This window comes from Coturnix japonica, chromosome 3 (genome assembly GCF_054131305.1).
Source record: "Coturnix japonica strain WE chromosome 3, WE-NBRP24, whole genome shotgun sequence".
Taxonomy (NCBI): Eukaryota; Metazoa; Chordata; class Aves; order Galliformes; family Phasianidae; genus Coturnix; species Coturnix japonica.
In genome coordinates this window covers 91,701,589-91,920,617 of record NC_140665.1, presented here as the reverse complement: position 1 = coordinate 91,920,617, position 219,029 = coordinate 91,701,589, and the positions used below count along the sequence as shown (strand labels likewise).

General features: G+C 40.5%; 3 protein-coding genes and 1 long non-coding RNA gene across 12 annotated transcripts; 2 read left to right on the top strand and 2 right to left on the bottom strand.

Moving 5' to 3' along the window:
* The first annotated feature begins 6,844 nt into the window (after positions 1 to 6,844).
* ROCK2 (Rho associated coiled-coil containing protein kinase 2) lies at positions 6,845 to 96,505 on the top strand. Of its 8 annotated transcripts, XM_015859413.2 has the most exons (35): positions 6,845 to 7,006; positions 44,047 to 44,128; positions 54,227 to 54,327; positions 60,221 to 60,358; positions 62,622 to 62,882; positions 67,634 to 67,778; positions 70,844 to 70,982; positions 72,678 to 72,769; positions 73,558 to 73,717; positions 74,377 to 74,440; positions 76,129 to 76,208; positions 76,522 to 76,570; positions 77,112 to 77,247; positions 77,347 to 77,438; positions 77,678 to 77,924; positions 78,241 to 78,347; positions 78,772 to 78,931; positions 79,637 to 79,797; positions 81,602 to 81,786; positions 82,201 to 82,270; positions 82,851 to 82,954; positions 83,105 to 83,291; positions 83,577 to 83,670; positions 83,799 to 83,893; positions 84,325 to 84,504; positions 84,730 to 84,898; positions 85,278 to 85,454; positions 87,619 to 87,689; positions 88,654 to 88,742; positions 89,296 to 89,374; positions 89,588 to 89,849; positions 90,257 to 90,470; positions 93,356 to 93,465; positions 94,358 to 94,392; positions 94,630 to 94,863. In XM_015859413.2, the coding sequence occupies exons 1-33, from the start codon at positions 6,851 to 6,853 to the stop codon at positions 93,450 to 93,452; spliced, it is 4,443 nt and encodes a 1,480-aa protein (XP_015714899.1). In that variant the 5' UTR covers positions 6,845 to 6,850; the 3' UTR covers positions 93,453 to 93,465; positions 94,358 to 94,392; positions 94,630 to 94,863. The 8 variants fall into 8 exon arrangements, with proteins under 8 accessions (XP_015714899.1, XP_015714901.1, XP_015714898.1 ...); XM_015859415.2 differs by lacking the exon at positions 93,356 to 93,465 and having other exon boundaries at positions 94,630 to 95,410; XM_015859412.3 differs by lacking the exon at positions 94,630 to 94,863 and having other exon boundaries at positions 94,358 to 94,467.
* Positions 96,506 to 97,085: 580 nt separating this feature from the next.
* Positions 97,086 to 99,307, top strand: LOC146761559 (uncharacterized). The gene is made up of 2 exons (XR_014944248.1): positions 97,086 to 97,822; positions 98,573 to 99,307. It is a non-coding gene; the product is annotated as an uncharacterized LOC146761559 (long non-coding RNA).
* A 9-nt stretch (positions 99,308 to 99,316) lies between these two features.
* On the bottom strand, positions 99,317 to 107,243 carry SLC66A3 (solute carrier family 66 member 3). Its single transcript, XM_015859417.3, has 7 exons — positions 107,078 to 107,243; positions 105,921 to 106,003; positions 105,380 to 105,449; positions 104,743 to 104,800; positions 103,368 to 103,488; positions 102,209 to 102,250; positions 99,317 to 101,319 (listed from the first exon to the last, which is right to left on the bottom strand). The coding sequence occupies exons 1-7, from the start codon at positions 107,218 to 107,220 to the stop codon at positions 101,231 to 101,233; spliced, it is 606 nt and encodes a 201-aa protein (XP_015714903.2). The 5' UTR covers positions 107,221 to 107,243; the 3' UTR covers positions 99,317 to 101,230.
* A 1,670-nt stretch (positions 107,244 to 108,913) lies between these two features.
* CIMIP5 (ciliary microtubule inner protein 5) lies at positions 108,914 to 122,708 on the bottom strand. Of its 2 annotated transcripts, XM_015859420.3 has the most exons (4): positions 122,614 to 122,708; positions 113,678 to 113,812; positions 112,034 to 112,073; positions 108,914 to 111,412 (listed from the first exon to the last, which is right to left on the bottom strand). In XM_015859420.3, exons 1-4 carry the CDS (start codon positions 122,664 to 122,666, stop codon positions 111,221 to 111,223), a joined length of 420 nt encoding a protein of 139 aa, XP_015714906.2. In that variant the 5' UTR covers positions 122,667 to 122,708; the 3' UTR covers positions 108,914 to 111,220. The 2 variants fall into 2 exon arrangements, with proteins under 2 accessions (XP_015714906.2, XP_015714905.2); XM_015859419.3 differs by lacking the exon at positions 122,614 to 122,708 and having other exon boundaries at positions 113,678 to 114,433.
* Positions 122,709 to 219,029: the final 96,321 nt, after the last annotated feature.

The following is a 219,029-nucleotide window of genomic DNA, read 5'->3' as shown; positions in this document are numbered from 1 at the left end:
AGTAATGGCAGCACAGAGGAACCACGGAGATTCACAGCTGTGACTATCAAGGTCAGGCTCTGAGCAAGCTGACCTGGCTGTAGGTGTCCTTGTTCATTGCAAGGAGTTGGACCAAATGGCATTTGAAAGTCCCTTCCAACTCCAGTGATTCGAGTTGGATGACATTTGGGCTCACTGATGCTCACTGACTTCATCGCGCATCCTCTGAGAGATGACACCACAAAATAATTCAGTGCTCCTTGCACATGGATGCTTAAACAAACCCGGAGATAACCTTAACAGTTTCCTCCTCTCTCTTTCATCTCCCATTGTGTCTTTACAGTGGCCAAACAGGAACTGAAATACATCATGTCTGCTGTTAACATAAACCTGAGCTGCTGCAGAGTTCCAAGGGAAATGATGGTGATAGAAGGAAAGGATAGAAGGAAACTTTCCCCTAGTTCTCATCTCAGTCCCAGCCATCAGCCCTGTTCCCAGGCCACCAGAGGGCTGTCCAAGCCCGCTCTGGCTTCACCACTTTCTCTTCATTTCTCTACACATGCAAAATCCTCTCAGCACCAGGCACTGCAATTGGAAATGCCATAAAAAAGCAAAGAGCTTCCCTCTGAAGCCCAGCTGCATCCTTCAGCACCTCAGGCATCCCAGCCATTCGCTAGTACAGTTAATTCCTACCATCACTGGTGATAGGTGACAGGACAAGAGAAATGGCCTCAAGTTGCGCCAAGGTAAGTTTAGGTTGGACGTTAGGAAACACTTCTTTACAGAATGAGTAGTTAAACACTGGAGTAGGTTCCCCAGGGAGGTGGTTGAGTCGCCATCCCTGGATGTGTTTAAGAGCCGTTTGGATGTGGTGCTCAGGGATATGAGTTAGCAGAGGGTTGTTAAGAGTTAGGGTACTATGGCCAGGCTGTGGTTGGACTTGATGATCTTCAAGGGCTTTTCCAACCTGGGTAATTCTATGATTCTATGATCACTGGCCTTCCAACATCGAATTATTGACTAACGACGATGTAGATGAGATAGGACACACTTTATTTTTCCCCCCAAATTTTAGATTTATGTTAGTCAGACATGGTCTACATTTAAAACATTTCCTCCTTTCTCCACACTTTTGTTATTCACATGTAAGTGTCTTTTTAAACACTGTATGCTACCAGGGTTACATAGAGTTTGGTAACTGTCATGTCTGCCCTCCTTTTAAGACACAAATCTACACCTCCTATTCTCATTTATATTAAAACATCCTTGATATTGAAATTCAGATTTATTTTTTTTAACTATTTAAGAATTCCAAGCTTACCAAACATCAACTTTATTGAAACATTCAAACTTGGCTTTTTTTTTTTTTTTTTTTTTTTTTTTTTTCAAATTCAATTGTAACATTCTCATTTTTTGTACCTTAATTCTGTTTACCCACAAACGCACACGGTGTTTTGCTTTAGTATGAAGTGCCCAAATCCTAGATGAAGCAATCATTTGGATTGCAAAACTGAGAGCAATCCATATGCCCTTCTTTTCACACAGTCATCCCATTTACTATTGGACAGGCGAGCCAAATAAGAAGCTGACAAACATGACTTGCTTTCTTATTGGACAAAATGAGAAAATACAAAAACTGTATCTTCTTTTTCTAAGGTTTCTGGCCATTCTCTTCTTTCCCAGTGCTGCTGACTGTACTGCTTGACTCTGCAAAGATGATCAGGGGGCTGGAGCACCTCCCCTATGAGGACAGGCTGAGGGAGTTGGGTTTGTTCAGCCTGGAGAAGAGAAGGTTGCGGGGTGACCTCATTGCAGCCTTTCAGTACCTGAAGGGAACTTACTCCCAGGAGGGGAGTAAACTCTTGGAAAGGGCTGATAATAGCAGGACACGGGGAAATGGTTTTAAGTTAAAAGAGGGAAGATTTAGGTTGGATGTTAGGGGGAAGTTCTTCACTAGGAGAGTGGTGAGGCCCTGGAACAGGCTGCCCAGTGAGGTTGTGGATGCCCCGTCCTTGGAGGTGTTCAAGACCAGGTTGGACGGGGCCCTGGGCAACCTGATCTAGTAAAGGTGTATGTTTGGTGGCCCTGCCAGGCAGGGGGGTTGGAACTACATGATCCTTGAGGTCCCTTCCAACCCGGGTCATTCGGTGATTTTGTGCTACTGTTTAAAAAGTGTGTAAACTCTCTTATCTGCAAAGCTCTGCCTTCACTGGTACACTCACAACTGCTTTCATTTCTATTCTACAGCCCTGCAAGCTCCCCAAGAGCAGTCACAGCAACTGCCCGTATTTACACCCTGGCATCAGTTACACAGCTTATTTCCCCCACAATTAACAGTAGCAAAGTCCTGATGAAAAACAGATTGTAGGAATGACAGTGCTAATATGGAGATACATAATGTGGGCATTCAGAGATGCACACAGAACTGCAGAAATAATCATCTTCATTTAGCTTGGTCTATACAAGTCATCTCCCACTGGCATTTCACCCTAATTGCAAGAAGTGTTGGGTGCCAAGGGTTTTACTGTCACTCTCCAAGCCAGTTCCTGCATATTCATGGCTAAAAGCCAGAGCAGAAGGAAGATTTAGGTGCCAGCAGTGGTTCTTATGCCAACAATCAATACTGCAGCTACTTAAAGGTTTGATCTGAAATCCAGAGATACGCCAGACATGATAAATGAACTAAGATCAGCAGAAATCCTCCTTGGCTCTAAGTTATGGTGAGGTATAAGCAAGCAGCCTGCTTACAGCAGGACAGGGAGGATTTTGTCAGAGCTGTCCCTTCACACTGCAATTCATATCTATGGGTTGGAGAGTTCCAGGCTTTAAGCTAAGCACAGAGAGCAGCAAAAGAAAGCTGTAGGTCACACTGTCCTTACTCTCTGAGCTATGCTTACTGCATGTTTCCTCCTGAGATACGCAGCACAGAATGTGGCACATCAACATCACCTAAGCATTTCAATTAACCTAGATTCATTGTTTCACTTCTGTCTTCCCGATGCATCCGAGAGACTGTGAAACTGCCTTGCTAACGTTAGCTGGGGTTATGAAATGCGTGAAATCAAAGACAGCAAAAGTGACATCAGGTGTTAGTGGGACACAACCAGCCATTACACAGCCACTCTGCTTATTTCACACCTCCTTCACCTGATTCTTTGGTATCTGTGATTTAGATACTAACTTCTAGACAGCAGGCATTGCCAACAAATATTTCTGCATTGCTCAGCTAGCAGGCTATGCTGCTTGAAAGAGTGGGGGAGCAATAATAAGGCACAATTATCAGACACAAAGATACCATCCTTCCCAGTCAGAAACAGCAGATGTAGGCCCTTACCTTGTAAATTTACAATATGAAGATATTTTCTTTAACATTTGCTTGATTACTTTGGTTTGTATTTAATTATACATTTGGCTGAGTGGTTCTGTAATTTTATAGCTGGCCTGCGCCCATGATTGATGTGGTGGTGTCGTTCTGACTGAGAAATGGTTTGCAAATGCAGGGTTTTGAAAGGCTGCTTGTATGGGAAGCCGCTAGTTGCAATGCAATAGACGCTGTATCATGGATTAAAGGGAAGACTACTTAGAAATGTGCTTTTTTGGTGTACTTTGTATAGATGTAATATTTGCTCCATAACAACAGTAAATAAGAAAGTCAACAATGATTGCTAATGAATACTTGATCTTAGACAATGATTGCTAATGAATACTTGATGTTACAATTCCTTTAAAATACATGATCTGACACCCCCAAGACATAGAAAGCCAAGTACCTTCCTTACTGTTTTCATTAACCTGAAGAGAAGCAACATGCTCAATTTTTGATCCAGAAGAAATAATTTTTGAATCCTCAGAGCGATCAAACACTGGCATTTGAGAAAGAAAAAGTACAAAATAGCCCAACAAAACCATCTAAATAAATCGAAATAAACCACTAAGCTCACATTCCCTTACTTCCGTATTTCACATTTATAATCTAAAAATAAAGCTCCTGTTACGCTAGTGAGGTAAATGTAGACTATTGTCTGGAGGCAGGATGACGATCTTTAGCTGTAACCTCCAAAGCCCTGAGACCTCATTACCAAGCCACAGCCTCTCGCCCTACTTCCTTCACAACAGAATGCGATGCTCAGGCCGTCAGAGCAGTGTCTGGGCTCAGCATGCAGGGCCAATGATCACACACCTTTCCTGTAGTGGTTTGATGTAGCTGAAGCTTGTGTGTTTGCTTGGGCTGTTTGTTTTAGTGCCTTTCTTACACTGTTGTTACAACCTGCTTCTCACTGGTTATGAAGTGTAGATTTGACTGGATATAAAAATTCTGTCTGGTGAAAGTGGTAAGACAGTGGCATAGGTTGCCCAAAGGAGTTGTAGATGCTCCATCCTTGGAGGTGTTCAAATCTGCATTGGAGCTTTGGTGAGAGCTGTGCTTGCCCATGGCAAGGTGGTTGCACTAAATGATCTTTAAAAGTCCCTTCCAACCCAAGCAATTCTGTGATGAGAGTCAAACAAATGTCCCTCCACAGAGTTAGTCCAGGAGGTCATTGACAACTCATATGTAAAACCCAACCATGGACTAGCGCTGCATGAGTTGCTACGCCTAATTTCTGGGCACCCTACCAATTAGTCAAATCTATTCCCTCCCCCACAGTGCACTTACACTCACTTTGCATGGATTGCAGAGAATGGGAACATAGGAAGAGGATTCACAAAAGCCTTAAGTAGCCAGCAGCAAATGCTAAGAACAGAGCAGTCCCAAATGTTAAGCATGTTCTTGAGGGAATCATTCAAATGCCTCTTAAATACTGAGAGGCATGGAACATCTCTGGGAAGCCCGAGCCAGTACCTCACCATCCTCACATCTGAACCTGGTGGTTCACAACCCACAGCCCTACAGATTATTAGTGTGTGACACTGAGAGAAGCAGTGCTGGGGGACTGAAAGCTGCTTTCATGAAGCTCTGAGCAGACCAACGACCACTCTATTAGTTTCTTAACAACTTGCTTAGAAAAACAGGGAGAGTTCTGAAAATGGTCAACTTGTGAGTGCTACAGGATGCCTAAAATTCACTGAATTTTAACAGTGAAGAAATTAAATGGCATTTCAGAGAGCAGAGGACAAAGGTGAGGGACCCAGCTGAGGATCTGCATGTTTGCAGCTGCAGTCTGACTTCAGAGCACACTGCGAGTGTTGGGCTTTGCTTTTCAAAACACAGCAAATAACAGTTGACAACCCTCTGTATCAGACTTCCAAACTACTATGTGTGGGCAAAGCCAAAGCAGCTCTTCCATAGATGGTTAGTGTTGGGGTAGGTGCATGTTATTATAGGCAAAAAAAAAGGTAGAACTTAAAATGGTCGCACGGGGTTGTTGTTTCTCCTTCAAGACATCCATATTAATTTGTTCAACTAATGTGTGAAAACAGTTGAACAATTTAGTTTTCCTAAATACCAACCCTGCAAAACATGGGCAGGATCTGACTTTCAAAGCGCTCTTCTTGCTACTTAATCACTGATAACGAGTAGTAATCATTCTGCTGGTAGAACCCAGCTAAACACACAAAACCCCACTAAAATACATTTCTACCGTGCTACTTAAAAGAAACGAGCATTTCAGAACGCTGATTTGATGGTTACAGCATTCACGCACACACACGTTTCTGCTGGATTCTGGGATTTTGATCCCTCTTTCTGTAAATCACAGCCCAGTGGTGGGGTTGGGGTTAACAGTCAGATCTGAATCCCTGGACCGGGGTAGAGGGGTTGTTCAGCCCCAGGGTCCTGACTCAGAACATTGCATAGGGTGACCTCACTCAGAGCCATGCCAGTGACTCATGTATTTACTCCTCTTTGAATCCTTTTCCTTTCAAGTCGAACTATTTGCCCATTTCCTGACATCAGCTCATTGCCATTCAGCTATCAGCTGCAACATGTGCCAAACCAAAAACATTCTCTTTTTCTCCATCAGGTCCTTGCCATCTCCACATCTCAACCGGTGGAGCCAGTACGTGTTGTGTTCTCCACGCTGCCCGGAGCTCCATCTCTGTGCTGCCTTTTCCACCAAGCCTGGTTCCCCACCTCACAGCACATCCATCCCCAGCACCCCCCTCCTCTCCCTGCTCCCGCTGAGCGCAAGCTGGCCTTGAGTACAGCCCAGAAGCTGCGGCTCAGCCCGATCTTCAGAGGCTGCTCCAACCACCTCAACCTTAAGGGGCTCTCCCTCTTCATTCCCTGCACAGCCCAGCTCCTTTCCGTGCCCTTAACCTGCTGTGAGAAAAGCACTTTTCTCCCCTCACGCAATGGCTCCCCACAGCCGGGCGCTGAGTCACCTCAGCGACCCCTTCCCCTCGCTGCCCTCCGCTCCGTCCCGATGGGGTTTGAGCCGAGCTCGGCGTGAGCTCCGAGTTATGCGGCCGCTGTGTCGCAGCGGGGCCTTGTGGGTAAGGGAGGCCGCCTCCCGCCGCACGGGGCCGGGCCGGGCCGGGGGCGGGCGCGGCGGTGGGAGCAGCGGGTGCGGCATGGACTGAGGAGGGAGAGAAGGAGAACGGGGCCAAGCGAGGCCTGTGGAGCCGCCAACGGGGATCGCGGCTGACACAGCGGGAGCCGGAACGCGGCTGCTACCGCTGCTCTCCCCCTTCCCTCCCCAGCTCCTCGCCCGCGATGGCCCGGCCGGCTGCGGGCGGCGGGCGGTGAGCCGGGCCCCGCCAAGGGGACGCCCCGAGCGGGCACTTGAGGCAGGGGCGGCGCTGCCCTCGGCTCCCGCCCGCTCAGGCCCGGCCTCGCCGCCTCGCTAGGCCCCGGCCGCGGGGCGACCCCACGCAGTCTCCTCCTCCTCCTCCTCCTCCCCGTTGGAGAGGGGAGGCGGCCCTCCTCGGGAGGATGAGCCAGCAGCTGCAGGCGGGGAAGATGTCGGCGGCTCCCCTCGCGCCGCGGGCTCCGGATTCGGCGGCGGCGGGGATGCTCGAGGGCCGCCAGAGGAAGCTGGAGTCTATGATCCGCGACCCGCGCTCACCGGTCAACGTGGAGAGCCTGCTGGTGAGGGGCGGCGGCGGGCGGCGGGTTAACAAAGGCGGCTCAGCCCTCGGCTCGGCCGGGAGGAAGGAAGGGAAACGCTCCGCATCCTGCAGGGGAGGGCGAAGGCTCCTTCCCGGGTGGGGGCTGGTCGAGGCCCCGAGGGCCGCCGGAGGGGAGCGGCCGGGCTGAGTGAGGGCACCGTCCTGCCGGGCTGTGGGGCCCAGCGGGGGGAGCGGGGTTGGTTTGGGGCTGAGGGAGGGACGCGTCTCGTCGCCCAGTGCAGTGGGGACGGCTCCGCTCCTCGGGCATCACCTCTGCCCCGCCGGTTCTCGCCTCCCTCCACCTCTACCTTTGTGTAACTTTGTGTGTGTGGTGGGGCTGTGAGTGCTGCAGGGGTAACGCAGGAAAGGGGACACGCCTAAGGGAGAAATGTAACTCTGGGATGGATCCTACGGGGTCACGTTCGTTTTCCATTGGGATAAATTGATTCGTCTGTCTCTCGTTTCACATAGCATTTCTGTGTGTGTGTGTGTGTGTGTGTGAAATATAATTTCCTTTACCAAGAAATCCATGCCCTCAGGAAGGAGTGGGAAGGAATTCTGTTTCCCCGTTTAAAACATCTGAACCGTGGAAAGGCAGTGAGAGGGAATGGTTATTATTATTTTAAACTGAACTTTTGGGTCACCAGACCCAATATTTCCACTCTACTGAGAGATTTCCAGTGTGTCCCAATGGGAAAGAACAGAAAAGAGAGGGCAGATCCCAGCCCTTCCAGGCAGGAGTTGCTCAAGGCACTCACACTGAGTCCTTCTTTTCCTTCATCTTTTCTTTTTTTTTTCCTTGGAAATGACTCAGTTCTTTGGCCAAAAATACAGGAACTGACTGAACAGTATGGATGTCTGTGCTGTGTGGAGGGTATAGGAATTTCCTATAGAATCTGAAAAATGCTCTTCTCAAGGCTTTAGTGTGTACTATTTCTCTCACGGACATTCAGAGGCATAATGAGGCCCACAAACCATAGCACTCAATGAAGGGGAGTGGGAAGTGGTGCTACCTATCTCACTGGAGTCAGATAAGTTTCAGCTTAGGCCAGAGCAAAGAGCTGCCTCTGGGCTTCGCTCCCAGCTTTTTCACTTTGGTATTTTGCTAGGAAAACTTTGACCTGTGGCCAAAAAAGAACAGTTAAAAATAGTACAGTCTCTCAGAAAAATGCATCAGGTTAATTACTTAACCCCAACAGGCTTCTTCACACTCTGCTTTTATACTCAACAGAGCGTTTCTTTCATTCTCTTGCCTTCCACGCCATAGACATAGATGAGATAAACTACAAACAATGTTTCTGAAGAGAAATTCTAATAGTGAAATTGAGACTGGGCTGCTTAGCACTTTTTCAAGGGGTTTGTGAGCTTATAGTGCGGACCAGCTCATATCAAACACTGGAGACATCAGCTGAGATCAGAAATCATGGGAGAGCACTTTTGTTTGCTGCGTTCCCTCTGTGAGCATTGCTTACATAATGAACACTGGGGAAGATGTTACATTGATGTTGTTGTTTTACATGCCTGTGTAAGAAATAATGAATTACTTTAGCTTTATTATTATTATTAATGATTTATGAAATTAGCAGTGGATTTCCTGTAAAAGCCCCTGGGGTTTTGGTATTGTTGCTTTATGCTGTTTGACGTTAGGTTTGTATGGGTGTTTTGTGAGGCTGACTATTGCAATATCCTACTATGAAAACGTCGTATTCAAATTGCAACGCTGACTTGTTTAGTAAACAGCTCCCTTCTCACTTTCAGTCTAAATGATTGTAAGTGGAAACCTCATTGCAGCCTTTCAATACCTGAAGGGAACTTACTCCCAGGAGGGGAGTAAACTCTTGGAAAGGGCTGACAATAGCAGGACACGGGGAAATGGTTTTAAGTTGAAAGAGGGAAGATTTAGGTTGGATGTTAGGGGGAAGTTCTTCACTAGGAGAGTGGTTAGGCCCTGGAACAGGCTGCCCAGGGAGGTTGTGGATGCCCCGTCCTTGGAGGTGTTCAAGACCAGGTTGGACGGGGCCCTGGGCAACCTGATCTAGTAAAGGTGTATGTTTGGTGGCCCTGCCAGGCAGGGGGGTTGGAACTACATGATCCTTGAGGTCCCTTCCAACCCGGGTCATTCTGTGATTCTGTGTTTTCATTTAAAAGTGGAAATACGGCAACAGAAACTAAGAGCCAGGGAAAAGGTCTCCAAAAGACTGGCTGGAACACTGCTATTTCATCCTCCAAAAATAACATAGCCAAAACTAAAAATGTGGAATGGAATCCGAAATGGAATTCATTTCCTTACGCTGTAAAAAAGTCATCAACAGCTGCTATTCTGCATTTTGTGTGTGTCTTTTATTTTTGGGAAGCTGGAGGAAGCAAAGAAGTAGCTGTTCAACTACCACACGTGTTTGAGGGAAGTGACAAGGGGAGTAATAAGCTGTTCTTCCTTAGATATCAGCTCCATTGCATATTGAGAGCTGATGTGTGTGGTGGCTGTGGGTGAGGACGTGCTGCTGTGCCTTCCTCACCACATCTGTCTGTTTCTTAACAGGAGGAACTCTGAGGCCAATCATTTCCCTTCAGCCTCATGAGGCTCATTTAGACGTTCGTGTATGGCCATTGCTGTGCTGTATGCCTCAGCTCTTCCTGTTTCTGCCTTTATTGAGCGTAACCGTTTATTTGATTAAAATATACCTCTGGAAGAGTCAAGTGGCCTCAATTCAGAGGCATTAAGAGGTGGAGAACTCCTTGTTGGGTTTGTTCTGGTAGCTAAGTGTGAATATAGAACTTAGCAATATGCAAATCGAAATGCATTGCTTGCTTATCACCGTCTTTTTACTGCCACAGAGTACTTTCTACTCGTTAGCATGGCTCGTATGCAAAGTGAGCTGTATTTGATGGCTTTTTCCTGGTTTTGGACTGATAAGGAGTTGAAAACGGCGACGTGAGAGCTGCATGCACCTTTCTATGCAGGATAAAGCAAAGACAGCTGCAAAGGACAGTGTTTTCTGCAGCCCAGTTTTGACATCTGATGGATGTTCTTTTTCTCACTGTAACTTAATAAAAGCCTGAGTTAAGTGGCCTGTGCTGAGGTAGATGACTTCTTACATTGCACCTGTCTGCAGCACAGCCTTTTTTTGCTCCTGTAACATTGTTACAGGATATATGTTAGAATTAGGTTGTGCAGATCAGTTTGCAGAAATACCATGTTCTAACTTAACTCCTCTGCCAGTTTGTGTCATCTCCTCATGTCACAAAGTCACACTTTTATGTGCTGTATCTACACCTTGATGGTTGAGCTAAATGGTATGTGACTGTATGTGATCCATAAGAAACCCTTCTATAAATACATCCCTACTGAATAATTCAAGAGTTGACAGCTATGTTTAAGAAGAGCTTAGCAGCTCTGAAGTACATGTTCTGCTTTATTCCTTTGCATGTATGTGCTATCTACAGCATTAGCTAACTTGATTTATGTAGTATCAAATGCGTGTTATATAAGGGTGTGGTTGTTAGCATGAGCTCTACTTTTACATTGCTCTAAACCACGAGTAGACAGGTCAGTGTATGCTGTGCAAAACTCATCCAGATTTCCCATTCCTTGCCTTCTATAACCGTATGGGTCCTGAGCATGTTGAACTCAGCTCTAGAATTATTAGGGTGGTGCCAGACTGCTCTGATGAATCTCGCTGTCCTCCTCCCTGCAGCTGTCTTCTCTGTGCAGATCGAAGGCCTTTGGTCAGAGAAGGGAACATGCAGGCCCCAGTGTTTCAGCCTTAGGCTTCTGCCTCCATGTTTCGCAGCAGAGGTAAAGCGTTAAATATCTTTGCCGCGGCTGAGGAGGTGTGAGCCTCTGGGAGATGCAATTCTTAAGCTGCAAACCAGGTAGTTCAGAGCTACATTGAGCACAGTGCTGGGCTGCATATATGGTTGTGGAATGCTGAGATGTGGGGGACCGTCAGTAATAGTGTGATTGAGCGACATGGAGTGTATGTGCCTTGAAACTGGGAGGAGAAAAAGAGGCTGTTTGTTACTCAGCTGGTGGGCAGACTGTGTGTTTATGCTACTTTGGACATGAATTTCTACTCACGATTAGCAGAATTTATCCTTGCCATCACAACTGTTGAATTTTACTCCTAATGAAAAATACATTGCGGATGCGGCTCTGACTCCCATCCTCAATACAGATTCCTCATCACCTGGATAGATACCAAGTGTGAACTCAGCAGATCACTCAGCTGAGCTCCTCTGGCGGACACTCATCTATCCACCTGCAGTTCTTGCTCTTATGAGCTTTCAGAGTGTTTCAGAATTAATGTGAGTGAGAGTTGTCTCACTTTCCTCATTTTATTGCCATGTGATTCTGAATGAGCAAGAACAATCTGTTGTGTTAATTTGAACCATCGAGCGCAAGAAAGAGCTGAAAACGTAGCAGGGTCTGATCTGAAATGTATTGCCTAGAAACTAGTGGAGAGACCAAATGATCCTTTGTTCTTGAAGAAATCTTTGTTTTCTCGTGTCGTTCTTATCCTTTTATTTCATTCTTCGCTTTTGACTCTTAATAGAAATGCGCTATTTCTAATCTGTAATTTCAGAACATGTACTGTAAAATTAAAAACATGAGCTTTAAGAATTGCCTTCTGTTAATTGTTCCTGTGTGATGGATTTATATTTAGCAGTATAGTTAACTGGAGAAGGAGAGTTCTATTTTCTGACACATTTAGATGTTCCTATATCCTGTATTATTCACGCCAGAATTAAAGCATTTCACTTAATTTAAGAAACAAGGGGGGGGAAAATGGCTTTGCTTTCAGGGCTTTTAATGCCATACAAAGGATGCATAGATCCAGTGTACATGCACTAGGGGCGTTTGTGCTCCAGATATTTTACCTGTATTGATCGGATACAGAGTCATTAGTCTCCTTCAGATGTTCAATTAGCACAGTTCTTTTCTGCCTTACATGTGGTAGAAAAAAACCCAAACCAAATCACTCTTCCCAGTCACTGGTAGCCTCGGTGTCCATTGGGGATCGTGTGCAAACGCTGATTAAAAACTGTTTGGTTAAGTACAATTTCAGGTTTCAGCTAATGGCAAAGCAACACCGCGGCATTGATCCATTTGGCAGCTTTTGATATGGATTGCATTACTAGATTTTCTTTTTAATTTTCAGAGCTACCGCAGCCCATAATCTCTGTGGCCATCAGTCAATCGATGACTTCTTGCCAGTGTTTGATCTACCAAAATGAACTAGGATTGTGTTCCTGCCACAAAGGAACTGTCCTTGGATTGTAAGGTTGAAAAGGTTTGGAACGTGGTGGTAGAGTTTTCTGTAATGGAAGAACAGAGGGAAGAACACGTGTGTGTCTGTGTACTTTTTATACAAGCATATGCTTTTTTTCTTACCCATACCTATAGGTTTTATAGCAGATGCTGTATTGGTCCTCAGATTGTTTGAAACTGAAAAGCACCAAATGATTCCAGTGGCAAATTAATTTAAAATATTTATCTCTTGATACATCATGTTGGCTAAGAACAAGAATACTCTGTTTATTTTGGCAGCCTTTCTTAGCAATAAACTGACTTTAATGAGCCTTTCGCTATGTAAACAGAATGCAGTGAATGTAGCGCTTAGTTCCTAAGTCCAACCTACTGCGTGTGATGCAGCAGTGAGACTCCATTACCTCTCACCTATGGCCAGGAGCAGTCCATTCTCTTAGCCAGTGCTGTCCCCTCTTTTTAGAGCAGATGAAGTGTCACTGTGTGTATTACATGAGCACAGTGTATTAGTTACTTGCTACCAGAGTCACAGGGTGCTGTGCTTAAGATGATCACTTGAACCTCTACACATTCAGTAGCGGTTTGGCAGTGTGTACAGCATTGTGGTTATGTGAATTTTGTCCGGGTTCCATTAGGTTAAATAGTTCCAATCAGTAACAGCTGATTAGGTGGTGGTGGCTTTTTCTTCATGTTTCTGTTCCTCTGCTGTGGTTACTGCAACTAAGAGAGTGGGCTTGTTTTTCTTCCATGAAATATCATGGTGTTAAACTGTTCTCTTTCACATCAAGGGATGGATGTAGGTTTTGTCATCCCCTTGCCCTTCTGTTCAGTCTCTGCCTCAGTTATTGTAGCATCAGGAAGGTGGTAGATGTGAGAAGAAAAACAATCTGGCTACCACATACAATTACTTCGTTATTTCTATCTTTCATTAACTTTCTGTGCAACAACCTGCTTAAGTCAAATCATTCACAGATGGTCACCAATTGCGTATTTTATATCTTTCTGTGTCCAAACTAGGATGGTTGGGTTTTGATGTTGAGGAATATGATTTAGCCAGGAAGTATTGGTAATGGTTGGACTAGATGATCTTCTAGGTCTTTTCCAACCTTGATAATTCTGTGATTCTGTGATGTTGCTGTGCAGCCTCGGCTCTTTATTGCCATAGTCATATTGTTAGTTGGGCAGTGCTGGTCAGATCAGTTGGTGCAGGCAGAGGTAAAAGTAAGGGTAGAGTGCAGAAGGCTCAGTACTCTGCTGTTGGCACTGCATGTCATCAGACAAATGTTTCTCTGTTTCCAACCTTATGAAAAGCTTTTTATTTTATTTTATTTTTGTTTAACCTGTGCTGAAGAAGAACTGAATGGTTAGGATGGACTTAAGTGATCACAGAATTGCAGGGGTTGCAAAGGGCTGCAAAAGATCAGAGCCCAGCTCCCTGATTAAGCAAGTTAGGTCTCTCCAGGCCCCTTATCATCCTCATGACCCTTCACTGGACTCCTTGGAGCTCCCTGTCTTTTTTGAACTGGGGAGCCCAGAACTAGAGCTGCCATTCTAAATGTAGCCTCACTAGGGCAGGGTAGAGGGGGTGGATCACCTCCTTCAACCTGCTGCCCACACTCTTTTTAATGCACTTCATAATGCCATTGGCATTTTTGGCCACCAGGGCACTGCTGGCTCATGACCGACTTGTCATCCACCAGGACACTCGGGTCCTTCTCCTCAGAGCTCCTCTCCAGCAGGTCAGCCCCTAACCTGAACTGATGTGTGTAGTTATTCTTGCTCTTGTTAAACCTCATCACATTCCTCCCTGCCCCGCTCTCCAGGCTGTGATCTAAAGAGGGTGGTGATGAGGACATTTTATGTCAGACTGTTTTATTCTGAATCTTGAGAGATCGAGCTTTATTTCTTGACTGTTCTAAATCATTGGTACTGACTTCTACTCTGTATATAAAGTAGGGAATAACAAGGTTCTGCATTAAGCAGGATAAAATTTGAGTGACTCATTCAAACGTAGAATTTTTTTAATGCCTTTCTTCAAGAGGGAATGAAGAGGTCACGTACAGACATGAAATGAGGTCTGCAACCGCAATGAAGACAGGCTAATCTTTACCAAATATGCTTTTTATTGGCTTTTAATCTCTAAACAGCTTGTTTTGACTGTTACAATTATCAAATAAATAAGTAACCAGAAGGAGAAAATGATCAAGTTCCACACCTCTGAATAGTATTTAAAGTTCAACTAAAATCACAGTTATTACATACAATAAATTTTATTTCCTTTGTCCTCATTTATCACTGATTCTATATATAGTCAGCCAAAGTCTATACTTAGTTGTTGCTGTCTTAACAGCGGAGGTTTATCCTCGAGTGGGACCTTTTTCTTTCTAAGAAATACCTTTGAATAACTCTTGGAAATGACTTTTTACTGTGAGTTGTGAGCTTGGGAAACTTAGTCTGCTTGTGTTTGCTGCTGGTGTATGACTTGGAGAAAAACTCCTCTGTTTTTCTTTTGTCCCAAGTGAAGAATGCTCTATCAGTAAATTCACTCTAGTATGTATATATACATCTCTTCAAAGAGATCATTCTCTAAAGAAATAGTGGTGGCATAGCTTTTGGTTGAGGGGTACGCCATCAGTTTGGCTTGCTTATGCTATGAAAATGTTCCATTTCATGCAGAAACTAGTTTTAAACTGGTTTTGCCTGTGGTTGCTGAAACTGGTTTGTTCTGATCTCCGTTTTCAGTTTAGTGCTGATTAAGATGAGCGTAAGATGAGGGAGAGGAGCGCTGCCATTTCTTGCAGGTATAGAACACAAGTGTTTGTTCTTAAATCTTTTAGCACTCTGGTACGCAGGTAGCATATGTTGTAGTAGACTTCTAACTGTGCAGCTATAGATATATGGAACAAGCAGTAGTAAGTAGATATAAGATATTGCTGGATTGCTTAACATTGTTTCTGCCCCTTTTTGTTGAATGGCTGTGCTTGTCTTCTGAAAGCTTTTTTCTTTTAAACTTTGTGATAGAACCACAGAATCACAGAATAACCCGGGTTGGAAGGGACCTCAAGGATCATGTAGTTCCAACCCCCTGCCTGGCAGGGCCACCAAACATACACCTTTACTAGATCAGGTTGCCCAGGGCCCCGTCCAACCTGGTCTTGAACACCTCCAAGGACGGGGCATCCACAACCTCCCTGGGCAGCCTGTTCCAGGGCCTAACCACTCTAATGAATGACCATTAAGTTCTCCTTAGGAACAGAGTTATTCCCTCTAACAGTTCAAGGAAGTGGAGAAGAAAAGGAAAAAATTCCATATTGGAGTCTGGTGGCTTAGTGAGTAACGACAACCCTTTCTAATACCAGCTGTACAGACCACATGGTCTGTTCCAATTAGTGAACACTGCAGCATCTCTTCATCTAACAGTAAATGTTGGCCCGTTTAGGCATTAAGCTGTAGTCTTTAATTCTTGACCTATCTGACTAAATGACTACTTTAGGATGTATGAGTCCAGGTTGTAAGTTATATTTCTTCTCTGCCTTTATTATTTTAGGGTATTTTTTTATTATTATTCCTTCATATGAAAGGTAACTGAAGGCAACTACTTGAATTACTCATATGTCAAGGAGATACTGACGATTTATTCTTGCATTGCAGCTACTGCTGCTAATTTAAATGCTATTCCATGCTTAGTGTTTTCTCTGGGGGTACAGAGCAGTTAGTAGCTTTGTGAAGGGTTGCATCTATACTGGTCTTGTAAGCAGCTGAACTAAGCTATAGATCTGATAGGGTAAGCTAAAAAAAACCCAGCTAAGATAAAAATGCATTCCTATTACTGAACCGTCAAGTTTTTGTAAAGTCTTGTTCTTTTCATTGCTTCTGACAAGTTCAGTATTCAGTATCTCTATAAATTACTTCTGTGACGTGAAATAGAAGTCTCTTTAATTTAACTACATTTTTATCTTCCTTAATCTCCATCCCTATGGATGTTCATATCTACTCTGCAAGCATCCGCATGTGTCAGACAGGGCAGGGAGCAGCTCCAGTTATCAGAGCTCTGGTGCAAAATCCCACCACAGTAGCAGAAATACTGTTCTGTGTGTGCTTGGTGTTTGTTCTGGTTTAGGATTAGTTTTGGCTTAGGTGAGCAAAGGATAAAATCACAGAATCACAGAATTGTAGGGGTTGGAAGGGACTTCTAGAGATCATCGAGTCCAACCCCCCTGCCAAAGCAGGCTCCCTACACATAAGAAGTAATAACTATACTAATATAAGCTGCCTTTCTGTAGAAGAATTTGCCACCGTAGTATTCTTCGGTGTAGAAACTCAGCTCATTATCTGCTTTGAAGGTAATTTCTGTTAAGATCATGAACATCTAAAATGGTCATAGTGTGATGAGAAGCCATTCAACTGCAGAAGCCTGAAATGGCAGCAGTTTGAGCTGTGACTCATTTTATCAATGTTCAGGATTGGCTGCCTCCAAAGACAGGCAATTTGGGTGTCAAAATAAACTATTTCAGTGCTCTTCATTTTCAGAAGCATTTCCAGTGTTATTTCACCTTGTGGTGTATCTCAAGCACCTGAAGCATCAACTGTCCTCTCTCTCTGTCATATAACATCTTTACCAGAACTTAGAGTGTTAAAAACACAGAATGGAAATGGAGTGGAATAAAACAAATTCCGTCAATTATGATATTGCTTTAAAAAAAATCTCATAGGATTTTACTGCAGAGTTCACTGAATCAAGGTGCCTCAGATAGCATTGAGCCTTACCGTAGAGTTTAATTTTTCTCTGCAGTGCGGTACGTTTTGTTTAGACTGTATCGCTGAAATTATGGCCCGTGATTTCAAAATAAAATAGAACTACGACCTTGTCTGAATTTAGTTGGAAAGATGCAGTTTGTTGTGACTTGGGTGTGAATTGGTTTCAACATACTACAAATTCAAATACGTTCATTAAATCTAAAGCAATCAATTCAATTATGATTAAGTTATTTATGTCTATCGGCACATTATATCACATGGATGCTGAATTAGGTGGGTAGAGGAATGGCTTTATGAAGAAGATGTTTTCTCATTTTCTAATGGTGTATTTGGGTTTTATCCCAAGTGGAACTTTTAGTTACGTTTTGATTTCATGCTTAATTTCCTGAGCACATATATCAGAACTCACTGCCATGTAAACAAGAGTTTTTATATATCAAATAATGTTCTGGATTGAAGAATTTATACTTTTTTTTTAACCATCATAATGACTTGGTTTATTTTCTTACACGTGAAATCTTATCAGTACTGGGACAGTTGTCCTCTAAAATTACAAAGTAGAGGGGAAAAGAGAAACAAATGCGCTTGGCATTGGAATATCCTAGGGCTGGTGATGCTGAAAGTATATGTGAATCCACAGTGTTGAACTCTCAACTCACATCTGTCCAGATACTGCTCGTCTTTGTCTTGCTGCTGCGGATGGAGTCTCAAAATACATTGTTCAGCATCAGTACTATCAGGGTTTATTTTAACCATAAACTGCTTATTTGTTGGTTTTGACTTGATTACTGTGTTGGATGGTGTGACAAAAAAGGCTAAGTAGTGTTCTGGTGACATTCAGTGCTACCACATGGGAGGTAGTGAGGTAGGAGGTCTTTATATCTAAAGCAATGGAACTCTTGACTATCTGGTCTTACTCACTTTCTGAAGATACTAGCCTTAGCCTTGTTCTCTAACCAATGAAGTTTATATGGTGTTTGAACTTTTTTGGATAGCGAGATGCATACATGCAGATTTTCCATGAAGGCAGTGAGGAATGAGCAGAAAACTGAGTCAGTCACAGGACATGGTTTTGTCTGGAATGGCCTAAAACAGTCAGGTCAGACTCTTTCTTAAAAGATATGTGGTAAAGCTGACAAGCTGTTTTTGTTGATGGAAGGATTTTTGTTTGTCAGACATGAACTTTAGTACTTCTGTGCGTGCTGTAGGGCGGCATCCCACTGAATGTATCTGTGCTGCTTCTCGCTGGGCCTTGGTTCTGTACTCTGTACTGGGTGGGTACCAGACAGGCTCTGTGTCATAACACTCTTTCAAGAGATATGTAAATGTTCTCCTCCTGCTAAAAGATTATTTGAGAGCATACACCTCTTCTCACCCTTGTGCTCCTGATGCACAGGAGTTTCTCCTCTAAATAAATAGATGTATAATTGATTGTGTGAGGAAGCAACTGATTCAAATTGCTTTTATGGGAATGAATCTGCCCAGAAAGGAGAAATAAATATATTTGCTTATCAAAAATTACAGGGTCACAGACCGGGTGACTCTGGAGGCTGTCTGGTCCAACTCCCTGCATAAGCATGAATACCCAGAGCAGGATGCCTTGGCTTTTGAAGAGCTCCAGGGATGATTCCATCTTTCAGTTTGTGCCCATTGCCCATCCTGACGCACTGAGCAGCTCTGAAAAGAGCCTGGCTCCATCATTTTGCTCCTTCCCTTCAGGTATTCGTGGACATTGATGGGATAGCCCTGAGCCTTCTCTTCTCCAGGCTGTGTAGTCCCAGCTCTCTTGACTTCTGCTCATAGGCTGAAAAGTTTACTGCCAGGTCTTGAGGAAGTTATAGAAAACACCAGGTTATCTGTGGGAAAACTATTTTCCACTTATGGAACCACAGTAAAATGGAAATGGATTTTTTTTTTTTTTTTTTTGCTTGACTTTGATTTTCCAAGTACTTTGGGTTATTCACATAGCCCTGGGTTTGGTGCCGTGGTTCTGTTTCTTCATTATTTTTGTGTTCAAAGACAAATTGGCACTGATTGCATTGCCGTAAACACAAGCTAAGCAAACTGAATAATATTCTTCTGCTTTGGAATTCCTTTTAGCAACCGTATTCTCTGCTGATACTTTCTGCTATCAGTATGTAAATAAATCCTGGTAGAATTGTAATTTAACTGTCTCGTTAAACCCAGACATGCTTTTGTTGAATGACATGATGATGAAGACAATATTTTGTTGCCCAAATATATGGAGATGGTACCACTTGAAAGCCTTTATATAGCAGAAGAAGAAATTTGTACCTGCCTTAAGATTTATAGTACTTAGGAGTCTTTCAGCTTTATCTCTACAAGACTGAGAAATACATTTACATTATGAAGCTACAGCCCACTTCATTGTTCAGCTGAGACCAAAGCTCCTGAGGATGTCGGTTCCTTTGTGAAGATCTTTATCAACCATAAACAAAGTCCTTGTGAATGCCTTTCTGTCTTTTCAGATAAGCTCCATAGTCAACCCTTTAAGATCCACGAGTACTCAGGGGATTAGGAAAACCTTCAAATGCTGTTGGATACCTTATCTGTTTTTGAATGACTTCCAGAAGCAGAAAGAGATGACACTTAAGACACAGTCTAATGATGATTTTTAATGACTAGAGATGACTGGTCTGCAGAGTGAAGGTAAATTCGGTAGTAATGAGCAACCAGCCTAGTTACCTTTAGGTAGTCTGTAATAAGAATCCCATACTCTGAAGAAAGATATGACAACATGACTTTATTCTTAAAACGGTGAGCACAGGATTCCTTGGTGTGATCTAAGGCAGAACCTGAGACTGCATTCAATGCATTGTACGTGGTTCAGAAAGCTGGCTGGGTGTGTGGCACCAAAACATCCCTTGGGAAGTAGGTCACACATCCGCAGCAGAGTGCAGGCATGCATTCCCAATGGTGTGTATATGTAGAAACTGTTAATGGAGTCAGCTCTTTTCTGTCTTAGTAGTAGTGTGTTTAGAAGAGGAATAGATGTTATGATCTCTATAATTGAAATAATGGAGGTTTTGTTTTGTCGTGGGCTTATTGTGTAATAATCCAGATCTTAAGCATTCTTTAAAAAAGAATTATTGAAGGGCTTCAGCTGTTAGCAATAGCAATCAAGATTATATACTATATATATACTTAACAAAAAGTATTTATCTTTGAAAACTTCTAAATGAACAGATAAAATTGTTGAGAAGCAAAGCAACCTTTAATATTAGAAAAAGAAATGTTAAAATCTGAGGAGGTAGAGTGTTCAGTCTGGGAAATGCAGAGCAATCCCAGAAACTTTTTACCTTGGTCTTCTCCATAGATGCTTAATGGAGTTCCACAGATGCTTTTACTATCAGTAGAAGAAGTAGCTCCACCTGCTACTGTGGGCACCACCTTTGTAGTGTTATAAATGCTTGTGTTAGTGTGTTGTGAATCAACCTTAATAACTAATCTCGATTAAAACCAACCTGAGTCATTTTTCCACTTAGCCTTGGCAGAATTGGCTGTAACTGAAATTGTAACATCTAAAAAAAACAATTCTGATTTATTTTTCATGAGCAAACAAAAAATCTACACTACTACCTTTCCTCAAATACTTGAGTTATAGATGAACATTGTATTTATTAAGCAAAGTCTGCAGCCTAGTTTTTTGGGTTGTAAGCCATTATCTCCAATAGTGGTAATGAATCACAGGGTGGTTAGGGTTGATAGGGCACACTGGGTGCATTGGCAGGCTCCAGCAGGCACACCCAGAGCAGCATGCTCAGCACCACGACTGGGGGCTTCCAGAGAGCTCCAAGGAGGAGACCCTACAGCTCTGGGCTGCTTGTGCTCCTTCACCTGCACTGCACAGAAGTGGTCCTGGTACCCAGAGGGAACCTCCTGTGCTCCAGGTTGTGTCCAGTGCCTCTTGTCCTGGCACTGGGCACCACTGGAATTCAGGGTCCTTAGAACAGCAGCAGGAGGATGTGCAGTGAGCTCCCTGCCCTGGACTTCGGAAGAGAAGACTTTGGCCTCTTCAGGGATTCAGAGTTCTGGAGGATGATGCCCTGTGAGGAAAAGAGGCCCAAGAAAGCTGGAGCAGGGGAGGTGTATCTGTTGTGGAAGAAGAGCAGGTCACAGAATCAGAATCACAGAGTGGCCTTGGTTGGAAGGGACGTCAAAGGTTATGAATCTTCAATCCCCCTGCCAGGCAGGGCCACCAGCCTCCCCATTTAATACTAGACCAGGCTGCCGAGGTCCCCATCCAACCTGACCTTGAACATCTCTAGGGATGGGGCATCCACAACCTCTCTGGGCAGCCTGTTCCAACACCTCACCACTCTCATAGTAAAGAACATCTACCTGACATCCAGCCTAAACGTTCCCTCCTTCAACTAAAAACCATTTCCCCTTGCCCTGCTGTTACTTACCCTTTCAAAGAGTTGACTCCCCTCCTGTTTATAGGCTCCCTTCAGGTACTGAAAGGCTGCAATGAGGTCACCCTGCAGCCTTCTTTTCTCCAGGCTGAACAAGCCCAGCTCCCTCAGTCTTCACATGGGAGCTGCTCCAGCCCCCTGATCATCTTCATGGTTCTTCTCTGGACCCTCTCAGGGAATACATGAGTAACCTGGATATTTGAAAGCCTATGGGCACTCTTGGGAAGCACCTACAAATGCTGAGGAAGCATAGTGACAAAGAACAAAGCTATTTGTATTCCTGTGCGAATACTTTAGTTTCTTTCAGAATTACAGAGAATGTTTACAACTCGGAATCTGCTTTTTAGCTATGCGACTGTTGAGGCCCTAGAAAAAAAAACAAAAAAACAGTGTTTCAAAATATTTCCTTCCAAAAGAAACTTATTTAGAAGTTAACCGTGGTGACATAAATGCGGGAGATAAATGAGTTGGTATAAACAAGTGTGATGAGTGTTCAGAGCTATGTAACAAAGTAAAGGGGCAAAAGTACATTGCTGCAATGGTCTTCATGCAGAAAAAATAGCTGCAAATGGAAAGGGATATGTTTAAGGAACTTACAAAGCAAGTCTTGTGAAGAAGAAAAAGGCTAATTCCTATCAGTATGTGCCTGAAATTCAAGCAATTTTACTTTGCATTTCAAGTTGTAGATCATTGCTTAATCTATTGTTTCTTCCCATTTTGGGGAACAGCAGAATTGTGTGTGTAAACAAGCTTGTTTAAAAGATGCATGTTGGCTCTCCTTTTCTTCTGAAAATAACTGTAAATGGTAGAATCTGTCAACATACGAAATGCCAGAGTGACTAATTTGAAGTCTTATCTGCCAGTGCTTATTTGGAAATTCTTCCCAGTGCTGCGTTACCATTGCTCCACCAGTGTAAACCTCAGCTACATGCATCATGTTCCAGTGGCACGAAGCAGTCTCTGCAGCTCGGTTTGGTGCCTGACCAGATGAAATGATACAACACTAATTTGACATTAGGCAGCGTTTTCTGATCAAATGATGTTTTACCAAGGCAACAAAATGAGGTACATAGTGTATTTTATTACTTATTTTATAAGTAATTGTGGTAACTGCTGACCTTTATGTGGGGGAGGGTTTTGGCAGCAAAATTCGTATATTGTCAGACAAACTCACTTCTTAGTCAAGAATGCTGGATACGTAGCTCAATCTACTTAATATAAATCCAAACTTTTGTTTGGGAGGTCACGAGCTGAAGGAGGGAAGATTTAGGTTGGATGTTAGGGGGAAGTTCTTCACTAGGAGAGTGGTTAGGCCCTGGAACAGGCTGCCCAGGGAGGTTGTGGATGCCCCGTCCTTGGAGGTGTTCAAGACCAGGTTGGACGGGGCCCTGGGCAACCTGATCTAGTAAAGGTGTATGTTTGGTGGCCCTGCCAGGCAGGGGGGTTGGAACTACATGATCCTTGAGGTCCCTTCCAACCCAGGTCATTCTGTGATTCTGTATCATCTTAATTAAGTTGGGAAAGAAAATGTATTTGAAGAGGTGACATAATCTTACCTTTTCTAAGCAGAGAACGGATCAATTTAAAATGGAAGCATTGAAATCACAGCACTTTGTGATGACACTTTTCCCAAGATATGTATTTACTGATAGAGCCGTGAATGCGCTTAGAGCTGAGTGAACCTTGCACGATATGCACATATTACCTTTCTCTTTTTGGTTCTCTAACTTTGCTGTTCTTTCTGCCAGCTTTCCTACATTTGAGCACCTTTAAGGAGCTGCATGGTCAAAAATGAAGACTTTTGACCTGTCCAGTTGAGCTTCCTAAACTGGCTTGTTCAGGATGAGAAGGGCATTGCAACTGACTCAAAGGAGGGGTGGGGATTTTTGCGCTGGGGACAGAGACTGGTTTAGACTGTCCTGGAATCTCATCCTGAAGCCTGGAATAGGTTACTGCTGTATGCAAACATATGTTGCTTGACTGGTTAATCTGCAGCCCTGAAAATTACTGCCAGTTGCTGTAATTGATTTATTCGTTGTTAGATGCGTGTAACATACACAGCTTTGGAAGGATATGGTAATATTAACCTGCTTTGGTAGTTTCTTTTGAGGAGAGTCAGGTGGAGTAAGTGCCGGAAACATCCATCTGGATGCTGTGGGTATCATGTATCACTTAACCACAACACAGACTTCAGCTTCCAATGTCTGCACTTCTTACTGAAATGCTGCTTGACAGCGCCAAGGTTATAGTCGTTCCTCTCTGCAGTACAGGGCAAATGAAGTAATAGGCTTCAAAAGGATCTTCTGTAGTTGCCCTTGGTGCAGCATATATATTAGAATGGTAGATACTGATACATTCTTCCTGCAAAAATGACCAGAACTGACTGGTCCTAAGGAAAAGCAGAGGTTACTCGCTAAATTCCATCTCAGAACAACTCCCCCAAACCTTTAATTTCAGTCATTTTTTTTTCAGAGAGCTAAAACAAAGCAACTGTCAACATGTTTTACAATGGCAACAGTTTCACATTTGTTATTGGTGGAAGACCTTCAGGCTCTGTTACAAGGTATAACAGATAACTACTTGTGCTTACAAGAGCTAGCTTTATTTATTACAACTTTGGGGTTTTTTCTCATTGTATTTTTAATGCTAGCACAATTCCATTTAAGCAATTTTAATAAACTATATTATGTTGGATCACGTGTTGCTAATTCATTCCTTTAAACCTTGCATTTTGATCTAATTTCTATATATTCTGTACCAGGTACTGCTCGCATTAACTGTATGATTTATTTGTGTAAGCCGACTATTTTGAGCTATGGGGGGGAGGAGGGGTAGAGTGTGTAGACTTCTATTTATAATTATCTTCGTCCCATTGTTCCTAATGGGAGACTATCATGTTCAGGAAGGATTGCATAGCAGTGGAGAGCTTGTATTAATGTTCTCATTTACATAATGTTTTTAATGAAATGGATTAATTGGCTGAAGACTATATGTTGTTAAAGAGAGAGAATGACATCACGCAGATAAAACATGAAGATTGTAAAGACTTCTGTTTCAAAACATGAACTGCATTCACAGAATCACAGAATGACCTGGGTTGGAAGGGACCTCAAGGATCATGTAGTTCCAACCCCCCTGCCTGGCAGGGCCACCAAACATACACCTTTACTAGATCAGGTTGCCCAGGGCCCCGTCCAACCTGGTCTTGAACACCTCCAAGGACGGGGCATCCACAACCTCCCTGGGCAGCCTGTTCCAGGGCCTCACCACTCTCCTAGTGAAGAACTTGTCCCTAACATCCAACCTAAATCTTCCCTCTTTTAACTTAAAACCATTTCCCCGTGTCCTGCTATTGTCAGCCCTTTCGAAGAGTTTACTCCCCTCCTGGGTGTCCAAGAAATTATGGAAAATATATACAAAGAACGTAAAGCTGCAATGTTATATGACTACCCAGGCACTCCATCAATGTTGGTGTTCTAAAACCTGAATGGTTTCTTCAGGGATGTGCTCTCTTTGGGAGATGGTGCCAGACAGACCCTCTTTTGCTCCCTGGCCAAATTTATAAGTGCTCTTCAATAACATTTCTACCCAACATTTACTGATGGGATGACATAGTTTTTCAGTTGGGTGCTTCTGGTGAATTTCAGCGTGCAGTGTGGTTCACTCAGGAATTCCTTGAGGTGTGTGGAAGTAAAATGCTTACAGTAAAGCTACCGCTCAACAAGAACTGTGCACAGTAGATGTAATACTATCAAAGAAAATGCTGAGCCAGCAATATCTTTCAGTGTGGCAGACCTTCAGGGCCTCTTTCTAAATGGAGATTAATAGTAATTTTTCAGAATTTCTCTGCTTTTGCCAAGTTGTTGGAGTGCTGCTGTTTAGCCACAAAATAGGCTTGACTGTTGTATTCTGGTGAGTAGATTGCAAAGAGAAGAACTTTCAGGGAGTAATCTGAACTCTAAATCAGACAGTAACTTAGATGACAAAGTCCTGGCGTTCTCTGCAGGTCTGTGTGGGTATCTAAGGGAAGAAAAGAAAACCAAAGTGTAGTAATGTAAAGAGGTTTCCTAAAAGGAAGCTTTACTTCCTTTCTTTAGGAAATTCCCCAGTCTTCAGAAGTTTTTAGGTTTTTTTTTCAGTCTGGAGGTTTGAAAAAACCCTCTTACTGTGTATTTAGGTTGGATGTTAGGGGGAAGTTCTTCACTAGGAGAGTGGTGAGGTCCTGGAACAGGCTGCCCAGGGAGGTTGTGGATGCCCCGTCCTTGGAGGTGTTCAAGACCAGGTTGGACGGGGCCCTGGGCAACCTGATCTAGTAAATGTGTATGTTTGGTGGCCCTGCCAGGCAGGGGGGTTGGAACTACATGATCCTTGAGGTCCCTTCCAACCCGGGTCATTCTGTGATTCTGTGTGATTGTGTTGATTAGGCCGCTGAGCACTGCGAATACAACAGACCTGTCCACATGTGATGAGTTAAATATGGTTGTAGGAAAAATGATAAGGTGATCTGGACTGTGTAAACATGATGGAGCTTAAAAACCTTCCAGTTTGCTGTCAGAGCAGTGCATGGCAACTTTGAAGAAGACATACAGCTGTGGTCAGGCATCTCATATTAAGATCACTTAATGGCACATTATGGAAACCATGCAAAATTAGCTTTGAGAGAACGATTTTTCTCTGGAAGTCAAGCTGAGATAGAGCCATAGCAAGGGAAAACATTGGAGATGAGGTATACAGAAACACGTCTTCGTTAAATAATTTCCCTGTTTTCACACTTCTTTCTGTAGCATAAGCACTTGGTGCAGCTCAGTTTCCAAGGGGAAGCTTTAAAACACTCGTCTGACTTTGAAGCTCCCAGACAGCAGAGCTTACCACTGGGTTTCTGGGGGTCCTGCAGTCTGCTTCAAGAATCACAGCGTGCTTATTGGGTTCTCTTCATGCTTCTGCCTTACTTTTACATTTGTATATCCCTGGCAGTGTTCAAGAAGCACCTGGATAGGGAGCTAGGAGACATGGTTTAGGGGTTTCCTGTAGATATGGTAAAGGGAGGACGGTTGGACTAGATGATCTTATAGGTCCTTTCCAACCTTGTGGTTCTATGATTCTATACCCTCTCCATCCAGGGAAGGATGTAGGAACCTGGGGTGCCAGTTCAGAAGGAGGGGATTATTTTATTGAATTGGTGGCTGGTTGGAACAATACACTTAATTACTGAGTAGCATCATTACGTAGTCAGGAAGTGATTTTGTGTCGTGTTCTTATTTCCTTTGCCACAGCCTAACTTCATTTTTTCCATTGAGAATGTCAGAGTTTTACACATACGAAATCATGCTCTGAGTTTAAAGTTTACTTACACAAATTCACTGGAATGGTAAAATTTCCTGCTTTTCACACAATCTATAAAACTGCTAGTTAGAAGTTACATAATTAAAGTATTTTTCCATCTGAAGTGGGTGAGTCTGTGTCTTTATTAGCGTTCCTGTTAACAGTAAATGTCAAGTTGGTATATAAAGCAGCATGTCCTTGCAAACAACCCTAATTTCTGGTAAACTGCATTTTAGCAAAGAAGGTTATTTATTTATTCAACTAGGATGGAATCCTGTATGAGGAATTAAAATAAGGTCCATGCTCTGGAGGCAGCATTTGCTTTAAGATGTAAGCAAAGGATGGTCTCCAAATTTGGGAAACTCTTGTCTATTGGCTTGGGGATTTTTGTTTTCTTCTCCAGTTTTCTGACAGGCATGTGTGTTTTGCTCTGACATGAGAAGGAAAAGCTGGCAAATACTGGAGGGGAGGGCTTTTTGGCATGGGAAGGGAACTGTAGATCTTAGCAGCTCAGCATCCAGCCACTCCTAGCACCGGTGGATTCAGTGCTGAGCTTGGTCATCCCACTTGCAGCTGATGGAAGGGATGGAAAGCCATGCTCCTGCCTGGAGCTGTGAGCCTGGAGGAGCAGGGCAGGACAGCTCTGGCTGCTGATGGTAACACACCGATGGTAACACACCTCGCCTGGGATCACCACAGCTCCCTCTGGTTGTGCTTCCTTGCTGCTGTCATGGGATGTGCTCCTGTGTTCTCTCAGCTGGTGGATGTGTGAGTGGCTATTGGCTTTACCAAGGTTTTACTGGAAGCAATAGGGCGCTTTGAAGCATGTGTTTGGGCATAGCATGTTTGGCATATTAGTTTGGAATCGTGCGTTTGAAAGCCAACTAAGATTATATAAAATTTCATCAGCAGATGTACTGCATAGCAAGAGGATTAGCTTTTTTACTTGTGAAATTTTACAGAATAAGGTGGGCTGGAAGGAACCTTAAAGGTCACCCCTGTGCCAGGGGCAAGGACATCTCTCACTAGATCAGATTGAAGAGGAAACAGTTTTAAAATAAAAGAAAGAGAGGAGATTTAGATTTAGAAGTTAAGAGGAAGTCCTTCACTCGGTGGGTGATAAGGCACTTCTGTGCGCTGTCTAGAGAAGCTGTGGGTGCCCCATCCCTGCAGGTGCTCAGGGCCGGGTTGGGTGGGCCCTGGGCAGCCTGAGTTGGTGGGGGCAGCCAGCCCATGGCAGGGGTTGGGTGGGTGGGCTGTGGGGTCCTCCTGTCTGATCTTATATGGATTATGCAGGGTGGGCCATTGAAGGGAAATAACCCATGACAGGGGGGAGGAGAAATAATATGCGCTGTGAACTTTGCGTGGTTGTGCACATGCTCCAAGCAGGCGGAGGTCTGTCTGTGTTTGGGTTTATAATTGAAAGTGCAAATAAGAGCTGTTGGGATTATCCACACTTTAATTTGCAGTGCAGTGAGATGGCAGGGCTGGATTCTTTGGGGTGTGATTCTGTAGTTGGTATAGATCTGAAATGGAGGTGTGGGCATCAAATACAGCAGTGTGTCCGGTATTGAAGTCGTTGCTTTGGGTGCTGTCAGTGGGGAAGATTCCATGGGCTTATTTGTCGTAGACCACACGTCATTCAACAACTAGGGCTGTCTTCTCATCAGAAGACACCTTCAGTTTCTTCCATAGTACAGGTCAGTGATAAAGAAGTGAATATTCACTTGACTCATATGCTGACATTAAAAGATAACAAAACTAAAATCTAATTACATCTCATCACAAACTTCAGTAGATAACAGAATTTAAAGTCAGTGCAGAAACATTAGTCTATAATTTGAATTGAGCAATTTAGTTGAAGAGACCACAATCATTTTATCTGGTCCACTCTTCTTTTTGCCCAAGTCGAAGTGATAACATTTGGAATCCCTTTGAAAATGTCTTTTAAATGAGCATTGTTATTTTGCAAGGTAATCCTTTTCCATTCTTTTTGCAACTTCTTAACGTTTGACCGCCTTTCCTACCCATATTATGTCACCTAAACTCTGGCCTGTTGTTTTGTTCTCCACATTTCAGCTTAAACCTTCATTTTCAGTATCATGATGTACTGTAGAAAACTGTCTGTGGATTTTCATTCTCCCTGCTCCTATGCGTGAATAAATGATACCCTCTTTTCAAGCCAAATCTGCATCAGTATTTGTGAATATTAATATTTTGAGTCTTAAATATCTCCAAATCTGATGATAGCAGTATTTTTAGCTTCCCGAAATCTTTGTTTATCCTTCAGCAGAGAAAGAGTTTCACTTTGCTGATGTTATACAAGTGCACTTGGTTCGTACTTAGTTTTTGGATAGGCACTTCACGGTCAGTTTCTTATTCAGGGTGAATTAAAGTAGTGGTTGGATAAGACAAAGTGGCAGGTTATGGTTACATACGAGCAGTTTCATAAATAGCTGTTACTGTGATGAAAGCAATATCTGTAATAAGTGCTTCTCAAAAGTATAGATTAACATCAGTGATTTGAGCTCATAATGAACTCAGCTTTGTACTTTCGAAGAACTGAAGTTACATTTTTAGGTAAGTGAATCAGCATAAGGGATTAATGCTTCTAGGAGTTCTATTTTGGTACCTAACTGAGAGTAATGGCATTCTGAGATGGCTTAAATATAGAATTGCATAGTATTGAGTACAAGGTGATATCAAAATTTAGAAATAGGTATTACAAAGTTAGTTATGTTGTGGGGTATTGCACCTCTTTGAAATCCACACAGTAAATTTCTATCATGCTGGATTTGTACGTTAGCATTAACATTTTCTTGTGAGTTGCAACTAAAAAAGACATGGGACTTATATATCACTTCATGCTCTTCCTCACTGATCCCTCATTAGTGTAGAGGAAGTCAGAGACCAGTCATTCACTTATAGAGTGAAAGAAGATAAGGTGAATGTTGCCTTGAAAATGTAGTATTACTGGAAGTGATCAAGTATGAACACTTGTATGGCTATCTGAGAACCACACTGCAGTTCTCATGGCTAGGGGGATGGATGCGCTTATGTACAGCTTCATCCATAATGAATGAAAGAGAGGTTGTACAGTAACGCAAGCATAACTACTACAGAGAAACTGTACTTACTGCAGTACAACTAATTTCTGAATGATTTCACAATGCTGCTTTTGTTAGCAGAGATCACTGTATTTTGAGTTGGACTTGAAAAGACTGATTTTCAAGGTTGCTGACATTGTGCAGCTAAAATGAAATTGAAACAGTCATTTTTCCTTAAAAAGAAAAATATTAATGTTCTTTTGAAGATGAATAATACATTTAACATTGCTACAACTTGCAGCTGTTTTCATTGTTAGCGATAGAGCTGCGCTGTGATTTTTAATCTTTGTAGAAGACTGCAGTTTCCTTTGCTAATTTGATCCGATTCCTTTTCAGGAATGCAAACAAAAAGATCTGACGTATACACGAGCACACCCAGCTGTTTGATTTACACCTACAGTTGGGATACTGGGAAAGAAAAATACTCTGGGAAGGTGTTACGCAAATGCCAGACTAAGTGTCCCACTTTATTTCACAATTACCATCTAGATTATTACCACAACAAATAGCCTTTTCTAACTAGAATGAGGTTTAACCAGCTGTAAAACTGATAATCAGTCGTGGTATTTCAGAAACTGCAGCGTGAGTGGTTTTTGCATTGTCTGTACAGTAAAGAAAATCAACTCCTAAGAGCATTGAATGTACCTGGAATGTTGGTTTTAAAAACAAAAGAGAAATTTTATACGCTCAGTTTCATTTTGTTTCCACTTGATGAGAGATGAAATTACTTCTTGTGGGGAGATCCAAAGCAGTCTTATGTGCCTACCCATTCCACACTGCAAGGATTGTCATCAGTTGGAAGGAGAAGTGAAGTGACATTGGATGCTCAGCCAATTGCTAGAGATGCCTAGGAGAGAATGTTAGAGAAAGAAACCTCTTGTGTTAGTCTGGAGGCAGCACACAGCTCGGGAACTCCTCAAGGTGAATGGGATGTTTTTCTGTCTGGTAGTTCTTGACAGCTCTATCTCCTTTAGGTCAAATAGCCTTTAGACTGATGTGAAGCTCTCGGCAGCAGAAACATCCTATGACAGTGTTCCGCTTTACTCCATAAGATGTGGAAAAAAAATCTTCCTTATGTGTTGAGTCTCTTGTATGCTGGGTTCATTTGCCTTCCATCTTCCTGTTAACTGGGATCCAAAGAGAGAATGATTTTAATATGAGTCACCACATATGTAAGAGACCAGATTTAAGGTGACTGCCTTTGATCCTGCCTGCTATTGTCCCTGTATTCCAGTTCATGTTTATCCATCTCTTATCTTAGATCTGACAGCAGTACAAAACAAAACCAAGCCAAGATCTTCCACAGACAGGCCCTCATCCCTGATCACTGTGACAATGCAACTCCTGATGTAGCATTGTTTTACAGAATTTCTGTTCGGCTTTTCTAACAGAATCATCTAGCCAAATAATTTGTGGTATTTCTGGAGACTTACAGGCACCCTGTTAGTAATTGAGCTCTGATTGAAACTGCTGTGCAAAACTAAACAGGGAAGGCCAGAGGCCTCTGCAGGGCTGCCGGTCTGGGCTGCTGACATGCTTTAAGCAGGTTCAATTAGATGATGATGTTTAGGAATTATGTTTTGAAAATCTCCAAATACAGACTCTCCACGATCCCTATGCAGTGCATTTCAATGTTTGGCTACTCCCGGTGGTAGAAAAAGTGCTTCCATGTAGCTGAGTGCAATTTTCCATGTGGCAGCTCCCATGTGCTGCCTCTTGTGTTAGAATGCAGTCAAGTTGATGGGATACAATTTAATTGCTTCATAATTGTCCTGGGGCCTGAAGTTAGTGGAAATTCAGGCCTGTAGTTCTGCAGATTTTCTTTCATGCCCTTCTTGAAGACGGGCCTGACACCTGCTGTCTTCTGCAGTGGCCACAACCTTTTGAAGGTGGTAGAGCAGCCTGGAAATGATTCCAGTGTGCTCCTTCCACTCCCTCAGATGCATCCCATCAGGATCCCTGGGATAAAGCTGTCTTGGGAGATTGCAGCAAAGAAGCCATCAGGTGGCCTGGGCTTTTCTACTATGTCACCAATTCCACTGAGAAAATGTGCCTTTATTGACTTACTTTTGCTGCTGATTTACACAGAATCACAGAATGACCCGGGTTGGAAGGGACCTCAAGGATCATGTAGTTCCAACCCCCCTGCCTGGCAGGGCCACCAAACATACACCTTTACTAGATCAGGTTGCCCAGGGCCCCGTCCAACCTGGCCTTGAACACCTCCAAGGACGGGGTATCCACAACCTCCCTGGGCAGTTTACTCACAGAAGTCTTCCATACCACCCTTCATATCTTTTCATTGCCAAGACATAAATGTCTGTGATCATGGATATGCTTTTATGCATGTATTTTGTGGTTTTCCAGTGGCAGCGTGACTAAATACTTCCAGGTTTAAGACAAATAGGCTTAATAGCAGTCATTCCAATATTTATCTGCTGGCATAGGAATTTGCAAATTGATTCATTACACAGAATATATAACAGGATCTGCTGAGTGGGAGTTATGACTAGATAAACTGGTCAGAAGTCAAGAGTTGATATTCCCCCATTTGTGGTTGACTAGGGGGTAGAAATGTCAAACTGCATTCTTACTAAACAAGCAATGGTTCTTCCATTGCTGTATTAATTTATTGATAAAGCAGTTGGAAAAATCCCTGAAATGAATTTACCTAATGTTTTCTGTGGCCCTTTGGACCTCTTCTAACTGAGGTCAGAAGCTTTACCTGACCCTATTCACAGCTTTGGGGCTTAACTCATTGCAGTGTAAAAGTTCTAATTGATCGTCTAGGTGAAATTTGTGATTACTATTGATTTGTATACAGAACAAACTTTCTGCTTAGGGACATGGAAATGAGTAATTATAATAGTAAGTAATGAAAGATTATAATTTAATCAGGTTTTCTGAAGAAAGTCTGTCACAATGTGTGACAGGAGGTTGCTGCCCCTTCTTTGCTACTGTTATGCTTCCTTCTTCATGACTATTTATTTTCCTCAATAAAGAATTTCCTTATTTAACAACCGTAATTTGCTAAATGAAAAGTTTTTCTGAGCCCCATCATATAACAACTGATCTTAATGGTGCGACCCCGCGTCTGTATTCAAGTCAAACAGAACTGTAGAATCACCGAATAATTCAGACTTGACTTGATGAGATCATCTGGGTTCATCCCTTGCTCAAAGCCAGTTAGGTGGGTTTTTTCCCCCTATTTTTTTTTCCATTTTATTTTTGTCAGTATTTCAGGAATGGGAAATACTGCCCCGTCCTTGGAGGTGTTCAAGACCAGGTTGGACGGGGCTCTGGGCAACCTGATCTAGTAAAGGTGTATGTTTGGTGGCCCTGCCAGGCAGGGGGGTTGGAACTACATGATCCTTGAGGTCCCTTCCAACCCGGGTCATTCTGTGATTCTGTGGGAAGTTTCTTCACATGATACGAGATGACAAAGGAAGAGGTATGCTGTCTATTCTAGGGAGAAACACAGAAGATCAAACAGTTCTGTCGGGGCTTAGTGTAAAATCCAGTATGTTCTATTCTGTTGCTAGAGGTGGGAGCTACTGGCCTCCTAAATATCTTTTTATTGAAGTCAGTGAGCAAATTTCAAATCAAGATAAAAGCTGGTTGTCATGGATTTTACAAAGGTAAAATCATGATTTATATTAGCAAAAATCATGACCAGGTATAAATACCTCTAAGAATGTCAGCTGGTTTTAAAAATAAGGCATTCACGTAATGTTTTATTGAAATATAATTAAATAAGCTGAAAGGGTTTGTAAATCATTTCCTTGACTGTCAAATCTGTTTCTGTGAGATACGTTTTTTAGAGCTGCTTCACTTCTGTGGATGAAAATAATTATCTCCTTACCGATCTGTTTCCTTTCTTTAGCAAATGCATCCATTTGTTGCTGTATGAATACCTAAATGCTGGCAGATGGGTCGGAGCATCCTGATGCCTGGTGGACAGCTCTTGACACCTTGAGCTTTTTAAACATATAAGGAAATAATCAATCTCTGGCAATAAGTTTTCTGCCTTTTTCCGTGCTGCAGCAGTTAGATGTGATTTTGATTGCTTCACTTCTGTGTATCACTTGAAAGTGGAATTCTGGGTTCGTGGAATTGTATTTTAAGATATAAGTAGAGCTGCTTAGAATGCACTGCTGGCATCAGATTCGAGGTTAGGCAGGAGGTAACGTGAGAGGTGCACATATTGGGTTGGAAATGTTCTAAATACTTGCTGGTATTTTTAGTACAGAGAGATTTTGTAACTGTTCTGTATTGTTGATTGGGGGAAAAAAAAAAGTCCTTTTATTATGTGCAGTTAATTGTGCTTTTGGAGGAGGAGGCTGCTAGATGCTATCTCGATTTTTACTTTCAGGCCTCACTTTTTGTGATTCCAATTACTAGGAAAGAGATTCTAACAATTTTCATTATGGACTCTTGTAAATATACATGTTAGTTGTCAGATTGGTTCCTACGTCTTAATTATCCACGACTGCTAAGCAGATTAGTGAAAGGTATAACATATGACATAATACATATTAGATGTATTTATCCAAAAATAAGCCCATGGTGAAATCGAGGGATAGATGGCTGTGATTGTATAAGGTGCAGTGGCTTGTTGCTGAAACTGACTTCACAGATGGAGCTGCCTGAGGGTAAGGAAAGATTAACATTTTCATGATGGAGAAGCAGAGCCCTTATTTAATATGAAACGAGGATGGTCTTGTGGTCAAAACAGGTTGTTAAGAATAGGCTGCACATCTGTCTCCTGCCTCAGCAGCAGATGAGCTCTGACCTTTTGCCTGTATTCCTGATATTACCTCTGTTTCCTCCAGCTGCAGCCTGTGAAAGTTCTGCTTTCTGGGGGGAAGAAATGAATAAGAAGCTGTGCTTTTTCTATTTGGATTTTTATGGGCAGTAGGTTATTCCACTTCTGCAGGGGGCCAGAGGAGCAGTTCTAGGCATAGGTTTGATTTCTGTGTGCTTGTAGTTTCCTTGTGAATCTAATATTCGTGCTATTTCCCCCACTTGCTTGAACAATCTCCTGAAGCGATGCGTAAATGGCTTGCGGCAGGAGTTAACAAGCAAAATCACCATTCTGCCTTTATTCTCTTGTTAAGAAGCTAAGCTAGCTATTAAAGGCTTTAGAGAATTCAAATTAATAGGAAATTATCTCCGGTGTTATTTTAAGAGGTTTGCAACTCTCGGCTTCAGCGCACATTAATTCTTGTTATTATTATTTTTGGAGGCAATAAGAATTCTAAAATCAAAGTTAACTGGAAAGGTACAATGACTTCTGATAAAGGAGATTGTGCTCAACTGCTGAATTTTCCATGGCTACAGTGCTAACCGGCAAGACATGCAAGACCTGCTTTGTTTTTGCCAAGGTTTATGGAGAAAATAGAACAGCTGATCTGGCAGAGAAACAAGTAATGAATTTAACAGTTGCATTTAGGAAGAAAGAAAGAATTTTTGGAGTAGCGGGAAACTGTTAATGCACTGTTTAATTAAAATGGATGATGGAAAGATTAAATTGCTGTGCGTTTACAACCAGCTGCCAGTTTACTATGCTATCTCAGTGCTCTGGCTTAAGTTCTCACTTTATTGCATTTCTTCTGTTCTGCTCTGAAGAGTTCCCAGGCTTGGAAGGGCTGTTAGCGATCTCCAGTAGAGTCCTTCTCACAGAGGCAGGCTCAGAGCTGGAACTACTGCAACTGATGCTGGGCTAACGTGCTCATCTCCTGTGAAGCAAATTTATCAGCTTCATTGGTTTGGTGTGTGATGTCAGTTCATCACTGCTGCTATTCAGAGCTTTTGTCATCATCGGCAACCTCAGTCTTTGCTTGAAATTCAGCCCATTTCTTATGCCGTTTCTGGAGATGTGGGAAAACACCCATCATTATTGCTCACAACAGCTTTTTATGTTTTGAACGGAATTGTCATGTCTTTTTTGAAGCGGATCTTTTTTAAGACTAAAAACTTTGGTTTCCACTGTGTTCCCATGTGTGCGTTGCCTGTCACTTCCCTGCTGTTGTTAACCTCCTCTTGGTTCTCCTCCAACTTGTCTTCTGTTGTTTTTATAGGGATTCAGAGTTGGATGCAACACGTTGACTTAGGCTACACTAGCACATAAAGAACATGAGTCCTCTGTGAGGTTTTACACGGTGAACCTCCTGTTTATACAGCCTGCATTGGAATTCTAGTCCTCTATAATGCTGTCTTTTCCTGTTATCTTCCTGTTGAATTATTCCCGTTTTCATGTTGTGTACATTCAGTTTCTTTCAAAAACATCTGTTAGTGTGGTGTGTTTTTCGTGTGTGCGCTCATCTCTCGAGTTGATTCCTTTATTATTAATTCTTTCTTCATTTTGAGATCATTTAAAACACAGTACAAAGCACTGTAACATGCCTGGAATTCTGAGCTTGGTGATTTTTAGTTGCTTTTAACTGTTAAGTCACTCTTTTGATACTTTATAATGAGAATGAAAATATTCCCTAGAATTGTAATGGGGCGCACCCAGCTGAATATATTTGACATACTTTTCCAAATCTTATACCGAACTCCTAATAATCACATCTCAAGTATTTTCTTATACTTCCTATACAGCGTAATTTTGCTAATGAGAGCGGTGAATCTTCTCTCTTATTTTTACACTAAGATGCTTTGCTTTATCATGATGTATTCTGCCAGAAATTGGTTACATGACACTTTTTTATGAGAAACAGGAACAAACTTGCAACCTGAACCTCACATATTAATCTTCTGGGTTCTTACAAATTAAAATCCTGTTCTAACTCCCTCTCCACAAGTGTGCAGGTTTATAGTTTGGGACATTCCCCCATCTCAGAATCACAGAATGACCCGGGTTGGAATGGACCTCAAGGATCATGTAGTTCCAACCCCCCTGCCTGGTAGGGCCACCAAACATACACCTTTACTAGATCAGGTTGCCCAGGGCCCCGTCCAACCTGGTCTTGAACACCTCCAAGGACGGGGCATCCACAACCTCCCTGGGCAGCCTGTTCCAGGGCCTAACCACTCTCCTAGTGAAGAACTTCCCCCTAACATCCAACCTAAATCTTCCCTCTTTTAACTTAAAACCATTTCCCCGTGTCCTGCTATTGTCAGCCCTTTTGAAGAGTTTACTCCCCTCCTGGGTGTAAGTTCCCTTCAGGTATTGAAAGGCTGCAATGAGGTCAAATCATCTCCTGCCTTTTAAGGGTAATTCTTTCTATTGCCTTTTTCAGTCCCGTTGACCTGTCATGCTCTCCTCAGTTCTCAAAGAAGTGGATTGGGTTCAATGTTTTAGAGTCGATTCCAGTTGCTCTCGATGCTCTCAGGACATCTTATGATTTTTTTGTTGTTCTTTTTATTCCTTGTAAATCTGTCTGTATAAGTAGCATTAAGGAAAACTTAAACCTTCCATGTATAGTTCGCTCTTCTTAACTTACAGTGCACTTTGAATTGTTCTTAAATAAAGTATCATCTATCATTTCCTCTTGTTGTTTGTAAGGTACTTGCTTTTGCTCTTCCACAGTGCTATTCATTAACCTTTTTGTTGCCTCTTAAAAGACTGCTTCGTGTTCATTCTCACTGCTCTGTAAGGAGGCTGCCATTTTTGGTGTATTGTCATCCTGTTTTTGCAATTGAACAGTTTGACATCATAGCATAAAACCACTACAGGGTGCACATAGGATGTAGCACATCATGACAGCCAATGAGAGGTTTGTTGTACAATGAAGAAAAATCTACATCTATTCAATTATTGACAGTGGGGGTTTTTTTTGTGCTTTAATATTTATCTCCACACTGTATAGAAATTGAATTGCATGTTAAAACCTGCTGTTAAATATTTATGTATTTATTTGTGGGCAGATGCATTCAGGTTTCTGTAGTGCGTATATTCAGTACTGTCCAAACTTACATGTGTTATGTAATGTAGAACTGTTGAAGAGCTTTGAGAAATGCAAGACCTCTTCACATAAAACACTGGCTTTATTATCATGACCTGAAGTATTCCTTCACACGCTTATTCGTCTTCAATAATATCAAAATGAATTACAGTGTATTCCAATGAACACTAGAGTAGAATAAGCTGAGGAAAAACAGTATGCTTGCCTTGCATATGAGCTATCAGTCCTTTTTCCTATTGTGTGCTGTTACTGAGCTTCTGGCCTTAGATCCTAAGGTGCCTTCTATGTTATGGAAAGAAGTAATCACTCAGGAAGGACAAGAATTACGTACAACTCCATTTGTCATATAGAAGAATATAGTAGGGATTTAATCCTGGTAAAGCGTCATTAGATGGTCAGTTTGTGTGTGCATAGATTAAGGAAGCAGTGCTTTAAAAAGCATGTAGGTCTAATTAGAAAAATGTGGTCTGAAGTTACATACTTTTCTATCCATACTTCCCTCTGCAGCGTAGTTTATTAAAATGTGAGGACTTGGGAAGCTGACAAAAGGGAAAGAATTAGTGTTTTGCTTTTCTTATATGTAATGCTGTCATGAACTTTGCTGATTATTCCAGAGTTATGAGTTGCTGCCTGTGGGTACTAAGGAAGCAATTTGTGCTTATTTTTTGGCCTTGAGTTGTTCTTATTTTTTTCTCAGCATAAAGGTAAGGAGTAAATGGAAGTAGCCTGAGCTGTTCTGGTATCCTGTGGGATGTACATGTGTGCATCGCCTCTGGACAGGTACAAATGAGTATTTTAGTTATGAAAATGAGAATCAGCATGGAATAGTTTAATTCTGTGAGGGCTTTGGTGGGTTTGCTCTGAATTAACATCAAACTGGTTATTTAGATGCCACCATTAATTCTCCCTAATGTAGCCCCTTTGTCAGAAAGAGAAAAAATCAACTTAAACATCTTATAGTTTTAATAACTCCTGATTTTTTTTTCAGTTAATTCAGGTCTTGCTACAGTAGGAGTTGCTGACTGAGAGCCAAACAGTGCGTTGTCCCCAGAGGAGATTTGTGCTGCCAGGGTGGTCGGGACCCCATCTCTCCTGATGTAGAATGGTTGTGCAAAAATATCTAATGTGGACTTTTCTCTTGGAAAACAGTCCTGAGAGAGTGTCTCAGCCTGTTTGCCAAGAGCAAAAGGCTTTTAATGGAATGGTGTGGGCAGAGCTGTCTTTGCCAACAGCGTGTTTGTTTGGAAGTTGCTATTTTGGGCCTGTTTAGCTTCTGAACCTTTTGTAATAGCAGAAAGAGGAAGTGAACAGTGAAATCACTTTAATAACATATTTCCTGGTTCAAGTGACTTATCTGTGAAGCCTAGACTAGAGAGATGTCATTTCCTGGATTGTTTATCTTCACTTTGAGGGGTCCATTTTACTCTGTAGTCTTTGGAACCATGTTTTTAATTTGTAGTGCAATCTTAGAGTCAAGTAATGTAAACTAGGCCCTTTAATGAAAATCTAAAGCTTAAGGAACCACCTTTTGACAAAATACTAGTGTACAGGGCATAAGTCTTTCATAAAGCACATGTTGATAAGAATTTGAAATCCCTTACCTTAGAAGTGTGCATAAGAGCTTAAATCCTGTCTTTGAAAGATCACAGAATGAATCACAGACTGACCCAGGTTGGAAGGGACCTCAAGGATCATGTAGTTCCAACCCCCCTGCCTGGCAGGGCCACCAAACATACACCTTTACTAGATCAGGTTGCCCAGGGCCCCGTCCAACCTGGTCTTGAACAGCTCCAAGGACGGGGCATCCACAACCTCCCTGGGCAGCCTGTTCCAGGGCCTGACCACTCTCCTAGTGAAGAACTTCCCCCTAACATCCAACCTAAATCTTCCCTCTTTTAACTTAAATCCATTTCCCCTTGTCCTGATATTGTGAGCCCTTTCGAAGAGTTTACTCCCCTCCTGAAAGATGCCAATAATGTTTGTTCACAGGGATAAATATAAGGAGATGCTCTTTCTGTTCATCATGGTGCTGATACTGATGGCCTCTCTGATGCCAGATGTAGCTAATAAGAATTAGGAGGTTTCCAAATATTTAGCAAGCATCCGTGCTCTGCTCAGATTCCTGTTTGTTAATAACCACTTATTCAAACTGTCACCCGAAATTCCTGAAAAGGAGACAGAGCTAATAATAATAAATAAATAAATAAATAAAATAGCTACAAATATGGTTCTCAGTTTTTGTAGCCCTCAAAAAAACAAAAACAAAACTTTGGAATTGGAATGACATAGGGAGTAAACAGTGACTTCTGAATTGATAAAGTGCAGCTCAGTTTTACTTGGAAGTCGTGGTTGCTTTGGACCTTGTAATCCAGCTTCACTAAAACGTTTGTTGCTGTTGATAACTTAATTCTTTTCCCTGACTTTGCGAATAAATAGAACACACCAGAATTGTTTTGTTTAAGCAACCTTTAAAATAGATTGCATGAGAAGCGTTAAAATATCAGTTTATCTCCCCTCCCCCCCAAAAAAAACGCACAAACAAACCTCCAAATAAAACCCCACCAAAAATATGCCTCATTAATTTGTGGTAATATCGAGTACTTTTACATCTTCTTCCTTAAAATACACAACTAATTGTAAGTGACTATAAAAATTCTGTTTCCGTAGCAATGAGAAAAGGATGGCAAAAAGACTGACAAATAAGGTAGTGGATTGTGAAGAACAAAGTAGAGTAAGAATGTGCTCAGGGCTCTAGAGAACTAGTTTTTGTTATTGAATGTGTGCAGATGAGAGCTGTGATTTGCCATCAAAATCTACTCTAGATCAACTGTGAAACTCTAATTACTTTTAGGGATTCTGGAGAGTAACAAGGGCTCTCACTTTGACACTGTACATTGCTACTGTAAGCTACAGCCTTATTAATGCTGTTACACTGCAAATATATACTGCTAAATAGAGAGTTTGGAATTACGTATTCTATTACGTGATTTCTACAGGAAGTCTTAACTCAGAGTGCTTCCTGTTGGGCATGGCAAGGTCATTGGACAATACAAGCACTGACTAATCCATAAGTATTTAACAACTTCAGTACTTTGCTTTAGATTTATTGTATCTTCATCAAATTTGGTAGTAGGTGGTGAGACTCCAATGTGTCTGAGTACTACGACCTGGGTCATCACTCCTTTCTCCTTGATAGGTCTTTCAGGAACATTGAAAATCAATATGGAGTAATGGCTTTAAGTATTGTTCTTAAAGTAATTAGCAATTGGTACTTTGTATGATTCATTGCCTTCTCTTTGGGCTTAGTAATACTATTTTATATTTCTTTCATAAGGAAGTTCTGAAAAGTAACATAAAACAGTTTGAAAGGTGAATCCTCTGCCTGGGGTTATTCCTCCTCAGATTCATTTCCTCACATGTTCTCTCTGTCCAGTTCTGCAGCCTTTCGTGGTCCCTTTGAATGGCAGCACAGGCCTGTGGTGTTTCAGACGCTCGCCCTAATTTGGTTTGTTTGTTTTGTTCGCAGGGTGCAGCAGGTGGTTAATGAAGTGGTAAAAAGTTGCTGGCCCCAGTATCGAGCCCCAGGGTATACCACTAGTGACTGGTCTCCAACTGGACTTTGGCCATAGATCAAAATCTTCCAGGCATAGTCTCTCAGCCAGTTTTCAATCCTCTGACCACCCACTTGTGCAACCTGTGCTTCATCAGCTTGTTTATGAGAACATTATGGAAGACAATGCCAAATGTTTTATTGAAGCTGGGGTAAACAACAACTGTTCCTCCCTCATCCACCAAGCTAGCTGCCTCATTGTGGACAGCTGTCAGCCTGGCCAGACATCACTGCCCCTTCATAAATCCATGCTGACTAATCCTGATCACCTTCTTGTCCTTCACATGTTTGGAAATGGTTTCTAGGAGCATTTTCTCCATCCCTTTCCCAAGAATTAACGTGTCGTTGTCCAGCCCTTAGATCCCTAAATCTTCCTTCCCCTGCTTGAAGACAGGTATCTTTCACAGTTCAGTAGCCTCTCTTCATTGATGTTACCTTTTTAAAGGCCTCTCCATGACATCAGCCAGCTCTTTCAGCACTCGCAGGTGCATCCTGTCAGGGCTGTACTTGCGTACATCCAGTTTGTTCAGGCATTTCTGTCATGGAGGATTGGGTCCTGGCACTTGGCCCACACCAGGGGAAAGTCTTCCTGACTTCAGTCTTCCCACTTCCTCTGATACAAGGTACCTAAGATTCCTGAAGACTGAGAGTAAAGCAAAGAATGCCTTGAGTACCTTTCTCTTTTGTTTACCTTTTGTTACCAGCTTGCCCTGCTCAGCTCAGCAGCAGGCCCATGTCTTCCCTAGTCTTCTGCTGCTTATGTACTTGTGGAACCCTTTCTTGTTGCCTTTTTCAAACTTCTCCAGACTCATCTTCAGATCAGCTTTGATTTTCCTAATGTGGCCTTGTATCTTGGGATGTCGGCTTCATCCTCCTGGTCCCTGCCCTTGCTTCCACCTCATGTACACTCCTATTTCATGTCTGAGTGTAGTTGAGAATTCTTTACTCATCCTTTCAGGCCTCCTGCTTCCTTTGGTTGATCTCCTAATTGTAAAGATGGACCTTTTGTGATTTTTTGCCTTTGAAATGATTTGAAGCCTTGAAGTTTTATGCTTCATGCAGTATTTTAGTACATCTGCAAGTCTCTTATGTTCTAGATTTATGTCAAATTTAATAAATGAGGTTCTCTTGGGATCCTCAGATGTGACCCTAGTGAGATGCTAATGATATTTTTGTACCAATTTAGGCAGAGGTGTCTCTGACCTTTAGTCATCTGTGTAGGAAATCACACAAATATGTCTGTCTTGTAATTTCTTGGGCAAGCCTTGTCTTCTATGCATGGTCTAGTGGCTGCTACTGATGATTTCCAAGAGACTTCCTTTTGCTGGAGACGGAAATAAATAGTAAAAAAACAAAACCAAACAACTGCAATTCCATCTCTCAATATTGAAAACGTGTTTAATCACGAATGTTTTTTGTGGTGAAACTGAGGAGTGACATTTCAACAAATGAGGTCATCTTATTTGTATATATACATATTTAGTACTGCCTAGCATTCAGAATGTGTTTATAATCTCAGGCCCTGTCTTTAAGTCTATCCCAGTAGACATATCATTAGAATAACTATAACAATTTTAATGAGATTTGAACCAGAAATGATCCCTTGCCAGGCATATTTAAAAAACAAACAAGAGGATTGTTAGCTGCGGCCTTATTTACATGTGCCAGGTACTACGAAGGCTGAAAGGCTGTTGGTTGCTATTAATAAATGTGATGTGATCTCTGACTAAAATCTCTGTGCCCTGCTGAGGTTCAAAAACCTTTAAAAACAAGCTCAAGATTTTCTTAGAGCAGTGAGCAAAGTTCAGGTAGAACATTGGAGATGCTGAGTATGAATACTGGCTGTGACTCTTAATGTCTGAAACTAATATTTATTATTAAGGCTGTGTGATTTGGAGAATAATCTGTAAAGTTTTTCTAGGTTGCTGAAAGGTGGAGTTTAACTTGTAGATCTTGTTTAAGTCTTGTATTTTTAGTTTCAATTTTGATGTTCTTCACTATTCTAAGAGGTCTTAACTGCTGAGAAGACAGTACTGATCACTGGTAGCAGAATGGCACGCAACCTTCTGACTTGTCTTCTCTTGAATAACCTAAAAATTAAGCAGTATAGTTTTGTGAGCTTGAGTTATGTGTTGAATTGTCATATATGTCTTCCAAGAGCAAAAGGTCAGGTTTTGAATATCCAGAGTGAGAAGGCAGAGAGAATATGGTTAATAATGTGGATAATGCAAATGAAAAGTCTTACACAGGAAAAATATAACGTTGAGAAACAATAATTGACTGTGTGACTGAACAGAGAATATTAAGTCCGTGTTTAAGCAATAAGAGTACTGCTGGTTAGGATTAAAAGTATTACTCCAGCTTAAGTCTCAGTGTCACTAAGGGGTGGTGATGTATTGGTAATGTGTGGGCCAACTTGGAGCCAGTCACGGTATTTTAACTGCTTTGGGGTGAGTGAGGTATAAGCGTACTTGAGATCTTGTTTTATCTGCATACTAGGAATGCAATACAAGTTTGAATAATATATAACCCGTCTCAGCCTGGCATCTCTTAGGAAAAGTGATGTAGTAATTATGATTTTAGAACTCAACTTATTTTTATTTGTTTTCAGGATGGCTTGAATTCTTTGGTCCTTGATCTGGATTATCCGGCGCTGAGGAAGAACAAGAACATTGATAATTTCCTAAATAGATGTAAGTTGAAAGCAGCCTTTAAACAATTACACTGTAGTGATTGAAGTTTTAGGAACTGAGTGGTTAGAAATGCATTGCTGGTTTTCATTTTACTATTTTTCACAGCTCTAACTTTGTGTATTCAGAAAGCTTTGAAGGACCACTTGTTACAGAAATGCTTCATTTGGAGGAGTTATACTGATGAAAACCCTGTTATGTTATATATATATATATATAGTTATAACAAGTAATTTCACTAGATATTAGGAAGAAATTCTTCATTGTAAGGGTGGTGAGACACTGGAATGGGTTGCTCAGAGAGGTTGTGCATACACTCCCACTCTGCATTCAAGGCTTGGCTGGATGGGGCTTTGAGCAACAGTCTGTAGCAGGGGGGTTGGAACAAGGTGATCTTCAAGGTCCCTTCCAACCCAAACCATTCTGTGATTATGTATATGTGCTATGTTGTAATTTACAAAATGTATTTCAGTTACTGTGAAGTAAGAATTAATTACAATGTATGTAATTAATAACCAGTATGGAGACTTATTTATTCTAGGACGCATCTTCTGTTGATTTTTAAAACTTAATTATTGTACCTTAAAATCAATAGCTGCATTTTTGAACCTTTGTGTAACTGCTTGACTCTCTGTAAATTAATTAGAGACAAAATGTTAGTGTTCATTAAGCTTGTGCGAATGTAGGACTGTTATATCAGAGTAAATGTATTTTGACTTCTTAAAGTGTTGTCCATCTTTGTACATAAAATACTGTAGAAATAGTGGATCATTTGCTTTAAAATGTAAGTTGCAGTGAGTAACCCATCTAAGGACAGTTGTTGTTTCAACTTATTCAGTTGTATATATCAATTACTGTGAATGCTACTTCTCATTTCATTTTTTACTGCTAAGAATTGTGAGTCTGCTCTCCATTGCTCTAGGACTACTTTGAATATCCACTTACATTTCCAAAATAAGTGGCTGCTAGTATAGTGCTTTGTAATGGGTTCTTTTGTGTGGAGTTGATTGCTTCTCTCTGAAGTTATGGCTTGACCATTGCCCGTCAATTTGTTGAAATCATTCAAGATAGAATAAATGAACAGTAGACTGGGAAACGGAAGCATACTTTGGAATTTTTCTTAGTCTGGAGTTCAGTTGCCCTCAAACAGATACATTTGAATGGAAAAGTCAGAAATTTCTTGCTGTGTATTCGGTTGAGTCGCCATCCCTGGATGTGTTTAAGAGCCATTTGGATGTGGTGCTCAGGGATATGATTTAACAGAGGGTTGTTAGGGTTAGGGTACTATGGTTAGGCTGCGATTGGACTTGATGGTCTTTGAGGTCTTTTCCAACCTGAGTAATTCTATGATTCTAAGTGTAATGTGAAAGGAAAAGACCAATTGGCAGAAAATACGAAAATGAAATAAATTACATAAACTTCTATGGACTGTTCAGATCTGCCTGCATATTAGTATACTATTTTTGCAGTAGGAGAAAATTAGAAACATTTTCTAACTAGAAGATCAGTACTTGTGAAGTATTCAGACAAGATAATGTGGGAAAACAGTTAAAACTTGTTTTTTTTTCCTGCAACCCCTGAGTATTCCTGCTGTCTACCTTCCCTTTCTGATGCCTGCTGCTCCTTCTCCTACTATAGCTTCTCTCCCATTGCTGTGTTCAATACTACTAACTATGAGCTGTGGCAGGAACACAAAAATCATCTTTGGTTCAGTAAAATCTGACCATTGCAGATAGATTAATCCTTTAAAGCTGCAGCAGTTTACTGTGAGTTTTAAGAGGTATCCTTACCTATTGTACCTGGGGGAGGGGGAAAAAGAAAAGCATATATCACAGAATCAGAATCACAGAATCACACAATGACTTGGGTTGGAAGGGACCTCAAGGATCATGAAGTTCAAACCCCTCTGCCTGGCAGGGCCACCAGACTTCAACTAGATCAGGTTGCCCAGGGCCCCGTCCAACCTGGCCTTGAACACCTCCAAGGACGGGGCATCCACAGCCTCCCTGGGCAGCCTGTTCCAGGGCCTAACCACTCTCCTAGTGAAGAACTTCCCGCTAACATCCAACCTAATATAACAGTAAAGTACTTTGGTTCACACATTGTGAAGCTGTTCATTTCTTTAATATTTAGCTGTATAACTTCTACTTCAGTACTGCCTGTGAGTGAATAAATAGTAGCACTGCATGCCATCTGTAATGTACTTTTTGAAAAGAAGTATTTCTGAAGTGAGAATTGTGTAGAATCTTGAAGCTGGTAATACGTTGCCACAGCAACTGAAAGAGTCAGAAACCAGCAGTTCGGTTCAGAGTCCTTTCAGGTGTGTGTGGTTTGTTTGAACCAGACTGGGGAGCTGATCAGAATTAATGGAGGGTTGGTTGGTATGTTGGTTCATTTTTGTTAAAACTAGTTTGGCAAAAGAAGAAGAGACCAGTTTCTGGTCTTCATTCATCCTTCCACTGTTTGTGCCAGCACAAAGGGTTCAGGTGCAGGAAAAAAAAAAACAAACAACAAAACAGAAACAGGTTCTTACTATCATTGTCATTTTATGTGGTCTTAAGTTGAACCCATACCTTACGTCTTTTTGGAAATGACTAAGAGTAGCCATTATCAGTGGAAGAGTATACATGCGCTTTCTGAAGCTTCTTGCTATTGTGGGCTTGGTAGAGGAGCTGGAAATTACATTAATTTATGGAACAGTAAGTTGGCACTGTGTTAGGTTGTGGAACAAAGAGTTCTTGTCTCTTTGGATTTTTCTGAGCATCTGAAGAGCTGTAGTAAAACTGTAGATGAGCATTTGTGTCAAAAAGATTCTGACAGGCCTCTGGTGATTGGTCTGTTCTGGGAGTTTGCATCTCTTCTCCAGGCAGAAATGTGTCCTGAGCAATGCAGGAGGGTACCATGGCCATTTTGTGAGTTCAGAACTTAGTTATAAGTGTTTTAATCCATGCTGCATGAAGAAAAACTGTGGAAAATGCCAACTAAAAGTCTTCCACAATAACTCATTCTTTGTGAAGGGCGCTTATTGCTTATTGCCAGGGATTAGGAAACACCCTAACTCACACCTACTGCAAGTCATTACTAGTCGGTTTAATGTTTTATTAATTGATTATATTAATGTAGAAATGATATAATTTACATATCAGCTGAGACATTAATTAATATTCATCTCAACTCATAGTTTCAAGATGAAACTATTAGCTCTTTTAACAAAGTTAACATTTATTAATTGCATGTATTGTATACGCTGTTTTGTGACCACTTTACCTAAGAAACCTCTTCACATGCCCAGTACACAAGGAATTTTTTTGTCACCTGCTTTCCCATATTACTCTGATTTCTTACCACTTTCTTGAAGATATGGAACCAGAGTAGGGCACATACTTATCACATGAGGCACATAAGTACTACCGGCCCTTTTCAACCTTGTAAATTACTTTAGTTTACTGTTAGGATTCTGGTTGAAGTCTTGTATGTGCTTTTTTTATTTGTTTGTTTGTTTTTTTCCCTCAGTTTTCATGGGACAGGAAAGGACAGTGTAGTATCTAATTGCTAAAACAATGAGAGGAATCTCACAGTCCTCTGAGAGTAAAACTTGGCTTGCTAATTTTAGAAACAAAGCTTGAGTTATCCAGCACAGTTTTGATATAGTAAATCTTTCTCGATCTTTTCTTCTTCTGGCATCTTCTCTATGGCAAGAGATTGAACACATTCCTCCAAGTCCCTTTTTCTGCCATCTGAGATTTGTCAAGTGTCGAATCATGTCTTAGTGGCTTCTACCTTTTTCAGGTTGTCTCCCATTCAGGTACTACATAGCCCATTAGCTGCTTTAAGTTTCAGAAGGTGGAAAATTGAAGTAATTAAGCGACTGTGTTAAGCACCAACCAAAAATATTTAGTCATTGATAATCTACTGTCAAGAACAGAGATGAATGAAAACTGTTTCAAGGAAGACCAAGTTACACAGGGAATGACTCCATCAGCAGGCCCGATACAGTCCAGAAGCCTTGGCTACGTAAACTGATCACTGACTTCCTGTGTATTATCCAGCATTGCTCAAAAGTTGAAAACCTCAATCATCTCAGTGACTTGCTAATATATGGGAGAATGGTGAACTTTCAAGCTGTGATGGCAGTAAGCATCTTTACAATTAGAAGGAACATCTGCTACAGACATGTCACTTGTGCAGGAGCTAAACACCTGAAGAGACTTCCTGGAAAGCTGCTGTTACTATTTTCCACTCCAAGTAAACACTGCTTGCTTAGTTGTATTCATTAAGATGAATCTGTTGCAAAATTAACGCTTCTAGTTCCTTCCCTTACATTGTAATATCACATGAGTGTACTACATGGTTACCAACAAAAACACATCATGGTATTACTGCCTTTGATGGCTGTAATTTTCTGTGTTCCATACTTCCTGCCAGTGATACATATGGAATGTTCCACACCAAGAGAGATCTTAGAAATTTAGATCTTACTTTGAGTTAATTAGCTAATTTCCCCTTTTATTTTCTTTTGGCTTCTTAAGGCCAATCCTTGACAGGTCATTGCAGCCATCAGAGCATGTTTTGCTTCATTTTCATTTTTAATGCTGTCATTTTGTTAAGCGTAATGATGGGAGAGGTATCAAATACTCAGCTTTTCCCAAGCAGAGTATGAAGTAGATCCACAAAATTTAAGGTAATATCTTGGTTATGCGAACAAGTTATATAGAATCATAGAGTGGGACCTTTAAAGATCATCTAATCCACCAGGGCAGCTTCCACTAATGTGCCATGTCCACACTGATTTTGAACGCTACCACTGATGGGGGCATCTACAAGTTCTCTGGACCTATTTTGGTGTTACCACCCTTATCATAAAGATTTCTTCCTTATGTCTAATCTAGTTAGACAGTTACCTTACCTTTTTTACCCTTACCTTTTGTATTATCACTATAGGCCTTGGTAAAAAGTCTTTATCCATGTTTCTTGTGTTTTCCCTTTATGTCTTGAAGGGCTGCCATAAGATCTCCACAGTGTCTTCTTTTTTCAGGCTGAACAACCCCAGGTGTCTCAGCCTGTTTTTAAGGGAGAGGTGTTTCTTCCCTTTCATCATTTTTGTTGCCCTCCTTTGGGCTGTGAAATATGTATATCAGCAGTATTAACCACTTTTCCAGCTGAGTATTCAATATAAACAAAGCAAAGCAATTCAGTTCTATTATCAAGGATTCATTAGTTTAGAGGTATCTCCTTTGCTGGTGAGATGACTGCTGCTGTCTCTTTCTGTGTATCTGTATATCATGCTCATTGTCTTTAGAAGATGAGATCTTGTGTCTCCCTTTCTTTTCTCTGGGGGAGGAGGTGTTTGCCTCTCTGAAGCCATGAGTCCTAATTTATAGTGTTGCTCCAGCACCTTGCCTTCCCCACACACCTTTTTTTAATGCATAGCCACCTCAGTTTTTCTGTTGTGTTTTTTGGTTGTCTTTGGGAGGCTGTGAGATTGAAGCTTTTCCTGGCTGTGCTTCAGTTGAACTCCCAGACAGGATTTTCCCCAGGGCAGCAACTACTGACTTAATATACTTCACAGCACTGACTGATCTATTCTTACAGATCAAAGTCAAATTTCACTCCATTGCATTCTTATTCCTCTAGAACTTTTTATATAAGATACTTGTTATACCTGGATATAATATAGATATATAGATATATACACACACATATATACATATATATATGTATATGTTTATTTATTTTTAAGGTAGGGAAAGCTTGCCCTGCCACCCCTGTATTTCTGCTTCTAGTTCAGTACTGATTCTGTTTTCACTAGTAACCTTCAGCTGCATTCTTGCAGCCAGCTGTCAGTGACTGATCCAGGCACTCTGCCCTTTCAGAAAGTGAAGCTTCATTTGTTTAAAGGTTATAGTGCCATTTTAAAGCAGTAAATCAAAAGCCGTCACTTTTGTTATCTAGCATTTCTTGGCCCTTCCTTTGTTAAAAACGAAACCTGAACAATAGGTGGTGATATTTTCATATTTTAGGAATTTCTTCTCAAATATCACAAGGCTTTATAGAATTCAGTTATATTCCGAGGCTGGGCAGTCAGTCCATCTTAGTGTCTCTATTTTAACTCGGTATTTTTCTTCTGCTGGGTTTCTATTGTTGCAAATTCATGGAAGTATAAGATACACTCTCTGGTATCTGTGTGCTTAAACAAGCTTCACGTAACCTGAAAATTCAATAGCAAAAGTATAGCAAAAGGGCTCCCATACCTTGAATTAGATCACGCTATGTCATACATGAACAAAATCATGATTCAGCGTGCTACAAATATGACATTACTTCAGGATTTCTCTGAACTCCCCTTCTTGCAGTCTTTTTTTTTTGTTCAAGTTAGTCAGTTCCATGCTTTATTTGTTCCCTATCTGTTAAACTTTATAAGAAAATAGAAAGTCCACCTATGTAACTACCCTACAATTGTACCTGTAGATTTTTGTTATTAATGTTTTTTTTTATTTTTATTTTTTAAGATTATTAAATCTTAGTGGACTAAGTAGCATTTGTCTATCTTTGACATTTCACAGCAGCGAAAAAGTAATAATTCCTTGTTGGCATCTCCTATGTTTACACATACATACATCATATATACTTACATTATGTATATTTCATATACATAATGCATGCTTAGCTGCAATGTCTGATATTTCAAGAGTTCCTCTGGGACTGTAGAATTGTTCATGATGATGTTTGCATTATATTTTGAGTACAATTTCCTCTGAGTTGTCTGACCAATAACGGAGCTATGTAGGACTGCACCCTGCCCTTATGTATTTAAATCTGTGCCATTTCATTTCACACATCTCAATACACTCGAGTAATCACTAGAAACATCTGAAAATAAATTCACGTGATTTCTTTCCCTCATGAGATGTGATGTTCTGTGTTCAAAGATACCAGAGAACAGCACATTCTCTTCGACTTGAAATATGCTGATACGGCTCTCCTGCTGCTTCCTGTAAATTTGCATTGATTCTCCTTACCATGTGCCAAGGCTTCTGATTTGTATTTAAGTAAGCTTCTGAGCACCGTCTTTTCTTCATGAATTGCAAAATTTGTTCACATTATGAAGGAAATAAACTTGGTACGAGAGGACCACTGTTGCTGTCCTATACTTCCTGTCTAAGCTTTCATGATCCGCTGTAGAAAACATTCTCTCAGCTTCTTTTCCTGTTCACAGTCTGGATTTCTTCACGGTCTCATTGGTACACAAAATGTAGCACATTTCTCAAGTTCTAAGATTTTTAATTGTCCTTGTCCTTACAGCTCTACAGACAGATTCTTTTCCTGATTATTCTGAAGTTTTTAAGTATTATTATTTATTTTCTCTGCCCTGTTATGCCTGCTCTTCACAAACAGGTGAAGAATCACATCCCTTGACCTACTGGCTGTGTGTTTACTGAAACAGCCTGGGAAGCAGTCAGTGCAAAGGTTTAATGCTTGTTTATGTGTTCATCTTGTTGTTCATTAGAGCTCTCAGGTCCTCTTTCTTAAGGTATTTTCTGGTTGGTAGCTTTGAGCACATACTACTGTGTGGTGTTCTATCCCAGATGCAAGGCCTTGAATTTGGCTTTGTTGATCTTTGTGTGGTTTCAGCCCTTCCAGTTCCCTCTTAAGAGCAGGCCTGTCCTCCCATATTTCAAGTGCTCCCTACCATCAGTGAATGTGCAAAGAGGAAACTGGTAATATCTTCTGGGCCATTAGTAAAAACAGTGATTGATATCAATCCTGAAGTTGTGCCTTTTGCAACTTGCAGCCAGTTGGCTCTGTGAACCACTGACCTCTGTTGAATTCCCACTCATCTTGTAATTTCTCCATGCATTCCCATGTCACCCCAGTTTGGCTACAAAGGTTCATTGAGATGCTGTGTTGAAAGCCATGCCACAAGAAAAGGAAATATGTACTGCTCTTCCTTCTTATGATGGAAAGCAATCATACTGATCAAATATGGTTTAATTCTTAGTAGTTCCATCTTGGCCATTCCTGTTCTTTCTTATCCATCGTGCTCTTGGAAGTGACTACCCAAAGGATTTGCTCCATTCTCTTGGGGGAATGAGGTTAGACAGAGATTCCAGCCTGTAGTTTTCTGGGTTACTCTTGTTATTCTGATTTCAAGACAGACATGATGCTTGACCTTTACCCAGTCATTAGGAGTCTCCCCCAGTTACAGTGACCTTTCAGAGAAGGCAAGCAGCTGGCTGACAGTGTTGATTGGCTCCTTCAGCACTCTCAAATGTATCCTGTCTCGTCCCACAGCCAAGTTTGCTCCTTGCTTTGCTGCCCCACATGCTTCAGGGAGCTGGGTGGCCTACAAGCCAGGTCAATAAAGTAAGAAGCAAGAGAGACGTGGTTACCTTGATCTCTGTGACCTGTACCATTAAATTCACTATGCTGTTGAGAGCAGTGGGCCCTCGTTTGCCTCATTCTTTGTTTTATTACTGCATAAAAGCTCATTTCCCTTCATAACTAGTTAGTTTCAACTCCATCTTTTCTTCCCCAGTCCTGCCCTTGCATGCCTGGGACATTCCTGCTGGACACTGGGTAGCCTAGTCCTGTTTGTGCATTTCAAACCTTTGCTTTTTGTGCTTGAGTTGAGGCAGGGGTTACCCATTCAGCCAGTCTGGCTCTCTGCCATGCCTGCTTGATTTCTAGCTAACTAGAACAGACTGTTCTTATGCTCTGAACACGTCATCATCAAAGATCAACCCACTCTTCTACCCTCCACAGCAACTTCCCACAGGATCCTGCCTGTATACCCCCTGAACAAACTGTAGTCTGTTCTCCTGAAGCCCAGGGTCTGCTGCTTGCCCTCCTCAGTTTTCTCAGGATCTTAAATTCTACCAATTCACCCTTGCTTCAGCCAAGGCTGACACTGATTTTTGTCATCCCTCACCAATTCTTCATTGTTCGTGAGCAACATAATTGTCTCCCCAGCTGGATTAGTTGCTTGTTTGGATTAAAATAAATCTTGGTAGTCAGGAATCTCTTGGATTGCTTGTATCCTGCCAGGATGCCCTTCAAGAGTATGTAGAAATGGTTAAGCTATTTACTAGATATTCATTATCATTAACTTCCCACTGACAGTGTCATCTAAAAGTCATACAGAATTAATTGTCTCTCTCATGCCTTTTTCCCCCATTAAGTCTAAAGTCCCTTTTAATTCCTTTCTTAGGATCAAATTCCATAGTCATTGACCCTAAACAGGAATCTCAAAACATATGCATCTACTCCTCTCTGAATGTAAGCATCCACAGCTCTTCGTACAGTTTAATGTTCTCTGCTGGTGGGGGTTTTGATCAAGCCAACTTCCCTTCCCTTATGTTCTTCCTATAAATATGTGTGGGGGAGTGTCAAGACTTGGCACACCAAGATAGATTACCTCCAGTATTGTGGATTCCATTCATTGCTTCCATTATTGTTTGTCCTTGCAATAAGAATGGATTTTTTTAAATGTGTTTAGTCAGGAATGCATTCACTAACATGCTGAAATCCTTGCATGATATAGCCTGGAGTTGAACACCAAGGTTCTTGAGTTGCGTTCTTCTTGCTGTTGAACTCTCCAGCTGTGTGGGAGCAGTTTGCACCTACAGTGCTTACGAATGCAGCTGATGCTTCACTCATCATTGCTAATGGAGTGTCAATTGATTGTGACAGCACAGTGAATGTCAATGAATGAATGTCTGAATATTCATAGAATCATAGAATTTCCCAGGTTGGAAAAGACCTTGAAGATCATCAAGTCCATTGTATCTCTGTTCATGTATCTCAAGTTCATGGTATCTCTGGTTCTTGTCATTACCAGGGTCCTTCTGGAAGCTGTTCCTGATTATAGGAGGTGTAGAATGAGAACTAGCAAATTCTGAATGATATTTCAGTTGTTACAGTTTATTGTTTGCCAAATGATATTGAAAGGAACATTTTTAAAGGTGACTATAGATTTCACAGGTTACTAGGAAGGCTATAAACATGTAGATAAAAATGCCTTTTTTACTCTAGATGGCAAATATTACAGAAAATATTTTGTAAATATGTGCATTATCACACCTTTTATTTCTTTTGTTTCAGATGAGAAGATTGTGGAAAAAATACGCGCTTTACAAATGAAAGCTGAAGACTATGATGTAGTTAAGGTGATTGGAAGAGGAGCTTTTGGAGAAGTGCAGCTGGTAAGAAAGTGATGATTTACTGATTGATTTGTGGCTGTAGTAAAACCCTTTTCAACTCTTGCACGCTATAGATCTAAAAATGCATTCTTACAGAGAAAGTTAAAGTCAGTATCTTTTTTGTTGTGTCCTGAGGTCATTTCTGTGCACAGTAAGCAATACCTGTAAGTTAAAAACATGATCAGTTGGATGGAAAGGACTTGGAAAATAGTTTATCGTACTTCCAGCAAAATGGAACAGGTAGTTCCAAACAGCTTTATTCATTTATTTGTTTGTTTGTTTTTGTCACAAGCATCACCATATGAGAATGTAGTTACAAGAGACTTGGTGTATTAGGTGAGTTAAGCAGTGGATCCCTGGTTACCATTTAATGCAATGTAAAATGGTAAAACCTTTCTCAAGGTAAAATGGAAATTGGAGTAAGGGAGGCTGTGGTTAGCCTAACACTATTTCTGTGCCTCGTGGATGAATGCAAGTTTAGATTTGATTCATATGTGGCAGTTAACAAATTTGGTTCGGAGGTTTTGTAAATGTATTTTGGTTTCTATGCCATCTTCATCCAAGTGTGGTAACATGGGAATGTGTTTCCCTCTTCTCAGTTTCTTCCTGGGTCAGCTGCGCTTTGTTTCTATCCAGAAGAATTCAGGGGAGATAAAGAGGGATATTTCCAGAGATGATGTTTTCAACGAAGACTTTAAAGAATTAATGGGTGTATTGCTTTTATATCTTTGCTGGCAAGAGATTAAAAAGGAAAACAAAACTGTCAGCAGAACCCTGTGTACTTGAGAAAAAATGGCTGCAGGGAGCTTTGTAGCAAAGCAGTCTGCTCTTAGGCCTCTCTGTCTTTACAGCAATTATCAAATGTTTCATTTCATTCCTGTGGTGAGCAGGACTAGGGAAGTCATCCTGCCCCTGTACTCGGCATTGGTGAGGCCTCACCTCGAGTACTGTGCTCAATTTTGGGCACCTCAGCACAGCACAGGAAAGACATGGAGGTACTGGAGCAGGTCCTGAGAAGGGCAGCGAGGCTCGTGAAGGGCTTGGAGAATCAGCCCTATGAGGAGAGGCTGAGAGAGCTGGGGCTGTTTAGTCTGGGGAAAAGGAGGCTGAGGGGAGACCTTATCGCCCTCTTCCAGTACCTGAAAGGTTCTTACAGTGAGAGTGGGGCAGGTCTGTTCTCACCAGTGACAAGTGACAGGACAAGGGGAAATGGCCTCAAGTTGCACCAGGGCAAGTTTAGGTTGGATATTAGGAAGAACTTCTTTACAGAAAGGGTAGTTAGGTACTGGAATAGGCTCCCCAGGGAGGTGGTTGAATCACCATCCCTGGTTGTGTTTAAGAGCTGTTTGGATGTGGTGCTCAGGGATATGATTTAGTGTAGGGTTTTTAGAGTTAGGGTTCTGGTTAGGCTGCGGTTGGACTTGATGATCTTCAAGGTCTTTTCCAACCTGGGTAATTCTATGATTCTATGATTTAAACTATATTATTAGACTTTTTTTCATCATATTTTTCCACATGTACCATCTGTCTACTGGGAAGAGCATCTGCTAGAGAAGCTTTGGAGGTATTCCTTTACCATTTGATTGAGCAGAAATCAGAGAAAAAATCATGTTGTAAAGAGTGGAGTTCCTCTTCCATCTACTGGGAAGGGAAATGAGAAATGGGGAATACTAATAACAGAAGATAGGTTTTTCTTTTTGTTTTCTTTATATATATTTGTGAATATTTATAGGCTTTGGTTTTGTTTGTTTGTTTTTGGAGTTTTGTTTTTGTTTTTGTTTTTTGCACGTTATTGACTAGTTTTCTTTAATTCTCTTGATAACATTTAATTTTAAATAGAAATTCTTAATTGATTCTGGTTTGGACGCATACCTTTGTAAACTCCTAAAGCAGAGGTGATTGTTCACAGCCGTGAGTCCTGCAGCCAGGTACCTGGAGTAATCTGAAGACAAACTTTGGTTCTCATTTGGTTAATCATTACAATGGAATGTTGAAACCCACAGTAACTCAGAGTGGTTTGCTTTTAATTCTGTTCTCTTTAAGTTGGCCCCCCAGAATGAAAAAAACAGCTAAAAATTTGTAATGCTGGACCAACATTTCTATTCTTTCCTAGAGCTCTTCTGTATATTATGCCAGCTTTAGGGAACATTCTCTTTCTGGAATGTAACAAGTATAAGAAGAAACAATGATGCTGTAATGTCTCACAGCTAAAAACCAATGGGTTAATAAATACCACTGTTGATCTGAACTAATATTAGCTGGTGATGAGAGCATACATACCTAGATTTTTTGCCTCACAAGGTATGATACAAGTTTAAGCTATTGAGTTAAGCTATATCTATTTCTACTCCATTTGTAATGTTAACACCACAGTTGCAGATGATAGACTTGCAGTAATCAAAATATTTTTCAACGCATTCTGTGATCAGAATAGAAATGTGCTTCACTGGGGGCCAAACAGAGAAAGAACCATAAATAAAACATGTTTGACTACGTGTGTAAAATTCATGAATATCATGTTGTCGGCATGTTCCATTGTGGATACATTTATGTAGCACAATTGTTTATTAAATATTTGTAATACTTAAACACAACAATACAAAAGAATGAGCATGCTGACATGCAGCGTAGAATACCCAGCTATGACCTCCTTGTTTTTTTCCCCCTGGTTTTTAGCTCCAGTATGGCATTTCTGAAAACTCAGAAGCATTAAATTCTATGCTTGCCTTCCCCTTTGCTAAGAATTTCCTGTCTGCAGCCAGATCACTTCTCTTACGTAGTGGCATGAATAAAAGGGCCTTGGTGTCTTGAGCAGACATGAAAATTGAATTATGGTGCTATATATATTGCTTCTGGTTGGTGCAGAAACATTAATTAATGAAAGTACATCCCGAGTGCCTCTTCTGCTTTTTCTTTAAGAAAAATCAGCTTGGTTTGAAACTGAAACTTCTTATCGTTTCCTTTGTTCAGGTCTTGTTACCCAGCTCTGTAACACTGCAGTGACAGCAGACTGACATGGTTGTATGTTGGAACTGAAAGCCAGCCAGCAGCTTCTATTTGGGTAGTAAAAGCTGGGCTGGGTGACAGCCTGAATACAGTGGGATTTCTTGGCGTTGGAAACCAGTGACTGTCATAGCACATGTAGCCAGGTGCTGCTTTGGTTTTTTTCCAGGAAATGCTTTGTATGTGAGGTTTTGTTCCCCAGCCGCTGCTGATGTGGTAGTGCTATTAAAGCAGTCATGGTCTACTACCCGCAAGTGTTTCAGGAGGTGAACTTCATACCTTATCCATAACTTCTTATGGCTCTCATAGGTTATTTAGGATATTCGGGCTTATTTCAGAGCCTGAGAGTTCATTTCACAGCTCCATCCTAAGATTTTCATTTTCTTCTATGATAAAAATATGGTACCATTGTCAATACTGTGTATGTGATCTGATGGTTGGTTTTTTGTTTGTTCCTTGCCTACAGATTATCATCCGATATGAATACAGTAGGAATTATGAATGCATTTCCTGCATACTGGTTACCTGAAAGCCTTAGATTGATACGGTTTTGTGTGTCCCAGGTGAAGCAGGGCAGAAGGAAATTCTTATTTCTTAATGCATTTTCATAAGTTAAACAAGGCTGTGTTACTTTATGCTGATGGCATGAAGGGATTTTCCTACCTATTTTAAGAGTTACTCTGGTGAGCTACAGTTTAAATTTGGCAGTTTATTTAACCGCTTGGAAGAAACTAAAGCATCATGACAGTTTAATACATGAATAATCTGCTACTTGAGCCAATACATGTATGTACAAATATAGCTCAGGAGAAAGAACCCAGTGGCCAGCGCATTCAGGGACTGTGCTGGTGATACTATAATTCCTATCACTGGTGAGTGTTCACCTGCCAGGCAAACTCAAGGTGCAGAATAAACCCATGGTGGAATTTTCAAGAAGCAACTCAGCCGAAGAATAACCTGATGGTCCTTCCTTGCAAAGGTGTATGCAATGAGCAGGGGAACAGATACAGCTGGTTTCTTTTGTTCCTCATACACACGTGCTTTCTTCAGGCTGTGCTGAATTTTGGAGATTTTTTTTTTCCCTGTGTAATTGGAGATAATTATTGTTGTAAATGAAGGCAGCTTTACTAACCACACCCAGGCAAGACTGCACAATGTTTAGGAGCCATAAACTACTAAAATGCATTAGAGGCACGTGTGCAGTTTCACAGAAGATGCTTTTGTGATTAAACAGTATTATTTGTTAAGGTCGCTTGTCTTTGTGTTTCCTCTATTTCTGAACAGGATTACAAAAGCCCTATGATACGGAGCATAGTTTGTGGTGTACTACCACTTCTTTGTAAATAAACTTGTCCAGGATTAGAAAGTGGCAGGGAGGTCATTTTCAAAACCTTCTTTCAAGGAACCTTTACTAGCAAGTTGTGAATGTGCTTGGAGCACGTAGGTAGTGCGCTGCTGTTTTGAGGTTTGCTTGGAGGCTTTTTGATGTAGTTATACATAAAAAGGCGCTGCCCAGTGTTAAACTATACAGTGTGCTAAGAGTAACATTTTAAAATCTTAACCTGTATCTTGAGAGGAAAAAGGTCCAAGTTTGGAGACAGTAGGTTGGGAGCAGATAATCCTGATGGATAATCTTGTTTCTATCCGTGTTTTCACTCCTTCTGAGTTGTTTTTTTTTTTAATCTTAGTTTTTCTTCTGTTAGTACAAATCAATCCTGCTGACTCAAGCACCAGCATGAATGTTTACGGCTCCCCAGGAGCAGGAGGCTGTTGCTCTCATGTTGGTAGACCACATAGGTGCTTCTGCAAAGCTTTGTACTGCAGATACAATGAATTGAAATGCTTGGATCTATGCAGGATAAAAGAGCCTAATGAACGTTATTTCATGCAACACAAACTTAGACATTGTACTTCAGTAACAGTTTGGAGGATACGATTTATCTCACTAGACATTGGGTTTGAAAATGCAACAGGTCTTACCCATTTGATTTTGATGTTAAAAATGTTAATTGATTTTTCAGAAGTAGAAAATACGCAAAAACTTAAGATGTAGTTGGTTTCTTTTTTTCTGCTAACTCAGACACCTCATAGATGAGCGGTCCTCACCTTGATTTATGCCACGAACACTCAACAATGTTAAAATAGTAATTGCTCTCTAAGTAGTATTTCTTTAGTGTTTCATTAACATTACTGCCTGTGTTTTAACATTCCATTTCATGTCCATATTCAGATGAGACTTTCCAAAAGAGTTAAGTTTCGTTTCTTCTTGCATGACGAAACTTCTGAACGGAGCACAGAAAAACATTTTCTACTATAAATATAACTATTGTGTTGGTTTTCTGGTATTGAGTGACTTGAAGTTGGTATATTCACACAGAAAATGCAAAGGGCAGACCTGCTCCTCATGGGAAGGTGGTATGTTTCTGATTCTGAAGATTTTTTTATTGGTTTCAATTTGAGTAAGTAGGCTGCTGAAGACAGCCCTTGTTTTTGTGGTCATAGCCATAATGACAAAGAACATAGAGTCATACATTGGTTTACCTTCAGTAAAACATCTACCTACAAAAGTGTCTGCAGCCCTGTGTCACATCCTTCCTGTGGCCTCTCTACTCTGGGGTTACAGCAGCAGCTGCAGCAGTTGGCTGAGCTGTGGTGTATCTTCCCTTGGCATCCATGTCCCACCCCACCACGTTTTGTGGAGCAGCTGTCAGGTTTTTCTTTTCAGGTTTAGAAAATCTCAAGTTCTTGATATGTAGGAAGTTGAATATATGAAGATGTGAAGACATTGCATCCCAGCAAGTAGTTAGCAGATAAATGTGTACCAACATACCACATTATTAGTATTTTTTTTTGTAAGACATCTTAAAGTTTGTTGCTTCTTTCCAACCACCAGGTTCGCCATAAAATGACACAGAAGGTTTATGCAATGAAGCTGCTTAGTAAATTTGAAATGATCAAGAGATCAGATTCAGCCTTCTTCTGGGAAGAAAGAGATATCATGGCCTTTGCCAATAGTCCTTGGGTGGTTCAGGTAAGGCAGATGCATAACAGTAAAATAATAATAGTAATAAAAGCATAAACCTCTCCTAGACTTGAATTTACAAGTAATGGGTTTAAATTCAGATAATAATTTTTTTTAAAGATGTATATTTACAGCAATTTCGATGAGTTCTGTGCATTTGGTTATGTTAGAAGGTAGATTAACTTGCATTATGGTCACTACAAATATATCATACAATGCAATTGCAAATGAATTCTAAAGTAACCACATAAGGGTGGTGAAACACAGACACTAATTGCCCAGAGAGGTGGTGGATGCTCTGACCTTGGAGACATTCAAGGTCAGGCTGGATGGGGCTCTGAGAAACATGATCTAGCTGTAGATGTCCCTGTTTATTGCAGGGGAGTTGGACTGGATGACCTTTGAGGGTCCCTTCCAAATCAAATGATTCTATGATTCTATTCAGAATAACAGGGAGATAAGATAACTTTCCAGCTAAGAATTCTGTATATGAATGTAGAAACAAATGTCAGCTTTATTTCCAGTCTTTCCTGGTGATATGGTCAGTTGTCCAGTAGAGTTCAGTCTTATGAATGCTTTAAGTTGTCAGTGGCTTTTCAGCTGCAAATATTGTAGATGGAGGAGTGCACACTCCTGGTCTCCTGGAAGACAGGAGATTGTATCAGTGCTTTGCTTGAAACCATCTTCTGTTCAGTGGTCTGTTGCTGCATCTCAGTTCAGAAGTAACATCCCCCAGCTGATGGAGAGTTGACTTTCTCAACTGTTCCTAAACACCCCTGCTTGTATCTATTTCCTGGTATTTGTTATCATGTTTGTAATTTGGATTATCTGTTTGGGAAGGATTAGTGCTAAATATGTAACAAAATAGATTAATTTACTGCTGCAGTTTTTTGACAAATGTGTGGAGGTATTTGTAGTATTTACAGTAAAACTAAACGTGCAGTTGAAAATAGATGTATGACAGTTTTCAAGGGAGAGTGTAGCAGGCATGATATAAATACGTGTGTGTATATAGAAGATGATAGAATCATAGAATCAGAATGGCTTGGGTTGGAAGGGACCGCAAAGATCATCTAATTCAATCCCCCTGCCATGGGCAGAGTTGCCACCCACTGAATCAGGCAGTCGATGAGGCTGTCCATGTCAAATGAATTAAAATACAGTTGCAGTTGTGCCTTCTGTGGTGAAGTGTCAGTGTGATATATAGAAGTACTTAGGTCCAGGGAGATGGTTTATGAAAGTATCAGTCCTGTTCTGAGGTAGAAACTGGGACAAATGGTGCAGCTTCCCTGCTCCTTCTTTTTCAGGTGAAAGAAGAGGTGAGAGCAGAGCCCTAGATAGTGTTGAATTTATAAAATCCCTGAGGACCAATACTGAAAGTGCTGTGTAAAGGCATAGGATGGCTATTTATCACTGTGTTAAATAAACACCTTTATGTGGGAATACAGAGACTATTTTGGATTTTAATTTAGACTTCAATGATCAAATAGATATTTATGTTATATGTTTTGTATACTATTCATTTGCAAAAATGAATACAATGTTATATATACATGTATGCAGTAACGTGTTTATAACACAAGTCTTCTTTCACCAGTGAACAGTAAATTTTGCTCCAAAGGTCCCTGTAATAATTTTCCCATCTTTAATAATCTCCCATATTTCAATGCTGAGTGAAATTCTCTGAAACTTCTCTACTCAAAGCCTAAAATACATTTTAAAGAAGCTAAACTTAATGTCATGCCTGTAAGAAGCATAGTAGCTCCAGTATCTATCAAACTGTCATTTCATTGTTCAGTTCTTTAGACTGTGTAACCATGTTTAATTCTTTTCTCATTCCAATATGCATGTTAGTTTAGGACAAAGTCAGTATTAACACAGGTTTTTGTAAATATATATGAAGATGTTGTATATAAATTTATGGTATATGAAATTCATAAATAGACTAATTGACTCTTACTACTATTCACTATTGAGCTATGTTAAGATTGATGCAAGATGCCTGCTTTCTCAGATTTAATATTCTGCATTTTCAGTTGTAGGGATATTTTTTCTGTCAAGAAACACGGCAATTTAGATAGTCCTGCTACTGGTGTAGCCAGGAAGCCTTTTTCATTTCCTTTAAAAAGAAAGTAAGGATTTTTGAAGTTTCAAATAAAATTCAGTTTTATGTGCACTTCAGTTTAATGAAACCTCAGGTACTTTGTTATGTCTTCTAACTGTCTCTGAAAAGTAATTTCTCCTTTTCCTATTTTGTTTTTTCATTTCGCAGCTTTTTTGTGCCTTTCAAGATGACAAATACTTGTATATGGTAATGGAATACATGCCAGGAGGAGATCTTGTAAACCTTATGAGCAATTATGATGTGCCTGAGAAATGGGCTAAGTTCTATACAGCCGAAGTTGTTCTTGCTCTTGATGCAATTCACTCCATGGGCTTGATACACAGAGATGTGAAGCCTGACAATATGCTATTAGATAAACATGGGCACCTGAAGCTGGCGGATTTTGGCACTTGCATGAAAATGGATGAAGTAAGTATGCAACTGAATAATTTATCACCTATGAAACTGTCATTCTATTTTCTCTTGAGCTACAATACCCAAAGAAATACTTATCAAATGGTCCGCTTGGTTGGAAAGCTGTTCCTTGTCTCCTATTTTTAAATACAAGAGTACTTTAAATAGTTTACCATTGTCGGTAATAAACTGTATTGGCACATGGAAGGGGGAAATAAATTTAGTTTTTGTCATTTTTGAAAGCATGTGTTTGTGAATTTCTGGGGTTCATTTCTTTGCCAAATGTCTGAAAAGCTTATTAGGCAACTTCTAATTACAATATTAGCACCCTTGGAACAGTTCATAAGCTGTCAGTTTTCTATAAGTGATATTATTTTCTAGGCAAGATACGGTCTATATTTTTTTTCTCATTGTTCTCATAGCATCCTCTAGTGGTCATTGAAATGAGGTCACAATAAGGCAGCAGGGGTATGCGATCTAGTGATTAGAATTTCTGTTAGCTATTACTCAAAATGTCATATTTTTAACTGTCTAGATTTTATCATGTGCAGCCAAATGCAATTTTCTAATGAGGCTGCATAACTACTGTATTTTAAATAGATATAATACCTTTTATTACTGTAGGAGACTATCCTTGTAATTTGCACTTTAAGTTTTCCATGACAAACAATATCATGTAGTTTACACTGCATGCTCTTCTTGTGAAATTATAACGGGTTCTCATCAACTGTGTATGATTGTATGTTATCATTTATCAGGCCTTTGGAAGGTTTCTTTGTTTATCCCTTTTAAGCTTGTTTGCTTCAGTGTGTTAGATTCTTTCTGTGTTATTTAGGCAGTGCTTGGTATAATCTCTGCAATCTATTTAATTTGCATTTGCGTTAAGTTAATATCTATTCAGCTGTATCCAGAAATGCTGTCTGCTTTTTTTCTTCCAAATGTCAGTATATCACTGCTGATATGCAGCGGTTTATTGAGAACTCTGTTGTGCTGATATTGTTATCCTAAGTTATTCAAGTGCTGTTGATCATGTTGTGAAGGTGAGATTGCTTGCGTATCTCTTGCTATAGCAAACTCCAGTTTACATGAGGCATCATCAACAGATGGGTGATCTGCCAAAGAAGTTAGTTTTTAATTGACTACATTTGAAGTTCTAAATGTTTCTCAGACTCTGTGGAATGGCAAAAATATTTTATACAGGAAACTTCAGAAGTTGAGAGGCTCTGGACTGTCTCCAAATCTCATGCTTCTTCTTACAAAACATGAACACATCCCAGCTGTGTAAACATAATATTGATGTTGGCAAGATGATTTCTAGAAAATATATGCTTACCCAACACTTATTTATTTTCTTCTGACTTGGAGTTCTTTTAGCAGTTGTGCATGTCTTCCTTGTGCTTTTGAGACTGAGGAGAGCTCTGCTTCAGTTTGGTGGGAGGCACAGTTTGGAAGACAGACTTTGTTAATACTTGCTGGGGAATTGAAATGAGTGTTCTCTTAAGTTGTTGTCCAAGCCAGCCCAGACACTTGCAGCAGAATTCCTCCTTAGTATGTGAAAAGAAATTGTTTAGTCTTTCAGTGGTGTATTCCAACATAAAAGGAACTGGACCATTTATTTAACTTGGCTGTGATGTTTTGTTGTTGTTTTTTTAATCCACAACAAGGTGAATATCTGTAATTGAGTAAAGGTTCGGGCTGGCCTCAATGATTTAGTAGGTATTAAAAAGAATCCGAGTGCATGTTTCACCAGACTCTATGTTTGCTGTATGTAATAAAGTAGACAGAATCATGACTGATTACTGCAAGTGTTGTAGGGCAAAAACTGCTTGGTGCTCTCAGGTCTGTGCTTAACTTTGGCTTGTGCTAACTGAACTTGCAGGAATGCACAGACTTAAAGGATATCTGTTGTAAAGAAACAGGACCAAAAGAGGAGCTGTTTACCACTTGGGATCATTGCCACAGATAGCTGAGCTGAGAGATTAAACGTGTTCCTCTTCTTAGAACTCACTTTCTAAGTCCCAGAATGGTTGAGGTTGGAGGGATCTCTGGAGGCCATCCGGTCTGATCCTCTGCTCAGCAGGATGCCTGCCTCTCCTTGATGGTCCTTCAGGACTGTGCTGAATCCTTCTTGCTTCAGTTTGTTGTTGATAGTGGTATGCTCAAACCTGAGAGTAGCATTAACACCTGATCTGTGCTATCCTGACATGTCTGCACCAGCACTCTCCAGTTCTTGTTTGCTGATAAGATATTAATGAGGGAATTAAAGCCTCATTCTTAGCCTTGTTCCAAGACAGTGAGTCATTCAGGTGTACCCGAGGTCTTCCAGAGGATGAAACTAGAACTGCTTTGCCTTCAGCAAAGTTACATTTCTGTAAGATGTTAGGAAACACAGTAGCCCCACAGCCAAATTTTCCTAAGCTGTGAAATACGTACTGTCTTGTTGACACGCTTTTTCTTTTGTAGTTGTTCAGTTTTCCCAGGTATCATCTGAGGTGATGAGAAAAGTCTCAGTCAAAAGAATAGCCTGAGACTATTGAGAGAAGGTATCGGAACTGCTGTACTGAGTGTGCCATTCAGGTACCAGAGGCTGACAGGACTGACACTTTGTCCAGAGAAAACAGCACCCTTCAGATTTCTTCAGAAATATTTTGTTTCATTGCATTGTCCTTTGACATCTTGCCTGAAAACTTAGTATTACTACCTGGAATTCTTCAGCTCTGTAAGATAATTGACAAGCTTTCTTGTCACTGTGTAGCAGCTGTCTGACTCAGGTAGGGCTGGCTTTTCTTTGGCACAAACTTTGCTTTGTTTGCATAAGACTTCATAAAACATTAACATGTATGAAATATTAAAAGGTGATCTTGTTTTGCTGTATTAATTACAGAGGAGCGCGAAATGGAATGTTATTAAGTGCTTAGATGTCAAGGTGATGAGACTGGTCTGAGTGCAGAGTTCTCGTGACTGAAGCTGTGGTCTTCAGAGAAATCTTTCAGGACTGTTCTGCTGACATCTATTTAATGAAGTTTCTTACCTGGAGGTATTTGAGTGGCTTCAGCCAGGCTTCACTGAGAGAAGCACTGAGAGTGCTCTCTCTTGAAGTAGTGTTGCATTTGGGTAAGGAAGGCACAGACATGCACTGCAGTTGGAGGCTGGTGGAGCCTAGTAAATGTGTATGTTTGGTGGCCCTGCTAGGCAGGTGGTTGGAACTACGTGATCCTTGAGGTCCCTTCCAACCCGGGTCATTCTGTGATTCTGTGGAGGTCCTCCCATCACTAGCATTGAGAGGTCGTAGTTGTGCTTCACTGAGTGCTATTGTTAGCAGAACGACCAGCTAACTGTTCTAGTCATGTGCCGGGGCTGTATTTGAGTGTTCTTGAGTTTAGATTTCTGGAGCCTGGGTTTAGCTTCTTTACTGGTGTTAAAGTGTTAATGTCATCTGTAGTATCATCTAATGAAACTGTCGTACTCTTTGTCCAAACAATGCATTAGCTCCTCTAAAAAGAGCTGCCTCGTTATTTTAGTTCAGGATGACCAAGCCATGTGTTTTGTCTGCTTCACTGTATAGAAAACAGTACTTCAACTGCTGTAGCTGAGAAGTTAAGCTTCTCTTACGTTCCAGCTTCATCTTTAGCTTCTTCTTCCTTGTAGAAGAAAATAAGCAGAAAAAGGAAGAGATTTTCAAAGTCTGTGCAGTGTTTAATCATAGCTTCAGTTCTGGCCTACTGGTTCATGATTTGTTAAGATTCTGTTTCAATATATGAATAAAAGTTTCTGTCCACATTCTATGTGAAAAGGATAATGTAACTGGCTGTCTTAATTTTTACATGTAAATGCAGTTCCAAAAGCAGAATGATTCTTTTTATTTCCTTAAATATGAATTTTCATTCCAGTTTTTCCTACCAATATTCTGTATTAATATTCAGCCAAAGGTGATGGAAAAATGCATGGAGAACTTTCGAAGGTAACCTGGACGTTACTTTAGGCTGAGTGGCTGAGTCAAAGATGAGTGTATTTTTGGTACTTCTTTGGTTTTATCCAGGATTTAATTTCATTCATCCATCTGGTCTCTCTGGAATGAATGCAATGAATTACATTAAAGGGAACAAGGCTCTAAGCTGGAAGCAGCATGCTGGCCTATCTAATGATGTTTCTACATCATTTAGCTCCTGCAAAGTGTGAAGCAAAGAGGATACATAACAACACCATTAATAAATGATTAATAAAAGAATAATTACATTAATAAAAATCACCTAGTAATACTTCACTTTATTTTTCTTAGGCCTTGTTATTCTTTTAAAACAGCTTTTACTTTCAACTTAAGGTGTGACTATTAGAATGAACCCGTGACTTGTTTGAATTACACAAACATATTATGTGCGAGCTATGCAGGACCTAATAATCGAAATTATTCAGAAGCTCTTCCATGAATTCAATGAGATAAGGAACCATCTGATACAGCTCATACTTGTTCATATTGAAACCAAGGGTGATGCAACAGAACGAGCCCATTGTTGAAATGCTGTTACAAAGAGAAATGGTTTGGTGTAGACAAAGGGGGGAGCAGGTTATCAGGATTTGTCATTTCAGTTCATGTTATTCCTGGAGCTTTCAAACATGTATCTTAAACCAAATATTTTGGGTTATTATTTTCCTGGTTTTTTGTTTTGTTTTTTTTTCCCCTGGTCTACTAATAGGCCAACTGCAGTTTTGTGTAAGGACTGAGCAGCAGTTTTAACGGGGCTGTTTGAATTGTTGCTGTTGCACAGACAGGTATGGTGCGCTGTGACACGGCTGTTGGAACCCCCGACTACATATCCCCCGAAGTTCTGAAATCACAAGGGGGTGATGGTTATTATGGACGGGAGTGTGACTGGTGGTCTGTGGGAGTTTTCCTTTTTGAGATGCTAGTTGGTAAGTAGCAATTTCTTCTGCTAAAAAGGTTGTGGTTTAGTCTGTGCTGTGCTTCTTTTTGCTTTGCTGCCAGGGGTTGGTTGTACGTCATTATCTAACGGCTTCTGGATTCAGTTGTTTCATTCCTGTTCCCTTGTTGTTCTGTCTCATGCTGTCACAGCTATTTGTGTGCTTTCACAGTGATTAGGTTCTCTGACTCAGTTCAGCTTAAAAGTAATTCCTAGAATACTTATCTTGAATCTACTACCTCACAATCTCAGTAAATGCTCATGCCATCTTCAGGTCAGTATTGAGTTGTTAGGGATGCAGAGATGGGAAATGAGTGGGAAGGACAGAACTGCTTTTGTTTTGTTTTGTTTTTGTGTTTTCTTTTTCTTCCTCTCCCAGCACTAGCAATTGTTACTGATGGGTCAAAATGTCTCTGGCAGTATGGCTTGATTCTTTCTTTCTTGCTTGTGTCAGGATTTTCCAATAAAATACACTGGATTGCTATGGCAACATAGAATATAATCAGTTAAGGACATGAGTCATATGCAACTTAAAATACTCAGAAGATCATTATTACAGCCCGATTACAGAAAGAGGGAATTGAGCATGTAATTATTCAAAATACATATGAGCATGCTGTGGGAATATTGCAGATGTGATGATGCTTCTGGCATCCTGAGCCCTGGAAGATGCTTTCATGGAATCATAGAATGGCTTGGGTTGGAAGGGACCTGAGGGATCACCACGTTCCAGCTCCATTGGTCACAGTCAGGACCACCAACCTCCAGATCTGGTACTAATCCAGGATGCCCAGGGCCCCATCCAACCTGGCTTTGAACACCTCAAGGGACAGAGCATCCACAACCTTTCTCATACTTTGGTATATGCTGCCATTGAAATCTCCTCGACTTTGGGAATTAAGCCATTTTGGTGTACAAATATATATCTTGTAGTTAATAGTCTCATAAATGATTTTAGCAATACATGAATTTCTTCAGTAATAAAAATATCAGACATTTGCTCACGGCCGTGATTTAGCAGAGGGTTGTTAGGATAATATGGTTAGGTTGTGGTTGGATTTGATGATCTTTAAGGTCTTTTCCAACCTGAGCAATTCTATGATTCTATAACATAGATGCCCAGAAATGTTTTCTCAGGGCTTGATGTATGGGTTTTTTTTGTTTTTAAACTGCATTTGAGATGATGATCCCCTTGTTGTTACTGTATCAGGAGCAGACCTGCAGACCTACATAAAGGAGGTACTCTACTTGTTCTGAACAAAAATCCTGCTGCATTTCACTGTGTCATCATGATGTTATCCCAGGCTTTCACTATGAGTTGCTAAGCAGAGGGGGCTTACATTTGGTGCAGTTTCTCCTAAAATTTGGAGTTGTGCATTGAGAAATTTCTAACATTTCATAAATCTCATGCATTTTTCCTACCACAGGCTGTCTATCTTGTTACAGTATTTGAAGCTATGCTATTTTTACAGCTTTTTTTCCTTCTCTACTCAATGTTTTTTTCTCCTTACATTCTAGACTGGAGTCTTTGCTTTCATTCACTCTGTGATTTTCACACCTTCAGATGGGTGTGAAATAACAGTTTTGTTTCTGTTGCAGTTCTGAACTTGTGATTAACACTGTACTTCTGTTGAATTCCATCCTTACACTTCTGGCTTTTTGTGAAGTCTTCCAGTCTCCTTGCTTTTTTAAGTTAATCTGAGCTTCTTTCTGCCTCTGCAAAGTGTATATGATTTTCTACCTGCACAGTCTTTTTGAAATGCTTTTGAAATCTGCTTCACCTTTATACTGAAAATTACAAGGCTTAGTTATGCCCTGTAATAATTTTTTTTTTTGCTTATTTGTTATTCATCATCTTATTCCAACCTGTGTTGTATTTCCTGTCTAACAGCGCCAACATGATTTCCTTCAGCGACTTTGTTTGCAAACACAGTGTTTGAGGCTCATGTCAGATTCATTTGACAGTGTTTGAAGAAACATGCAACTTCTCTTAGATAACTGTATAGCTTTTCTGGTTCTTGTAACTGAACTAGAAATAATTAGGCTATTCAAGACAGATCTACTCCCACGTACACTGCTATTATGAAACAGGCATCAATGAGATTGCCTGGGGAGGTGGTTGAGTCACTCTCCCTGGAGGTGTCTGTGGAGAGATGTTGGTGGCAGGTGGACATTTGGACTTGGAGGTCTTTTCCAACCTTTTTGATTCTAGGGTTCTATGATTGCGTGAAATGATTTGGAGTATTTGATGCTGCCCAACTCTGGAGGTGAGGTGGTGCTGGACATCAGACCACATAGTGCAGAGCAGAGCAGAGAAGCCCACCCCTCTCCCAGTGGCAGTGCTGGACCTGGTGCAGCCCAGGGTATGGCCAGACCTGTCTGTGAGGACACACTTTTGGCCCGTATTCAGTTTGCTGCCAAATTCTGTGTTTATGTCAGCAAAGAAACTAAAATTAACTGAACTTTGAACTTCAGGTGAGAAAGGTGGCTTTTAAAATCTCAGCCTTGGCCGTGCTAATATGGGCACCCAAGCTGATACAGTTCAGCAGTCAGCAAGTTTAGTAGTGCCTGACTCACTCTGCAGGCTCCCCAGGCAGCTCTATGGGCAGGGCTGGCCCGCCTGCCTCTGAAATGCTCTCAGGAGGGCAATGGTGGAGGCTTTACAAGGGATGTGTATTTGCAAATTGTTTATGAGGTTCAGTCCCTTGCGCCCATCACGGAGCATAAAGAGGTCGTTACATCTATGTATCATCCGCCATGTACATTAGAGAACGGTGACCCTACTCAGGTTGAACAAAATATACAAATCACTTGGCAACATTTTTGGTAGTAAGATGAGTATGAAAAATGTATAATTCAGTATGTAAAGGTGTTTTGTCAGAAGAACATTTTTAGTAGTATTTTATTCCGTACTCTGCATATTCTCTCCATTTCCCTCATTAAAAACAGCTTTAGGCAAAACTACTTGTAGAGTTTGTACCTCTTCTCTTTTTTGTCTTCATCTTACGGTACTTGAACGTTATCAGAATCATAAGAAGTTTACCATTTCGTTTTCAGGTGATACTCCTTTTTATGCAGACTCCTTAGTAGGGACATACAGTAAAATTATGGATCACAAGAATTCGTTACATTTCCCAGATGATGTAGAAATCTCTAAGCATGCAAAGAACCTCATCTGTGCCTTCTTAACTGACAGGTATGTGCATGTGTTATTTTGGTTCTATTTCTGTTTTAAATTGTATTAACACGTGTGCATTTTAAAAGTGATTTCCAGTATCTTAACTGATCTCTCTTCAGTTATCCTCTGCAAAATCATCCACACATTGTTTTTATTTATGGGGTACTTTTCTAGGTGTTCTATTTTGTTTCTTGCCCGGGTTCTGGCTGCTCTTGATACAATGTGCTCTGCTGAAGAAATCCAGCTGTGTCCTGGTGTGAAACAGAGCAACAAACCTGTAGGGCTGGAAGTAGTTTTCAAGCCCCAAAAGGCAGGGACCAAATGGTTGTGTTGAAGTGGACGCTGCTTATAAAAAATGAAACCATACGTTTGTGAAAACAAGCATATATTTACCAAGTTTGTCTGAAATTTTATAGAATATTCCAACTTTTTTCTTTTATCTGGTGTTACTCACTGACAAGTGTAGCTAATAGAGAAAGAAGATGTTGTCCTGGGTGTATATAAATCATCAAGTTCTTCCTTCATGGAGCTGAGGTTTTTTTTAATTGATACTAATTAGTATAAGCTCATTCTTGATGTGAACTCTTAAATTTTCTTTAGTGCCAGAAAGCAGAGGTTACATTAGATTTTTCTGATTAAAGAAGATGACATGGTAGGTTCAGATTTAACTCCGGACTGATAATGTGTCACCTCAGTTTGGCTGCAGCCAAATGTTCAGCTTGTAGGGAGGGAGGGATCAGCAGGAGAAAAACCAGCAACAATCATAAATGAATAAATTGCCTTATAATGGTTTTTATATTCACAGAAAGGATTGTTTGTTCTGCTCCGTAAAGATATACTTTAAGTGTTTCTAACCCTCCATAGCTGCAGGGCAGAGAGAAAACAGGAGCAGAATTGAATAACATGAGTGCAGCGAGGTTTATTTCCCCTACGTGTGTTTGTCTTCCTGTTTATATTTAACGCAGCGCTCAAGCAATTTATTTGAAACAGATGCCTTCTTTCTGTGTGCGTGATCAGCGATGAGGCACTTAGAGGGACAAGAAGGAATAAGCATCCACCCTATGATTTATTAGTTCTGTTGCACGCATTGGTTTTATGTTTTCTATTTGCAGATCGTTTTAGGAGAGATTTCATTTGGTCAAACTAGAAGTTTCTTTTTGAAGTTGAGATTTACTTCATTGTAAATATCAGCAAAAGACGTGTCAGGGTTAGTTATGGGGCAGAGGATGGAATTCTAAAAATATTTATTTCAGTTCAGCCTTGAATCACTGTTCTGTGCAGTAAGTTAGACCTTCCTCCACTTGAGTCCTAAGGTTTGTCATGTGGTTTGGCAGACACCGGTGCTTGGCAGTTTCTTCTTCCCCTACGGTGCTGGCGTTTTGTTTTTCTTTTGAGTTTCTTCTCAGCTTTTGCCTTAGTGCTCTCTTTCTTGCTTTTCTCCCCACGTGGCAGACTCCAACTTATGGACATTTAAGCAGTCGGAGGGAGAGTGGATATTATATATTTTTATATAAATACATTTTCATAAGAGAAACTACGGATCGTGGGTTGGTGTGTTTTTCCTTTTTTTTTTTTTTTTTTATTTGACCATTAATGTGTTTTATACAGAAAATCTTTACTGACAGCTTCTTTGCCGCGTGTGAGCAAGTTATAATAAAAGCTAAACAAGTGCTGTTTTTCCTAACGTGAATTTGGCTTAATTGCTATGTTCAGGGACGTGCGACTTGGGAGAAATGGGGTAGAAGAAATAAAGCATCACCCTTTCTTTAAGAGTGATCAGTGGAATTGGGACAACATCCGAGAGAGTAAGTAGATTAGCTTTAAAGTTATATTTTTATTCAGTGTTTGCATAAGGCTAATTAACAGTAATAACACAAATGAAAAATACTTTAAGGCTGTATGAACTAAGTAAATGTTTTCTATCTATCATGAATTTTGCCTGAATTTTCTTATTTCTCATTTATATTCTAAAACCTGTATAGGTAGGAGTTAGGAGAAATGTCTCCTTTCTGAAAGTAGTCTGATATTCATTGTATTTTACTTCATGCTTTTCTGTTTTGAATAGCAGAACTGTATGTTTTAGAAATCTAAGCAGAAAAGCTGCTCGTTGCATTCTATTTCTGTCTGTCTTTTGTTATTGTTGTTTTGATGGGTTGTCTGTTTTTTTTCCCTAATCTCAATTTTTTCTTAATCTGTGGCTAAGGCTTGTTGGTTTCATTGCCTTTCGTTCAAGAAATTGTGAACTTGATTGCTTTGGGGGGAGGGAGGGGGGGGGAGAAAAACAACTGTTTGATTCATGAGCTTGATCAGAACTTCTAAAGAGACATTTACTGAAGTTTCTTAACATGGTGATTATATTTAGTGTTTCACTCTAAAACGTGATGACCTTTGCAAATACATTGTGTGCATTAGATATGCCATGTTTTGAGCAACTAATGTAAATGTAAAAATACTTTGATTTAGGGAAAAAATACAGTCTTTACAGTAATATTTAGAGATCTGCTGCATGATTATTATGCATTTACCTAGCAGAACAACTTACATTATAGGCTGAATCTTGGAATTAAGTTGATCTTTTCTCTCCTTTCTGTAGCTGCTGCTCCTGTTGTTCCTGAGCTTAGCAGTGATATAGACAGCAGTAATTTCGATGACATTGAGGATGACAAGGGAGACGTGGAAACCTTTCCAATTCCCAAAGCCTTTGTGGGAAACCAGCTGCCTTTTATAGGATTTACCTACTATAGAGATAATTTGTATGTGAGACTTTAATGTGCATTTTTAGAAATATACTTGCAAATTTCTCATATAACCTATCCTTCCTTTTTTACTCTAGATACTTAATTTATTCATTGCTTGATATTCATTTCTGTTCAACTGTAAAGATAGAATATGCAGAGTTTAAGTAGAACGTATCAGTTGTGATTATCTCGATAATTCTTATGAGATAAATAGTATTTTATATGCATAAAAATATATATAGTGTCTTTTAAAATCTGTTGTAGGTTTAAGATACTGCTGGGTTTGTAATTTAGCTCTAAAATTGCTTTATGTTGGGTCTTCAGAAAAACATTTATGCAATGTAATAGCTTGCTGGGGCATCAATTGCTATCTACATGCCATTATTTTGTTTGATAAGTCCTATTCAGTGTATCTGAATAGATTTGAAAGAATTGTGAGTATTAAGTAAAACTGATAAGCTGATATGGATTTGAAAATGTCTTATACATTAGTCTTAGTTCTAAAAAGGCTCAGATCAGAAAGGTTCACTGGAGTAAAACAGGCTTCATTCTGAGAATCGGTTTGGACAAAATAAGGCTTGAGAGAAAAGATAGAAATGTGTTTATTGGGGAGGTTGCCAGAGTTGTTGAAAACTTGAATAAGGGCAGGAGGGATTTGTTTTTGTTTTTGACAGGTTGCTAAGTGACTCCTCTCAGTCTTGCAGAGAAAATGAATCGGTGCAATCTAGTAAAAATGAGGTTAGTGCCTTTTTTTATTTTTTCTGTAAGTATTAAGGACTCATTAACTATTTTTGTTAAATCTGTCAGGAGGAGGCAAAGTTGAAAACGAGGAATCAGATATTCTGGGGAGCACTCTGTTAATGCTCCTCAATAAAAACAACCATTACTATCTAGAGGACAGCAAGGAGGTGAATATATTTGAGTTATGAAAGGAATCAAATAATTCCCACTTAGGTTGTGTGAACATGATATATCATTAAGTACTGTAGATGTTTATTCACCAAACAGTTAACAGTGAAGTGATTGTACCAGCTTATGAATGAACTGTTGTGCTCAAATGTAAAGGTACCATACTGTAAGGATGAATGAGTACACGTTCTTCTATGATTCTTCTGGCATTTACAGTTTGGTTTCAAAACAAATGTGTAGGGCTCTGTTTGCCCCAAACAGCATCGCCCTTGGAAAGGTTGTGGTTTTTGGCTGCGCAAATGTGATTTGTGGCACATTTAACCAGAGTTTGGAAAATTAAATTGTCAACTATAGTGACAAAGGAATGTTATTGAGCATAAATCTCTCACTTGAAGTGAGTGTGTGCGGCATGTTTATTGAGCTGTTGAAGGTTGCCAACTGAATTTGAATATGCAGTTGAGAGGAGAATGCTACTAATTTCTCATGTATTAAACTTCATTACCACACGTAACCATTTGTGTTATTCAAGTGCAGTTTGTTAAAACTTACTTAATAGTTTAAGTTTGAAAAGGAAACGCGTGATGTATTGGCCAACCTAAATTTAAATGTGAATGCTTATTTTTTCCATTCTCATTTTCCCAAGCAGTGACTCCCAAGGTTTTTATGTCTTTTTCAGTGTCCCTGTTTTGGGGGTTTTAGTATTTTGCATGTTACATGTGGGGAGTAGTAGAGGGATAAGGGAGGGGAAAAAAGATGTTTGAAAGCCTGAAGATGTGAAGCAATTCCAAAATTGGTGTTTTATAATCTATTTTTTTTTTAATTTTGGGGTATTTGATTCATAAGATCTTTTTTATATTAAGCAAAACAAAACAATCCCAAACTTTAAAACTGTTTCTAATATTCTGCTTGTGAAAGAATTCCTCTCTGTGTGAGGGCATGGGGCACGTTTCGCAATGTTCTCTGAATGTTGTCCAGTTTGGCCATATGCTCCCCCCCATCTTTTAATTTTTAAATCATATGTGGAAGAATCACAGAATCACAAGGTTGGAAAGGACCTGTAAGATCATCTAGTCCAACCATCCTCCCTCCACCATACCTACAGAAAACCCCTAAACCAGATCTCCTAACTCACTATCCAGACACTAAGTGACTGTCCCAATAGTTGTTCTCCAGCTAAAAAAGACTCCACACAGGGAAAGAGCACAGAAAAGGATCAGAAGCAACAATTTTTTGCATAAAGAGATGTTATGACTGGCACTTTGTGCCACGTAATTGTGTGATGGTCGGCTTTAATACAGCATGTAGCAAATTTTCTGTCATAGAAACGATCAAGATTAGTAACTTGTAAAGGTGAGAAATAGAGATGAAATAATCTGCTGATGAATTAAAAATCATAACTGAAGGTTAAATTATTTTCCTTGCTTTCCCTTTTTATGTTATTGAGCTGCTTTACAGTGTTTTCATATGATTACAGTCTTACTTAAAGATCATTGGGGTTTTTTTTGCTTTTTACTCAGTTTCAGAAAAAACTAAGCAAGTTAGAAGAACAACTCAGTAATGAATTGCAAGCCAAAGATGAACTAGAACAGAAATACAGGTGAGATTGTCTTAACGTGGTTGATATGTTTGTGAAGAACTATTATTTATATTATACCATGATTTTGAATAACTTAAAGCTAAACATTTTTACTTCCCTTGGGGCTACCTTACCTACACCTCCCCCCACTGCCCTTTTATCTCTGTACTTCCATAAGAATGTGTCTATTGTTTGAGTGACTTTCCCAGCCCTAGATGTTTAATGTGATGGCTGAAAATAGAATATCTTAGGGAAAATTAATTGAACATATCCAAACACCCTGTTTTTTGTGTGTGGTCAAAAAGGTTTAAAGATATTTTTCATGTTCCTTCAGGTCTGCTAATACTCGTTTAGAGAAGATAGTGAAAGAGCTGGATGAAGAGGTGAGTCAGTCATTACCAATTACCGGAATTAAAACTTCAGCTTTGTATCTGAGTTTTTTCCTTAGGAGCCAGCAGGTTACTTTTGGTAGCTGTGTATTTATGGCAAGTAACACCAGTTGATTTGTTGGTATTTGGAGTGTGTTCTATCTGTGTCGGTAAAAGGACTGCCCAGCTTTGCACTTTAACGCCTACTGCACATGTATCACATCTGCACAGGGTATGTACAACATAATGTATTGTTCATACAGGTGCATGCTGAGCTTTTACAGTACCTGGATGTTTCATTGCTGCTAGGCAAGTTACAGCATTTGTTGAATGCAAACCATCATACAGTCTTAGAGTGATAAAAGCTGGCTGTAGTTGGTCTCGGATGGGTGAATGTGTTCAAATGTTCTGATGCACTGTGTTTGCAAGAAGCAAACGGCACGTGTCTTTTTTCCACTTCGATAAGTAAACCAAATCTGCCTTTTAATCACTTGAAGATTGCCAAGATTCTGTACGTAATTAATGTGTTTTGTTTTGTTCTTTTAAATATATCCAGATAACTTCAAGGAAAAATGTAGAGTCTGCAGTCAGACAGCTAGAAAGGGAAAAGGCTCTTCTTCAGCATAAGAATACAGAATACCAGAGAAAAGCAGAACATGAGGCAGATAAGAAACGCAATTTAGAGAACGAAGGTATGTTGAACCATGCTCGAAGGGTTCTGTTTTGATGTAGGGTTTTAAAAGAGAAAATCTTTTTCACTGCAGCTATTAACGGAATTGTTTTTGTTTTAGTTAACAGCTTGAAAGATCAGCTTGAAGATTTAAAAAAGAGGAATCAGAACTCTCAAATATCCAATGAGAAAATCAACCAACTACAAAGACAGGCATGCAAACTTTATATATGTATATTGTATAATAATCACTTTCTGAAGTTCAGAGTTTATTGGTAATGATGGGAGTTATAATGGAATTCTAAAAGCTGTTCTTTCTTGTCATGTATTCATATTCAGAAGTAATCTTGAAATAGGCCCTTATTTCTTTGGTTTATTAGATGAAATATAATAGCAGTGGTGGATGTTATGTTTTAATTGTTCAGTCTAAAGTATGTTTTTATCAATCCTAGTTGGATGAAGCCAATTCTTTGCTGCGATCAGAGTCTGAAACTGCAGCCAGGTTAAGGAAGAACCAGACTGAAAGTACAAAGCAAATCCAGCAGTTGGAAGCTAATAATCGAGAACTGCAGGATAAGAACTGCCTGCTCGAGAATGCTAAACTCAAACTGGAGAAGGACTTTCTCAATCTTCAGTCAGCACTAGAATCCGAAAGGAGAGATCGAAGTCATGGATCAGAGATTATCAGTGATTTACAAGGTATTGTAGCAAGTGTTCTGAAGTCGAGCTTTTGTCTGGCTTCAGGACTAAAACCGCGTTCTGGTGCTGTTATTTGAGTTTCAGACAGAAACTAAATTAGAGCTCTGTTTTATACAGTGTTGTTTAAGTTAGGACATGCATTATAGAGAAAATAAGTGGGGAAATACTTAAGATGAAAGTGTGTGTTACTGATGATTTCTAGAACCACTGTGATGAGTCTTAACAGTTATAACCAGATCATTTTGTCAATCAGTCAATATAGTACATGTTTTTTCACACACTGCCCAGCATCATTAATGTTCTGTTCGTTTATTAGGTCGAATATCAAGCCTGGAAGAAGAAGTAAAAAATGGAAAGAGTGCATTAGCCAAACTAGAAATGGAGAAAAGGCAATTGCAAGAAAAACTTACAGATTTAGAAAAGGTAACAACAGTTCCTTGTGAACATTTGCGGTACATTCCTGTGTATGGTTGGGATTTCCTTAATTGAGACATGGAGACAAAGTCTGTGTGAAAACGTAAGCCTTGTTTTCAGCATCAGTTCTTTCTCTGTGGATTTTTCTCATTGATTTTGAAGTTTGAGAAGTGGGGAAAGAAGACAAGAAAGAAAGAAGATTTTGCTAATACTAATAATTCTATAATATTTTACAGCTGGGAACATCGCTATATACTTCTAGAGCTCTTTATCAGTGCTTCTCTCTGGGTAGCAGAAGGGAATTCCTATGACATCAGGATCTGTGCTGTGTCTTCTGCATACTTCCAAGCCATAATGTTAATGTTGTCTGAAGTTTTGTATCTAACCTGACACACTAAATATTTTATTTTAATGCCCTTTTCTTGTTTAACAGGAAAAGAGCAACATGGAAATAGATATGACATACAAATTCAAAGTTATGCAGCAGAACCTCGAGCAAGAGGAAGCTGAACATAAGGCCACAAAAGCACGACTGGCAGACAAAAATAAGATTTATGAATCTATAGAGGAGGCAAAATCTGAAGCCATGAAAGGTATGTGTTTGACATCACAGTTAGACCTAAGTATAAATTATTGAGGGTAGGTAATAACATTTTTGAATGGCAATAGAAGTTTAAATGTAGTCATGTTTTCTCTATTCCCCTGCTCTTTTTAAATATAATTAGCTTTGTAAATCAGTTGTAATCCTTCGGTCTTTGTTCTTCTAGGTTACGGTCAGGCAGGTTTAGTCTCTTCGAATAAAACAGAATTCCTGTTGCCAGTGTCATTAATTCATTTTCTGTGATATGGCATTTATGTTTCAAAAAAGAAAAGTGATTCAGATGTACCATATGAGTCATTAGGTCCATCAGTTTCCTCAACAGCTTCGACTCTTTAGTTGATTTCAGATTATCACAGTCAAAGTAATGCTTGATCTATAGATAGAAAATATTTCTTTAAGAGGAAAGCCACCCTTTTATCCCTCTCAAACGTCTTGAAAATAAACTGGATTTTGTATTGCAACTGATGAGTAATAGTCCTAAGGCAGAAATTTGTGCAAGGAATGCTCTGGGGTGCTTTTCCACAGTTTACTGTGAAAAATTTAATGAATCACTTTTCAGCAATCTCTGTCGTAACTGACAACCATGTTACATGTTGTTAATGTGGGTAGATGCTCTTTCTCACCTCCTTCACCCCTTTAAACTTCCTGTTGTACTTTGACTCGTCTGCAGATTGACCTTAAATCTCTTTCTTCACAGAAATGGAGAAGAAACTTTTGGAAGAGAGAGCTTTGAAGCAAAAAGTGGAAAATAGGTTGTTAGAAGCCGAAAAGCAGCGCTCCATGTTGGATTGTGATCTCAAACAATCACAACAGAAAATAAATGAACTCCTTAAGCAAAAGGATAAACTAAATGAAGATGTATGTAACAGTGACAATAGAAGTCTTAAGTGGAAACTAATTTTAAATGTCTTTGAATTCTCCTTTTGTTATAGCGATATTTAGGATGTTTGCGAATGTAAACGGCAGCAATTCTTACTTCTTTGTGTTTGGAGCTTTAAAAAGCCAACTTTACAGAGTAGTTTTGTTCTTCTAAAGTATTCCAGCAGTACTGATATCAGAGTTTTTATTCTGGAATGTAGGATGCTAAGAAATTAATACATGGAAAGACTAGGTTATCTATTGTGTGCTAATAACTTTATTATAGACATAACAAAGACATAATAAAGTTATATATACATATATATATGCAGACATAATTAAGTTATATATAGTAATAAAGATAAGCAAAGATACATATATATGTACATTATAAGTGTATATATAGAGAGAAATAGATTTAACTATTAAAAAACATGCATGTTGTACAATAATGTATGAGGACTGCTCCAAATGTAATGCCTCCTATTTTATTATGTTGGCCCACAGTCTCATAGGTGGATGTTGGTGGTATAGCAGTAGAGGCTGAACATTTCTGCCTTGTGACAGATGGCAGCAAAGGGACCAAACAAAAGGGTCTGACAAAATGCCATCAGACATGGAAGTGCTTATGAAGCAAAGGTTCATTCAGTTCCTCCATGCAGAAAAAATGTACTCATTTACATTCACTGACACTTGCTGAATGTTTCTGGAGACCAAACAGTAGATGTGAGCTCGTGAGGTGATGAGTGGTGTGTTTCAGCAGTGGCAACAGTGATGTTGAAGACAAACAACATTCAAGATATCCATGCATGGCTCTCATACTACAAAATGTATCTTGATCAGGTCATCTGAGGATTACAATTAGGGTGTTTGGAGCTGGGTATTGGCTTCACTGCATTAGTGACAATGGTGGAATACTGCAGAATTTGCACCAGGTGAGTCCCATGAATGCTCACACAGGAGCAGAAGAAACACCATATAAAACTTTGTCAAGACCTATTAAGCCAGAACAAGGCTGAAGGTGAGAGCTTCCTGGATCGCATCATTACCAGCAATGAGATGTGATGTCATGCTACAAGTGAGAGTCAAAACAACAGTCCATGGAGAGGCAACATGTGAATTCCTCATAGAAAGAAAAGTTCAGTATGCAGCCCTCGGTGGGTAAAATGATGTGCCCTGTCTTATGGAAGAGGAAATTGATGACGCTTCTGGATTTCCTGGAACAAAGACAAACCATCACCTCTGGCCTTAACATCGCAACAGTGACTAAGCTGACAGCTCAAACTTAGAGTCAGGTCGGAGAAGACAATCTTTCTCTTGCAATACGATAACTCCGGGCCTCATACTAATTTGAAGACCATGGAATGCACTGCCAGTCTTATCTGGACTGTCCCACCACACACACTATATATAGTCCAGATTTGACATGTTCTGACTTATATCTGTTTGGACCGATGAAAGATGGACAGCATGGGTAGCATTTTCCTAGCAACAATGCCATTATAGCAGCTGTTAAAACATGAGTCACCACTGGCATAGATTTTTATGAATGCAGCATTCAGGCTCTTGTTTGTCACTGGCAAAAATGCTTAGCTGGTGGTGGTGATGTTGAAAAGTAGTAGCTGAGAATTTCCTCTATTATGTAGTGTGATTTTGCTCCCTGTATGTGTTGTACTTTACATGGAAATAAGTAGGAGGCATTGCATTTGGAGCAAATTGTATAGGAAGTGTCAATAAGAAACAGTGTTTACATGTTTCTTCCTTATGTAGATTCATAAGCCTCATGTTTCTGTTTATTTTTTAGGTTAAAAACCTGACTTTAAAAATAGAGCAAGAAACACAAAAGCGTTGTCTCACTCAAAATGACCTCAAGATGCAAACGCAACAGGTCAACACCTTAAAAATGTCAGAGAAGCAGCTAAAACAGGAGAATAACCATCTTCAGGAAATCAAATTAAGTCTGGAGAAACAAAACAATGAACTCCGCAAGTAAGCAGATCTGCTCTATTTTACTTTCTTTAAAGTAATGCTGAGCTGTAGTTTTCTTTTTGAAAAGCCAAGAGCCACGTTGATCGTGAAGATTTGTGCTGAAAACCTGAAAGAAGAAGGTGTAAAAGAAAATGGGGGGGTGGGGAGAACAGAATAATTGGAGGAGTTAAGAGACATGCATTTAGCAGAAGGCTGAGGTAATTGATTGATTTATTGCAAAAAAATATTGACATTCTAAGAGAGGTTGTCAGTGGCTGTTTGCTTTATCAGTGACACTGTTCTAGCTAGTATGCTAACAATATTAAACTGAAAAAGACTCAGATTGAACTGCAGAATATAAAGAATGTGAATGCAGCCTGTTTACTTGTTTGGAATCTTCGTGTCTTTTCTTTGATGTATTCTGTTGCTTTCTAGAGAACGTCAAGATGCAGATGGACAGATGAAAGAGCTTCAAGACCAACTTGAAGCTGAACAGTATTTCTCGGTATGTTTTATGCTTCGTTACTTTTATACCAATCTGCTTACTAGGTATAACGTTACCTTTTCTTCTTCTCTCAGCCATGAAGCTCTTCATCCCTCTAATTTAAAGTTAATTCTTATTCCTGGGTCTGCCTTCATAATTGACTGCAGCCCTGTTACCGCTCCTTGATCTCTAAGCAGTATGAAAGAGTTCATATTAAGAAATGTGCCAGCTTTAGAAGGGCATCCCAAGCTCAGGTTAAGGGAAGGAAGAAGTTGAGCAGCTCATTCCATCATGTGAATAATTTTCTGGATGTTTCAAGACTTTTGGTCCACATCTGGTCCAGGAAGCACTGAAGCTGTATTCAAACAATCATGTGGTATTTAAGGCTTAGGATAAAGTTATTGCATAATAACCAAACTTGGCAAAGAACCAGTGAGAGATTTTGCTTAATCATTAAATTCAGAGTAAGCTTTGGATGGTTATGCTTGAACTGAGCCTATGGTTAAAGAGCAGCATACCATGTCATCTTGTATCAATTTTTGTATGCCTTCAAGCTAGATTATGTAAGTCACATCCTTTTCTTTCCTACTTCAAATTCTAGACTCTGTATAAGACACAGGTTCGAGAACTTAAAGAAGAATGTGAGGAAAAGACCAAACTTTGTAAAGAGATGCAGCAAAAGATACAAGAGTTACAGGATGAGAGGTACTGGTTGTATTGTTAATATATAGATTAGGACAGCTTTCTGCTATTTTTGTTCAGCTGGGCTTTGGCGGTTTGTTTTGTTTTGTTGTTTGTTTTGTTTTAAGTAACCTCCCATTTTTTGAGTTAACTGTATGTATCAATAATTTGCAGAGATTCCTTGGCAGCACAACTAGAAATCACTTTGACAAAAGCAGATTCAGAACAACTTGCACGTTCCATTGCTGAAGAACAGTACTCAGATTTGGAAAAAGAGAAGATTATGAAAGAACTGGAGATCAAAGAAATGATGGCTCGGCATAAACAGGAACTCACTGAGAAGGATGCCACCATAGCCTCTGTGAGTAATAGACAGAGTTTAAGTTTAGCATACTTAAATTTGTTATGCAACTCCTTCCGATATTTAAAACTATTTATTTTCTTTGAATTAACTAGTTAAAAAAAAAAACAAAAAAAACACAAACAAATCTTGTACCCTGTTTCTTCCCTGTAACTCTTCTGTACCCCTGTGCTGGTCATCTTATACTTGATCTGGTTTCTGTCTGAAGCATTTCCTTTTATGCTGTAGTGTTTTCATATGCCATGTGTTTTTAACTACATGGTCACATGTACTTTTTCTTTGTAGCTGGAGGAAGCAAATAGAACACTAACAAGTGATGTGGCTAATCTTGCTAATGAGAAAGAAGAACTAAATAATAAACTGAAGGAGGAACAAGAACGTATGTATTCCCTGATCCAAATGCAGTTCATCATGCCTACAGTTTTGTTTGTAAAAGTGCTGTTTTCTTTTGTAATGTGCTTTCATTTATATATTTTTGTTTGTTTGTTTGAATTAACCTTGTTACAGAAATTGCAAAGTTAAAAGAAGAAGAAGCAAATATAGGAAATATTAAAGCACAGTTTGAAAAACAACTGTTGAATGAAAGAACACTGAAAACCCAGGTAGGCAAAATGTGTCTGAAGAGATAAGTGCCCATGATTTAATAGTAAAGTGTTTGTATGTTTAGTAGAAAACTTAACACTTCATTCTTTCCCTGATCAAGTAAAATATGTCAAATTTATCTTTTTTTGCCTATGCTAAGTAGATATATCAGTTGTTTTTAACAGTAAGTGGCATTTTAATCCATGAGCTAATTGAAAATGATGAGCATTTAAATGAGTAGCAGTCTTCTAAAAAAACATTTGTTTAAAGTGAAAATGGCACTATTCAGTTTTGATTAATGCAAGTAACTTTCAGCTACCGGATATGCAGAGATGTTAGCTCACAGTTAGATTAGAAGTGCTTGGTCACAGGTAGTAGAGAAGAGTATTTCTTTGCAGCATATCTCTGTATTTATTTGTTTGTTTTTTGCTTCTTTTTCCTCCATGGGAAGGCTGTGAATAAGTTGGCTGAGATCATGAATCGGAAGGGTCCAGTCAAACGTGGAGCTGACACCGATGTGCGGCGGAAGGAAAAGGAAAATAGGAAACTGCACATGGAACTGAAATCTGAACGAGAGAAGTTAACGCAAATGATGATCAAATATCAGAAAGAAATCAATGAAATGCAGGCAGTAAGATCCTCTTAACAAGTGTAAACATTGATAACATTTTCTGTAACATTTTGTGAAATTATTTGGTCTTTTAAGGTAGTGTGTACAGTCTCTGTTCCTGAATTTCCTTGAATGAAAGATGCAGCACATATATTGAGACTGACTGCAAAGTCTCCATAATTTTATATTTACATTTTCTTTGAGTATCTGAGTTTTGTGACAGTAGGAAACCTTTTATCCTTTCAGCAAATAGCAGAAGAGAGTCAGATTCGAATTGAACTCCAAATGACTCTGGACAGCAAAGACAGCGACATTGAACAGCTTCGGTCACAACTACAGTCATTACACATTGGTCTAGACAACAGTAGCATAGGCAGCGGACCTGGAGATGCTGAGGCAGATGATGGATTCCCTGGTATGTTACTTGTATTAATATTTCTCCATGAATTGGTTTTCTTACCTGTTTTATCATGAAAATTGAAGTATTTGATGTTTCTGGGGCTTTCTGTCTTAATACAGTGCTTCTATCACCGATCAGTGTTTTGGTAGAGTTCACTATCCACGCACTAACTACTTCTATCAGTAATCATACTTCATTCTTTAATTTATTTAAAGACATTTCTTTAAAAGATGGTATTGTCTGACACTGCAACTAATCCTTTTTTCATCTGAATTACAATGGTTTATTTGCAGTTATTATGTTTTGTGATTAAATGTAAAACTAATACTCTCTTTTTAGGGACTCTGTTTTGACTTCTTTTCTACCTTTTTCCTCCTTTATTCTTTATGTTCAGTCCATATCACTCAATCCCACACTATGGAATCCATGTCTTTTACCTACAAGCACTCTTCCACCTCTGTCAGTATTGCCACTAAGCCTTCCAGTTCTCGCATGCTTCTCGATTCTGATTCTGACTCAGAAGAAGAACCTTTGTCTTGTTCTCAAAGCCCTACAGAAGTTGATAGCACAGGTGACATCCCTGAGAACTGCTCGGTGTTGTCTATATTGCTCCCTTTTCTCTATTTCATAACTAACTTTTACTAATACATTACTTTTTTTAAAAAATGGCAGTAAACATTGTAATGACATGAAAAATTGACATGAAGTAATTGGCTTGTTTTACCTGAATATTTATAGATGCTTATTGCCATTTATAAAACACCGTTTTTACTAAAGCATTGAATAGATCCTTATTCCTTATTGTCTTGTCCTTAAGGAAGACTCTGCCCAGTATCTTCAGCTATCAGCATGACCCTAAGATACTGGATACCAGAAAGTCAAATCTTTGTGTTTCAGTGAAGTGTTGAGGTATCAGCCCTCACACTCTGAATGTACATTGCTTGGTCATAGAAATTCAGTCTTCTGAATATTAACTTCTTTTTTTCCTCCTTACACTGAATCTTATATTCAATACTTTTATGGTGAGGCAAGTAAAATTCATTTAAATTTGTTTTCCCAGATGCATAAGGAATATAATGAAATTATATGGCTCTGGTAAAACAGAACTCTGTTTTATTAGTTCTGTACTCTTTCTATATGACAGCACTGTCGTGAATAACACTTCTGCCTAGTGTTAACGTCAGCGATGGGATTTTCTAATTACATACATATTTCTGTATTTTACATGGGGCACATCTAAATTGTGAATGTCTTTCAATCAAAGGCAGAACTTGTTTTGGAATGTTGACATTATTTCCTCAAACCAGACTAAAGCATAATGCCTGTCCAGTGCTTACTTCATTCTCAGCTAAAACCATCACTAAGTATTTACATATTTTTTCCTTGTTAGCTGTTGTTGTGGTACGTGCATGGTTTTATTTTGTTCTAAAGTACAATCATGTCTAAACTAGGACTGTTTTCTAGCAGCAAATTGGAGATAGGATATTGTGGGGTTTATTTTCCTCCTGGTGCTTACAGACGTACTGTGTAAATATTTTTCAAGTCCCTGTAGACATAACAGAAATTCTATGAATATCCAATTGTTGTTTGTTAACCTACATTAAATCTGGGCGCAGGTCTGCCAGTGCCATCTCTTGAGAAAGAACATAGCTTTTGCAGTTGTGGGGCATGTCCTTTTATGGCCTTATGTTTGTTAATATCAAGAGCTTCAGAATTTTTAACTCAGAAAGGGAAGGGGAAAATTCCTTCCCACACTGGATAGAAATTTTTATAAATAGTGGTACTGTGAAAAATAGTGGCAAAGGCTACAAGATGCTACATGTTACCGAGAGCAAGGCAGGCTTTTGGTTATTGCTGAAATGTGTACATCAAACAACAGTTGAAGGGTTGATGCTGTAGATAAATGTCATAAAATCATATCATATCGTAGAATCATAGAATTACAGAATGGCCTGAGTTGAAAAGGGCCACAATGATCATCGAGTTCCAACCCCCCTGCTATGTGCAGGGTCACCAACCACCAGACCAGGCTGCCCAGAGCCACATCCAGCCTGGCCTTGAATGCCTGCAGGGATGGGGCATCTGACTGATGTGATGGAGTAATACTAAATATCACAAGTGCATGAAAAAGCAGTTGAGTTTAGGCAAGGCCTTGGGCGTAGCCAAAAATTACTTACTCTGGAATAGAAATTCTAGGAGATTTAGGCAGAATTAGAAATATGGATAAATTCATAGTGCAAAAAAGAAGTATGAATTAGAATATAAAATTTCTGAATTTTTACCTCTAGTAGAGAGGATATAGGTACATTGGTGGTGGTACTTTGCTCTGTCTTTTATATATAATTGAATGTTGTGTGGTTTACTAATATCTTCAGACAACGTTTTTGTAAGTCTTAAAGGTTGAAAGAGTTTTAAAAATCTCTTTAGAAATAACAGCAATAACAATTCAGGGAATGCATGTGGTATAACTGCAAGTTTGCTCTTCCCCTTCTTCCTCATACCTACTAGTTTGTTGTAATCACGTTGTTTATTATTGCTGTATGGGGGAATACACTAACTGGTTTCTGACAATTTACTGTGATAAACTTTGCAAGACGTTTTATGTTTCATCTTTGCTTTGTTACTTTTTTATTGATCTTCAATACATATTTTTAAATGCACAGTAGTCTCAAAAAGATTGTTTTGTGTATACTTATGTTCTTCATTGCATGTTCTGTTTTGCTTTGGTTTTCCAGAATCAAGATTGGAAGGCTGGTTATCGCTACCTGTTCGAAATAACACTAAAAAATTTGGTTGGGTTAAAAAGGTAACCAATAATAATACAACCATTTTCTTTTTAAAATCTCTTATTGTTTCATGCATAGTTTGGATTTTATATTCACTGCAGATTTTCAGCGCCTTCGTGTTCTTCACGATACATATTCTTGTAATTACTTAAATGTATAAAGTATAGTAGCTTATACAGCTATGTCTGAGAGTTACAGGGGTTGGATTAGATGAACTTCAGAAGTCCCTTCCAACCCAAGCCATTCTCTGAACATGTAATTCTGTTAAGGCACCTTTTTGTCCTGACAGAGGTGAAAACAGCCACTTACAGTCTTCAGACATTTGTTTGTATGTTCTCAACAGCACTGTGTAGGTAGAACTCATTGTAGACTGGAAACAGATGCTTTTCAGAAATACCTTATTTAAGAGAGAAAACTAATGACTGTGCACCTGCTCTGTGCAGCTCTCACTTACTGATTGCTTTTCAGTACCCTTCTTGGTGGTCTTTACCCAAAGAGTAACCTGTGCAGTTTGCTATCAGTTTGCTCAGTCAAACTGTTCATTCTGGATAAAACTCTAGAAATTTGAGGTCTTACGGGTACCCAGCTTTTCTAATCTTTGTGAGTGTGATGCCTATTAGTTGTGAGCTGCGCATGTAAAGTAGGCATCCTAAGATGGTAATTATTGTTGCTTTGAGAGAAAATTAAGTCTGTAAATTAGAAACTAGAAGTTTTCCTGTTAATCTCTCTTACTTGCATTTTGATCTCCACACAGATACTTACATTTCTTTGTGTACCAATTAATATGATTATGTAAACTAATGCATCAGGTAGTAAAATTTCATAGTGCAGTGAATTTACTGACAAAGTGTGGAGTCAGGTACAGTACTACTATTGTGCTTTTAGCTACCATTTAATAAAACTGTAGAAAATTACTGCTGTGACATTTTCAATGTGATCAGCTGGATTATAATGTTTGTTTTATCCTTTTCTTTCTTCTAACAGTATGTAATTGTAAGCAGTAAGAAGATCCTGTTCTATGACAGTGAACAAGATAAAGAACAATCTAATCCCTATATGGTATTAGACATAGAGTAAGTATTATCACGCAAGATTGCTTCCTCTGATTTGCAGGTGGACTTTGTCAGAAAGGCCTTTTAGAAAGATCTGGTCTTGGAGCACAGTACCAACCTAAGTGTACTTTTACAGTTAGCTCTGTTGAGATGTTTGTTAACCCACACAGCACTGAAATGGCATAAGGGAACTGCTTCCACCAGCTGAGCTAGATGTGTCTCACACACACACTGTAGCAAGAAGTGTGAAGAAATCTGTAGCTGAGGCTGTAATTTTCAGTGTTTGTATATTTTCACTACAACACGTGCTTATAAGTGGGTTATACAATTAGTTTATTTCCTTAATAAATACAGATTATGGCTATTTGTAGGTTGGGAGTGTGAACGGAGGATTGTGTTAGAAAGCTCCCAGCAATTGCTAAAGTCAGCTTTTCATTGCTATCATTTTTTTTTATTAAAAAAATTGTATATTTGTGACTTGTGTTTATTTTGGCCTTGAAAGTTCATGTGCGGGACTGAAAGACGGGATTATTATTTTGGTAATTTTTGTCTTTATTGAATTAATTTCTTATAGCAAATTATTCCATGTCCGACCGGTTACGCAGACTGATGTGTACAGAGCAGATGCCAAGGAAATTCCAAGGATATTCCAGGTATTTGATAATAAATTAATGTTTATAGCGTAACAAACATGGCATATCATGTTCTTAACAGTATTTCCCTAACTTTCTCTAATTGAACTGTTTACTACAAAATTGTTGAAAATATTCATTTCAGTGTTATTCTTCAGTTTTTCAAATTCAGGAATTACTCTGAATTTGTGTTTGTCACTTAGGAATACTGAGATTATTTTGCTTTAATTCTAGATTCTATATGCCAATGAAGGAGAGAGCAAAAAGGAGCAGGAATTTCCTGTGGAGCCTATGGGAGAGAAGTCAAATTATATTTGTCACAAAGGACATGAGTTTATACCTACTCTTTATCACTTTCCAACCAATTGTGAAGCTTGTATGAAGCCTCTTTGGCATATGTTTAAGCCTCCTCCTGCTCTAGAATGTCGTCGTTGCCATATCAAATGTCACAAAGATCATATGGATAAAAAAGAAGAGATTATAGCACCTTGCAAAGGTAATTAGCAGATATTTGAATATGTGTATAGTTGCTGGAGTCTCAAGGCATGCTAGTGGATCATAGAATCCTAGTCTGTGACATCAACTGAACTTAAACAGGTAGGTTTTTCTTCAGTGGGTATGTAGCTGTCAGATTTTCTGAAGGTGTCTACAGGAGGATCAGCTCACTGTTGAGAGTGAATCTCATATGAGTGGATAGGTCCATACCAGCTGTTTTGTCAGCATTGCACAGGAAGGCATGGTAAAGCATGGTTGTTGTAAGGCTTCTTGTTGTGCAGCACTGCTGAGTGAATCGATGGTGAATTTTAGGAAATGCATAGTATCTAGTGAAATTTTTGATGTGGAGGACATGTTCAGAAAAATAAGAATTAATATTCATTTTTATTTGAAAAACTCTCACTACAGTGTATTATGATATTTCAACGGCAAAGAATCTACTACTGTTAGCTAATTCTACAGAAGAACAGCAAAAATGGGTGAGCCGACTGGTGAAAAAAATACCCAAGAAACCTCCAGCACCAGACCCCTTTGCTAGATCTTCTCCCAGAACTTCTATGAAGGTACAGCCAAACCAGTCCATCAGACGACCAAGTCGACAGCTTCCTCCAAACAAGCCAAGGTAACAAAAGAGCTGCTATGTACTTTATTGTTTAGAACATTTTACTGTAATTAATGTGATATATATGTTGATATCAGTAGTTGACCACAAATGTTGGCAACCACTGATATGTAATCTAGTGTGTCATCTTCTGTAAACCTCATTTAAGTTATAAGAACCATCATTATGTTTGTTTACTCATTCAAAGGACATTGCATTATCTATTACTTAGCCTACCTTTACTGATAATGTCTATTACTGTTCCTGTGAACTAGAAGCTGGTAGGGAAATGAGGCTTAGATATGGGAAGAGTCATTAAGAGGAGCTGTGAGGTTTTTAAGGAAACAAGACTGATTAGAAGCTGAGCTATGACATTAAGTACTTGTCATTCTAATGAACCTTGGAGGGAACTGGGCGCCTTCAAAAGTCAATCTAGAAGAGCTTACGCATAGCAAAAGAATGCATTTCTTTTCATTCATACTGGGTGGTTTGGAGGAATGTGTTTGAATTCCTGCCCTACTCTAATGTTTAGAAACATCACTGAGGATTTTTGTGATAGACTGTGATTCATCTGACCAAATGTATGTATCTATGTCTAACTCTGCTTACATTTTCATATATAGGAAGAGTTGTTTGTAAGATTGAATTGGTGTTATCCTAATAAAAAAGTAGAAAGGGAGCATAGAGCGCTCTTGGACATGTACAGCAAAAGGTGATTCAGATGAATCTCACTTTTGCATCTACATAAATGTAAATTCCACAGTGTGGTGCCATTTTCTGCAGTAGTAGACATCTGTCTGAGAGTCACTCATTCTTTTTGAAAGAGAGCTAGTAGACATAAAGTGATGGTCACGTTTTGGTCAAATAGCTGGAACACTTGCCAAAGGGTGGGAGAGTTGGTTTCAGCTCCTTACTCAGCCCAGAAATACTCATGCTCGTGTCTCTTGTTTCCTAGAAGATTAGTCTTATCATCATGTTCCTCCAATGTGGGAAGTAAATGTCAGTATAAAAAACGGTGTTCTATTATTAGATCAGTTTTGAGGAGCAAAATCCTATACTGTAGCCATAGAAGTGATAACATTTAGCAGGTAGCATTTAAATGATTGCACGGTATCCTGGATTTTTTCAGTTTGCTGTTTCCATCGCTTAGAATACTGCTGGGTTTGTTAAAGAGGAAAGAACAGTTAAGTTTATAACATTAATACTTGGTAATGTTAATCCACAGTTTTTGACACCCTGTGTATATTTTGGTCTACCTGCCTTTCTTTTCTTTGTTGCCATATAACAACAGCAATGAGCAGATCAACAAGGGCTTATTTTTTATTATTATTATTATTATTTTTCACCTTTGAGAGATAACTTGGGAGTGACTAGATGGATCTGGTCTTGTTCCTGTTATCTGGCTGCCACCAATATCTGAGCTGGCTTCTTGAAAACAGGGTTGGGTAACTGGAATTACAATGGGGAATGCAGCATAAACATGCTCTACTTTCTATCTAGTATTGTGATGCTATTGTAATCACAAATCAGCCCTGGATAGGAAAACCTGGATACTAAACAAAAAAATGAAGTAAAATTTAATGTATGGTAAAGCATAGTGAAAGGACTCAAAGCAGCTTAACTTCCTTCCTAATTTCCATGTTACCAAATCTTTGATTATTTACTTCACAGACTTAAAAAGAAGGTCTGACCTTACAATTTGAGCCTTAAAACATTACTTTTTTTTTTTTTAATTCTATCCATGAAGTGAAAAATTTAATTATTACATTTTAGAGAATGGCGATTGAAGGGATTCTTAGTGTAAAACTAGCCAAAATAGCAGGAACTGGATTGGAGCGTAAGTCGATGAAACAATATTCATGGCAACCTGGAGGACAAGAATTTTTTCTTGTTACACTATCCTTGTTTTAATGCTTTTGTTTCTAAATGCTTTCATAACAGCACCTCATCTTACCATTCTTTTTATTGTGATCCTCCTCTGTTCAGCCAGTGACTCTTTTTTCTTTTTTTTTTTTTTTTAATTTCCTTCTATCCATATATTTTTCTATCCGTATATTACATATTTCATGATGGTGAGAGAAGGAGGAGGATGGATGCATTGGTATAGGTGGCATGTAATCCTGAATTCAACCCTGAATGCACTGGAAAAATGGCCAGATTGAGTTTCATTGCCTGTACATTAAGAAGTTAGTACTTCAGATGTTCCTCTGAAATCCTTCTATAGTAGCAGAAAGATGAATGCCTCTAGACAATGATTCATCCCAGCATAAGTGTCTAAAATAGGCGAAATGACTCATTTGCTGAAATAATTTGCTCTCCTCTCCATTGTGTAGGAGCATGGGCAGCGATGCATAGAGAACAAGTCGATACATCTTCTTTTTTGGCATAGCCTCAGTAAAAATAATGAGGCTATAGGACATCTGTCTAGGGTAATCTTACTGTATTTAGGATAAATGGCAAAATCCCACTGTATTTGTGAGCTCAGTGACACTTTAATTTGGTGTTCTATTCAACATCAAGCAGATTACTCGGTTTTATTGGAAAGACAAAAGACCTGAAAGGGATGGTAGGTGAGCATAAAGCTGCATGTTGGTCAACAGAACTGCAGCAAAACAGCAAGCTAATTTTATGCAGTGTGTGTGTTGGTCTTTCCTACTGAAATTTTGGCAGAAAACAAGCAATACGGTAAGTGTTCTGTAGAATTTATTTCTGTGATTAATCTCCTTTAAATACAATACTTGTGGCTCCCGAAACAGTAATTGAGTCTTCATACTCCATAGCAGGCAAAGGAGGGAGCCCACCAATGTTAAGACAGTTATTTTAAAAGTTATAGTGACAATAAATAGAATTTTGAAGCTTCTTGTAGGAGTGTGACACACATTAAACATCCAACCCTCCTGTTGCAGATTACTTGATCTGGCATTTAAAGACTGGGATTGGTCATTTGATGATGTTGATGATATTGATGATGATGATGATGATGACGATGTTTTTGATTTCTGAAGAAGTATAAGGGGTAAATCTAAATAGTGAGGAATGGATTTGTTTGCCTTTGAATACAGCATGCTATGTTGGATGTTGTTTCTCAAAGCAGAGAAAAGTACAAGATCTCATTTTGAGATTTTACACAGTAAAAATGAGATTCTGTTTTGTGGTGTTAGATTTTTTGGAAGGAGTCATTTTCATTAAAACGGCATTTTTTGCCTTTTCAGTGTTCTTATTTCTCTAATTTTAGATCTTCAAAATTCATGTCTGCCTGCCCCAAAGAAAGTATCTGTTGTTGTCAGAGTAGTAGCTCATCTGTAGTGCTAATGCTGCTAACCTCTGCAAACAATTACCAAAGGCTAAAAGGGAGGTCGTAACAGTTGGAATTTACCTAAAATACAATTGCTATTTACAGATAGTTTTTTTCTTAAGCTTTTAACGTGAATTGACATGTCCATGGCTAGCAGACATGAAATCACAGTTCCGCATTTTGCTTTTTCTACCTGTGCTATGAATTCGACTTGGCTTTCCTTTGCAGTGCTGTGCTTTTTGGGTACCTAACAATGCCTTATAAAACTGCGTAAACAAACAGGCTTTGCAGCTTCTGTGGCGCGGTTTCTTTGACTGCTTTAGAAAAGATGCAGCTGTTTTATTGATCTAATTCGTCCCATGGCTTACCTTAAAAACACAGCGTGAATGTACTTGGACTTTACTCTCATATATTACAAGGGGGGTTAATTGTTTTGGGCTTATAATGCGTAAGGTTGTACTATACTTAAATAGCGATGCTGTTGAATGCAGAGGGATGACTTTTTCCCAAGCTTGCTGATAAGGCCATCTTAAAGGAGGATTTTGAGGAAGTATGTTCTCGTCAGACTTTCATTCATTGTGTGTACTGACCAAACTTTCTGCTTCTCTTCCAGCTAACCGCTTTCCATGAGCGCAGACGCAACTCAAGGTGATAATTTTCTTCCTGTTACAGCAAGACTGAAACATATCTCAAAATATATTAAAAATATATATTTTCCTGAGAGATTGTGCTATATATATCAGAGGTTTACATTTTTGCTGCAATATAAATTACTAATCTCTGAGGGTTTTCCTGTATTGCCCCAAATGACTGATCAAACGAGGAATGGCTGGTAAATAGTAAAAGGATATGTTAAGTAACCTTTTAAATTCTGTTCCACAAAAGCTTTCTCAGCAAGACACATACACTACATTTCATAAAAGGATTGAGAGGAGTGAATATTTAAACTGAAGAAAGTGACTTTTCAGCTTTCATCAAGATGCCACCAGCATGCCTGCGAGAACAGGAGGATGATCCATCATAGTGATATAGACTGCATCTGTAAGAAGTGACCATTATACTGTGTATATATATTGTACTGTAATACTGCAAGAGGGTTTTAAAAATCTTTCCACTTTATTTTTTTATGCTTATTAATCAGATACCGTTACTTATTGCAGTTGCAACTATGCACTTGTATAAAGCCATAATGTTGAAGTTTATATCATTCATACATGTCTATCAGAAGCTGCATGTCAGTGTTCAGCAGCTAGTTCAAAGTATATGCTAGTTTCAGCTGCATCATCATGGGCAGTCCTGTTTTACCTGTCTAATTGCCTTAATTTAATTTTTTTTTTTTTTTTTTGAGTTTTTTTGCCCATTCTCTGTATTTAAGGAAAAGAAGTTTACCAGCTCTTAGGATGCAATTTTGCTTTGTGGCAGAAAAAATAGTGCACTATTTTTACACCTAGTAGATATATCAATGTCAACTTACTTTGAATGTATATCGACTGGTTTTGAGGGTGGAGAAGTGTTGGTTGCAAAAAGTGTCTGATAAGAATGGACTTACTAGACCACGTGCTTAATACATGTAACTGCTCATCCAGCCCTTCTTACAAACCTCAATATAGTTATTGACTTATATTAACCCTCATTAAGTGCTATGAAAACTTCATTTTGCCTTGTTTTTGCGTACTCTCCTAGATGTGTGTTTATTCCTGGGGGGGGAAAAAAAAAAAAAAAAGAAACAAAAAAAAAAAAAAGAAGAGAATCTGTGATTATTTTTTACATTTCACAACACAACACCCAAGAACTGTCGCAAACTTTAAAGAAAACTTAAGACATACTGTAGGTGTATTTTAAAATGTACAATCTGGTTCTCTAGCACATAGCTGTAGGCATAGGGAAATATTCCAGTAGTGTGTTTTGAGAACTGATAGCTGGGAATAAAGGGCCTCAGAGGCACTTCATCGGACTTTCTTTTTTTACTTCAGATTTGTACAAAAAAATAGAGTTTATGATGTGGACTCATTCATGATGCGTTCATCATTATCCCAGAAAATGCATGTTTTATACAACTGCAGTATGCTGTGTTCTACATATTGACAGTAAAAAATGTAGTCTCCTATTTGGTCTCTTTATATATATAAATATATATATATATTTAAAATATATATATATATATAAACTATTGTGTGGGAGTGCAGTAATTTAAAATATGATCTAACACTTCAATGAAGGAGGACATTTCACTTTAAAGTTTTGTTTGTTTGTTTTTGTTTTTTTTTTTAAAGAGTGTTGAAATGTTTGGAAGGATAGGACCATGATTTATTTAACACTATCATGAACGGCGGACTTGGAAACACTGAAATGCTGAAAATGAATAAATATATTTGCATTTTGTAATTGCAGTTCAGCTTAACAGAGCCAGAATGTATTCAGTCTTCTATTTATGCACTCGCGAAGTAAAACGTTGTTTGTGGGTTCTTAAATCCAGCCCTAAATCTTTCGTATCATTTCTCTTTAGGTATTATAACCCAACGCACAGCTACAGTGTTTTTTCCCTGCTTGTTTGGATTTACAGAAGTACGGTATATTTCTAGGTCAAGCAGATTTGCGTAGAGTACAACATTAAAAATGTATACAGTAAAACTGTTTCCATTGACTGAATGCATAAATATTTTATATATTAAAAAATGTTACATTGTGGGAAGTTCTATCCTTTTCTGAATTGGAGAATATTATATATATATTTTTAAATAAACTATTTGAGTAAGGTAAAGTAGTTCCTGAACTTGACAAGCTGGTAATTAATTGAAGTATTGAAATGCATAGGAAACTACTGGGAAAGGCAAATCCAAGCAGAGGCTGTGTGGGGAAGAGGGGCATACTCGGTGGAATTGGTTTGCAGTCCATCATGTACTGGTTTGGATCTGTTTCACTTCCTCTGCGCATCCTGCCCTCATCTATTGTGAATCCCTGCAGTACAGTTTATACGTTCTGTACTTACAGAAAAAGTTACTGGCTACGCATACAGCAGGCTGTATTGAGAAGCTATTGTAGAATGATAGGGGCTGAACAGGAGCACAGGAGATCTGCTGGTTGGACTTCTCCCGCAAAGCAAGGCCTCCTTAGAACAGGGACCTCAAGACCCAGTCTCTTGAGTTTCCAGTGCCTCTTGGGATGAAAATACTGTAGCGTTCCGCAGTTCTCCTACATGCAGTTATGTCCCAAAAGAAATGAACCATGTGAGCAATGTTGCACTGTAATGTGGAGGTCATTTGGCCATTGGAACCATTTAAAACTCTGGGGAGAGAAGAATATCACGGACTGGATGCTTCATACAGTTTATTTTTGTAACAGGGCTGTTGCAGCAAACAGGACGTTTTTATGGCCCGGCTGATTTTATCTATAAAAATTATCTTATTGCAAGTCCTGTCGTTTCACAAGAGTATACAGATACAGCCAAGTATACAGCCAGGCTGCAGATTAACCTTCTGAAAAAATCAGGGGTCAAACTGGAAGTCGGCAGCTCAAGACATACACAGAGAAGTTGCTGTTTGGTTTCCATCCAGGAACTCATCTGCACAGAAGACCCTGTCTGAGCAGTGTGTGTCAGCTGTCACAAAGGCCTTCCTGAAAGTAAACTTCCACGTCTGTCCTGGTTGTGTGCTGCACTTCCATAGTTCCAGTGGCTCCTGCCAAAGCTCAGCCCCTTACAGCCATGCCAGATCGAGCACCAAGCATGCTGCAACACAACTTGGTACTTCCTGCTCTTCTTAGCGTGGCTGATGCTGTATGTAAAACGTGATATAGACCACAGTTCTTGCCAGGATTTGGAAACGCGGAAGCTGAAGTATTTTGACAGTCATAAAAACGTGCTTTGCACAAGCTCAATTTATGCTTCAGTAGAGTCCTGACCATGTGATTTACGTAACAGGACACTGAGGCATAGAAAGCATGCACTTCCATTGACACCTCTGGTAAGGTGTGAGACAGGTCAGTGCTTTGGTACTGCTGACTGAAGCCTCCAAAAGCAGAACTGGCCTGCATCCCCAAGAGGGAATGAATACTGAAGACTTCCAGTTTCAACAAGGTGGTAAGTAAAATCGTTTTTTAGCATGGAACCATGTTACTATTCAATTTTAATCATTATTAGCTCGCTCTTCTTGCCATGCTGAGACTAGTGCAGGTTCTGTTCTTTCATTTCCAGAATAGCTGACAGATAAAACAAGATTTCAGCCCTGTTCAAGTGCTCTTCCTGTGAATAAATAATACCACATAATGTAAGGAAGCACTTGTTTAGTCTACTCGCAGTTTAAGGTAGCTCTGCTGAGCTGGATAAATTCCAGCCCCCAACAACAGAAAAACAGGATGTGAACCAAATTATGACAAATATTTAAATTGTACTTAGGATATCCCCTTAAATTTCATTACATAGGATCATTACATTTGGATTTTACCTCCAATCCAAAAGCTTTCTTGAATGGCATACTGGGAGACTGTTGGACCATTAATAGCGATGGAGGCAACATTTCATGTGCTGCTTATGGAATGTTGCCTCCATCGCCAGAGAAAGCGATGTTACCCTATGAACGTGTTGTCACCTGATGCTGTGAAGGTGATTCAGCACTTCAGCAGGATCTGCAGGTGGAGAAGTATGACCTTCACCCCTGCAGACAGAAGCTGCTTACTTCCTTTCAAACAATAAACAGATCTGAGCTGCTTTCCCTGTTTGCTCTGGGCCGGCTGCTGCACTGTGCAGTGAACAACTTGCTTGCACCCACCCCAACAACCACGGAGTGACAAGTTTAACAAGATTTATCCTCCTCATCTCTTTTGTCTAAAGCTACTGCCTTTAATCCAGCTATCTATCTGAGAAGATTATGGTTTACAGATAGACAGAAGACCACAGGATCTGTGCTTGTATGGTGCTTGCCCAGGACTTGACCACACTTCTACTTCACAACAAAAAATTATTCTCTGCGAGCAAAAAACCAACCAACCAACCAAAACCACCCCCAAAAAACAGAAAAAGAAAAGTACATATGTCCATCTACCACCACCTCCTTCTGATCTGTTTCATATCCCACACAGCTTGAGTGAGAACTCATGGGCCAGCTTTCAAAAGTCCATAGAATTACCCAAGCTCATCGTTTACCCAACTGTTTCTTTCCTTTGTTTCTCACAAAGATTTACCCTCCAATACATCAAGTATGTTTTGAAGAACTACTGATCTTAAATGCATTTCCAACGTTTTATGATGGAAAAACAGGAAGGGCTGATGATCGAACTGAAAGTGGTTTCAATTTTCTTACAGCATCACCCAGGAGATTGAAAGACAATAACTGGGTTTTAACTCTACACAAAGCTTTCTCTATTAAAACGTATTAAAAAACAGGTAAGAGATGTGTGCTTTGTTCCCGTAAGGTGCTGGGCCTCTGCATTGTACAGGTTGACTGATGTATGGCCTGATGCTCTGAACATTAAGGTTTAAGGTGAAGGATGCCCATTTCTTACCTGTAATGAACAACTTGTTCTCTTCTCATGAAAGGACTCAGAATAAAAACACAATAAAAACTCATGACAAGAATGACATTAATCAATCATGAAAAATGACATTTATTAGTATGACCTGGAAAATGCATTACATGCCACCTACCACCAAATTAGTTAGATATTTCAGATAGCTTCAGTAAAATCAGTAGCAAACTATTTAGTATTATTCTCTCAACCAACAGAGAAACTTAAAAGTATTCATATACTTTACTAAAGCAGCAAAAAAGCCTCATGTTTTATTTTTCCTCTCAATAATGTGAGATAGATATACAAAATTAGATATGTCCACAGACAGACATACCTCTTTCCACTGCTTCTCTCCCCAGAATCACAGCTGGCAAAGCAGCTTCGTTTCAGACAGCAAAAGTCTCTGCTTGCTGAACGACTGCTGGCGGAAAGACCTGCTTTTGCAGATCCCGCTGCTCCGTAACATCCCAGTGATTCAACATGTTGCAAGGAAAACCTGACTCAAATGCAGTCAATGAGTCTTCCCACAGTTTGCAAGCCTGCCAGGATCACAAGCTCCTTTTTTTTTAGCATGCCAATCAGCAGTGATAGTGTAAGAACTCTACTGAGAAGGCACATCTCATTTTGGAGAATCTATTGAGACATCAGTGGTTACTGTGTTTGTGGTTCCTGCTCTAACCTTGCGTTGGAAAAGTACCTCTTCCAAAAGTAAAATCTCCTGCTAAAAGTTTTCAAGAACATCCTTTTCCCTTTTTAAATATACCAACTAAAACCAGTAGGAATCTCCAAAGTAAAAATTCAACTTGAGTCTTTAAATTCTTCAGGACAGGTTAAAAAGTAATAAAGCATATTGTAGTATCATCCAAAATCTGATAACCACTGGAGACTGGTTTGGTTCAATGCATCACAGTGTGTAGATGGGCCACAGTCAGTACAGACTGCATATGGAGACTGGGCATCACTGCAGGAGCCTCGCTTGGAGCAGAATTAACTCCCAATCAGTCTCATTATTCTCCATACCTTCCAGTTACTGCTGCTCCCAAAACAGTATGTTCAGTGATGGAGAGCTTAGGTTGAAAAAGATCATGTGGTTGTTTTTGTTTTTATCATAATAAAAACTGTCTGTATGGAAGTGACTCCAGATATCCTGTATCAGCTGTGTGAATGTACAGCTCAAGTGCTGCAGTCTCAGCTGGATCCCTGACTTCGTTAAATTCATTTAGAAATATATTCTGAATCGGGCCTTTGCTCAGATTTTCTCCATGCTAAAATACAGGTACTTAATGACTAACTACCTGAGTTGCTCGCAATAAAAAGAAGGACCTGCTGTTTTCAAACTGGCAGCAGATGTAGACAGAAGAGCAGATCCGCTGCCACAAAGTTCTCTTGAATTTGTATAACTGAAAGCAATTGCTAATACGTAACCAGAAAGTACTCAAGTGATATGAGAACACATACATGTCTAAATACAAATACCTTGTTCCTTTACTAAAAAAGAATCCAGAGAAAAAGCGGTTATCAAGGAAACTTGCCTCAAATAACCAATGAAAGTGTGCTGCCTAAATTAAGTATCTTATCAAAATTATTTCTATGTGAAAATAAGCAGAACTGCACTAAATACATCTAGGGATAAATACTAGGCTTAAGAGAGAGCGCTTCATAGAAGCAGAATGGTTTGAGTTGGAAGGAAGCCTTGAAGGCGATCTGGTCCCACTCCCAGCAACAAGCAGGGACACCCACAGCTCCATCAGGTGCTCACAGCCCTGTCCAGCCTGACCTTGGGTGCCTCCAACAATGGGATACCCACCACCCCTCTGGGCAACCTGTGCCAGTGCCTCACCACCCTGATGGTAAAACACCTTTTCCCTTATATCCAGTTTAAATCTCCCCTTTCTACCTTTCCTCGGCTTTTTTTTTCTGCTGTTTAACCATATCAGTTTCCTTTTCCCTTCTTTTCACACCGTATGCTGATGAGCATCTTCTAATCGGTCTTTTTAGTTCTCCTGTAGCGCAAGATTGTGGCCGTGACCCAAACATTGAGAATGAGCATGATTATGAAACGGATGAGAACTACAAAGGAAAAACAAACAACTCACGTTAAGCGTCATTCCAAAAACTCATCTGCGGTCATTTTCAGCAGATGCGTTTTCTGTGCACCTGCCCTGGTGTGCAGATTGCTGCTTTCCTTTCAATGAGCTCAGCGAGCACCTTTAGGAACCCAGAAGAATGAGCTCAGTGAGCACCTTTAGGAACCCAGAAGTTCTCAAGCGCAGCAGAGCAGGGCACTGAAAGCACTGAGTGTCTGTGAGGGCTATCTGAAATGAGGGATCCAGTTTTATGGCTCTTTCAAGAAAAGACAGCGCTTTTCTCCCTTCTCTCCTCCCCCCCAGAATACCTCTCTGGCTTCTAAGCAGCTGTGGGTAAGTTGGGCTTGACAGCTGACCCAGGTTATACTTCTGCATGTGTTCTTAGCCATTCTTTTGGTGATCCTGCAAACTGCACGGCCCCACCATCTCCTACCCAGGTGGTAAGCAAGTGGGATGGGGAAGGAATAAGGAACCGAAAGGGGCATTTCCTTTTCCAGTGAAAGAGCCACTTTAACTGCTTGTAAAAGTGGAGCCTTACTGTGCTGCAGAGGGCTGCTTAAAAAATCCACTCGACTCATTTCTGTTGCAGAATCAGCTCTGAATTGGAACAAAGACTCAACACAGAAAGTACCAGGTGATTCTGTTGCTGTTCTTACACCCACCAGCTCTTGATGTTGAACAACATATCGATAATATGTGCTGTACTCTTTTAGATCTATCAGTTTTGTCAGCATCATGCTTTTCCCCCAGGGCAGTAAGAAGCTGTTAAACAAATGTTCTTCATAATTTAATTAGATGCAAATTATATATTTTAAGCTTTTACACTACCAAGGCAGCTGTTCCCTGGAAAGGGAAGCCATTCCCATACTCACCTATCAGATCATTTGTAGTCATTACAGTCGTAAATATTCTTGCTGTAAAATGAAGGAATGATTATTAGTGGACAACATAGAACATGCTTACAACTTCCAAACACTGCTGAAGCCCGTGTTCTGCAACAGAGGATATTCTGGCATGAAAATATACACCATATAAACACTTCCACTTTTAGCGCATCCACTCCTCGCTGTTTTAACCTCAGCGATCAAGCTCTCAGAGCTGAACAGTGTTGTACTAGAGGCCCTGCTTTAATTGCAAAGTCACTTGTGATATAAAAATATTATTTCCCTGAACTGCAGGCAGTCAGAGGTCACCATTTCTCCTTCAGTTCTCCCCTCATGCTGCAGCTGATAGTGGGTTACACCCACAATCTTGTTAGCATGACTAAGCCATTGTGAGTGTTCACACGCATGCTTTTAGGTCTCTGCAAACATGAGCAATTAAGCTTCCCTTCCCACGACAAATCTAACATTAAATACTTTGCATATGTAGGAAGCTAAAACCATTTATAAAGACTACTGCCACTGCTCAGCTGACAGACCACAACTTCTACTGACTGACTTAAAAACACGGGTTTCACAGGGAAACAGATCCAGGAGCAGCATGTTTTATAGTTTGAATAGATGAAGTTTCATGAAGGCACCTCTGATAAACAGCTGTAGAAGTGTTTATGGTGGCTGCTCAGTGTTCTTGATACATTTTTTGTTCTAATTTATTAAAAGAAGCATTTACATGTAGACATGGAGTTAAAGGCATTCAGCAATAAAGCATGTATTTGTAAATGGCTTTTCAGAATAATTAGCACTCTTCGTCTACGTAACAGCAAAAGGGAGCAGCTTTTCTCACTGGGTCACTGCTGATCAATTACTAAGTGCCAGAACACTGAAATCTTTCCTTCATAAAGGCACTCCCTTCAAGCACTTCACCTGCATCAGGTTGCATTAATTCTTCCTGCATGTCTCCTAAATCAAAGTGGCGCAGTGACCGAGCTGGTATCAGTGATGACACTTGACTGACCGCGTGGTATCTGTGCCTCAGCAGGCAGCACTACGTGAAACTGCACAAGATTTTTATCCGCTATGGTTGACCAAAGACCTACTGATGGGATTAGAAGCAGACACGGCTTCAAACAACGCGCCCTTCATGGCTTACTTGCACAGGTGTACGCAGACATGCTCCAGGTCAAGGCGCTCACTTGTCCGGAATCTTTGGTCTGCCAGAGGCACCGCAGCTGAGCGAGCTTACTCGCGGCACTGATGAATGTGCACAAGTTCTGTAAAGCACAGAGAAAAGGAAGGAAGCTCTGCCACTGCCATGCTGTTAGCCAAGTGTTCAGCGTATGGCTGTTAGCACGTACCTTACTAAAAACAAGAGCGGAGTTTTTCATTTAGAAGAGAAAGAAGTATGTACTTTCTCAGTATTTTGCAACCTAAGCATTACACCTCCTTGGCTAGGAATAATAAAGCACAAAATTAAAGCTGCCAGAAACAAGGCACTGATTTCTAAGGTACTGCTCAGGAAGAAGTTCAGGGAGCACAAGTGCTATTGCTGTCAGCAAATACTTGGCAGAGGCTGATATAATAGGAGGTAGAGAAATAAAAAAGCTCCTCAACCTGCTCCATAAAACTGTTTATGGATGTTAGCTAAAATGAGACTGATCTAGTCTAAACAGCAAGGTTGATTCATACCATCTGTTACCATTATGTCTGGTAAACAAAACCATAAAAGAATGAGAAAACTGAGAAGAATGTGTGGAAACTGAGTCCAGTTGCTGGGAAAAAAATAAAGAAGGGAAAGGACTATTCAATTTATTGTCCTTCTAAAGGGGATTTTGATAAGATCCTCCCTGTAGACCCTTGGGCCTTGACTGGATTTCCCTTGCAAGTAGGAGCTACTACTGGGCCTAGAAGCTTTCATCCCTATCTGTAGTACCTTTTACATCAGCAATTCCAGTTCATCTGGAATCAACCCAACTTTCTCTGCTCCAATACAAAAGGTCAAAGACCATCTTTAGCCTACAACGACGACTTCTCTTTAAAAACTCCAGGACTAAATAAAAAAAAATCTTGTGAAATACATAACACCACACTACAAAAGCTCTGATGCTTTTGTACATCAGATGATGTAGAATCTGATGCTCTGCTCTCTCCTTCTCACATTAAAGATCTACTAATGGGGATGATGCCATTGGGACTGAAGAGACCAGCTCCATTCACCCTTCCTTGCTAGTTTTAATGTGACTCAGTGACAAGGTCACACCTAACACTCATCCCATCACAATTAACATAATTCTACCTCAGAATATAATTCTTTTCCTAGTCTGTATTTTAAGTGTTATGTTTTCAAGCCACTCACAAGGAATTGGAAGAAGCAGCTGTATTTGAAAACTGGCTGTTTGTTCTGAAAGCAAGACTAAATGATGAATTCTTCCGAGAACAAACATAAGTAGAGATTTCAATGATAAAGATTTCCAGAAAAAGATAATTTCCTACGTAGATATAATTCCAAATAATGATGCAGCACTTACCATGGCCAGGTCTATGATCCACCTCCGCAGCGTTAGCATGTACCAGCCCCCCCAGAACCTTACAGCACGTTAAGTTTCACAGCACTGGATGTTCTAGGATACCAAAGCTCTCTCTAGGGAATTAGAATTAACATCTGGAAATAAGTTTTATAAGACTACACAGACTGGATAAAACGTAAGGAGCACTAGTTGAAGCACTAAGTGCTCCTGTATTGCAGCCTTTGGTTGAAAAATGCTTGGGTTTCTTAAACCTGCTCCAATATACAAGATGAGATTTAAGCCTAAATCTTATTTATTATTTAGGAACAAACACTACTGTCCTCCTCAGAACAAGTACAATCAGCATGGAAAGGAATCAAGGAAGATTCACCATTTGCATCCCACATCTCCAGCTAAGGTGTAAATTAAGAACAGGTTACACTCCTTATCAGCTGTGGGACTTAGCTACACGCACAGCTGCCTTCACACAGAGATGTTACTGCAGCCCAAGAAATAACATGTGAATGTGGAATGCGTGCTGAGAGGCGGCTGGCATATTTGCAAAACAAATATGAGCACAAAACAAATGATGACACAACTATGCAAAGAACTACCAAACAAGTGACGTAAACCAAAAGTGCTGGACTGCAAAGGATACGTGACTGCATAAAGCAAAGCTTGTTTCATGTTTCCACTGTAATGCAGAATAAGCAAAAGGAGAATGACATCTGAAATAAATAAAAGATTGCTTGTCAGCCAAGGGAAAGGACGGACCCAAATGCAATTCTAGACAAAGGAGCTCCATTGGGCAAAATGTCTCTGGCCTGGTTTCTTACAGGCTTATCTCTCAGATTCAATCAACATCCAAAACTCTGTAAGATCCAAAAGGAAGCTTCACTCAGAGTCTGGAGCGTTTATAAGGCTCCTCTCCAATACGGAGTAACTGGATAAAGGATAAGCTTACACTGCAACCCCACTGCATGTCTATTAATCAGACCACTCTACCTGGCCATCTACCTGCATCAAACATACAAGAATTCAGCTATATTTGAAATATTCATTCCTGTCTCCTCCCAACTCCAGCTAGAACTGGTCAATGGATTCATGTCACTGCAGTGGAGTATTCAACCTCCACACAGAGCCTTGGCCTGCTGGGGGAGCCCTGTCTCATTTCCAAACCCCTGCTTCAAAAAGATTACCTTGTGCGATGATGATGGGATATTCCAGGTATGTCTGCAGAGGGTAATCATAATAAATCTGGTACCTCAGAAACACAACGAAGCTGGACAGAAAGACATAAAACAGCATGACTGCACAAGGGGACACAACAGCTCCTTCACAACTTCTTTTATTGCTTTTAATTATCTTCTGGTTGTGCCAAAAGGATCTGGATAGGCATAGTCCCTGCTGCCAAACTGACCAAACAGATACGCACACCAAGTGCAAGCCTGATTATTCCATAGCCTACTGTTATCCACAAGTAGAGTAAGATGCAGAGAGCTTCCTGAAATACTTCTGTGTCACAGTGTGAAAAGTCCCTGAAAGTCTCCAGTGATGGGGCATCAACCACATCTCTGGGCAACCTGTTCCAGTGCCTCACCACCCTCACTGCATAAGACTTTTTCCTTATATCAAACCTAAATCTACCCTCTCTAAGCTTGAAGCCATTTCCCCTTGTTCTATCACCACAGATCCTGCTAAAGAATCTGTCACATTCTTTCCTGTAGCTCCCATTTAGAGGCTTTTGTGATATTCAGGATTAAAACAGCTAAATTCAGTCAAGAACTTCCTCTAAGCCTTATTTCTTGTAAGCTGAGATACATCCTTTCCTCCAGCATCATTCTTCATGTTGCTCTTCAGTCTGGTTACTACATTCTGGCTCTGCAGAACCTGAGGACAGAAGGCTTCTCGTGGCTGGTCCCATAATGGGTTGCAGGATGCAGAGTGCAACTAAATAAACAGTCTCAATAAATGTTTCAGAAGAACATCACTGAAACCCCTTCAAAATAGTTTCGTCCTCAATGCAGTTTGAAACAGCCTTGTAATCTTCTGTAGGACTGATTATATTCTGTCTGCATGGCTGAGAGAATCCTGCCTGACTGGTACAGGTACCTGCACAACCGGCACATCACTATGGAGAACCCAAGTACCATCTTAGGATCACAGGATGGTTACAAGGGCCCTCACAGCCCATCCACCCAACCCCTGCCATGGGCTGGCTGCCCCCCACCAGCTCAGGCTGCCCACCCAACCCTGCCTTGAGTGGGGATGGGGCACCCACAGCTCTCTGGCCTCCGTTAGCTTAAAGCACCTCCCCCTCGTGCTGTCGCTCCCAGATCCCGGCACTCCTCCTTACCCCACCAGCTCCAGCACGAGGCTGCCCAAGCTGAGCCCTCGTGCCGACCCAGCCGCCAGCACGGCCGCCAGCTGCGGCAGCTTGATGACGGCACACACCGCCCAGGTGCTCCAGTTCGCCAGGTCCAGCAGAGCGGCCGCCATGACAGCCCGACACGGAAGGCGGTGTGAGGGGAGGGGCGGGAGCCTGTCAGGCCCGGCCCCATTCGGCCCGGCCTCTACGTGGCTGCTCAATTACAAGATAATGCGGAAAAACTTCTTTAAATGACGTTTCAAGTGCCTGTTTTATTACACAGAAAATCTACTTCAGGCTTGTAGCCCAGAGAAAGGGTTATCTGTAGCATTTGGATCCAGAGCTGGTCTTGTTCTAGATCCATATTTACATCTGAGCTACTTCATAGCAGAAACTCCAATGAGAGCTGAAAGACTTGAGTATGTTTCAGCTGACCTTGCTTGGTTAAGGTTTGCTGTGCAAGAGTTGATAGAAACATTTGCTGTTTTTTCAGTTCCTTTGGCTTATAATCATGCAGCTATTACAAAGCATTGGGATAGTTACCATTGGTCCTACCCTGCACTGTTTAGTTTGTTTCTCATTTGCAGCAATATATATAGCTGAGAGTTGCTGCATATGTGCATTTGTTAATTCCCAGACAGTATATCCTGTGAGGATGGTTAATTATCACTAACTGGGGAAAACAGATAGCTTGAAGTCATCAGGTCAAAATCATAAAGTGAAACCAGATCTCGTAACGTTTATAGCTTATATATTTGGAGATTATTTTTTATTGCAGTTTATTGGTGTATGCCAAATGAGAGCTTCCTGCTGGCATTCCCAGGGAAGCCAATGAAAAGATATTTGTTGGCTCTACCAACCTGGCTTAAAAGTGGGAGGTTGAGGTGAGGCTTTAGTCCCAGATTCTTGGTGGTTTTGTGGGTACATGCAGCTTCTGAGAGTGACTTTGAGAAGGTTATGAGATGACATCAGTCTGTGGCATCTGTCCTTTTGGAGACAGAAGAGGGTTGTGGGCAGGGCTGTGATGTACAGAACCAAGTGCCTCTTCAGTGCTTGGCAGAGGTTCAAGGTTTCTTGGAAAAGCGTCTGGATTTCAAAGAATCCAGCCAAACATGGAGGTTTCTGAACAGGGCAAAGCAAGAGCTGATTCGGAGTAGTGAGTTTTAAGACACATATTCCACTTCAGGAAAGTTTTGCTGGTTTCTATCCAAGCAGGGCTTAGAAAAAGCAGTTTGAGGCCCATTACAAATCATTGTTCATTTCTAAACTCAGAAGTCAAAGAAAGTAAGCAAATAAACCAAAAAAAACAAACAATCAAATAATCCCCACATAAAACAAAACAAAAATCCTACCCCACTTCTTGTGAAGAGGCAAATTGTCTGCACTGGGATGAACATATAGTTGGAAATGCTGTTCTACAGAGTGTTCAAAAAGGGGAAAATGTGACTGTGCATGTATGTATGCAATGCGTCTTTTATGTATTATACATTGTGTTATAAATATTTTGGCTCCTGGGCCTGGCCTCTGTTGTCCATCTAAATGCCTGTACATAATTGCTTTCTTCTTCTTATGTTGTAGGAATCTGACTGTTCTCGCAATTTGCACACCATGTTGCAACAGTTTTGGTAGGTAAATCCATTTAACTACTGCTTCAGAATAATGTAAAGGCCAAGAAGCAGTTTGAAATACAGCTTCTAAAAAACATGGTTGGAATCACCAGCCTTCTAGAATAGAAAGCTGCATAGTTAAGATGTCACATGGGAACTGTGTACAAAAACTATTCTAAGAGCAGAAGAAATAAAGGTTTATATGAAGTTACGTATGTTTTGTTATAAAATACGAACAATTACACACATTTTTATTATGAGAATAGCTTGAAATGAGAACACACAAGACTTGGAGGCACTGGGAACAATCCTTAGAAGAGAAAGCCATCTATCTAACTCCAGAATTAAATTCAAATTCCTACCCACTTGTGCGCTTTGACTGAAAGAAATACAGAGAATGGATTCTCTAAACACAGATAATCTCTTCTTTGAGATCTGGCAGCTAAAGGAAAGAAAAAAAACCCTCTTATAAAACCATGAAGCACGAGTGATACATCATAAAAACTCTTCTCAAGAAGCTTACAGCGCAGTTTAGTATCTGTACAATCTCCTTAATAAATGGAGTTTCCACCGATCATTTACAAATGTAAGTGCTGCTGTCATCCATTCCTTCTCAGTGTCTCTGCTTATGTAAATAAAGATTTGTTGGTGACATTAATTCTGGTAAGAGAAAAAATGATCGCTAAACTTGGGAAGAAAACAGTGTCTACAGAATACCTCTTTACTGCTTTCTGCTCACAGGATCTATGGCAGCTTTGGTTGAGTCCTCAGCAGCTCCCAGCTGTGTTCTCTGAAGGTTGCTGTAGGTGTTAACTTACTTTAACTACACACTAGGCACTAAGGATGGATTTCAGAGGGGCTCTGATTGAAAAAGGCTCATCTGGATGCAGTGAAAAGCATTTCACTGTAAAGTGGCAGCCAGAAGAAGGCTAGGAATGTGCGCTCATTGAAACATGAGGTGATCTGGGTTTTAGAGGTGTGGTCTATGCCAGTCTGACCCAACTGATGTGATTTTTAAATCCTTTTTGGATATGTTTTGAAAAGCCATGTTTTCTGATTCCGGCAACTCCAGTGAAGATCTGATAACTGATGAAAACTGCTTCAGTTACACAGTTCACACTCTAACAGGCAAACCTTGTTAAATATGTCATTCCTGATGGCTGTGCGTGTTTAACATTTAAAGGTAGAGATTTCTCAGTTCCCATTCTCTTTTTATTTTTTCAGGTTAAGCTGTAATAACCTGTTTAATGTATCCTCATAGCCAAACTTCCCAGTACTCTGTTTACAGTCTTTGCTTCTCAAGTCTTGTTAGTGCCCACGTCTTCAGAGCAGCACCTTCCATGTTTTGCCCAAAACTGGAAGAAACGCTTCAGTTGAAGCAGTGCCAGTACTGAGTAGAAGGATAAAGTGCAGTGCTGTGACCACCCTCTGTCCCGTGCAATCCATTTTGCAGGGCCTCTCTGGGACAGGGATTCTCTGGATTCACACAGAGCAAACACTGTTGAGAATCTGGAACTATTTAATGCCCTTAGAAATTAGGAAGGTATTGTGCAATGCTGTTGCTGTGCCCTTTGCAATGGGTTACTTGGTGGGAAGTGAGTGCCATCTGCAGGTTAGAAAACGTGGAGCTTGCTATGTTCCCACTAGATGCATTTGAAATAAAAACAGTTCCTGCTGCAGCTTTCTTCTCTTAGAAGAAATCAGAAGGTATTTTAGCTCAGCAAGATTATTATTATTTTGTTGAAAGTGTAGGCTTCCATTTTCCATGCTCTGCTGATTAATGTTTTTTCCTCCAAAACAACAGATCACAAACAAGCTTTGCACCCAGATGCATTAGTAAACAGGCTGTAAGTATTGTGTCGATTTAGCCTTATGATTTCCCTGGGTAACTGCAGATTTTAGGAGCTACATCCCTGTTAAATTAAAGAATGGTGACAATAAGAATATAACCTGGCTCAGCCTGGCTCAGGTTTCTCGGCAGGGAGGCTTGAAAATGCATGTAACGCATCTTACATTCCTTCAACTTTACTCCTAAGAACAAGCTTAAACACGCAGGTGACAAGCTGATGAATCCTTGGCTAAATACATGAAATACAACAACCTGCTGCACTTTATCACACTGACTTTCAGAGGTTGTATCATGTTGTTTGTAGTGCAACTCATCTGAACTGATCTCCATCAATTGTTTCTTTTCAGGAGGTAAAAATTCAGGAAGAAACTGCCCTTAGACTCTAAACTTTCTCTTTAGTAGCAATGTTACAATGGCCTCGCATGGGAAGATAGATGGGATCTGTGGTCCTGACTCACTGTATATGGCCCAGTTACCTCAAATCTGAAGAGGATTGTCTTCTTAGGCATTGCTTGGTGACATACATCTTTGCTCTTGAAAAAGCTCCACGCAGGACAGTACTGTTGATATCAGGGGGAAGATGAGGAATTTGTTCCCTGCTATTTTCAGTCTGAAAGAAGTCTATTAGCTAGATCTCTGTCACTTGCTTTGTTACCGGTATCTTTACTTTAAGCATTAGGAAAGCTGGAGGTCATCTTCAAGTTTCCTCTTTTGTGCTCCCCTGCTGAAGAAGTAATCCATGTTTATCAGCATCTTGCCATGTTCAGTATTCATCCTACTACCAATGTTCTGGTTGGTCGAATTGGGAACCGTGTTTGAAAACACAGATGTACAGTCTGGCAGTGGCTTCTGTTCCTTTTTGTTACCCTGGATGAAACAAAGACCATTAATGCTGGAGTTTTCACAGCTGCATCATTTGCTTCTGAAAATACAGGTTATAGAGATTATTACTAACATCAGCTCTTTTGCTTTTTGACAATTAAGGTGTAAGCATGTAATAGTTCCCTAATGCACATGAAAGCGTTGCAAAAATACAGTAAAAAGTTTTCCTAGCAATTTTTCCTGGGAATAAGATAGCACAGGGAAATGAATCATTTTTAAATATGCTGCTTAAAATGTCAGGAGAGAAAGAATTTAGCCTGCTCTGGAATGGTCATGATGTGGGACGATATTTGTTTTGTTTTTAGTAGTGGCTTGGATTTTAGTATGACATTATCTTACACTTTGTTTTCCCCTGAGCTGGTTCTTCTAGCACTTTTCTCTGCATGAAGTTATAAATACTGGAGCAGACTGAAGGCACGCACAAAGCTGTATTCCTTTATGGAAGATGAATGACACCTCAGCTCTCTTTTGTTTTCCTAATGATTTTAGTCTTCAAACATTTGCCAGTTATGCCTAAATATGCTCCATTTAAAATATTAGTGTCCTTTGAAGTGGTGCAAGCTAAAAAGAACCTGGATTACAGTTAAGTATTTGTTTGAAACTTACCATTTGGTCGTAGTCCTTTAGGAAACTCCAGTTCTGGTACCTCGGAACAGAAGTCAAAATTGCAGTTTAAAATGTTTTGTCTTTTTTGTCCCTGTTTTATACATCTTGCTATGTTGAACACTATATGAGTGTACCAGGTTTGGACGTCACTGTAAGGTGCTCATTAATGAGAAAAGTTTGTGTCTCTGCCATTTGCCTGTACCCACTTCAGGTCAGACCACAAACTCATAGCGAGCTTTTCCCATCACTGTCTTTGGTATGGGGATGAGGCGCCAAAGGACAGTTCTCTGCAGGCTGTGGCCTGATGTCACAGGATGTTTGGATGTGGTGCTCAGGGATATGATTTAGCAGAGGGTTGTTAGAGTTAGGGTACTATGGTTAGGCTGCAGTTGGACTTGATGATCTTCAAGGTCTTTTCCAACCTGAGTAACTGTATGATTCTATGTCGGCAGCAATGCTGACTTTAGACATCTGTCCACATATCTGTCCTACCCTTGTGCAAGAGTTGTGTCTCTGTTGCCAAGGATGGAGAGCAGGGCATGCGTTAGCTGTTCATGTGTTACCCTAAGTACACATGAACATGGGCTTGCACTGACATCCATGACTGTGAGCCCTAATAGACATGGGCAGATGTAGTGTCCCTCTTGTTGCCTTTGCTGAAGAATGGGCATGGAACATTTGGGCCCACTGGGAAAGGTCCTGAGTGTACAACTGAGGGAGAGCAGCATTGCATCCACAGCCCAGGCTTTGTGTGAGTCAGAGTCCAGGCTTCAGCCTTTCCCTCAGGCAAAAAGAGACAGTGAACACAGCAGACACTGGAGAAACCCAAACTATGATCTATATTTCCTCCAGAGGACTGAGGAGGAGGACAGGAGTTTTCAGATGGCTTCTTTTCCCTTCCTAAAACCATCCTAAAAGCGGTGTGCTTCATTCTCTGCCTTTTTTCTTTTGTCTGCTTGGCTAGTGCATAGGCAGAACTGGAGCTATTTTTACTTTTACCAAAGATATTCCTGTAAGAATTATGTCTGTGTTGTGTACTGAAGTATGAACAGAAGCACTTCACAAGTTACGTGACAGAGAGGATCTTAATCTCTGTCTCTTTCAGGTAACTGGTGAATACATGTATGCAGGCTGTTCTTTCTGCTGAAGCACTGAAATAATGGGATTTTTCCTGTCTTCATGTGGCTTGTAGGGTATGTTCAGGAGATTTACAGATTGGGAATCCAGAATCATGTTTTGGCAGAACACTCTGTTCAATTTCCATTTCAGCCATTTCCAAGAATATGAGAAGTGGTGATAATATCAGTGTGTCTGCAATAAATTATAAAGGTTGGCACATTTATATAATCATTGTGGAGATCCCTATAAAGCTAAAAGACAGAAAACATGCGCTTCTTTGCATCTCTTTTTCAGCTTTTTCAGTGTGTTGGGAGTTATTGGCATAGATTTTGCCCAGTAGAGAACAGAGTTCATATAGCGTTAGAATCTTTCTAATGCTAAGGTGGCAGGTTCTAATCCAAGGATCCTGCAGAAGAAAACTTTGCTTGATAGTGTAGGCTTCGGATGAAGCCCTATGATGTCAGGGTGCATCAATACTATTGCCGAGATGAGCAGAAGAGGGGTGAATTGGAACAAATGACTTACCAGATTTTTCTTCCTCTCCGTTCAGCCTCCACAGACTCCCTCCAGACCTTATCCTGCTGTACCTGGTCCTGCTGCAGTGCTGCCCGCTCCTCTGCCCTGGGCCTAGCAGCCAGGTGTGCTCTTCCAGGCCAAGTGCTGCCACGAGACAGAGGAGGAGCTGAGGCTGTTTGCTCCAGAGCTTTGCTTGCTGGATGCCAAGAACCATTCAAGGTATTCCTCCCAAATCCAGAACCCTTTTCCAACGTGTCCATTTTGACACTCATAACAGAGCTACTGAAACTTTAGGAAGGTTAAGCCTGCTATTGTGCTTTCAGTGCTCCTCCTCCCCCAGCGCTTTCTTTCAGCTGCAGATTTGGACTGCTTTAAGAAAATGAGCACTCACACCAGCTCTGACAGGTAGCGCTCAGCACCGTTTTGCTTCTTTGTTATTTAATGATCATTTCCTACTGCTCTGCGTTGCTTCGTTGCATGAAGGCTGAACAAGTTTCTGTGGTAACAACAGTTTTTGTAAGAAACGCTTGTTACTGAAATCCATCGGCTTCCAGCTGTAAGCAGCAAGCTCTCAGCTTAGGGAGGTGATGCGTGCTGCTTACAGCTGAGACCACCTTATGTTCATGCAGAACAGCAAAGCGTGGTTTAATGCAGAGCATGCTGTGGGACTGCTGCTGGTTTGTCAGGAGGAGTTTTGTCGTAGCTCTGTGGCAGAAGCAAAACCTCCCGAAAGCTGCTGCTTTCCCTGATGTGTTTACTGTCTCCATTGGAAACCAGGCTGGCTTGTGAATATTCACCAGAGAGGGGGAAGAAACCCTGTGCCGACAGCTGCTGAGGCCTTGGACTGTTTGGGGCAGAGCGCTTTTGTTTGAAAGAAGATATTCCAATGCAATTGTGCTTTTAAAGCTCCTTATTTTCAGATTTAAAGAAGAGCATCCAAAGATCATAAAAAGTCCGTATAAAATACTCAGAGATTTCTTCAGAAGATATTAAGCAACTATGGGAAGTTCTTTTTAATGAACTTTCAGGAGCTATTAGTGAGAATTTTCAAAACAGTGTCTGAAATGTCAGTTTGTCAGCCCTACAGTCAGCCTGTGATGGCCTCTGTGGTATTAAGTCACTTCCTCAAGTGTTGGTGACCTTGCAGGAAAATGAGGCCATTTTAAGTATAAATTTCCTCTTCAATTCTCAACTGACTTGTTTCTGAGTCATGGGAATCAGCTCCAGATGAATTCTAGCTTCGTGCCTCAACTTCCTAGTAAATGCTAATCTGTTTTTTAGGGATTTTGCTTTCTTTTTCTTTCTTCTTTTTCTTTTTTTGGGGGGGAAAATGTACTTACTTGGGGGCTATTGGGAAGCACACGCTGAATTTGGCAAGTAAGAAGTAATTTAAAATAGCTGTAACTGTCCAACAATCCAGACATTTCATGTAGACATTTCTGAGCAAAAGATATTTCTGTGTTTGTAAAAAATTACCATGACTTCAAAAATTTCAGTATCATAAATTAAGAAGAGTTTAAAGATCGATGTCAAAACAGAATGTTTGCTTTGGATTGGAATGCAATTTTCGTAGGCTTTTTGTCTGTGTTGTTGTCTTTTCTGAGGGAACTGAAACCTAAAGTTTTTTTTCCACGTCTTTCATCCAAAAAGAACAAAAAATGTCACATGACCACACAGCCCTATAACTGAAGGAATGAGCTGTTTGCCAACCAGGCCTCATAGCTGACTCTGTTCCTCCTCCAGAAGCTTTTTATTCATTCCAAGATCCTCTCCTGGACTGTAGGCAGATAGATAGTTGAAGGGTGTGATTTTAGCGGCATCCAACTGCAGTGAGAGGAACCTGGGGCATGCTTGGAAGACCCAATTAATTTATCAGTGCAGTGTAGGAATTCAGCCTCTGATCAGGTCAGGGAAAGATCCTGCTGGAAAGGCTATTCCTGTGAATTGAATGCTTTTTAATGAATGTTTACAGAGTTCTTCTGTTATTTTTATTATAACCTTTCATAGAATCATTGGAGTTGGAAGTGACCCTTAAAGGACATCTGATCCAATTCCCCTGCAGTGCACCAAGACACCCACAGCTCCATCAGGTACTCAGAGCCCCTTCCAGCCCGACCTTGGGTGTATCCATGGACAGGGCATCCAACACCTCTCTGGGCAACCTGTGCCAGTGCCTCACTGCTGTTTTCATAAAAAAAAGTCGCCTTTATTTCCAGTCTAAATCTCCCTTCATTTAGTTTAAAGCCATTCTCCTTGTCCTGTAGCAACAGACCCTGCTAAAGAGTCCGTTCCCTTCTATCTTGTACACCTCCACCCTTTTCAAGTCACTTTATGCAAACTAAATATGAAAATAAGCTAAAAATGATTATCAGCTGAGTATATAGTTTCCAAATGACTTGTTGTAGTCACTGAATAACTTACATGGGAACATTGCTGGCCAGTGCATAGAGTCTGTTCTTTTGAATGTTGTCTGCAAAGATGCAGAAGATGTAACTGACTTGGTTTTGATGTAGTTGGGAAGCAGGAATGTCTGCTTGGAAGTAAGCTAGTAGGTTAAAGTCAGATATTTAGGTCCAAGACTGCAACCTCAGAAAAGATGGGAGTCTTTACCAGTTAGAAATTCTGCTGTTAAATGAATATAATCTATAGGCCTACATACAGTGGCTGGACACTTCATCCTGTTCCAGTTGTTTCTATGGATATTGCAGATGGGAGTGCGATAATGGCTGCCTAAATAAGTTTTGTGGTGGTTGTGACTTTTATGACTTTAAAACAGCTGCTGTTCCAAAAACAGAACACTAAGAGCAAATACTTTAAAAACTATCCTGTGTTCTCATAACTGGTCTCCATTAAGGGTGACATTTCTGGGGACTGCTCTGGGTTCCTTACTGGACAAACCTGTAGCCGATTCAGGCCACTGAATATACAGCTCAGTAGTTCTGCGGGTATTGAACTGTTTTCTCTAATATTCTCATCTGCTGGTTTAGCTGTTGGGGTTTTTTATAACAATGTTGGGAATTTAAGAGTGGAACTCATTTAGGTTAACACAACTGATCCACTTCATAATTCTTCCCATCCTGCAGTAGAGTAGATTAATGTTAATTGTGGCTTCATGTTGTATGTATCCATGAAAACTGATTATAGCATCTTTATTTTCTCTGCTTGGGGACATGAGAATTGAAAATGTTGTTATGAGTGTCACTGTAGGAGATGGTGCCTTTGCTTGAGGGTTAATTTTGGTATTAGTTTCTCTGATAAGCAGTGTCAGGGCCCATTATGCCCATTATGCTGAAGAAGAGCAAAACAGAGGTTATCCCTTTGTTGCTGCCAGACAAGTGATGATGATGCAGATTTGTCTGTAACAAATATATGAGCTAGTTCCTTCCAAAAGGAAAAAGATGGGTTTTTAGGGGGGAGAAGAAAGCTTCAGCTGTTTAAATAAACTATTAGTATATGGCCACAAGAGGGTATTGCAGTATAAGTTATTCAAGATTTCTCTGACTTATTTTTAAAACATACATTTTTCACAACTGAGCATTTAAATTAAACAGTTAAGAAGACCAAATTATCTGTGCCTGTATTTGATTTCCTCATCCAGGTGCAATTTCTGAATTGTGTTTTCCAAAAAAAAAAAAAAAAGGTTTTGTTTTTTGTAGTGAATTTTCCTCTGAAAACTTTGTTTCTAAATTTGAAGGGCAATGTTGCCAAATGCTCCTCGTGTTTTAAATAGTTCAGGCCATGCAAAAGGGAGCTGGGATGATTTCTGGGTTTTCCTATTTTCCTTATTTCCTGTATTTTCCTTACTGAATTTGAGAGAAATTACTTGGTATAATTTCCTGTCTTTCAGCAAAATCACCTGAAAGAGAATCATAGAATCATAGAATGACCCGGGTTGGAAGGGACCTCAAGGATCATGTAGTTCCAACCCCCCTGCCTGGCAGGGCCACCAAACATACACCTTTACTAGATCAGGTTGCCCAGGGCCCCGTCCAACCTGGTCTTGAACACCTCCAAGGACGGGGCATCCACAACCTCCCTGGGCAGCCTGTTCCAGGACCTCACTACACAGGACCTCACAAGAAACATAACAACCATATTGCATCATCTGTGAAGATCAGACCCATGATCTAATGGACAGGAAAGCGTTTTTCATTTAATAGATTCTGCATTTGATGGGAGGTATCTGCAGTAGTCTAAGAAACACAAATGTAGAAGCAGAGCAGCAGCAGGTATGTCACATCTGGATAAGAGGCAGAAGCAAATTCATCAGCTGGAGGAGAGTGCTTCACCGTTTGGAAAGATCAAAACCTTGCCAGTGGAATGGAAACCCCCATGACCATCTTTCTACATGGGCAGTGCTGCCAGTCTCTGAGTAGTGCCATATGCATTGTTGTCAGCAAATGAATCAGGATCACTGTAGTCAGACAAAACTGCCATGTGGAAATGGTGAGTTTGGCAGGGTAGGATGCTAGATATTCAGTGTCAGGATGCTGAGTACCCGATAGAGAAGGAATAGGTATTAACCAGCAAGGGATCTGGAAAACCTGGAGGTGGGAGACCCTACTAGCGACATTCAGCTTGGTCTCAACAAGAAGTAACTGCATTGCTCTGTGCAAACAAAATGAAAAGTCCTGAAAACAACAAGCTTGGATTAAATCCCTTTTTAAGTGAAGGCTACTTTGCCACTTGGTTAAAGGTCTCATGTGTTGTTAAATTTCACTGAAGCTTTGACAGAAAAGTATAAACTTCATTCTTGTCTTAATGGGATTTCAGCTGAGCGAGCCTGGAAAGTGGAGTGTCTGTTGTGCTGCAGCTTACGAGTGCTGCAGAGGGAATGTCTGCTTCCAGTGACACAGAGTCTGACACTTCAAAATGAAATTGAAGCTGTAAGAAGTCTGTTGGGGATTTTTTTTCCTCTTGCCTCGAGTGTTGCAAAATATGCTAGCGACTGATAGGCAGTTGCTTGAAACAAAAGTTATTCATTTGAAAATACTGTTCACTTGAAAAAAACACTCAACTGTGGCTATTCCATGCAACATGCAGACCTTTTCCTTTCAATTTTAGTTGTATCAAAAGCAAATTATAGTTAAAATTGCAACTGGAAGCAGTATAACTTGACAATATGGGCGATCTGTATTTTGGTGTGTTTTCACCAGTACTCTGCAGACTAGGCTGATAGTCTGATAATGCTGGAAGGCACTGAGAGAGGCTTCTTATTAAACCTGCCTCATGGGCACTGTAGTGGGACTTTGTGCAGGGATGCTGAAGGGTTGTATGGGACTAAGAACGTTTAGAAGAATCCATTTCAGGAGAAAGAAATGAAAAAGGAAAGAATGTTTCTCACTGGCTGAGTCTTATCGATGTTCTCAGTTGGAATTTCACATGCTTGGATAGAGGCTGGATCTTGTGAAGAAGTGCAAAATTGCTTGGACAGCCAAAATGATCTTTAGGATTCAATTAGAGTTGTTCATGTCGTGTCCTTACCAGGGCAGGGAGCTCTTGTAATTGAATAAATCTTGGCTTTATTCTGTTTATCCTCTCTTTTCTTGCACTAATAGTTCTAATACATATATACATAAAACATACATACTCATATATATAATGTATATATAAATATATATACTGTATACATGTTATATATAAAGTGGTTAAGTACTCCTGAAAAGGCTGCTCTTCATATTGCTTTAGTACTAAGGCAGCAGCCTTGACCTCAGAAATCTCACATAGCTTTATTCTTTTCTGATTCTGCATCCTGAATATTAACTGTTCTGCTTCTATGAACAGTTAATGCCAGCTTGCAGGTCAGCTTCTAACAGTGCTGCTTCACATATACTACAGAGACTCAATTTTCTGTGTTGCCTGGCACACTGTTGTTCTTACATAGATATTTTATTGTGAGTTGCAATATTTCTGATGTGTATCACATTATTTTAATGTTCAAGATGTTTGGTTTTTTTATTGCTCTCTGGCCCTTATCTATATCCCTCAGTAGCTAAGGGTGTATTTACTGGTCTCTACTTTAGGACACTGCATAATTCATTTATACCCGCTTGCTGTATTCAGAAAGGTACATTAACTTTCTGCTTTGATGTGAGATACCAAAATTTCTCTGCAAGACAGGCAAATTCTCTTCAAGTTAGCTGGGTTTTGAATCTGGGTGCCTAAAACTTGTTTAAAATGTTTCTCTAGATATTAAATGAAGGGTTCATGTTCTTAACATTTGCCAGTTCTGTTGGCAGACAAATGAGCCCCTTCCCTTTAGTATTTTCAAGGTGTCAGAGTCTAAAATCGGGAAGCCTTGTATGAACACGTCAATTATACTCTATCTTTTTTTGATAAACCATCTTCATATCTGTTTTTACCATCTTCATTGCAGGTTTCTATTAATGTACAAGTAGAAGCTGGTGTTAAACCACACTTCAGGCTCCGGTTTGGCCAACACCGACTGTTAGGCTTTAGAAGGAGGTTCTTCCTAGAGGCAGGATATTTTCATAACTGGATGCAGGTTTTTCTATCTACAGCTTTTTCTTTGATTCCCCAGTACCTGGTGACACATTCCCTGAATCCACAGGAGGGTTCAGGTGACCTCAAGGTGCGTCTAGCCCAACATCCTGCTCATAATAGAGTCAGCTATAAGATGAGACCAGCCCAGGGCTTTTTGCATTTGGTCTTGAAAACATCCAAGGATGGAGACTGAACAGTCACACTGGGTAACGTGCTTCACTGCTTAACTGTTCTCCTGAAGATTAAATTTTGCCTTATATGTAGTCAGAAACATTTTGTTTTCAGCTTGTGCCTGTTGTCTATCATCCTCCCACTGTGCACTGCAGGAAGCAGCCTGGCTCTGTCCTTTCAGTAACCTACTTGCAGATGCTGGAAGACTGCTCTTGGGACTCCCTGAAGCATTCTTTGCACCAGACTGAACAAGATCTGATGACCAGTCTCATTGCCTGTGTTGCACAGGTCTGTCTGAGCTTTACCTGACTCAAGCAGTTTTCTGTCCCTGTCTGATCTGACTCTGTCTTGTTGCTCAAGCACACTAAGACAGAAGGTTCAGAAGACCTGGAATGACAAGTAGTGGGGCAGATGGGCAAATCACAGGCATCTGAGACATGATTGTTGTGGATCACCTGTGCTGTTTTGTTGTTCAGTTCATTCAGTTCAGACTCACTCCTTCTAGGGTTGTAGTGAGCTTTTTTTTCCTTTTCTATGGAGATGGAAACTTTTGTTCCCTAAAGAAATGGAGAGCCAAAAGAATGCGAAATCCTCCTGGATGTGTTTGAAGCTTTGTATTTTTAGCTCAGTTGTGCAACAGTTCATGTACCAATACCCAAACAGTAAGGCAAAAACGAAAGAACACAGCTGTGTCCAAGATCTTATGGCCAGGGCAGCCAAACAGAAATGGAACAGCTTTCAGATGGGAATTTTATTGCAACAGATGCTTCACTGAAGACTGTCTTATGGTTTTATTGAAGAGAGTGCAAGCCTGGCTGTAAAGATGGTTTTCAAGACAGGTTGTTGTTTTTAGGAAACCTTATCCTTGGATTACTGAATGAACTGATATGAATGATATGAAATGATAGGAATGAACTGGTCTTCTGAATGCTGAGAATCTGAACATTTCTGAAGCAGAATTAGGCAGCTAGGCAACTGAAAACACAGTTGCAGAGTTAGAATAAAGTCTTACTTTCTTACAATTGACCAGTTGATGCGAAAAGGGCAAGACCTTATCTTACTTTTTATATGAGATTTCAATGTAATCTAAACACGTCCAGTACGAGGTTTATGTGCCTCTCTAAAAATCCAGCTTTGATCACAGCACCTGAGATGACCAAAGTGCATCTCGCAACCTTTTCCAAGCAGACAACCTAAGAAACTTTTCAGCAACAGTGACTTGTCAAAGACTGCTGGCCTGTACAATGGGAAGTATTTCATCTGAAATATAATGAAACCAGCGAATCTTGAATGAATGAGAAGCAGGGTTTCCAATATTCTTCTGGTATCTGGAGAGCCAAGTCAGAGAGCAAGGTAAAGCCAGCTCAAATAATTATACTGTACTGCATGCTTTTTCCTGTTATTGATTTGCTTATTAAAGGGGAAATTACTCATGAATAAAGGGAATAGCTGGCCGGCACTTTTTAGAAGGAATCGTTCCGGCCCTATGTTGGAGGAAGATGTGTTTTGTTTTTTCCTCCCCTCTTTGTTATGGTTTATATTCCTAATCTCAGCCATTCTTCTTTCGTTTGAGTTTTGTTTATATTCTTGAATCTGTCAGTTGGAGGATGGATGTTTTTAGACTGCCTTCCTGTAAGTCTATTTATAAAAATATCATCTCTGCCATTAGCATCAAATGAAAAGCAGAAACGTTTATTACACTTGCAGTAGGAGAGCAGCTCATGTGAGCCGAACGGTTTTGCTAGTTAATGAGAATCAGTTCTAGAAATAACCTGCTCTGGCTCTGTGGTTAAGATGGCACCATGCTCTTGCCAAAGGCCATTTTAGAGACGTCACAGCAGGCATTTCTGTTGGGTGTCCATTACTGGGGCCTTCCTAGGACCACTTGGACTGAAGTTCTATGCTGAGGTCACACATTCAGACTTAGGAGAACTGAGATGCAATCACAAGCTTGGTGCAACCATGCATCCTCATCCAGGTTAGAGAGTGGTGCACATTACTAAAGCTGTGCTCTGTCTCTTTGTTTTTTGCTCTTTGCCACTTGCTGTTCATTCAGAGTCTCCTTAATATGGCAGAACATGGATGTTCACCTAGGCTGCATATCCTAACTTGCACAGACTTTATTTTGCAAGAGTACTAGAAAACAACAATCACATTTTACAAAGTCCTTCTTTCTAAAGCTTTTCTTTTGGAAGAAATATTCAAATACCATTTTATTATTATTATTATTAATAATAATAAATAAGAGTTTAACTTGATTTTCTACATACCTTTGTTTATGGTAAGTATTCATTTCCTTCGAATAAGGGCTTCTCAGTGCCATGGTGAGTAGCGGCTGCTTGGTTTTGTACTTTGTTGTATGGACTCTACTATTGGTATTGTTGTTAGCTCACAGAAGTAAACAGACTTTGAGCAAAAGATCACACCATGGCAACCCTCAGCTTCTGTGTACAGCTCAAATAAATGTCTGTGCCATAGAAATGTATGTTCTAAGGAATCTTCTAAACTGGTGCACTAACTGGTTTAATGACAAAAGAATTAATGTAATAAATAGAAGGATAAATTTACCCTCAGTATTTAAATGGTGAAGCATTTTATTTATGAAGGCTGTCAGTAAATCACTCAGCAGGAAGAGGGTATTTTTTGACTTACTGATCATAGAAGATAATGCATGACAGTTCTAAGGGAGATTCATGTAAGCACTCAGTAGAATATGAGTTCTTCCATTAAAAACCATACAAAAATTCATTTGCTCATTATGTGTGTGTTTTGAAAACTCTATATTGCCACTTCATAATAATTTTCTCATCTTTTGTTTGAAAAATATGGCTATTATTTAAGTTAAACTTCTACTGACAAATACTCCAGAAAAGCTGTTCTGAAAGTCCTGTCTGCAGGAGGTTTCAGCCTTCAATGGATATACTGGGAATGGACCTTTTTTTCTGTTCTGCATCTGAATCATTGCTTCAATCATTGGGAAATGAGTCTTGAAATCCAGGGACAGCTGATCCTCACAGATTCTTCAGTGCTATGCTTGCTTGGTGCACATCTGCAACATACACAGATCCAAGTTTGTGCTTCTTCTCCCCCCCCCAGCTTCCTTAAATCATGTAAATATTACCTTGGTGAGGGAAAAGTCAGGTTTTTATATAGCACTTGCTGCTATAGAAACCACTGGCTCAGTGACAGTGTGCCCTGTGATGGAGGCACTGCCAACAGCAGCTCCAGACCAGGAGCTACCATAACCAGGGCCGTCAGTCTTCAGCATGTTAGATCACAAAAGATTCAGAAAACCTCAGGCCTGGTGAGGAGTTGTTTACACTACAAAGAAATCCATAGCTTAGTAGTATAAAAAATGTATTTGCTGTTTTAAGTCTGTCACAACTTGCAGGCCACGTGAAGCCTCTGCTGGTTTGATTTACGGCTGTAGCTTTCCCCAGAAGGTCACTCTCAGCCATCTCAGTTTCTGTTCAATTGGAAAGAAAAGCCAGCATTAGGGGAGATATATGAAAAGTATTATGTTTCCTAAGCCATTCATGATAGTGTTAGGATAAGAAGCTATAAAATGACTGTAACTCTGATTAATATTTCTGAAGTCATAGGAGAATTGAGCTGTCTGCTACAAGCAGAGAAAAGCAATCTAGTATTGATCCTAAGAATCAATGGAGCAATCCTGCTAATGCTTATAATTCCAATTTCTGTCACTAGAAAACAAACAGAACAAGAGAGAAAAAAACAAATGTAGAACATCCCAAAGACATCAGAAGTGTTCTCTGATGAAAATAAAAAGAAGATTGGATTCATGGTGTGGATTAAACCAATAACCGTGATTGCTTCTTTGGAGGCTACACAATCTCTAGAGGAAGAAGGAGGCTGCTTTATTAAATTCCAAATTCTGGACATTACATTTGAGACAATTGTCTCATAAAGATTTATCTGAGGAACTGATTTGTAAATAAATACTCTGTTGAGAACAAAAACCGGTGTGAAAGAGCAAGTACAGAATAAAGCACTCTTGTCAATGACTTGGGTCGCTGAACACAGACGTGAAGTGTGCATCAAGCGTTCCCTCACTGACAGCAGATGCCCAGGAAATTTGGACAAGGCCTTTTGAACAGGAGGAAGAGATGATGTTGGATACCGAAGGCAGTAAATAAAAAAGGTTCCATCACTAACACTGCCTCCAGCCCTGCAGAGCAGGTAGGGCAAGGTGGAGGCCAACTATTTTTTTTTTCTTTAGGTAATTTTTTCCTTGGGCTGCCCTGTATTTAACACATGCAAGGCAACATCTCAGGAATGGGCAGGAATATCATAGGCATGCAGCACCAACAAGATGTTTTACAGACCGGCAGAGCAGGTCCCATCTTAGCAAAGCTCTTCCTTTGCTTTAACCAATGCACTGTCCCAATCAGGTCCCATCTCTGCTGGCCTGGAGATGTCTTGCAGAGATGTGCTCATCTCACACCAGGACCCTACACAGAAACACACAAGGACACTTGTTGCAGAGTTTCAGGCTCTCAGTGTTAAGTAGTTAATTAATTGAGCATCCTTCGGAACAGGGGGGAAAAAGATATCCCTGATTCTACAAGTATTTTGTGGTAGCCAAAGCTGTTAATTGCCCTTCCTCTCAATGTCTCCTATTCCATAGAGGCACATGCACTTCCAGGGTGCCCTTATTTTACACTATTTCACTTAGGATGAATTTATCTTTATTTTACTGTTACTTACTCTTTGCTTCTTCAGATATCCTAAATCCAGAGGTAGATATCTGGAGTTCAGCTCTTGATAAGAAATGAGGGTTTGTGGTTGACTTCCGTAGCCTCAGGCTTCCTTAGTTTGACTTGTTTGATGCGTGATGTGTAAAAAGTTGACAAAATTAGGCTGCTGAGTTAGACAGACACTTAGTTGCAGGCTTAGGAGCAGGGCTGATTTTGGGTTGCAAAGCTGCTGTCCCCAAGGAACCCCCTCATCCCATGTCCAGATCCTACATGAGGCAGGAGTGAGGCAGGGCTGTGGTGGGCACCAGCCATGTGAGAGCAGGCCGAGCCCAGGACCCCCATCTTTGGCAGCTGTGAAGCTACTTCTGACCATTTTTCATTGCCTTCTTCCAAAATACCAAGGGGTGACAGCATTCAATATGAAATTCACCTTTGGGGAGGGAACAGAGTGTTTATTTTGTCCTTTCTGAGCTGGGTCACCAGATGCTTACTGAGATGACCCACACCTGGTGCCACCCAGTGGGAAGAGCAGAAATGCTTCATCCTGGTGGGCTGGGGGTTCTGCCCAACCACAAGTTGAAATCTCTCATCTCTCTTGATCTGACATGGTGCATGCACCCCCTTTTCCTTAGTTTTGAATAATCTAGGATTATTGCTGCCAGACAGGCTAAATTAGTCCTGTCATGTGCTCACAAATCCAAGCAGTAGCAAAGCCAATTCAGAGGGGTTTGTTTTCTTCAAATATTCAGGGCTTTGCAAGCTGCGGAACTGATGGAACACCTGAAACAGTGCGAGAGAAAGGATTGTATAGGATTATACTAAGTAAGCTTTCTGGTGGGAAGCCTGCAATTATATATTATGTACTGTCAGCACATGGAGCGTGATGGGACTATAATTTTACCTGTGTTATTTGCTCTTGTTGCCAGAGAAACCATACAAAAAAAGTCAAAGTGCTCCTGCCCTTGTCGATCTCCTTAACCAACTCTTGCAAACAGCATCAGATGTTACAGTTATTTTCTTACTGAATTGATGTCTCATGTCACATATAGCACTGTCAGAACCAACCTGCTTACCTGTGCAAAAATCCAGGTGTAATATATATGTATCTAAAAAAAGCCATATAATAGAGCTATGCTAAATGGAATGGAGCAAACACATTAAATAGAAATGGTCACACATATAAATGCTTTACTTCATCGTTTTTTTTTTTAAAAAAAAACATCCTTATTTAGACAGAAATGAGAAAAATGGGTTGCAAAGTTCAGGAAAATTATCAAAGTTAAGATGAATGAGATGATGAAGATGATGGTCTTGTTGGTGGCCAGCAATGTGCATACTTTAGGGAGCTGCGTACAAGGGAAAACAGCAGCTCTTTGGACAGCCTTGTCTCCAACCATGAGCCAGGGTGGGTTTGCCTTTGGAAATAACTTCCCCTCCTCCTCCTTTTTCTCTTCTTCCATCTCTTTCTCTCATCCCTTTCACATTCCCACAGGGCTCTGCAGAGGAACAGGGAAATTAGACCATGCCAGGGGGATGGGGGAGCGTTGCCCATCTGACAGATCCTGGCTTTGTTTTTTTGTTTTTTAATCAGTTTTGGAAGAATTTCCTCAGATAGATTTAGTAGGATGTAAAGAAGAAAGGATAACACCTCTATGCCTGATTGGCAGCCCACAGCTAAACAGCCATGTGAATTTGGGGATTTTTTGGATTTCAAGTTATTTCAGCCTTTCCCTTCCCCATTTTGTTTTAGGTCTCTCCTTAAGGCAGCCCCTTTTGGAGAGCTGGTGTGGGGAGAAGCATGACCTGCTTACTGCAAATAGGCTCTAGCATAATGTAATGCATTAAGTAAATCATCAGCCTTGAGACTGCGGTCACTGCTGGTGAAATTGGATCCTAAATTATTGCGAGTTCTGCCGTTACAAGAAGCCATTAATGTACATACTATATTCTCTGTGTATACCATTTTCCCATTATTCTCTGTTTGGTATGCAAAGTGTCTCAGTGTTGAAACCTAACATATGATTGACCAACAGTACCATTTGCTATGGCTGGGCTGTGTATTTTGCCTGTAATTGGTAACAATATTGTTACCAATTGCTCGGGACCAGATGAAAAGCGTTTCAGTTGAAATGTCTGATTGATGTATGGAGGAAAGCATGGGGCCAGATGCAGTGTCATTATGTGTGAGTTAACAAGATGTCTGTCTCAAAGCCTTTATATGAGTATTTAATAAAAGAACGGGTTAATGAACCAACACTGCAGACAAGATTTTGAGAGAGCACATCTGATAATCACATCCCAGCTAATTTTATTCTTTTGGAATATTCTAGGCTTTTCTTTCTGTTATCAGCCCCAAATGACTTGATATAAATGGAATGGAAAGCATTTTTTCTGTCCCTTGCTTTCGTGATGGCTTTTGCTGTTTCTTCCGCTGGGTAACAGAGTTTCTGGGTTGTTTCAGCAGATGTAGCTGGCACTGAAACTGCAATCACCTGCTATGTTTGAGGGGCAGCAGAAGGTCCCTGCTCTGCTCACAAACTCCTCTCTTTTTCCAGCTTCAGCAGAGGACATCATAAGGAAAAGCTCCAGCATTATGGGTGGGATTGGTGGAGAGGTGGAAGGAGTCAGTCAGCTACATTGCAAATAATGACGCTGAAAATATTATCTAGAGGCCTTAGGTAGATACAGCAGTTCTTAGCACATATGCAGTGCAAAACGAAAAACCAAAACAAAGAGGAACTGCAACATTTCTTCTAGCAGTAATGTATTCACATTTTGTATTGCCTAAATTCCTGCTGCACCAGCAACACTGTGTTGCCTACGTGAAGTGAGTTGCTTGTTCTTCTGTACAAGCTTCATCATAGGTGTGACAGAAATGAGGGGTTACGTGCTACACATAAACCTTAGGGCATGCAAGAATTTTGCATGCAGAGCCTCCAATCAGAGCCAGGTAAATGCAATTTCAGGGTCCTGGTACTTGCTTTATGAGACCAACTTCACTGAATTACCCATTAGCATCAGGAAGGCTGTGTTCCTTTTGTAATATTATTCTCAATATTATCATATTATATATTATATAAGCATGTGAAGAACCTGCAGCCCATGGCATGGTCATGCACACACACAGATATAGAAACATTTCCTGTGCTCATACCTATCATTCTTCTAGGAAGGAGTCTCAACTCCTCTCTCCTTCCACTGCAGATGATTTTTGAAGGACAGTGTCCTTAGCATAAGGCAGGTTAAAAAGCCTTTCTCTGAGGGTTTCAAGTGCCTTTGGTGGGCCACAATTAAATCAACAAGGGAATAATCATCTGGCTTGTAGAGAGCATGAAATTAAAGGCTGTTAGAAGCCAAAGTGCTGTGGTTTCCCCAGTGTCCTCCTCTACTTGATTCCTTAGAGGAATATAAACATTGCACTTGAAGGCTTTGCTGCTGTTAAGTGGTTAAACCTGCAGTAAGCATCTCATTTTTTCACAGTGGAAATATGCTTTTCTTTCTACTTCCTTTTTCTGTATTTTTTGCTAAGTGCCACAAAGTCAGCATCAATTCAAACATTAACTTCTGAACCCTCGTCTCTTGTCTCTGAGGATTACTGAGATTTGGCAAGATTTTCATCTACCTTGAGCATTTCTTTTTGGTCAAATAAACTGGAAAACAGAGAGAATTAAGGGAGGAAAGGCTTTATGCCTGATTTTACAGACTTGAATGGCTGGAAGCCCCTGGATACACTTCTGAGTCTCCTTTGGGCTGCGCTTCACTGCTCAGATATATTTCTGTGAGATGCTTCATTACCTGCAGGGCAGGTGGGTGGCTGAGAAAGGTCTGGGAGCCCGTGCCGTTCTGACACATGGAAAGACAGCAAACTGGGCTTTCTGTAAAGCAAAATCCACTCAACAGTAGAAGACCATTCTCCTCCCATTGGCCTCTTCTCCCAGGCAACAAACAGGACCCAAGGAAATGGCCATAAGTTGTACCAGAAGAGGTTTGGATTAGACATAAGAAAGAACTTTTTCTCTCAGAGAGTGGTCAGGCACTGGAATGGCTGCCCAGGGAGGTGGTGGGGTCGCCATCCCTGGCAGCGTTCAAGAGTCGTCTGGATGGGGAGCTACGAGATCTGGTTTAGTGGTTTGCTGTAGCTACGGTAATGGGAGGACATTTAGACTAGATGGTCTTGTAGGTCCTTTCCAACCTTGTAATTCTACGATTCTATGATTCCAGTACTCCCTGAGTTTCTATCTCCACCCTTCGGATTTCACAGACATGTTTACCAAAAGAAGCAGGAATACAGACTGCCTTTGCTGAGAAGGAATATTGCTCTGTCAGGTACCTTCTGTCTTCACCTTTAGTCTCCTGTGCAATAAACACATTGATTTGCAAAGGTGTGTTGAGATTTCTCTCAGTCTCCTTCCCAGCTAAACTGGTTCTGCTTCGGTAGCCCTACAAAACTGCATCTCTGGAGCCACAACTTTCGTGATCCAAGCTTATTTCTCAATGCTGTGCACGTCTTCACGTGTGGCTTTTTTGCATTGTAGTTGTAATAGACTCTCCAAGGAATATTTGGGCACATCTCTGATGCCTGGTTTGCAGCAGTAATCTGGGATGTTATTCTAGGATCTGGGCTACCTCATTAGAGCAGGAATATTTGAAATTCTTCCAATTCCATCACTCTGGAACAGGTATATGAGAAAGTTTCCTCCCTCGGAATACAAATATCAGGTTTAAAGACAGCTTTTTATTAATTCAATGGCTTGATGTGATGCTCAGAGTTCAAATATTTACAGACTTCTACATTGTAAGACTCTTTTCGTTATGGAAAGTAAGTCATGCAATTTAAAGTAAGTGCAAATTAATGAGATGAAGAGCTCAGAGTATTCCTCCAAATTAAAGAAGCACTAAAATTTTATTAGGCATGTAGATGCAGTTAGAGTTAACAAACCAACTCAATTTGGATTGAGCTTGGTGCATCCTTATTATGCAGCCCTAGAGTGTTGAGCACTCTTTCCTGCAGTGGTTTCCATTTTATGTGAGTCACATTTTCTCTTCCTTATATTTTGGGAGCCATCTCTCCAAAAGTTGCTGAGGATTATACAGATTTCATTTTGCTTGATTGAAAACCCAAAGCTCTCAGCATTCACTTTTGTTTTGTAGCTAAGGCATGAACCAGAGATAAAAATTAATGTGAATTCTTTAGGTGACTGTTGATTTGGTTACCTATACCGCATCATATCCAGGTGTACAAGTAGGTCACACTAATTGGGTGTGCTCAACCTGTTTTCTCCCAGAGAGCAGCAGTCTGGCTCTTATGGCACTGGCACTATAGATGATCCCCTCTGTTGTACATCTACTTATGTATGGAATTCCTGTGCCCAGTCTAGGCATATGGAGAGCATCCTGTGCCCACACATGAGCACAGCATTTGTGGGCAGCACTCAACCTGACATATGAATGTCCATCCAGCTCCACCTCCAGCCTTTGTTTTCTCTGTCATTGTGCCCTGACTCACTAACAAGACCTGTAAGACCTCCAGCTCTTTGCTCATGGAAGCCCTTAACTGCTTCTATCAGGCTGGTAGTATGAGTGGAGGATGGGGCTGATTATAAATGTTTCTTCCATTGCTTTTGCACTTCCTACTTCTATTACACTGACCAGAATTGAGATATTGCCAGTACACAGCTGGCCAGGAATACCACAAAACAGGCTTGGCCACTCAGAGACACCTCCAGTCAAGCTTCCATTGTTTTCTGTGTTTTGTGACCTACAGAAGAACAAGATTAAAAGTGAAATATTAAAATACAGTAGAAATCTTCTTAAAGTTTCTATGTGCCCTTAACTAGGAAAAAAAAAACAAGAATGAACAATTCTGTAAAGCATTTCAGTATGGTTCCTAGCACATCTCCTTAGTCCTACACTGACTCATATTAATATCAAAGTCCTCGGCATCAGACCAATCTCATCTCACAGACAATCTAATCTTTCTTTTCCTAAATACCAAAACACCTCTCTGACCTCCCAGATTCATTCCAACGTGGCAAATTAACACCTCTCTGTACTTTTGCTGAGTTAACAAGCACAGAGGTTTGTTTTTGTGGCAAAGGCAAATCGTTCCTCTTTCCACTGTGATAATTAGTAGAGTCCTCCACCAGTACAGGCTCACAGGAATCCTGTCACTTCTACAGCTCCTGCAATTATGAGCAACATTGTAGAATACATTCATGTCTAATTTTCTTAATAATGAGCACCAGTTCTACTACTGAGGCTTCTGAGACTGAATGGCTGTTTTTTAAACCAGAATTCATGTGTACATTGTTATTCATCAGCGTCTTTTAAAAGCTTATGCTTGAACAACAGGCAGCTGGTAATATTTGAATTCCTCCTTGGGCTCTAGAAGCAAATGATGCTGTCTTTGTGACAGCCTGAAAAGGCAAATTATTCACAGGCCGCAGAGTGTCAATCTGTGGCTGGACTAGTTAACAGGTGAGCTGGAGCTTCAGTGGTGTATCTCATTGCAGACCCTTGGAAACAGGCTTGCTTTGCAATGTCCGCTGTAATTTACCGAACAGGCATAGCACTTGGAATATGATTTTATGTTTCAAACTGTTAAAACCTGAATCTACTGCTTTAAATCTGCCATATATTCTGGAAGACTCAAATCCTGGAGACCTTCCAGCTCCAGTGGCTGTTTCCTGCTTTAGCAGCTCTATGCCTCCCTTCAGATGGCCCCAGAAAACCTCCCATCATTACTGGATGCAGCTAACAGCCATGGCAGAACAGGACAGCTGTGTCTGTGGATGGCAGTGCAGAGAGAAATGTAGGGTGGGAGTCAAGGTCTTCTCCAAATGCAGCCATTGCCAGGAGGCAGATGCACACATACAGCAATAGCAATTGGGGAAGGATAAGGCTCAGGAGGGAGTGTAGGGAAAAATAGCGCAGGCACTGCAGGTCAGTTTGTAAGTCTGGCAAAGGATTTACCAGGGTTTATCATTCCTGTACAGAAAAGCATTAGAAAAAGGCTTGCTTTTTGAAGCTGTGATTAAAGGGAGAATCCTCAGTATAGTGTGCATTGTCTCTGGGGTCTGGCATGATTGCTAGGCTTTGAAGAAGCTCAAGGGAGATTACAAAGAGAGGAAAGTGGAAAGTGACAAACTGTCCAGCATGTGGTTCCTGCCCCCTGAAAAGAGTGAGGACACAGAAAAGGACTGGCTGAGAAAAAGGCTGCAAGAGGAAAACAGAAGGAGAAGCCTCCAGTTTGCTGTAGTCAAGACTTTGTATAAGTGGACATCTGAACAGCTGTCACACTACAACATCAAACCAGTACCAAACTGGAGGTTGGGAAGCAGCATTTGAAACTCAGACCCCTTCTCTTTTTGTTAGAGGAAATGGAAATGCTTCCACAGGAGAAAGATCCAAGGTGTAGTTTAACATCAAGATGAGTTGGAACAAGTGACCAAATAGAGGAACTGATAAAATATGTCTGAATACATGCAGAAATTGAGCGGAGGTGCTAATCCTGAGAAGACCCTCTTGAGGTGTTGGTTGTGGTATGTTACCCATCTGTCTATGGAATTCATTCCAAATGACTTCCTTTCCACCTTTATACCTGAAAAAAATAACTCGATGTGCCCCAACCAACTGCCTTCAGTTCCCAGATGGCAACATAGCATGGACCATGAGTGTAGCACCGGTGAGACCTGTCCTCTCTACATCTGCGACCATCTCACCACATTTCTGGGGCTGAATCCCTTCATCCTACTGTGCCTCTGATTCTCACCCTGTATTTTGGAGACTATTTTCATTTAGCCATAAGCTCTTTATGGCTCACAGCTGTGAGCTTGCAAGCCTTGAGTCCATACAGCTCAAGAACTTTTGCAAGTTGGATTGTCGAGTCCAGGAGCAGAGCCAGTACTGGGTGACCTAGGTGCCTATGCACTGAATTTGCAGTCCAGTGTTTACTGTGAGCAGCTGCTTATTCATCCACAAGGTGAAATATAATAACTTAAAATTGCTAAAACAAATGCTGAGTGCAAACAGCAAAAAAAATATAGCTAGATGATTCACAGGTGGAAATAAATAAATATGCAACATAAATCAGGCCTTGCAGACATTTGTTCAGCTACAATAATAACATTCACGTAGGTCGGTTTAGTTGATCTTATAGGCATTAAAAAGGGGAAAAAAAATGTATTATATTCTAAGAAAAACAATTCCTAGGAAATTAATATCTATTCAGATATATAGCGTTGCTAGTATTCAATAACATTTCTATGGCTAACTAATTCAGTGATTCTATTGCATGCAGAAAGCATGTGGAATCTTCAAAAGCAACCCCATCACTTCCCTCCTCCTGGCACCAAATGATGTACGTCTTTCTAAGGGGCAAAACACTGAAATGCTTCATTTCACTCTCAATTGTGACTAGCTCCAGCTCTCTGAGACCACCAGCAGTACTTCCTCCTCTCACACCCAGTTATCTCCTCAAATGCTGTGCTGGAAGGAGGGGATGGTAACAGATGCAAAGCATCCATGCCATCTCACTGAGCCACGCACCCTTGCTGTTGTAGCAGAAAGAACGGGTTTATTAACACTTCTTTTCATCCTGTTCGGGGAAAAATAGGAAAATAATAAGACGTCAAAGAAAATATTTGATGATAACAGGAAAATATTTACTTCTGTTGCCATTCTTTCTGTAGGCAAAACCCAGTAATTTCCTTTGTATGAAGTCCATAACATGCATTTTGCTGGGGCTGGTAGAAAGAACAGCTCCCAGTGCTTAATGCAGTACTTTGGGGGTGGCTGGTGGGCACTTCCATCAGCACAGCACAGTGTGGGGCATGGAGCAACAGGGCTGTTGTTGTTGCATATTTGAGCAGAAAGGAAGTTTGTTGATATTTCTGTACATTGGGAGAGCAGTAGAAAGTCTAAATCTGTTTACAGAAGGGTTCTTTGCTGCCTGTGATAAGTTATGCTACGAAACATTGGTTGAACTGCTACATAAGAATAAGACATTTATTTTCAATCATTTTATATAGCTTTCAGCTTGGCAAAAAGGGTCTTTAAAAAGCCTTCCCCCTCCCCCCCCCCCTACATTTCATGTCTATAAAATTCCCCTTATAGAATATCCATTATCCATAGGAGATGGCTTCCCTCAGAAACAAACAGACCAACAAAATAACCACCAAACCAACCAACCAAACAAACTATGTCCTCCTTTGGGCACTTATCATTCCCCAGGGGTTTATGTAATTTTCCACATAAACTCAACTTCTTAACAGAAATGAGAACTACTCACCAGCCCTCCTTGCAACCTAGAAAGTATAATTAAGTGTTTTTCATTGTTCCCAGCAGCTCAGTGTTCCCAACTGACACAGTGTTCATGATACAGTTATGTTCTAAAAGGTTGGCTGATTTATTTTCTAATTAGAAAAGCTAAATCTTCATGCGTAGGCTGCTCTGAAAGTAATGCCTTCCATTTATTTCCATATTTATTTCTTGACATTCTTCTACCAACTACTCTTGTACATCTGGAGTCCATTGCTTGCTCCTCCATCCAACATCCCAAATATCCTTCCTTTGGCCTCAGTTGTGTTGTGGCGCAGGGAGAAGGCCTTTCTTTCCCTGTGTGCTCAGAGTAGTGGTTGCTTTCACTCACCAACAGCAATTGCCTCAAGGGGAGTTGCATAGAAGGATATTTGAGCTGAGATTTTGATTTTGGAGAATAGAGCTCTTCATTTGATACTTTGTATTAATGCATTTTCTGGTCATTGTGCTTTTTTTTTTTTTAAGCTTTAATTTCATTTGTTGCCATTTTGACTATTATTTTATCTACATTTAAAATAGATTAAAGTATGTCAGCACTGCATTTTTTGTGGTGAGAACATGTTAAATAATAAGCACAGAAAGAAAATGGGAGAAATGATCCAATACAGAGCATTAGAAGCAATTCTGCTTTTGAAAAATAAGCATTTAGAAATGAAATAAATGGGAATAAAAAAAAAACAAGTAATTTCCCTGTGTGTAGGTAATAATCCTGTATGAGAGTCTTGTTCCAACACCGTTTGCTAACTAATAAGGAGAATTTCAAAGATCTTGTAAGCACTTGGTCGTTTTTCATAGAAATGCCACAAAAAACATAAATAGTGCTGCATTTTAAAAGATTTTTTAGATTGGTACATGGAAATTCTCTGTTGTGTGTGAAGAAATAATGAAAGATGTGGGAGGCTAAGCAGGCAACTGCTAAATTACCACTTCCACTCATTGAGGTGAATGAACCATACCAGCTTGTGGGAAACAAAATATGGTTTGTTGTCTCTGCTCTGATTTCTTTGTTACTATCAAGTACCTCTTTTCCCAAATCTTAAATTTTATCATTACATATAGGAAAATGGCTCTGTATTTGGTCATATGAATAAACATGACCAGGTCTCGATCATACCAAGGACCAGTTCACTGCAAAGAACACAACCAGAAACACAGCTACGTGTGGCTGTTTAAATTTAGGCATCCTGTGTTTGTTATTTGGCTTTAATTCCGCCAGAATTATCTTACAGGATGTGCTGTCTTTCTCTACTTGGGCACATGGCAGCATCCATTTTGCTTCCGTTAATATCTCACTCTTAATCAAAGTCAGTGTTCAGACTGCTCTGCATCCTGTCATCTCGCCAGTCATTAAAGCTCTTGAAAGGACCGTACTTTGCCCTCCTTTGTATGTCAGATAATGTAGCCTGGGTCCTTTGAAACCCTAATGGGACACATTTCTCTTTTCTATCTTCTTGCTTGTATCTGTGAGGAATGTAGTCCAACCAAGCACTGGTGGAAAGCATATCTGTAAAAAAAAAGCCACCATGGGCTTTTCATGACATTCATGATCAGAAATTTAGCATCTAGATATAAAGGCCAAGCTTGACAATGGAAACTATTCCTAAAATTTTGTAATTATTTTTGGCCAAAGTGATTAAACAGAGCTTGACATCTTGTGGTAGAACAAATGATGACAAAGCTGTGACAGAAAGATCTTGGGTTTGATATCCATAAGACCCATAATCAATTAAGACCTGTAAACCCAATTATCTTCGGGATCAGAATTTTTCATTTTCAGGAGACCTGTGTGATAGCTTAAATTTGTTATCGCTTCATAGCAGTGAACAACATGAAGATTTTAATGAGAGCCAGAAGCTTATACATGATGAGATTAAAATAGGGAAGCAAAAATTTAATATAATTTATCAGTTTGGGGGATTATCTTATAGCATGATCCAATTAATATTGTAGTTACTGTTCTGAATACCGTTCTGAATTATATTTGTCAGTGCACAAAGACACAGGCCCATCACTGATAACATTTTCCCAAGTTGAAAGTATATTTTAATAAGTGAACTCTGCTTACCCAGTGGCAAGGAGGTTTGTGCAAATTAAATTTTACTCAGCAAGCATAGCGAGATTACAGCTATATGGAAATCATTTTAATGGACACAGATTTGAAGGTTTTAGGCTGAAAATGAATCTGGAGGAAATCTTTGTGTTGTTCTGTGCTGATAGAAAAAAAAATCTATTTAAAATCTTGTGAAGCCCTCCAGCAGTTTGCAGTTTCCCTTATGAATAGCTCTTCAATTCTTTGAAATTTCCTCCATGAGAAATGGTAGGATTAAGCCTTCTTAAATTACTGATTCAGCAAGGAGTTCCACTCATTTTGCTGCCCCACACAGTCCTATGTTCCTACTTTGTACAGCTAACCCATGCTAGAGATGTCACAGACAGGAAAGTAAGTTGGTCTCTCTCCTTGGGCTGGCACTGAGCTGCTTTGAGCTTAAAGGACTTCAGTCCTGGACTTCACTCAGAGGGATGACTTTCCTGTGATTCATCACCAGTTTTCTCCCACCACCTCATCTCCCCAAATTTATCACAAACACCCTTATCCTAATGATCAGACTCGTATCTGTACAGCATAGGAAGTCCCGCACAAATGTGCGGAAGAACTTCTTTACAGTGAGGGTGACAGAGCACTGGAACAGGCTGCCCAGGGAGGTGGTGGAGTCTCCTTCTCTGGAGATATTTAAGACCCGCCTGGACGCCTACCTGTGTGACGTGTTATAGGGAGCCTGCTTTGGCAGGGGGGTTGGACTCGATGATCTCTAGAGGTCCCTTCCAGCCCCTACAATTCTGTGATTCTGTGATTCTGTATTTCATGCCAAACAGTGGACATTTGCATGGGCGAGGCTCTGTGGCAGAGATGTGAGATAAGGAAAAAAGGGTGGGCAAGAGGATGACAGTGGAGTAAATAGCTTGGAAAAACTGCATGGAGTAAGACCAGAAAGAAGATGGTGGGAAACAGGAGAGATCTTTAGTACGAACAGGAAGGAGCGGTGGGGACAGGAGAAAGTGCTGCAAACGCAATGAGAAACAGATGTGATTTCCTATTCACGAAGGAAAATGTGTACTCACTGAAGATAGATTTGCAGGTAAAAGTGACTCAGATCTGCAATCAAGTGAGTTATTTTTCCCCAAGCTGAAGTTCTGCCAGCTGCAGCATCTAATCATCTCTGGCTGTGCCTGTAAAGTATTTAAAGGCAATTCTGATACCAGCTGCATCTGCCCATGGTACCAGCAAAATGCACTGTCTCAAAGAAGATTTCTGCATGGGCCCAGCTCGTCCTTGTGACAGTGTTGGATGGATCAGGACCTCGGGTGCCCACAGCTTTGTGAGTACTTTGTTCTGCAGCAGGCACCAGAAAACAAGACAGATAAGGAGTAGCTGATGGATCTGGGGTTGTTTAGTTTGGAGAAAAGAAGGCTGAGGGGAGACCTCATCTCTATCTGCAACTACATGAATGGATGTTGTGAAGGTCTCCTGTTTTCTAAGGTGATAAGTGATGGGGCATGAAGTAACAGTGTCTAATTGCACCATGAGAAGTTTGCACTGGATATTGGGAAGAATTTCTTCAAGGAAAGGATGGTTAGGCATTTGTATGGTCTACCTAGTGAAGTGATGGAGACCCTGTTCCTGAAGGTATATGAGAGACATGGATATGGCACTTAGGGACATGGTTACAGTCGAACAGGATGACCTTAGTGGTCTTTTCCAACCATAGTGATTCTCTCATTTTATGAGTTAATGGCAGACTTGGTAGTGTTATGTTGGCAGTTGGACTTAATGATCTTGAGGATCATTTCAAACCTAAATTGTTCTGTGGTTCCATGATTCCATTTTATATCACCAGGACAGTGTCCCAAGGTTGGACTTTGGGGATGATCAGCATCTGCTGAGATTATATTGAAGGAGGTGAGAAAGACAGACTTTAGACTGCCTGCCTAGGTGCTTAATGGTATGGTTAAAATTTGATGAGATGAATAGTGTGTATAATATGCCCATACACATATATTTAATGATTCAGAGTGTTTCCTTCAGCATGTGGCAGCAACTATACTAGGAAAAAGTATAATTTTGTTCCCTACTGCAGCATTGTAAACAGGTAGTCTAATAGTTTAATAAAAATTAGTATTACATTCACATTTGTGGAAGATTAGATTGGATCTGCTTCTAGAAGTACAGTTGTTTTAAACCTGCTTAATATTTCTGTGGTATCGTTGCTGAAGACTAAACATTTACCTTCCTTTGTCACAGCTTTTTTTCTTCTTGAAGAAAAGACGTAATAAATTACAACATTTTGGGCAATGTGCTTGTATTACTCATACCAGATTATTTGTAAATGAGAAGTAATTTTTTCCACAGGAAAAAGAAAGTGATTTTTCTACGCTTACAGATCAGACTTGGATATTAGCTTGGATTTCTTTATTCTTATTAGGAGTTGTGTCAATATGAAACAATGCTTTGTACTGCTCTCTGCTGAACCAAACACAGGCCACTTCATCCAGCTAAGTATTAATTCAGCAGACATTCCTGTCTTCTATTTTCTTCACCTTTTGTAAGATTTCAGTAGGGAGATGAACCAGTTCCTCTAGCCTCACTTAATGGTCAATGGAGAAAAATAAGTACTTATATGATGCTATTCCGTTTCTCTGTTTTGCACATTTACTTGAGAATGAGATAAATCACAACCAAGAAGTGACTGTTTCTCTCCAACGATTAAACAGGGAGTTTATGCCAATAGATCATAGAAATTTCATTATGAGTTCACCCTTGTGCTGGCAATCTATTCTGCATACACACATTTATGTATATACATATCTTATTGCTTATAATAATAATTCCTTGGTTATTTCCCAGAATTTTGCTCCCTTTTTCTGTGCAGCTATATTATCAGGCTGAAATTCATTCTTGTTTTGGCGAGATGAAAAGCAATTGGAAATGTACATGCCTTGAACCAAGCTTTGAAATCAACGAACAGTTTTATCCTTTAATCTCAGCTACTAAGGCAACATCTGGTCTGATGTAGCTTCTTCTGAATTGCTTTTGGATTCTGTGATTACTACTACATTTGGCATATTAGCTATTTACAAGTCAACACGGATTTGGAGCATCTACTGTTCATGTTTTTCTTGGCATATATGTTGTATGTGCAGGAAAAGTGCAGACTCAGGCTAGTTTGATCAAGATGTAGGCAGAAGGGAAGTCTTTCTAGAAATCAGGTTCTTCAGAGGAGGAAATTACTATTGCAGAAATTTTCATTGGCCTTTAAAGGATGCAAAAGAAGAGACCCACAAGTGGGTTGACTTCTATGCTCACTTGCATGTGGATTCCGCTATGTAAGTAGAAATAACCAGTGATCACTCAGAATGAAATGATTCCTTCTGACAGAACCATGGCCATCCAGCTACCACCCTGTTAATGCTGAATATTTTCTGCCCTTCCCAGGTCTTTTTCCTTTGGGACTGAAACATTTAGTGTAAAACTGTACCAAAGTCGGAAGGTAGAAAGCCTCCACACAGAAGCTTTAGGATATTGATGTTTGAGCCAAGGAGCTGATGTTATATCTGGAGGAGTAACAGCAAACAGACTTGGGTAAAATTTCTTTCTCCTTATCATAGAATCATAGAATGGCCTGGGTTGAAAAGGACCTCAAAGATCATTTAATTTCAACCCCCTTGCTGTGGGCAGAGTCCCCAACCGCCAGACCAGGCTGCACAGAGCCACATCCAGCCTGGCCTTCAATACCTTGAATACAAAATTCACAACAAAAAGATCTGTCCAAAGCTGTTTTCTGATGTCACTCAATTCCTTTCATGAAGTCATCTCTTGGTGCCTGTTGCTATAACAACACATTGGTCTTTTTTCGCTATTACTCATGCAACACAAATGCCTACAGACGCGTCACCATTGTGAAGTTCACCTATACAATGTTCATTTGAAAATCTCTCCTGTGTGTGCAGTGTCTTGCTGGGATGAAGCACATTGATTTACAGAAACATCTTTTTATCTTTATTTCTTTATTTTTTTAAGAAAAGCCAGCTCCAATTCATCCTGAGCAGTCTGAGTGGAAAAATAAGTAAACCAGAGAAAAGAGCATTCTTTGAGTGAACCAGCATTTTCAGTGAATGGTTTTCTCTTTTTGTTCGGTATTTCCAAAAGTGTTTTCAAGAGCTCACGTTAACCAGTTGTTTTCTGCCTTTTAAGTTTCATCTCGTACAGGGAGTTGCAAACAAAGCAGCTTCAGTTATTGTGGTCATTCCTGTGGCTTTCTGTGTTTGTTTATATTTAGGAATGGTGATAAACAGAGCAAGTGCCTTAAGGATCAGAGTTTATCATTTATTCTGGACATTATTAAGCTCATGTCAAACATCTGCCTCTTTGGTAACATCACAGCAGGAAAAATGCCAATACAACAGGCCATGTCATGGCTGGGAAATCTGCTTCAGCAGTGCTTAATATGCCATTAACAAATGAGGACCAGAAGGCTCTGATTTGGGGGCCAGAACTAGGTGAGGGTGTTCTGGACTTAGCAGCTTTTAGATATAGTACAAAAGGAGGTACAGCTGTGCCACCAGTTGAGGTATAGCTTTAACTGATTCAAGAATTATTGTCTGAGTGTCAGCAGTCTGAAGGATATACACTATAAAATAGCCACATTTGTGAAATAGGCACAAACTTTCAGACAGCTCATTTAATTTTACTTTTCTGTAAAGAGGAGCTCTGCAGTTATGGTAAGGGTTCATCATGGGTCTCAGTGAATAGAGCTCTATATGGGATGCCCACACCTATTAACACTGAGACTCCATGCTCTCCACCTTTCTCTAGGAGTGCAGATCTCTGCCCTGGCAGTGAGTGTACCAGGCAGGGGACGAGTGATATAGGCAGGCTCTAAGGTAGTGATGTGCTACAAAAAAACAGATGTTTCAGGAAAAATAAAAATAAAAATGGAAAAGATCCAGAGAAACACGTTAAATAGATGAAAATATCACTTCATAAAATAGTTTTATGTTTCAATAAAGGCAATGTGTTCAGCTTGAGTCCCCATATAGTCGTATTCATGAAACACAAGTGTAGGTACGGGGTCTGTGAGTCACTGTTTCTACTGCCAGGTTTCTGAAACGTGGGCTGACAACACTTGGCACAGCCAGTACGATATCACAACAACCAGGGTAAATAGCTGCAGAATCTTTTTCAGCCTTAGTTGAAGATCAGGGAAAGCAGCAATGGGAGAACTGACATTTCCTGACTGCTGCATCTGAAATAAAGTCTTTTGGGTCTTTTTATTCTTGTTTCCATTCACTATTGCTTGAGCGAGCTGTTTTCAGTTTCTTTTCAGCTATGTGGCCTGACCTCAGTATTTTGTGAATAATATTGTCAGCAGTGTTAAATTCCTTAGAAGCCAAGGAGGGCAGTGAGATTTTACTTCTCTTCCCCTATCACTGAAAGTTCTGTACTCAAGAGCCCAAAGCAACACATCAGTGACCTGAGCACAAAACAAGTTTGTCTGATCTGGGCACACCTGGGTGTGCATTTGAGTCAAATCATTCCTCCTCCTTCAGGCCGTACACCCACCACAGCACCTCTGGCTCTAACTGGCTTACAGAGTAGCTAAGGATTTGCAGCAGTTCTTTGCTGCTACTTTAGGAGGCAGCAGGAGGATGCAAAATACTCCGTTGGCCCCATTGCAACTTCGAAACACTTGAAGTTGTTCTGAGCTTGATGATAGATGGAGACTTCATTCACTGGGTGACTTTGGCAGTGGGAATTTTATTAAGTTAGGGTGGGCAGGGGTGGAGAACGGTTCCTTCTGATGGAAGTCAGCCAGAGGAGCCTTTTGCTTGCAGGTCAGCCTATATATTTGCATAAAGGCACATGGGAGGTGCAGAGTTTGTGGTGATGGGCACCTCATCAGCTCTCTTGGAATCAGCAGGCTGCTTCTCTTTTTGCCACGGATATAAAATGGTGAATGAATCAGCTATGCCTTACCTGAAACTTGGGTGTGAAAGTATTCAGCTCTTATTTCTTTGAGATTTGGGTATCAGTATCTCAATGACAGTGAACAAACTCCACCAACACTCCTTCCTGGTCTGGTCCTCACCTCTCCTCCTGACACTGGTCAAAAACACTGAATGGAGAATGATGCATAATTTCAAGGCTGTGCCTGTCAGACTCCACACACGACTGCTCTCTGTCTCTCACTCCCCTTCCATGTATTTCTGAGTATTGCTCTTTGTTTGATGAATATTTTCCATTTGCTTTTGTCAGGTTGTCAAAATAAACTGTGACTCTCAGAAATGTATTGCGAGTAATTGCCAGATATTTCTATGTGCTGCAGCTTAATCACTGAAGAACACTGTGAAATTTTGATAAAACTTTATTTAATCACTTTGAAAACTGCTTGGACTGGAACCAGAAAATATGTGATGTGTTGTAGTTTACATCTTAGTTCCCATTTGTATTAATATGTACACTCAGTGTGCTGCAATAATAAGATATAAGATTTTGGCGATAGTCTGTGCTTAATTACTGTGAAATGCTACAAGGTGACTTAACAAAGTTTTAACAGGCCTTTAACATATATTATTGCCCTGGAAAGTTATGAATATTGATTGAATTTTAAAAAGGTGTGGTAGTTAAACACATGAACATTCATCTGCTGGAATGTTTGGGGATTTTTCTGTATGGTAAAACTATGATTAAAAAGTAGTGTGTTTTTATTGTTTACTGGGGAAGATTTAATAATGGCTTCACCTATAAAGGGTGGCTCTTTTTCAGTACTTGGAGATACTCTGTATGCAGGAAAAAATATGTGATATTGGATGAAAGTTTGTAAACTGAGATTTTAGACCTGTTTTCAAGGGATAGCATTCAATTCCCAAGGCTGTTGCAACAACTTTCTGCAGTTTTTATGATAGTCTCTTTCAGTTTTCTAGAGGGAAGATATTCCTTTCTTCTCAATTGGAAGGTTAATGTTTCCACAATATGGGATTACCCTGTCCTGTAGATTGTCTCTAATGCTTTTGATATATGAACCCACAGACATACTTCTCTCCATGCTGGTAGTGAAGGCCTAGCCTGTAAGACAATCCTTGTTCACTGATAAAAAGCACACTGCAATCTCTGAATTCTAAGGGGGATTATAGATACACAAAGAATCTGTCTGCCAAACACATATCACCTTGTTGGTGTGGTTTCTCAAGTAATCAAATTGCACTAATATTGATCAGTTGGCTTTAATGGAACCAAGAAATTTAATTGTATTATTGCAAAGGGTTATTCCCAATGAACACAGCTCTATACAAAATCCCTGAAGAAAATTAACAAAGCTTGGTGTGCCTTTGCTTTGCTTTTTGAGTGTTTCTGATGATTGGGAATGGCTAACAACCTTCACAGTCTCAGACATGATGCTCCTGGTCAGCTTTCAATGTTACACATTCATGCTCTTGTTCTGCTGGGATTGCCCTGCCTCACCATGCTCTCCTCACAATTCTCCTTCAGCTGCAACCATTCTTACAAAGGGAGAGCAGTTTTCCACCACAACATATTCTTGTCTTATCCAGAAGTAAACAACCAAATAGGATTTATTAGGTAAAGTTCTATTGTAGTCTAGGGCCTTTGTAGCCTACTAATAATGACAGAGGGCTGTGATATTAATTTTCCTATCAGGGTTAAGATTCGGCCAAACACTGAGGCAGACCTCAGGGCTGGTGTTGTAAGAATGCTGGTATCACCCACTCTGACTGACTGCACTGTCAGATGGACCTTGTTTTGGGGACAGAAAGAGCTAGCTGTCCTATGGGAGTAATTGAGCGGAGAGCCCATTGTGACCCACTGCAAACACTGCCCTCAGCCACAGGCAGTGTTCCACATTGGCTGATAATGGGGTCCTAGAGGCCCCAACACAACACAGAAGCAATGCATCAATATCTATCCAAGGGCTCCAATCTGAAGTGAAGGGACAGAGGCAAGGACAAGGACAGGGAAGAATCTGCAGTGTGGTTCTAAGTCCATCACCCTGCTGCATCTACATTACTTGGGCATGGACTACCAGCTGGAATGGGGCTAGTCAGGTAGGAGTGCAATAGGATCTTTTTCAGTCAAACAAAAGAAGACAAATGCATTTCTGCTTTTCTGTCAGGCATTTTGTATCACAAACTAAGTGTTCATTTTTGTCGGGTGCTCTTCTAATATCAAAGATCCCTCATAAATAATCCACTAATGTTGCACTTTTATCATAAGGTCACTCGCTTAATCCCATGTAGGAAGTGACAAATGGCAAGCTGTGTCTGACTCAACCATTTCTCTGGCACCCTCTCATTATATGCATTTGGAATAAAACTGCACTATGCCCTGCTGAGTAACCTTTACAAGGCATACTGCTTATTGGGTAGGGTTTGAGGAAAGACAGAGCAATTCAGACTTTTCATGAACACAAGCCAGTTTTTAACTAGATTGATTTTCCACAGAGAGGATAATAATTTTAGTACTAAAACTCAAGTAAGTACTATTATAATTGTTTTCCAGTGTCCATAGGTGTGCTGAATACTACTCGACATAAATGAAAGGACCAAGACCAAGGTTTAAAAAGCTCACAACATTCCTGCTTCTGCAAAGGTCACTGAAAGTCAGTGGGAATCATTTCCATAGGCACATAAGCTCTTATGAAAGGATACAAGTTTTGCATTCACTCAGGTGTCTGGCAAAGTTTAACTTTATCAGGCAAAAAACATGCTTGGTTTCTGTGAATGGGTTGAAATTTAATGCAGCCCTCCTGGGGACCACAAAAATGGCCACACTGGTTCAGAACAAAGATCCCCCTCTACCCAAACTGCGTGTGAGCAGACACCTATGGAGGACATACATAAAACAGGGATGTTTCCTCCTGCAGCCTTACTCCATCACCACTAATTTCAGTTTGAAGTATTTCCAGTTCACCTCCAAGCAGCCCCTCTTTTGTGGACTTGTCTATTCTCTCCCTGACTCCATTGCTTACCTGATCTTTCTTTATGTTTTCTTTGCTTTTTGACTTCAACCAAACACAGAGCTGATGGTTTTAAGAAAACAGCTGTCATTTCCCGAGGCCTTGTTCTTCAGTGGTTACACTAAGCTCAGAAGCACAATTTGATGTCCTTACTTCTTCGTGTTTACCTATAAATACAACATTCACATTGCCCGGGAGGCAAATCATATTACCTTCACCTGATTTTTTTTACATCATAAACATGCGTAGTTTTCAGTTCCAATATGTGTGTGTGGAAATACTGGCATAAATATTTAAACTGAGTATATTTGACTTCAGTCTCAGAAGGCAGTGGTCTTGAATATTTGCTATACTCTCTCGCTAATATATACTATGCTCTATATGGATAATATAAAAAAATGGAAGAACTAAACTTCCAATTCAGTATTTTGTCTTTCCCATGGTGGATTGCTTATTTTCTCTTCATGGATGAAGGTCTACCCTGAGTAAATTTGCTGAAGACACAGGCCTTCCCATAAGAAACTTCAGCGTAATGAACAAATAACGCATTACATTGCTTCCCCTAAATTATCTATGCTTTTAATTTTAGAAAATCAATCAAATTGAGGGTCAAATTAGCTTATAATTTATCAGTGTACGATTAGCTTCAAAACAAGTGTCCATCCCACTTCAAAGTGCAACAACCCTTGTATTTCACTTTGTAACCACTAATCAGCTGCATGCAGAAAGAAGTTTTTCTCCAAGCAGATAAGAATTATCTTTCTTTAAAGCTCAGTAAGTCCTAAAGCCTGGCAAGCATTACTGATCTCCTCCTTCTCAGCAGCGCTGCTTGAGGAGGGAGATATCACTGTATTGTCTCTGCAATGGAAGACTTTGAAGTTAGTTCAACAGACAAAACATTCTTGGAGTATTAATAAGGTGCAGTCACACTAGTTTATACTAAGTCACACTAATATATACTAAGTCTGTTGTTCTGAGCCATTATAAATTACATCTTATTATGTACTTCATAACTACAGAAATTTCATACAAAGACTATAAACTATTTATTATATAAATAAATTCATTTTTACTCATTAGCACACTCTCACAGAGCTGAAAATATTTCTTCTTAGACCTTCTGCATTGAGATTTAAACTACACCAGCAACCACCGTATCTAGGCTTGCAAATTCTCTTCTAAAGTCCCTAAAAGAGTCCTAAAGACTTCTGAAATCAGAGACTTCCACTAAGTTCTGGTTAATTCTAACTTAACAGTTTTAAAACACATGGAAATGAAAACCTTAGAAACCTCCACACTGACATCCTGCTGCACTGGACAACAAGGAAAAGGTGTCTCAAAAAGAGTAGGACAGTGATCCAGTATAAAGATTGGAAAGACATAAGCTGAAGTCCAAGATTTAAATGTATTTAAACATCCACATGTCCTATGATATGTCCTATGATTCTATGATAATTGCTAATGCCATTGTTGCAGTAGTGTCAGAATGGTTTCTTACAGCGTTTGCTGATGTTTTGTTACATGGCCAATGTTTTTAACTCTTTCAATGGCATCGAGATTTCTCAGATAGTCATACCTACTCACAGATCAACCTGTCTCAACCATCATGCTTCCACCATTACACAACCAAGAGCATCTGTCTGTGGTGAGAACACTCCAACATAACCAAATAGTGATACAGCAGCAATGCATCCTTCCACATCTGCTGTGTCATCTGAGGCAGATGGTGCTGTATCATTCAACACTCAAAATCTGCATTGCTAAGAACAATGAACGAATGCAAAGCTTCCTTCACCCAAACTGTGTTAGGCTTGGAGATGACATGATCAATAAGCATTCATGCACAAAGCTGTATGAAGATCAAAGAGAATTCTGCATGGTAGACCAATTTCTTTTATGGCAGTCAGTGAGTTGAAGTGAAGTACTTGGATGAGAAGTTGTAGATAAGAGAAGCACTTATGTGATAAGCAAAAATAAACCTGGATGAAACACTGTAACCAGGTTTGTATGATTAAGTTCTTCCCTAGATTCAATCTCTAAATAATACATAATTAGATTATTACAGAATTATCTTATTGATGTCTGTCTTATTTAACACAGTCATAGAATGGCTTGGAATGGAAAGGAACTTAAAAATCATCTAGTTCCTACTCTCTTGCTGAGGGCAGTGTTATATACATAGTTGCACTCTTGCATAGCCAAGCATAAAGAAAAATTAAATAATATCAAATAATAGTGGAAGTAATATGAACTTAGTATTGACCAACTGAAGACATCCAACCAGTTATGGAAGTGCCCCGCATCAGATGCTACAGTAGGTCTTAGCTTTAGTGAGCAGCAGAAGGGAGTGAGGCCCTAAAAGGAGGCATTCTATCTCTTTGGACTCTGCATGGTCCCAAGTGTCCATGCTCAAGGACCACAGGTTGTGCCGTCCTGCTATGGCCCGTGTGGCCATGAGCACAGTGCTGCAGCCTCTAGAGGGTGACAGTGAGTGACCGGGTGATGATGGCTGTGGGCATTGCAAGCTTGCAGATGTCACCTCCACTCCAGCAGGGGGGGAAGCTATGTCTGACAGCTCTCTCTGCACCAGGCTTGTTCGTGGGCTCTAAGCCAGACCCAACAATAGGTACCGGTAGTCAAAACATCAGCTCAACACCAGGTCATGCTGGGCCAGGAGTATTTACAGAGGAGATTTTTATAGCATGCATTCATCTCTTGTTAGTCATTTATATGCACGCTGATGTGAATCATTAACAGTGCTCTTTATCCAAGCTTCTTTAAGAAAGGCTGGATGTAACAAACCACATTTCTGTCACCGTTTATTGGTAGCGTGGCATAGCCAAAGCCCTAGGTAGCAGCACTTAGCGTGGGAGCATCTGGCTTCCTCAGAACACTTGAACAGCTGCTAAAGAAAAAGGTTGTTTTCAATTGCAGCAGGTGTCAAAGCAGGAGTTTAATTTGGGGGGAAAATGTCAGTCTAACAATTCTCAACACTGGGAAAGCAAAGCTCCACTATAAACGTCACTAATGGCTTGTTCCCACTAGCATTTGGGGGCGGCTGTCACTATCTGACCAGACCTTGCTGGTTGCTGGCTTGGAAACTGAAGGCCAAAGGCAGAAGACTGCTAGGAATTATGCACAGGGAACTGGGGAATGAGGAGAGGAGATGCTGGGAACCTGGTAGGGTGTCTTTGGAGAGCTGCAGATGAATGAGTCACTCTGAGAGCAAAAAGGGAGGTGTCTGGAGCAGGCAGAAAGGACAACAAGGAAGGAAAGGAAAAGGCAAAAGGAGAAGTGATCATAAATTCAGCCTGTGGGACTGAGCAGCCTTCAGATGCTCTGAACTCATCTCAATTTGGAAATGCCACTGAATCCTTGTTTCTGTTCTGAGCATCCAGAGCCAGACAGCTCCGCCCTGAGAAGTGTCTGAAACCAGGGCTGTGGCTTAAAATGTCTTTGTGAGGCTGAGTAAGGACTGCAGAAAGTCTAATAACAACTCAGTCACAGCAGCTTAAGCTTTGCCTGCGGAAACGAGGGACTCCAAGTGGCTCAGGAGCTATCTGGGGTTGGCAGATCTGTCACATATGATTGACACTTTCTTTCCAAAAGGTTGTTCTCTATGGGACAAGTTGAGCAGTATTTTATGAGCTGATGGCTTGGCTGCTCTGGGAAAGCCTGCATCCCTATGCCCCTTCTCTGAGCAGTGTAGGCTGCAGGTGGAGGGTGAGCATCCTCCATAGAGCTGATGTGTGATTGAGGCAGATGGGGCAGACTGTGGGTTCAGCCCTGGCTATGGGGGAACACAGAGCTGCATAGATAGTAACACAGAGCTGCATAGATAGTAGCTTGCTGGGGTCAGCTGTCATCCCAGGGCTGCAACCCATTCCTGGGGATGGGCCTGCTGGCCTCTGGGCTTTACAGAGAAATTGGATGGATGTGATGGCTTTTCCTTGTAGAGGTGAGTTCATAGTACCTAGAGACTGTTCAGACTACCGTTTGAAACTGCCGTTTGTTCTAATTCACTTGCCTTTTTGGATGAAGTTAATTGTTTCCTGATGTCCCCTGTATGGTGCCAGTGTCTAATATAATCCAGAAAGCAATTACATGCATCAGAAGTCCTTCAGTTCCCTTCCTGTGTTATCTTATCCTCTGGGAAGCCAGATGTCTAAAATCTCCCATTTTTTGTCTATCATAAGTAAACAAGAGAGTAAAAACTTGCACTGGCCCATCCCAACCCCTCCTGGCTGGAGGAACAATAGTTCTGCAAGGAGACAGGGAGAGAGGCTGGAGAGCACCTAAAGATCACCCACGAACACTGCAAAGTGATTAATCCTGTGTAAAATACATCACTCTCACATGCTGTAAGTAACAATTCTGTCTACTATAAGTGCAAAAAAGGCAAGGACTGAATGTTTTTTGGATCTGTAATGTCAAAACTTAGTATACAAACAATGCAATGCTGTGGTCTGTTTATCCCATTATTTCAATGATATTTTTTTCATATGATTCAGGGAAATCAAATATAAGCAGCTGGGGAGCTGTTTAATGTCATTTAGTATTTTCAGTGTGGCTCAGGGATCCTTTCTGGTGCTTCAGGCTCCTGCAATGCTAATTGTCATAAGTGCATGCAAAGAATGACAATTTGGTTGATGCACAGAGGAGCTCACAATTTGCTGAAACAAAAAAGGAGAAACCTGTCTCCTCATTGTGCATTTACACATTACTGATCCATTACATCCCTCGTGCATCTCTAGAACAATCTCCCCCAGCCTGCAGCTACCTGGTGGCATGATGGGATGCAGAGGGACACATGTATGGGAAAAGGAAAGAAGCCAGAACTCTCTGCAAAACATTTGCATAAGGAGAAGTCTAGAAAGTCTGAGGGCTTTCTGAAGACAAGTATTGTAAGTGAAAGCATGTTTATTTCTGTTTTAAAACAGTTAAATCGATCCCGGCTGTTCAAATCAGATAGTACATCCCAAGCGGTTTATTACTGCTTATTATTGCTTCCTTAGTTAATGTTTTAAAACTCCTTCGACATCCCCTGTTGACTCCTGAGCAATAACAAGCAGACAGTGTTCTGGACTGCAAAAATCTTATTTCTAAGATGGAAGGTGTTCTCTGCTGACCTGTGGCTGGACCTGAGATGAAGCCTCATTCTTGCTCTCAGCCTGGCAGACCATCGCTTTGGGATAATCTGACACATCTCCTTTCCTTGCAAATTTCTGTTTTAATTGGCTCAGCCCTATGTCTGGGCTTGCAAAGGCCAGCAATAGGGCCACCTGTACTCACCTCAGCTATGCTTGAAGGAAAATCCCTCCAATTTTTACAAAGAAAGAGTAGAAGGAGGTAACTCTTTGAGGCCATGGACTGATGAATTTCAAACGTACATCTAGGGGGAATGGCAGAAAAAGAGGACCAGCACCCAGCGAATAGTCATACTGAACTGATTTCTGGAGTTTAAACTTTTCTCTTTGCAGTTTCTGGCTATCAAGGAGCTGATGCTGTGCAGGGAAGGGAAGCTGTGAGGCCAGGGCAAGGCCAGGCCAATGGTCAGTGGCCACACAACTGTGACCCCGATGTGAGGTGAGCAGATGAGTGCCAGCAAGCACCCAGCAAGTCTGGTGGGATTGGTTCCTAATAAAGACCAAATCATAATGACTCTTTTGGGACCAATGTTTGGCCAACAGCTGGAAGAAATAGCTGAGGATGCCCTGTCTCACTGCTGCTAAAGTGTGGTGGTAAACACAGGTGCCATGTCTCAGGTGTAGGCCATTTGAGAGGCAGTTGATTGGAACGGGCTCAGGAGGTACTGGAGTCACTGTCCATGGGGATGCTTAAGAAACGTGGAGTTGTGGTACTTAAGGACATGGTTTAATGGGCATGGTGGTGATGGGTTGGTGGCTGGACTAAATGAACATGCTGGTCTTTCCAACTTTAATGATTTGATCATTCTGTGATAATAATACCCTCTCACATTCTTATAGCCCATTATTGCTTCTGTCACAAGTGCAAATACACATTTCAGTTGTGTAAAATACACAGTTTTAGTTTATTGGCCAGATTTCTCTTTGGTGAGCAGTATTGCTTCTCCCAGCATTCAATGGAGAATAGGGTATGGTGACCTGGTTTATATCCTGCTCTCAGGCTCTCTGCAGCTATAAACAAACTTCCCAGTACAAAGACTGATCTTTAAAAGACAAGATGTATACTCCTGGGGAAAAACAGCACTTCCAGAAAATACATTTAAGCAAAACTTGCCTCATCTGTACATATCCAAAGAATAAATTACTAAATAAAGTTAGATGTCAAGAAAGTCAACAAAAGGTTTTACCCCAAATGATTTGATAGCATTTCATACTGACTGAATGGTGCCCTCTGGGACTCTGGCTCTGAAATATACATTTGTTGTGTCACAGGTTTGGGAATCCAGATGGAGGGAAAATGTGGAGCTTTATGGATTGCAGTACAGCATCTCTCCAGATCATCCCATCGTTGCTGATGTTGACATTTACTCTATTGCTCTTATCTGAAAGAAACAGCATCTTGTAGCAGCTGCAAATAAGTTCAGCAAAATGCAGAAGATAAAACTTCCAAAGTTCAGAACTAATGCTTTGATGTGCACTTCTTAAACCATTATTTTAGACAAACCTCTCAGACTGAGCATCCAGAAATCCCTTTTAATTACGATAATCCTGTATCCTATTTATATATTCTCTAGGCATCTCTAACTCACTATTTAAGGGGTGCACATATCCCTCAGAATTTTATCAGTAGCAAAGAAACCAACTACACAAGCTGAAAATATGAGTTTATTTTTCCATTTGATGTTTATTTAGACTGAAACCAAAAGCAACAAAGCTCAGCTGCTTAAAATTCTTTTGAAGTGCTGTTTCCTCCCAGCCTATCGTTGCTTCAGAGGAGAAACAGTCTCCTCCTGAGTGGACGTGTGCCATGTGTGGGAGTTCAATGTGTTGAAAGCAACTCCTGTCAGTCTTGAGCAGGAAGAGGAGAAAAGGAGGGGAAGGCAGTCCCTCTTTTAATCTGCCCAACTAGCTTCCTCCTAAAGTCATCTGCCTGGTGTTTCTCTTTGTGGGGAGGGACTCAAAGATTTTCTTCTGGGTTTGTAGTTAACGATATTATGCTATTGTAGAGGAAATAGAAATTTCACCTTTAATCAACTGCTAGTTTGTCCAACCCCCTGAATTCTTGCTTTCAGAAAAGATACTATCAAGGCAATGGATGAAAATTGACTATTGCTGAAGGCACTTCAAACTAAAAATGAAGGAGAGATGCAGTTGCTCTGCCTCAGGGTTGCAGTGTGCCCGGCAGACACAAAGCACTAGGCTGGGCTGTGAGAGCCTGGGGAAAGAGACCACAGCTTTCCCTCGGCCTTCTGCTTTCACCATCACACTCGGGACAGTTAAACTTTGCTGATAATACAAAGCTGGAAGGAGTGACTGACACAGCAGAAGGCCATTCAACAAGACCCAGACTGACTGGATTGCTGGGCAGTAAGGAACCTGATGAAGTTTAACAAGAACGGGTGCAGAGTCCTACACCTGAGGAGGAATAACCACATGCAACAGTACAGGTTAGGGAATGACCCACTGGAAAGGAGCTCTGCAGAGAATAACCTGTGTGTCCTGGTAGACAACAGATTGACCATAAGTCAGCATTGTGTCCTTGTGGCCAAGAAGGCCCTTCAGATAATCCTTGATATTTTTCTCTTCTTTTCTCATCTGCTTAAGATATTCTCCTTGATTTAACCAAAAAGAGAGATCATCAGGCCATTGTTGTATAAAATACTCCTTTAACGCTGCCTTCTCTACATGCCAAATCATATCCACTTTAATTTTATATCTCCAGTTGGGCAAGAAACTTGAGCTATGCCTTATCCAGCACCACATTCCACCTTTCTGAAGAGCTTGTGAACTGCGTAGATTTGCATTGCTGCTATGCAGGGTATATACAGCTCTCACTCTTAGTGTTACTAATACTTAGGACTTAATTCTACATTCTCTTTTTCCTTTCTACTTCTTTCTGTCTGCATTTCCATTTCCATTGTGGGTGAACACAGTTTCCCTTTTGTGGTCTACAAATGTACAAATGGAATGATTCATTGGCGAAGAGGTGCTAAAACCTTTAAACATCATTATCGTCTTTAATGGAACCGCACAGATAAAACTATATGATCCTTGTTATCTGGTGTTATATGCACAGAAAATGCAGGTGTAATTTCAGTGGAATGTGGTTACTTCATGGAAGGATTTCAGTGGAAATATTAATGGATTGAACAGTATAATAAAATAGAAAGATCGAAATGTCGTAACATTAAAAATGAATGGTTATTTTTCTTTAAAGAGAAAGTCATCTCTCTGTGCATGGTTCTGGAAATATTTTAATTAAGCCTAGCAAGTTTTAATACCTGCCCTTTATCTCACTCCTTTCAGACAACACAAGGAGAATTGTAATTACGGACAACTTTTGTGTCTGAAAGATCAAAAATGGAACATTTATTTGTTAAGGCAACGGAGGAAGATTTGTTAGAGGAATATGTGTAAATGTATACGCATACATGCATTTGTCTCTGACACATGACTACAAGAATCCTGTTGCTTTCATTTAGGTACATTTCCTATTGGAATTGGATGGAGTGACTATTATGGAATGTATTACAAACCCAAACTCTGTGACTTTACTTTGTCTCTGAATGGTGCTCATTTCAGTCAGTCAGACACTGAGGGACCTTGAGGGACCTACCACCATTGGCAGTAATGAATTCAAAGCTGTGCGATGACTCAGAGCATATTGGTGATCTCAGATAAGCTAAATAATGATCTGATCAGTTACAAATGTTTATTCTCCCTATCTGAGAGACTTTCATTTTCCCTGGAAGAAAATGAAATTATAAACGGTGGTTTTAAATTATTAAACAATACAAATCTGTTATGAAAACTATAGCGGAGGTTCAGCAAAGTGTCACCCACAGCCCGTGGATAATTTTAACTTTGCAGAATGGGTTCAGGCAGATCATCTCCCTTGTCCTCATGCACTGTCTTGAATAGCCATGGGAATCATCCATTACAGTGATAGAAGAGGAACTCCTGTAAGATAGGTAATAAAAAAATAGGGTCTTAAAGTCAAAATGACAGTCATTGATGAGGGGTCAATAACCAAGGTCAGGGAAAAAAATAGCCCCAGTACTGAGAGGAAATAGACAGGAATGGAAGCGGCATCTTTTGTGCTCTGCTAGGTAGAAATCGGGGATAATAATTGGATTTTGTGTGATAGTGAATATCTACTGTGATTTTCTCTGTGAGGTTTGATTATAAGCATGAATGAGAAGATTTATTTTAAGGGCCTTTGATTGATTGGGCTTGGGGGTGGGAGGAGGTGCAACCTATTTTACAGAGTGAGTTGCAAAAGTGATACAGTTATTAATTATCATTTGTGGTTGCATAAGTGTGGAGCTGTAGCTGCTGACATGAAGATCTCCATACAAAGGGCTGTGTGGATGCCTACAGCAACTGATAGTCTATGCTTTAAAGAAGGGACTCCAGAAAGAAGGTGTCTACTTCTTCTGTTCTTCTACCTTGAGAACCAGCCTCCCAGTTAGGCAATTAGACGTCTTCTGTATCACCACCAAGTATATAACCCTGCTCTGCCCCATCCACTGGCTTACAGGACCCCATGTTAAGGATTCATATCACTGTGGGTGTCTCTAAATGTTTCAAACACTGGAAGAACATGCTTGTGCCTGCTTGTAGTGGAGGATGCGTAGGGGTTGGAACGTGATGATCCTCAGGTTGAGCGCTACAGCTCCTGCAGCCTGACCAGGTCTGAGGCAAATCTGCTGCTGAGAATGTTTTTTAAGGTTGTGCTCTTGCGAATCTGCTGGGAAGAAGAGACTCTAAAATGTGCTGTTTTATCTTTTCTCACAGTCCTTTGTAGCAGTGCATCTGTAAAAATAAATCCTAGAAACACAACTACATTATGATACAAAAAGTCACCTCCTTGCTCCGATGTTTTTGCACTGCAGTAGAATACACTTACCCACACAGCCATGCTCTTCCATGCTGAAGTGCTTTCCACTTCCCAGCACTCTCTTCTTCCTTTGCTTTTGTTTCTAACTGATTTGCCTTTTGACAGCCAGAAACAAACAGAGGCTGTTTAAGTGAAAAACAAATAAACAGAACCAACCTCCTGCTGATCCGTAGCTGGTTCAGGTGAGATTCCTGCCACCTACAAAGAGGGCTTTTTATTTTCCCTGAGACTCTGTGATGAAACACTCTCTGAAGTTCAGCTCTAGGATTTTTTTCCATTTTTTTTCTTTCTTTTTATTTTTCTTTTTTTTATTTTTCTTTTTTATCTTAACACATCTAGAGGAGATTAAACAGAAGAGTATCTGAAAGGGAAAAATTCACCTTCAGTCACAGATAGAAGAACACGATTTCTCTCCAATTAAGCCCTTTAATCCTAGATAGGTTTACTCCTGCAGGTAACTTTTTTCTCATTTCATTTAGGTGCTGATGCAGAAGATGATGTTATCTGAGAGCATAGGAACCCCAGGCCTATGTGTTTCTTTGTCTCAGGCAGGCTGTGTTGGGGAGGCAGCGCTGTGGGACCCTGGCCGCTCTGCTCCCCCAGGGCTGGCATCAGGCACCTCTGCTGACCTCAGAGCAGGAGGATTTGGAGAGGAATTGTCCTTCAGTTCTTTCTGTGGGTGTTCTGGTCTCTGACACTTTACCAAGGGCTGGAATTGCTGCTGCTTGCGTGGATGGTCTCCATGATAGCTCTGGGATTTTGAAGCCTTCAGTGGATTTCTTAATGAACTGGATAAGCCATTGATGGTGAATGCAGATAGAAAATGTTATCACTGACCGAAACCACAACACAGCTCAGTCTGGTCGTTATGTTATGCCTGCCTGAATCACTCACAGCTGAGTGGTGAGGGCGATCATCAACACTCTCAGCCATTTCCCAGGCAAGGAGAGAAAACACAGCTAGATTCTCCACCAGGATGCTTTTATTACCAGACAGTTAATGTAAGCCTCTCTGTGCTAAATACAGAAGGTAAATTGTTGCTACCTCCAGTCTGCGATATTGATATTACTTGGGTTGCCACTGATAGAACTGGATAACCTTTTATTTTAACAACTCAATTGTGAATGATTTGCCAATCCCCACCTTTTAAAAGCACAGCAAGACAGAGTGCCAGGATGCAGGAATGAGGCACTCAGCCTCTAATGCCTCTCGTTTCCTCTCTGGCATCAGCTCAGATTCAGTCTTTGTTGGCATTTTACCCACGGTAGCAGAAAAGCATTGGAATGCAGATTCTAAGTGGTGTCTTTGTGTTTTCTTCATCAAACTTTTTATTTGCTATGAAGAAATAGCGATTTGCTCACTCCAGGGCTATTCATGAATCTAATCAATTGCTTTTGTTGGAAAAACACTTTTTAGCAATTGGATTCTCAGTACTGGAGCCTCAACACTTCAACACTTCTGACACTGGTCCTTATCCTGCAGTCACCAGAATGACTACAGATAAAAACTTATTTACTGTTGTTCTTCTAATTGGGAAGAGCTGTCTAGAAATTGGCTTTAGTGTCATGTTTTGGCACTTGAACTGATAATGCAATTAACCCATGAGGTCCTTTCAGGTGTTTGCGTGGTCAGTGCATTTAGAAGTCATTTAAAACCTGTGGAATGCTCTTGCTCTCTGCTGAAGCAGCCTTGCCAATGTCCTAAACTGCCAGTAAGGCCGGAATCCATCTCCCATCAACCTAAATGGGAGAGACAGTAAATACTCATGAAGGTCTGCGCCTTGTTGTGATGCCAGTTTTACAAACTGCTCAGAGAGTGTCTCAGTGCAATCTGCCATACAAAGGAACCAACAAAGAAGCCCACTCCAAAAACAATCCAGGTGCAGTTTTGGAAAGGCAGAAATTTTTGGAAGATGAGCTCTGTGCCATTGCACTCTGGATATAAAAGCTCTTTGGCTTTTGTGCATTAGCAGCTGTTGCAGCTGTGGAAACAGCTGCTCAGAGAGCTATTCCCACACCTATAGAAATAATTGGGAATAATGCAGATGCAGCTGAGCAGGAAACACCATAAAGTAAAGAGATCTTCACTTGTGTGTTTTTTTAAATGCTAGAATACATTAAGCTTTAGGTCGCAGTATTTCTGACATTTCTGGAGCTTGCAAATCTATAGAGAGTAATTCTTCCTCTTTCACTCTCTTCTCCCCCTCTGTGAATGTCCATAAAAGGAATGCAAACAATCATTTTCATGGATGCGAAAAACAAGCCATTATGGAATAAAAGCCCTTCTGTTTCTACTGGCAGTGGAGAAAGTGGTAGGAACCCTACTTATGCACAAATCCAACATAAAATTCAGGAAGTGAGAAAATAACCTGAGCATGAGAAAAATATTATTCTGCTTTTTCATGTTATTATGAAATTATTCTGGACAGGGATGAAATCTACTTTTCAGTGATGATGATGTTAATTACTAGAAGAAATGGTTACTTACAGTGAAACCTTTATATGTTTATATGCCACAGGAAGCACAGTTTGCCACACACTCCCATGGGAAGATAATTCTTACCAGATGCCTAATTGCATTATGCAATAAATAAAGCAGGGAGGTGGTGGAGTTACTGTCCCAGGAGGTGTTCAAGAAATGAATGATGTGGTACTGAAGGATGTGGTCAGTGGGCACAGTGGGGTTGGGATGGTGGTTGGACTAGTGGTCACAGTGGCCTTTTCCAAGCTTAGGAGTTCAGTGATTCTATGAATCCAACTAGAAAAAAGAACCACAAAAACAAAAACAGGATGAAACGCAAATAAAGTTGAGTGGCCAATAACTACCAAAGTGAGTTAAAGGGATGCCGATCACAGAGCTGTCAGAAAACATTTCAAACAGTTCCTTGTTTTTGCCTGATCTAAATATCTCCAGACACTTTCTAAATCATATTAATCTGTAAAATACTTGACAATTCTGTTTGAAGTGTGAGTTGAAGCATATAGAACGTTTCCAGCAATGAGTTTCTGAGCACAGTCTGTGAAGTTTGAAATTGTACCTGTCACCATGTTTTTCACTGACTGGTTTTTAAAAGTGCTGATAATTGACCTCTGAACTGAAAAGGGGAAAACATAAAAGGATCAAAGGGAAAATGTAGTGGAATGGCTGAGGCTGAGATCCATTCTGGGGTGACACAAGAAGGCTACTTCAGTGTGGCGCAATAGCTGAAGTTCCTGATGATGTTAAGTACAGGAGATCAGTCACTAAAAAAAAAAAAAAAAAAGTATTTTTATGAAGTATGGTTATAAAAATTTTTGTTAAGTGAAAAGAACTCCAGGAAGGCTGTGTAAGGCATTCATCACAGTACTGCTTAGATAGAAGAGTACATAGCACTCCTAAACTTGCCATCTAAAACAGTTAGCAATTATTAAAAGGTCAGTTGTTTCATGATCGGAAAAAAAAAAGTAGATTTCAGTTGTATCTACTGCTATTTTTATTCAGAACTGCTCCTTATTTTCCTGGTCATAAATTGGGATCCTGAAGCCGACTGGAGAAATATAAACTATTTTTGTATGAAAAAGAACAGACCTTTAAAGATAAACTGTGGAAATATTTCTCGTGACTTTAACACGTTTTTCTCATTCATTCTGTTTAAATCCTTTTGCACTCTTTGGATAATAATTAGACTGAAAATAAAACTAATTGAAATTGTTTGTGCAAGATGTGGGAGTGCCCAGCTGACTGATCCACCCACTATTTATAAGTGAAAAGAAAGGGAACACAGGATATGTTTGAGTTAAGAATGTTAGTGGTCTTTAAATACGAACTGTTTTTCTACATTCAATCCTATTTTCTCTTTTTACAAATATTTTTCTGAAAAAGTCCTCTCAGATGCTCTGTATGCATTCTATGGGAATTGGTTTACACAAGCCTACAATAACAACGTTATTTATTCTGACTGAACGAAGTAATGTCTTAAAGAAATTTGTAGCAATGACCTTTGAAGAAGAGATAAAGATACACGTGGTGTAAACAACCTGTAAGGGGAATTAAAAGTGACAGAATTAAAAATGTTGTTTTTTTCTAACTCGTTCTAAATTTGCTGAAGTGATGAAAATATCTTTTGGTAATGCAGTTCGTGTTAAAAAAAAAAATCTTTCAGGATTCACATTTGATTTAAACAACACAGAATTTGAATGGTATAGAAGTGAGCCCGTGCTTGGGCAGCAGACAAGATATGATGAGCTCACTCCACGCTTTTCAAATGCCTTTTCTTTTTTTACATTATTTATTATATGGAATAACTCCTTAAAAACTGGAATGAGGCAGCGTTTCAATCACACACTGTCTTGCCTGTCAAAAGGTCAGTCTGCTTAAATGTCAGCCAGCTCTTCTTTCCGTATTTATATTGAATTCAGTGATCTGTCTGGTGTGCTTCCTAGCAGATCTCTCATTAGAAAACAGGACTAAGAGACAGTGGTGAGCTGAAGAGAAACTCAATAAACGGCCGGTGGGAATGAAAAAGGATCTGGAAAAGAGTAGAATTTTCTGGGCTCTAGCAGACTAGAATTATTACTATTTTATGTATTTCATTACTGCAGTTTCTTCGTACTTCAGGTCTACATCAAACAAGTAAATGATCCTTCCTCCATCTGGTATATGGTTAACGAAGCACACACTCTAAGACCCAAAGCGCACTCAAATTGGAGATGTGTTAAGGAGGTTGTTAAGACAAGTCTGCCTTTAGTGAACACCTCTACCTCAGGTTGTCACTTCTGGCTGCAGTTCATTTCAGTGGGGGGAAACAGGCACTTTTACAACATTAATCTTTCCACCTATGTTAACGCCTACCTTAGTACAAGAAGGACTCAAGAAAAACTTGTATTTAAAAATCAACAAAATATGAGCGCAATTTAAATAATGCCATCACTTTCTGGAGTCACTTTGCCCTACTTAGCAATAAGAAAATAGTTACAAACATGTTCCTATACTCCCACTTATTCCTTTTATATGCAATTGAAGTTTATTATTCTATTTTTTTCTTCCTTTCATCTTTCAGCACGTGTTCTTTGTAAGTATTAGAAATTCTAGGGTAGTGGGAGGGAATGAATTTCAGTAGCTGATTGGGAAGTTTTACCTGGTTTCTCTTTGTTTGCCATTCCAAATAATTTCTTTGCTTGATTTTAGTAGTTTGTACCAAAGAACTTTAAATCTCTTTTGATTTTCATTTATGAGAATTGTCCTATTGAATATTTATCATTCCCAATCAAATAGATGCTCACAGAGAAGTTTAGCTCCCAGGCTTAAACAAGATGTCCTGCAGGCTTTGAAGACAAAGTACAAGGGATGGTGAAATTACATTTAAACTAAAAAACAAAGATTAGTTTCTAAGTAAACTTAACGTTACAGACACAGACTTGGCCAGGTTTTGTCTTTAAAGCATACATAGTCAGCAATTTAGAAATCTTCATGTACACAAAAGTTTTACTTAAAGGGATAATATTACAGAAAAATGAACAGTTCCCACAAACCACCTGTTCTTCTCCACTACAAAAAATAAATAAATATTAGAAAATCCTTTATTTTCATTAAAGATTTCTTTGCAAATTATTGTTTCTGAAGTTCAAATAACAGAGGAGGTCTTAATGAAATCCTGTGTTGGAAAAGAAGTGTAACTACTCTCAGAATATTATTAATATATGGATGTTAGTAATCTGTGGGTTGGTATCAGCATTAGAAACCAATCCTTTGTATTTTTGCTGTAAAACAGCAAAGCTGTTGTTTGTATCCATCCTGACAGAAGGTTCAAGAGGAAGGGAATAACAAAATCCCAGGGTACAAGATCTGCCATTCATGTGAAAATTCAGCACAACTTAGGAAAAAAAATAATAGATCCTTCTTTGGTTTAGGAAAGGCTCGTATTTTTAAAAAGGCAAATTTTGTGCCAGGCTTCACAAGCTGACTCAAAAAGCCTGTCAGGCTTCCTCATCTGGGAAATGTTCTGTTCAAGCCTCATGCACAGGATGCGAGGCCTTACCTATCCTTGGTCTTATGCCTCTTCCTTACCTCTACTCTCCCACCTCAGCCAAAATCATCTATCATCTATCCCAGCTGTCATCATACATCTACCAACCTTGGTGATCAAGGCATAAGAGAGGCACCTACAGTGAATGCCTCTATGAAACCAGTCATTACCAAAATGACACAAGTGGAATTTGTCACGAGATGATCCCTACATGGCACTTTTCAATGGCAAGGTCTGATATTTAAGACTGCAGAGGAATTTCCAGGTCACAGCCTGAACCAATTCCATACCTGGTGAGAAGGCATGGCTAACCCAGATTGCTCAGGTGCAAGCATTACACCTGAATAACTAGGAGTGGACTCTGGATCTACTCCTACTCACCCTCATTTAAGGGTTAGCAGTCAAGGGAGCAGAATCTCTCTGGAGAGAGGCTGTACTTCTCTTGAGTTGCCATTGGTCATTGAAAGGGAATGAGCTAATTTTTATTTTATTTTGATTTTTATTTTGTTACCTCCTATCACTGCATAGCATTTATATCCTAGTAGAAGGTATTTTCTCTGCTGTACAAAGACACAACTTGAGCCAGACAGTGAATGAAGGAACCGTGGCTCCTTAGCATCCATCTTCCATAGCTGTACCTTTTAATACTGGTTAGAATCACAGAGTCATAGAACCATAATGGCCAATAAATCATTCAATCCAACTCACGCCCATTTACCATGTGCCACGTCTGTGTGTTTCTTGAACACCTCTGGGGATAGTGACTCCACCACCTGGGCAGCCTGGTCTAATTAATGCCTTACATTTTTTTTCTGAGTTGTTTTTTTGAAGCTCCACTACATTAAACTACTGTGATACATTGTACTGAAGTGAATCAGGATATATAGTCTTAGAATCATCAAAACAAACAAAAATCCTTCATAAATGGTGAGGAGCTGATAGTTTCCACTTCTCCACAATTACTTGTTGCATGCTTTCATTCAGTGCAGTAGACTCTATAATAAGAATATTTGCCTGATTCCAGTTCTCAGAAATTCCCAGGGATTCTCGGTGGCCAAAACCACAAGGGAGGACATCCCTATTGAGAGCGAGGAACAATTACAGTTATCTAATGTAAGAGGGTTTCCACATGCTTATCACACACTGGGTGTATGATAAGGGTCAGAAAACCATCAAGTTCAAAGACTTTCTATATGCCTGCACCATCAGCATTCTTGGGATTACAGGATGTTGAGCGCTAATGAGTTATCAGCGTCAAAAGCATGACAGAATCTCCTTCAATGCCCTGTTTGCTTTCACTCTTTCTTTTCTAGTTAATGTGTTTTTCAGGAAAGGTGAACTGCAATGTGCCTTTGCAGTACTAGTAAGTAATCCCTTCCTAATCTCTGTGTCTGGAAGGGCTGGTCTCCATCACCCTATCAGCTTCTCTTTGAGACTGCCTCATGTGTTTATCTTAAAATGTCCATTAATATGGAATTATTTCTAATCAGATGAAATTCATTGCTAGTAGAAACATCTCACCATTTCCATTATTATTTTTTCCACATCTCTAAGGAGATGCCCAAAATATCACCTCAGCATGTGCCCATCTTGGGTGCAGTAACCTCATAGTTCCTTCCCAGGTTGGCCTTCAAAGTCGAAAGAAGAAAATCTATAGCTTATACAAGAAAGATAATGAACAACTCCGCTCAGGATAACATGTGAACACATTTACCAATACTATGAGGCTCAGGATTAATTTCTTGGCACATAAAGAATGTCTATATCACAGGAGCCTTCAGTCCCTGTGACATTTCAGGTTCTCCCTCCTTCACTAAGCCGAAGCAAGTGTTATGTTGGATGAGAAACCATATTGTAAGTCCTCCAAGATGCTCAGATTCTAAAAACACATTAAACAATGAGAAAGGGAAAAATATCTGCCTTTCTTGTAAAGATAATGACATTCTTTCCAGTTTCCAAAATATACTACTAATTATGTTCCCTGCTGTCAATAGCTTCCTTCTGTAGTTCTTTTTCTCCATGCTAGACCACGAAGCTGTTCCTTCTTAACTCTTTCTACATTATCCAATAGACACGAAGAAGACAACATACCAGATTTTCCCCTTAACAAATCAGTTTTCCGAGTCTCACTGAATGTAAATCAGGATAATCTTCATTGAAGCCAGCAATGATATATCAGCAAAACCAGTGCTATGTTCAGAGGAGAGACAAACAATAGAAGCTGAATCAAAACAGACTCAGAACATTGCAGAGAGCTTAACATCAACATTTCATAAACATTTACTTTTTGTAAAAGGCTGGATTCCAACTGTAACCTCGTAAAGCCTCATAAAGTCAGTCCCTTGTCTGAGGGCAGGATTAGCTCTACTACTGATGGTATTCCTGAAAAACTGCTGCTTAAACTGTTCTTTAAAAAACATCATAGTGGATATGGATACCACAACAATGGCAGCCAGTTCCAATGCTACTTACACACACTGAACGTATTTATTTGTTTTTGTATGGTCCCACCTAAGTCTCCCACTCCCTCGGTTTGTCTGTTGTTACTCATCCTGTCTGCTGAACTTACAGTATTGAGAGTTTGCAACACACACTTGCCATGGTTCTGGCCCACCACTTGCTTGCAGTGAAGTGTGGAAATATGATGAAGTAATTCAAATACCACTGTGAATACATGTACTTTTACGTGCCAAGGGAAAGGAGTAAGCGCTATTTAAGTATTAAGTACCATTTAATAAAGTCCATTTCAAAATATGATAAATAGTTCATCATAAGATAAATAAGCTGCGAATGAATACATGGTTACACTTTGAAAAAAGACTGAGCACTAGGGTGCAGGAATGGTCTTCTACAAAGCTCAAATGAAATTAGGAATATTTCTTTTTGTGACTTTGCTCATGTATAAAGTGCCTGTTGCTATAGCAGTTGCATGTTAGTAACAAACACAGACAAACAGAAAAATTTGCTATCAGAATTGTGTTCCAATAGTTAATGGCTGCTTTTATTCCCATCTCCCAACTAAATACCCAGTGTGACCTGACACTGTGAGAGCATTTTCCATTGGAATTGTGAAGAGTATATGTAGGGATATTTTCATTTTATCCCTGCCATTCCCCTGAAATAATATATATAATCCTGTGGAAGTTTCCACTGCCATTTATCAATTTAATAGAATAAATATCTTTAAGAATGTTTTGGAAATTTGTTATCTGGACGTACAAAGCACTCAGCTCCTGTGTTGAAGGACTATGTATGATACCAGTAAAGAATGACTGCAGTCATGACCTAATTTGGAAGTGGCATGTTAAGGGATGCAAAAGGATACCCCTGTGTTCTTGAAGGTCTTCAGGCCCGCACAAGTTCAGGCAAGAAAACATCACAGAAATATGTCCCCTGTTGGAAGCCCTGGTGATGCCAAGACTCTGAAGATGGGTGATGATGTATAGAGGTCATCAGAGAAAGGGTGTCCTTTGCCATTCACACTGTTGTGTCCTGAGCCACTCTCTGAGCATGTGCCCAGGTGCTCACTTTGTGCCATACCTGAACCAACCCAGCTGCAGCAATAGGAACTCAACCCTGCATATAAATTAATTCCAAGAAGTGTTGTTTGTCAGCAGAGACTATTCTGGAAAGAAAAGCAAACAGCATTTGGCCATAAGAAATGCTAATGAGCATGTCATCAAGGGATCTGTACTGTTGTACACCTGTCTGCCTTTTCTGTTTCACCTTTCTTTCACAATAACACCATTTGGGAGACATCAGCTTAACAGGTGAAGCAAAGTGGTGCAAACTTTGCAAGCAAAGCAAAACAATCCCATCCAGACCCAGCATGTCTTCATATATGTTTCTAGCACAGGTCCCTTTTCTTAGTCTCTCTCCTTGTTCTTCAGGGATTTTATTTTATTTTATGTTTTGGCACATTGGTTGAATTATTAATGTTGTTAGTTACATCTTGTTCATTCAGCATGTAGTACAGAATAGCTAATGTTTCTTCATCAAAAATTCAGAGCTTTATTTTTTTTACAAAAATACAAGCAAGGGTCTGTCATTGTGTGTATTATTCCAACTGACGGAACAGTGTAACTTCAGCTGAAGTGAATTCTCCCCTTTGTAGCTGGAACTACATCCATTTTAGTATTTCAGCTGTGAAGGGCAATATCTTCGTTAACATAATGTATCAACAGGGACAACTGGAATACAGTACACGTTATGATAGAGACTCATCACCTAATTCAACCAGGTGTCCATTGTTTATTTCATGTGGAAGTTAATTAGATTTGACTGCAATTATTCTGACAGAAGTTTGACAGAGGAATGTTCACTGATTAATGAAATGACAATGATATTCTTCAGTCTAAACGGATCCTTTATATACATCAGTAACATATTCCAAGAATAGCCAGTTTAAAATAACTAAATGCAGAACCCAGTCTTAGAATCTGGCAGTGACAGATAGAGCTGGTAGGTTATTAATCCTTACATACACAAAAGGGAGAACTTTATTTACTATTTTTGCCTTCCCTGTAGTGTGGCCAAATTCTTTTAGTAGGACTTGATTGAGGGGCATCTGGAGAAGCACCCATCCTCCTTTTCATAGTTGCGCTTTCCTGCCACTGCTGCCCTGAGAGTGAACCCAAGGCTCTGTTCCATCCTGGCTGATGGGCACAGACTACCACCATGCTGCCCAGCCTTGCTCTATGCCTCGTGTCCTCTGATGTAAATCCAGAAAATCCACAGCACTGAAGCAAAGCAAATGTAACTGAGAGCTGCCAAGGGTTGGTTTGAACCTGATGAACCCACATATAGCTCAAAGGCTCCCAGCACCACTCTTTGTGTCCAAGCAGAGTGATGTCCCAATATTTCAATCAGTTAGCCAATCAGTTTGCCTAAACACTGCCTCCAGCTCTGGAGCTTGTTGGTCTTTCTAGCTCTGGTGTTGACATAACCAGAATAGCTTCATGACGTGAGATAAAGTGCTTTTGGAATGGAAGAAGCTCCCTACATAAGGCAGCCAGGCATGTGTACACCTACCGTATGGCTTGAGAAAGTGTCTGCGTGCTCTGAAATTTGTTTGTTCTGAGCAGAGGTGCTGCTGTGAGTACTGACTGCTCCCTGGAGTGATACCACAACCCCCCCCCTCCACCTCCATGCAAGGTTGCAAAGCGCAAACATTCAGCCAAGGCAAAGAAAGGCAGTGTTGCATTTATCTTTTCTTTGAAATATGCAGTAAAATCACTCCAGGAAATAAAAAAAGATCCCTTTATTCTTTCTGTGGCAACCAGAGACAAAGCTGACAGAAGTTTTGCTCACTTATGGATAGTTGCAGACAACAGGTTTCCTAACACATCTTATTGGTGATTGTCCATACTGAGGCTCGCAGCACTTTGCCGCTGGTCCTGCATAGCAATCTGAAGGATCATTCTTCTACAGTAATGTTGCTAGGTCACTTGTACAGTAACGTTGCTAGTGCACACATTCCTGTCATGCACATCTGTGCAGAGGGACACCCTGCAAAGCTGCTGCACGTGGACCAGTCTACAAGCACAGGGTGTTTACTAAGCCCAAGGCAACAGTGAGAGGGGTGAGGGCAAGCAAGGCTTCTACCTTGTCCCACAAACATCTTTATAGATCTCTGGACACAAGTAATTCAAGCGTCAGCCCAGAGGCATGGGGTCAACAATAGATTGCCCAGTACATAGATGGTTGTAGAGGCAAACGTTCAAGGCCCTTGCTGGAGGAAGGTTGAAGATGATGCTGCAGCACACGTTGAAGAGATGTAATATTTCTTCCTCCGAAACTGCCTTCCCTTTGCTGCAAATAGAGAGACACTGATGCTAGGAGCAGTTCCTTGGTGCTGAGGCAGGGGTGGAACAGGTCCTCCCCTGGGCAGGGCTCCCTGAGAGGGATGGGGAGCCCTGCCAGGAGGTGCCTCCTCCCCCACGGGGCTGCTCTGGGTCAGTGGAAAGTCCTGATGCCACCAGCTTTGGGGCGAGGGCCAAGACTTAGAAGGGAGCTGCGCCAGGGCCACCAGGATGGTGCCCAGGGGATGTGCTGGCAAAACCAGGGGTTGGGCAGGTACCTCAGGGCAGCAATAGCATCCATGCAGCAGTATCTCAGTGCTGTGCTCAGCTGCTCCCTGGGCTCCTCACACCTGGAGTCCCATCTGGGACACTATGGTGTCTGTGCATGATTTTTCTGCCTCCCCCTGTCCTGTCCTTCTCACAGGGCACAGGTACCTGGGTGCCATGTCCCCTCACCTCAATCTTCTTGGACAGATCTTTGAAGAAGCAGAAGATATTCAGGCTCAGTGTCCAGCCCTTCTTTCCATCAGTGCTGCACAGTGAGCAAATGCAGTTCAGGAACTGCTGCTTCTGCTCCAGATCCTGGCAAGCACAGAGACCAAGGAGAGTGAGTGAGGACAGCCATAGCCAGGAGGACCAGGCGTTGCGGGCTGTGGAGCAGTGTAGGACAGCTGCAGGACAGCAGCAGCTCTGCCCGGCCAGCAGCCCTCCTGCAGCCTGAAGGCAGAGCCAGAAGGAGGGACCGACTGGAAATGCAGGCACAGCCAAGATGGAGATGGCTGCTCTTGCCTTTGCCTTGCCGATGCCATCGGCTTCGATGTAATCTATGGCCTCCTGTTCCACATCGGACAGAGGCAGCCAGTCAGCATCTGACAAAGGAGACAGAGCAGTGCTATGGAGGGGCCAAAGGCAGGCGAGAGCAGAGGAAGGAGCTCTGGCCTCTCCAGCCCTGGCTCAGTCTGCCCGTGCCTGTCAGGACAAGGGGCCCTGGTGTCGAGCGGGGGGGGGGAGCAATCGCTGCCCCAGCCCTGCCCACCCCGCTGGGGACCCTCACCAGCATGTAGTGGGTTCAACTCGGGCACTTTGTGGGGCTCCTGGGGAGCCCCACTCCCCTCCATGGCCATGCTGGAGCGGCTGGGGGGTCTCTCCTCCATGCCATGGGATGAAGGCTGAGGGTGGGGATGGGGCAGCCGCGGGGCTGCCAAAGGTAGAGGGAAAAGACTTGGGCTGCGCTCGGGGGCTCTTCGCCAGACCCGCACACTCCTGCCCTGTCTCCTCGCTGCCCTGACAGACACTGCAGGCCGCCTACTGTGGTGCCAGCTATGCCTGGGTGTCACGAGGACCAATCACAAAGGGCTGCCCTGCTCGGGCAGGGCTGGTTCCAGAGCACGGTTGAAATGGCGCCGACCAAATTCTTTAGAGGGAGGGATGTGTGTGTGCCTGCTTACCCAGACAGCTTTGGAAGTGGGGCTGAGAGCAGCCGGACTGCTCAGGCTCCCCTGCTTCTGCTGTGAGGCCGGAGATGGCCGCAGCAGGACAGAGGAGGTAGACGAAGACTCGCTGTCAGCTCAGCTGCTGTTTTGCTCACAGGCTCGTGAGCTCCAAGGCTTTTATTTCCCAATTGTAAAGATGTAAATAAATGGTAGGTTTCACACAGAAGATACAGTTCTGTGCCCTTGTTTCTGATTTGCTGACAATACACTGTCAAATAACTGGGAACACTGCAGTCCAATAAGGCATTTCCCTACACTTAGTCGGAAGCAGCTGAAATTAACGAAGTCAGAAGCTGTTGTCTTTCTTTTAGAGATTGGAAATGGCCCTGAACATACTGTGCCACACTAGCTGAAGTCTCCCAGACTTTAGAGGATTCCATGATCTGAAGGAGAACAGGCAGAAAGTTCTTAAACCTACGCAGTACAAATGGAACAAATGTGGGGGACCTGCTTGAAAAGCAGCTGGCATGGTTTGTCTCCTTAGTTCAGTAGGGAAAACAGTCCTGTAGCAGCTTAGCCATGAGTGGTTGGCTCTTCCTTTGTTATCTGGACAGAAAGTGACTGATCCCTGTCAGCCCTGACTACTGCCTAGGGAACATACAATTTTTTTTTCCATAAAATTGCTGTTTCACCCACCTATGGGCACAAGGTGTTGGGAGGAGATATCACTGAACCACTTACTTTTTGGCAATGGTGTTAAAGGAAGGTTTTCCATAGAAAAGCAGAAGAAATGAGGAGGATCATGAGCCCACGAATATCATTGTTCAGCTTTGTTCCTGCTGCTGAGGGAGAAGCAGGACTAGTAGTTCACCTTCTCTATGGAAAACTCTATTCCAAAAAGGCATTTGTGTTTGTCATAGTGTTATATTCAGCCTTCCATTTCTGATCATGCAGCCACGTTTCAAAGGATAGACAAAACAGTTTCTAAAGAATCTTCTATGAGGGACAGCTCTGTTTGATGCAAATGAAATGACAGCAAAATGATTGTCTGAAAATCAGCCTAATGTAGTTAGTGAGGCAGACTTAGGCTGAAAGAGGAAGTATGGAACAGCTAAAATTCTCTAAAAGCCCAGAAGCACTATTCCCTTAAGCATACAACAGTAGAGCAGGGTTATATTGCAGAGTGACGGCAATTTCTGCACAATAGACAGGGTATTCCTAGCAATAATATGCAGTAATGGGGAAATATCTTCCATCAACCTAGAGGATAGATATATGGTTTTAAAAAAGGAGATTAATGGTGATATAATAAAGCTATGAAAGGTTATTGAGTGGTGCAAAGTTACAGTCTTAGGTCTGTGTTGCTGAAAACTGCTCTCCAGGGAGTTTTCTCAGGCAATGCACAACAACCTGAATGCAGCTGTTCTTTCAAAAGTAGCTGCCTTATTTCAACAAAGACCTATGCATCTGAGTGGCTTGGGCACTACTGAAAATATTGCCTACTTAAATGCAGGCACTCCAATACACTGTGCTCAAGATGAGATAATAAAGATAGGATTCAGCCAGGCATCTGTGCTGCTCCATCACTCGAGAGGGCATCCTCCTCACAAAGGTGCTTTTGCAGCATGCCTAGAAGGGCAGCTTGGAATGACCACGAATGGTGATAGATTAAGTGATTTCATATAAACATACATTTTGTCACAGTTTCATTGAAAACACTCCACTAGAAGCCCCATTTAGTTGGAATAAAATATGCAGTTTCTCCATTAACTGTAAATGTATCACCTCTCCTACGCTGCACTGTGCTAAAGAGCTTTTGGTGAAAAATGGAAATGGTTCACATTCTCTGGATCTGAGATTGCATTTGATAAGAATTAAGAGTATGTAATTATGAAAATAAATAGGCCAATTATTCATAGATAACACTCCTGAAAGAAAGTGTTCAAATATTCTCTGTATAACCAGTGGATTTAAAATGTCACTTGTGCAAGGAAAGATTCTCAGCATACGACCTATATTCCTATAAGGACAATGACAGGGTAGGGAGGGTTTAAAGCTCGTGCAAACTCTTTGCTTACTTTTCTTACCTTTGAGTAAGATTTTCCTCATATAGTAGGTAAATGAAGACACAAATTAATACAATAATGCAATCTAGTACAAACAGCTTCTGGCTGCAGCTAATGATCCTCATCTGGTGGGTAATGAGCATTGTAAATTGCCCATGGAATATTCAGACTGGAAGTAAAATGAGTGAGTATGCAGTGACTGTTTCTGAAGTTGTTCCAAATAATTGTTCTCATTCTTAAGTTTTTTTCATCTTGGATTGTAAAGCATTTTGCAGACATTAATTACCCCCACCTGCCATGTGGCCGGATGTCAGAAGAGATGGTGATGCAAGGAAAAGTACAGAATGAGACACTGTTTGGCTGTTGGAAGATGCTGTTAGCCAAGTTGAGTTCTGTCCATAAAGCTTCATGATTTTCAGTGAAGTGATGCCAGCTTCCAATTATTCTCAGCTGCATTCCTAAAATGATATCCACATCAATGCAATATACACATGAAGTATACAAGTACAGGAAATAGGGAATTCAATAAAGTATCATTAAAAGCAACTTTTGTCTTGGAAATGTGTCAACTCTGGGCCCATTTGCAGGTAGTTATTTATCACATGTTAAAGTGCTGCAGTTATAGGGGTATTGTATCTTAGTAGACCTAATTACTCTTCATTCCCCCTGCCCCAATTATATAATTACCTTTTAAGAGTCACTTATCTACTGGCATGTCTTCTCACTTTTGAAACCCCCATATATTTCAGAATGAAAGGAGAAAAGGCAATATCTCTCTTAAGAAATTATTAATGATAAAAACCATGCCCAGAGTTCCAGTACTGAAAGTTTGGGGATCAAAATTGGACAGATATGGACATACCATATAGAGCCTGACAGAGGGCCACCAAAATGATGAAGGGTCTGAAGCACTTCTCCTGTGAAGAGAAGTAGAGAGCTGGGACTGCCAGCTTGGATAAGAGGAGGTTCTGAGGGATCTCATTGGTACCTATAAATGCATGAAGGGATGGCGCAGAGGACAGGGACAGGCTCTGTGCAGTGGCACTGGAAAAGAGGCCATGGGCACAAAAGGGAACACTGGAGGTTCCCCATCAGCACTTCTGCACTATACAGCTGATGGAGCACAGGCTGCCTAAAGCTGTGGGGTCCCCTCCTTGGAGCTCTCCAGAAGCCCCCAGTTTAAAGCCCATTAATCTAAGCTGTCTGCACTGTGCACAGGGAAGAACATTCTCCTTCATATACTTGACTGCTGACATTCTCATGTAGCTTTCCTTTGGTGGCAAAGCTGGATAGCAGAGGTCTTGCTGCTGGGTCTCTGTTTCTGCTCCTATCAGTTCCTGCCTGCCTGAGGCTCTGCTAGGAGCTCTGCAAAGTGACTCTGTGAACATTCTGTTCTTCTCTTCTGGATGGTAATCTAAAAGCAATCTCGGATACAGACCACAGATCATCCCTTGAGCTGATGGAGGAACAAACTGCTGTGGAAAGGCCACTTCTAGTGGCTTTATATCTGAAGAAATCACTACATACATTACTGATACTTGATACTGTCTTCTTCAGCTTTTCAGCCTAGCAATAGACTCCTTGTCACTGCATGCTCCATGAAACACAGAGCCTGAAGCAGTATGCAGTTATTCAATCCTGAAAACTCTCACAAGAGAGAATTTTTCCACTTGTCTTAAAACGCAGCACACCTTTTCATATTTCCTAGCTGGTCTTAGTCTCTCATAAATGTGGTATAGGCTGATTGATCTTTGACTTGTGACCTAATGTGTTTATATATCCCAGTACTTCTGTTCACTCAAAGTGCCCGAGAATACAAAATCTATTATTTGTTTTTCTTACATCCTCTGCACAGTGAATTTACTTCTGCCCAAAATTAAGTATTTAGGAAACATCCCTCTGTAGGTGAAGAACTGTGTTAAGGAAGGGCTATTTGCTTTTTAACTGAGTCCCTTAAACATTGAGGCCAATGTGAATGCTAGAAACTTGTAATTAACGTGGGATTTTTGTTGTTTGTTTTCTTGGAATACTGGGTTTTGTGGTTTATTTTTTGTTTGTTGGTTTAATTTTAGTGCATGATTTGTATTGATTTGTTAGAGGGTTTAATTATCATAGAATCATAGAATCATAGAAAGGCCTGGGTTGAAAAGGACCTCAATGATCATCCAGTTTCTACCCCCTTGCCATGTGCAGGGTTGCCAACCACCAGACCAGGCTGCCCAGAGATACATCCAGTTTGGCCTTGAATGCCTCCAGGGATGGGGCATCCACAGCCTCCTTGGGCAATCTGTTCCAGTGCGTCACAACCCTCTGAGTGAAAAACTTCCTCCTAATGCCTTACCTAAATCTCCCCTGTCTCAATTTAAAATTATCAGGCATGGAAACCGACAAAACTGTTTGGTTAAGAAAGTGCAATCCTGGAGGGAACACTCGTGGATCTGTGCTGAGCCTCAGGCACAGATGTCCACTCTGGTTCCAGATGTATGTTAGCAATGACGCAGTGCAGTGACATTGGAAGGAGATCCTGCTGTCTCAATGTTGATAGTGCCACATAGAAGTGTTGCACCCAAAATTGTACCAGATGGTGCTTAACTGCTCTCAGGAAAGCCTGAGAAGGTGGGATGCCAATGGGGAAAAGGAAGGGAGATACTGCAGTAACACTGCCCTTACCTTTTTGAGACATGGTGTGAAAGAAGAAAATTAATCCCTCCAGCAGATCTGTAAACCTGTATTGGTTTTCTTTTTTTCCCAGCAAGATTCGTAGGAGATCAAAGAGCTTAATCTGATTCTGCTGGTGACTTTGCATTTTTTCTGAACTATATTTGAAAGCAGCTGAACAATCAATAAATACCACTTTTCAGGAAAGTGGAAGCATTTTATTCTGTTTCTTGGAAGAGATCTGCTTTCTGCTTGTCAAGGCCAGAATACTTCTAGGAATCATGAATCCTCTATCAGACAAAATTCAAGGTAAGCATGTAGCTCTGGTAGGATGCCTTAACAAAGGAAATACAGTCACAAAAGTTGGCTTGTTCATATTCTCTGCACTGCTGGTGCTAGTGCTCGAATCACTTGAAACAGAATGAAGATGCAATTCACTTGTGCTTGTATCTTTAATAAAGGACGTGTGTGCAGGCTGGAATACAAGCAAACTGTGTCTTTGGATTTAGCCCCATCTTTAAGTAGCATCTATGTTTATGTATATTTATATATTATACTATAAATAATATCCAGATTGATACATATACATCAAGATAAATTTAAATAGCCATCTCCTTAGTACAGAGGATGCTTTGCTTATAAGCCTACGACTCACTCCAAACGGCCTTGAGCTAGTGGTCTTTTTTACTGTTGCTTGATGAAAGCAAAACAGTCATTATTACTTTCAAAATCATTCTTCTCAACTTACTTGAAGAAATCATATATATCTTATACCTTAAAGAATACATTTATAAGCATTTAATCTATCTTCTTCCTGAAATGTGCGATCTTAGAATCTTCATAAAATGAAGAGTTTCTTTATGACACACCAGTAGCTTACACTGACCATGAAGACCTAACTCTTACAACTGTAACACGAGTGTGCATATGTCCACATGTATTTATATCTATCATACTGCCAATTTGGTGTTGTGGGTACTTGAATGAGAATCTTTTCTTTAAATGAGCTGGCTTTTGTAAGCCTGATGTGTATTTCACTGCACTAACCTTACTGAAGATGGACTGAACTGCTAATTTTACATCCAAGGTGAGCGTGCATATTTGGACCTTGTGGCCTACTGTATTGTTTAGTTTTGTAACACAGATCTAAGCATCACAGTCCAAGCAGCCTGCTCAATTTGCATTATAAAAGCAGCCAAGTATTTAAGCAGATTTGCTGTTCTTTATACTCTTGTGTAAAGCTATTCTAAATTCTTGGAAGATTTGAAGATGAAACAAAGAACCTGGTTTTGAGCAGTAGTTTTCCCTTTCTGAGTTAATTGAGCAAAATATGATATTTCACAGCTGAACTACACACTGTCCCCTCTCTCACTCCATTGAAAAAACTCTCATATTTACTGATATGAGTCATGAGCTGATCTGGATGCATTTAGCATTCTGTCAAGATGCTGAAAGCGGGCAAGTCTTTCAGAAAAAGTGGTGTTATTTGTTAGTGGAAAACAATCTGAATGAGCCTTGTATCTTAAATAATTGTGGTTGCGTACCTTTTCAGCAAGAGGTCTCACAATTTGAAGGATAGTAACATCACAATAGAGGCTCATAAGGAATTGCTGCCTATAAAATTGTGACAGACTTCTGGAGAGAAATGAAATGTTCTTTTCCCCTTCTGAGGAATGACAAGGTGATGGAATGGCGGTGGCATAAACTTAATGTTTTGGAGTCAGGAAGGAATATTTTATGCAGCATAAAACAGAACATTTAATCATGTCCTTTCAGGAAAGGTCTTAAACACAACATTTAGTCGACTATTTTATGACCACCTCAGGTTTAAAAAAAAAAGTGAAGAAAATAGTAGATCACTTTTAATAGCCTTTCAAAGGAATAAACCAGTGAAGGCCACGTTACGGTCTGTGGGAAAGATCGGTGCTTATAAAAATAAGCACCAAACACTAACATGAGAGGAAAACCACACACTACTGACCCAAAACTAGAAGCAGTGAAATAAGAACATGTTAGCTTGAGAGTTGTTTGTTCACACTCTTTGCTTAGCTTAAAAAGAGCGGAGAGAGACCCACCAGGCATCCATCATCACTGTCATCCTGAGCATCTTAACTTCAAAATACTTTGCCTTATTTATTTATTTATTATTATTATTATTTAGAAAAAAAAGAACACCAGTAGGGTGTCACGGGTTACTTAGATCTACCTATGCCCGTGACAGGGGAAGCCACCCCACGCCCCCCCCCCGGGGCCCGGAAAGGAGGGGGAAAAGGGGAGTGGGATAAAACAGCGACAATCTAAGGAGGAAAAACTTATTTTACTAAATATGATATCGAAATACAAGATAACACAATATAATATAATTTAGGCTAACAAATTCTGAACGAAACAGAGAGAGAGAGTCTCCGAAAACCGAGAGGCCTACTGTGAACTCTAGGCGACACGGCTGGAACGCTTCCCACTCTCCGAGAAGTTCGAGAGAAGAAGGAGGGCACTCCAGCCTGGGAACGAGATTATATAGAGTCCTGGTCCCGTGACTTATTGTTACTCCTGTTGTTCTCTGGGATATGTAGTCTTCTTCTGTGTACTGCACATTCAACAGAAGTATCCATACTTGACATGATGTTATGATGTGGAATACTGATAGCAAAATTACAAAATTACAAAACCATGACATTCCACCCCTTATTCTACATTATTACATCATGGTTAATATATACATATATATACATATATATACACGTATGTAAAATTGTGATAGCTAAATAGTAGAATTGCATGTAACATAACTAAATGTACAACTATAATAACTAAAATACACTACACATGCAAACATATATATATATATATAGATACATAAAATTATTGACTGCATTCCCCCAGCATCAAATTCCCTTGTGGCACACATTGAACATCCCCATCCTTCTGCATTATCCACCAAGTGCACCCAGGTCCCTGGGCAAAGACAGTTCCACGGATAGGTTTGCCCTTTCCAGAAGCTGGAAGGACCCAAACAGCTTTTCCCAACATGTTCTTTACATGTATAACAGGGACCTTATCTCCTTCTACAGTGTGTAGGGGGCTAGATTGACTAGGACCATCACGATTGACAGATCCTCTAGTATTGACCAACCAAGTGGCTTCTGCCAGATTCTTCTCCCAGTGCTTAAATGTTCCACCACCCATTGCTTTCAACAGTTTTCAACAACCCATTATATCGTTCAATTTTACCAGAAGCTGGTGCATGGTAGGGAATATGATAAATCCACTCAATGCCATGATCTTTGGCCCAAGTATTTATAAGAGAATTTTTGAAATGTGTCCCATTATCAGATTCAATTCTTTCTGGGGTGCCATGTCGCCACAGGACTTGTTTCTCAAGACCTAATATGGTGTTTCGAGCAGTAGCATGGGGTACTGCGTATGTTTCAAGCCACCCAGTGGTTGCCTCTACCATAGTGAGTACATAACACTTACCACTGCGAGATCGTGGCAAGGTGATATAATCAACCTGCCACGCCTCCCCATATTTATACTTTTGCCATCGCCCTTCCTCCCAGAGAGGTTTCATCCTTCTGGCTTGTTTAATTATGGCACATGTTTCACAATCATGAATAATCTGCGCAATAGCGTCCATGGTTAAGTCCACCCCTCGGTCTCTGGCCCACTTATATGTCGCGTCTCTTCCTTGATGACCTGAGGTCTCATGAGCCCATCGAGCTAGAAATAATTCACCCTTATTCTGCCAGTCCAAGTCAATTTGAGCCACCTCAATTTTGGCAGCTTTATCTACCTGATGGTTGTTTTGTTGTTCTTCAGAAGCCCGACTTTTGGGCACATGTGCATCCACATGACGCACCTTTACAACCATATTCTTTGTTCGGGAAGCAATGTCCTTCCATAGTTCAGCGGCCCAAACAGATTTTCCCCTCCGTTGCCAGTTATTTTGTTCCCACCGCTGTAACCACCCCCATAAGGCATTTGCCACCATCCATGAGTCAGTATAAAGATACAGCATTGGCCACCTCTCCCGTTCAGCAACATCTAAGGCCAGCTGGACAGCTTTTACCTCTGCAAACTGACTTGATTCTCCTTTACCTTCAGTGGCCTCTGCAACCTGTCGTGTGGGGCTCCACACAGCAGCTTTCCATTTGCGATGCTTCCCTACAATGCGACATGATCCGTCTGTGAATAGGGCATATTTCTTTTCATTTTCTGGTAATTCGTTGTATGGTGGGGCCTCTTTAGCACGTGATACCTCTTCTGCTGGTGATGTTCCAAACTTTTTATCTTCAGGCCAGTCCATGATTACCTCTAGGATTCCTGGACGATTGAGGTTTCCCATTCGCGCTCGCTGTGTAATCAGCGTAATCCACTTGCTCCAGGTGACATCGGTAGCATGATGGGTGGAGGGAACCTGTCCTTTGAACATCCAGTTCAGCACTGGCAGTCGAGGTGCCAAAAGGAGCTGTGTTTCAGTCCCGACTACTTCGGAAGCAGCCCGAACCCCCTCATACGCGGCTAAGATCTCCTTCTCAGTTGGAGTGTAGCACTCTTCAGACCCCTTATATGATCGACTCCAGAATCCCAGGGGTCGGCCTCGGGTCTCTCCTGAGGCTCTTTGCCACAAACTCCAAGTGGGGCCTTTCTCTCCAGCAGCAGTATAGAGGATGTTCTTTACATCCTGTCCAGTCCGTACTGGCCCCAGGGCTACAGCACGGGCTATCTCTTGTTTAATCTGTTCAAAAGCCTGCTGCTGCTCAGGGCCCCATGCAAAATCATTCTTCTTCCGCGTTACCTGATAAAGGGGGCTTACAATGAGGCTGTAGTTTGGAATGTGCATCCTCCAAAAGCCCACTGCACCCAGGAAAGATTGTGTCTCTTTCTTGCTAGTTGGTGGAGACATGGCAGTGATTTTGTCGATCACATCTGCTGGGATGTGACGACGTCCATCCTGCCACTTTATACCTAAGAACTGAATTTCCTGGGCAGGTCCTTTTACTTTGCTTCGCTTAATAGCAAAGCCAGCTTGTAGAAGAATCCGGATTATCTGCTCTCCTTTTGTAAAAACTTCTTCTGCTGTATCGCCCCACACAACAATGTCATCAATGTACTGCAGGTGTTCAGGAGCACCACCCTGTTCCAGTACAGTTTGGACCAACCCATGGCAAATGGTTGGGCTGTGTTTCCACCCCTGGGGCAAACGGTTCCAAGTATACTGAATGCCCCTCCAGGTGAAGGCAAACTGTGGCTTGCATTCTGCGGCCAAAGGAATAGAGAAGAAGGCATTGGCAATGTCAATGGTGGCATACCATTTGGCTGCTTTTGACTCCAGCTCGTACTGGAGTTCCAACATGTCCGGCACAGCAGCGCTCAATGGGGGTGTGACCTCATTCAGGCCACGGTAGTCTACTGTCAGCCTCCATTCTCCACTGGCTTTACGCACTGGCCATATGGGACTGTTAAAAGGTGAGTGAGTTTTACTGATCACTCCCTGATTCTCCAACTGGCGAATCAAATCATGAATGGGGAGCAAGGAATCCCTGTTGGTGCGATACTGCCGTCTGTGCACTGTCTTTGTAGCAATCGGTACCTGCTGCTCTTTTACTCGTAGCAGCCCCACAACAGACGGGTCCTCTGACAGGCCAGGCAAAACAGACAGCTGCTTAATGTTGTCCATGTCTACAGCAGCTATCCCAAAGGCCCATCGATACCCCTTAGGATCCTTGAAATGCCCCCTTCTGAGGTAATCAATACCCAGTATACATGGAGCCCCTGGGCCAGTCACAATAGGATGTTTTTGCCAGTCTTTGCCAGTGAGGCTTATTTCAGCCTCCAGCACAGTCAATTCTTGAGAGCCCCCAGTCACTCCAGAAATATGGATTGATTCTGTCCCTTCATGACTGGAGGGCATTAGGGTGCACTGTGCACCGGTATCCACCAGTGCCTTATATTTCTGTGGTTCTGATGTGCCAGGCCATCGAATCCACACAGTCCAATAAACTCTATTATCCCTTTCCCTCCCCTGACTGAGGGCAGGGCCCCTCTATTGGTTACCTGTGATGACTGGAGCAACTCCACTGGTGGTTGGTATGTCTAGTAGTTCTTTCACCCGTGCTCGTAGTGCAGACGTGGGCTGATCATGCCACTTCCTCATGTCTTCTCCACGGTCACGTAGGTAGCGCCACATGGAAACACGCGGTGCAATCGTACTGTTGTTCTTTGCTCGAGCTGGGAAGCGTGTGCGTTTAACAGCTGAGACTTTTGATGATGCAGGTGGGGAGTAGGACTGGACTAGTTTGATCAGATCCTTCATTAGACCTGGTGGCCCGTACGAGGATTGACCTTCATCAGTTGTTTCTGATACTGTTACGGGATCATTACAATTAGTTGATGGAAACAATTTCTTGCACATTTCATCTACTCGGTTTTCTAGCCGTGAGATGGCAGAAACTGCGGCATGCAGTTGGGGGAGCTGCTGATCGGTGGTTTGAAGCATTATAATCAGCTCAACAACTCGGGGCCATCTGTCCACGAATCCTTTAGAACCTGTTACCAATGACTGTGCCATTCTCTCTGGTGCTGTACTTGTGATTTTCTGCCACATGTCAGGATCGGCCCTCACTCTCTCTGGGTCAAGTTCGCTTGGATCAGGGCTGTACAACATTTTCGCCATGGCCAATTCCCTCAGGCGCTGAATACCTTTTTGGACGGTATTCCAACTATCAAATTTAGGCTTCAAAGCATCCTTATAGGGGTACCTTTCTCTCACGGCTTCTAACAGCCGCAACCAGAGAGTAGCAGCTCCATCCGAACATCTGCTAATCCCTCTGTCGATACCTGCATCTTGGGCAATGCTTCCTAGTTGGCGAGCTTCATTACCATCTAGAGACAAGCTGTTGGCCCCGTTGTCCCAGCAGCGAAGCAACCAAGCAAGGATACCTTCATCTTGACGCCGTGTGAACTCCTTTCTTGAGCCTTGGATTTCAGTCAGCTTCAGAGGTCGACAATAGGTGATTTCCTCCTCATCATCAGTCTCTTCATCATGCCTCTTGGTTTTTGCCTTTGCTTTTTTCGGTACTGCTCCATGCCCGGCACCTGGGTCTTCTGCTGCCCCCCCCTGTGCTTCTCCTTCTTTTCGTTCTAGACGCATGGACACCCGTTTCCATTTCTTGCCTTCCACAGGGGCAACTGATATTGCTACTGATGCCTCCTGTGACTGATCAGAATTAACTTGGGCTTGAATCTCAGATCGGAAACTCTCTCTCTCCAGAATAGTATGATACAAAGCACGGTATGCATAAGCCAAACCCCACATAAGGTTTACCTCCTTAGATCTCTGACCCAAATACTCACTTAATTTCTTAGGGTCCCTTAGGTGTTCAAGAGTGAAATCCCATGACACTGCGGGTCCCCATGCTTCTAAGACTTTTCCTAAACCTTTCCATATTCCCTGCCAGTCATCATTCTCTGGTTCTGGAGGAGACTTCCGCATAGAACGAATGCATAGGAACATATATGCATGCATTGATAGTGATAACATGAATGCAAGTATGAACCCTATCTCAGTTATTGAAAAGCGTGTGGAAATCTGAGAGTACAACCTAAAAAAAAAGGGTTTTTTTAGCCTGTACAATGAATTAAACATGGTGGTGTTTGTAAAATTGCCTGTTCCATCTGGGATGCAAGTATCTGTAAAATTGCCTGTTCCATCTGGGATGCAAGTGTTTGTAAGATTCACAATTCCATCTGGGGTGTAGATGCCAAAATTCTGACCATACCACATCTCGTAAAAGTACCAGGCAGGTGTCTCCATCAGTATCCACCTTATTAGGCTATATATCTGCACAATTCCACAACACCAAATTATGGTGTTAATAGTTGACCAATACTTTAAGAAGATCATAATTGCTTTCAATCCCTTAAACAGAGCAACTGGGATGAAGAGTGGGTTCATAGCTGGCAGGCTCTGTAAAAGTCAGAGCTAGCTAGCTTTGCTCTAAGGGAGAAAGAAATCCCTTTGTTTTCTACACAAAAGTTAGATAGCAGTGCTGAGAATGTGCAGCAGCCCTTAATGTTGACAATTTGTCTGGTATTTCAAGGTCACGTTCTCTGTGAGCAGCTACGGAAAGATAACACTCCCAACACTCCCGTAACGAAGCTCTTTAAGAGCAAAGAGAGAGTTGTTCTAAAAGCTAAAAAGCTCTATGCCCGCATTCTCCACCAAAAAATCTGTCACGGGTTACTTAGATTTACCTATGCCCGTGACAGGGGAAGCCACCCCACGCCCCCCCCCCGGGGCCCGGAAAGGAGGGGGAAAAGGGGAGTGGGATAAAACAGCGACAATCTAAGGAGGAAAAACTTATTTTACTAAATATGATATCGAAATACAAGATAACACAATATAATATAATTTAGGCTAACAAATTCTGAACGAAACAGAGAGAGAGAGTCTCCGAAAACCGAGAGGCCTACTGTGAACTCTAGGCGACACGGCTGGAACGCTTCCCACTCTCCGAGAAGTTCGAGAGAAGAAGGAGGGCACTCCAGCCTGGGAACGAGATTATATAGAGTCCTGGTCCCGTGACTTATTGTTACTCCTGTTGTTCTCTGGGATATGTAGTCTTCTTCTGTGGACTGCACATTCAACAGAAGTATCCATACTTGACATGATGTTATGATGTGGAATACTGATAGCAAAATTACAAAATTACAAAACCATGACATAGGGTTTCTCCCATATGTCACTCTAGGTATTTTTTTAAAGTTCTTGATTTAAGTTTTTCCCACCTAATTTATACCAACATGCCCTCAAAATTCCCAAATGACCCATGTGAAGTATTGATGGACTGCTAAGTTAAATAGAGTTTGAGTTTTCTATCTGTTAGAATGACTGTAAAGGGATAACAGAACTTTCTTTTAGGAACAGGATGGAGACCCCATCTCATGGATACTTTGCATCCCTATTGATTGCTCTTTGTGGGTTGTCTGTTTAGTGCAGCAGTGTGGTAAAATGTGATTGTATTTACTGAAATTGCAGTGCTGGCCTCCAGCCCTTTCTGTAAGCCCTGGTGCAAGGAGACTTCCAATTACTGCTTCTTGCCAAGTAGTAATGAAATTACTTTATAATATGATGCTCTAAAGCAGTTAGTTCCATGAAGCCATCTGACTAATTGTTCTAATGCAATTAAAAATAAAGAAGGGGGAAAAAAGATTATTTGTATTTAAAAATGAATTTGGAAGTCTTTTCCCTCTGAGATAATTGCCCAATAATTAGAAATGGGCTGAATTTTAGAACCTGGAGAGGTGACATTGCTGGGGTGTTGTCCAGAGCAGGCTGAAGGGTATTTTGAGCAAACATTGATTTAGTAAAAGATGTCCCTTATCATGACAATTGAGTTGGACTAGGTGATCTTTAAAGATCCAACCTCCTGATTTGTATATTTTATCTTTTGCTGTGGTATGGATAATTCCATGGACCCTTTGAGCAGGCAATCATTTCTATTGGTTCTACATGAAGTCTGAGAATGACCAGAGGTTGGAGATGTCTTACCCAATGCTCTGAGGCACTGTAATCCTCCCATAAATATACATGCAAATAAAAGGCAAATATGTTTTAACTCTGAGTACCTCACTGCCTTTTGGCAACTACAAACTTTGAATACTCCCGATGGTCCTGACAGTTCCTTCTGGACTTGCCTAAGCTGTGTGGACACTCTGCTGCTCTGCAATTAAATTAATATAATTTCGTAAGACTGTTCAGATTAATTTGGAATCCAGCTCAGTCTAATGACTGAAGCAGGGTCTTTAGGTTATGTGTACATGCTCTCTCTGGAATGACTAACAATGAAATTACTGATATATTAATCCCACTTTAATTGATTATGGAATGAGCTGTCTGGGAGATGAAGTGTACTGGGTCATTACCCACGATGGCTTTATAAGAGTGAACTTTCTGCTGTGTTACTGCTTAAAGGAAGGGCCTGCCAACAGTTTTTCACTATGTAGAAAGATTTTGCTTAATTTCTTTTTTGTGTAGCACCAAACTTTACACTCCTCATGACAGGAACAAGGCAGGACTTAAGACATGACGACCATCTCAGCATCTTTCTGTTGCCACTAGTGGGGAGTGACTGTTGATCAAATGCTTCCTGGATACCTGTGTAGTTTGTGATAAGTACGATATCAAAGGATGACTTACCTCTACCTGTGACAACATTTCATTTTCAGTTCCCAGAGTCGTGGAATTGTAGGGGTTGGAAGGGACCTTTGGAGTTCATGAAGTCCAAAACCCCTGCTAAAGCAGGTTCCCTAGAGGAGATGGATATCATAGAATCATAGAATCATAGAATTACCCAGGTTGGAAAAGACCTTGAAGATCATCAAGTCCAACCGCAGCCTAACCATAGTACCCTAATTCTAAAATCCCTCTGCTAAATCATATCCCTGAGCACCACATAGTAGGGGAAAGCTTCCCAGTTGATTGACTAATGGGTTTTGAGCTTCAGGTTAAGATGTAACTATAATAGCTTTCAAGGTGAATATACCTTTCCTATGTGCAAATCATTTGAAGACTCAAGTTCTGAGGACACCATGCTTCTGTGAGTCACTTTGGCTCACTTTTAAAATGAGCTGGAAGTTGTCTGAGATGATTGGTAAGGCTCACATGCCCTGGATTAGTAAACAGGTATTTTTTTCGGTAGATTTCAATGCTTGTCTGCTGTGAGATTGAGTCTAGGTCAAGTCCCCTAAATGCAAGCAACTAGACATAAAATGTCTAACATCCCATTACTGTTAATGAAGATTTAGTAAAAACAATCAACAAGCGTTTCAGCTGACCAGCCACAAGGTGCATACTCTATGGTGAGCTGAATTGCTCTTCAGGCTCCAATGACTGTAATGGGAGCTTAGAAACATAGCACATCTGAAAGCACCTAAATTAAGGTATGTTAGTCTCAAACTGATTCTTGTACTCAATGTTCCCTAGTCAATGAAGAACAATGGACAGTTTCAGAGAATGTTTCATTTGACTGATTTTAGAAGTTGGCCTTAGGGAACGCATTCATTTCCTCTTACCTAAAAGAAGAGTTTTACCTTTAAGACATCTGTAAAGTTAAGCAATCTTAAAACTCACAACTTAATTTGATCCCCATGTTCTTATTACTATAACTTTTTATGTATGTCACTGAATTATTCATAGAATAAGAAGAAGGTCTTCTCATAGAAGACCTGGAAAAACACGCCTGTATGTGTAGCATGCGGTTCAGTCAAGGGCATAAAAATCTTCTGGTTGTTTTCCTGTTGTACTCGTTCCTGCAAGATGTTGTCCAAACTGAATGTTTAGTAGAACTAAAGTTCTTATGTGTCTAATGTGTCCTGGAATTATAGAATCATAGAATCACCAAGGTTGGAAAAGACCCACAGGATCACCCAGTCCAACCATCCACCTATCAACAATAGTTCTCACTAAACCATGTTCCTCAACACAAAGTCCGAACATCCGTTGAATACTTCCAGGGTTGGTGACTCTACCACCTCCATGGGCAGCCCATTCCAGTGTGTTTGAATGTACATAGTTTACAGTCAGGGCTCACTTCTGTATTATTCCACAGAACTGCAATGTTTAATGTTAATACCTAACTCCTAATTCCTCATAGGAAGGCAAATCATTACAAAAATTACAGTTGTGAAACTGTATGTTACTTTGAATAGCAGCTGATGGACTAACATGTCCTGCAATTCTGGCTCAGTAAGAAATTCACCTTTAATTAAGAAGTTCCTTATATATGGTCTTTTGACTTCTACATTTTTTGTGTACCAAAATTTAGCATCAGTTTCATGATTCCGTTCAGTACAAAGTAGTCTTAAAGATGTTGTGAAGTACCAGGATATTGGCCTCTTCTGTAACAGTCTTCATTATACTGAAATGATGAATGCTTGAGTAAAAGATTTTTGATCAGGAGGACTTCTGTAAGACAGCCAATATGAAGGAAACAGTTTAGCATTCAATGAAAAACCCATGACCAGCAATACAGAGGAAATCAAGCACACCAGACAAGTAAAAACTCTTCACAGTACACAAAAACTCTTCACAGGAAGAGCACCAGTGCTCATTCATGGGACTTAAGTCACTAATGAAGTGATACTGAAGAGCCTTTTGAGATCTAATTATCTAACGTTCACTTGATTTCTCTTCCGGAATACACATCAGAAAGAAAATGAACTCCTGGTCTTTAAATGAGCTTGGATCTGGAGGAGCAGAAGTTGGTTCCTTTGGGAGCTGTTTCCCATTGAAGGTGAAAAGGTTTTCACATGGCGAATAAAGTAGATAACTGAGCTGGAGATGCTCAGTTATTTATTTAAAGAAATTTGCCTGGTCTAGCAGAGGCACAGCTGCTGTCTAATCCTTACTGGAGTATGCTTAAGGAAATAGCCAGCTTTTATTTGAGAAGAAAATGAAATATTGGCTAACTTCCAAAAGCCTTGAGAAAACATCATGGTCTTCCGCGGATGATTTTTCTGGTTACTTTGTCATTAGTGACATAATATGGAACACCTAAATCCTGAAAGCTTCTCAGCAGCACTTAGTGCTACTACTGTCTTAACTCTCATTGTCAGCAACCTCCTCTGGAATATGAATTATGACGTTTTAAAACATTACCCTCTCTCATGCCTCTTAAAGATAATTATTTTGTCTTCATGTCACTAATGGCAAATTCTTCTTAGAGAAGTATTCAACATGCTCATCCGTCTTTGTTTTGGTGTTTTTTGTTTTCTGTTTTTTGGTGTTTTGGTTTTTGGTTTTTTTTCTTTTTTTCTATGGGGTGTGTGGCTTTTTTTTCCAGTGTATCAAGATCTGCACATTTAAATATTATGCACCCACATACACAGATACAAACACAAATCTATTTTGGTCTGAAAGCACGTCCCTGATAAACATTTTTAGAAGGTTATTTTTAACACGGATTCTATTTATATAGCATTGATAGTGTGAAGTTAAGCCTCAAAGACAAAATGAGACTTCCAGCAGAATAACGAGCTTCCTCAGAACAGCAGGCAAACCTCAGTAGGAAGGTGTATATAAACTGCAGTCTGAGAAATGAAACAAAGCAACAAAACCCCACACCACTAAATGCAGTGCAGTCCAGTTCTGCCTCTAGTTAAGGTGACCCACCAGGACTTTGCAGTACCGCTGCATAGTTGTCAACCATTACTTCAGTGCTCTTTGATTATGCAGGACTTCTGGGATTCCAAAATCTGCTTCAGGAAGGATGTGATTGCTGAGTCTCATTATAGACCTTGGCTTGCAGTGTGCAGTCTGTGTTACCAGATGGAGACCTTCTCAGGGCATGCACACCTCAGACAGGCAGTGTCACCTGCACTGAGCTGTGCCACAGTGTTTTTGGAAGCAGAGAATCCTACTGAGACATGCAGGAGTGGGGTTGGCAGAGTGTGGGACATCCTGCACAAGCATATGTGTCTGTACCAACTCAGAGCTGGTAAATGTGGAAAAAGAATGTCTCTGCATAAGCTTGGATGAGGTGATGCTGCATGCTGCTGCTGCATGCATTGGTTAACTCCACTGTTATTGATTTTTAATCTGGGACTAAGACAGGAAAACAGGAAAAAAAATCTTCTCTATGCTTTGACATCTTTGCCTAAACACTTCTGTCAGTGATTACCCAGATAATTGCTCAAGTGCAGCAAAATATTTTACAATTACTCTGCTCTAATTGTTAATAATAGCGTTTTGCCTCATTTAATGTGTGGAAGATTAGTGCCAAGATTTTAGGTGTTAGCTCATAGTCAGAGAACAAGCACTGATTAAAGGAATCCTTTTATCTGTTTACTAGAAAGGCTGTACAGATTTTTATGATGGATTAGAATCTTACAGCTACCTTTAAACTTGCCTTTACTGACTGGATTTAGTGTATCGGTTCAAACTTATAGATTACTAAACTTCTCACAAAAGGCCAATCTGCTGCTCCTGTGCAAGTTCCAGCTCCATCAGATCCAGATGCAAGCTTTGGTGCCCAGCATTCCCACACAAAGCAATATGTGTTTCTGTATACCTGGTAGGACTGGCTGGAAGTAATTTTTATTAAGTGGAACTGCTGAGAGATCCTCATCTAAACCTCACCATGAGCACCATCACAGTGGCTTAATTTCAGGCATACAAGGACAGTTTTTGTGGGGGGAATGACCTTTATCTTGCTGCAGGGAGCTCTTTATCTAGTAATTATTGAATCTTCATTTCTGAGATGTCCTACTGTGTGTTCACAAGTCCCCATGTGCTAAAGATTAAGCTGAAGTCAGATCTACACAGGTATGGCTCGGACCTGGATGCTGCAGATCAGCACTTCCCCAGGGGCTGCAGGGCCATGCAGAGAGCTGGGAGCTGACCCAGGTTTGGGATGTGGCAGCTTGCTGGTGACCTCTGCACAAGCAGCAGCACCCAAGAAGCCACTCCTTGCCTATTAAACCTGGGTTTCTGAGCTCCCCCAGCCCTCCTGCCCAACTGTGGACTGTTCTCCATGAGCTGCAGCCATGAAGACTCAATTTTTCCACTGCATTTTCAAAACTGTTACCCTTTATTTCTGGCAGGAATCATATTTTGCAGTGGGATGGCATACACTGTCACAATCACTCAGAAGTAGAAGCAAATAGTTACTTAATATACAGTACCTAAAAGTCTTTATGCAAAGTTCATGATATGAGAAAGCTATTTCTGGACAAGGTTTTTCTGCAGAATGCTGATATGTTTCACTCAACAATTTACAGTCTTTCCTTCTGAAGTAAAAAGCTCAGACTTGGGGCTTATAGGACCTCTGAAAAATGCCTGTTATGCTATAAATATATTTTAGCAAACTAATGTGAGAAAATAACTTTCATTCAAAGGTATTTAAAGGAAGTCCAAGTTAATTGTGCAAGTTGCAACTCTGAGGAATGTGAGTTACTGCTGCTAATCCAGGAATGTGAGTTACTGCTGCTAATTACCTCTTGCTTAGGAAAGAGCAAGGCTACAGGGGTGTTCCAGCTGATTAAGCTGCCTATCACTACATGCCTCATCCCTGAAGAGAAGGGTGAGCCCAGAACTCCCTGCCTCTAAAACACTTTATAAAGAGGCATGTACTAACTTTAAGGGTGCTTGTCCACTTGGATCCCTTCAGATTGTGTTATATATGCAATAGAGAACTCCAGCCACATTAAATAAATTTTGGAAGAGAAGACTAGTATTGGTCAACCCAACTGAATGTACATATGACTAGAAGAGGATATATAAAGCACAACCCCTAGGAGATGAAGCTTTCCCCACTGCGCAAGGAGGTCTCCAGGGGGCTATTTGCTGGATGAGTCTAAGCAACATTAGCTTTTCTATCTCCAAACTTATCTATTTGTCCAGCCCTCGGTCAGAGGGCTAATATTTCCTCTTACTAATGCAGTGTACCTATTGCTTCAGTCAGGGAGACCCTGCTTCTGGGCTGGGCTGTCTTCTGGCCCAAACTGAGCTCACTCTATGGCATCCATGTGCCAGCACTTGCTACTTATACCACTTCCAAAAACACAATTTTCTGCTAAAGAAATACTGGCTCAGAATTGGATGGAGAAAGGAAGAATAAGAAAACACAAAAACTTCAAGGGAAGAAAGGACTATCTTGGGCTAGTCAAGAGACTTCTTGGTTCATTCTTCCTGTTTTTCAATAGTGGGCATGAGAGGCCAGTAAAAACAAAAGTCACTATCTATATCTGGATTCTCTCATATGAGGAATGAGATCGTAGGTGACTCAAAAACATATGCCAGACTGCACCTGAAAGTGACACAGAGTGGTAGCTGCTCAGGCTGCATGAAGTGGTAGTGTATAAAACCTTCTGAGCATCTCTTTCCAAGCCTATGAGCTTTGTGTAATGTATTCCTGCAGACTGATCATGGCAAAGACACAAAACTTTGTACATATAGCTCTCAGTTTCCAGAAAGATAGTCCTGAATAATTTACTTCAGTACCTTGTATTAATTTCAGTTTGGGGTTTACACAGTGCAACACAGAGGAGGCAGGAGAAAATCTTTGTAAGCAATGATTTTAATAAATACATATTTTAATTTGCTTCTCAAAACTTTGGGCTTCAATTTTCTTCTTAGTCCCTGTGGTTTTCTTACAGTCACACAAAACCTTCCTCCTCCCAATTCAGGCATGAAACCAGAATGTCTGCATGAGGCCAAGTTGATTAGCTGAATAAATCAAGTTAGAAAATGAAGAAACATCACTCTTCAAAGCAGACTTGAGTCAGAAGGAAAACATTTTTCTTCATTATTTTATTTTTATAATCAAATATGCTCAAAACATTAGTCTTGAGAAAAAAATAATCACCTGGAAGTCAGGCTAAGCTTCTGATGCTGTTTTGTTAGATGTACTTGCAATGACAGTATCTATGCAGCTTTGAATCTTCACTTAACTGTGTTAGTTGTGGTTTCTGGTGTATCCAGCCAAATTTCATGGAAGTTGCTTCAAAGAACTGCTGTTGACTTCAGATTGAGCAGGGCAGAGTTTGGCAAACAGAATTTTTTCCATCTCTCTGGCACTGCCAGCCTCTCTGTTATGATCTGAAGGAGGCCATACTAACTCACCTATCTGTTGGCAGTGGTCTATGGACCAGAGGACTTGCGTGCCTTGGACTGGCAATGCCTTGGACTGTCTTTGGTGAGTATTTCATAGAGGTCCTAAAATGCAATGTGTTGGTATAGTACAGCTCACTCTGTTTGATGTATTATTAGTATTAAGTACTATTTCAATATGTATTATTAAATGTTCTTCATTGCGCCAATTATATTACCAGTAGTTTTGCCATCTGTCCTCATATTCCTTACAGCTTCCTTGCGACTTTTTTCTTAATGGTGGAAAGTGACATATTTTTCATGGACTCATGGTGTTGGGAGCAAGAAGCATTGAAATACGTTCCCCAGTCCCACCTTCTGGGAATGAAAACACCCATCATGGCTGTGGTCTCACTGGGCTGAAGCTTGGCAGCCAGCAGTCACTGGAGCTCAGCAAATCTAATGCAATTCTTTCTATTATGCCAATGTCAGAACAAATTTATCCTTACCTTGTGCACACTTGGATGTATGTAGGTACTGATGAAAGATTAGGAGGCCACTCCATCTCCCAGACTACACTGAAAATTTCACCAAGTTCTGTCTAGAGCAATCAAAGTGATAGTTTGTATTTTGCCAGAGAAGCCAAAATGGAACAGTAAATGTCAGCAAAGTGAACATGTCAGAAACTTACTGCACTTCATTCATATGGCATTCAGATCTCTGCCTGTTTCCAGTATGAATATATTAGCAGTAAAATGTTGAACTGCAGTTATGACGTGATTTTTTTTTCCTGACTCCTCTTTGGGAAAGATTTATTGGCAGCTGCTCCTACTCCAGATTGTTGACATTTTGAAATAGAGGAATGTTCTATTAATTTGGGTCATTTCTGTTAGCTCAGTAGCTTACTTATTAAAGACATCACTGAGGCTATAAAGCTCAGCTGCACAAAAGCCATTTGGGAATTGAGCTGGTAAACTAAGATAGATTCTAGCAATACAAATTGAATGATGCAGAAATTTTTGTCAAAGCCAAAGTCAGACTTTAATATTACATGTTGACTGAAGTATCAAACGTATTTATACAGTTGGTTCATTGAGAAATACTAGAATAGAGTAGAAAATACAAGCAGATCACATACAACATAAACATCAAAAGACAAAATGAGACAAGACATGGAATTTAAGTCAGACAGCAAAGGGAAACCTGATGGAACCAGGGGGACTCTGATAAGAACTGGATACACAATAGCATCAAAGTACTGTAAGTATCAGCAGTGATAAGATACATGCTTTGTGACTGAATCCACACATCACACACGAATCTCTGAGTATCTCAAATATTTGGTACATTTAATCAATCTTAAAAAGCATCATTTTTTTCTTTGGCTTTATATCTGAGTTAGCTGATCTCATATTTACATCCTTAAATCAAGATGAATAAACCATTGTGGAATGCTGCAGAGCTAGGGAAAGGGAAAGAGTGAGGGACATCTGGCAGGGCAGCTAGGATGGAACTGCATGTCAACCCTCTCTTGGAGACACCAAAGAGCTCCTCAGGTTTCTTATGACAGGAAATGGCTCCAACCTTTTTGAGGATTATATAACCAGCTCCCAGACCACGGTGATTAGGGAAAAGCCAGCTTTGGAGAGTTATGCTTGCCCAAGTGGTACAGCCCTGGAAGCAGAAACACAGCAGGCAGCAGAAATGACAAAAGGTATCAGTTTCTTTTGATGTAATTTCTTACATGTGGTTTAAGAGGAAAAGCACAGATCTTCAGTCTGTCTCTGCATTCAGCTGCAGAAGGATCAGTAAGCACAAACCATTGAGCAAGAGGGATTATATTGTTCTTCACTCCCTTCCTTCCTCATCTAGCCCTGTGAACTTCAAATAACTTACTGTATGGGGAAAAGTGCAAATGCAAATCCTGGTCTTCTTTGAGTTCTATCTGGATTTCCTCCTCAAAAATTCAAACTGTGGTACACTCAACCTACTTATTTCCAATGAAGAACTGAAAAAACTGTGAAAAATGTTACCTCTTTTCCATTAAAGGCCTTTAAAACATGGATAACAAGAACACACACAAAAGACAGTCCTTTACTAAGAAAGAAAATCAAAATGAAGAGAGTCTTCTGTAGTTCCTAGGAAACTGGATTCTCATTTAAAATCTAGCATAAGAAAAGCTGTATCTGATGAATGGTATCAGATGGAAAATGGAGACCTGGATACGTGCAACACGAACTTTTGTTCTAGGAGAAATCTTGAGCAATGCATAAAAAATTCATAGCGGTACATAACAGACTGTGCTTCTACAGGAAACATAGAAAATTCTTCCCTATGTTACGGACTTATCTGTACCTTTCGCAGAGCATTCAAAAAGCTGCTTCCTGTCATTGTGAAGCAGAATTGCAGTAGAATCCAAACTTGAAAATTAAAAAAAAAAAAAAAAAAAAGATATTTTTTCCAAAACATTTGAATAAAAACAACCCACCGTCCTATGGAATTTGCAACATGAGGAAAAATTTAGAAATCTATTTCAATTTTTGTCCATCTGTATTGACTGTAGAGAGTCATAAACCTAGACAGCGATCTGCCAGCTGTCTACTGTGAAGCTGCGTGAAATACTTCCAATCCATGCTGATTTCCCTTCAAAAAGGGCATTTGGATGGCTTTTTAGAGAGCTGATTCTTCAGAAAAATATAGCTTGCATTCCAGAGACTGGAAAAGTAAACTACTCCAATACTGAATGCCTCCCTTTTTGGTAGTTTTATCATCAGGAAAGTGGTTCCCTACCTGTTCTGTAGGTGAAGAAGCCGGGACATCTTTTCTGTGCTCTTATGTGCTAATTAAGACTGCTCCTCCATTTGCAAGTTCATTCACTGCTTTCACTCTGCAGTGTTAAATGCAGTTACAATTATACTTCTTAAAGAAGTGGAGCCATTCCTCAAATAAGAGAACAGAGGGACTTCCACTGCCTCTAATGGGCATTAGACTGGTCCCCTTGCAGACCATGGAATGACAAATTTACTTATGCCAGTGCAACATCAAATCTACTTGTAGTCCTTGCTAATGATTGACAAAGTTTATGAGGTATCGACAGTTTCAGTAGCTCAAAGAATACATTATTCATGGCATGTCACTCGCAATTATAATTACAAAATTACAACATTAATAAAAAAAATAAAAATTCAACTAATTGAATTTTCAAATGACTAATGAAGCAACTGGAAGACAATGATAAGTTGTAGTTTGTGGCCTCATGGGGAAAAGAAGACTGCCATGCACTGAGTACAGGAAATGAAATAGGGGAAAGGAAACACTGGCCATCTAGTAGGATTTGCAGCAAGCAGCTGACATGGTTGCAGTGGATTGCTAGATCACACCCAACTAGGACAGGCCCTTCGCATATGCCCAGAGGTCATTTGGTGGGCTAAAGGATTATGAAGATAAGGGCTTTGTGCCAGACTGACAAAGTTGCCATAATCCAAATAATGCCAGCTTGTGTGTGTGTGGTGCAAGGATTTGGGTGTTGATGATGTGACACTAGGATGTGGGCAGTAATTAAAATGAATTTAAAAGATAGATGAGTAACAGAAAGAAAACAAAATAGGTAATGATGCTGCAGCACGGGACAAATGAATTTGCTGGAGCTGGAGACACATGATAGCAAGCAGTTCAGAAATTACAACAATAGAAAGTCATGGCTTGTGGAAGATGACATTAGGATTAGGAAAGTTTTGAGGAGTATTCCCCAGAAGAGTTGGTGAGAATCTCATCATAGACATAAAAAGGACTTCAAAATATTTTTTGAGAGAAAAATGTCACACAGATGGAAAGATGCACCTGGAGACATGACATTTTTCTTCCATTTCTAGACAAGGCACCTGTAACCTTAACTTCAGACAAAAACACGGCACATCAGGTTCTTTTCTTTCAGCACTGAAGTGATGTGAGTTATAATGTAAGTTTATCAGTATACTTTGAACAACAACATATTTAGGATGTGAGTAGATAACTGATGTGCAAAAAAATAGGACTGATGAAAGGACCCTGCATTCATGTAATGGGTTAACAAAATAGGTTTATTCATGCAAACTTGAACATAAGTATAATTCAGATTGGTAGTCTATGCGTGTTGTTTTACTGTGTTTTTCTTCCCCCGTTTCTTTTTCTTTTCTGTTTTCTTTTTCTCTTTCTTTTCCTGCTTCTTTTTCTTTTTTTCTTTTTTTTTTCTTTCCTTTTTTTTTTTTCTCTTTTTTTCCCCCACCTGACTGGTAAAGCAATTGATTAAAATGAAATTGAAAGAAAACTTCAAATGAAGCTGTGAAAGATATTTCCCCAGTAGCACACACAGGGGAATTTGTCAAACTGTGCAGAAAGAGAAAAATGCCATTCCAATTGCAGTGTTATCTTCTCTGGTCTGAATTCAGTTAAAATTAGAGAGAATGACAGAGATCTGGGGTTTGTGATATGCTACATGTACAGAAAATATTGATTTCAAAGATCTGTGAAACAAAAAGAAGATGAGGTGGCTACAAAGATGAATACCTGCAGGGTCAGGACCAGCAAATCACAGTCCTGATTTACTGTCATATTTTTACAACATTCTAGCACTGGCTCTGCCCAAGATTTTCTGTCAGTTCCTTCTATGAGTTAAGACAGTTACCTAACAACTCAGTACCATGGTTTGTGTCTATGCCCCAGGCAGTATTACACAGCCTGGGGAAGCTCTGTTCAAGACTAAGCCTTCAATTTTCATATCTATGTACAAGAACCTGCCAGGAGCCTCCTGGGGTCATCTGAAATACTCATGTGAGATTTGAAGGTATGACACAGAAAACATGGGGGACTGTAGCATGTCCTAGGGCATCTCAGATGGCTACATGCACTTATGTTTAAGGACTTTAAACGTGGTCCAGATCTGTGTTGTCTGCAATAATAGAATCACAGAATCATAGAATTGCTCAGGTTGGAAAAGACCTTAAATATCATCAAGACCAACCACAACCTAACCATACTACCCTAACTAACAACCCTCTGCTAAATCATGTCCCTGAGCACCACAGCCAGATGTTTTTTAAATACATTCAGGAATGGTGACTCAACCACCTCCAGCCAGGGGGGAGCCTATTCCAGTGCTTAACAACCCTTTCTGTAAAGCAGTTTTTTTCTGCTATCCAACCTAAACTTACCCTGGCACAACTTGAGGTCATTTCCCCTCGTCCTGTCACCTGTCAGCAGTGAGAAGAGACCAACCTTGCTCTCACTGTAAGCACCTTACAGATAGTGGAAGAGAGCAATAGGGTCTCCCCTCAGCCTCATTTTCCCCAGACTTAACAGCCCCAGCTCCCTCAGCCTCTCCTCTTAGGGCATATTCCCCAAGCCCTTCACAAGCCTTCTTGTTCTTTTTGGACCTGCTCCAGCACCTCCATGTCTTTTTTGTACTAAGGTGCCCAAAACTGAACACAGTACTCGAGGTGAGGCCTCACCAATGCTGAGTACAGGGGCAGGATGATTTCGCTAGTCCTGCTCACCACACCATTCCTGATACAAGCCAGGATGCCATTGGCCTTCTTGGCCACCTGTGCACACTGCTGGCTCATATTCAGCTGACTGTCCATCAGCACACCAAGGTCCCTTTCCATCACACAGCTTTCCAGCCACTCTTCCCCAAGCCTGCAGGATTGCCTGGGGTTGTTGTGACCAAAATGCAGGATCCGACACTTGGCCCTATTGAAACTCATACAGATAACCTTGGCCCATCCATCCAGTCTATCCAGGTCCTTCTATAGAGCCTTTCTCCCCTCAGGCAGATCAGTACTCGCTCCCAACTTGCTGTCGTCTGCAGACTTACTGAGGGAAATGGAAACTGGAAGTACTCACAGTCTGGATGACCTTGCAACTTAAGTATCTCCTTCATCTATGTTTTTGCACTTCAACATGATATTTCCTCATTTACATGAACCACTTACTATGCTGCTCCTCCTGTGCCTTTTGCCATGGTACTGAACTCTTTGCTTGGCTGCATTCTTTTGAGTGATTCTCCAAAGCCTCATGGCAATCTGCAGCATGCAGACACTTCTTCCAGACAAGTGAGCCCATTCTGTATAAGCTGAAGGAGAAAATCTGCTTCTTCAAAGTGATGGAAATAGTTACACAGGGAAGAACAGAACAGCTGAAGTATTAACGTCTGGGTTAGTTTAAGCTGGATGAAAGTCTGGAGCGCTTCATAGTTCAGCTGGCTGATTTATCTAGTGCTTGTTACCACCTCCCAGAAGCTGGTTCTAGATCCCTGTTGAAAAGGAACACTTTAACTCAACTTTATTATTAACTAGTCTCAGCACAAGTGATATTTATCTAACATAAGGCAGTAAGAAACAAAAAGCTGAACATGAGCCAGCACTGTGCACTTGCAGCCCGGGCCAACAGTATGCTGGGCTGCACCAAAAGAGGGGTGGCCAGCAGGGAGAGGGAGGGGATTGTCCCCTCTACTCTGCCCTTATTAGGCCCCATCTGGAGTACTGCATCTGGGTCTGAGGACCCCAACTCAGGAAAGATGTGGAGCTGTAGGAGAGGGTCCAGAGGAGAGCCATGAAGATGCTCAGAGGTCTGGACAACCTTTTCTATGAAGGCAGGCTGAAAGATCTGGGCTTGTTCAGCCTGGAGAAAACACAAGGAGACCTCACTGCTGCCTTTCAGTAACTAAAGGTAGCACATAAATAGGAGGGAGATTGAATTTACACATAGTCTGATGGTGATAAGATTAGGGAAAATTGTGTTGAACTAAAAGAAGAGAGATTTAGGTTAGATGTTAAGTGGAAACTCAGAAGGCATGGGGTCCTGGCATGGGCTGCCCAGAGAAGCTGTGGGTACCCCATCCATAGAGGCATTCAAGGCCAGGTTGGGTGAGCCCTGGGCAGCCCACAGCAGTGGGGATAGGGCTGGCTGGGCTTTAAAGTCCCTTTCAGTCCAACCATTCTGTGATTACTGCAGCATTATAAATGGCAAAAATAAAGGTTATTGTCATGCGCTGTGACTGACAAGATCCAAAATCAATTCATCTGAAGAAATATAGAGGACAGACAACAAATCTTCAGGGCAAATTCCAGGTGGTCTGATTATTCCTGATGTTAAAAATGGGTTTCGTAAGTTGTAAGTCAGGTTACTGAGATAGTTCCACCATGATGAGATCTCACAAAAAGTGCTTTTTACAATTCTACAGCAATAATAAATAAATAAATGTTTAAATCATCAGCATGATAACGTGGTTCATTGACACTGAAAAAGCATATTTCACTTTCTGTGATGAGCATATGTAGCCAGTCAATCTGTTATTCCAGAGAACTCTTACAGGCAAAATCTAGCCCAGTTTCCTTCAAAGGGCCTAAGGAAGTCCCTGGTATTGTTACATTTACAAGGAACTCTGAAAAAAAGTACAGAGCCAAACATAACATTCAAAAGCTCTCAAAAGACACGCTTTTTGCTATAATCATCCATTATTAATTCAAAATAGGGTTATGGAAGCACTGGACAAAGGAAACATTTCATGCGTGACGAAGGCACAAGATAAAATTAACTGCACTAAATACTTTGTTACCTTGGTTTCCTGTGTTCTTAAGCTTGTAAGTAAGTTGGAAAAGGACAGAAACATAATGAAGAAAAATTCCCCTAACATTCTGCAGAAACAAACAGCATGAGTGGTTATAAGAAAGGGCTGCTCCTTTCACAGGTGATTTGAATCAGTTGCTTTCTCACCCACTTAACTTTTTAATGTCTTATTTAGCAAAAAATGCTTAAAGAATGTGAAGGTCTTTCTGTATTTTACATGTTTGTTGGTTGGCTTTCTGATTCTGCAAGTGCAATTTACCAGCTCATGTTCAGCTTCTAATCAACCAGCACACCAAGTCCTTCTCCTCAGGGCTGCTCTCAGCCTTTTCTCCTTTACTCAGCCTGTATTTGTGCTTGGGATTGTCTTGGCTCATGAGCAGGACCTTGTACTTGGCCCAGTTGAGTTTTGTGAGGATTGTATGGGCACACAGGTAAAAATGAAAGCTGACTGAAGACAAGGGTTTGGGAATGGTTAAGAAATGTTTTTGCAGAAGATGTACTAATTTCTTTGTGTTGTGTTTTGTTTTGTTTTTCTTTAATGACTGTAACAATGAAATATCTAGAACTCCTTTGGTGAAAACAGAAAAACTGCTCCAAGCCATTTGCTGTGGAGGTGGCACAGACTATTCGGGGTCCTGTCTCACATTCAGAATCATGCTCTGACTAAACTTTCCTATGACTACAGTTTTATTACCTAAAAATTTACTTCTCAAACTGAGGTTTTTTGAGGAGCCTAAGAGAATAACTCTCCTCAGTGAGCATCATGGATCTGCCAAATGCCTGTGTACTCCAGGTAGACAAGTGAGCTAGTTCTTTTCATCATATTTTGCTTTCCTTCTGCAGCATGAAAGTCTTTTCTGTAAATTTGGAGGTTGTTTCAAGTTGCTCCTGGATTTCTCATGAACCTAGTGGAAATAGATGAAAAGAAAAGAGCTCTCTTCAACTCAGTCCTGCAGTGATGGAAGCTGTCATCCTTGCCAGTTAATAGGTGATCAGGTTCCAGTCCAGTTCAATGTGAAGCTTATACCAAACTCTCCTGACTTAGCACTTGTGTGGATTAACGAGCACTTGGGAAACCAGGTCGTGTAGCTTCATATTGGTCACACCACCTGGAGAGTTGTGAGGTAAGGATTACTAAGATGATCAGAGGGCTGGAGCCCCTCTCTTACAAAGAAAGGTTGAGGGAACTGGGCTTGTCTAGCTTGTAGAAGGATCCAAGGAGACCTCATTGTAGCCTTGCAGCACTTGAAGGGAGCATATAAACCGGAGGGGGAATGACTGTTTATGAGGATGGACAGTGATAGGACAAGGGGGAATGGTTTTAAACTAGGTCAGGGGAGGTTTAGATTAGGTATCAGGAGGAAGTTTTTCACTAAGAGAGTGGTGACGCACTGTTAATGGGTTGCCCAAGGAGGTTGTGGATGCCCCAACCCTGGAGGCATTCAAGGCCAGGCTGGATGTAGCTCTGGGCAACCTGGTCTGGTGATTGGTGACCCTGCACATAGCAGAGGGTTTAAACTGGATGATCACTGTGGTCCTTTTCAACCCAGGCCATTCTATGATATGATATGACATATTATGACCTTTAAGGTATCTTCCAGTCCTAATCATTCTGTGATTCTATGATAAGAGACAGAAATGAGAAATGCGATTGAGAGGCAAAGCCAGATAAAATGAGCTTCTATTTTTCACTCTGCTATTGACATTGAAACTTTTGACAGTTCCTTTAATCTGTCTTTTCTGTGTCATGCATAGGTAGGACTGGAAAAGTAGTTTTTCTCAGGAATATGTTCCATCATGAAACTATTACTTTTTCAATGAACAAAGGATGAAAACACAAAAAAGGGCCTTTTTCTTTTCCCACTTTCCCAAACTTTTACTCTTCCAGCTTTTGTGGAGATGAGAAACAGAAAGAGTGGGAAGAAACAAAGAAGAACATATTTCACTTTCAAAAGGAACACATTCCCTTTTACATGCTTGACAATTCTTTCCAAACACAACACTTCCTTTTGAAAGGTAGCTCTTCTAAGACTCTTCTACTGTTTCACAGATGGTAAGGTGACAGGTAAAACCTGCATGGAAAGCTCACACATAGATAAATCTTGTAACAGAAACTTTGACTAAAATTTTGACACTTAACTTTTTAAAAAAAATTTTATTTTTATAAGTTGTACCTTTGCTTAACATTAAACTTCAATTTTAAAGGCTTTTGGTCCAGTCCTACTTTCAGATGGAAATTGTGTTAGACAGGCATCAGCTGTCTCTCCTGATCTAGTAAATGTGTATGTTTGGTGGCCCTGCTAGGCAGGGGGGTTGGAACTACATGATCCTTGAGGTCCCTTCCAACCCGGGTAATTCTGTGATTCTGTGATTCTGTGATATGGTAGTGTTCCCAAAGGTATAAGAACCTTCTTGTTTGTAGGCACTTCCTTCTCCTCGCAAAGAGAAGTGTTAACCTGAGAAGCCCAATAACCACAAGAGTGAAGAGTCAAATTATTCAATCAATAATAAATAAAAAGTACTGAGGGACAATGTCTAAGGCTTGAGTTATGATATAGGATTTCATACGTGATTCCCCAGTGCACTACAGACACAATTTAGGTACCAGTGTTGAGGAGAGCTGTCCAGCTCCAAGCCCTAAAATTGGTAAGAGCACAAGAGGTTAAGTCTTTTTGAAAAAAAAATCCATTAATTGCATGAAGTTCTTCAGGTGGGCTTGTCCAGGTGTGCCTAAAATGGTGTGGAAGATCCCAAACAGAGCTTTGTGTGGCCTGAAGCCTCCTGAAGCCCTCCTCTGACCAGGGCCATTATAAATGTGTTTGTTAGTGCATGTCTAAATTTCCCTATTTAAATTGGTATATCACCACCAATTATATGAATATATCACCTGCAAATGCTGATTTAAACTTCCTACTCTACATTTTGATAAAGCAGTTTTGCTGTAGCAAGGTGGCATTGGTTAAATAAACATCAGGAAAATTCCCACCAAATACTGTCGAGCTATAAAGTAGATGTCTCTCTTGCAGATTGGGTTTTACATAATTGTTTCAGCATTCCATTTTAATACATCCAAGTATCTATGGATGAATCTTGATTGTTCTCAAGTGAAATATTGTGAATCAAATCATGACGACAGTCTTGACTATTTAATTAATGTGTTAGCATGTGTCTGTAGTGCTTGATTCCGACGAGTGACAAAATTAAAAACTTCATTTAACTATGTTGTTCTCAGTGGAAAAGAATGCACTTAAATGTTCCGTGGTGATATTTACACTTGCTAAATTACTTGTGTTTATGAACTGTCTAAATTACCTTGCTGTAGGAGAGTATGGTGAGCACAGTCCATGAATAAAAATGAGAAATCAAGATTTTAAATGCCTTTGTCAGGGTTGATTCAGAGGTGTTTTCACATGACAAAAATCCATTGCTGTTCATACATCTTCCTGTCTTGAATTCGCACACACCTTGGTTTAGCTTGAAATTTTTATATTACATCATGCCAGCAGGCAAGAGAAAGTACTGTTATTTTATGAGAATGGATGAGGTAGGAATACGGCTTCTCTTGTTGTCTTTGGGCTTGACACAGTATCCGTGGTAAAATGATTCTCATCCATCCATAAAATCATAGAATTACAGAGTATCCCAAACAACAAAGAAATTAAAAGGATCATCAAGTTCAACTCCCGGTTCCACATGAGGAGTCTATTTCCATACTGAACTGTAACTTGTTCTGCTTTGCCAAGGTGAGTATTCCTATTTAGTTAAGGGCTCAATGTGAGTATATTTTAGACCTGCATTTTGAGTTCTTGCGTGATTCCCACTTTTATATCAAGCTAAATTGTACTGTGGCTCCATGCTGTTAACACCATGCCAGGATAGAGATTGTGGCTAATTTCTGGAGCAGCTTCAGAGGAGTGCATGGTCTGCTGGCAGCCCTCCTCTCACTTCTATACCAAATACTGTGATGACATCCTATCTACTGCTTATGAAAATCACAGCTCACAGACTTTAGCTCAGGACCTGTGAAAGCAGGTAAGTTTACATTTGTTTCAGAGAGGACAACAGATTTAAATGAGATACTTGGCACTGATACATACAAAGGATTGACCAAATACAATACAGCCTAAAAATACAACGTTGATATATGTATGTGTAGAAAATAAATATACACTAATAAATCTCCAGACAATTTGTTATCCATTACTCCTATTAAGTACACCAAATTATTAACTTCCTTCTTATTTATTTAGGTAATTCTCAACTGTTTCTTTATATCCTATTTGTAAAAGAGAAGAGAACATTGAACAAACATAGTTCAATCATTTTGATGAGAGTCAGAGAAGTTCTTTAAAGTCAGAAGTAGAATAATAATTGTCCTTTTCTGTCATCTCTTTAGAAATAATATATTAAAAAGTATGTCTCCTCATCTTGTCTTATGAAGAATAATAGTATTCTAAAATAGTATTCCAAGACAAAGCTGAAGTTCATGTATACTTTTTAAATGTATTTGGGATGAGAACATTGTCTTATTAACTGAAATTCCCCCTAGACATGGAAATCAATTTATTAGTCTCATTAACAGAGCAAATGTTTTTCTAAAAATATTTTCTATTTATCAAAACAGAACATATATAAATGTAATGGAATCAATTTAAAATGAAATGTGGAAATTGCAATAGAAGTATTTTTATATAATACACAATTTAGGATACATTTGGTTTGCAGATACATTTGGTATGGGCTGCACAGCATTCCTTTTATTTCCAGTCTAGTGAACAACCACAGCTATAAAATCTCTGTAAATTGAAAAAAATAATAGAATAACCAACTCTGAGTTTAATGAGTGATTTATTTATTATTTTTTTTCAGGTGATAGAAATGTGGAATGCACCATTTTATCCTTTGCAAACAGATAACCAACAAGTGATGGAACTGGCACAGCTGCCCAGAGAGCTGTGGGTGCCCCATCCCTGGGGGAGTTCAAAGCTGGGTTGGGTGGGCTCCGGGCAGCCTGAGCTGATGGGAGGCAACCAGCCCAGGGCAGGGAACTGGAGCTGAGTAATCTTTAAGGCCCGTTCCAACCTAAGCCATTCTATGATTCTATGATAAGTTCATGAAATAGTGAAGATTATGTAAACCAGTGCATTAGCCTGCAACATGCACTGTTGCAAAGGCCTGCTCCTGCACTTAACTCACCCATCCAGGATTGTTATCTACAAGATAACATACCTTTGCTCTGTACAAGTTTTCAGCTGCATTTTAAAGAGTTAAGAAAAACATCGGTAATGACTGAGAGTTCCTGTAAGACAATGAAACATTCACAACTTTTCCTACATGTTCATTGCTCATTGTAAAATCCCTTGCAGGAGTCAAAGAAGTGTTACCATTTTCATTTTTCAACCAAGAAAATTGACAAGCTGAATATTAAGGCAAATTTGCAGGTAACCCCCAGGGAGATGGAAGGTGCCAGCCCTATGAGGCAGCCCCCATGCACCATCTGAGCAACTCCACTGTGGCTCAGGGTACAAGTACTCACTCAGCATTCAAGAAATTCTGTCAGTGACTGCTGTGCTGGTGAATCTCCATGAACATTTCTATCAATGCTTCCACTTCACAGTCTCCCAGGGCTTCATCTCCATTTTCTCTATGTAGAGTTATTTAGGATTTATGTATATTTCTCTGTGTAGAGTTATTTAGAATTTATACCATGTAAGCGGAGTAACAATAAAGCATAATTTTTCTGAGTGAGTGTGCTGTATGTATGTAATTTCACTATTTTTTATCTACATTTCTTCTTTATGCAAACAAGCTAATAGGGAAACTGATATTTGCTGGACGAGAAAGGAATATTGCTCAGGAGGAGAAGAGTGGCTTGATACCTACATGTTATGATGGGTTTGTACACAGCACAGTTCCTGGCTTCCAGCACACAAAGTGCCACTCAGCACTGCTGTCTGATGCTGGGGAAGTTCCTCAGAGCAGGGACAGGACAAAATCAGAGAGATGTACCTTGAAGCAGACCATGGTGGTTGGATCAGGGACATGGATTTGAAGCTGGATCTTCTACAAGATTCTTGACTGAATTCAACCACAGGGCAGCTGGCAGTTTGTAGGGTTGGGTTTTTTTGCAATCTTTCCTACCTCTGGAGGGTAATTCTACACTTCAAAGGTCCTGATGAAGGTTCCTCCGCTTTCCTGACCTCACTGTCCCAACAATTTTGGTGAAGAGGCCAATTTACATCAAAAAAAGGTTCAAAAAAAGCCTGAGGTCATCTCAACCTCAAAAGCCCTGTACTGAGGCTTACAGGACTTGGGTTAAGAAGCCCCGTGGTAGGTCACCTTGATTCCATATTTACAGCTAATTGCATAATGTAAGATAATAAAGCAGAAATATATATATATATATCTTGTTATATGTGCATCGTTGCAGACTCCAGAATCTGCTTTCAAGTGGAAGCATTTTTAGATGCCTCCATTAAAAAGATGTGTCACTGCACTCAGCAGCTTTTAGCAAGCAAGATTGAAGTAGATTAGGTGAACTGTGTCTGGGAAGAGAAGAGGCATAAACTGACCTGATTTCACCTCCAGGACTGGTAAAGTCTCTGTCCGGCTTCACTGGTATTTTTACTGACAAACCTCTAAATCTAGTTAAATTGTGAGGGTTAAAAGAAAGTTCAAAGTGTATGAACATTAGGTGTCGTGCTCTGGCATACAAGTAATCCCTAGAGCTGAGTCCTGCAGGTTTGTAAAGAATACAGCATGGTGGGGGGTGGAGGCAAGATGCAGCATTTAGAACAAGCCTACTTCAGAGTCAGCAGAAAAAGAAGACCAGTAACAGAATGAAGAACTAGTGGTGTGTGAAATGACTGTGGGTTTACACTATGTTTTGAACTCCAGGTATGTATCCAAGAATGCTTGGTCCTTGTGCTTCATTCACAGGCAAACTGTGGTCTGTAATTATGCTCAGCAGATGGTTGGTGTGAACCACTTGAATAGGTGGCATTTTTCTTACATGTAGGGAGATCCCAATGCCAGGAAATTAGCTAAAATAATTCCAAAACCTGTGCAGAGCTTTTAAGAGAGATATAAACATGCGGAAGTCCTTTAATGTATCTCATGTGTATCTGAACACTTTGAGTTTCTTTAACTTTCTAGTAGGAGCACTACCTCTGTAGCACTGACTGAATATTAAGGATTAGAATGTAAATGGAATTTCATCAGAAACCAAAGAAAATAGTTTTGTTGACAATAACTGAAGTGGCATAGTGGCCATCTAAGGGTGCTCAGATGGAGATTTGCACAAAAAATAGGCTGGAGGGCACAACAGGAAAGCCATTCAGTTCAACATCCTAATCATTAAGGGTTGTCAGTTGAGATTAATCACAGAATCACAGAATTGTAGGGGTTGGAAGGGACCTCCAGAGATCATCGAGTCCAACCCCCCTGCCAAAGCACCCTACACCATGTCACACAGGAAGGCGTCCAGGCGGGTCTTAAATATCTCCAGAGAAGGAGACTCCACCACCTCCCTGGGCAGCCTGTTCCAGGGCTCCATCACCCTCACTGTAAAGAAGTTCTTCCGCACATTTGTGCGGAACTTCCTATGCTGTACAAAGAAAAGAAAAGATAAGAAAACATTAAGAAAAAACATTAAGAAAACATACAGTCAATTGGGGGCTTTTCTTTGTTCACAGTAATATGGGAAAAGCTACATCTAAGCAACGTATTTTCCTTCCTTTCTGGCTTCCTACATAAATTATTAAGAAAAGTGAACATTCCCACGTGTCAACTTCACGATATATTTTTCCTGACAAAGTGAGTTTGTTTATGTAATTACTTCTGCTATACAATCGAGGGCATTAGTGATGTTTAAAAAGCGTGGCCTAATTATATATTTTTGAAGTGCTAATTTGTTTTTGAGTATTAAACCTCACTGCTAGATGCAGTGTTACTGCTCATGCGCATCAAAAACTTCCCTAGGATCTTCTGCAGTTCTTCAGGGCCAGGCTGGATGATCTCTCTCTCCAGCTGAGGGCCTTGATGGCTAATTAGAATTGATAATCTATGAGTAGGGGTTCGTTTTCATTTTGAATGCTCCTGCTGATTTCTCACCTCTGCTATTGTTATCTTATTTTGAGATCTTCACTTCTTTTGAAACTAATTTCTGGATGTTTGTCACTTGGGATACTCTTGGTGTTTGCTTTTAATACCCTTTGGGAAATGTGTGTATGAAATATGTTTTTTCTCATATAATTTGGTAGCCAAGATGCCTGTGTGTATATGGTGAGACATGGTGTATGCTCAGGAATAAGCTCAGTCTGCTTTCTCCTTGTTTTGCTCTGAAACACATGGGAATTTCTGTCTGCAGTTCTCTAAAGTGAAGGTCAGATATTTCCCTTCCTGTACTCCAGCTCAGCTTTCATTTAACTATGAATGTCATTCCATGAATTCGAAGAGCTAAGCTAGGCTTGAGGTGAAGATATTTGGTGTATAAATCAGGTGAAGGCAAGGCAAGGCAAAGGAATAGTAACCATCTCAAGTGCTTGTAAGAAGGTCACAGTTTGAATGAGTAAAAAAGACTCCAAACTCTTCATTTGGGGGTAGTTTAGAGTCCTTTTCCACAGCAACGTGAAGGTCCAGGGCCCATCCCTATTCCATCTGAGCCTGAACTAACGGCTGTTTTCATAAGAAGCTCCCCAAAGTGCTCATTTACTACCTTGTGAAACTGAATGTGGAAGCACAGTGATCTTGATATTACATTTTGAAATCAGACAGGAAGTTAAAGGAAGTCTTCAGCTTCGATTAAAATCAAATACTATTCAATCTGCTTTCTCGTGTGTACCTAAACTTGACAATTCTCTTCCCTTTATTGCATTAAGGGAAGACTTTCACTGTGGAGGAGTGAATGAAGCAATAATTAGCTTCTGAGTTTGCTTAAGTGCCAAGCTTCTGTCAAAAATAATCACACGTCACTTCTTAAAAACAGCTTAACAATGATAAAACTACTTCAGTCCACATATTAAGTGCATTTTAATTAGCTTTTTAGCAGTAACAGAGAACTAAAAGCCAGCAAAGTAAATGCAGAAAACCTGAGCAGAAAGCAGCATAAGGCCATTGTCTTCTCCGTGCTGCTGTGGAAGCATAAAGCTGCATTTAACTCACATCTTTAACTCAAAGATGACAGGCTTCACTGCCTCCTAGGAACCTTAAATAATATTAGCCTTTTTTGATCAAGCAATTCATATAAAAACAGCAGTTTGATTTTATTTTCTTATCAAACTTTAATTCAAAATATAAGAGTGAAGATAAACTAATAAATGCCAAATAACTGTCACAATGTTATAAGTTTTGTTGTCAGCTGCTGTTCAATGGTAAGATGACTTTAGCCCCATTCAGGTGACATCCAGTAGTGCCTGAGCTCACATAACATTAAAAACTTATGCTGTTGTTACTGCCTTTACAAGACTGTTTTTATATCATCACAGTGCATCCTCCTACAAAGCAAACTTTATCAGACTATACTGTCTACAAGTGACACTTTGCACTGTGCCTTGTACCATGTTAATGCCATTCAATGAATGATGGAAATGCTTTCATTTTTGCAACTGGAGGAGAGCAGATATTTTAGTAAGTTAACCATTTTAGTCATAGAATAATTAGCTGGTGCTTGGGGCTGTTTGCAGACACAGGGAAAGCGTCACACCACAGATAACCCAAGAGGCAAAACCCTACCAATTTATTTTATGCATGAAAAGGATCCTTGGAGAGGATGGAAATTGGAACAGCATGATGAGCTCTGTGTTTGAAAGACGTGGGCTCAGTGGTGCAGCTGCTAACTAATACTAATGAAGTACCTGGATCAGGAAAATGCCCATCCCTTTGCCAGCAGTGGTAAAACTCTAATTCTCTGCAGTGACACCCAGGTGAAATAATCAAAGCCATGGGATTTTCTTGCCTACTATCTCCCTGCAGTACTATGTATCTGATCTGGGTTGGCACACACAAGTTTAACAGAGCTATACCAATTTACACTGATACAGCTGGTAATAACTTTAAAAGCAAACAAAAGATGTCTGATAGATGATGCAGCTGGAAGCGCTATTATATTATGACTTGGATTCCCCTTTTATAATCGTTCAGCTCACAAACTTTTACACACCACTGGATTTGCTACGCTGTTAAATTTCTTATTTCCAAAACCAGAGTTCTCCAATTTCAGTTCTATTAAAAAAAAAAAACCAAAAAAAAACCAAGGATATTTTTCTCCCATACATGCTATTATAAAAAATATGTATTTTTGTCACAGGGAGGCTTCCAGCACATTTTTCTGCTTTGTAATTCTCATTATTATAGCACAGTAATGTTTTCACGGAGCAGCAATTATCAGAATATCTGCCTATTCACACTACCCAATGAAACAAACACAAATCTTCCTCCTTATCTGAAGCCTCAAGGTATTCCACCCCCCCACCTCCCACCCCCGCCCCAAGGATTGATTGCATTATTGACCATCTGCCAAACATCACTTGGGTTTATTTTAGTGATCCAACAGTTTTTTAGTATCTACTAAAACCCACTATGCCATGAATGGCATCCATAAAATCTATACACTTAACAGATGATTCGATCACCACCCTTCACCTTGGTTAGACTGAGCCTCTTGATGGGACATCTCTTGATAGTTTTACTGAAAATAGGATTTTCGTGGATAGGAATCATCCAGTTGTGCTCTGATTTCTTCCAGGTCATTTAGGGATCCTAATTCCTGGTACACTGTTAAATAATTTATTGCCATGAGCAAAGGTAAGAAACAGAAAGGGAATTTTTTTATTTCAGAGTTGTGTAAAGAGATTATTCCAGCAGGACAGAAAACGTTTTTTTATTCATTCCCTGCATATTGCTGAGCACTGACATTGCTAGGGGGCTGGGTCAGGAAGGACTGATGAGGCCATGTCTGGAATAGTGTTCATTTCTGGGTTCCTTAGATCAAAAAAGACAGAGATCTCTTAGAAAGAGTCCAGTGAAGGGAAACAAAGATGATAAACGACCTGGAGCATCTCCCGTATGAGAAAAGGCTGAGAAACCTAATTCTGGTCATTCTAGAGAAGAGAAGACTGAAGGGATCAAATCAATGTTTCATAAATATCAAAACTGCAGGAAGCAATTGTATGAGGCCAGAATCTTTTCAGTTGTCTGTAGTGACAGGACAAGGAGCAATGGCCTAAAACTTGAACATAGGAAGTTTCAAACGTGTAAGAATGTCTTTATGGTGAGGGTGATGGAACACTGGAACAGGCTGCCCAGGGAGGTTGTGGAGTCTCCTTCTATGGAGATATTTAAGACCTGTCTGGACGCCTACCTGTGTGACCTATTGTAGGGAACCTGCTTTAGCAGATTTGATAACCTCATAAGGCTCCTTCCAACCCCTGCAGTTCTGTGATTCTCTGTTATTCTGTGATTCAGCACCCTGACAAAGGCAGATGCTTGGGACCTGAATTCTCTTCACATACACATGCTATATCTCCTTCAAACTTCCAGGCGTTTTAAACTTTCAAACAGACCTTCACTTGACATCACAACTGCGAACAACGTCAGTTCACAGATGAGAACAGGCACTTAAAAATTCTTTTTGCTTTTAAGATGACAGCAAAGTAACCTTTTTACCTTCCGCATTTAGCATAGTAAAGGCTGCAGATGAGAACATTCTCACAAAAGACGCTTTACAGTACCGTGTACTCAGCTTCAGAGCACATTTGACACATGATGTGTGCATGTGATTTGCAATTTGAGACATTCTTTAAAAAGAAAGAAATTTAACATAATTTGTACAGCAACATCTTTTTTCCTACCAAGATGTCCTCCCTTGGCAACTGAGTTAGTTGCCTGCAGCACATCTCCAGGAGCAGACTCTCACAAACTGTTGCTGCTTCTCTTTATCAGACACGTGTGGGCAGCAAGATCTTGCCTTCTCCACATTCACTTGGTATTTTCTTCATTACGACAATATTTAGTTAATGATTCTGTATATTATCTCAGAAAATCAACTTGTGAAATATTTGAGTGTATAAAGAATTGGTTGGATGGTCATAGCCAGAGGGTTGTAGTCAACAACTCTATATCCAGGTGGAAGCAGTCACAGGTGATGTCCTCCAGGGGTCCATCTTGGAATAAGTCGAGATCTTAGGTAGATCAACATCTTTATCAACAATACAGACAGTAGGATTGAGTGTACCTTCAGCATGTTTGCAGATGACACCAAGCTGAGTGGTGTGGGTGACACATTACAAGGGAGGAACGCCATCCAGAGGAACCTCAACACGCTGGAAAAGTGGGCACGTGGGAATCTAGTGAAGTTTAACAAGACCAAGTACAAGGTGCTGTACTTGGATTGAAGCAATCCCAGATATGAGCACAAAGTGGGAGAGGAACTCATTGAGAGCAGCCCTGTGGAGAAGGACTTGGGGATCCTGATGGACAAAAAGATGGACATGAGCCAGTAGTGTCCTCTTGCAGCCCAGAAGGCCAACAGTACCCAACGTTTAACTAAAAGAGGGGTGGCCAGAAAATAGGATTGTCCCCCTTCTACTCTGCTTTGTAAGGTCTCATCTGGAGTACTGTGTCCAGATCCTGGTTCCTGACTGTCTACACTGCTGAGTGGTGTTTCATTTTAGGGCCCTCCTTTAGGGTGAGTTGTTTCCACACGAGACAAAGACAGGATGGCTTCGAGGCAGCTCGCAATGACCTTTTCATACGTGATCTCCCATGAAGTCCCATGCAATGTGATATTCAAAGGACAACTGTGCAAAATACAGATTGAAAGCTTTTTCTCACAAGCACAGCAAGTATAAAAGAAACCCAAGTAGAGGTGGAATAGCAGGAGCTTGGACAAGAGGGAGTATGATGTAATGTATAAACAGAATACTTCATTTTAATCTATAATTACGATGTGTAGTTTAAAATTGTGCTATTCATAGCATTGTTCTTTATAAAGAAAAGCTGGAAAGAAGCAGTTGCTGAATAAGGCTCCCTGTATTGTCTGCTCAAAAACCCAGCTGGCTGTTGAACACTCCAAGGAGGCTCTCCAGGCACTTTGGAAGCGTGAAGGAAGACTGTTGCTCCAGTACAGCTCAGCACAAGCAAAACACAGCCCTGCGCAGCCTTTTCCAAGCCTACAAGTTAGCCTGTTCCTAACCCCCAGCTGCTCCTCCCCTGGCACAGCTACATGCCATTACCTCAGGCCCTGTCACTGTTAACAGAGAGCAGAGCTCAGTGTTGTTGCCCTGCACTCCCTGTGAGGAGCTGCAACCGCCAGGAGGCTTCCCTTCAGCTCCTCTGCTCTGGGCTGAGCACACCGAGGGACCTTAGCCACAACACATATTTACTGCCTTGCAGAGCCTTCCCCATCTCTTTAGCCCTCCTTTGGACACACTTGTGTATCCTTTGTGGGCCCCCAGCCTGCACATAGTGCAGGAGTGAGGCTGCACAGCACAGGGCGAAGTGGGGCAACCCCTCCCTTCACCTGGTGGCAGGGCTGAGCCCCATGCACCCCACGGTACAGCTGGCATTCCTGGCTGCCTGGGCTCACTGCTGTCTCATAATACGTTTTGATGACTTTAGTTTGTAACTGCTCTCTGTGTATATAAATGTATATATAGCTGTCATTTCATTTGTAAGCAGTGTGCACCCATTTCTGGGACAGAATACAGGAGCTCACATTATGTACTACAAAGCAATTTAAGATAGGAAATAGGCTGTACCCTATTGAAATTATTAAGATATTTAGTCAGGAAGAATGTAATTATCTGGGATAGATTTTGGCCAGGAGATGAAAGCTAATCTCATTCTACCCACTGGCTACTTAAACTCATATATTTGTATGAAGAGATATAAAGAGATACAAAACATTTTCGAAAAGTTGCATGTTATTCCCTCCCCTTCCTCCTGCTCCCCCCCCCCCCCCCCCCACACACACACACATATGTATATGTGCACAATTTACTCTTTGATACAGTGATTTGATTTTTCTTTGCTTTGTTTTGAAGAGTTGTTTATAAGGTATGATCAGGAAAGACTGCAGAGGCTTGAGGAAGAGGCAAATGTAGAACTGTGCTGCAGTCTGCTGGAGCTATCAACCACATATGTAAGCAGCTTTATGCATTTCTTGGTTCCTGACTTCACAGCAACCAGATTTAGGGTGAAGAAAAGGGCTATGAATCATAGAATCATAGAATTACCCAGGTTGGAAAAGACCTCAAAGATCATCAAGTCCAACTGCAGCCTAACCATAGTACCCTAACCCTAACAACCCTCTGCTAAATCATATCCCTGAGCGCCACATCCAAACGGCTCTTAAACACATCCAGGGATGGCGACTAAACAACCTCCCTGGGGAGCCTATTCCACTGTTTAACTACTGCTTCTGTAAAGAAGTGTTTCTATAAAGAAGTGTTTCGTGGAAAGCTTCGTCTTCTAACTTTGTGTGGAAGAGAAGAAGTAGGAGGAGGTACAGAGAGAGTTAAAATTTGAAAAACAGGTAATTTTTTCCTCAGATACTTATGGAAACAATAAAGAACAGTGGGAGAATTCGCAAGAGCTACACAGCTTTACCTAAGGAAACAGAGTGACTAAGATGCTTATTGTTAGTTTAAGGAAGCAAAAGTAGCTGCAGTCTTGAAAGAGTGGCAGATCAACCCTACTTAGGCATAGCTTTAAAAGTGATTGTTCATCAGCTTTTTTTTTTTTTGGTAGGAGGAATCAATTAGTAGAGCCAAATTGTAGCGCTGAATAGCACATCAGAAAAAATAGATGGAAGCAATCACAGCAGCAGCAGCTGTAATCTTCTCCACGGGGAAACAAAGGCAGTTTTCAGCAACTTCATAGATTTCAAGGGACAGCAGGAAAAGGAATATATGGGTGTTTTTTTTAGCATTTCAGTAGTAGCAGAGTAATATGGGAATTTAACAGTAAATTGTTTTCTTGCTAATTCTTGAGTATTTTCTATTTTAAAGATTTCTGCAGTGTAGTTGGAGAACAGCCAGAGAGCTTTGATAGCACAGTAGACTGTATGGTTATTAGGTGACTGTACCCCTGTGCTCAGCACTGGTGAGGCCACACTTCAAGTACTGTGTCCAGTTTTGGGCCCCTCACTGCAAGAAAGACATCGAGGCCCTGGAATGTGTTCAAAGAAGGGTTACGAAGCTGGTGAGGGGTCTGGAGCACAGGTCTTATGAGGAGAGGCTGAGAGAGCTGGGATTGTTCAGCCTGGAGAAGAGGAGGCTCAGGGGAGACCTTATTGCTCTCTGTAACTTCCTGAAGGGAGGTTGTAGTGAGCTGGGGGTTGGCCTCTTCTGTCATTAGTGATAGGACCAGAGGGAATGGTTTCAAGCTACGGCAGGGGAGATTCAAGCTGGACATTAGGAAATATTACTTCTTAGAAAGGGTGGTCAGGCACTGGAATGGACTGCCCAGGGAGGTGGTGGAGTCACCGACCATGGGGGTGTTCAAAGAACAATTGGATGTTGTGCTGAGGGACATGGTGTAGTGGGAGCACTTGGTAATTGATGAACAGTTGGACTGGATGATCTTTTAGGCCTTTTCCAACCTTGGTGATTCTATGATTCTATGATCATGTCAGTATTAAAATCCTGATTAAGGCGAATTTCTGAGGGAAACCAACACTTTCAGTTCAGTATGTGAGTTGAAGGAAATTTAAAAATCTGTTAGGTCATATCACTGTGGATTCACTCTGGCTTTGGGAGCCTGATCCAGTCCAGTGATTATATCCTCTTTAGTGGAAATAGATGGGTTGGAGAGGGTTTCCCAGCTTAACTGTGCTGTATTACAAGGTCAGGTTCCAAAGTGGTTAATAAAAACTAATCTGCACCATCCGGCTCCCAAGTCAGAGTCAAATCCTGTGGTGTTTTTCTGTAGTCTTTTATGCGGTGTGATTTTAAACTCTGCAGGTAATAGAGTTTCTTTACTTCAGCTTTGTTTTCAGCTTAGAGTGTGACTTTCCAGTCTTCTTCCCTGAAGCCAGCCTGAAATCCCACTGCTGAAGCCACCTTTGGTTCTGACTTCTTACCAGTAACCCTCCCAGATCCTCAAAGGTTTGAGCAGAGCACTGTCAAAAGGCATTCCTTGTTTAATTGTTTGCTAAAATATTCCACTACCATATAGGAAAGACTTCCCCAAAAGGAGGAGTACAGCATCTCAGAAGTAAATCTATATACCTGAATACTGACTGCTGCCCCAGGGCACAAAGAACAGTGTAGTACCAGAAACTTGACAAGGATTTTTTCAGGGGGGGGAGGAACACACCTAAAATGTCCATTACTGAACATGGAAAATAAGAATATAGAAGTGTACTTTGCTAAAATTCCCTAATTACTAAAGAAAGGGAGATTTAGGTTAGATGTCAGGGGGTAGTTTTTTACTGAGGGTGATGAAGTGCTGGAACAGGTTGCCCAGAGAGTCTGTGGATGTCCCTGGAGGTGTCTGTGGTCAGGCTGAATGGGGTACTGGGGAATCTGATCTAATAATACTTGATCTAGCAGCTAGCAGCCCTACCTGTTGCAGAGGGGTGTGAAAATCACGATGCTTGAGGTCCCTTCCAATCCAAGCCATTTTATGTTTCTATGATTCCATGAATATCTGCTTGTTGTTTGTTTTAACATAGGCATTTTTTTCTGTGTTATATTCAGCCATCTATGAGCAGCTCACCTCCTTTAGGCATCTTACTGAAAGTAACAAATGTCATCAAGGCTTTCTATTATACACCTCTTGATCTTAATAGAGACCTAATGAGATTAAGTAAACCAATGAATGTGAAATGTTAATTTTAATTAGCTGATTAATCAAAGTATTATCTTGTGATTCCCCAGTCAGCATGATGCCATGTGTTAAGATCTTACTCTTCAATCTGCAAAGGTACTTCTGAAATGCAGATTGCTGAGTAAACTTAGAAAGGCCTAAGTCTTCTTAATAGTAATTCTTCTAGCATTAATTTGGACCTATATAGCGAGAAGTTTTGGGCACTATGGATTCACAGAGGCTTTAGAGAACTTTCACAGCATGCAGTTTGGAAACCATTCATCATACAAACACTTGTATGATAACAAAGGAAATGCAACCTGTCAGTAGCTCTTAGTAAATACTTAGGCAAAATCATTGATAAGGCTGACTGGAGGACAGCAGTACATCTGATAAAATCATATTTTCATTATAGTTATCTGGATTTGGAGCAACTGACCACATGTGATTATAAGGTGAGAACAATGGAAAGTTATCAGAAGGTAAGCTAGTTTCAATGTACCCTGAGGTTCAGCAACACGAAGCTACACATGCTCTTGCAGTGTTAATGGAAACAAGATTAACCTTGTCTTACTGAATAATAAATAATCTCACATTTATTGTGGAATAGGATTGTGACATGGGCAGCTACTGAAAAATATTGACTTATCTGTGTAGGTTCATTGTATTCCCACTGGTCAACAGCTATCTGTTTTATTAAGAGCTGAAGATAATATGCTAACTCAAAGATTAAATTTATAAATGTTTATCTTTCTATTGAAAATGTCGCGGCAGCAAAAGATAATGGAATCTTTGTAATGTGTATATTTAGGTTGCCCAGACAAAATTGATAAAGCAGACTTGTGTCAGGTAGATGGTTTCGTTTTGATAAATTACCCACTGAAGCCTTGGACTCTAAAGGTTGGCAGATTAATCAAGCCTCTCTTAGTTATTTTACAGTGTTTCCTACACATACCTATATGCACAGCCACATATGAGCTACCTTTTTGGCCAGTGTACTTGCACTTTGGGGTTACTGCTTATATATAACTTATATATATATATATGTAAATAATTAAAATAACACGTGCTCATAGATCAGCCTTCTTCATCACCAGTTTTGTATTTTGCAATTAGTTTTCTGTCATTTCATACTAACATGGGATCTGCTGGGGAAGGACAGTATCCCTTGAGCGGGAACCACATGGAACAAGGGCATAGAATGTCCATAGACAAGCAGCAAGGGTGAAACATTATGGACTGACCACAGTCCCCATTCCCCATCCCCCTACACTGCTTGAGGGAAGAAATAGAAGAGGGTGGATGAGGAAGTAGGATTTAATTTGCTTTTAGTTCTTGCTGTTAGTAGTAAACAATAAATTATATTAATTTCAAGGTGCTGAATCTGTTTTACCTACCCATATTGGTAATTAGTGATCAATCTCCCCATACCTATTTCAAGCTACAAGCCTTTTTTCTCTCACCGAGGGGTGTGAAATAGCAGTGTGGTGAAACTGAACTACCTACTGGTGTGAAAGCACCACAGAAGGTGTGATCCCTAAATTAGCTCTTACAGGCTGTGTGACAGACTGTGAGCCATCAGTGCACTCCTGAACTCAGACACTACAGTGGTCACAGCACCTCAGAGCTGCCTGCAGAGGGAAAAGAATCAGCCTTCAGGCTGAATTCTCTCAGAAGATCCTTCACATTATTTTATCTGCTTCCTTAATTCTGTTTGTGAACCAGGAGCTGATGCTGTACTGGTATGAATGGGTTCCACTAATGTACTTGCAACCCATGAAAGAAAGTCTGAGGTGCCTATAGATGGAAGCCTGCATGAAAATAACCCAAATATTGGAAGATAGTAGATGAAAAACAGCCTAAACAATCTTTGATTCTTGAAACAGAAAACAGCTTTCAGGAGGAAAAGGTGATGCCTTGGGGACTGCACATGGCAAGCAGATGTTCTGCTTCACTAATTGTCAACTGGTTCAACCTTTTCTGCTAATCTTTTAAGTGTCCACAAGGTCTTTGTAACCCAGACACTGTAGGAAATACATTTCTGCATAACAAACAACCGGAAAAATCTTATCCAAATTTAAATATGATTCCAGCTGAACACCTGTTTTTGTCTATTGTTTTCTCATGCACAGTAAATAAATAGGCTACATAAGTAGGATGGGGTATATTCATCCTGGGAATGCACCTTTCAGGTCTGAATAGTTTTTCCTATCAACTTGGTTCCGTGCTGATATTTGTGTTTACAAGACTGACCCGGATGTATCTGAATCGCAGCATATTCTGTGTTATGTCTGCTATTTATCTCAACAATACAGAAATGAAATGCAAACTCTCATTAACATTGTTTACATACAAAATTTGGAAATACAAATGCACATAAAATACATGCAAGGTAGAAACAGGGTGAAAGTAATTATAGATGGTGTAAATGCTATTGTGGATTCTCATCTGCCTTGAATCATCTCCATGTTACACTGCCATTTGTAGCCATTCCCTTACCTCCTCATTCCATAACCTGTGCCTTATTGTGAAAACAAAATGGTACGAATCTCAAAGTGAAAACAAGAACACCACAGTGATCTTGTGACTTCAGTTATTTGAAATATATTTTATAAAAAATAATCAGGTGTGCTGTCAAACATTCTACATGCTACACTTGTTTCTGTAGTAAATGTTTCATGGAAATGGAAGGAATTTTTCAATTTTTTTTTTTTTTTTTTGAGAAATTAAAAAAAACCACAACACAAAAACAGATGTTCCAGTCAGATGTTGGAAACCAGTTAGTTCACCCTTTTCTGCTCACAGAACCCCTGAAGTGCTCTGCACCTGACCAGCAGTAGAAACAGCAGTGGTGTGGTGATGCCTGTTTGGCCTCCTTACTGCTCTGCCATCTTATGGAGCCCTCTCTGCCTGCTGGGCAGGTGTAAAGGGCTCAAGCCCTGGGTACCATTAACAGGCTCTACCCAAGCTCAGATCCAACTGAAGAAGGCACTTAGGTAGCTGCTTGCTTTGCATCAGAAATGTTTGTTGAATCACTAAAATGAACCTTATTTATCTTCACCAGATTTCCTACAGTTATTAGTTGATATTGGTTGGCTGCTCACGAAAACGTGTAAATCTACAGCAATAGAGACTCTGTTTTGGTCTCTGTGTGCCTTAGGCAGTATGTGTAAACATGTTTAAATTCCTGGCTACAAAGAATTGTTTCATTTGCAATTTAAAATAGGAAACATGGAGGATAGATGAAATTCTAATATAAAAGTGAATGACGGAGAAAGAACTATTGGCATTGAGGAGTGTGCTAAATCATGTATGTTATCGGATTAGTTGGTCAGGATTAGTTTGTACTGCAAATTCATGACGAGCCTTGATCATAGAACTTAGCTGATAATTGCCTACTTGCAGTGTCATAAAAAGAGGAGATAAATGGTAGTTGATGAAAGGCTCCAAATTATGGTCCCTGCAGAAATAAAAACAAACTACTGTTATATGGAATGGTCACAAAGAGAATTTCTAGTTCTTTACTATGAAAACAGGACTATTATTAACTGAAAGAGATTATTTAATTTTAAAAAAATGTGGTAAAATGTTCTTTCATACTAGGATCAAACTGCTTTTTATTGCTTTGATTTACCTTTTTGAATAAAATGAAAAGGACTTGTTCTCCGTAGAATGACATTAAAGCAGGCTTTACAGAGTAGGTAGAGGAAATCTTGACATTCTTATTATTTGTTCTTTTGTTTTGATGTTGACTGAAAGCCTGATGAAGTTGATAGGAGCATTTTATTGAATGTTGTGAATATAGAATTGGAAAATAGATAATCAGCAAAGAAGCAAAAACCATGCAAGAATCCATACTGGAAATGACAGCTCCCTGCTTGTCTCAGTTATCTCTCTATCCCTTTCCTTGTATGTGTTCTTGTGGTTTCTAAGTGTGGGAAATAATTTCTGTTTACATTTATGGTAGTTAATGCAATAGATATTCAGCTCAGTTTGTCTCCAGGCATCTCTATGTTTCAGCTGTTACTCAGTAATACGTCTGGCCAATCATGCAGATATAACAATAACTAAAGGGAAGACCCCATTAGGTTTCTTTTCTATGCAGCTAAGCTTCATTATTTCTGTTAACAACAGAGTAAATGTTTTAAAATGACAAATTCCCCATCCTAATTATCTGTACGGATCAGGGTAAACAAGCCATATCTAGATTTCCAGCTACTAATTAAGATATGCATTGAACTACTTCAAAATGTATGATGGATTACACAATTGGTGTGACTCAGTCTGAATTGAAGGAGTAGTTGCTGCTGCTGAAAGCTCTCTCTGTTTTTAGCTTCAGCCAAGAATAAAGGTCTTGTATTTACACTGCATATGAGAAGACCATATGTATATTGATAAAGTTACAAGGTGTTCACACCGATGTTGCTTCTTGCTTAAGTCATTACCTGCAGGGATTTAAGTGGGCCTACCTTTGCCTTGCTGTTTGCCTGTGCTGCCTCTCTTGTCTGTGCAGAGGCCACATCCCCTCGCTTCTTTCTGCGCTCTGTGAATGGTAAAGGTTCTTGGAGACGTTTGTTAAGGGCCAAGGAGGGGAAGGGAGAGGAATCTG

Coding starts and splice junctions, on each gene's coding strand:
- ROCK2 (XM_015859413.2), top strand. CDS start 6,851: ATGAGCCAGCAGCTGCAGGCGGGGAAGATGTCGGCGGCTCCCCTCGCG. Junction 76,571..77,111: donor TGAAAGAGCTGGATGAAGAG/GTGAGTCAGTCA, acceptor AAATATATCCAG/ATAACTTCAAGGAAAAATGT. Junction 83,292..83,576: donor AGGATGCCACCATAGCCTCT/GTGAGTAATAGA, acceptor TTTTCTTTGTAG/CTGGAGGAAGCAAATAGAAC.
- SLC66A3 (XM_015859417.3), bottom strand. CDS start 107,220: ATGGCGGCCGCTCTGCTGGACCTGGCGAACTGGAGCACCTGGGCGGTG. Junction 106,004..107,077: donor CTCGTGCTGGAGCTGGTGGG/GTAAGGAGGAGT, acceptor CTTTCTGTCCAG/CTTCGTTGTGTTTCTGAGGT. Junction 102,251..103,367: donor GTCTGCGTACACCTGTGCAA/GTAAGCCATGAA, acceptor TTCATTTTACAG/CAAGAATATTTACGACTGTA.
- CIMIP5 (XM_015859419.3), bottom strand. CDS start 113,940: ATGAGTGTCAAAATGGACACGTTGGAAAAGGGTTCTGGATTTGGGAGG. Junction 112,074..113,677: donor CGGAGAGGAAGAAAAATCTG/GTAAGTCATTTG, acceptor TTCTGTTCCGAG/GTACCAGAACTGGAGTTTCC. Junction 111,413..112,033: donor TAAAGGACTACGACCAAATG/GTAAGTTTCAAA, acceptor TGTTTCATCCAG/GGTAACAAAAAGGAACAGAA.